The following is a 280,540-nucleotide window of genomic DNA, read 5'->3' on the forward strand; positions in this document are numbered from 1 at the left end:
ATTCTTTTGTTTTCTGCCTGTGGTAACTATGAGTGAAGCATCACTTCATCATTTGTGTATCAGACATTGCCACCTTGTGGAATAAAGGTGAACTGCACGTCATCAAAGATTCAACTATTGTTGATCAGAAAAAGTATACTTACACTGTTACACACTTCGGGTCATTAGTGACCCTATGTAATTTTTTTTTTTTAAATGAATGGGAAAAAAGGCTTTTTTTATATATTTTATTTTCTCGTTATATTGTTTACAAAGAATTAATTAAAGGGATAGTTCGCCAAAAAATGATATTTAAGCCATGATTTACTCACCCTCAAGCCGTTCAAGATGCATATGTCAATCTTTTTTCAGACGAACACATTTTCAGTTATTTTAGAAAATGTCTTAGATCTTTTAGTGGTTATAATGTGAAGCAATGGGGTCCAGCTGCTTCAAGACCGAAAATGTGCATGCATCCTTCACAAAGGAACGTAGAACGTCGTGACGTAGAACGAACGTGACAGCGCAGCCAGAGAGCAGAGCAAAACAAAACTCTACGTTCGTTCTACGTCACGACGCTTCCATCTCCATGAATGCGCGCCGACCGCCACCGGAAGCCAGTTATTTTCGTTTATAAAGTTTTAAATATGTATATTTTTACGACAAAACCGCACGGATTACCCTCAGAAGGCCTTCGTTTATCCCCCTGGAGCCGGATGGATTACTTTTGTGAAGGATGCAGGCACATTTTCGGTCTTGAAGCAGCTGGACCCCATTGCTTCACATTATAACCACTGAAAGATCTAAGACATTTTCTAAAATAACTGAAAATATGTTCGTCTGAAAAAAGATTGACATATGCATCTCGAACGGCTTGAGGGTGAGTAAATCATGGATTAAATATCATTTTTGGGCGAACTATCCCTTTAAGGAATACTAAGAAGGTTGATGTCTAACTTAAAAAAATGAATGAGGAGGAGGGTAGTGAATGATTTCCTGGAACACTAAAGATCTGAGGTATACATTTAAGGGTTAAATGTAGTTTCTATTTATATTTTTTTACGTTATCATGTTAACATTATGATAAATGTTATCATACACACATGGGGTATTTCCAGACACATTTGATGATATGAATACAAATAAATGTTTGAAATTTCTTCCTCAAAATTTTGTAATTAATCTATAGCCTATGTATTTCTTTACATTTACTAAATTACTTTTTTTTTTTTTATGGGCCATACTGGAAGAACACTTCATTTCCCAGAATGCTCTAATCATAGCCATAGTTCATGTAATAAGCTACACATGTGGGACTTGACCTTGTTGGTTATAATTGCAAAAATGGCTGCAAAAAGGGAAGATGGTTGATTAAAAAAAAAAGCAAAACCCAGTGAAAAGAGAAGGATTTAGGGCACACTAAGACTCATGTGTGTTTTTGCACCTATAGTGGCCACCTGCTCCATCATCCTATAAATGGATAAAAAAAAAATTTAAAAAAAGGGGTGGCAGATCTTCCATCATACATATAGTTTGTATATAGGAAAGTTTTCTGGAAAATCTGGTTGTTTTAGTGGATCATGCTACAATCCCATACCATTTGACAATCTGTGATAAACAGGTATTTTTCCACAATTACACCTGTTCATCTCTTTATCTAGCTTATAGAGTGACTGTGTTTTTATGTGCCGTATAGTTTATTTCTTATCAACTGAGAATCTGATAATGCCAGTCATGCTAGTAAATGAGCTTCATAATTGATACCTGCATTTTGTTCCAGCAAGACGTTGGTTCATCACTGTGGCTTAAGGCAAGATGATGACTATTCCGTTGCTCATTTTATTATTAGATAATGCATTAAAAGCATGTAAGCAGAGATTGTTTAACGTCGTAATCATTTTTATGTTTCATGACCTCAGGCTGTCAGAAATAAAAGAAGATGCCTTTTAAACGGGTTGAACTAATGGTTGAGGCGTAGACTGTTATTGTATTCAACATTTTAACTTCCTATTAGAGTAAATTAGAAGAGTTTTTTTTTTTTTTTTTTTCACTTTAACTGCCTACATGCAACAACAGCCTGTAGTGCACTGCAATAATGATGATGTACCGTTCATTAGAGTAAATGTCTTTTGAGAACAGCTGTTCACTCAATTCCAAATTCCAATTCCAGGCCTGGGGATGTATGGAAGGTCCTTGAATTCTTCCACACTTTTTATCCACTTGTGTAAGTCTCGTTTCAGCTATTATAAATGCAAAATGTAATCATGTATCTGCATAGATCTAATCTCCAGGCTTTCTTTGACCTCAATACACTGAGTGTTTCTTTCTAAGAACCAGTGAGTATTGCTCATAACTCGAAAGGGAGTAATTATTCAGAAAAAGTGCTGTGGAAAGCAAAACTGGGCAAATATAGCAAGACCTACATACAGAGATTGAGAGCGTATGTGTGTGCGTTTGCATAAATATTGGGAAGAGACTTGCAGGGGTCTTGTGAACCATATGTTCCTTATTCTGAATGTGATGATATTCCACCGTTGTTTGGAGATATGCTGAAACTTTTATTTTACAGTAAAAAAAGTATAAGTATTTATGTATGCGCAGCATCAGAAACGTCAATCTTTATGAACAATTTATACTGTTATATTGTAAATATGCTTGTATAGTTATATTTTACTATTCTATAGTTATATTTCCTATAGTTGTTGTTGTTATTATTATTGTATTATGGTTCGTTTTTGTCCCAGCTTTTCTATTAAAATGAGATGATTAAGTAATGATTTCAGGCTTTGGTGAATTAATGAATCAGTGACTCACTAATGAAGACAATGGCTGAATTCGAAATGGTATACTTTTACTATTTCTGTCATATAAAAACATGGCATAAATAGTAGGCATTTGCTATTTTGAATTCTGCCATTTGTTTCATTCTGAGTCTATGCATTTGAGGACCTAACTGATGCACAATGGTAAATATCACCCATAATTAACATATTTAATTAATTTGATTGATTAAATATATATTAGATGTTAGCACACTGATATGAAAATGTAGGTGTTTCAGAATCGCTCCTTACAAACGAATCGCTGCTAAATTCCATTGAGACACGGAACTCTTCCGACAGCTTGCGGTGTTGAACAGCAGACATTATGTTTCCTCTTTCCATTGTCTCTAGTGTTATCTGCCGTGGTCTTTTTGAAGTACTGGAGATGGAAGGGTTTATAAATGGATTCTGGGAAGCAATCTACACTGGTTTGCACTGCATGCAGAGCTTGTTTAAAGAAAGTAATATATGATAATGTTCTTGGCCAGATTCTCTAGTGGTATCTGAGATGATGTGGGGCATCAATACCAAACATCAATCATCTTGAACTTACAAAGTAATGATTGCTACTAGTCAGCTGCGTAAGAAATGTAATATTATGCAAATGTACCCAATGCTGAAGGCCCAGCTTTACCTCAGCTTGAGTGTCTCTTTCGTCAAAACAACTTCATGCACTATCGTGATTGATTAATCTTGCTCCGTGTCTCCATATCCTCTAGACGGTGCATAGAATCTCCCGGGCGTCAGGGCTGTCTAGTGTTCAGCATCTGTCAGGATCTGTATTCTCCTGGCTGTACCGACACATCCGGTGAAGGACAAATTAATTAGCTGCTGCAAAAACTAACAGATGGCTTTGAAGGACACTTGCTCTACCTCAGGTGAAAGCACTTGCACAAATTCACGTAGATTTCCCTTATCGTGCATCTCGTCCGCCCCTTAAGACTCTGCCATGTGTCCACATGAAGCCTGTGAAGTGTGCACTCAAAAAACAAAACGTCTGTTGCAGTTTCACAATTCAATTTTTCAAATAAAACCCCTGATTTGCAATAATATTAACCCGGCGAGGAGGATAAGAAAGATTAATTCAACATCATTACAAAGCTCATGATTTCAGCTGGTTGGAACAGAAACCAGCACGATCCGGTGCGGCCCGCTTTCACTTCCAACCGCAATTACAAATAATCAGTCCAATCAGTATGCTAATCTCTCGTGTTCAAACCGACGATTCATCAAAGTCGCTAATTCGCCGGCTGTCTTGGGTCTTTTATTTTGCCCTCTTTTCTGCAAATGTGATAACCGGTTAACATTATCAGTGCCTTATCAGGCCCAGGCCAGAACAATGGTACCAGTCCAAGTCTGAATGAACTGAAAAGGTGGCGGAGAAGACAGCCTTTGTGATTTTTGTCACTACGTGGCTGAAAAAGAGTGTCTGTGAGGAGAATGAACGGAGAGGCCTATCAATTATGGCTCAATTGTTTCCTATTCATGTATAATTTAATGAGTGGGGAGACGGCATAGTAGCGCGTAGTACGGAAACAAAGGCCTACACGGGCCTTTCAGAATTCGTATATCCCGTCACAAACGAACACAGAAAGCCCCTCAAAGTCTCATGTTATTGTTTGTGTGCTTGAGTCAATCGCATTGAGGCAAAAAAGATCTAAATACAAAGCTAAGCTAGCGTTAACCGCTAACTCAAGTGTTTTGAATGACAATTCATTATTCTTCGTGCGCACTTTTTTTTTTTTTTTTTATGATTCAGGTTGTGGTTTTATCTGTTTTTAATCTGTCTTGTCTAAAATTTGATGAAGCTGTAGTTGCCAGTGCCAAATTATGATGAGTTTATCAGCATAAACACAAAGGAGGCGTAATTATTGTCATGCAGTGATTAAGAGTTAGATTTCCCTCAAGGTACAACGAATTATCTCACACACATATTGCAACAATGAACGTAAACGGTAAGCCATCAAATGAATGATTGCTTGTGTCTAATTGGAGATGTTCATTTTGAGACAACATCAGATGCGACGTGGAGGGCTTTATTGACACGGGTCTTCGCACAAATCAAAGGTTCAGATAAGGAAATGGACCATTTAGAAGTCATCCACCAGTGACAGATATTCCTCGACGTTAGGGGAATGTGGTGACTCCTGCATTTTTTGCAATGCAAACGTGACAGTTTAATTACCTTTGCCTAACGTGAAGATGGAAAGGGTCCGAGTCTCTGAGAGCACGTGCACATTTTGCAGTGTTTTTCTTTTTTTTTTCTTTTAAATGATCCTATGAATCACACAAATGCTCACCGTTTTGGCAAGCACAGCACTTTCGTTACCTCCCCATCGCTCACATGGATCCACAGCTGAAATCAGACATGATTAGACTTTGTGTTCATAACACCATTCGCTTTACCGAGTTTAAATGATGTTGCTTTTACCAAAGTGCATTCGAGGTTTAATGGTTTGAAAACCATTTGGTAGTTTGATGTTTGGGAAAGTGATAGCAGGGTCCCGCGGTGTGATATGCTTCACTCTCCGAAAAATTATACAACAGCTGTCACTTTGGCAACACCCAACAATAAGCTACTAATATGCACCATTTAGGTACTAATATGCATTTCAGGTAATTATACATATCGGTACTAATATGCATCCTTGAGGGGTAAATAAGGTACTAAAATGTACTTCTGAAAGGGTACTGCCCCAGGGACAGCTTGTGTACCATTTTTCGGAGAGTATTATACTCAATGTAAATCATGTACCAAAAAATATCCTTTTTGATTTACTATAACTTAGCAAGGACATAAACATCACATTTGTATCCAGTCATTACTATTTACATGTTTAGTTTGAATGTAATATTTTCCTCCCTTTTCTTCTTCCATTCTCCCAGCCCCAACATGCAGTCAGTCACGAACTGAGTCACAAAAGCGAAAGTTATATAACCTGTCAGACCTAGTGTCTCTCAGCTCTAACTCAGATCAAAGTGTATCTGTCTCCCTGAAGATGTCCTTGGTATTTTTCTCTGCTCAGGTACCAGCCACAGCACCCATGACTATAGCATCCTGAAGGAATGGTCCTCTTTTTTTTTTTTTTTTAACAAAAAATAATTTCCATTCGTGTAACATATACATGATGATGGGTTTGTTGCAGACTGTAATCACACACATGCTTCTCTTCATTGACATCCACCTAAAAAAATGCTTTGAACTGCCTTTTGGGCAAGGACAGCTGACTGACATGTTTTGCCACTTTGAAGCCCACAGGTTGAGTTTCGCTTTCATTTCCTGAATGAGATTTCCTTGCATCTCACCCCGCAGACATCTGCATCCAGCTCATTGGCTTTCTTTATCAGGAAAAAGAGTTCAGACTGAATCGATACGGCACACAGTGAAGTGGACTCCAGCGTAAATTGGCTCACTTGGGAGACAGAAGGCGTCTCTTGCTCCAAATACAGTAAGAGAGAAGATCTTTATTCAGGTCACCATAAGCACATTAATTCAGTAGCAGGGTGATGAATACTGACATTTTTGAGACATATTGCAGGAAACTGCTTAATCATATATTTTGTATTTTTCGTTTTGTTTAAGGTTGTTTTCCACTGTAAGAGATGCAGGTTGATTTGTCTTGTCTTTTACTTTATCTTGTTTCCTGTTGATTGTTGGTCATTTCTTCCACTGATTGGTGATTGTCCACTCTCATTTAGTCCTTTTATTATTATTATTATTAATAATAATTTTAAAGGCTTTCTGCTAGTTAATAAGATTTTTTTGTTTTTTTGGAAGAAGTAAATGTTCAGTGGTCAACCTATAATGATTTTTTCACAGAAAAATGTAAATGCTGATATTTATCAAATAATAAAAAATAAGACTATTTATGACTCTAGATAACAATTCCACTCCAAATGTACTGTATATGGATGGATGGATGAATAGATATATGGACAGATATTTCAGTTCCTTCTCGATTTTTAAATGACTTTATTAATGCTTCTGAAGTTATTCAGCCAAACTCTCCTCTAAAAGGATTGCTGGTCTTCGAACCTTGTCAGGCTGGTCTGTTGGTGAGATTTAAAGGGGGTTTGTACTGTACTGATCTGGGCTGTGTTTCCCGAGAGCAAGTAAATGGGACAGACCTTTTGGGAAACCCATTCAAATTAATTTCTTGTCATTGTTGTATGAATAATACTATTAATGAGACACAAGTGTAATGATTTCACATCCCACATATTTTTGTAGCTCTGCCTGTTTGCTTCCAATAAATGCTTGAGAACCAAAAGCATTTACATTAACACTTTGGCAAATCAGAAATTTGATGTTTTAGTTCAGTGATTCTCAACCAAGGGGCCACAGCAAACTTTCAAAAGGGCCTCAAACCTCAAGATGACCTAGAATGATTTAAAATAAAACGAAATAATCATTAAAATTACAACAACATAACAAAGTTTAATTCACCCCTTCAACAACTGATGTATGTGGAATATATGATTTCTTAAGAAATATAGGAATACCTATGGAATATATATATTCCATATAATATAACATAGAACAATTCTATGTTCATATATATATATATATATATATATATATATATATATATATATATATATATATATATATATATATATATATATATATATGTATGTATGTGAACATAGAATTGTTAAAGTCATGTTAAGTAATAAAAACTCCATGGAATTTTTTATAAAGAATATATATATATATAGTTTCTTCCTGAAATATTTTAGAGCTTATCTTGTAAAAAAATATACTATATATTTTTTTTACAAGATAAGCTCTATAATATTTCAGGGAGAAACTGTTCACTGATAAACATTCAGCTCCTAAAACAACTGGAATTATATAATTATTAATTAGTAAATAGTAATTATATAATTACACAACAATAATAATATTCCTCTTTTAATTTACAGAAACTAAGTGTGGTAATACGTTTTGAAAACAAGGGCAAGTGGTCTTTCAAATATTGTCGTCAGAAAGGTTTAATTAAATTAGTAGGCTATACTGCATTATCTGTTTTTCAATATTTTCTTGTGGGGGGAAAAAAGAAGAAAGAAAGTCATACAGGTTTGGGATGACTTTAGTGTAAGTAAATGTTTTCATTTCATTAAACTGTTTCTTTAAGACTTTATGACACCAAAACAATGTTTAGCCTATAGCAAATATTGTGATAAATTCATAGCATAATGTTGATATCAGTCATGAAATGTGTTTCCAAGCTTCACTGTGTGATTGTGGCTTTCCAATTTGAATACAAATGCATAAGCAAGTGAGAAAAGCAACCTGCTCGTTTATTTCTCTTTCTCTGTGCCCAGACACCGCTTGCTCATTGATTAGATGCCGTATTGGCTGGTTTGCGCGTCCTGCAGACTCGGACCCCTCCGAGCGGCCACACAATGGAGATGGTTCACGTGCCAGGTAATTGGCGTCTGTGGGGGACAGGTGCTCCCACAAAGCAGCGGGGCTCTCTGCCGAGTCTCCTTTCACATGGCTGTAATTACCTAATTGAAAAACTCACTGGGGGGAAATAGGAGCGAGAGATAAGGTGTCTTTCACCAAACCAGAGGCTGCTTTTCTGTTGAGCAGAAGAAAAAAAAAACATCTATTTGTTGCCACTTGAGGTAAATATTGTCCAAGGGAGAAACGATGGAAAGGAAAGCAAAGATAGAGGATCCATTGTAAACGAGGGTCTGATTCAGACAGGCAGTGTTTGATGGAGGACACACAGATGAGACAATAGACCAACACATTTTTTTGTTTTAGCCTCTATGCCTCTCCTGTCCCTGAACTGAAGCGATTAAATGGGTCATATAATGCCATTTTTGTACAAGCTAATATGATTATTTAGGGTCTAAATTAAAAGTTTGTAATATACTTTAATTAAAAATTCTCATTGGTATTGTAAGAAAACACTAATTTTACCTGGTCAAAAACAGCTGTTTTCAGCACGCCGTTTAAGTGCATGTGTCTTTAAATGATAATGAGCTTTGCTCACCCCGCCCCTCTGTTCTGTGCATACACCCTTTGTAACACAATAACACAATTGTTGTTCATTATAAACGTGGGATTATGAATTATATTGAGAACGTCGTACATAGAAAACATGCCGTAATGTACCCTGAGTGTAAACAGCCGCATTCATCGTGAAGCGTGCTAGCGATTTGCAAAGATTAATATAAATATTAATATAAAGGTTAATAAAACGTTACACTCACTTCTTCTTCTGGAGGTGCAGCAGGAACACGAATAGTTGGTACCGATCCTTTTTTCAGGAGCAGCTTCTTAGCAAAACCAGCTTTACTGACCCTCGTTTATAAAGCAGTCTGGTGTGTGAAATGATTCGCGCAAACATGAAAGCATTGACGTTGATCGTGGGGAATATTCCCTTCGAAAACAAAACTCAGCCACTGCGTCTTCAGCGGTTCGGATTTAGGAACATCAAAATGACTGCTGTGTTCCTTATTACACCCAAGAACAGAACACCACAATCGCTTAGATGCCATTCTGCTCATAGACAGTGCTCCAGCGTATCAACAATGACCAAACCGGTCCGCGCGGACTATGATTGACAACAATCGTGGGAGGGGCGTCGATTTTGTGACGTCACAAAATCGAACGGCTTGATTTGAGACGGGGGAAAACATATAAGAAGATTTAAAAAAAAACCACTGAATGGATTTTTATCATTTTATGATGGTTGTGTACAGGCACTGCCAACACACATTTCAGTACAATCAACTTGTAAAAGTGCATGTACCATTATATAACCCCTTTAAGAGTGAACATGGATGTAAATAGTATAATGCCACACTATGAAAGGAGACATCTATAAATGGAGTTTGTTTAGACTACGCAATAAATGAACTGGGATGCATCATTTGTAATAATAACTCAACATATTAAAGTATTTATATATATATATAATGAAAACGCTTTACAATAAGGTCCTATTAGTTAAAGTTGGTAAGTGCATTAACTAACATTAACTATCAATGGGCAACACAATTATTAGAGTATTTTTAATCTTTGTTAACATTAGTTGATAAAAAAAACTTGTCAACTTGAACTAAATAAAAAATGGGTAAGTATATAAAATATTAAATGAAGAAGTAAAAATCTAAATTAATGAATACTGGTAGACTGGTAATATTTTCCTTTTAAAAGTCTCCAAACTTTATCTCCCAGTGAGGCCTGTAATATTGTTTATTTTCATGCAAGAGGTGAATTGAAACTTGATGCAGATAAATCCTCACTCATTTTCTCTTTTAAATGTTGGAAAATAGACTCATAGTACCATCATCCAGGTTGTAATACTGTACAAGAGGAAGACCGCCGACAGACCCTCATTATTGTATCATGTCTAGCCTTTGACCTGAACATCCTTGTAAATCAGCTCTTGTGCCTCAGGTGGTCCAGACATGGTTTATTTGTTGCTACATTGATCCATGAGATGTAACTAGTCTGTGAAGTCACCTCGACCTTCAAGCACAGGTTGCTGATGCTTCAAATGGTCTTTATGCAGGACTACTTCTGGATTAGAAATGAATCAGGTCTTCCTGTGTCATTGACATCTACTGCTTTAAGGTTTGCCAAGTAATGATATTTTAATCCACGATCCCATTATAGATTTTCCCGGGGGTTATTTCCTCCTTTCTTATACTCCAAGAATTTATCTTGAGGTGTGTTTTTAAATTCCCTCAAATGTTCACTTGAAAAAGTCTGTATCAAGCTGTTATTGTTAGGAAGTTGTTCAGTATTTACTGCTGTGTCAATGTTATCACAGAACAAAGCCACTGTAATCATTCCAAGACACTATCTGTGTTTGTAAAAACCTGAATCAATGCTGCACCCTGGTGGAGGAAAGTTGTATTTAAAGAAAAAATCCAAAACATTTACAATTTTGATCGTATATTATATTTAGTCTCCATATGAAATAAGTGCCCTTCATTAAGATCCAGTCGACTTTTTTTTTTTCATGAATATGCTTTCACTCACATTATAAATGCAAAATCTTATGAACTGTCCACTTCAGCATATATTTAAAAATATATATATCCTTAAATATATCCTTACTGATGTAATTCTTCAGTGGAGAATGATAGATATTGATAGTAAAAAAGTCTAAATCTGATTAATGACATATATAGTTTTATTTCATATGAACATTATGTAAAATGAATATTTACATTTTCAAGTATTTTCCAATTAATGCTATTACATCTTTCAGTACATTCAATAACACTCTTAAAGGTACAGTACATCCAAAAGCACTAAAAAACAATCATAAAAGTGAGTTTTTGTCTATAAAGTCTTCAGAAGTCATACAGTGTGAGGAACGTCCATTCGCATTATTTGTTCCTGGAAATGACATTTAGGTGAATAAATGATGTCAATCTCCCTTTTTTGCTGACTGTCCCTTTAACCAGGATAAAAAAAGTGAAATGACAATGGCAATTTGAAAGGTTTAAATGCACATTTCATCATTCAGCACGTCCTACATCAGCTTCAAGGTTTCGAACTGAACGTTCACCACTAACACTGCACAGATACGACTGGAAAGGCGGTGACGTTCTTTTCCAGTCTCCCAGAATACATTTCTGTCGTTATTCAGCTACAGTGACAGTATCACATCTCAGCCACCAGGTGGAGTCCTTCTCTGGATCCTCTTTACATACTTTCCAAGTCCTCTGGTAAAGAAATAACTAACTTTCCCACAGTATGTGTGTGTGGTTCCATTCAGCGCCACTTCCAGCGGCGACAAGAATGATTTTACGAGATCCTCTCCAAATGTGTACTGCCAGAAAAAGTAAAGAGTGATTCATTAGCTTTGGAAAGACACGTTGGTTGGAACTCAACAAAAGGTTTAGAAACTTCCGTTAGTGTTAAACTCCTCTAAAATGATACAGTAACTCACATGTTTGAAAGCATCATACACAGCCTTGAAGGCAGGCTGTTTGTCGCTGTGAAACACTCCTCTGTTTCCGTGCAAAATGACAACACCTTCTTCTTCAGCCGGGATGCAGTTGCTGCCGTAGATACAATGGTCAGGACGGTAGTTCCAGTGGCAGGGGAAGGTAAATACCATCTCTGGGAGAACACACATCTGTTACAGAGACTTGAAAGCTAATAAAGATACAAGAAATAGAAGAAATCCATATGGGCTTACCTGGATTGTAATGGAAGATGATATTAATCAGGTCTTGATCACCCCAGGTAATGTTAAGCTTGTATTTCTGCAATAAAGGCATGAGAAGCTCGTCCCAGTGCAGACCAACAGAGGTCATGTCATTCTGTCCATAAAGAGTAAAAAAGAAAAGAATAAAAGAGTTAAGTATCTCTATCTAAAGGCCAAGAGAAAAAAAAAGGAGACAGTTGGCGTCCTCTTCTGGACTAAAATGGAATTACAACATTATATATATGAATTTCTTTCTTCTGCTGATCACAAAAGATATTTTAAAGAAGGTTAGTAACCAGAGAGTTGATGGTAGCCATGACTTCCATAGTATTTAAAAAAAAAAAAAATTCTACTATGGAAGTCTTGATAAGAACTGATTAGAACTTGAACTGTTTGATTACCAGCATTCTTTCAAATATCTTATTTTGTGTTCAACAAAAGAAAGAAACTCATTCAGATTTGGAACAAGTTGAGGGTAAGAAATGACAAAATGTAATTTTTGGGTGAACTATCCCTTTAAGGCCCAGTTTCATAGACAGGGCTTAGATTAAGCCAGGATTAGACCTTAGTTTAATTAGGACATTTAAGTAGCTTTAATAAACATGCCTTAGAAGAAATCGTTACTGGCGTGCATCTTGAGACAAAACAATGGCACTGACATATATTAAGAGGAACAGCAAACATGCATTTTAGTCTGGGACTAGGCTTGTCTGTGAAACCTGGGGTTATAATGTCACAAAAGTGTTTCTATAAAAAATAAAATAAAATAAAATAAAATAAAAATGTTCTTTTGATGAACTTTCTATTCAGTGTCCTAAAAAGAATGTATTATGGTTTTCATTAAAATATTAAGCAGCCCAACTGTTTTCAACACTGATAATACAATTAAATGTTTCTTGAGCACCAAATCATCATATTAGAATGATTTCTGAATGATCATGTGACACTGAAGACGGGAGTAGTGATGCTGAAAATTCAGCTTTACCATCACATGAATAAATTACATTTTAAAATATATTCAAATAGAAACTGTTTCTAAATTGTAATAATTTTTTCACAATATTCCTGTTTTTACCACACAAAAAAAAAAGTATCAAATAAATGCAGCCTGGGTGAGCACAAGAGAATTCTTTCAAAAATATTTTTAAATAGCTTACTGACCCCAAACTTAAAATACGTATCTTTAGATTGATTTTTATTATTTATCTGTATTTTATATTGTTATATTAATTATTATATCATTTTGGAGTTTGGCCAGGAGTTTTAATATAGTAATACAGAATGTCACATGACATTTCCAGCTCACATGATTGGTTTGCCTATGAAGCAAAGATGGCGTCATCCAGGTCATGAAGTTCAGCATGTGTTCCTGCTACTGAGACGAATAGGAATAGCTGACCTCAGGATCCGGCCCTCTTAACTCACCTTGAAATGTGTCCTTCGCATCCGGGTCAGATTCATCAGCATGACACCAGAGTTGATGCCAGTTCTTCCATAATACGGATGCCGGGAGAAGCGACTGTACCAGGCAATCCGTGGCTCCTCGTGCTCTGGTGCCATAGCTACTAACTGAGTGGAGTTGAAGAGCGCCAACATGTCCCAGATCAACTCTACAGGCTGCAGGAAGAGGACATCGGTGTCCACATAGAGTAAGGAGTCCACCTCCCTCAGAATCATCTGTAGAGAATAGAAAGAAATTGCAAATAGTTTGTCAAACTGCAATGTTTTTGAGTTCAAAAATAAATGTTCTGTTCTCAGAAAAAAAGAAACCACCACTTCAGAAAAGATTAATGCATATTTTATGATTCTTACTTATAGAAGGAAAGGAGCACAGCATTGTTAGGTGTAGTCACTGCCATTTTAAAGGGATAGTTCACCCAAAAATGAAAATTCTGTCATCATTTACTCGCCCTCAAGTTGTTTCAAACCTGTAAGAATTTCTTTTTTCTGCTGAACACAAAAGAAGATATTTTGAAAAATGTCTGTAACCAAACAGTTGATGGACCCCATTGACTTCCATAGTAGGAAAAAAAAATACTATGGAAGTCAATGGGGTTTGAGTACAGACATTTTTAAAAATATCTTCTTTTAGAACTTTTTTTGTTCAAGATTAACTAATTTTAAATAGTATTTAAATCAATAAATCATCAATCCTTTTTCCAAACTTGTTTTTGTCTAACCCTGATTCACTATGGTAAGCCTATAAGTGTTTATAATCTAGACTGTTGGGATGGTTTTCATGGGAAATTGTGTACATACGTCACTTGCCCATGTGTGTCTCGATTATAAATAGAGAAAAGTTGCTCAGGCTACTTTGACGCGAGTGTGGTGTGGGAGTGGTATAGGTTAGTTGTCACAACGAGAGAGACATGGATCACCTAAATCTCGAATCTCGCAGAACAGTGGAGAGCCTGCTGGACAAAAAGAGAATGTGATAGAGCTCGTAATAAAACAAGAATCAACATCGGCTTAGCTTTTCTGAGATTGGAAATGTCGTAAAAGTGTGATGTCATTTTTATTAACTCAACAGGGGAGTAATGTATTTTATTGAACAGATAAATTGCCATATGTAGCTCTCTAACCATTATATAATGTGAAGGGTCATGACATTATGGTTGTTGTAGTATTTTCAAGGAAGTACTGCGTCTTCAGCTAGTCAGCTTGAGATCCTTTCCATCTAAACTGGTCTTTTAAGCCTAGAAGTGAATGTTTTATGAGCAGTAGGATAACCATATTCATCCGCACAGTCACCCCAGATCCAAAGCACAACCAAAACAATGTTCTTCCGCAAAATGCATGCAGTTTTGTGTTTTTTAACCGCTAGAGGGTCAAAAGTTACATAGTGTACCTGTAAATGATCATAAATGACAAAAAAAAGCTTTTGCTTACAATATTTGAAACTAAACATGCTGTTTCAGTAACCAATCCTGCAGTAATTCTCACCGGTAAGAAGAGTCTCTGTGATGCACATGGCTTGAAAAGCTGACTCCACTCTTCATGGTTCTCATGGGGAAATGAAATGGGGTGAACAACATAGCTGAATTTCACTCGGATGTAAGCGGGCCAGGAATCCAGCTGTGCAAGAGGAAAATGGAGTAAATCTTTTATCTCAACAGTTTCTCAATGCTTCTCTAGTCTAGCAGATTAAAAGTGCATAGAGCTTGCACTCTTGGGATATACAGGGGAAAAATGTTCAGCTAAAATGGCTCACATCCCCTTTATCACTGGAGAGATGTGCCCCGTTGTTGTGCAACAATATAGACGTGCATGCATATATATGTCAGAAATGATAACTGACTCATACTAACCGCTGTTTTTATGTTGGTGTGTAACTGCTCTTCTGCAAAGATGTGAAATCTCAAGTCTCGAGTGCTGAGCATGGCTGTGGTCTTCAGCATGTTGACAGCTTCCCTGTGTCTCTCTCCACAAGCCACCACAGCCAGCTGCATCAACGTCTCTCGCTGTCCAGGTGAAGTCACCTTGTGTGCAACATCTCTGAAAATGGACAGTCAGTTTTAGCTTTATACTCAACCCTATAGATTGGCTGATAAAAGTATGGATGGATAAATAAACAATATCACAACTTATTGTCCAACAAATGGTCTGTGAAAAGAGGTTCTTATTTAGAAATGGTTGGAAACTATTTTTTAAAAGTTGCTTGTATTTTATAATAACATGCAATCATTTTCTAATTAGATTTTTTGTAATAAACATTAAATTAAGTAGACATGAACATTTAAAAAATGATAATGTGATAAAGATATTTTATGTTTAAAAATAACTTTATAATAGTTTAGTAAATCTTTTTAATAGGTCTCACAACAAAAACCACATAGATGGGCTGATAAAGGGATGGATGAGTAAACAAGACCACAAACGGTCAGAGAAAGGAGCTGCTTAATGGTGCTTAACTAAATTTTAAATGAACTGTTGTTATTTCCTAATAATTTGCAATTAAACATTTTGGCAATTAACATTAAATAAACATCTAAATTAAACAATATAATATGATAAGAATATATTTACATTTAAACTTTGGTATAATAATTTATTAAACATATCTAACTGGTCTTACAACAAAAAAGAAAACATGGCATACCATAATGTCCCATATTAGTGGAATGCCAATAATGCAACTGTATGTTACGTTGATTCATTCTTTGTCATTTATTAGTTAAATGGAGGGTACAGTATTCTGTCTGCTGTTTTTTTTTTTTTGTGTGTGTGTTTTTTTTACAATTTTGTTCAGAATTAGGTGAAATTAATTGCACAAATTCATGCCACATTTGTCTGTAAGCTCAGCCTATCACCTGAAACACAGGTGTGCGTGAGAGGGGCGTGATTTGGCTGTTCGTTATGTTGCGTCATTGCCCAACAACATCTCAATGCTCTCGACATGATGCCAGCAGCACTCTCTCTTGACAATGAATCAGTACAGGTAGGTGTCAACAGCTTCCATCATAAAGAGTGTCTCAAGTCAGTGTGGAATTTCACAGGCTGTTGACATGTGCATCGTTTCCCTTTCAAGTGGATTTCAGTAGTGGTGAACGTTCCCTGTATTTCTGGCCTCGTATGTAGAATCCGGATGAAACGGCATAAACTCAAACTGAATGTCACATTTCGATATTTTGGGATAGTATTTTCAGTGCAACTTTCCAAAATTGAGTTCAAACATTATTTTGTAAAAAAGACAAACACAACTTTGAAAAGTTATTTACGCGAATTCCGCTTGTTAAACATACATTATCTAAATAAAAGGAACGAAACAAATCTGATTACCCGAGTCTGTGAGATCTGGTCGCAGTGGGTCGTTGTTTTGATTTTACTCCGTTTAAGTTCTTTGCGACGGACGGTTCCAGCGGCGCCCTAACTTGCTTTAAAAAACTCTCAGCATCATGTTTACTGAACAAAAATAGTAACGATAGAAGAGCGATAACTATGCACAGACTAAATGTACGAATATATCCACGCATTCTAAAGGGCAAGGGCAGTTTTCACTTAAAAAGAGTACACTGAGTGTGTACTCGCTCGCCCCACTAATGACCACTAGCGATGTCCGTTTCGTGAACGAAACGAATCGTTCATTTGAGTCGGTTCTTTTCCAAGAATCGGATTCACTGATTCATAGAACATAAAATATTTAGGAGTAGCCAAATATCAGAAATGTTACGAATAAATCGTTCTAGAAATATGTGTAAAAAAAAATCGTTATTGACAGTTTTAATAAAAATGACTTTTTTTTATATAAATAGCATTTAAAATAAATAGCACTTTGTTAATAAAACATGCAAAACATACATTTAGATTCTAAATTAATAGTTATGAGCTAAATCATGGCTGCAACAAACTGAACTTGGATACATAAAATTATAATTAAACTTATTAATAAAACTTTAACAAAAAAAAAAAAAAAAACCTATGTGCCTACATATGACTTTACTGGAACGTTTTAGAGCAAATGCTTGCCAGGCTGTCTGAGACCACGAAATGACGTCATTTCCTAAAGAACAACTGTATCGGTTCTTTGAAATGAACTTCGAGAGAACCGATTCGCACAAATGAGGCAAGCTTCTATCATTAACGACCACCACCATCCCCCACATACAAGTGGCGTGAGAAAGACCCCTACTACAACAAATCCTTCAAGACTGATTCCTCAATTTACTAGCAAAGTTATAAGTATTTTAATTACTAACTTCTATTTTTATTTCAACTGTATTTGTTCCATTATTATAGCTATTTTCTGTAGTTGAATTTTACAGAATTATGTGCCACTGATTTTAAATGATTATTAATAATAGCAATTTTTACAACATGCATTTTAATCTTACAAGTAGGATTTATTTAAGTGAATTTAATAGCCATTATGACTAGTCATTAATTTATTTTATTTTTTTATTCTTAGTACCGTACCTACTAGTAAAATTAAAAGCATGACTTGTGTAATAATGGTTAGTAACTAAATTTGTAGTTGTACATTTAAAATATTATAATAATAAATGTCAAACGTAACAATAGTACATGTAGACTAAAATGTCACAACATCATGAATATTCAATATTCCCTAAGGGGAGCACAGAGGAACTGGATTTGTCTACCAGCAAAACAGGCTTTCTGCTCTACATTGACTCTGACTGAACCTGTATGTCACATATTGCATCACTCCTCATTGTGAGGTAAAAACCACAACACTTTGAATATCACCCTCATGCATGTCATGTGCATTTCACAAAGAAATTAAAAGACATTTCACCACACAAAAAAAAACAAATTTGATAATCACTCCCTTAAGGTCTTTGTTTGCCCTAGAAATAAATCTGTTTGCTGACGACAGGAGTCTAAATCTTAAATTTTATTAAGAGATATTTCCTATACTGCAATATATTTATATACCACCATTCATCATAAAGTAGGGGATGAATTTAACATCTTACAAATTCATTTGTCTTTTTTTTTGTCAATTTTTTTTGTGTTTCTCATGGAATTAACAGAATTATATAAAGACAATCTAACACAAAACAGCGCTGGTAGAACAACTAGCCACACAAATGTGATGCAATCTACCATGACAAGTGTCAAATAAAACAGCATGAACAAGAACAAATGAACAATGAATTTCTGCGTTTGATGGGGTTTTCGTAAAACTGTACAAAAGTACCAGCAGGTGCAACAAACAATTGAAAAAGGAAGTACTGTTTCGATCACAGTTATTCATAGAGGGCTTAACGCTCTCCCCGTAATGCATTGAAAGTATATTAAAGTTTCAATACGCAACTGCTGCAACTGTCATTAATGTAAAAGCAAGTATGTTTAGTACAACGTTCTAGTTGAATCAACATGTTTTTAAGCCCCAGGGTCAATTCCCAGGATGTAATGTGTGCTGTTGCAACAATTACAGACTGTGGTTTTAAAAAAATGGTTTACGAAACTATAGTGAAGAGAACATGAACGGGTGTCAATGTCCACATCCAAACAGACAACAACACTTATCTAAATTAATAATACCACCATGTTAATTAAACGGTCTAAATGTCATCAAATTCAAATTTGCTTACAAACTCTACAGTTTATCTCGAGCTGACCTACTAGGCATTGTAACAAATCAGGACAAGAATATCATGGTGAAATCCTATGCTCCAGATCCCATAACTGTGGTAGTAGAGAGAGATGGCTTATATTGCTGGGTTAAGTCTGTGTCTCGTTAAGTCTTGACATACATAAGCGCACTCCTGTGTCTGTTCGTTTAAAATGGATATATTAGGTGCAGGAGACTGGAAGTAAATGTTCATACTCCACGGGTTCCTAGTGAGACTCTCCGTTGAGTGAGGAAACCTCCCCTCGCGGGGACGAGGATCTGGAGATCCCCTTCTCTGTGTTGTCTGAGTTGGATCCGCTCTGGCTGTGGTGGTCTCCAGATGTCGCGCTGGAGGACGAGCTGGAAGAGGGCTTAGTTTTCTCCTTAAAGTCTGTTATGATAACCGTCAGATCTCCCACTGTCACTTCCAGATGCTGTGCGCTGCTCCGGTCCACATTTTTTAACCTGGGCCTGCAGGACGGAGAGCAATAAAGAACAAATCAGATTTGCTAGTCTTGACTTCACTTGAGCTGAATAATGACACTATTGCCTTCTGTAGAGCTGCTTTATTAGATTAATTGAATGTTCACAATTGATGAACTTTGCAACATTGACACCGTTATTGAACTGAACTCAATCAACATTAAACATTCTGACACTACTGTCTTCAGTAGAACTTATGAATTTTGCTAAATTAACACTCATTTACCCGTTTATTACCGTGAAGCTGCTTTAAAACAATCTGTATTGAATAAAGCACTATGTAAAGACCAGCAGCCTTGGTTTTGCAGGCATTTTCTCATCCATAGGCAATTAAAAAAGACTTAGGTAGGCAATGAACCAAACTAATGAGCTAAGAGATTAATCATGACATCAGAAACATTGATTTGAAGACTTACTTGGCATACATAAACGTATATTTGAACAAAGCTCTGTACTTAACATTTTTCATAAGGAACTAACCCTAACATATTTTAAATGCATACTAACATTAAGTAAGAATACAGTCCTTTTTTAAAATGGAGTAAAACAGCCATCATTACTTCAGTCTTCAATGTCACATAATCCATCAGAAATTATTCTAATATGCTGATCTGGTGCTCAAGAAACATTTATTTTCTTTTTCTTTGATTTTTGTGTGTGTAAAACCTCTGTCACTAAAGGGAGAAAAGTGTTCCATAATTCTCAGTACATTGTGGCAGGTAAAATATTTTATACTGAAATAGAGAACAACCATATACATTTTCCACAGTGTGAGGTGTGCTACGTAAAATGCAAAATAAACAACTAGTTAATTAGTTTGGGGAGTAGGAACTACTTAGTAAATTCATAAACACAGTATTTGCAATGTTTCACCTCATTTTCTTGTGGCTGTTCTTTTTCAGTGTCGGTGCTCTCTCATTCTTGTCCTTCTCAGTCTTTTCCTTTTTATCTTTTTTAGGCTGTATGGGTGAAGCAAACTGCTGTGTGACTTGCTGGGCTACCAGTTGGGGAACAGGACGAGGTTTCCTGTGAGGGGAAAAAAATAAGAAAGTGTGAGATGCGAGAAAGTGAGATTTCTCAAATCGGGATAACAAGCTCACTAGGGCCAAATGAAAAGGACTATGTGGGGGGAAAACAAGTTAAAACAAGCAAGTGTTGTAGCCAGTTGAGAAATCTTGCCTACATAGAGTAATCGGAGAAGAATGTGTTTTCTCAACAGTTGAGAAACAGACAATTTCACTCATTGGTTTTCCTTTATACAGCAGGGAAACAAAAACCCTGGTAATTTAACCTCCTAATACAAGCTAATATATCCCTAATATACTAGCTTTCCATGCCTAAACATGAACCTTAAATAAATAAAAAATGCTATAACATTTTCTAAAATGTTTAGATGCATGGTATATTATTGTGCTGAGAAAATTACATTTTAAATTATAAAAATTAACATCCACTTTGGCATGAATGATAGACTAAGAAAAACTAAACCACACTGAAGAGAGAAAAAAATATGAACAATTCTATAATAATAGTTCTCATAAAAATCTATTTAAAACACCAGCTCTTGATTGAACCAATGGATGTAAATTACCAATTGGCCACCGCTAGAACAGCCCTTGTTCTACTGAGGTTTGTTTGTAGGATACGGTCTTGCTCTTATTTTAACGCATCAGTTGTTGCACCCCTAATTAACGACCCGACCGCTGTGGCAATTACAGATTATATCTGGACCTACGAGCTGAACCACCCATACTGATCTCAGATCAGAGCTCGGGGTCAAGTCCCCTCAGTAGCGTGGTGTTTAGAACGACTGTTGCTCTAATGTCAAGAACAACAGCTGTTACACCAAAAACAGACCATAACAGAGCAGTATGAAGGCCAGCATAGTTGCTGTCTGCTTTGCCAGCACACACACAGTGATTTTAAAAACAGCTTCTCAGTATCTGTGCACTGGTGCAATGTTTACGCTTTCATCCATAACCCCCGAGTGCTTTGGGAATAGCTAATTAAGTCACACATTGTGAAATTAGGACATCCAGAGCTTTAAAGCGGAGCAGCCAAGAACTGGTCATTAGCATTGATCCTGAGCCCAAAGCAAGTGAAAATGGCCATTATTATTGTTGTTACCTCGCTGCATGTCAAGACCTGGCTGCTTGCTGTGGATTTGTCACACCCGTCACACTCTGCACTGTTAGACGTGCCATTCAGAGAAAATCAATCGACCACTTTGTGATGCATTTCTTCCATGCCAGACAAGAGTAATTCGGCCTTAACATTGCTGATCCTGCTTAATTCTGAATGTTTGTTATGAGCGAGTGAGAGATTTTGTGAAATTACTCAGTCATTAGTCACTCTTCGTCTCACGCATACAAGCTCCAACTACGCTTTTATATAATCCAAACTATTTGGTCAATACTGGGTTTATTTTTGCAATAATGACTCACTGACTTTATATAATCCTGCTTATTACATGGCTACTTTTTAAATAAATAAAATGGACATAATAAAATAACTTAGTCAAAGGCCCCATTTACACTTGGTATTAAAGGGTTAGTTCACCTAAAAATAAGAATTATCCCATAATTTACTCACCCTCAAGCCATCCTAGGTGTATATGACTCTTCCACACAAAAACCTGGCTCTTCTAAGCTTTATAATGGGAGTGAATGGTCCCCTAGATTTTAAAGCCCAAAAAAGCGCATCCATCCATGATAAAAGTAATCCATACGGCTCAAGGGTGTTAATAAAGGCCTTCTAAAGCGAAGCGATGCGTTTTTGTAAGAAAAATATCTATATTCATAAACCGGGGTTCAAATAACTTTTTTTGGTCTGGTTCTCAAGGGAGCACCTGGATATGCTGCTTGGTACTCAGACTTTACGCGGCACACTTGTCCTACAAGCTGTCGTCATCACTTTCCTCCTGACTGCTCTGATCTTCCTTTCTCTCAAACATGGTAGATGATGATGTTTTTTTATTTGATTAACATTTATGACAGACAACAGCAGGCTGCTGTCACTTTAAGACCGAATGAATGTACGGACCAAATATACTGAGACGCATCCGGTTTCTTTCTCAACTGTTCACTTATGACATAATCGTGAGAATACTTGCCGAGACGGGTATTTTGACAATCTTGTGTGTATGTGTCCGATTAAGCGCAATTAAACAGAGGAATCAATTCGATGTTAAGAGTGCTGTCTGAAACGCGCCTTTCGCTCTCTCTGTGCGAGCATTTGGGTTATGTGATAACAGCACGCGAGTCCCTATTTTCACCTCTTCTTCTGCATTTAAAATTGTTTGAATGTGTAAATTGGCAAGACAAAACACGTCCAATCATCACTCTATGATGGTTAAACTTAGCAGTTAATCCACGCATCACATGCACGTTGAACCGTGGGGCCTGGTCCGTACGGATCACGGATCAACTCCGATTCGTTGCACCACTAATAATTAATGAACACACTTATCATCATGATTGCTATCTTACCAGAGATGGAGAAAAATCATACTCCAGTAAGTAAACGTGTCCCTGTCCCCAAAAATGTTGGTACTCAAGAGCGCTTCCCTCCACGTTTTCTGGTGTGCATAGTTTATTTTTACTACGTATGCGCACCCTGTAATGTGCAGCCCCTGTTTATAAACTATAATCACTGGCTTCCGGTAACGGCCTAATTCTACTTCCGCGAGTCTAGTTCCAGCGGAAGTGTGATCTAAGACCCGACACATGATGTATTTACGAGTGCAGAAGTGCAGAGGATAGAGCAAAACAAAACACCAGTGGCGAATTAGAAGTCTAAAGCAAGAATCTTTTTAAGAGAAGAGAAATGTCAAAGGATTTCGATATAAGAAAAGATGTGATTGAGTTTGTTGCCCGGCCCTATTAGTTTGAACCGCGAGAGGCGTTGAGTCTCACCTAAGCTTACGCTACTCCTACGTCATAGGTCACTCTTCTGCCCTAAGCTTACGCTACTCCTACGTCATAGGTCACTCTTCTGCCGGAACTCGACTTGCGTACGGCCGTTTGCGGAAGCCAGTGATTATAGTTGAATTAAAGTTTATAGTTGATTGATATTTCAGCACTTCAGCGCGTTACTTGCACATTTGTGTTAAGTGCATTTTTGAGAAACGCACATAGAAAAGGAACAAACGTTTGTTACCTCGCACACAGAAATCCATCTTATAGCTATGAGATCCACCTGGAAAAGCCACTCACGTCATTACGTTGCATGGTCATACAGGGCTTTTCTTTTTTGTGTGCAGAGCCCGTCGCCCGACATGAGGTAAATAGTGTTGCAGACACTAGCGAATCCATGATTTATTAGACTATCGATTTAATTTTTATCGAGCCATCACGTTTATTTATCCAATCCACTGGTCACAATTGAAAGCAGAACTCAGAAATAACGTGTATCCATCGGGCAGGCAATAATATAAATGAATAATAATAATAATAAGTAAATAAATTAAAGTAATGGAACAGTGGCCAAATCAGTCAGCAGGACACCAGGATTGTTCATGACTGACCGTGGGGCTGCAGGCTGTGCAATGCTGAGTACGTTCGGGGCCAGTCGGGTTAGAAAATAAATGCCGTCATGTCAGACTCGGGTCTAATTTGATCAGGTCTGTCTCGGGTCGGGTTTTTCCTTTTGAAAAAAAAAATTATGCATGTCGGTTTTGGGTGAGAAGCGAGTCGGGTCAGGTACAGAAATCCAGCACATCCCATAGACTTTCAATGAATTTAAGGTCTGGACTCAGAGGTGCCAATTCATGTGTAAAAATTGTTCTTCCTGCTCCCTCCCAACCAATCTTTCACAATCTGAGCCTGATGAATCTTGACATTGTCATCCTGGAATATGGCCATGATGCGTCTTCCTACATGGTTGTTTAAGAAATTAAAAGCTACACACTCCATCAATCAGGGTTAGAAGAACTGTTGCCAAACACATAACATGCTAGAAACAATCACTGCAATAACCATCCAATCATAGACTCAAGCATTTGGCTATTTAAATCCAAACAGGGACTTTAATTTTTGGACGAGCGTATATACAATATTTAAAAATGTAAAAAGAAAAAAAAAAGAATACCAATATATTGTGTATTCTTAGCAAACGTCACTGAATGCGGAGGCTCTCACAACGTAACTTGGCATCTCATACATTTAAGTCAGTTTCATTAGTAAATAAACTATTTTACTAAAAAAAAGTCATATAATCATGTCAATGTCAGCTATTATCTAAGCACAGTAACCAAATGTGTCTACAAAGATGTCTTTTCTTACAGCAGTGCACAAACAAAAACATTTTTCCCACATTACTGTGTTAATTTAAGAAGGACACAAGGGCTGCGTTCTCTCCTCTGAGCCAAGAGTCTCTCAGATGTGTTCATATCTGCATGTTTGTATTATGGTGTAATGACTGTACTGGGGAGGCTTGTGTACTCATGGGCTTGAGCGATGGGAGGGGACACCATGATTAATGCGCTACACTGTGTGAACATGCAGTCTCCATACTGCTCCTTCCTTCGCTCCACTGCCAAGCCCCGTTTGACAGATGGCCCACTGCCTCCCACTGTCCCACCTCTCCACACTCCGTTTTCGGCTGTTCTTTCCAAGCATTTGCGTTTTCTTTTAGCTGCTTTTCAAAATCCCACACTGCAGTTCCACATTGCTTCTCCCTCGCTTTGGGATCCAGCTTTCTCTCCTTTCATCAAAGGCTCATAACTGTCAGAATCAAAATGAGGTCAACCCGTTTGAGACTGTATGGGCATGTGCTTTTGCAAAACATATGCAAAATTTCTCTAATAAATGATAACAGGCTATTGTAATTACTGAATAATGTGGATGTTTTATGTGGCTTTTGGTTTATTTGGCATTGGCATGCTGGGAACGCTTTCTCAGACTGCATTAGTTTCGCCTTTTTGGGCAAAGAGACGAGAACTCACAGTGCAGCACTCTGGGTTTCTGCACACATGCAATTAGAGAGGATTTCACATGCTGAACTCCTTCAAATGGCACACTGTAGCAACTGACTAATATAGTGCCTCCTGTCCTATACATATACAAATAAATATTTCAGTTAAAATATTAAAATTACAGCCTAATTATACACAGCTTCCTTGATATTTCACATTTCTACCATAGTGCTTCTTTTTTTGCATCATTGAGCATTAAAAAAACATGACTCTGACTGCAAAATATGATGGTTAGATTTATGCTTTCCTCAGTAATCATTCGCAATCGAAATCCTGTTTGTCATCATCACCTCACCGACACTGACAGTCATAAGGGATGATTGGTCGGTCCAGTTCTTTAAGTGATACCCCTATAGAGCGCACAGGTTATGTCAACCAATTATAATTGACTGCCTTAAATTTGTTGTGACAGCACAAATGTACATTAATGTCAAGTCAAACAGAGCTCCAATGTGAAACACAACAAAATACAGCGTTCTTTTGCTCAATCTGTCATCGCGAGAGGTCAAGTAAAAAAGAAAAAAAGCGTTTGGTCTAGAGGGGACATTCTCTCTATGTGTGGTAATTGAATGGTATAATACTGTAGAGTGAATACTTTTGCTGGGGGCAAAGAGTGTCGGTACACTGAAATTAGAGGTTTGCCGGCAGGTTCTGTGGGTCAAAGGGGGAATGGCTTGAAATGCTCAACAAGAAGCTCTGCAGCTTCATCAATTAACTGTCAGTCTGTCAGCACAAGGTAACAAACTAAGTAAACAAACCACTCTTCGAACAAGAGCAAATATAGCCAGTGTTGAAGCAACATTAAAAAAACATTCACTCAGAGGCTTGTATTGCGTGATTTTAAAGAGATAATCCCCCTTAAAATAAAACATATTTACTCATTTTTTTCACCCTCAGGTTATTCTAAACCTGTATGACTTTCTTACAATGTGTTTCTTACACCTGTTTTTGTCCTTATAATGAAAGTTAATGGGGTCCAAAACAACATAGAACCCCCACTGACTTTCATTGATTTGACGGGGGGAAAAAAAGGACGTATACATTTTTCATAATATCTTGCTGAAAAACATGTCTTCTGACCCAAATGAAATATCTGTTAAGATGGCCAACAAACATGCTCTAAATTAACCCTTGTAACAATCACCACACATCAGTCAGGCTCAGCTAAATCGTGCCCTTATAAAACATTAATCTGCAATCCGCTGCACACAACCGCAATTTATACAAACAAACACCTTGTTGTCGTTCACATTTGACGGTTGCTTGGAAAGATAATGAAGCAAAAAGCAGCAATCAGAATCAATGCATGGTCTTTGCGTTTACGTATACAATTGCCAAACGCAGCAGATTTACAGGAGAAAAGTGAACACACGGTGTGTCAAGAAGCTCTCCATTCTTCGTAAATGAATGGCCTCCGAGTATCACACAATCAAGAGGACATCATCATTAAAACCCATCATTTGTGGCCGTCTCCGAGGCATTATAACAGGGCAGATGTGCAATCATGGGTTTATTTATGGGTATGAGTGTCCGTGTGTGTGTGTGTGCGCGCATCCTGATGTGATGATGCCTCCTCTGATGACAGCATTCTTGATTAAGCCGTTGAATGCAAATGAGTTCAGGCCGTCTGGACGCCAGCTGCTGCGGTGGCCTGGACGAGTGACAGCACCCCACCCCCACATAAAAATCCTCCGCCCTCCCACACGCACTTTTGCAGTGAAAATGAACATTTGTTGGCTTCAAATAACTGCTGTAATACTTTAATTCAGCAGTGGTAATGGGATCTGAAACTTGAAAGATAATTAAAGCTTTATAAACAATCTCCCTAAAGAAAGATGATCATTATCTGGTGCTGTTGTTGAGAGCTGAGGTCTGTCATCATCATCATCATCATCATCATCATCTGCTTTTAGTGTGCGTTTATGTTCCGAAACGCAGATGAGGAATGCTTTACTTCCTGACCTGATCTCATCTTAATGACATAAGGGAAATAACTGACTGCCGACTCAGTCGCTGGCTGTTCCAAAACAGGATTTTTATGACGGATAAGATGAAGGTGAGAAAATACGAGCCCATTAAATGTCTTCTTTGATGAGGTCGTTAGCGCTCTCTCCTGGATCTGTGCCACAGGATAGATGCTATCTGTGAGGCCGATAAAAGCAGAGCATCGGCTGATACCGACTGTACATTCTCCGAAAAAAAACACGTAGGCCTATTGCGCATGATTGGACATTTCATTCTCTACTACAACTAATTAAAATCTCTGATTTTATTTGACTTTGTACTCTTGTTTTCCTCCATATACAGTCACTGTAATATCGACCTAAGGTGCAATCACATTTAGGGCTGGAACGACACTTCGACGTAATCGATTACGTAAATTAGTTGATATGCGTGGAATGCGTTGATTCCTCGCACTGTTTATGTTCCCCAATGATGGCGGGTCCCGGGAAACATGCAGAGAATCAGCAGTTATTACAAAAATAGAGCCCGATCTAAAGTGTGGAAATGTTTTAGACATTTCAAACCGAAGCAGCACAACTTGCAAAAGCATCTAAAAAGTAAAAACCTCCCGGCGCTCTCTTACCTCAAAACGACGAGACGGCAGCGTTAGTATTTGGACTACTACAGTGAAATTTTACACAGAACTAGATAATACAGAATTCTGCTTTTTACGAGCTGTCGTGGCTGCGACAGGTTACAAAGCATACAACGCTGTTGTTGGTTATTTAAACTCGTGCCTCAATTTGACTCATTTATTTAATTACGCGCTGTCGATCGTGGTAAAACTTCACGGTTTTATGGACACCGCAATGTTTGACACTGTCGCTTAGGATAGTTAGAATGCGGTTGTTTGATCATACAGCTGAATGAACAAATTCAAGCAGCTACTTTAATCTCCTGAATGAACAAAACATTTTAGGAATCACACTTGTAAGCAATTGCTGCTGTAAATCCCCCAAAAGCGACTGTGAACGCAGCCATAGTAAACACCCAAGTACGTAAATTAACTAAAGGATTAATCAACTATTCAGAGAAAAAAAATCAATAGATTAACCAGGAGGGAAAAAAATAACCGTTAGACTATTCGATTAATCGGTAGATTAATCGATTGAAAAAAGATATTGTTTGTTCCAGCCCTAGACAGTAGACACATTAGCAAAATTTCAGTGAAATTGTCAGAAACAATCAGCAGCACCAATGCATTTTTGGTGACATTTCATGGGCAAAAAAGGTCCATTGTCTATCGCCAATAGCGTTGCAACATATAAAGCATAGCTCACACAGAAGTCACTATCAAAGCAGTCAGCTTTCTGTTAGTCAACACGGCAAATTCCCATTACCAACTTGAACCAGTTGCGAAATCTGTGTTGGGAAATGACACGCATTGATTTCGACCATGAAAATTCTCTGTACAAAAGTAAATCTGACCGCACATTTAGGAACAGCTTTACCCAAGCATTAATTCTTTGAAAGATAATTGCTTGTCCTGCTGAATTTGTTCCTCTTCATTAAAAATGCTCTATTACACATATTGCAATAGGTGGGCTCTTTTCATCCTTCCAAATCACTAACATGCTTTCAACTGGTCTTTACCAAACAGATCATTACATCAAGATGCTTGGAAACATTGAATGATACAAGTATTAATCTTATGAGTAGATACTAACGGTAGGATTGGTGAATCCCAAAGTTGTTTGAACTGCCAAAAGAACAACTTACAATTATTTGCTTATAGGTTGTGTCATGACTTGCCAATGTAACTTACTTGTCTAGAATTACAAATTAACTGAAATACACGCCAATTACTTCTGAAATAGCCTAAATTGATAAGGATTTCATTGATGTTTTACTAACAGAGCTGTTTAGTAGCACTAATGTGACACTGATTGCTCACATTTGTTCCTGAGGTTATTAACATTGTATTAACTGTGTAATTATTAACACACACACACACACACACACACACACACACGGCTAATGGCTGAGTCTCAAAACATAGTGAGCTGGCTATCAGATCTGCTATTCTGGCTACCGAATAAAGTCCAAATATTACGTCCAGTTAGGCAGCTCACTAGATTTGAGAATTGTTAGCGTTCAGATATCGTGTGGCACTCACCGCGTTGACGTTCCCTTCCTGACATCGCACATCATGCATTTGAACGCTTCGGCGCTGTTCTTGAATGTACACACGCTGCAGTCCCAGTAGCCGTCGTCAGAGGAGGGCTTCGCTTGCCGTTTCGGCCTTCAAAAAGCAAAACAAACAGAAAGAACATCACATCTCGGACTGTAGAAAGCTCCGTAACACATATGTGATTTTATCCATGCAAAAAGTCAGCGGGAGGCCTGCGCAAGCGACGCGTTGTTTAATGAAATGACACTTTAGGTTGATAAAACAGCCAGTCCGCCATGGTGGCCACTCTGTTGCGTCTTTCTCATTCACGCGCGCTGCCTAATGGTCTGTTTCGAGTCCTGAGATGGCCTCGAGTGTCTTGAAGCCACGGCTGTGGGAGTTTCTTTCTGTTTGTTTTTACCTCGTCGGACTCCTCTTGTCTCCCATGCTGCAGAAACTTTGTGCGAAGCGTGCAGGCACAGCCGCCTCTCGCGCTCTGTCCTCTCTCTCTCGCGCGGCTCCCAGCTGTCGTAGAAAAACTCCAGCGCAGCGGTGGTCACGTGACTGTGCTCGACCAATCCAGCGTCGATTTATTTTCTCAAAAGTAGGGTCGTGGGTTTTACTGCACCCCTCTTAAATTAAAGTCATTCGTTCCTGGCACTTCCCACGAATAGGGTACAAAACAGCGCCTAAACTCGAAAAAGTCAAGTGTTTTTCTGTTTTAGCAAATGGTCAGTGAAAACTTTTTAAATTAGCCATTTTGTTTTTCTATTGTTTTCCAATGATGTTACCAAAATATGGGTCTAAATGCAGCTTAAAACCTTGGTTTGTGTTTTGCTATTTTCTAACAACAAATATCAAAAGGAAATAGACTGTTTATAAAATAAATAAAACCTAAACAAGCAAAGAATACAAAAACATGGTTAAGATGGTTGCAATTTCAGCCTAAATTAGCCAAATGTTTTCCCATTTTTCCATTCCCAAAAGAATATTAGCATGTTTTTTTTTTTTTTTTACAATAACTTTGATAACTGGGTTGATTGGTTGAACTTGAGACTGACAAATGTGCTCAGTAATTTGTACTACAATGAACAATGTCAGTTCAATCGTTCATTTAAATTATGATTTGTTGTATGATTTTAATCTTTAGACGTATTCAATTCCACTTTTTTTTTTTGTATGTATATTCATGAAATGTGTGGAAATTTCACAAACTTACATCTGCTAATGATATGAAGTAATATCATGCAATTAATGTAAAGTATACTGCTATTTTTGATGTCTTTCTTACTGAGAATGCAGACACTTGATAATAATATGAAATATTACTGGGTATATCAAGACCAGTGTGTTTGAATCATATCAGTGTGTGAATAAAATGCATTCAAAAGCTTTCAAATGACAGCTGAGAGCAGACAGAAAGTTCTTTTAAAACGGTTTATTTTCCATGCTTCCTGGAACAAAAATAATAATGTATATGTGAAATGCACAAAACTAAACTATATTTACAAGATAAAAAAACAATCACAATACTATATACCAAATATTTAGAGGTGTAATTATCTGAATGAGGAGCATAATATCACAACCAACATCTCAGATCAAGGTAAGCAGAAGTTTTCTCTGCCTTTCATGACGACATATAGTTTGACAAAATTAGAAATTTAGATCAATATGTGACCTAAAAGCAGTTGAGAAGAGGCAGTCTGTTCTGAGCACATAAAAGTATGAATCAGTCACTGAGCTCCTCCTCATCACTGAAGTAGGTGCTCTTTTTGATCCTGGGCTTGTGGGTGTCGTCTGATGTAGATGCGCGAGACGCATCCTCTGTGACCTGCTTCTTTCTCTTCTCCTCCTCCTCAACGTGTGCTTGCTGATGATGACAGGCAAAAAGTTAGATTTCTCTTTGAGCCCATTTTTACTGGGAATATTAATGTATGAAGACTGAACCATAGTTTATATAATATTCACTGACCTGGAAAGCAATTGCCTGACTTAAACTGTCCAATGCTGGATCCTCTCCTTCTTCCTCACTGTCCTCTGGTTCTCTAAAATGACAAAAACAACATATTTATTTTCTCTTATATTATTTTCAATTCATTACATATAAAATATGAATTGCATTGAGCGCATACTAGGTACTAGTTTAAATGATTAATTCTACTAGGAAGTACTTACACCTCCTCAGGCTGCTGAACCTTTTTCTTCTTTTTCTTTTCTTTTTTAGGTGGAGGCTCTCTCTCTCCAAGTAAATTTTTGGGACAGGCGTAACTCAAGTGCCCTTCTTCCTAGCAGAGACAAATGACATGACAAAACAGTGTGAGAATCTCAAAATCTTTTCTCCATCCATAAAGTTTAAATTGTACAAGACTTCACTAAAACCGTATTAGTAAACAGGTGAAATTGTTCATATAGGAAGTTCTGTCCTATCTATCTAGGATAAATACAACACATCAACAATATCAATGGAGTAGACATTAGACAACTTACCCCACATTCATAACACTTGGATTTGTCTGTGTAGTTTCTCTTTCTGATGAATTCTGTAGCTCTCCCATTGTCAATGGCGATGCTGGCCTTCACCGTTCTCCCAAACAACTGAAAGAGCAATCATGCACTTTGGCTCCATGTGTTTTTTTTTTTAATCAAACACTTACTAAGTCTTAATGTTATGGTAAAACAGCATACCTGTTTGTTGTTTAGCGAGCGGGCACAATTATGAGCAGTCTCTCTGTCTAGGAACAGCACAAACGCCACTCCCTTACTCATCCGTGTCTGCTTATCTTTGACAACAGTCACCCTTCAGAAAATGACATTGTGACTATGATCAAGATATACTTTGATATAGTGATACGAGTATAACAATCTCTTCACTGCAGACCAAAGGAAACTTACTTGACAACCTTGCCATATTTCGAGCATAGCTGTGGGGAAATTGCAAAAAATAAGTAAACGATATTTATAAATTAAATGCACAAATTTTGTAGTAAAATAATGTAATATAGGGGGAGTAGATATCCCTTATTCTAAGACACTTAATCATATATTTAGAGAGTGCCCAACATAAACAGTGAAGTGTGTCAGATGCTTCAAGGTAAGATGTGTCATTTGCTCAACTAATACTAGTGATGGTGAGCTTTGCATCCGAGTGCATGAAATTACTGGTCTTTCTGTTACTGGAAAAACATCAAGCAGGATTTCTTCTTTAGACAGAGCACTGATAAGAACCCCAAGAATATTATAATGGATTTCCCACAACATGATATGTTAGAGAAACTTTGAAAACTCAATGAGGGAACATTTTGTATGTTTCTATGCCTTAGATTGTTATGCAAACTGCACAGGTATTCCACACATGACTCAACTTTCCCTATGACATGAGACAGCTTATCACCAAGTCCTATTTCTTTGTCCCTATATGATATAGATGCTTTATTCTAATTTCAGTTGAAATATAATTATGTATATTACCCCACTCTGCCCTATATAATTAATGGGTCCACTTATTGTCAACATAATTGTAACGTGCAACAGGGTAACGTTACCTTGTGCAAATCGTTGTTTGTCAAGGAGAATGGGATGTTCGACACATAAACAGTGCTTTTGCTGGGCGCTAAACCACCACTCATCTTTATCTGATATCTGAAAAGGAACAAATAACATTTATCACAACATAAATATATACATAAAGCAAAATATGGTAACGTTACTAAAAGAGCTTACGGGCAATTTAATAAAACACATTTCAGACTTACTTAACCACGAGAATCTTACTTAAAGCATGTTTACGATGATGAAAATAACTGCGTTTGTCATGTCTAACTTGTCTAAAATGTAGATGTTTAACCAGCGTGTGAATCCAATTCAAAATATCAGCAGCTCAGCGTGACCCGGAAGTTAAAAAAGGACGCCGCTGTCACAACACATAGCAGTCTCTCTCAGAAAACAAATTCACAAAATGTATTTCTACTAATAAAAATCAACAGGACTCATTAAAAGACATTAAAATAAATATATAGTGAACAATAGCATCAATTTGAATTTAGCAGTTATTTTTTTATAGATTGTCAGTCATTATTTTGAAAAAAATATTTGGTCTGGATCCGGAAACGTGTTTTTGATTGAGGCTGGGGAGTTTTGTTTGTCAACGGGCTGAGTGTTTCGCCACGTTTGGTCTCAAAATTATTATTTCATAAAAGTTTTTTGACTACGAAAGATAAAAAAAATGGTAAACTGACAGGAGATATGTCAAGCAAAGCACGTGAACGGTATGTAAACGCTTGTTTTGGGGTTATGCATGTGTTGTATGTACTGGTGAAAAACGGTATTGCAGTCTGATTTAAATGAGTTTATTATAAATATAAGAGTTTGTTTGCTGGAGATACGTGCATATGAGTAAAACACAAATTATTATAAATTGGAGTTGATTCCTCGTTGACTGTGAATTGTAGCACAAACAAACAGGTGAAGAAAGCTTCGGATGAGCGCGTGCTTTCTGTGATACAAACATATAGGTTTCGATTATGCTGAGCATTTGTACTTATCGATCTAATAAGCACAATGTTGAAAGCAGATGATAATTTAATATAATATTATACGCTATTATTTCAATTAAATCCTAAAAAGTTTAGCTTTAGGTCAGTTACTGATTGGTCAATACAGCATTTCAGCCGAATTAGCTTGTCAATGCGCAGCGTATCAACATCATATCGTTGTTTTTTGTTGCATAGCAACGTTCTCTTACGTCAGGAAATGTGTATTTTAGCGGCATAATGAGACTGAATTTGCTTACATTTAACCAGTAACGATTTGTGTTCAAAATCAAATAGCAAGTGTTTTGCAAAAACAATAATGAACTCGGGGCCCTGCTGCATTGTAAAATACATTCATGAAAAAAAGGGGTTGTGCGCCAACAACGCCATCTAGCCTTTAATATTTTATTTTTAAACTAAAAATGTGTATTTTCTACAATACAAAGCCTGCATGTTACGTGAATAAGTCAGTGTGAATGTTATTTTTTGTTTTGTTTTTGCCATGTTTTCTATTTTCTGCTAGGTAAAACTCTATATATTTATCAGTAATACTTATGGTTACATTTACATTTATTCATTTAGCAGACGCTTTTATCCAAAGTGACTTACAAATGAGAACAATAGAAGCAGTTAAACTAACAATAGGACAACAATATGCAAGTGCTATGACCCTTCCCATATATAAAGATAGATAATAGATATAGAATATAAGATAAAGTGTTAGTATTAATGGATCAAGTGTTGCCGAAAAAAAATTAATAAAAAATAAAATAAATAAATAAATAAATAAATATATATAATATATATATATATATATATATATATATATAAAACTCAACCGCTCTGGTTGAGTTGGGCAGGTCATTCCAACAGCATGGAACAGACCAGAAAAATGGTTATTATGGGCTATAAATAATTATCTGCCCTAGGTATTGGTACATTCATATTTCTGTCTCATTTGTTACTAGATAATCGTCATACAACTGAAGACATCGACTTTCCATCCGGAAACTAAAAGTAAGTTATTTAGAGGAATATGTTTTTTAAAGTTTGATTAAAATATAATAAAATATAATTAAATATGATTATATTAATAAATATAAAATATGTGTCAGTATTATGTAGTCTTTAAAGTTATTTATTGGTTTTCTGGTTGTCATAAATGCCTGTTCTGTTGTTTTAATTTGTTTAGTTTAAAATAATTTAACTTTGATGTAATAACATTTTTAGATAACTCGTGTGTAAGTTCCATATTGTTACAGTGGTTTAAATAATGTTAATTTGTCATCTGTGTCTGTTTGTTTGTCCCTCAGTGGCTTTTAGGAGAGATCGAAATATTAGAGATATTTACGAGGACCGGTTTCCTCCAGACAGAGCGGTAAGTACTTATTTGTCATAATTGTTTTGGCCATGATCAGACATTTGGATCATGCTGTGAAAGAAACAGCCTTGCTTGAGCTCTTTTGACGTTCCAGGGTCCATTTCCAAGAGGAGCTCAAGGAGATAGGAGACCTCCCTTTGGGCGGCCGGACGAGGACTATGGCCGTGGTGGTTTTGAATACGATGGCCCGCGGTTTTACCCAAACGGTGCCCCTCGCAACTACCATGGAGATGATCAGAGAGGTTACCATGGAGACAGCCATCACTCATTTCCAAATGACCACAGGGGTGGGCCACCTGGTCGAAGGGTAAGCATCAAAGATCAGGTACGGATTCATTTTTTATGTATTTTCTACTTTCTTTTTAAGTTAGTGTTAGTGTCTTTTGTGTTGTTTGTATTATAGGGATATTAATATTAGTAATATTTATTATATCGCTATTTGATTGTCCTGAGATGACTCTTTGTAATGTTATCAATCAGTTCAATAAAAAGAAAAAGATATGTAAAATTAAAAGATCAGATATAGAAAACACTCAACACTTTACAATTGTGTGTCTTGCATTTTCATCATATCATTGTGTTTTGCATTTCAGCAGGAAGACTTCCAGTACTACAGAGGGCCAAGAGAGGAACCTCACGGTGGTCGCCAAATGGACTTTAGGTATTTCACGAGTACAGCTTGCCATAAAGGAAAATATGTATTATATGATGGGCTTATTCTGATTAAACTAAGACTTCTTTTATTTCTTTTGAGGAAATTGAGGAAATACTCTCTCTTGCCATATATTCAGATTAGATTTTGCGAAAGTTAACCTCCAAATGTGGTTTGAGTGACCTTAAAAAACATTTTGAATCCTCTTTACACTCTTCTTTAGTGCTGACCACTTGTGGATCTTAATACAGAGTGTAAACGGGGTCAAGGGTAGGGAGTGATGTTCATTAAAACTAATTTAATTTCCCCAGTAGATGGCAGACCTGTTCCTCTTGGAAACAAGCTGTGTTCCCTCCAGCTTTAATGCCTTGTTTTTATACTTTGTTTCTTGGCTTCCCTTCTTCTCTCACTCAAAGTGAAGTTTCTTAATACAGAGCATAAATCAAACTCTGAGTTGTCCTACATTCTCTGTTTGTTTGTTTTTTTTGGTTCAGCTCCCTTGGAAATACCCACAGACAGTCACCCAGCATCCCAGTGGTTTTCCATATGTCTTAAAGGGGTGGTATAATGCCCTTTTCACAAGATGTAAAATAAGTATTTAATGTAATGAGTGTATATGTGAAGTTTTAGCTCAAATACACCACAGATATTTTTATATAGCATGTTAAAGTTGTCACTTTTTGAGGGTGAGCAAAAACACAGCTGCTGCTTGCGTCACAGGGGGCGGAGCTTCAATAGCTTGTGTCCTTTTACCTCACACAGATATTTACTGGAAATTTCAAAAACCTTTAGCCTTTTATGTTCAAACCGGAGTCAGAAAGTTGGAGAGACTCAAGAAGAAGTGACAACATTTCTGAATGGTTAGTTGGTAAATTTATGTTGCTTATGTGTAGTTATCTTCTAGTCATTGATTAGCATATTCTGTCTTGATAATCTATAAATCGCGTTCCCGGGGGCGTGGTTTATGTAAATTTTAGGATTAGTGATGTCACTAACCCGGGAGGAATGTTGTGTAGTCCTTATCAGCCGTTTGTTGTAGTCCTTAAAAAGCAATTTCTTTAAAAGAAAATATCTTCCTTTGTGTTGAACTTTAAGCGTCGTAACTTTGCAGATGTTGTTTAAGCTCAAACAGCAACATTACACACTAAATAAAGTTAGAAAAGTGAAATCATATTCAACCACCCCTTCAATCTGACTCTTTCCAGTAATTAATCACAACTTTTCACAGCAGGGATGGAGGGGGCAGCCAAATGAACCTCGTGTTGGTCCACCCCTTCTAAAAGAGAGCGTCAGCAAAACTTTTAAATGGTGACATCATGGTTTTCTTAATTGGTCAATTTCAGAGTCTGTACAAGAATGCAGTATTTTTGTTAAAAGTAGAAACAGAATACACTTGCATAGGGTTTAAATTTCGTCATAGACATTTGACAAATGAGGACACTGGCTAAACTTTGAGCATGCTGACAATGATACATTTTCTATAAATTGTGCACACACACACACATACATATATATATATATATATATATATATATATATATATATATAGTATATTTATTCTATAAATAAATATACATGCTATTAATTATTTCATTAATTTTAAACACACACACTCACACACATATTCCATTCTGTGTATATTTTATTATTTATAAAAAAATAAAAATAGACTTTAAAATAATACCAAAAAGAATATTTGGACAAAACCCAGTCTTACCACTTGGAGGCGCTTTTGTATTTAGTCAGTAAAGCATGCTTGTCTAAGCCTCTCTTCATATTAAAATCAGGCATTTTTAAAGATTCCGTTTTAAATAAATGTTCTTTATATGGCCATATTGGTCAAATTAGCATTTTCCTGCTAATTCGTATAATCTTGGACGTCAGACATGCTTTAAAGTACTTGTTTTGACCTTTTCAGTGCTTTAATCTAATGTGATGGCTTGCGATTGGGAGTGAGAGGTTAACCTTTTTTTTGGCTTGGGCTAATATCCTGGCTTCATATTGGCAGTAAAGACAGACATGTGGTAATTTGCTCTGTTAGTCCAGGGCAGACAGGGTCACCTGCACTTCAAACAGATGTGAGGGTCATTAAAGTTTTGCGAGGTCACTGTGTGCGGACACATTGTCGTGTGTGTTTGAGAGAGAGGAACCTGGCTGGGGTTCAGGCCAGGGTCACTCGGACCAGGTGCCTGTGATTCTTTTACGTCCCGCTCTCCTGCGCGGCAGGCCATATAAGTGGCACGTAATCGGCCTGCGCGACCGGAGGGCCTTAGCAAGGAAACCGAGTCGAGGGGGAGCAGAGTAAACTGAAGGGGGTTTTACTGCCGCTAGAACAGATGTGTGTTAATGAATGTCTTGGTTGCGGGTGAACTCGGCAGAGCTGCGGTGCTGCTCTGTTAGGCAGCGCTGCAACTTTTTACAAGCCTCATTTTGCCCTCCTCTTTGTGCAGTTTATATTGAGTTGCAATTTACAAGCAGGATGTGAAGCCTCTGGCATGGTCTTACACATATAGGTAAATTCTTAAATGAGGCAGAGCCCAGTGTGGAGACTAGTTTAAGAGAATCTCCTCTGTATCAGGACCAGGGGTGCCCTGCATAACTAATAGGTTTCAAATAAGTCTTTATGGACATTACTAAATCATAATTGACCCTGATTTTCTGACTATTCAGTGACCCTTAGAAATCATTCAACATAGAATGAAAGTGAGTTCAAGTGTTGTTTTGGACCCCATTGGCATTCATAATATGGACAAAAACAATTTAAACATTCTTTAAAATATCTTCTTTTGTGTTCCACAGAGGATAGAAAGTCATAAGTGTTAGATATGACATTGTACAGGTCAAAAACCTAAATATAAAGTATTTATTTAGACATCTGAAATGACCATCCCAGTCACACCAGTCCTTCTCAGTACACTCAGTGTATGACCCTACAGGGCATGGTTCATATAAACAAGATTAAATGACCTTAAACTGTCTTAAACTGTCAGAGGACAGTAGGCAACTACTTAAACCACACACACTTTGATTAAAAAAAATTATTATATATATATATATATATATATATGTATATATATATATATATATATATATATATATATATGTATATGTTAAGGTACATTTTCTTAACTGTTAACTGTTTAATGAGAATATCTTAGCTAATATTTCTTATCCATAATGTGAATGCAAATATTTGTCTTCTTTTTCCTTTCCCTGTTCAGACCGAGTAATCGCGCTGGTCCTCCTCCGAACGCTCGAGTCCAGGGTTCTTACCCTCAGCCCAGGTCTCTGCCTGCAATAGCCCCCGATGCTGGAGACGACAATCTCATGCAGGCCATTATGAACCTGGACCGGGGGTTTGTATTCAGACATGTTATGTAAAATGCACCATATTGTTCTCCTAGGAAACACATACTTAAAACTTGAATGTGTTTGTGCTCTGTCACAGGGAGGAGCGGGACAACTTGAGACGAAAGGCACCCTTCCCGCCAGTACGTGAACGCTCTCCAGCCCGGCGGGACGTCCCCCCTTCCCCTCACAGTCGGTCGGGGTCCAGCATAAGCAGTCGCAGCTACTCACCAGAGCGGGGCAAAGCGCACCCTATCTTGCCCCAGCAGGGGAAAAGTATGAAACATCTTCAGTCTTCACTTCAGTGATTTATATTACATACACATACAGTTTGTTTTTTTTTTTTTTTTTTAAATAAGTCTTTTATGCTCACCAACACTGCATTTAATTGTTTAAAATACAGCTAAAATAGTAAAATACTACTAAATTTTAATAGAACTATTTCTATATTTTACTATTTTTAAATGTATTTTTTTACTGTGATGGCAAAGCTGAATTTTCAGCAGCTGTTTCTCCAGACTTCAGTGTCACAAGATCCTTCATAAATCATTTAAATTAAATTGACTAATGCCAGTGGTGTTCACATCACATGTATTGACAGTATTCCAAGCCTTTCGCCGTTTCATTGTAGAAATGAAATCTCCCACACACACAGACTGTAGATGATACAAAGGATCAGTGCACAGCTTGCAGTGTAGTATTTGAACTGTCATTGACTATTTGAGACGTGGGAAAGCCTGTTGATTAATTTAAAGGCTTTCTTGACTAATTTACACGCTTCATTTGCGTGCCATTTTAATATGCCAAGCCGCAGAGTGAAAAGACTTTGCCTGGATGCTTTATTCCTCATATAAACTAGATAAACATCCTAAATGCTTCCTAGACAGGTTTGATTTGAGTCGTTGTGTTTGAAAATAGACATGCTTGGACATGACTGTACCCAAGTGTCCACTGCAGACCTCAGATCACAGATGATGTCACTCAAGCTGTCCTAATAAAGACTCCCATCTGTGTTTGTTTCCCTGTTCTCTGTTACTATAATGAGATCCTCAGTAATAAGCTCCAGAGAGACGCTTTGAGCAGCCAATATTGGATGCACATGGTTTGGTTGACATACTCCAAAAGAGAGTCTCTAGATTATGCTGTTCTAAAAAGATGGAGCAGGATTTGCATGACACTGTATGATCTAACCTCTATCACTGATGAAAGAAATGCATCAAAAACACCTGAATTGTTTTTTTTGTTATGATGTACAATTTTTGTTTTTTTTTGTTTCAGGATACGAGGAGCCGATTGGGCTAGGCAGAGGACCGGGTGAGTAAAACAGTGTCTTTAAGGGTGATCCAGATGATCCAGTCATATTTATTATGCATCAAAAGTCCCACCTGAATTTGAGCCTGCAGAATGCAGCACAATTCTATCACCTGTTAGTCACAAAGTTTTAAATATGTGGCTTAATTTTAAGCTGTCAATAAGAGTGTAGGACTCAATATGAGTGTGACTCAGTACTTGCCAAATAAATAAATTAATACGAGAGGCAGGCTAGCAAAGCTACTCTACCGTTAAAAAGTTTGGGGTTGGTTTTTGAAAGACGTCTCTTTAGTGAAGAGTAACAGTAAAGCAGTAATCATGTGAAATATTATTACAATTCAAATAGAACAGTTATTTAAAAATATTTGAATACTGTATACTCTATATTGAAACTGCGAGACACTTTATTTTCAGGATTTTTTTGACAAAAAGTTCAAAAGCAAAAATGATCAATCTTTTGAAACATTATAAACGTCTTTAATTTTGACCAATTTAATGCATCCTTGCTGAATAAATTAATTTGTGAAAAAGAAAAAAGTCATACTCCTCTTGAATCCTGATAAAGAAAGCTTATGGCTCACACACAATGAGATTTTGTTTCGCTTTGCTTTATAAGTTAAAGGTCAGCCTGCAGTCACAGTAACATGAGAGAAAGCGTTGCTAATCGCACCATCGTAGAGCCTCGTTTTGTTTGTCTGCTTTCCTCTCACTTCCTTTGGCTGGGGATCGTAAAAAGTCTACAGGCGTGTGTTCCAGTGTCTGATTGCTAAACCTTCCACTCTTTTCTTGCTTTTATCCGTTCCCTTTTTACTTTTCTTTGCCAGATGTTTGATAGCATGCCATGTACATCGCAAGGAGGTTTAGATTTGAATCTTAAATCTGTTTAAATCTAAACATAACTTCTAGTCATAGACTCCTCTCCGCTCCGAATCAATTTGGCGAGCACTCCGTCTCTTTCCGAACGAATCCGTAGGTGTTGAGCCCACAGCTCACACGGAGAGGGTCACGGGGTGACACTGCAGGCACCTGGCTGTGGTTTGCCTGCAGGGAAGAGCCCTGATCAGCAGTGAGGGAACCACCTGGTTCTGCATGCCAGCTGGATATTCGGAAAGCGAGCAGGATCCGTTCCAGCATGCGAAAACGTTTACTGCACCAAATGAGTCAAGCAAGGCCTTTTTCCATGGCTTTCTGGGGGATGTTGATCCAAGTCCAAACTATAGCTGCAATGTTGGCTTGCGTCCTACAACAGATGCTTTGTTTCTTACGTTCTGATCCCAGTCTTTCATCTTCTACAGACAAGGAAAGGCCCCCCGTCCCCTCCGTGAGTGCATCACGAGACGGTTCGCCCCATAGCTCCGTATCAGTCACTAAGGTGAGTTGCGCACACACACAGCTCCCAAACAGATGTGCTTACCAGAACACTCCCTTTCATCCGCAAAAATAATAATAAGTGTGACATGCCAGCCATTTCAGCTGATGGCAAAAAAAAACACAAATCTTCTGTGACTGGAGATTTTTTTCCTTCATTTTAAAAGCTGTTTGCTTGTGTGTCTCTCTCTCTCTCTCTCTCTCTCTCTCTCTCTCTCTCTCTCTCTCTCTCTCTCTCTCTCTCTCTCTCTCTCTCTCTCTCTCTCTCTCTCTCTCTCTCTCTCTCTCTCTCTCTCTCTCTCTCTCTCTCTCTCTCTCTCTCTCTCTCTCCTCATGTGATGGGTTTTAAAGGGTCCTGTTTGGCGCATGAAAGGCAAGTGATCCGTGTCGTGTTTATTCAGACTGTAAGCACGGTTCTGACACAAAACACGGCGGGTCGCTGAAGGAGAGTTTGTGGATATCATGGGGCCACCCAGACCGCAGCAAGGCTAAAAAAAGAGGGTGAAATCCATTAGCTCAACTCTCGCCTTTATCACAAGATCTTATCGGAGGCTCAGAGCACTCTGGACATACTCTAGGGAGCTCTGAGAGCCTAAAATAAATTTGTTTAACTTTATTTCTCATGTACTCTCCTCTTTTTCCCTGTTTTGTGCGTTTAGGTCAACTGAATCAGAGAACAATCATGCAAAAATATTTTTGCTAATTTTAGTTTTTTCACAAAATGATTTAAATTAAATTTGAATCTCTGTGATTTATGGAGTTTTATCTGTAATGCAAGTTGAGCTCTTTTACTGATTCTCAAGGCATGTGACAGAACTGGGTTTTTTTTTTTTTAAATGGTTTAATTACAGATAATTGTGTGTACATTTTATCTGTTACAACTATAATATATCATCTCTGTCACCCAAATAGTGGACAAAATGCTTTAAAAAAATATTTTCCTCATTTTAAAGTAGGTCTTATTAGTAGCTAACAACACCAAAAAATCCCTAATGGTTTATTGTTTCTGTGTGATGTGCAGATATAATCTTAATATTTATAATATTATAAATGCTATTTATAATAAATAAGATATAACAATGTATAATATGTACATACACACACACACACACATATAAGCAACTGAAGTGGGAGGTTGCACCTAAACATGGATGAATGCATCTGAACATCTCCAATAGATTTATCCAGAACCTAAGCAACATGAAATGCCTTACTAAAGAACCTGTGTGTGTGTTTCTTTTGTTTGATCACTTAGTTTCACCTCTGAACCATGTGCAGATGAAAGTTGTTTCTAGTTAGTGGACGTCTCAGTCCTTGAGCCTTTGATCTTCTTCCATAGCTCTGTTCATGGGGCATAAGCCATAACCTTGTGCCTTAGATGAAAAGAATTTGCCAGTGTAAACTAGGCCTGATAGGCGGTCTCTTAAGTTCAACAAACACACTTGTTTTGGGGATTCATTTTTTGAAGAACAAAGAACAAATGAAGTGCATGTAGTTCGCTGTGGTGGGCTTATATTTGTTTGTAATGCCTTTTGGAGTTCTTTTCTCAAATTTATATTCCTCCCCAATTAGAACAAATTATTGTTATTGGTTTAAGTTTGGTTAATTGGTATGAAACGAGACAAAAAGTATTTTCAGGTCCAAGACGTAGATCTAAATAGAGCCAACTTGTTTCCATCCTGTCACACAGTGATGTTCAGCTTTGCCTGTTTTCTATCTGGGGAAAAGGCATCTTTCTTTCCTACTTTCCTGATTGATGATTTCCAGCATCTTTATAGCAGTTTCATGCTGAACATGTCTCTGGATTATTCTAGCTTTAACAATGCTTGGTTCTGTGAACTACAGGAGGAAATGCCATTGGTGGAAGGGCCCCCAGATGAAGTTCAGGCCACTGTGGATGAAGCTTCATCCGTCATGGACGACTTTCAGGAGCGACGAGCTCAAGCTATTGCTGCCAAGGCTCGGGAAATTGAGAAGGTTTGAGAAACGCTCCAGTTGCTTTTCATCTTTTATTTCCGTGGGTCTGAGAATATCTCAAATAGTTGGCAAGAGTGTGTTGTCATTTTTGTTTTAATGCCTCCTGTTTTGGATGCTGTATTAATAGGGCTGCCAGAGTTAAACAAAAAAGTTCAGCTATTTACATTTTTAGGTGAATGAATGCTTTAATGCATTGAGAGACAGCATCATAACACCATAATTTAAAATACGTTTGCATGCATTTTCTTTTCTCCCCTCCTTTTTGGTCACTGCATCAACTAAGGAGATACAAGGGTAAAACACCCACTGTCTCAGCTTCAAAATGATCATACTTAAGTTCCTCTTCCTCTTTACTGGCCCTATTAAATGAGAGATGGGATCTCCCAGGAGCGGTGAGCCAGCCCTCCTATTGAGCACCAGCCTAGGTGCTGACGCTGCAAGATTTTAACTGTCTGCTTTTGATCCAACCTTGAGCTTTATTGGGTTATTTACATAAAAAAAAACATCTGATTTGTGTATGCATGGCCAAGTTTTCCTCTTAATTCACAGGAGGCCCTTTGAATCAGTCTGTTTTTGTGTTTGAATAGCTCTTTGTATTCTCAAACTATCACTTAAGCATATTTTTCTGCATGAATGACTGACATATCTACATTTCTGTAATTTGTTCAGGATTTTATAGTTTTTTTCTGTCCTTCAATTGATGTTGAAGTGTGTTTTGATTTGCCCTGAACACACATACTTTAGTGACAGTGTGTGGATGCCTTTCAGGCCAAAGCCTGTTATTTCACAAAGTGTGTGTGTTTCTGTTTAAGTGTCCACCAGATGTTTAGCTTCTCCTTCAATCTGGTCTAGCCATCTCTACACTCTTTACTTTACCTTTTTTTTAACAAACATTTAGCTTGCATGCTCTATACAGCATGCTTTTTATATACACTTGAACATTATACATATAAAGGTCTGTGGGACACAAAAGGAGAAATCTTTAAAAATGTGCCGGTCAATCTTTTCCATGCAATACTATTGAGCATGGTCTAAAGATTTCAAGCTTCAAATGATTCCACGTCTTCTGAAACCGTACGATGGCTTTGTGTGAAAAACAAGACATTTTAAATCGGCCCAGCTCTCCTTGACTCGATCATGAGAGTTTATGTGACAAGTCAGCTCTTTGATTCGATAACAAATAGTTCTAAGTTTAAACTGTTCAGTTCAGAAGCTTATCTGAATTATCCATTCATGAACGAGACTGATCTGGTTCTTGGGTTCAACTCACTGATACCCTTTTCCACTAGAATGGTTTGCGTTCTAGAGCCAGAGCCTGTTCTCAACCAGACAAAATGGAGCCTGTCGCGAACCGGCCGTGTGTTTCCATAAACTTGGAACGAACGGTGACGTAAAGCTGCTGTCACTGACTATACCTGACTATAACCAGACTATAACAGTGTGAGTCCCGGTGTTTGTGCGGAAACTGAAACCGTTGATTGAAACTGAAACCGTTGATTCACTCGCTCTCTCGCATGCTGGGTCTCTCTCGCGTGTTCCGTTTTACATATTTAGATAAAGAGCAAAGTAGTGCAACGTTATTATATTGATCAATGAGACTGCCATATACAGCTAAAATTGGCACCAAATAAATAGCCATGTAGTCTTGGAACAACATGAGGGTGAGTAAATGATGAAAGAAGTTTCATTTATGGAAAAAACTATCCCTTAGTTTTTCTCTCTCTATTGTAATCAATATTATTGCCTTTTTATTTACTAGTTATGTTTCTTCATGAAAGTGAGCGTATTCTTCAAACAAGTTCAGTTCAAGTCATGCTCAAAGAGGAATCTAGAATGTTTTGTTATGACCAGCAAGAGGTTTATTTTACAAATGAGCCCGTGTGAATTCTAACAAGACTGAATTCCTTGCTGCTAAAGAACTGTAAGTAGGGCATCTTTGTTGTGATAGTTCTGCAGTCCACGGTGAGGCTTAATCTGGCTCTGAAGCTTAGCTTTTGAGGTCCATAAGGGATGTTTGATTCCTTCGTTCTTTAATCGCGTTTGATGTGTCTGATCTAAAAATGTCAGATCAAATAAAATAATAGACTGATACACAGTTACCTCTAAAGACCATCCCCTTACATGTTTTTTGCTATACTTATGTTTTCTATGCTCCTGTTCCAGAACACAGACATTAGAGTATCCCTCTTTTTGCTCTTATCAATTTGAATATGCATCTTTAAAAAAAATTTGGGATTGTAAATTAGTGCTTTGTGGTTTTTAGTGCATGTCTGCTAGCTTTGAGGGCATCTCTATTCTAATGCATGTACAATAAATTTGATGACAGACACGATTCCATTGGAGAATTTCATTGCATTTAACTGATGTTAGCTGTAGCCTTCATATATTTAGTCTATAATGCTGGGCGTACAGCTGAATATGTTGAAATACCATGCACCAAAATGTAATACTTTTTATATAATAAAACCAGCTTTGGTCTTACTAAACTATAAGTGAACTTTCAGTGAACCACTTTGAAAGTTATTAGTGTATAGATACTTTCCCACTTTTCCCTCCTTGTCTCTCCCACCCTTCCTGAATAATTCTCTGCTATCTTTACCCGGAATCAGGAATCAGCCTCCCACAGTACAAAAATGACACATGAAAGGCTGACCAAGAACACACACGCACTCGCAAGGTCCCGTTCAGCCTTCCTGTTTGATTGGGTAACAGAGGTGGGGTTCATAGGAAGTGTATGGAAGTAGAGCATGCACCAGGAAATCGCTTCCCAGCATTCTTGGCATTGTTATGAATTAGTTAATCTTAGCGTGGTTCTAGTGGCTTTGTATGTTCAAAGTTATAAAGCAACTCATAATAGGACACAGCAATAGGTGTTCAGATATTTTTTCCTAAAATTAGGTTCATGAATCACAACTGATGCTGTTAAAATGTTTCTTTTAATTGTTCTAAAGCAGCAGAAAGTAGCATTCACTTTAAAAATTGTGGTCTTTCGAAACTTTGTTAACCTCGGCCAACATCCTTCCTTACTGAGTTTAGTGGTGGTTTATTCTGAGCCTAGAAGTCTTTTATACTGTACTCGGATGGCATTGTGAATTACATTAGGCCACACATGTAGTTGTCGGTCTTTTCTTAAAAAAAAAAAAAGTTATTCATGGTAAGCTTGTATACTGACTTTATCTTGTGTTTCCATTTGCAGGTCCAGGACCTGTTACTCATATTTGGTTACAGATTTAAACAAACTATTAACCCCAAAGTATTAGCACAATTTGTACTGCAGGTATAAATGGCACCTCAAATCGTGTGTTTTGTGGAGACACTACTTGTGCTATTATTGGTTTAAACAGTCCGGCTGATATAAATCCCATAGATTGTAAGGACTCGAAAATCATAGAGGCTAAAGGTGTGGTCATATTTACCTCTCCTTGCTGAAATTCTGAAACATTTCCCCACACGGATTTCTTCAACTTTTTCACACAAATTCACCACATTGACCAACAGAATGCTGCTTGGTTTGGTTAGACTTCTATGTGAGCTGTGCTTCTTGCATTGTAGGCTATAAGGTTTATTGGCTGAGCGTTAATGCTGTTTAAACAGTCACACAGATTGACTCTGTAACTGCAGTCTCTCATAATGCGCAGCCTCGGGTTACAGAGAACTTCCTTTCTACATCATTTATCCATTCTATTCTGGAATGTTCTAATTGACTATTGGAGTCTTCTCATTGAACCTATTTGACTAAATGACTATTAGAGGCAGTTCTCACACAAGAACTTTGTGGGCTTTGTGTGTGGGCCTCTGTGATTCCTGGAACCAGGTGATCTCATTTTACTAGTACCTGACTCAGCCATGGGAAAGAGCCCATGTGAAAGCTAATGAGGAGCTCACTGCTAAAATTATTAGTCAGCACAATTAGTTGGGTGGGCACATTTCTTTCCAGACCTAGAGCTTGTGGGGGCAGGTAGTGGGAATCACTGAGGATATGAATTGTCTTTATTTTAACATTATTATTATGCCCAATTTTTTAGTTCCTGTTATATTTTAAGTACTTCCAGATGTTGTTGTCTGGTTATGCAATGTTGGGGCCATGTCAAAAGCTATGTTGAGATCTTTAACCAGTTTCAGTTTCTTTTAGTTCAGTTGGGTGTATTGTGTTGCTCTGTACCATCGTACATTCATGACAGTCTGATTTTATATCGGTATCATGATGTAAATTGTAAATTTCAAGATATGATCTTCAGCTATAAGTTACATGTCCTAAGGGCTGTGTGTAAGTGAAGGTAATTGCAGAGGTTATGCAGACTCCCCTGGGTCTGAAGCATTGCTTTGATGTCCAGAAGTGTTTGATTATCCAACCACAGTAAACATAACTGAGCTCTGAGAGTTTTGGTTTGGGGCTTTGTACTATCGTCTGGATGGCAGATCAGAAAGACAGAACGTTCTCCCACATACGCAACAAAACCACGCTCTATCCTCATGACTTCTGTGAACAGAATAAGTTAGATTAAAAGTTAGATGGTTCTTGAGACCATGCTCTGATTGTAAAATACAAGTATGATACCTGGGCAAGCCGGTGAAAAAATCGTATTCTTGAGCTCCAGGATTCATTTTTATTTTCAAGAAATTGTCTGAGCATATCAAGGCATGTGTTTCTGTGTTGGTTAGAAAGCCAAATGGAAATAAAAATGACTCAATACAGCACATTTAACTTTCTTTACAATACCTTTTCTTTTAAGTTCCTTCTCATTTTTTGAGTTGTAGTGGCTAGACATGAACATATACTGTAATGTGGTGATTTGGGATTTTCCATTAACATTTGAATGCACACAATCCTCATTTTAAAGCAGATGCATACATTTTCTTGGACATTTTTGCGGCATTATAATTTCAAACATTGGGGTGTGTGTTGTTGTATAGGTCTATCGCCAGGACTGTGAGACGTTTGGCATGGTGGTGAAGATGCTTGTGTCCAAGGAACCCACCTTAGAGAAGCACCTGCAGAACCCACTAAAAGAGAACCTGGTTGAGATCCGTGAGCGATGCCTTGCAGACTTGCAACACTTCATTGCTGAACTCGATGAGGTGGTACGACAGCCTGAACCTGCTGTCTAAGATGACCCCATTTTACTTGACCAGCAGTTTTGTTGTTTATCTCTGAACCTACACAAGAGTCCTTCATTGTTTTTATGACTTATGTGTCCCCCTAAAATAAATCTTCCCGGGGCAAGGAAAACCTCTTTATATTTTTCATTTATGCAGACCCGTTTATCCATTGATGATAGATTGTATAATCTCTTTGTAACCTTTCAACATTAAGGAGTAATAAAAAAGAAAATAGACTGCAAACACAAGGAAATGAATGCCAGAAGAGGGTTTGCTCTGTTTCTTGTTTATTGCAGAAGCTAAGGTTTATTAACCCATTGAGGAGATTTACAAGATAATGCTGGTTGTCCTTATCAAGTATGTATAAATTTGAAAGGGTTCCATGTTGCCAATTAAATCACTTAAATTCTTACGGAGCAATGATAAATGTTGATGAATGAATTATGGAAAGTAATCTTTATGGGTTCAGTTAATTGCTGCTATCTGTAGAATGGTTAAGCTGTGCAGCTAAAAATAATGCATTTTCATTTTATTTCAAAATCAAGATTTCCACCCACTATATTATGAAGCCCAACACAAGTATTTGTGTAGTTTTTCTTTGTATAGTATTAAAGAACTTGTCTTGAAGTTACTATAATGCATGTTTTTCCTTTTGATTTAATACACCCTTTTTGTGATCTCATGTTTGCAATTAAATAAAGTCGCTGTGTTTAGTAATCAAATATATTTTGTAGTTTTCTCAAGCAGTCAGTGAATAAATGAAAAAATAAATCAAGTTGCAAGGGAATGTATTAAATCTCTCTTGAATTATTTTATTGACATCTTAATGTTAAAAAGGGATATTATGGTTACCTGTGGTGAAATGTACATAGTAGAGGGAAGATTACCCCAACACTGTTTAAGCGCATAAGCAAATTGTGGACAGAGAAATGTTTAAGGGTGCAGTTATTACACCTGCAGAGTAATGTAACAAGACCATCAAACTTGAATAGTGCATATATATTTTGCATTTGCAAACCCCTGGTCAAAAAAATGGCAGACCTCAATTTTCTAAAAAAATCTGAGGGCAGGAATTGTAATTAATCATTTAACATATTTGGATATAAAAATATCAGTATTCCAATCTTAATTTAACAAATATACATTGCGTGCACTATTAAATAATTATTCAGTTAGTCTACATGCTACCCAGTAATTTTGCTTTTGGGAATAATGCTTTTGCTATACAATGTACAAGGAAATATTACATGTTGCTTTCATTGTTCATATACCAGCAACACAACTGACACTCTGCAATTGTAAAGACAACTTAAAACGCAAGAAAAAAGTTTTGTTGTCCAGCTTTTTTAGGATCAGTCATGTTTATGTTCCAGCGGCAGCAATAGGCATGCTTTCAGTCTCAAGTCTAAGAAATTATGCAGTTTTTGCCCTTGTGACCTTTCTTTTTCAGTTTGGTCCGTGATCCGAAAGGAGGTGTTAAAGCGGTCACGCGAGTTGGATAGTCCTCTGTATAATAATGAAAGCTTTGGGATCGGGGCTTAGGAATTGGCTGGCCAAGAAAGAACCCCTCCTCTTCAGACTCTGAAGATGAAGAGGAGCATGTCGAACACCAGTCGTCGTCATCATCATCATCATCATCGCAAAAGTCTTGGAAGTGGTCTTTTCTCACCATGCCCTGCTGCGCAAAGTCTGATGTGGTTTGATGATAAGGGTGCTGACTGTGTGCCGAGTGGTTTAGAAGAATGCCATTCCTGGGTTCTGGTATGCTTGAGCCAATTACCTGAGGCACAACATGCAATTTACCCTGATTTTTGGAAGGCAGGTGCAAGGCATTTTCTGAACGTGTTTTCCGGCCCTGTCTGCGTTTGTGATGATGTCTGTTAGCAGGACGTCTCTGTGTCTCCTCCTCCATGTGGTAGGTCCGTCTGTGTGTCCTCTCGCTCATTGGTGGTTGCCTTAAGCCTAGTCCGCCATAATATCCCCTATCCATAACATCATCAGAGAACTTCACTTGCTGAGGTCTGGATTGGGTCTGAGATTGAGACTTGGTCCTTCTCAGTACTGGAAGATGCAGAGGAGAGGATAGTTCCTCTCCAAAATAAGGTGGAATTCTGTCCTCTTCTTCCCTGTCTTCTCTCCCTCCTTGTTCCAGTGTCTCATCACGGTCCAGCTCAGAGTTTAAACTCCGCAATGAATTAGCACTTCTGTGGAGCATTGAGGAGTTAAGTGTGCCCATGTTACTAATGTTATCACACTCTTCCATCTCTCTCTCCTGCTCTTTCATGTTTTGGAGGGAGTAGATGGTAGGTCTGTCTTCTCTCTCTCCATCCACTGAAGCTCCTGAGAAATTAAAGATATGAGTAATTGATTAATTTAAGAAGGGACAAGAAATGCATGACTCTGATAGAGACTGTTTGAAGATGTTCCTACCTGTAATATTTGAGAGAGCTAGAGAATCCATAGAATCTCCAATGTTGTGTTCTGCCTTCCGGAGTTCACTTGTAATGCACTCCAGCGAGTCTTCATACCATTGCCTAGGCTCAGACCAGAATCCAGGCACTGCTCCCTGATCCATCTCCAGCTCTTGAATCTTTCTAGCACTAGCTGGGCCAGGGTGACTACCATAGGCAGAGTCTCCAAGTCCATCCTGAGACTGGGCCCAATACATATCGGTGTGGTGCTTCTTACTTGACAAATTGTGGCCGCTGATCTTCATCTCTGGTTTGGTCCTGTTGGTCTCAGAGTCTTTCGTCATCCATGGCTCAGCTGGCCTGGTGTCCTCCATGTGGATGACACCACGGTCTCCGAATTTCAGGAGCAGCTGAGTCATATAGTCCTCATGCTCAGCCCAATCTTCCACAGAGTCCTCAGGGGCTTCCTGTTCATCTCGGTCTCTCCAGTAGTTGTCCTCTGCCAAGTTGATTCTCTCCAACTGATTACACATAGTCTCTGTGTTGTCACCACAGAAACTAGAGGTCCTGCAATCTGTTGCGGAATAGAGTTTTGTCTGCTGGCACTGCTCTGTAGGGCGACTACTCTTGCCCATTCGTATGCTACGCCTAGATTCCCGTGATCTGGCGGACTGAAAGGCTGAATCTGAAGAGTCAGAAGCATGGACATCCTCACCTAGGCTACAGTCCTTAGAGCAGTAGATCCGGCCCTCTTTTGGAAGGAAGGGACAGCCCAGCAGGGAAGTTTTGCATTGGGCACAACAGAAGCATTTGTCAGTAGCATGCCAGTGTATACCCTCATATGTCATTTGAGCATGGTCGACACCTGAATAAAAGTAAATTTATAAAAGTGAGAAACGCTGTACTTTTTCAACCAGATAAACATACAACATAGGTGTCCAATCCTGCACCTGGAAGGCCATCTTCCTGCAGAGGTTTGCTCCAACTTGAATTAAACAAACTTAAACCGGCTAATCAAGGTCTTCAGAATTACTCGATACTTTCTAGCACAGTGGTTCCCAAACGTTTCTATTCCAGGACTCACCTATTCAAGTATAATCCATCTAAAAACTCACCGGAGGGATAAAAGACTTATGGTACGTTATCAAAAATTATAATAACCCATAAAAATAGCAGCCTATGTCTATGTTGAAATAATGAGAAGAATAACAGTTTCAGTCTGCTGCCTCAACTGATTTACACCGACATGGCAAAAGAAATGAAAGAAAATGGGGTGCTCCAATAGTACTGTATTGTAGTACTGTACTAAATACAGAAATCAAGTATTTAATACAAATAATTGTATTTTATAGTACAACTGTAACGTTTCAATACTAAAATTTACATTTTAATTTCTTCATTTACAGACTTTGATTAAACCATCAAGCTTTCATTTTGGTGGGAAACTACAGGGAGCCCTTAAAGTGTCATGTAACGTTGCAGCACTGGTCTTTCACACCTCAGACCTCAAAAGGACTCAAGAAATGGGCCTTTCGTGACATTTGAATTTCCATGTGTAATGCAGTCTCATGCAGAACACAGCACAGTGTGTGTGTCTCGCTCATTCACTGAAGCGTAAATTTAGCCAAGTGACTTTGCGCAACCCACCCTTTCCCACTCTGCCTCACACAAATGGGTTGCAACCCATAGTTTGAAAACCCCTGTTCTAGCAGGTATGTTAGACTGGATTGGAGCTAAACTCTGCAATAAAGTGGCCCTCCAGGTGCAGGAATGGACATTCCTGCCATACAAGTTCAGTTCTTACAGAGGTAACTCACCAATATTCTCCCCACAGGCCTCGCAGTACTCTGCATACAGGGACTCAAAGCATCCACAACAGAAAGGTCGGCCATCCTTCATGATGTATCTCTGTCCTCCTAAAATAGTCTCGCACTCAAAGCAAGAGAAATGTTTCATGTGCCAGTGACGTCCCTCAGCTTCAGTACACTCATCAGCAAAGATTATCTGTGAAGAGAGAAATTGTTTTAAATTCTTCTTGGCCAATTCTTTCTTTGTGTATTGGCTCTTAAGAAAAGGATGTATATCCTCACCTCATCACAAGCTGAACACCGTGGCTTCAGAAGCTCTGCATGATGTCTACCACAGTAGATTTTGCCATTGTGGTAGAAATAGATGAGGTCTACCATAAGTTCATGACAGGTGGAGCAAGTAAAGCATGCTGGGTGCCAGCACAGGCTGGGGCCTGCTCGTGAAGCAAACACTGCCATCTCTCCACCCTTGATGTTCTCTTTGCACTGCAATTCAAAGTAAGATTTTATGAGAATCAAGGGCTGTCATATGGCTGCTTTAGTCATACAAAGTCATCTTACATTGTATTGGACCTTACTCTTCATATTTCTTTGGAAAAGAGACTTTAAGTTTTAATTAAAATGGACCCCCATATCTGTTGAAATGGTCCTCTAAAGACCAACTGAGCATGGCCAAATGCATGATCATGAGTCTTTTTATAAGTACTTTTGCCAAAGTATTCATTTCACAGCTGCTTCCCATTATTACTACATGGCCGTTGGCCTTGGAAACAGGGGTGTTGAGTGTCCCGCAAATTTTTTCGGCAACGGAAACCAGAGACCCGAGATTAGCACTGCTCTGCAATGTCGTGTGTGGCAATTTGTGGTGAAGGGATACATCTGTTTTTCTGAGGTATTATGATGCTAGACTTTTTTGGTTTGTGTTTATAGTCTTCTCAACAGGAAACAACCCTCTGCACTGGCTCTCATGTGCTAACTCCAGCCCCTGAAGGAGATGGTCTTCGGCCAAAGTCTGTGTGTTGTAATACTTAATCTTTTCCATGAATTTTTTCTGTGCTTTGGTTGTCTTTAGGCCATAATTGGACCATTTGCATGATTCCAAGTTGTCTGATTTGCCATGACAAGTCAACATTGCTTCCAAGGGAATGTAGCATGAAGCAGAAAACATCAAAGTAAACTTGATATGGCCAGAATTAATGGTCACAGAAACAACTACAGATCTTCCAAGTGTGGCAGTTGTGCACTACCTTTAACTTTGTGGGAAAAAGAGCAGGAACATTTATACATACATGCTCACAAATGTGCTGCAGGGCTCTGGGAAGCAGTTTTGGGGTTCCCCTCCCGAGTGCCTCTTTTTTCCTCTGAATGCTGAACATGTGGAGTTCTCGTCTCTCCTCATCACTGAGGGACTGGCAGTATCGGATCTGTGTTGAAGCAAAGGTATATAAAAAAAATTGTTTGTGTGCCTAAATGAAGAACAGATGAATAGCTGCAGTAAGTTTTATCAAAGGCTTGAAGCCAAAGTTGTTTCGATTGTCCCACTTTTCTGGGGCTAAGTTGAAAAGTACACAAATCAAAGAGTTTACAACAGACTTGTGGAACTCATACAAAATGACAAAAGACAAATCATTTGCTCTGTTTGGCCCTGCAGGGGGGTAAACAATGATGCCACACGTGAAGAGCTTTTTAGATCTGTAACCCACAGTCATGCCAGGAATTTGCTAAAGTAAACAGTTCCAGGTCTTACAGCAAGCACCATAAAACATTTTATTGCTGCTAGTGTAAAGGAGAAAGATGTCCCTCTGTGATGCATACCACTAAAACATCTTTATATGCAAACTCGAAAAGGATTTGTATGAACATTTATCTGCAAGATCATAAAGTCCTCTAGTAAAGCTGTTGTGTATTCTAGCAGCATAAATGTCTTCTCTGTCACTTTCATTGTTCTCTTTTTTTCCCCTCATACCTCATTGTCATGTGGTGGCAGCTGATAGAGTAGTTGTCTGATCCTGTGTTTTTCTCCAGGACTGTTGACATATGGCACCTTCTCCTCTGGCAGGCAAGAAAAGTAGATCTGAACCTGATGGGGAAAGAAGGCACACAGAGAGTGAGAGGATTAGGGTTTGCTTTCAACAGCTGAAAGCTGAAATGAGACACCAGCCTCAATTGGTGCTACATCATTCAACCTGTCATACAGGCTTCTCCCGATTGTCTCCCCCAACAAGGGGGAAGTGGGTATATCATTGACTGGGATAAAGCGTTTAAACAGTGGTGTCTGTCAGTGGCGACCCTGAAGAATATTTATGGGGCGGTACGTCATCAAAGACACAAAGATAGATGTCTGCTGGAATGTTCCTTGTGTTTAAGTGTTACTATCTAGATGAAGGCAGATTGTTATTTCTGTAACTGTGGGGTTGGGTCTATATGGGATATGAGTGGGATTTGATATGGAGAGCTGTCATACAAATTGCCCTAAATTCTCAGGAATGTTTTTGCCTTCAAGTTACTTTTTTTTTAAGCTCATTGCAGTGCCTTTCACAGAACTGGGGGAAGAGCTTTCATGAGGATGTCAGGCCTCCCACTTTATGTTTTGAAAAACGAGGAGAAGGTGGGTGTTAGAAAAACACATTCAACTTCACTGCAGACCTTCTTTCACTCTAGTCCTACCTACACCCTCGTTGGTTCTGTGTGTATTTGTGTATTGCCTTGTGTCAGGAAAGTGCCAGCTAGCCCCTCGGCACAGGCTCAGTTCTGTTTGCTTACTGCATACAGCAGGGCAAGAAAGTAGGTTATCTAAATGGCTGTTTTGTTGGGACTGGTGCTTGAACCACACAAGTAAAATGCGGGTAGTTTAAGCCAACACACTGAGGAGCATACCTTTGAGAGTGGAAATATGTTTAAAATGGAAAGACTTTACAATAAAGTTCTGTATGGTAACTTGATCTAATTCAGTAGTTAACTTGGAATAACAATGACTAAAATGTCATTTGGTATATTTTTTGAAAACAAGGCTATTACTTTTAATGCCAGATCATCTCAGTAGTTTGTTTAAGCATTTGGCCATTAATGACTTCACTTTGTCATTAAGAGACTCCTTTCTTTGGGGAAATTAAATGCCGGCAACAGTTTGTGCACCGCAGGGAAGGTTCAAAGCAATTACCACATATTCTTGTTCCTCAACATGGCAAGGAAAATGCTTGACTTTTCAACATGTAAATGTTGCAAGATCTCCCTAATTTTCCTATTACTCACGTCAGTTCTCTGTATTTTTTTACTAGTTGTTCTGCCCTTTAAAATTTTTTGGCTACTTTCAGCTGGCTTTGTGCTGCCCATCAACACGCTGTCAGTCAGATATACTGTAGGTCGCATGTGTGCACAATATCAAGGTTGAGAGTGTCCAGTTTCCACATAGAAAGCTTGCCAGACTTTGCACATGTCAAAGAATAGATTCATTAAGAGCTGTTGGCTCCCTGCAAGGTCATGTGTTGCTTTGTCTCAGGATAGATGAAACACTGAGGATGCATGCACTGCCTAAACCTCACGTACAAGCTCAGATCCTCTTGAAAATCTCATACCCAAGTGTGAAGGCAGCCATCAAACTTCAATAGCTTGACTGGCTGGTTTTATATCAAAAGCCTAAATTGGCTGAGAATCTGATTTAAAGACCCTTTCTGTAGAGTCAGAAAGGGAGAGACCGTTTCTTCCTGATTTTTTGGATGTCTGCAGATAATTAGAATTATAAACAATGTGATATGCTTTTTACTTGTTATGGCTGCCTGCCCTCAACTTTGATGAGAAATCTACACAAATAAGGAGATATGAGGCTCAAGGTTTACCTGCTCGGGTCGTAGTCCAGGAGGAACCCATGTGTACTCCTCCAAAGCGCATCCAGAGTCGTCATCAGAGGTTGAACTCCTCTGAAACCCAAGTGCCACTTTGGCTCCCCTTGAGTTCATGTCCGGTGCCCGAGCAATGGGCCAGATCCCTGATGTAGTTTCAAGACTCATCAGATGGGGGCACTGTTCAGATAATAAAAAGAGGTATTCGTTTTTAAAGATTAAATTGGGTTATACCCAAAGTTTACAGCTGCATCTGTTTTATGAAATATGCATTATCCTTTGTGGAAGAATGTTCTCAGAACATCTTAAAATCGAGATGGTGAGCGACTTCCAGTGCTGCTACCCATTGTGGGGTTTCCTTTATCTATCTGGGCCTTCAGAGTTGCCAGATATTTAAAACGATGGGGAAGTTGTGCTTTGAAATGTCAGAGTATTACCTTTCAGGCCAAGCCTTAAGCTTGCAGATAAGATGTCAATGTGTACATGAAGCAGGATTAAACACTCGTGGCTCTTTCTCCAGGCCTTCTTTATCTTGATGCTTAAGCACTTCAGAGTATTTTCTGTCAGATAAAATGCCTTTGGTCCCTAGGTGTTGAAAAGAACACTCCTACTTCAAATGTTTTGAATTGCAAATGAGTCCGTATAGTGTATGAACGCCCTTGTTTGGGTTGAGGTTGGAGTTTGATGATCCCCCTTCTCAGTTTGCCCCGAGTCACAGGGAAAGTCCTATGTACTCTTAGCCCATTATGTGATAGATTACAGATGTTTTATCTTAGGTCTTCATTGTCCAGTATAAGTTTAGATGGTTTCTGGTCTTGTGCATGTTGTAAGTTATCTGTTATTCTGCGTATTTATACGATACGAAGCAAAGATAATAGATTTGCAATACGAAGATGCATCGATAGGGGTATCTTACAGATAACACATTTCCCTGTTCTCTCAATGGAAAATGTCATTTGGATTGCCTCAATCACAATCCAGCTCACCTTCTATGACCCCAGTCAAATGCAAATTAACTTCTCACAATAGTGTCCAGTAACCTCTCACCACAATTACCACACCTGAATGGGAATGAACGGTCAGATACGCCCATGCAGCACCATATATGGATCCTTCAAACTAAGCAATGAGTAAAAGAGTAGACTAGGATTTTATGATTATATATTTTTGTTTGTGTGTGATTAAATTTTTATACATCAAACCCTTGGAACTTTCTCTGCCAGCTATCTTAAAAAAATCTTGCAGTGTAGGAAATGCCTGCTGTGGCTTCCAGGGCCAACATACACAAGCACTCACGTTACACCTTGTCACTCTCTGGCACCGACACAATGTGTGTCTTTGTGGCAAAAACAAAAACAGAACTTTCTACCCTGCCCTGTTTTCAAAGAAACATGCATAGGAGGAAAGTACATTTGAAGAGAGGTCATTTTTAAAAAAGTCACAACGGTAGAGAAATATAAACACACTCCAGATGTACGCCACTGATCTGACGGGCACCTCAGACAGGGGAGTGAGCGCTGACCGGGTTTTACCGTGTCAAATATGAAACACTTATAAAATAAACAAAGACTGGTGTCAGGATTAACTGAGGTTTGGATTACAACCATTCCACCTGAGGCTAAGATTCAACAAGCCTGGGCTTCACAGTGCCTCTGTTGTCAGGTCTGGGATATAACATTTTCTGTAATGCAAATGTCCAGTAAGCTAAGTGAGTCTGACATGCTACATGCATCGATTTAGCTAAGCATCGATTCATGCAGTGTAGAGACCAAAAATAGAGCTGAATGAAACCTATAGTGCTTAATTAATTAATCACAATAATCTGACTACAGTTGACCTCTGTGTAGAGTGAAAGCAGCAAAAAACATGAGATGATGTGCAACATGCATTTAATATTTCAAATATTCAAGTACGCTTTGTTTCATGTAATCTTGGCCACCAAACTAAAAACCACTGTAGCTCAATTATACCTGCATGTAATCTTACTAACTGAATGCCACATATCCCCCAATACTCGATTTATGCATGATCAATTATGCACTTTTACATTTACACATTTTGTTAAATCCTTTCCCTTAAGTTCAGCAAAGTTCAAAGAAAATGGAAATGAATCTGCAGTATTAAAAAGGGTTCCTAGTAACTGAATGTTGATAATGTAAAAAAAAGAAAGAAAAATCATCCCAAATGTCCCTGAATTTTACAGTTCCGACTAGCTACCTATGAATTATTGAATCTCAGAGCTGTCCACCGAAATTAATCTTAACATCAGATGTAAATGGGGCCTGATATATTCCAAGTGCACTTGTCATCCTCTTTCACATCCCATTTTTTTTACCAATTTTTGATCTCGGCTCCCTTATGCCAAACCTGCATATGATCATAACATGTTATTTTAACTGCTGCTTTCTGTCTGTCATCAAATACTTATCACCCAATCAGTCTGATTGTGTGATTGTATGCACTGCAAAGTCTAGTTTCATATTTACAGTGTGAGACTAGTTTAGACTTGATTGCATTTCGAGAAGCATCTTACCTGTGTGTAATGCATCCTGCAGCACTCAGGAAAAGCCTCCAATTAGTGCAAGTTGCAGAGGAACAGTCTAACAAGCATGTCTACCGGGTAAATTCCATCTAAATTCCCCTGAAAATTTGTAGCTTGGATAGTCGGTGAGAATTCAGTTGTGTCCTGTGTTTCTCAAAACGTTGAAATGAATGTATCGATGTGTGTGCCAAGTAGCATGTCTCCTTGTAGTCAGAGCCAGCCCCGGGACAGCCCCCTTCACATTTAAGCCCTCCCCCTATACTTCAAACTGAAATCCACCCCCACCCCAAACAACCTTCATCCACATTCCTGCTGTAAGAGAGCTGTCCACATCCCACAACAAACTCTCTTCAATCCACAGAGCCATTTGTTTAGTCCCTAAGCATTCAAAGTCAAGTACATCCTGGAGGAGTTCATTTGGCATTGAATGTTGCATCAAGTGCTTGTTGTTTTCCACCAATGGCCAAGAGTTCCTGTTATTTTAGCTACATTTGGCATGTCAAGGAAGAATGGAAGAATGCTCAGGAAATATGTTAACCTCACATAATCAGAAATTGGAATGGCATAATGAATCATATAACATTACTGTACCTCTCAGTACCTGCATTTCAAGTAAGCATTTGTTACAATCATTTATGCATTTGTGTCCAAAATTGAGGCGTTCACCCTCACATCGTTCCAAACCTGAATTGCTATCTTTCTTCTGTAGAACACAAAAGAAGATATTTTGAAGAATATTTTTGTCCTTACAATGAAAGACATTGGGTCCAACACAACATTAGACCCCATTTACTTACAAAAACATTTTTCAAATTATAATTGTTTTGTGTTCTGCAGAAGAAAGTAAGTCATAAAGGTTTGGAATGACATGAGGATGAGTAAATGATCAAATCATTTCAATTTTAGTGTGACCAATTCTGGCTCCTTAACTGTTCCTTTAGTATTTTTTTTACTGACAAAACCAATAATCTAAATGTAACTACGTTTTTACACTTAGTTTTTGTAGTTATTTGTGTTTGATTCACTAAAAAGAACTGACTCAGGGTTATTCTTTAGGGAATCAGACTACACTGGTTGCTCTGTATATGGTTAATTCATTAAAAATAATAAATTCAGAATCATTTGTTCTCATATTAGACATAAACGGTAATGCGGGTTGGTTCCCAACCCTACTTGTGAGTCACTTCTCACAAGTTCCAAGGCATTTCCATAAGCTCAATAATATCCCCCTCCTCTTCATTCCTTGAGACTGAGCTCAGTGTGTTGACAGTGACTATGGCCCCAATGGCCATCTCTCACCTCCACACTTCAGTTGAATACAATGACCTTATTGTGTTGATTCCTTTCCATATCTGGAATCTCACAAAGGAAAAACCACTGAGAAGTCGTCTTCTCTCAAGAACCTTTAAGAATAATGGTTAACAAGTATAATCAATAAGTTTTAGGGTTGTATTTATTCTCATAATGCTAACATCTAACCATTTTAAGGATTGCAGCATAAGCTCCAAGCTAAGCATCTTGTGATAAATGTGCTGTTTTTGCTTGCAAAACACAAAAGCTGGACCATCTTCACATGCATCTCTGTTTGGTCATAGCTACTTCATCATGATCCAGTTGAAATGCCACATTAAGCCTGTGTGAAATTGCTGAACAATTGCCAAATCATCCCAGTTAAATTTCAAGTCACCGTGAAGAACTTGAGTTTGAGCATCTTCCAAATGTGAGAGGTCGTTTTAGACAGCAAGATAAGATAGCAATGAGAGAACAAACAAACCAAGATGGATTCCTCTTTGGTTTTTGGCAGAAACTATGAAGAACCACTTACCTATCAAGATAACCTTTGTTAGAAACCCTTTTCCCTGCTTAAGATGTTTATCAGGAACACCATTGAAATGGCAGAAAATGCCATGGCGATTCTTAGCAAAAGCGAAATATAAAACCGGGTGAAGAACTGGGTAATAACCTTGTTTATCTAAAGAAATGACACATTACTGCGACTGTTTGTCCAGATGTAGACAGAAAGAAACCGCAATTAGCAGACAATGTTCCCATCATTTCCTGGAGCAGGTTCTTCAATGTGTTTGTAGTGTATGTGAAGGATGGGAGAGCACAACCCTTCCTGCTTCCTTAGAAAGCTTAAGTTGCTGTCTATTACCCCAAAACCCTGCACAGTTACCTCTGTGCTATCTTAAAGGAAAGGGAAGCTACTTGCGAAACACCTAATGTTCACATCCTCCTCTTCCTATTGTAAAATGGCCCGACCATCCCCTGGAAAGCCATTATAAGCGATAACGCATATTTCACCTCATTGCCACACCAATTGACAAGTGTTTAAGAATGGATGCTGCCCTGCTGCATTCACATGTCAGTGCTACCTAACTAATGACACTTTTTTTCAGCGACCCCTGACCCCCGCACACACCCTGCTCCCTCTGCTCATCTCTCCAAGTCTTTAGATTCGCTCTTTCCTTCCCATGTTAATGACAAGGCATCAAACTAATGGAACATGGCACAATTGCTCACACGCAGCTGCTCCAATTACTGCAAAACCAACATTTGTAAGCAAATAAGGTCATGTTTGTGTAAAAATAAAGTGTTGAATGCCAAGCTAGGGTTTTTGGATTAAACAATAATCTCTTTTCTCTGCATTCAGGCTTTGATCAATCATTTTTGATAACCTGTTTTTTCTTATTTTATTTTTTTATTGCTGCCTCTACAGGATGGTGATTGCACTATTGATTTGATAACGACCGAATCAGAGTGTCTCACGGCGTGTGTGTTTTAATTCACACTGTCAGGACAACACATCAGAGTGTCTCTGATGTAGGACAGTTTACACCTGACAACTGCAGTCAGTCTCTCGAATGCCACTTTAGATCAGTCATTGTAATTTTAGTAACACTGAAGATTACGGAGGAGGAAGCGATGACGCATCGAATGCTCTTTCAGGGCAAAGCTGAGAATTGACTCAGACTCGCTCTGACATATTTTCCCTGTCTGAGCATTTTTGCCATGTAATTGCATTATGACGAACAGAAATGTAGTCAGTTGTGTAAAATTATGATTTTAAGATCAAGCAGATGCCTCTGCCAAATGGTTAATTTAGCAATGGGATGGACACTTACTAACATCTGTTTTTAAACATTTAGGGTGAACGTCACATACTGTCATTAATATTCATTATGCAACTGGCCTGGTTACGCATGGTTTGTGCGCTAAATCGCTGAAAGAAAGTAGAGAAAAGATGTGAGCAACAAATAAGAAAGTTCGACTTCAGCCAAAAATAAAAAAAATTATATTATTCGTTTTTTCAACAATGATTTAGGGATTATTATTTTAGCTTGTAAACCCTTTTGGTAGCACTTTACTTAAAGCCCTTATGTATAATGCATTATAAAGGTATTCATAATGTATGTTTTAATACATTATATCTTTTCATAAAGTTAAGTTACATAAACCAAAGTTAAAATGCATTATAATATTTGCTGTTTCTGAAATTGTTTTTGTCATTTGTTTCAGTTAATTACACGTTCTAAAGGTGTGTTCAATGATTAGATAAGAATTATAATATATTATAACTGTGGTTACAATTATTCATTATAAGGTGCATTACAAGGCATAATTACTGCATTAAAAATACTTTTATAAAGCAGTATACGTAAAGGCTTTAAGTAAAGTGTTACCAAATTTTTTTACCAAGATTTTCCATAATTTCAATATTATTTAAAAAAGATTTTAATAAATAAAAAGATTTTTAGTAAGAAAATGTGTAAAGTTTTTATGCCTTCCAATGGTATCTCGTGTCAGTTCAGCTATGGCATAGGTATTTAAAACCACATTCAGGTCATTTCTGCGCTCCGTCTCTGTGCACGTTGAAACTAGATAGGTATACATTTACTTCCTTGACAAACTTATGTGCTATTTAGGTGGTCTAAAAATCATTTACAAAAGAATCAGCAAAAAATGATCTCAGATAATCAGTAAAACATTAGTCACAAAACTTAATCCTAAGCATCTCCATTTCAAACGTTCATTGATATCTCCAATGGCTGTCCTCACCATTTTCTACACAGTGCAGATCAACAAGCCAATCACAAAGTCCTAATTCACACCCATTATCAGCCCATTCACATTTAGCACACTGAACTGACTCCTAAAGTCTGAATTTGAATTGACTTGATTCACACCTTTAAACTGCTTTACAGACATTGAAGTCTGATTAAAGTGATTAAAGTCTCACCATTGCTGCCAGTCAAAGCCCCACATCCATCAGCAATGCTTTAGCAAGCGCTTTTCTCACTGCTCTGTTAATATTCAGAGTCACGGAAGAGTAAAAAGACACAAGCTGGTGTGAGATATAGGGCCATAAAAGAAAACGGCAAACTTATGTGTGCCAAAACTTTATAGCACGGCAATAAATATTTGCAAGACACCTTCACGGGGTTGTGAAGCCTAATAAAAAGGCGTCAGTCGTGTTCCTGAATAGATTTCAAGTGAAAAGAAGGTCAGATTAGCCGGCATTACAGACACGCTGTAATGTGTAGAGACACATTGTGTGATAAAGAGCTTTTTTTTTTTTTAAAGGACTTCACAAAAGCTAATTTAAAACCTTTAGAAATCAGCCACCATTTCAAACAATTAACAAGTACATAAAGGTCTCAGAATAAAAAAAACATTGCCTTCCTATGCTAATCCCATGGGGATTTATAGCGTATTGTTACATAAGCCAGTATTGATGGTTCTCATGCCGCAGTACAGTAAAAACAACATTATTCAAGATGATTGCCACATAAATTATATGTATTGCACTAGACTGAAAAGAACGAGTCCTCTGGGCTAAAAAGATAGATTGTGTCCTCTTGTGGATGAATGAGCATGTCCATTCAGTTTGGAAATCCTGACCTGAACCTTTGTTGACTGTAAAATACTGTAATTAAGACTTTAAAATACTGTAATTGCATTTAGGTGTGACTGCATTATAAAAGTATACAGTATAATGTGGAGAAGATTATAGTAATGATGATATATGCAGAGCGTGTCTGGCTTCTCATCTACAGGATTCCAGCTGCGTGTGTGCATGCATTTAGTTCATAATGGACCTTGTTTTATTACTGGCCTCTGCGCCCTATCCTGCCTGCCTAATTTGATATTGTTAACTGATACATTCCACTTTAAAAAAGGAGAGGTCACGCTAACCTCTCCAGACACAGGTGGGCTTACCTGCAGAAGATATACACATAAGTTCAACAATGACATAAAAGGCATGCACAAAACTATCAAATTTGTTTTATTGTTTGCTACAATAATACCCAGGTCTCATTTAATAATAATAAAAAAAACAGTTTGCTTTGAAGTTATATAAGAAATTATATTTTTTGCATAAAGATAATTTAGCTTATTTTTAAGATTATAAAGATTTTTTGCCTCATGACACCATATGGATTGAGATATCAGTCTGGACTGTAAAAAAAAAAAAAAAAAAAAGCTGCCATACATTTTTAAGTACAATCAACTTGGTTGTTTGTCATTTCAACTTAAATTATATTAAACTGACTTAAAAATCTGTTGAATCTTGAATAACTCATTCACTTATTTTAACGAGTTAAAGCAATGTAAAAACGTCATAACTTATTGATCATATAATTTTTCACACATGGAGATTTTAATGGGAATGTGATCAAGAAATGACATGTGAAAGTGTGAAAGAAATATAAGACCGAATCAAATCGACTGCATAGATAAGGCGTGCGTGCGTGCAATGCCCAACAGGGCTTGTGTCTGACAGCCAGCAATTTTTAATTTGTAAATGTATATGTTGTATGTTGTATATGTGCATTCATTACTAGTAATGAGAAGACATTTTTAAAGTCCTGAAACCACAAAATCATGTATAATTAGAGGTGGTCTGAAAAATGTCTTGAGGGCCTCATGTAGAGAGCTGAAGACCACCCAGCCCAACTACAACCCTCCTCAAACTCGACCGGGTTTCCACTGAGCGCAACGGCCCCTTACCTCTACATCTCCTAATTACAATCATTTGCCTCATACCAAACGAACACAGAACATCTGCTCCTAATGCTGCTGACTGTGATTATTAAAGAGAATTTACTCCCAGGTCGACACACAGAGGAAGCACAACAGACAGGAATCACAAGCAGAGGTACAAGTCCGTGCGATTTGTTTTTATTAGCGAGGATACACTGCAACATGCTGAAGCAATGAGCCTGATATGTTTTGCTAGTTCATTAGTCTGTTTTTCCTGGCTCAGGGTCCTGGCATGCCGTTTAACCAGGTGCTGATGAAGAGATCATTGACTTAATGTGGTTGACGAACCTCACAGTCTTACGTCAGTTTACACTCATGTGGCTGTAACAAAAAGAGCGAAGCACATCTAGCTAATGTTTGGAGATTTGCAGGCTCTCCCTCTAAGTAAACAACTTTTGTTAATGAGTTTTAATGATCACTTCAGTCACTCTATCTTTTGGCTAGTCATCTATACTACAAAATAGTATTACTTTCACAAATCGCAACGCTCAGCTGTGGTCTAGTTTTACAGTTATAATAACAGCCATATTTGTAATAGAATGGTCTGACCTCACAATTAAAGGAGCCAATGTCTGTTTACGTTTGAATGTGTGTTAGTTTGACAAACCTGAAAAAGGCTAATTTTTGCAAGTTTTGTGCAGATTTTAATGTCTGATTTGAAATGAGTTATTAAATACATACAGTTTTAAAGATTTTGCTCTTCACTCAAATAGATAAGAGCTGTACTTGCATAACTGGAAGTAGGGGCATTTCCAAGATGGCTGCCGAGTGAACTGACTTTGAATTCAGTCAAGCGGTGAGTATAATTTTTAAACAAATGCATAGCTTTTGCCGTATACTTTGACTGTGTAGCATTTTAGTTTAGTTTACATTGTGCCATTTGTCACCTAGAATGGCTTAAAGTTGGCTTCAGATTTTGAATCAAAATGTCATAACTTGATGTTGGTGAGCTGACAGACTTTTCTCTGGTGATATATGCAGGACTTCTCCAATCATTTTGTCGGCTTAAAACCTGCCTTTTTCTTACAATTTACTGCAAGCTTACATTTCGATCCGCCTCCATCTAATTTCTCAGCGTGATGCCATATAGAAGAATGGTTCCCCAAAGAACCTTTCAATGAACAGTTCTTAAAATACAATCTTAGTATGAATGAACAACATTTTGAAAGTCTAAAGAACCCTTTTCCACCTATAAGAGACTTTTGTGGAAAGGTTCAATAAATGTTAAAGGTTCTTCATGGAACCATAGATGCCAGTAAAGAACCTTTATTTTAAGAATGTACGGAGGTAAACATCTGTCACTGCTTCATTTGCATCATGATGTTAAATCTCAAATGGCATTTGTGGTCCTAAAATCTTAAATTGAACCAAGAGTATCCATTATGTTCATCTGCTGAAATTAGCAAGCCTATTTTTGGCACATTTGGTCAAGTGTTAGTAAGCGATATGGGGACGTAGCGGAGGCCACCTACACACCACTTTGAGAGTGCCAAACACAGACCTCAGTCATTCTGATGATAAATTGTGCAACTGTGAATGTTATCTTGCATCATCCCCATTTGGAAGGTAATTACTCCTCTCTCAGCAGGGAAATGCAAGCCAGAAAACCGAAGAGGGGAGAATGCAACCGTGATGACACTAGACCCCCAGGGCAGGTTGATTGTTTGAGCTTAAAACACACATACGCTGTTATACAATCCATTCTGTTTCACATAATCCATCAACTGGTAGTAACATGACAAGCCTGGTGCTAATCACCAACCCTACTTTTTGACCAACAAGACTGTACTTTACTTTCACTGCAAGGCTATTTATACCTGTTAGAATAGTGCCGCATTGGGGTGGCGGTGATGATATGTAATTCAACACCATAGGATGATATAGTAATCCTCACATAATGCCTGTCTGTGTCAGGGGCCCCTCTGACAAAATAATGCTGTTCTGTTCCTTAAACCTGGGCTGAAGCTTTACTTCCTCCATAGCCTAATCTTTTTTGTGGGCATGTAGTTATTGTAAAGAGATACGCCACATCTTTGGTGCTGCAAAGACACTGATATCATAATTTGCTCTACTTTGGTCTGTATATTGTCATCTTATTTATGATATGTCGTGAGATCTGTTTAAATGAATATGCAGAGAGAGAGAGAGAGAGAAATACATTTCAGCTCATTAGGCATTGAAGATATGGTTCATGGGAGTACAATGCATAATGGTCTTCATCAAGTCTCTCTGAGGAGCAACAAGTGTTATTGAAAGGTAAAGCCCTCTGTCTCCAAAAAGATGCCAGCCCAGTGGCCCTTTGGGGTATTCTGGGTTTCTCAGCGAAGTAAACTGCACACGTGCGCACACATATATAAGTTACAGTGTGAATTTCAGCAGCTTCATGGCATGAAAACCACGAAGCAGAAAGGATGAGACTCCAAAACAAGCCTTTGCATGTTGCATTTCACAGCTGAATGTGTTTAGATAATGAATCTTGTCCTGACGTTTTTCTTTTCATAGAAAAGCAAACGGTCTGGTTTCCGGGGTTCATTCATAGCACACAGGATGATTCTTTACAACTTGTTACTTATGCTAGCTATTAAACCCCCATACCTTTACTAGCCAAACAAGCACACAATAAAATCTCTGTTTGGTTGCAGTGTGCTGGAAAGCCCCAAGCATTCATTAGTAAGCCACAGAAAATTTATGAGCATGTCTTCCATCCCACGCTATGCGGAAAAAGCCATTACAGTATCTCAACGTTGAAATGTTTATCTTTTGTTTTTGATGTTCAAATACTTATAGGTGTCGCTGCATATTAAGTAAGTTGTTCATACACTCTTTGTTTCTCTACGCCTTTTGACCTATGAAAATTCCTTGATTTTTCCAATTGCTCAAAATTGCTTCCACTTATTAGATAATGGTTTTAATTTTTTATGTTTTTGCATTCAGAACACTATGCAATATGAAATGATAGGATGGACAGTATTGGCAAATGTTGCAGTCAAATCCATGGCTGAATGTATCGGAGCACATAGCCATGGCTCTGATAGAATATTTCACCTATTTTATTTTAGTAAGGAAGATCAAGAGACATCAAATGTGCATGAGAGAGAAGGAAAGGTAAAAAAAGAAGTTTACATGTACTTAAAAAGGCATGTCCTGATTGAATCAGCATTTTAAGGCCTGGAAATGTGACCATTCACATGAGAGTAATCAGAGGAGGAATTAAGCGGGAAATCCATTTGCGCACACGCCACGAAATCTGCATTTTGCTCTTGTAGTTGTGATGTAAATGTATTAATCACAATGCAAATCGGTTATCATGCCGGCGGAAGCATTGATCTGTGCTACTTCTCAATCCAAACAACTGTAATTCAGGCAACGTGCCGCCTTTCAGCTGTCAGGATCATCTCCTCAGCAGTTGAGATGCCCTTATCTCCATTCTGTCAGAAGCGGCTGGCTGCTGAACGTCTGCCGTACATGTTTACCTTGTCTCATCCTCACACTCTGATTATAAGGCAACTGCCGGCAACCGTCTGTCTGACTGAGCCAAATCATTACCTGCCTTTAATCTCCTGCTCTGATACGGCTTGTTGTGGGTAATTACTGCGGTGCCAAATCAACTTGCTCTCACTTGCATTTACAAAAAACTAAACAAGAAGGAAGAAAAATAATCAAATCAATTACACTTATCCATTGGCTTTGCAAAAGATTGACTTGTTCTTACCTCATACTCATAGCTCAGTTTTTGTCTCTTCCCTTGTGTATTCCTTCAAGTTGGATTGTGGCGATTTGACGTTTTAATATAGACCCGCTGTTCCCCAACACGTGGATGTGATACATGAAAAACTCGTGAATATGATGTGGTTTCGTGAGTAAGCCAAGGCCAGACATTTGTGTTTCATTTTCAGGCACCGAATAATTAGAAACAACTCAAGCATCTCCCACAGTGAGCCAGACAAGTGCATTGACCTACAAGCTGTCAGTCATGGCGGGTAATTTCCATTTTCTCAGTTTTTATACGCTCCCATGTGATCAACTTTCCGTAGCTTTCAATAGGGTTTGTGCTGTTTGCAACACAACTGTGCAATAGTTTGGGGTCGGTGAAGTTTTTTTAATTAATTTTTTTTAAAGATGTCTCTTAAGGTGGCATTTATTTGATCAAAAATACAGTAAAAACTAATATTGTGAAATATTATTGCAATTTAAAATAACTAGCCATGAGAAGCCATTACTTATCCTTCAGAAATCATTAATATGCTGATTTGCTGCTCAAGAAACATCAATGCTGAAAACAGTTGTGCTGCTGTTTTTGTGGAAACCAAAATGCGTTTTTTCAGGATTCTTTGGCGAATGGAAAGAATAGACTTGAATTAGAGTAGACTTGTACATTGTTACAAAATAATTATTTCATCTTTGATTGATTTAATATAGATTTTTTTTCTTAAAAAAGAAAGAAAAAGAAAAACCTTTACTGACCCCAAACTTTTGATCGGTATATATAATAGAAAACAAGTATGCCAGAGTCATGACTTGGCAATGAGCACCATGTCCTCCTACTTTTTGAGCTGTGGTGCTTATGGGTGATCCAAGTTTAAATTTGGCTTGCGTGATTTGCTGATCATTTCCCACTCTCTTTGTTTACTGTCGATTTGATTAAACTGGCACCAAAGACCAAAATGGCATCATTAAGTATATATTAAATCAAACAGCTACTAGCATTGACTTGCATTGCTTTAGACTATTTGGCTTCACAGGGGTGTTGTTCTCGTTGCTATCTGAGGAAATATCTGTTGTCTAAAGTTGCTAGTTTAAATACCAGCTGGCCTGTATCAGGACCTGACTGTTTGACTCTTTCAGCTCAACTAAAGAGAAGCTTGTCTCTGTCCCCCTCTCCATGCTTGGCAGCATTCACAGGCCGGGCAACAGAAGAGATAGAAAGCTGCCAAATGTGTTTGAGGTGTGGGGTGATTTGCATAGGTGAGCACACGTCAGGGCCTCCCAGCATAAACAGGGCACTGTGAACCTCCTCTGCTCACCGCTAGTAAATCAACACAGATACATATACAAGCACTCCTCAGAGCATATCCTGTGGGCTGGGATCTGGGGTTAGAATCGTTCCTTCTGTCGTTCTAGTAGCTACACTCACACACACACAGACTTGTTCTCACACAAATATTCCTCTATTTCACATACTAGACAAATTTATTTATCATATAAATTCCAAACACGGCTCTAGCTTAACTGACCCAAACTTTAAAAGTTTAAATAATGCTGCTTTTGTTTTGTTTATTTCCAAAACATGCAATTTTACAAACATTTACAAGATTTTCCTATCTTTAACCACATGGAAATTCACATATCCACTCACTGACTAAATTGTTTATGGCTTTTTCTCAATACAATCCTGATTTCTTGTACTCGTTTTGACAACAACTTCAAACACATCTGAGAGATATTTAGACCAACCCATGAGGACGCACTACATCACTCTCTAGTACCGTCAGCTGAATCCGAGCTTCACATGTGGTCATAATGGTTCATCAATTAACCGAGTCTTTACATAACAAACTCAGATCCCTGTTCGGTGCCACATTTGGAAATCTGCCACTTCCACTCAAGTCACCTGAGAACCCCCAGGGGTCTAGTTAACTGGTTTGTCATTCACTCCCAGATGGAGTCTCTTTTAAAATACCAGGCACTGCTTTTAAAAAGACCTAATTCTGGCATTTTACTCACTGTTATACACCTGTTATGACAGTTTTTATTTATTTATTATTTTTATGTGTGACAAAAATGTACTTTCATCATTAATTTTCGTTGATGCAATGCTGTCATTCTGCCTATCACTCACAAACCATGCAGCATGAGGGTGATTAGCCTAAATGAGTTTTTATTTTCGGGTTAAACATTCCTATAGGATAAAATATATCTGGGGTGCACTAGGTTTATGAAATGGATAAATTTGTTTTAAATTTGTTTTAATAAGTTACATTTCATAAAGTTAACCGTAGTTCTGATGTTTTTTCTTCGTAACTGTTGCTGAGCAACGGTTTTTGAGCAACGGACACTACGACATCGTCACTCAGGCCAAATCTGCACGAGCAGAGCGAGCGACCGCTAGGGGACACCAACACCTAATGTAGGCCTACAGCAAACTCGCTCACGTTCAAAAAATAAGATACATACGGATATTATGGGGTTTAAGAGTATATTTTATCAAAATAATGCTCTTTCGAAAGGTGTAGTAAAACTATGTGCGTCATTCAGTCAAATTCGCGCTCAAACTAATCTTTCAACAGAGAACCGCGAAGGTAAAGTCTCTTTTGCCTTATATGGAAATGGTCCCCAACGGCTAGTATTTAACAACTAACAGCATTCTTTTCCTTTTATTATGGAAAAGGTGAGTCCCTGGGTCATGGATTCGTGAGCTACAGGTCAGGAGACAAACGGCACCCTGATTGACAGGAAAGAGAGACACTTTAATGCCGGTAGTGACCTGAGTGACAAGGAACAGCTGAGTGTGTGTACACACACATCTGGAGACACGCAGGGCTTCACACTATAGACATATGCTGTAACCCACCGAGCGTCTTTACGCACTAGCCACTAGTTGGTAGGTAAAGTGCTGTGTTACTACAGTTTAAGTTATGTTACACACGTCCATGTACTGAGTTCCTTCTCACATAATTGCAATTAATGTTAACGTTACATCCAGATTTATTTGTGTTCATTCAGTCAGGGCGTTTTTAAAGCGACTATGGGTCAGTGGCTCATTTTTTCCCCTCTAACGTTACATTTATTGTGTTAGGCAAAACAAATAAATAGGCTACATTTTTTAAATATCATGCATGCATGCATTCTGAATGAAAATGTTAAGGCGGAAAAAAGGTTTTTTTTTGCCTATTATTTATTTATTTATTTTTTGAAAATTGAAGCAACTTTGGTTTGCCAGACAATATTAATACTTTAAAAACAAAGTCAGGTCAGTGTAAAACCAACATGCAGAAAGCCTATTTGTATTAGTGTGGGGGAAATAAACATAAAACAGAGCGGGCCACTTTAGATCCCCGTAATTGTGTGTAAATGTCAAATTGTTATTTTTAAATAACGCTTCTTTAAAACCAACATGAATAAAACGATTACATTTTTTGAAGAACCTAACTTAAATATTTATCATTTTCATCATTATCTTTTTATTTTTCACTGACCCACACGCGCACACAAAGTTCGTATGGCTATTAGTTCCCATTTGTTCCCTTGCATACGCATCTGAAAAAAAGATTGTTTCTGATTTGTCCCTGTTTTTGCATGTTATAATACTAGAAGTCGATATTTACGACCCCCGTAACATTTTAAACAACATACAGAATGCACTAAGCATACTTACGGGGACGAAATGTGCTGATTTATTCCGTTGCTGTTAAAAATATTCACAACTGGTGTCATTTGCTCGAGTCCAGATGACAGAAAGTAAACAGTGGTCTTTGTAGAGGACGTGGAGCTGTTCAGTATCCAAATAGCGCAAACCAACGGGTCAGCATAGTGGAGACGCAGAAAGCGAGTTTGAATCCCAGCTGCGATGAGTAAACATGCAGTATGCAGTCAGTTAAAGAGCCAGTGTGTTCAGTGCGCTGAAATGACATGAGCGATACTCTGCGCTGATTGGCTGAGACGCGCGGCCCAACCAATCCTTCCACACACTCACATTCTTGCTTCTCCTCTCTCTTACTGTGGGGTCCAAAATAAATTAAACATCATCGGACGAATGAATGCGCATTGATTGGTGCGATATAGAGGCGAAATCCGAATCTTAGCCCGTTCACATATAATCTAATTATCTTATAGGGACGCTAAAATATGCTTTATTTGCACTATAAATAGGCTACAGCCATAAATGATCATAAATAAAAATCTCTCTGACAATATTTGAATAGTTGTTTCTAAAGTCCATTTATACAATACACTTTAGTTTTTAACAGTAACAAAACCTAGATAATTTTATGTATTTTAAGAAAAATGACAAGAATATTTTATACTATAATAGACTAAGCTGGAATTAAACATTGATTTTGCTTTAAAAATTCCCTATAGGTTCACTTTGCTGTAACATTTGTGCAATGATACAGTTCTTTGGAATTGTTATTCCATATTTATTTATCGAGAAAGCAACATTTTGTCTGTTGCATTTCCCCCAAAAACGACAATAGTCCACAAACAAAAAGCATCAGTAGCTCTCAAATACCATGTGCACTTGTGTATTTAAATGTCAACACGCACCGCACCAGTACTGATTTCAATGACAAGACATGTGTGAACCAATAACACTTCATGTCATTGGCATCAAACCTGATGCGACAAGTCTTGAAGCGCCATATTTTCAGGGCAAAAAACATCCCAGTTCTTTGGCACTGTGAATGTCTGAGAAAAATAGGGAGGCAGGGAGAGAGATTTACTGCACTCTTGAGGCTCCCCGAAGTGAAGTGGCTCGCTCAAGGGCACTTACCCTCCACCCTATACCGTGTTTGATTGAAGATTTAAAGTAAGTGACAGATCTCTGATTCATATCAATCAAATAGTTATTGCACATCAATAATTCCTGACTCAAAGTGCAATTAGTTCAATGCATTAACTGGAATGTTGACAGGTTAATGCTACCCAGCTGAGTTTCTTCAGCTAACAGTCTTGTCTGTCCTGTCCATCAGTACCTTGTTACTGTGTGTGTTTGCGCTGAGACGTTCACTTTACAGCTTTAGAGTACAGAAACATCACTTTTCTGACACCTTGACAGAACCGGCTCCGCAGCTCTTGACAGCAGACGGCCTGGGCCCCTGACCTAATTCGCAGGGCTGCCCCCAACACACATACACAATGACAACAGAAACCCCTTTCTACCATACATTTTAATCTCAGAGGCTTATCTCCCCTATTCATCTTAACTCTGCACACTGACACACATACTGTGCACACCTCCCATAATTGGAAACGTAGAGTCAGCTTGAAGATCGTTTTCTCTCCCTATCTCTTTTTCCTCTCTCCACCTGCTCTTCAAGGACCCCTAACAGCGCTTTAGGCCTTTATGTATCCCACAGACAACTGAAACACTAATCCTATTTACAGTGGGGCATAAAAGGTAAGACTATACACATGCTGGGAGCGAAGGGAAGTGCAGATTAACTCGGCAGAGCACACATCTGACTAAGAGTGAGGGGTCAGTTTGTCCCTAACTGCCATTTTGTGCTTCACGAACGCAGTGTGTGGCTCAGTGCCATATAAGATTGTCCACGATAAAGAAAAGTCTGGTTTAAAACATGTGCCAATATGTTCTCTTTTAATTCATGTTGATTTCCTATGATTTAAAAAAAAAAAAATTTTTTTTAATAACTCTAAAAATGTAATGTGGTGTAATTAACAATTAAGAAAAATAAAATACATATACACTTTAATTCAAAAGTAGGGTTCCCCCCAAATTAAATTGAATACTATGGAAGTCAATGGCTGCTGTCAACTGTCTGGTTACTGACATTCTTCAAAATACTATATCTATTGTGTTTAACAGAAGAAAGAAACTCATACAGGTTTGGAACAACATGAGAGTAAATGATGACAAAATGTTCATATTTGGGTGAACTATACCTTTAAGTAGTGTACTATATAAATATATACAGTAAATGGATTTAAATAGCCTATATAAAATAAATACATTTTATGAAGGTAAATAGTTTTTTTGTTGCAAATATCATGAATTATTAATTCATAAAGTAACTCCACATGACATTTACATCCTGAACTAACCTTGCTTTTTTATGAAAAGGTCAAATTATCTGATATTTCTTGAGTCGTATTGCCCTTGACCATCTATTATATTATATTATTACATGTCTATTATATTACATTATTTCTTGTTTTGTTTTTCCCCCCTGCATGTTAGTGGCATCACATGACTTCGATTTGGCAGACAAAAGTTTAATAAGTTGTGAAGCAGTTTTGCTAATATATTTTTAAGAACAAAACATAACATTTCATGCTCAATTACCCAGAGGTTTAATGAGGCCTTTTTCTTCATGATGATATTAAGACAGTTATATCACCCTGACATTTTTAATGAATTAGAATACATTTAAATCATAATTTAAAAACATGCATGCATGCTGTCATTTTTAATGTATTTTTGAATATACTAATAGAGAAGACAAAACGAATGTCACATCATTGACCCTTAGTAGAACACTGTCAAACCCAACATAAGGACAGATCAAATCACAGGTATTTTGTTTTCTAAATGCTGTGCAGGTCAGGGGTTGCTTTCTGAACTGACATGACATCGATTTCTGTGTCCTTGTTGCTTCAAAGGTGGTTTAAGATGGCTTCAAAGCCAGTGAAACTACACATGTGCCACACTTAATCAATCTAATGAAGAATCTGACCCTGCCAAAAGTAGCAAGTGATCTAATTACATTAAGAGTGTTAGAATTTCAGAATCGGATCTACTCAAATAGCCACGACATATCATGTGGCACATGAGTTATACGTTATATGCGTGATGATTTGAGGGAAATCACTCCTTCACGCTGTTGTCGAATCGATAGTCTGAGGTTTGGGTTGTGACCCAGTAATCCATTTTGTTGCATGTGAGAGGTTTATAGACTTTTCAGATGACTCATGTCTCTGTAAAACTAAACCCAATGGATTCTTTTCATTTTATTCCCTGCATATTCAGCCCCTGGCAAGAATGCATGGCTAGTAGTCATTAATGTTTCATTAAGGGGGTGGGAGGGGGTGTTAACTCATAAGTCAGACCAGCATCAGTTATGCACCCTGCTTTCTGTGTACCCCACACACTTAAACTCTGCCCTTTGACCAAAACAAAGAGCCTGTTGATGTGCAGAGAGGGTCTCTTATTACTCTGGGTAAAACACATTGCTCTATACGCAGTCTGAGTCAGCTGAAATGTCCTACTTTCTATTCCAAACAAATGTTTAACGTGATGTTCTCTTTTGTGTAATTAATTTCACTCATGTGGCTGTGAAATATCTACATTTTGACATATTCTGACACTGTGTGTTTGCATATGAACTCGCTAGGGTGTTCTGGGTGGTTGCTAGACATTGGATTATTTTTCTCATTTTACCATCCACCATGTGAAAATCCGATTTGAAATTTTGCATCTGTTGTTTCTGGTACAGGATGAGTTGTGTGCCAAATATGTTTAGGGGTCTTGAAAAACACACACACACACACACACATACATGGACTCGACTGCTCCTGCCATTTGTTATTTTTGTCAGACCTGTGAAGGAAAGTCATTGTATTGTATTCCTCCTTAATCCCTTTTAGGAGTCTTGATGCTTCAGTTCATTCCTACTGAGTTCACTTCCAATCTAACCTTAATTAGACTCTTGGTGCAGGATCCAGACTTACTTTCAAAACAGGTCAAGCACACTTAAATACTTCACCGCCTGGTCTACCCATCACATAAAGTCAATCTGGTCCCTTCTATGCCCTATTAGAGAGGCTTTAATTAGCGTTTTTCTCTGGACATAATTGACAGAACGGAAGTTTGCTGCACATACTGAAGTCAGCTGCTCTTTTGAGGTCCGGATGCAGATGATTTCAGGGGACTTAATGTCAAGGACTAAGAACCAAGCCAAGGCTTTGCAAACTTTCCTCAATTAGGTCAGATTATCTTTGTTGTAATTGGACAGTCTGTTTAACAGAGGGAACTTTTATAACTAGAGCAATTTGCTGCTTTCCTTTCTTTTTTGTTTAAGGTTTCACCGTCAAATATTAAGACAAAGATAAAAACATACAATGTGTTCAGAAAGACCAAATGCTTCCGGTTTACTTCAAGTTTTTCCCCATTGCAAATTATTTTATGAGCATACATTTGGGTTATATTGTTTATATTAAGCAGCACAATCATTTAATAAGAAATGTTTCTTGAACACCAAATCAGCATATTACAATATCATAAAAATCTCATCTATTTTCCACTTTACTTCTTAAAATTATGTTTTGAGAAAACTGCATGTTTAAACAATCAGCGTCATTATGATGATCTATAGGGTTGCAAAAGTCAGTGTGCAGGACCAGGCTTGACAGTTGTGTGTTTTTCTCTGTTTCTCTGGTTCCAGTTGAGTACAACTGAACTGCTGTGGAGTTTTCCATATAATGAGTGCAAATTGAGTTTTCATTTCCAGTGAACTCCGAGGCCAAGTGCTGCTTGGAGATGTTTGTTTCAGAGTTGTGGGGCTCTAACGCTTGGTCACACATTGTTTCCAGTCTTTCATTAGTGAGGGATAGTGAAATATTTGGCATTTCGACAAGTGCGGTTTTACACCTGATTTGTGTTCTTTGCTGTCAATGGCTCTGCTTCACTTCTTTACAGTTCATCATCCTGTTGACTAAAACCATAGCATCAACTCTGGCTGTTAATGCCAGATCTCTCATTAACATCATTATCTCTCTTGACACTCTTTAAACCAATATTAACCCAATGGATTTCAGTTCAGTACTTATGAAACCTCCTAAACAAACAAAACCCAGGGTGAGACTATGACTGATACTTGGAAGACTAACCGGAACTGTGCTAGATCATTGATTGGAATGTAAAACAAATTCTGGGTGGTTGTGGACAGGACCAAGCAAATATCTAAATTGTTTCCTGCTTGGCCTTGGGTAGTAAAATAGTGTGGTTTGATAGGATGGGGGTATAGGGCAGGGTCTCATCTTTTGGGTTGATGTTTACTGAGGAAAACTGAGACAAACAGTGAAAAAGAGGGAAAGATGGAAGAAGACACCACACAACCCCAAAGTCTCTCTCAAATTCATCTCATCTGACTACTTGTTCACTTGATCATGCGCTTTTCTAACATTTTCAGACAGTTGTTTTATTTTTAAAACCTCTAAACTTTGAGTTTAAAACCTTTGTTTTGCCTCAGTAAATTCTTCATATTTCTGTGAATTGCTTCTAATCTGCAGCATGTGTTGGTTGATCTTGATTTTCTCGTTTTGGATGCAGAGCCCAAAGGCTTCTTGGAGTGAAGGTTGTTTTCCCATCTTGGCAGGGAGGAAGTGAAGGGCGTCACAGAGCTCCAGGTTGTCCTGTGGAATGTCACAGTCGTATAAGAGAGCCAAGGGCAAAGCAGAGGCCAACGAGTCAGGGGATAGGAAGGAGGGAATGGGGGAATGCAAATGCGGAGAAGGAAATGTAGGAGAGAAACTAAGATGTTGAACACCAAACTGAGATTCTCTCAGCCTTTATGAGGGCTGAGGGACTTCAAACAGCCTAAAACTTTTCTTTTTTTTAATCTGCAGATGCTATGAAGATAACTTTTTTGAGACTTTTTTAAGCAACCTTGTTAATTTGTTTAGTTGTGTTTTGTACTTTTGTTTTGTTTTTGTGATGCTCTGACAACTAAGCATTTGAAGAGCTCAGCCAACTATTTTTTTTTTGGTATTTGACTGTGGAGATTAAACACTACAAAGTCCCAGTAACCCAGACCTCATTAACCATTTTTTCTTGTTCTCAAATGCTTGACCATTAGTGCTTCAAAAATCCTTCATATAAAATTTCGATTACAATTTAGTTTTACTATACTGGTGAATTTAGAAGAAAAAAACAAACAAACAAACAAAACCGTGACTGTCTTCAGACCATGTAAAGCACACTTCAATTATATGAAGCCTCTGCAAGTACTCAGAGCTAAAATGAACCAAAGGCTGTAACCAAAATCCAAAGCAGATTTTGGGAGGATCGCACCCCGCTCCCCTGACAAACGGCTTCTCTCATGTTTCTGAGATAAGCCGGCCTGTGAGACTGTGAGCGCCTCTAATAGGCTGTCTGCACCAGGCTGAGGTGAAGATCAGGAGGAAGTCTAGCTCTCCCCATTCAGTCTCTCTGGGTTTGAGTTTCTGCCCCTCTCCTGACCCAGCGGTCACAGGACACTCTTAAGGGAGGGCTTTGCTTTTGGTGTGAAACTTGCAGCCGTGAAACCCTGAACCTTTATCCTCCTCCTCTACCTGTGACCACCCGCAACCAGAGGATCTAGAAGAGAAAAAGTTAATTGACGTTAAAGTTAATCATGGTCTTTCTTTCTTTCTTTCTTTCTTTCTTTCTTTCTTTCTTTCTTTCTTTCTTTCTTTCTTTCTTTCTTTCTTTCTTTCTTTCTTTCTTTCTTTCTTTCTTTCTTTCTTTCTCATTTAGTTACAACGTTTATTTCCTCACCCCATTGTGCCAGTTTGGACCATTTTGATAGGTTAAAAATATAATTGTTTAATTAGTGTGTTTGGAGTTTGTTTGTTTCTTTGGTCTCTCTGGAGTTTTCCGTCATGGCTCGTTTAAGGTCAATTGCATTTGCAGCACCATATGATATGTTACACTTTTTTGGTTAATTAACCCCTAGACATCTTGTTTTCCGTCTTGCAAATATATTTTACATTACGAAACATTATTGTTGTAACTACCTTTTCTTTCCAGTTTGTACATTCTGCACAAGCTCTTTTGAGTTAGAAGGTGATGTATGGGTGAATAAATGATAATAAATTAAATTCTGTGGTGAACTGTCCCTTTAAGGATGTGTGACGACACAGCAGAGTCCACATTCGCGCACACATGTCTGAGCCTGACGTTAAACCCTGTGTTTTATAGTTCAGCCGGTAAAAATGGATGCATTACAGGGCTTAATCATAGATCCTACTGTAAGAAAGATTGCCATTGTCCATGAACCCAATAATTCAAGCCTGGAGCAATGAACACAAATTTCAAAGTAATCAGGGTTATACAAATAGTTCAACTTCGGATGACAGGTAAAATAAAACAGACTCTCAAAACATAAAGCAATGATGCATGCATCTGATTTTTTTTTTTTTTTTTATCATTTCTAACTATGTCTGAAATTAATCTTTCATCCATTGGTTGGTTTTCTAGGGTAATTACTCTCAGCTTTGGAGTGTCCAGGCTGGGAATACAGATAGTTTTGTCCCTGTAGTTAAAAGACAGTTTCTGAAGAGACATCTGTTGAGCATGTGCCAGACGGCCTCTGTCCTCACCTCTAGGAGAGGCTTTGAGAAATGGCTGTTCAGGGAAAACGGAAAACACTCTACATGGGGCCTTGCTGAGACCAGCCCTTTCTCCATGTTCCTAAAGCAGATCCAGTCATAGAGGTTTCTGTCTCTTTCACTCTGTTTTGGTCTATCCCTCATTGTAACTGTGTGATAACCACTTCTTAATCTTTTTCACTCAGTATGTCTGTCTTTCTGTGGAATTTGGGCACTTTATCTTTTCTCTTCTTTTTCTTTCGCCACACATCTATCATTCTTTTCTTTCTTTTTTTTTTTACTCCTTACCCGCCACATTTCTCCAGATTCAAGCTGATCTCATTTCTCTTTGCCTTTTCTTAAACAAAAATTTCGTGAGTTTGTTGGATAGAGCACTATCTCTGATATCTGAAGATGGCGATATCTGGAGTCCTTGTCATTATCATGTTATAACAAAATTTTCTGAATTTAAAACTGAATATTAATTTCTTTAAAAAAAAGAATATATGTACCGCAAACCTTTGAATAGTAGTGGAGGATTTCCACAAAAATATTAAGCAGCAAAAACAGTTTTCAACAATGATTAATATAAATGTTTCTTGAGCACCAAATCAGCATATTATAATGATTTCTGAAGGATCATGTGACTCTGAAGACTGGAGTTATGGCTGCTGAAAATTCAGCTTTGCCATGAATAAATTACATTTTAAAATATATCCAAATAGAAAACAGTTATTTTAAATTGTAGAGAAACCAAAATCTGGTCTTATCTGTGAGACATCAGCCATTTTTTTCTTAAAGCTGCAGTCTGCTACTTACTGGTTAATAAACCGAACTGCATGCGTCTTGTGGAAGAACATTGTAGCCGGAGCTACTTCTCTCTGTTTATGTCTATGACGAGTCACGCAGGTACTGGGCTACTCCGCACTGGTACGACCCATCTAAAATAGTCCGGATATAAACACTTATTATAGGTGTACTGTAGTGATGAAAAGACCAAAACACAGTTTGGAAAATGGATTCATGATGATACTCGCTTAATATATAGGCTACATTTTGTAAATCTTTTTTGTAAACACTGCAGCTTTAAATACATTCAGGCCAAATCCATCAAGTAAATTCAGAATGAAAACTTTCACTGTCACTTTTGGACTTCCTATTCTCACTAAATCATTTACACAACCTCTCTCCTTTTCTCTTTGTTCTCGTCTTCTGTTTGGCCCTCTTTCTAAGATTTCTCCATCCCATTTTCATTTTTCATTTTATTCTCCATCTTCCATTCCAAACACAATTCTCTGTAGAAGTTGATCTTTATCTGCGCTCATTCATCTGTTCAGACGTGCACTTATCCTTATCTGTCTCTCTGTGTCATCTCCCTCTCTGATTTTCTCCCTGCCACACACGCAAACAAGAACTGACACTGAACAAACCTGTAGGAGCTTAAGTGCATGCTCATCACTGCGACTGTTGGCTGAAGTGTAGCCAGGCCATCAGTGTTGGGGAAAGTTACTTTTAAAAGAGTTACAATATTGCATTGCTTAGTTACTTTTTATGGCAAGTAATGCATTACGTTGGTTTTGCGTTATGTTTCCATTCAAAGTTCTGTTTTTTGGCAAATGTAAAGGCCCTTTACATCACACCAAAAGTGCAAATGCAAAAGGAAATGCAAATTCACACCCGTATAGTAAATAGCATAGCTCAACTAAACATATCAGCTGTGCTGCCATTTTTGATTGCAGAAGAATAGGACGCTGGAGAAGTTCAACACCCCCCCCCTCTCTCTCTCCCTCTCTCTCTCTGTCCGTCTCTTCTATATATATATATATTTATACCAAGATTTGGATTGTTCTAGAAAAACAGTTCTAGAAAATTCTAAACAGTTGCAGAAAGTTTTAGGAAGTGCTACTTATAAGCAGGAAAATTTGTTTAATGGTTGTTCCAATTTTTTCAATCTGGAGTGACCTTTTTTTTAAACTTAGAGGAAAGGTTGCGTTTAGGATTAGGGCGTTTTTCATTGTTTTTAAGCAAAAGTTAATCGATTTATGATACAGGAAATCTTTTACTTGAACAATAGTCAAAAAGTGCTCACAGTTTGTCTAGAACTACAATAACCATCATGTTGACACAGCACACACGTTGCCTCTGCACCTCACTCACGATTTCTCTCCACATGCGGACAGTAGAGGTGTCAGTCGATAAATGGGAAAACAAAGTAACTTGCATTACTTATTTGAAAAAGTAACTCAGATATTTTGTACATTTAAAAGAAGTTTCTTTACTAGTTACTTGAAAAAAGTAATCTAATTACATAACTCACATTAATTGTAAGTTGTAATGCATGTTCCCCAACACTGCAGGTCAGAGACATTTAGAAACACACAGTAGTGTGACAGTCAGTGTTAAGGGCCACTGTTCTACATAATGAGCAGCACACCTCTGCTCTTCTCACTCATGAGTTACACACAAACAAATGAGCACTCAATCATTATTGATTACAGAATAATTACATTTTCCTTCAAATAAATGCTTTAATGTGCTGGGTTGACAAATTTAACCATATATTCCAAAATTTCCAAATATTCTTTGTCTAAACTCATTTTGAATGTTGGCACAACACAAAGCTAGATAGATAGATAGATAGATAGATAGATAGATAGATAGATAGATAGATAGATAGATAGATAGATAGATAGATAGACAGACAGACAGACAGACAGACAGACAGATAGTAACAGACACATATATTCTTCCCCAGTGTGATCATTTACCTTTAGCTGAGAATAGCAGGGCAAAACATGATGGCATTATGATAAACGAGGGTCTATGTATCTAAAAGTGTTGGTGCTTAAAGCGAGGTGCCCTTTCTAAGTGCTCAGATAGAATGTTGTGTGTGTTAGAGTGTTTTGTTCCCAAAGGACTGTTCACCAGTCTTTCTCTCCCTTTCTCTCCAGACTGCACCTGTCCTTGCCATCAGGATCTCTAATTAATCACAGAGGACCTTCTCCTCCCCACTTTCTCCAATCCAGTATACATTCTCATTGCCATATTTGGCCTGACAGATGGCTTCCTAGTGCCAACTTACAAACACACAAGTAGATTCTCAACTTAACTCGGCACTATGAATATCTATGACATATTTCCTGCTTATATCAATCATATTCTCCAAACAAGGCACTTGTCATCTTTAACGGTCTGATCTCACAGATTAAGTGGAATCAAACCACACTGCAATGACAGTTACTTTACAGAGAAAATTCCAAAGGCACGCCTGTGTTTAAAAGCTTTGGCTTTTAAACTTTGTTAACCAGTTTGGAAGTGGCTTGTCACCTCAGGGCTGAGGTAGACGGCTTTTCAGTTTCCAAAAGCACAGTGGATTTCCACAACGGAGCGTTCCACCATGGCATCTCTCACCATTCTCACAACTATGTAAACACAGACCTGTGCCAGCGAAAACAGCTGAACGTGTGTAGAATGTAATCTCTGCTCCTTCAGCGCTACGCTCTGCTCACATACTATTCCGGAGGATAGGCGCACACTGTAAAATCATTATAGATACACTTCGGAAATGTTAATCGTTCTCCTCACTCTCAGCAATCTTTATTTCAGTGACTGGGATTCTATGAGGAAAAACAGCAAACCGTTTGCATTTATGTATCTCAGGCGAAGAAATGCAAAGAAGCTCCTGTCTGAATTTCAGATATTATGTGCTGAAATGTGAAGCTAGCTTTAAAAACCATAGCAAATTGGTGTCATGAAATTCAGTGTGACTCATTTTCTTAAGTTGCTTTTTATTGAGACAAAAGTTGTTATGGAAAAGTGTGCTTTTGTCTTTTTTTTGCATTCAGGACAGTGAGAATTTACAATGGGCACAAGAAACTTGTTTTAGAACTTGATTACATGTTGTCTAGGAATCTTCCTTCTGTAATTCATATCGATCCATTAGCAACCTCAGTCTGGATGCCAAGCTGTACAAAATACCAGATGCACCTGGAACGAAGCCGTTGAGACTATTTTTCTTCCTTTCCTGTTATTTGAACACACACACACACACACACACACACACACACACACACACACACACACACACACACACACACACACACACACACACACACACACACACACACACACATACACATACACAAACACAATAAACAAATTTATTTATTTACTTACTTGCTTGCTTTCTTTCATTCTTTCTTGAGGGGCGCTATTGGCAATCCAGACTCACTTGATGCTCTAAGACATGATCAAAGGAGAAAAGAATAACCTATATATAATGTTTAATTTTGTTTTAATTTGACTTCTTAATGAACCAAAGCAAAAAGATCATGCTGATTATTAAATATATTCTGAAGTCATATTTGAAATCTAAGGAGCAATGTGCCAAATTAAAATGACATGCAGTGACAATGGAATTCACTGTGATCTCATTTTGTGTACTGTGTTGATCTGCTTGACCTGCTCTGAGTGCTACTGAACAGGCTTAAAGTGTCAGACTTGACTCTGGGCATGTCTAATGTCTGATTCAGCCCTGACACAGAATGCAGAATGTCACTTCATATTGGCCTGATTTAAAGACTCATCCGCCTCTTCAGAGCTCATCTGGTTTGGATTGATGAACTAGATGATTTATTCAAGGCTCCATGAAGAGATGAAGTGATTTGCAGCAGTCCTTTCAAAATGACGTGTGGAGTTAATAATACGCTGTTTGGGAGCTTTGAGGATAGAGTGGTATATAGCTTTGTCATATGTTCTCTCTATGGTATGGATAAACATTTTGACACCTACCCTCTGCTATCCAGGACACCACGTTCTCTCATACCACAGTCTGACTGCATGTGTCCTCACTAATCATCTGTCATGATGCCCTTATGAAAAAACCCCAGCCAGTCTGGGTCACGCCAAATGGACTAGCAGCCATGAGAATAGGTGAGACCTCTGGCGCCTTCACATTCAATTCATGCCGGCACTTTATCTGAAACGGCGCCACCAACGCACCTGACGTGTGACATTTGGAAATAATCTGGATATCATGAACTGGTTTTGAATCAATCGCCATAACAATAATATTGTGAAATATTTTTACATATATAAAATTACTGTGAAACAAAGCTGTATTTTCAGCAGCCATTACTCCAGTCTACAGTGTCACATGATCCTTCAGTGTGGTGTGTTACAAATATTGTATTTTACAACGATAAGGAAAATAACAAAGGGAGCGACAAAGAATAAAAGAGAAAGCCACGGCAAAAGAGCCAAGACCCACAAAGATCGGTCGTCAACATGCTTCGCATTACCTTTCCATCAACATCCTCTTATCATATGAACAGAAGAGCCCTTATTTTCAACGTACTTACAGAGTCATTGTTTACTTAGACTTAATGACTACAGTCATGTCCAACACACCCCTCCATTCCATGAATCACAAACTAGATGCCCTTGAAACAAAGAGATACACATTCCACAGGGAATAATAATCCCACAAGTAACCACAAAAAAACTTGCCGTGGGCTCATGGACTCCCCTGATGTTGCAATGCATTATCGGGGTTTCAACAGCATCAGAGGTTGTTACGAACTGGAGCAGAACAAATATGCATGGATCAAATTTCCTAATGCTAAAGTTAGACCTATAATGTGTTTTTTACATTGTATATATATATATATATACACACACATATATATGTATATTTCCTCATCTCTACTTGGCAAGGTGCAGACTGTCAATGGAGCCAAGAGAGGACCTGGTTGAGGGGGATTTGGATTTTGCGGTACTGGGCCCTCATGGTTTAATGCCAAGAAAAGCAAACCAGCTGAACAAATGTGAGAGAGGGTTTTAAACAAAGCATAAACAGATCTCGGGCCTCCAGACCGCTCCTACCAGTTTGAAGTGAAAGTCTTCATCATGGCTGCCATATATAACAGCACTGTATGTGTTTTTCTGCACTTAGCTTGACAGCTAAGGAATACAACATTGATCACTTGTTACTTATTACTGAAATTAATAAGGTTTCGACAAAACACTCCGAGCTCTAAAAACGCTTGTGTTGGATGATGAAAAGGGAGGGGCAAATATGAAATCAATAAAGCTTAATATATATTTTTTTTATTAGGAGTGAAGCTAACATTGTTTGTCACCAGCCATCTTGTCTCAGCTTTACATACTAACACTTAACAGTGCATACAAGTCTTATTTGTCTTTTTAAATGAACATAAATGGGGGAAAAAAATCAGAAAAAAAGTATCATGGTTTCCACAAAGATAAAAATATTAGGGAGCCCAACTGTTTTCAGAATTGATAATAAAATAAGAAATGGTTCTTGAGCACCAATTTGTTCATTTGTTCACAGCTATGAAAGTAATATGGATGTGTAAGATATAATCATGCAATACTTCATAAGAGATTAATCGTAAAACAAAACAGTTCAGTCAGACATACATCAGTGAGTTGGATGTGGATTGGGTGGGATTGGCTCTTGACTGGTATGAACACTCTCACTGTCTCATTTGAGTGTATTCTGGATATCTCCAACTGTGTGTTTACATGCTTCTTTCTTCTCTCTGCAGGAACATGCCCCCAAAGCTGCAGGGTTCCCCACGGAGACAACCTTTACTCTGCTAAAGTCAGAGGTCGTCAGTCCCAGAGGGAAACAGTGGCGACACCCCAGTGGCTGAGGAGACTGAGGCGTTCGGTAAACTAATGGGGTCTGACTTCATCATTAAGAAGGTGGACAAATCATTATACACACCCACACATTGATTTGAGAGACACAATGTTTAAGCACAAGCCTGCAAGGATCTGAAGGAAAACATTAAAAGAATGAATTTCAGACACACATTCTATTTAAAAGATCATTGCCTTTTGTTCATTCATTATCATTTTCCCATTCATGGACTACATTTTTACAATTCTAAACAAAATACATTTATATTTTTAGAGTCAAAAGAGAGCCACCCTTAGGAAAAGTCACCCTATCACCCTAAACTTGTCCCTTTAGCGTGAGCAATTGGATTAGGCTGTTTGGTTGGTGTAGTGTCAGAGGCTAAATGGATGGCTGGGCATCATGATGGATGAACATTGCCAACAAGGCGCCTTTCCATCTGACAGACCAACATACATCATCTATTAGGCTCATTTTTGGCCGCTCAGTGGCCACATCATGGCCAAAGTAACCAAATGTGTGACCACAGGGACGGCAGTATCACAAGTCTGCATCTTTAACCCTTTAGCGTAGCTCTTTAGCTTAAACCATTTAAAATGATTGAATTTAAGACTTTAATCACATTTCACATGTAGGAGACCTAGGCTGCATTTCCCAAAAGCATTGTAAGCCTAAGTAGATCGTAGACAAATTGCCACCAATGCTCACGATGCTTATGGAAACACAGCCCTGGTTGTTTTGTCCATGTGTATAGTTAAATAAGTCAAAAAAGAGCAAAATACGTTGAGTCGTAATTACATGGAAGTTTTAATTTCATGTAATAATTAGAAGGGTGTTGCAATGTGAATTACTTCTGATGAATAATTAGAATGTCATTAGTTTGGATAAAGAAACGCATCTGGCAAATGGATAAAATGGATGAAAAAACTTTAAATGCTTTTTAAAATAATTTTTAAGTGCAAATATATAGTAGTTATAAAATGTATTTAAAGACAATACAGTAATATATAATTTTAAGTGCAAAGCCTTTAAAAAAAAACATTTGCCAGCTAATTGTTCTTTCATCGTCTACTCACCCTCATGTCTTGTGAAATTTTATGATTTTCTTTTTTGCACAAAATGAGAAATGTATAATTATTATTATTTTTTTTTTTTTAAACCTTTATTTAACCAGGGAAATAATCACATTGAGATAAATATCTCATTTACAAGTGAGCCCTGGCCAAGGTAGCAGCACACAATATACATAACTACATAAAACAAGTTACACAACACACACATATACAGCAATAAAACAAGACTAAACGTTAAGAGCAAGTGCAGACAGATTTGAATGTTTGGTTGAGATATAACTTGAACTCATTAATTGAAATAAGTACATCAAGTTTCAATGATCTTTGGATCTCATTCCAAGCAGCTGATGCGCTATAAATAAAAGCAGTTTTTCCAAACTCTGTCTTCATTAAAGGAACATTTAAAAGAATATATCTACTTGAACGTAGATTATACCCTTGACTATTAAAAGTTATTAAACTATTCATATATTGAGGAAGCTGGCCGACTAATGCCTTGTACACAAGTATGAGCCAATGCTTGTACCTTCTTATGTGAAGTGAAGGCCAACCTACCATTTCATACAGTGCACAATGATGAGTGTGATATTTTGTGCAAGTTATAAATCTTAGAGCAGAGTGATAAACAGAGTCTAATGATTGTAAGAGAGCTTTAGTGGTATTTCTGTAAAAAACATCTCCATAATGTCCAGTGGAAGTGAATGGTGACCATGGCTGTCAAGCTAGATTTTCAATAATATATTGATGTATTTTCATTTTTAAACTTCTTTTTAATATATATTGCACTTAAACATTATTTATTAATGTATACTTTTATTGTTACATTTAAAAATATTAATTTATAATATATTTATATGTCAATTTATAAAGTGATTTATATTATTTAATACATATATATATTAAATGTAAAGACTTATATTGTAAGTCTTAACATAAAGTAAACATTTATTCAATTAATGCATTCCCATTCATGCATTCAATTAAAAATTTTATTTTCAAATTAATAAATTATTAATGACATTTTTAAGGGGTTTACACCTAAATGATTCATCTGGTGCCTTCTCTGCTTTTAATTAGATTAGATTAGATTAGATTCAACTTTATTGTCATTACACAAGTACAGGTACAAGGCAACGAAATGCAGTGAGGCAACGAAATGCAGTTAATGAATATACCATGAATATTCCAAAATTAATTAAATAGTCTAAACCAGCCGGAACATTATTGCATACATGCAAGTATTGTTCTTCTGTCCTCCATATGTTGGCACAGCCCCAGGGAAGATCCAGGCTCCCCCTCCCAAGCCCTGGTCATTTGTTTACACTTTGGTTCATGGATAATGCAGCCCTCAGGCCCGTATAAAAACACTGCAGCTGTTACTAACGAACCATTGGTTCACAAAGAGATTTGGTGTCAACTTGTCCTCAACAGAACCCTGTGTGTCACCACTAACTGTGTGTGTTGTTCCAAAAGGGCTGTTCACCATCCTCTTTTCCAATGGTTCTTCTATTTGTATATGTGTTTGGGATTGGGTTTGGAAAAGTTATTTTCCTGCTGTCAAATTAGATTCACAAATAATACAATAACGAGACCGGAGCATCTTTAAACAATGGCTGCAATTAACCTCATTTGCTAGATTAGTCATGTGCCAGGGCTGTACTGCTCTAAAATAGGGCATAGAGCTGTATTTAACCCCCTGCTGTGATGTATAGTCAATGCAAATATGTTATATGCCCTAATAGGGGTCAGCTATTATGTGCAGTTGTATGTGAAAGTGTAATTTATGATGTTGAAGGATTAAATCGGCATTTACAGCCCCATTATTTACAGTATATAAAGTTATTTAATGTATACAGGAATGGGTCTTGCTATGTTTTTAGGTCAACATTGCAATTTTATTGTCTCAATTAAAATGTGTCATTTATTGGTGAGACGAGCCTGGGAAAGTTAAAGGGATAATTTGCCCAACAAATCAAATTCTGTCTTTATATACTCACCCTCATGTCTTGTAAAATGGAATGACTTTCTTTCTTCTACAAAAGGAGAAATTTAAGGAAAAAATGTCCAATTTTTATTTTCATACAATGAAAGGAATGGTGACCACAGCTGCCAGTCAAGACTTAAAATTTCTTAGACAAAGCTGTCATATTTCTTGGAGCATACAGATGTTATGAACGAATGTTTATGATGGTTTTATGGTGTTTGTTTTGCTTTGAGTAGATGATGACAGAATGTTTATTTTTTTGGGGTGACCTATCCCTTCAATCATTATTAAACATGTTTGGATGATTTTACACATTCATTTCAAAAGAATATTGCAAAGGCAGTGAGTTTCGTGGCATACAAGAGGTGACGTGAGGCTCAAACTCTCACTGCAGAGCATCTGTGGCATTACAGATCAATACGGCATTGAAACCACCATGATGAGGCATTATTGAACCTCTTTCACTTGCTACATTGATTCACAGCTGGAGTTAGGTCAGACCCCCAGTATGGGGGGCTGAATGTTGTGCGTGCACATGCCAATTAATGAATAACTTACCACAAGCACAACACAGAATACTGAAGTTACTGAACATGAAATAAAAACTCACACAACAGGTTTTTATATGGTCACAAGAGCCTTAATCTACTTTTCTCTTTCTTTTTTTTTTGTCCTTTTTTTTTTTACACATAAGGGCCCTTGATCATTCTAGGTTGGTTATCATGTTTCTTCTGGACCATATCCCAACCAAAGTGTGTCAGTAGTCTAAATATTTTTAATATTAATATAACATATTCTTTCCAGGTTTAAATTGGATGCAAAATAGCAGCATTTGGTCTCAGACTTTTTGACCCTGTATATCATTCAGACTTCATATATATATTTAGCATAGGGGATTTCATATATACTCGTGAACTTTCTATGACTCTTACATTCCGTGTGTGCGGGCACTTTACTGTATGTCCCTTGGCAGACACCTGCAGTGCAGCCCACTCTTGTCAAGATCTGTAAGTCTGTGTTTTACAACATCACATTTTTCATGTAGCCCCCAGAGCTCTCTTTAACCCTAAAATGAATCATGCACAACATTTCCTACTGAGAAGTTATTTGTGAACAAAGGTCGGGCCTTAATCTTTAGGCATGTTTGATTCAGTGTTTTCATGTTGTGGACATTCACTTTCTTCTCTATTCCTCTCTTTAAGGATTGTCTTTCGCTGATGCCCCCTAGTTGTTTTGGGATATGGATTTCACATGCACCTGTCTGAACAACAAATAGACGGCACTATTTACCGTGACAACAGATTTTGCCCCAGCTAGTCATTGGTGAGTAGCATGCATGCATTAACCTTTCAACCCAGAATGCCCCTGATCTCACTGACAAGGTTTTAACATTTCATTGGTTGAGAGTAATGCTTTGTTTTGGATTGAATTATCTACTAAGCAGCTCTTTTAAACACAAATACATAAGGATTTATATAAAGATAATTTGTTTCATTGGCTCAAGATGAATAAAAGCTGCTATTGTCTAATCTGAGTCACTTTAAAATTGAGTCATTGATGTGCATTATAATGGTAAAATAGTTATACTGATTAATACAGACTTGTGAGGACACGTATTTATTGGTCTGAGTCTATGTTAACCGTCTTGTGTTTATAGGCAAGATTATCAGAGATGACGCTAACCCTAATCCATCCAAGCCTAAAGGGTAACAAGTGTTTCTAAGATGATTGACAGGAACTCCAGTGATGCGCAAGAGGAACCTAGAAAGAATGAGGCCCTTGAAAAGAAAAGGTTAGTATGAAATGGATGAATGCATGGATTGATGAAATATGATAACCTTGCAACGTCTGTTTTCTGACACAACCTCTGTTGGAAAGGGTTAAGGAGTCTCTTCCTTTGTTTTCTCAGAGATTAATCTGACTGATTAATGGGGCGAGGGTGCTTGTGTTTGTAAGACATGCATTTGGCTACTTATGCCAAATAGTCTTCAAAGACGCTTCTGCATTTAGCAGTCTTGCAGGGGCTTTGGAAAATGATACATAGATTAAACACATATTTTTTTCTAGCAGTAAAAACACTCACAAACCCCTATAGTTGGAGGAGGAACTAAAACTAACATAACAATGAGTGTGCTTAAAAAAAAAAAAAAAGCCCCGTTTTCCTCCAAACCCTAGAGAATGCAGACATATTTATGAACAGCTGCTCTTTGAATCAGATACAAGTGAAAAATGAATTGAACTCATTTTGCTTTGTGCTGTTTTATTCTTGGAACAGGGATGATTGGGAGTGTGGGGGACTTTGCCAAGACTACACAAACACAGATTCATAGCCTCCATGACTTTCTGCTCATAGAGAACAATATAATGATCAAACATGTAAAAACAAAAAGTAACAAGGCATAAAGTGTAGACATGCAGAATAGGGTTGAGGTGTGGTCACATTAGTGAATTTTCAGCAACATTTTTGAGTCTATTGTCAACAGTGTAGCAATGTATGAACTCAATTTCAAACCAAGCAACTTTTTGTTGGTCTTGAACCCATTGCAAAATCTGCATGGGGACATCTTTCCCACTCACACAAAATTCCTGATTGTGTGGATTCCTATAGAAATGACTCGATTGTGCCTGCAAAAAATGTGACCTCACATTTAGAGATTATGAACTTCAGAACTTCCTGAAAGCTTTGTTCAAAATTGGTACATGCATGTTTAAAATTGAAATAGTGGCAGCTTTTCGCTATGCACTAATAATCGTAACATGCCCAACATGCCTCCATGATGCTGGGTTATTGTGGATAGTTGCCAGGATGTTTCAGTGCAGTTGCTATGCGGTTGCTAGTGTATTCTGAGTAGTTGGTGGCTCAAGTCAAAAGAACCCACCTTCTAGTCCAGAAATGGCTATGGTATTTTTTGTCTGCACAATGTTATTTTCATTTTATAGTCCATTTTACATCTGATTGCTTAATCTCAAGTCTGAGCATTAGTCAGTGAGGCTTGCATTATCAAGCAACACTAAGTATACTTACATTCTATCATTATTTTTTTTCTTTCTCAGCTGAACAAAGACTGTAGGTTCTTTGTCTCTCTTTGTTTAGCTGTGTAAATCTTTCACAGAGAAATAAAAATGGCCTCGACCCGTCTCCGTCTCTGATTTACGTGCAACAACATAGGCTTGCACTTCATTGCACTTCATTCAGTGTTTTCTCAGAGCGCTGAACCTCTTCAGCCGAGCGCAGCATATTTGATGTAAGTGTGGCAGACAGTCACTCCCCGTTCCCCTCTGCTCGTGTTTTACGAGCTTTGACTATAAAACCAAAGGCTGAACTGCCCAATATGAAACAGTCTCCCAATGGGATCATAGATGGCCTTGAATGAAAGGAGGGGAAGAGACTAATTCTTTTCCTGACATGGTGTGCATGGCACTAAAGAATGAATCTGGGGGTGTTTGTATGTACGTGTTGCTGTAAGTTTTTCATGTACGCAGAAAGCTATAGGTTTTTCAAAAGCTTTTTTTTTTCCAGATTTTAGGAGTAAAGGCCCGCTCACACCAAGGTGATACATCCAAGTTACATCCAATAACTATAACGATAAAGATATAGTTCTAAAAATGGTTCTAAATGTCCACAGCATAACTATAATGATAATGTACAGAGGTGGAATCACTTTCAGAGCAAATTTATTTCCAGCTGATGAACGATTAAAACATTGACGGCCAATCAGAATCCATCCTGCTTTAAAGAGCTTGAGCATTTAAAGCGGCAGACGACAAAACTGTAGTGCGCTCTTAGAATAAACAGAATATATCGTTCGCTGGTGTGGATGCTAATATAGTTATCGCTATAGTATCTTTATATCGTTCTTGGTGTGAATGGGCTTGGTAAAATGGCAAACATGGTAAAATGTGCTTTTTTTAAATATTGGCTTACTTTTCACTAGGACACTTGAGACGGCATTCATCCCCTACTATCAACGAAAAAAAAAAATGTTTGCTCACAAACTATTTACATGCCCATCTTTGGCTCATCAATGTGACAATCATAATTAGAGCGTGACATGGGAGGTTGTGACCCCTGGCAGTGCAGCCTATAACAAACGTTAAGCCCCGAGGCTGAAGGCAGGTCAGGTCTTATATCAGGAGCTTCAGGCCACCCAGTTTGGCAGGTCTACCTATAAACAAGGATGTGGACTGAAGAAGATTGTACACATGTGGTTTTCATTTCTTTATAAAATGATCACTGACCTGTGATCAAGGGTGGTATGCATCAAAAGTCCAGGATGACAGATCTGATTGTAGAATCCTGATCTGTGGTAGTGAGAGTTATTTAGGTTTTAGATTATTTTGTATGCTAAACTATCATTTACTGGCGTAAACAAGTTGTCTATGTTTAAAATATCTTCAGATTGTATCTATTTTATGTTTACAACAACAAAATCTGTATTCCAAATGGTTTTTCTATATATAGCCATGTAGTTAATAATACATCTTCACTGTGTAGACATCAGCAAAAATGACACAACATCTTACTGTTTATTTTACTGTGTTTATTTATGTGCGTGTATTTGTTTTGTGTTTAATTTCTAAACGGGGTCTGTTGTTCATTTGGTCTGTCAGAGTCACTCAAAATCTATGCCATGTCCTCATATGCCATTTCTTTGTGGCAACATATGTTTATAGGCTGGAAACAGAATGTCTAACACAGCAGATTATCAACCAGTGTTTTTGTAAAATCCACACAAAAGTGGTGGTCGTGGTAAAGGGATACAACAGAATGGAAAAGACGTCTAAATAAATAGAGGAGAGCAGGGATAACACTTTTTTTTTTTTTACTCAGTTATTTACATTTCTACAGATTTTGTGGTTGTTTGTTTAATATTTTGGCTAATTTGATTATGATTCTGTCTACCGATAAATGTGTATACCAACACTTTTACCATGTTAAAATCCATTCCGTTAAATTCAACAGCTTTTCCACACAAAAAAAAAAATCAGTGCAGAAAATGTGCCAAAAAGTCAGAGATTCCTTCTGGTCCTGCTGATAGAGTATAATCTGTGACCTCTGGGTTACCCGTACAGCCATGTGAGATATGGGAACTTTGGCTGAAGACATCACACGTGTCCTCTATCTGTCTATCTGTAGCCCACACACTATTATCTCATTGGACAGAGATTCCACCTCTCATGGCAGCAGACTGCACATCTCTGCAATGACTCATTACATGCAAAGGCCTATGGGTAGAGACTAAAGGACTTTGTCAGATTACATTAATGTTATGCACATACAGACATTAGCTGTGCCTGTGCACAACATAAATTAACATTTCATCATTTCTTTACCAGCTGTAATTGTCAAAAATTGTGGAAATAAATGTCAAAAAAGTTATTTAATATCCATATTTGGGAATCATAAAATTGTATCTAAGAATTAGCCTTAGCAAAACAAAGGAGTCAGACATTTTTTAAACATTGTTGGTGGAAAAATCGAAGAAAGTAGTCTGAAAAGTGTCACAGAACAAGAACCCCCTATAACAATATATATTTATGCTGAAATATAATGATAGTCAGATTATCAGTTGTAAAAAACAAATGCAGAATGGAATGCCTGCCTCTCTCTCCCTCTCTCTCTCTCTCTCTCTCTCTCTCTCTCTCTCTCTCTCTCTCTCTCTCTCTCTCTCTCTCTCTCTCTCTCTCTCTCTCTCTGAACAAGAACCATGTGTTTCTTCCTACATCTTCATGTTCTCACAAATTGCTGTTTGCTAACCTTCCCAACACAGTGACTGTCAGTGTCTCTCTGAGTCACAAGTCGCATATTTAAAACACACGTTCCAGACTGTAATGTGTTCAGTATAACTATTCATCAGTACATAATGAGAATGTTATTGTAAAAGAGTCTCCACCAGTTTGCACGGAACGCCTGGATTTATAGGCCATTTAATTCTCCGCTGCTACATCAAGGCTACTAGATGTAAAATTGTGTAATGCACAAATGCAATAAAGTAGAAAGTGGTGTGAATGTAATTTTTACAATCAGCTAAATTCCCTTCACTCTGGAGTTTTTGGGCAGAGTGAGAGCGGGGACGCAGTAAGCCAGGTTTGTTCAAAGCCCTCGGCCGTTTTTCCCAGCATGCCCAAACCTCCATACAGGGCTTATCAGGCCTCTGTGCACATTCCACACAATGTTAGCTGGAGAAAATGCTGTTACAATGCATGATAATGTATTTTCCATCTCCCACTCTCTCTCTCTCTCTCTGCCCTATACTCTTTTTTAAAGGTGCAGTCATATTAGACTTCAACAAAATTACTTATAGGCCCACAACGAATGTGGGCAAAGGGGTATAATGTCACACAGCTTCTGGTTTTGATGAATAATAAATAACAAAACCAATTTATAATAGATTCAAAATTATTATATTATATTATATTTACTTTTCTGTATTTAGGATAGGCCTACATAAAATGCTAGATATAAAAAAACAAGACAAAATAGTCTGCAAGAGTCTTATTCAATATAATATAATATAATATAAAGGAAAGTTTTACAATATTATTTAATTGTGCTCACTCTTAGGAAATAAATTATATATTCAGTGGGGTTTTAAAGAACCTTAATGCCAAAAAGTGATATAAGGAAAAATCTCTTTAATTATTGGTTAATACTTTAATGTTTGACAGGTTTTTTTTCTAGTGATAAGGTATGTTTACGAGCTGTTTTATTCATAAAATCTAATAAAAATATAAATTATAAATATTATAATATAAAAATGTTATTTAATTGTGTGTATTTATATTATATTTGCATAAACCTTATCAAGTGTATGACTACCCCATAACGTACTTGCAGTATCCTTTCCTTTTTTTCTCCACACACATGTACAAATGGAAGTAGGGAATGGAGTGACATTAGCCATCATCCCTCATTTCCTTAGCTATTTGCACTGTGCTAGCGGGAAAGGCATGATACTATGGCTTTATTACTCTTCTAGCCACTCATACAGCACCTAATGCAACCCATCCTTTCTCCCTATGTCTTTTTTATTCAAGTATTCCCAGTTGTTAAGAGTAACTCCATGAGAGTCTTCGTGTTTGTTCAGCAATTATGATGAGGACCTGCATGATGATGGTGTAAAGATGAGCCTAATAGAATCCATCTGTGGAGTCGGCCAGGACAGTTAAGAACTCTAATAAGATCTTATTAGCCTCGGGATGGGACTGTTGTTATCTCAACGGCTGCCATTTCCCCCTTGATCAACCACACCATTATGAAGAAGAACTGTTGTTCTGTAGCTCTCTCAAGCTACTTAATATTCTTACTTTCTCTTGCAAACTAATTTATCCACTCCTTTGCTCTTTCTCTCTTTGCATGTATTGAGTGGTTCTCTATCTTGTAACGATGCCTCCAGATGTTTCTAATAAAACTAGTGTCAGGGAGGAGTATTGCTGGCAGATCTGCGCTTTTGTGAGCTGTTCTTCGACATTTAGGGGAAAATCGCTTTAAGAGGACTGCAGGGCAGTAACTCAGCGCTCTTTGGGGAGGGGTGGACAGTTTGGCATGGCTTTGAAAGGGGCCCAAGGAAAGGCACTCGTGCATTTGTCTTTTTTCATCACGCTCCATGTTTCTGGTTTCTGTGGTCATGATGCGAATGATCGTTCAGGAAATGAGAGGGACCCAAATCTTTTTCAAACTTGTCGTCGCCGTTAGAGATTTGCTCAGGCAGGTCATGCAGCCAGACAGCTAAAATTATTACGTTTCAGAGAAAATATGGACCAGGATGTCTGATAACCTCTTACCTTTGTTACATGCAGTTAAGCTGCAAAGAGACATTACAAAAACTTTATTCCAACTCAGAGTTAAAGGTGAAGTGTGTAATTTTTCAATGTTAAAATCCTTTTTGCTCCGTTTAATGTGCAGTGACAACTATAAGTAAGCCATTCGTAAGATTTCATGTGAAAACACTTGAAAGTTGGAGTCAAATTCAAATTTTGTAGCCTTTTTAATACAGCTTGTTTTACAGGATTTGCATATTTATCGTGACGGTAACATTGATTTGTCAAATACAAAACACAATTTTAATAACAGCTTGGCAAATGTACAAAATAATGTCGACATCCCAGCTAATCTAATGTTCCCAATAAGTTAGCATGATTTGAAAACATTATTTCTTAATGTTCCTTGAACATTCAAAACATCCAGTTTTTTGGTGATATGTTAAGGGAACATTCAATTGTATAATTTTGTAAACATTATGGGAACGTTACTTTTTAATATTCTCTGAACGTTCTGAAACAATTAGTAACATTTCAAAAACATTAGAGTAACGTCCAATTAAAATGAACGCTGTATAAATAATGTTTTTGTGGCAACATTTTAAACGTTATTAAAGACCAGAAAACTTTGAACGAACGTTCTATTAACCTTACTGGAAGAACATTTGTTCATAACTGTGAGAGAACCTTGCCAGAACATTACGAAAGTACTGAGAATTTTCCGTATTAGCTGGGATACCACATTTTCTCTGGCTGTTTTCAACCGAAACTACGGGGCCGTTTACACAACACCGCTTTCAACTACAAACAGAAATCTTTTTATGCATTTTGGCCGTTCATTTACACAACAGCGGCGGTTTGGCGGCCTGACAACGCATGGAAAACAAAAACTACTGGCCTGGCATGCATAATGCATTGTTTTTAATCATTTTTGTGATCCATGTGAACGGGGATCATTTTGACAAAGTTGTTGTCTGTATGCGAAAAAAACGAAGGAAAAACATTTCTGTTTTTAGTACGTTGTTGTCATGTAAACATACCCTAAAGCAAAAATGTATCTTTACCCCAGTTAACATGTTTTCCATCACCACTGGTCTGGAACTAAACATATGTGATTTTTCCTACAACTGTACAAAGCTCAGGAGTATTTCATGACATAAGCACGGTTTAGTTTATGATTGGCTAAAAATCTCACTCTAACATTCTAGTACTACTTAGTTTTACATTGCAAAAGGCACTACATTTTGTCGGTCACTTGGTTTCTGTTTCTTGTCGCGTTGTCCCATCTTAAACAACGTCAGGGCCATGGGTTTAATTCCCAGGGAGTATATTAACTAATGCAATGTATATGTATGTCGTGATGATGTATGCAATGTTACTTGATAAAAGCATCTGCTAAATACATAAATATGTAAATATCAAATGTAAACAAGCTTAGAAAAAAATTGGATGTTAAGTTTTTTTTTTTTTACACATCAGACTGCAAAACAAGGTTGTGTTTTTAGCTTTAATTGTGAAGTGCACTGTGGGTGTGAGAAAGCCCTCAAACCAAGAGAAATCACTCTCACTGTCCTGATTGGCTGTGATTTTACCACATCATGCAACATTTTCATCCTCAGTCAACAAATTGCTTGTTGCTTGAAACTTATCTCGTTGCATCTGTTTGGGACGCAGTGTAGGACAACTTCCAAGTAACGCCACCTTGTTTTACCCGGTGATTTATTTATTTTCAAGATCTTTTTTTTTTCTGTCACAGAAATATGCACCATCATTAGTCACCTTGAAATATGAGTAAGCATAAATCTCTCTGCAGTACCTCAAGTGAAATGAAGTGCACTGTTTGATCACAAGAGTATGGAACGTTTCTGCTTTGTGTTATTTTTATAGATTTGTATTTTGGGATTGTTTCCAGGCTGGTTACACTGTCAATAGCACTTGCCACTTGGTTGTTTCCTTTGCTCTGTGACACATCTTTCTGGAAATGTCTCGGATCTGTAATTGTTTTAAGATGCAGAGCACGCTTCAGACAGAAGGGAAAATAAACTTTGATATTTTCTGTGGTTCAGGGGTATAGGTGCTTGCTATGCTTTGATGTACATTATGATGGAACTGGAGAGCAAACTTCACGATTTATAATGTCCCATGAATTAATTTGATTGAATGAGATTTGACTAATGAATATGGTTGGTTTATGCAAAAAAGTTTTTTTTTTTTTTTTTTTTTATAATGGTTGAGGCTTGGATATTTGCTAAGGATACTCTTCCAGTAAAATCTACTTGGACTTAGCCCAGAGGCCCTGGCCTTGTTTCTGAGGTCATCTTGTGATCCTCATCTCAAGTCTGCTCGACTGTTTGGCATTCTTGGAATGGAATGTGAAACTGAGTGGACGCCACCACCATAGTTGTCTTGGCAATGCAATTTACAGCCTGTTAACCCTGGAATTAGTCTGGAGAGACGGCGTCCAAATGTGGTCCTTCATCACTGCGGATCCTCAGATTTTAACCTTTGTGTAGGTCAAGGAAAAGCATATCCTGGGCCTCTCATGTTTGCAGATATAACCTTGTGCATGACTGGACTGGAAAACAGGTTCTATACGGACTGGCTACAACTTAGATTGCAGGAAATGCAATTACCCTTTCAAGAAACGACATTTACAGACCAGATAGGCCTACATGTAAATGACTTTTGGTATAATCACGTAAATCATGCGTTAAATCCAATGTGCAAATTGTGAGGTGTCAGGTGATCGACTTTTTTATAAAAGTATCTTTATAGGCAATTTTTGACACGTAATCTGTTGAGATTTGTCTTGTGCAACCAAAATGCAGTTACTTCAACATGAGATGTCTCTGTTGATGGAAGCTTTTTTCTACTTCAACAAAACACCTCTTCAGCGGACATATCACCTGACAAATCTCATTTATGAACCATGACTAAATGCGTTTGGCCAGGCTTTACAGCAAGCTAATGCTGGAAAAGCCACTTCAGTTTAAGGATATAGACCACAGATAATATCAGACAGGAAGAGAAACTTGGATCTTTTATTTCTGACTGAGCTTGGCTCCGGCAAACGGTTTTAACATCTACAAGATATTCAATCTTTATTTCTTGGGACGTTGTCGTACAGCCTGCAGGCTACAATATTTTGTTGACCTGAGGAGCTGAACCGTGAGGGCAGCAGAGCTAAAGAAGAACTGGGACACACTGGCAGACTTCAGACGCCATCATCCACCTCTTGTCCAAACAGACAGACATAAAAAGCTTAGACCTGTGTGGCAAGAGCTCTGGAGCCAAGAGTGTCAGATGAGGTGCGTGCATTAGCTTATGCAAATTCAAGAGGTTATCCTGACATGGGAAATCAGTGACTGGGACTAATTTAAGATCAGGAACATGGATGAAAATCGTTTGCAGTGAATGCCCAGTGCAGTAGAATGGGAGCAAGGTAGTTGGGTTTGAAGAGATGCAGCTTAGATGATATTTATAAGTATTTAGACTTTCCATTTAGTAGTCATGTAATTTAATCATCTATTAGCAATTGGATTTTGAATACAATCAATCAATCAATCAATCAATCATAGAGAGATGTGTTTACTTGCATGTGTTTGTAAGTTCCAATAGACTCAAAGTCTGAATTTCATTTTCATGCATTTTCAGTCACATTTTTAGTTTCATATTAATGTATTCTTCTCATATATTCATTCTTTTATTATCTTTGTTAAATATAATTCCTTGTTTCAGTGTCTATTAGAGTTGCCTCTATAAAGCATGTGCTTGATGTGCTTGTTTGATGGTCATGGAGAAGTTGCACTGGTAATTTTGCCCTGATCTGGGTTCATGCAGAAGTAAACCGGGACAAACACCACTGCCAGCTGAATCATCACACATCATTGAGGCCTAGACACAGTTCAATCATATAACTTTTGCTATTACTTTAATATGCACCGAGTCAGTTCAAGAATGGAGGAAATGTGAGTGCTTTTGTGCGTATATGCATTAATGATAGCGAGTAATCAGCATGCTTTTAGATGCATTTCAAGATCGACTTAATAATGCATAAACAATCTTTAGCTCTTAAAAACAGATTCTGATCATTAATACCATTAAGGCTGGGAGGAAATTAAACTTAAAAAAAAAGATGATGAATGGGGAGTTGGGATGGAGGTATGCCCAAATAATAGTCATAAGGAATGAGGTAAGCAGCTGTGTATATGCAATTATCATTTTGACTGGTGGGATTATGTGAACACGCATGTTTGACACTCATTACTTCCATAGTGCAACCTCAGCTTTATAATCCACAAACATAAACTTCACTTCTTGAAAATGCACAGATCACATTCAGTATTAGAGCTAGAAGGAAATAAAACTATCTGGCCATGAATAATATAAGCAGATCATTTCCTGACTTTAATAAACACTTTCCACTATCTGGATAAATCATGAGAAATTTATGAGCACCTGCAACGCATGCTCTTCCTTCTGAATAAAACATTAGTTTTGCCCCTTGAAATTTACGACAGTGTGCTGGAACATTTTTGGACCAACCGGATAAACGGCCGAGGGAGGCTGAGTTGGACTTTGTAGCACAGAGAGAGAAAAAACAGCGTAAAGATAATCTGTAAGATGTCTGTCACAGAAGAATGAACTGAGATTTATGTCAAAGGAAAAGAAACTCCTTGTACTGAACTGAAAATTGGCCTTCAGCGTCCCACAGACCTGTGTCACGGCTCATGTGATTTATGAGTTCGATGAGGTTTCGGCTTTAGTGTGGGAAGCAGCTGCCAAAGTGTTTTGACAGCACTGATATGGAATATCTGAACCGACCCCCTCCAGAAAATACACCCCGGCCCTCAGAAGCCCACAGCACAGCAGGGAACATCCACCCAAGATGAGCAGATAGGACAGGAGACTGATCCATCTTATCCAACATCGGGTGACAGGACCTCCGCTGAGTTTGCGTTCCGCTTCGTTTAGGGAGATTTGTCTGAAGAGGGCGAATAAAGCAGAGTAAACAGGGCCGCTGCGCGCACGGTGCTCAGTGAAGGAGAGAAAACATTTGGGCAAAGAGAGAAGAGCCTCTAATAGAGATAAAGATCTGAGTGCTCATGGCCCTCACGTCTGGCAGCTGAACAGACAACATGATTGATGACATGAGGGGGGATTTTCAGCCTATCCATGGAGAATAGTTTTAGTGAAGAGGGAATGACAGAGAGACTGCATGAAATCACTGGCTCATATCACAATAGAGTCCAAGGATGCCAAACAAATGACATACGTAAATAAAATATATTTTTTTCCTATAGGGATGATTTTGCTGTTTACGATCAAAAGCAAGGTTTTGATCGTAAGCAGCAAAATCAAAACCCTAAAGAGTTTAATTTATGTGACATTCTTAAAGCAAGAACAAATATCTGCCAAATGGGGAAAGAAAAAAAACAACTCGTTTTCCCTTTGAATTAAATAGAAAGGCTATTAAAATATCATTATTTAAAATGTACATTAGAGTAATGTACATTTAAATGTCATAACATTACATTAGAGTAAAACCAGTAACACTTTACAATAAGGTTCCATTTGTTAACTGCATTATTTAACATGACAATGAACAAAACTTCTACTGCATTTATTAATTGTAGTTCATTTTATTCTCAACATTTACTAATAGGCCTACATTTTTTAAACCAAAAGTCATATTTGTGAACAATGCACTTTGAACTAACATGAACAAACAATGAGCAGCTGTGTTAACTAGCATTAAGACGGATTTGGCAATGGAAGTTGTGTGTGGACTGATGAATCACAAAGAAACACGAGTTGCATGGTGATGCTCCAGGGCGGTGTCTTTTAAAATCTGCTGAGAAATATAATAATAAATGCATCTCTACCACAGGAGGAAGAGGTGTCATTGTGTGGGGAGGCTTTTTGGCTGCTGGTGATAGTGAGCTACTTCACTGTGAAAAGTCATTTAATGCTTTGGAGTGCAGGAGAATATTGCAGAATGGCTTGCTTCCCACAAATGAAAATTTAAGAGGAATGATCTGATGTTATTTTTCAACAAGACAATGTTCCTGTCCAAATTGCTAAGACAACCAAGAAGTGGCTTGAGAGTCCAGATTTGAACCCTATTTGGTCTCAGATTAAACTCAAACAAACTAGAAGACGTTTTTCAACTATGAACTGTTTGAAGCCATTAACATTGATATTTGACAGGAAGTGACATGTGAGAGTAAAGGACCATAAAGGGATTCGAACTCAGGTCGCCCAAAACACAACTGCACAGCATGCCGGATCACTACCCGCATGGACAACTGAACAACTGATGTTGCTCATTGGCAAAAAAAGAAAATATTTTGCTATGAACCAAAGAGTTCACTGCAAACCATGATAATTCCACCTGAAACAGGAAGTTTGGGTTGGACATGGGCCTGTTGAACGGTAAAACAATAGCCAATAGGCTTTAGTTACACATATAGATGAGCCATAATGTGCTAATTGCTAGTCAGTTGCAGGTGGTATTAGCGGCAGGTACATTTAAATGTAGGAAAATCTGTAGTGCAACATGAGTCATCAATAATTTTGGTCGGTTTTTCTAGATAAGGCAGATTATAATTGTTTATTTAGTAAAAGTGAATTGTTTTAAGGGTTTTTTTTAGCATTTAGGTGATCTGGACTAAAAGCCACAAAACTTCCCCTTTCTCCAAAAAAAGGCCCTTGGAAGTTAATCATCCATCCGAGCCTGAGAAGTTTAGAGAACAAGAACGTTTGCAAATAATTCAGTTTAATAAACTTAATAGCCCCATGTTGACAACACCTGTTGATTTTTACTCTTTAATAGGAAGTGTCCTTTCAAATCCCCTAAGATTCATCCTCTAAAATGTTTCCCTCTTCTGTCTGACTAATCCACAAAAGGAAGTTAATTTATAATGAATTCATCATCTCATATTTCCTATAGGCAGGGGACGGTATTGATTATTACTGAGTAGGACACACAGAAAGGTCAGCCTCCAATTACACCGATGTGGCCCTGCAATCTGGAGATGGTCCTCTTGATTCAGAGCCGCCCCCGGTGTGCTGGGAAGCCCTGTGCTTAACTGGTCCTGGGACAGATTAACTTCCCACTGCAATCAATCAATCTCCTTCTGTCAGCCATTTGCAAATCCGCAGGGGGGCATCCTTAACAAAAGTGCCCTACCCACAATCCCTTGCTCCGCGGGGTCAAGGGCGAGACTTACAGGATGACTATAAGCACAGGGCCTCTTAGAGGTCTGACCTGCTCAGGTTTTCCATTCTGATATTTGGTTTTGCCTCAGAAACTGTAATTGGCAAACAAATTGAACATAATGGTGCTTTTTCTTGCATATACTTTGATTGTTAATACAAAACACATGGGTTTCTTTTGCAATGGACATAGTGCTTAGACTTAAAACATATATGTGGAAGTCTTTTAAGCTACTGTAGATTGTCATGCTTCACCCCTAATTGACTTGTATTTCACTGATGTTAATTGCTGGCTCATAAAAAGTGCTTTCAGCTCCTTGTACTTTAAAGATGTAGATTATTATTTATTTTTTCTGTTCTGCGATAAGACGCTTCAAGAACACTGTGGCTTAATTTCACGTTTTTTTTTTTTTTTTTTTTTGGCTAGTCATTCTTATTAAGCTCTCAGATCCACAAACAGTACAGCATACATATTTAAAAAAGCTCTGGATATATGCTGATTTGAGTGAAATCTAGTGTTTAAGTGCATCGCCTGCAGTTATTATGGCAATTTTTACCTCATGAATATTAATTGCAAGACACTGATGAAGCTTTGCAACCTTCCAGGAGCATCGGGTCACAAATCTATGTAATATTCATCTTGGCTGAAAAGGAATGTGATTATTAGTCATATTTCAGCCATCAATTTTAAGTAGGTTGTTGCAGACAAAAAGTCAGATTCCAAATTGATGTTTAATTAGGATTATTTAGAAAAACTTTTAGAAGTTTGAATTATAATATATATATATATATATTAAACATACATAATGAAATGGATAAAGACATTTTTCATTTAAATACTGATGTATGTTGTATCGTTTTTTAAAATAAATAGGTGTTGTGAATAAATGCATTTAAGATATTTATGAGGAAATTCATTATTGAAATATTATTTTCACCAAATTTACTTTAACTTTTAAAATACAAAGATATCAACATTTATATTATGCTGTATAATAAAGCATTTCCTATATAAATATATTTTTGTAAAGTCTTTTTTTCTGCAATTATAATCAACATATTTATCTGTTTGTCCGTTTTTATCTATTTGCTGTAGATGAGAAGTCTTTCTTCCATATGCTGTAAGGCATATGTTACACCCTTAGTATACTCCACTTGAGCTCATTATGGGCATCTGCCTGTACGTATGCTTTATATGTTGTATCTGTAGGTACATGTTTGCATCAATCTTTCTAGTCAGCTAAATTAAAGTTAAATTAATTCAAATGCATGAATGCCTTTGTTGGGTGTAAGCATGTTCAAAGAGCTGACAACCTTTTACAAGGTTAGAGCAGATAAGACAGACACCCACACAGGGGAATTTGAAGCACATTATGCAAATAGATGCATTAAAGTGAGTGTCTTATGCTGTACAGACATGTAATGGAGCTAGTTAATGCCATTCGGTTCCTTTAGGACAGACACATCACCTTATCTGCTTTAATTGGCATTGATCATATCCGGCGTTTGCATGCAAAGCTGAAAGTTTCTGAATAGCTGATAGTTTCCGATAGGTGTTTGTGTTTGAGAATGACCCCTTAAAGCATTTCAAGGGAAGACTCAGGACCCCAAAAAAAAAAAAAAAAAACTAGCTTAACTTGATTCAATTGTTAATAATGTTATGTTAGAACATACATAACACGTATAACAAGCTTCATCCGCAACCTAAGCACAACTCTTTAACACAATGCTGATAGGAAAATAATAATAATAATAATACTTTTAAATACTCACATAAATGAACATTAATCCCTAACAAGTCGCCTCCTTTTTCCAATCTTTCTCAAAAACACAAAATAATTTAAAAATAATTTCTTCTTATTAGTTCCCATGCAAAGTATGCTGGAAATATTAATAGATAATGCTGATGTATAGCGTCACACATCTCAAAGAGTGTCATGAAATCTATTTAATATTCATCAAAACCTAAAAAGAATTATGATTATTAGTTATCAAAAAAGCTCACAGTTTTCCGAGTCTGAAAATGAGTAACATGTAGAAAATATTTTTGAATCTGAATGTGCATATTTGATTAAATAAATAAATAAATATTTTACTGATGAATTGTTTTATTTATTAATAATAGATCAATTGTTTCTTGTTTTAATTTGATTGGTTTGCCACCAGGGGGCTTTGATCTGATGCATCAATGAAAGTCTAATTAACATGTTTTTTTTTGTTTTTGTTTTGTTACTGATCTCGGGACAGTTTTATAATCTAAGTTCAGTTTTAATGACAAACAGGTGTGTATAATGGAAAAACAGAGAGTGATAGTTAATTGTTTCACTGGCCTGATTTACCAAGTCTTCCCAAACACACACAAAACATTTATTTAAATTTAAATAAAAAACAACAACATATTATACATACAGCTCATATTTGATGACTCATATCAACTGCATGTTTCACTTCAAAACAGAATTATTTAAACCAATTTTTTCTTAAAAAAAAAAAAAGTTTAATTTGCAGTATTATACAAGAATATTCTAATATACTACTTATACCACAAACTTACATGTATTATAGGCTTCATGTACCATCCTCCAGGCAAGATGTCATTTTGTGTCTCTATTAAATGAAACCGGCCTCAGCCTCAGTTCAGACTGTTACAGATCCACAGAAAGAACAGCACCATCTTTTCTTCCTTTTGTCTGCAAGAGATAAAAATAAGATATCGCCACAGGGATCGGAAGCAGCTTTCGCCTCCCAATGCCAAGTGACCAACCACTCTATAATTAATTAGTCTATACTTGGATCTCTTTGAGACATTGAAAACTGTGTGGCTGGAGGTCAGTGCAGTGTCTGGGAAGCTAACTGAAATAATAAATACACAGAAACATGCCAGACTACATTCTGGGAACAAAACCCAGGTACTCGACCTCAAAGCTTTGATGGGTATGTTTAATTAAAGACAGATCCTCTTTATTGCATCTCTAAATAACTGACCCTCGATTTACGTCTGACCCAGAATGGATGCCTGTAGCCAAAGTGAATCGTGTGAGCGGAGCTCTGATCACAGATGTAGCCGCGTGTTCTGAGAGGCCTGAAATAAGAAACATGCTGCCATTATCATTTGGCTCTGCAGTGGACAGACTGCTTTGCTGTTGTGGCATGTGCTTCCTCCTTTCGCTGATATGTGGCAGTGATGTTGCAAAGAGTGGAATTGTGAAGTCATCCGGGATGTTTGGCTAGACCTTCTGAGAATATAGGTACTTGCAGTGGTAAAGGAAAGTTTATTGGCTCATGTAGTGGAGGATGTGCAGTGGGTCCAAAATGTCTGAGACCAGTTGTGAAAATGCTTCAATTTTGCAATGCTTTTTTTTTTTTTTTTATCTAACACAAAGAAAATTTTGAATCGAAAAACGAATTTCTGTATGTACTTTTGATTGAATGACAGCATCACCCAAATCTTAGGTCATGGGCACTTTCAAAACACTGCTTTGAAGCTTTGAAAACTTTACAAATGCTTTGTTTCGACCCAGTGTTTCAGAGTGTGCAGCAAACTTGTGATTTCAGCAAAAGATGCTTAGTTACGCCATACTGTTTTAAAACGTTTTTGTCATTTTGATCGTTTGCCACTAGGGGGCTGACCTTAAAGGGAACACATGAAGCGTGTCCAATACATTTTTCAAAACTGATCTCGTGTCACGACAACAATATGCTTAAAACAGAAGTTTTTCGCGGACACTGGGTGCTTTCGGCCGATTTAGCCCCGATTCACCCCTTCCGACAATCTTAAAGGGATAGTTCACCCAAAAATGAAAATTCTATCATCGTTTACTCACTCTCAGGTTGTTCCAAACCTGTATGAATTTCTTTGTTCTGCTGAACACAAAGGAAGATATTTGGAAGAATGTTTGTAACCAAACAGATCTCGGTCCCCATTGACTACCATGGTCGTACAGTGAATGTTTGTAATGTCAGAATGTTTGTAACCAAACAGATCTCGGTCCCCATTGACTACCATGGTAGTCAATGGGGACCGAGATCTGTTTGGTTACAAACATTCTTCCAAATATCTTCCTTTGTGTTCAGCAGAACAAAGAAACTCATACAGGTTTGGAATAACTTGAGGGTTAGTAAATGATGACAGAATTTTCATTTTTGGGTGAACTATCCCTTTAAAGATGCTCCGATTATCGTAAAATAATCTGATCAGATATTCCTGCCGTGTGTGGTGTGTTAAGACTGCTCTCGTCTGCTCGGAAGGACGTCGGGACCGCTCCGATCTCAAATCGGGGATATCCAACATGTTGGATTTTTTTGGCCCGATTTCTCCTCGTGTGTGGTGTCCCCCGGGGACAAACGAGCACGCAGCCTGTGGACTGTGGCGTGTAGCCAATCAGAAAGCGAGGTGACGAGGCGAGGAAGCACCGGGAAACAAATTCAAAACAGCCGGCGGCATGGCGCACCAGAAAGTCCTCGTTTACTCTGAAGTCACGTTTGATCTCGAGGGATTTTGCGAGATTTCCCGTCTGACCTGGGAATGCTCCGGAGTCAAATCGGTTCGTGTGTGATGTGTTGATTTTGCCGTGTGGCTGCGCACCACACACTGTACGACCAAAACTGTTAGACCCGTGATTTTTTTATCGCCGTGTGTGGGGTCTCTCAGGTTTGCAAAATCGGCCAACAATTTAAAAATCGTCCCGTGTGAACCAGGCTTCACATAGCTTTAACTGATCTCGAGTTTTAATGGGGAACAGGTGTGTATAGTGAAAATAATCTAGAGTAGTCAATTGTCTGTAATTAGCCTGATTGGCCAAGTCCTCTCATTAAATAGCCTACACAAAACACTATGCATACACTTCATATTAAGTGATACTTGTCACCAGTGTGTGTAGGTGCAAGGTGATAATTCAAATATAAGTATATACTGAATTATATTGGTTATATATAATTATATATATTGAATTAAATTGGTTCCCTCTTTTGAAAGTGCTTAAGGCAAGCACTTTCAAAAGAGGGAAGCAATTTAATTCAGTTGATTCAGAATTTTGAAAAGCTGTTTCTCATATAATTAGTTTTTGTTTTTAGTACTTATATTTGAATTATCACCTTGCAGGGAGAACAAGGTTTACCGATGTGTTTTAAAAAGATGCTATTTGCAATAAACCCCAAAATATATATCATAATGTATTATGGAGATGTGATTTTACTATTTATGTTACCCCAGAACAGGAGTAGGCAACGTCGGTCGTGGAGAGCCACTGTCCTGCAGAGTATACTCTGTGTGGTGCTGGGTTGACTCCAACCCAAATTAAACACACCTGAACAAACTAATCAGTGTCTTCAGGATTACTAAGGCTACAGGCAGGTGTGTTTTTTAATCTCTCCTGAAGCAATGTTGCTTACTTCTGCCCTATAACAGTTCATTCCATACAAAACCAATCATGAGTGCTCATGATTGTTAAATGCATTATGTCAGATTTATTTGGCAATGATTTGATCACTTTTGTGGACATCACCAGTATGGAATGTAATCAAACGAAAAGCATTGTAGTTACAGCTGGCAACCCATCATTACACTTTTGGTAATACAGGTTTAAATTAGGGTAACCACACAAACACAACATACAATAATACAGCAAATTCTAAGACTGCAGTTTCTCATGAACTCCTTCCAAAAAAAACATTTTACACAATTAAAGACAATAAGGCGAGTGTTAAGCTTTTTACAGTTTTTGATTCAAGCACTTAATTTTTTCCATCACTAGTCACATTGATACTTAGTGCTTTGAATCAACTTTATTTGTGAACTCATTCACATAGAGATCATGTGAATTAAATGAATTTGTACTACAAAACTTAAAAAGACATCCGCAAGATAGATCACAAATTGAATTAAGTTATGATGCCGGACTCTTTGCTATAAAGCTAGAATCTATTGACTTCACTTCAGGATTTCAACACAGTCGAAATGTGTCAATGCTTGACAACCCAGCACTACAGATTTAAATGAGGGTAACCACACAAATGTAATATGCAATAAAACAGCAATTTCTAAAACTATTGTTGCCTATGAACAACTCCCCAAACCCACTTTAAATTCTTCTAAAATTTAAGACAATGAGTTGAGTATTCAGTCCGAACTTCAGTCCAGCTGCACTACAATATAATTCAAAAGCATTAAATCATTGCCTTAGAGGAAAACTTTTTAATGAGGAAATACATATATATATAAATATATATATATATATATCACCTCATAACTTTTTGTTTGTTTTACAATCTTAATTTATTTTTTTATTTTTTTTATTTCAGACTTTTGGACCCCATTGTATTTTTGTGACAATATGACAATTTCTGCATGACTGCAGAATATGAACAAAAGAATTTCAGATTATGCTGTTAACATGCAGATCTTTCTGGACTAACAGAGTTAGTCATCCTCTTACATTCATTCCTCCTTTCACTTCAGCTCATAATGGGGTTTGGCTTACAGCCCCCATAAAAGCAACCATAATGGTGTGCTAATGACTGATCCATGAAGCTGCTTTTGTGTAAGTCCACCACTCCATTCACACACACTACAAGGGAAAGTGTTGAGCATTAAATCACTATCACATGTTAATTTAGGCACATTTCACAAAATCTGCTAGTGGCAGGCACAATCCGGCTCATTGTTTAGCAGTCTTAAGGCACTTGAGCTGAGTTTGAGTCGCTCTGATGTTAATACACAAGCCCACCATGACAGGCCTGGGGGTTTCACATTGTTTCAATTTTAGTTGAAAAAAGTTTTTTTTTTCTCCCCCGTAAAAGTTAACCATACGTAACTCATGTAAGCGTTTTTTAATCACCCCCTATGTACTTCTTAATGACAGTCATCAAAAATCATTTACCCACATGTGTTTAATCTACTGCAGTCAACATCTAATCTTTCTGAGCTGAATTAAACATGGGACTCCTGATCTAATTCTATTTTGGATCTAGTCTTTCTTTGATGCATATGCTGTTCTTCACCTGGTGTTTTGTGGTTCGTGAACGGATTGGAAAGCCATGGCTTTAATTGTGGGTTTTGCCTCTTTAGTGTAATGCATTCAAACTTCAGTCCAGCCACAGATAATAAACAAGAGGGACAAACTCATTAGTTTGTGGAGAGCTTTTATGAGAATGTTGCATTGAAGCACTTAGTTTTCAAGGCTCTGTTTGTTTGCAGGAAATTGTGTGATGCGCTACAGCTTGAAATGGTTTTATTCTCTCACATTACATTACATTTATTTATTCATTCGTACATAATTTCGTGTACATTTTCGTATTTTGTATCTGCCCTTCAACCTAAAGGAATATTTCACCCAAAAATGAACATTGTTATCATTAACTCCAAACCCGTAAGACTTTCTTTCTTCTATGGTGCACAAAAGATTTTCATGGAAGTAAAGTTGCCATCGCAGAGAAGGTCATTTTGAATTATTAATTTAAAAAAAATCTCAACAATAGACTTTAGAGGAGCCAACGCTATCTCACGACCAATTTCTACAATTTCGTACGAGTGATTAAATTCGATTTGTCTAACCCATGTGATGGGTAGGTTTTGGGGCGGGGTCAGAGGTAGGTCATTCGTAAGAATTCATACGAATTTGGCAACTCGTATGAATTCGTAAGAATTAGCCACCTCATAAAATTTGTACGAATTGCCGTGAGATCGTGTTGGAGCTGCATCACATTTTACAACCTGTAACCTTGTCTTGTCATAAAGTCATTATCTGATATAAAATATTAAAAAAAAAATATTAGTGAAGCTGTTTTGTTAAAATACAATTTTTGTTTTTAAAATATTATTATTGTTGTCATTTTTATTTAATACACTGAAATAAATTGGTGTAGGATTTACTTTGAAACAATTTTCATTCAGATATTGCTAGTAATTTCACAAATAATTACAAAGAATAGTGTTTGCTTGTAAAATATACTTTTTTAGAACTTTTTTAGTTTTTGAGAACTTTGAAATATCATTTTTACAGTATACTAGACAGCTTAATAAGGTCATTTTCATTGCTTTAACAAGGCTTTTTTTCTTCATTATGACATCACCCTAACATTTTTTACTTTATGCCCCCAAAAATGTCAAAATACATTTTAATTCTAAAATTAAATCATGCTAATCATAGAAAAGATGTATCCAAAGCTTTACAGTGCTTTTTTGGTCCTTTTTAGAGTTTGACAGTCAATAGAAATGTCAGCAACACCCATAAATACTCAAAATGATGCCTTCTGTGTATTTAAAATCAAACAAACATGTCCCTTATGTGGATAAAACCCTGTCATACACTTGTTGAAGTGTATCACTGTATCTCAGTATCTTGTACAAAGCATTCCCCTTCCTCAGCTGTTCTCCTCAGGGACCCATTCCAACCTTTTCTCACAGAGATCTCATCGTTTTGTGAGCTCCGGCGGCACTGCTTCAAACACGTCTCGTGGTCATGAGATCACAGGCTGATTGTGTCGGCTGGGCGTGTGAGCAGATGCACGTGCGACAGGACCCCGTGCTGTCCTGCAGAACGCCCAAGTGACGGCGTGGGAATGTGGGCCGTTTGATCCGCTCTCAACCTCTCTGCTTTTGTGAGCGCATAAAAAGTCAATGCATTGATCCAGGCCAGATATAGGGCGTAAGGCTTTGTATTGAACTAATGCCTGCTGCACTGGCTTAATGCAGATAATGGTCACACTGTTGTTTGTGTGTTGGGCTGTGCTGCATGTCAAAGATGGACGCATTAGATAACATGACAAAAAGACAAAAGCCCAGTAGGTTAGAGTGTATTTAGTCGCAGTCACACAAACAACACTTGTGTATGTCACTTTTAGCCTTTTTGTAATACATTTCACAGCACTATACATGTAAGAGATAATGAACAGTCAGTCAATATCACCAAAAAAATAGGCTTTTGTATGACCCTGTAGATTCTTATTTTGCAATAATAATCAGCTGACTGTAAATTCACAAAAAAAAAAAAAAAAAAAGATTCACCAATATTAAAATTCTTGCAGATAATAAGCCAATAATAGTATTTTGTCTAAACACAAAAATGTATTTACACATCACAACATAACCAAACAGTTTATGGACCCCATTGACTTCCAAAGTATTATTTTTCCACACTATGGAAGTCAACGGGGCTCGCCAGCTGTTTGGTCACCCATATTCTTCAAAATATCTTCTTTTGTGCTCAGCAGAAGAAAGAAATTCATACAGGTTTGGAACAACTTTTGACAAAATTTCTAAAAATTATGACAGAATTATTCCTTTAATTGATCATTAAAAAAAAATATATATGTGGGAAATGAGCATGCACAAATGTAAATATTCAATGTCGAACGATACCAAAATATATATAAAAAAACAAAATTAATATTGGCCAGTTATGCAAATTAGCATATTGCTTTGAAGTGAAATCACAATAAAGATAATGAATAATACTACCATGGTACATTTTGTTACATTTTTGTCTGTGTATAGAGAATGTAAAACCAGAACATAAATGTTGGCTTAAGTAGACACTCATCTTCCCATCTCTTCAGATGTTATTTAATTTGTGCTTAAAGTACTGCATTTCCACAGTGTTTTTCTGTCTATAGTCAGTAATGTGGAAGGACCACAGCGCTCTGTCCATGTCTGTCATCGTCTACATCAGTCTGAAGGATTTCCCCCAGTAAAACAGCTCAATAAGCATTTTGAGGTCCATCCACATCCCAGTAGATAACAATCTCTGCTAAGAGCCGTGCTGTGCGAGGGCCTAAGTCGAGATTCAATGACATCTTTAGTTAAATGTACTTGTAGATGGTAATTCATTTTTTTGTCTGTTCGGACAGTTGCCATGGCTGCAAACCAAGAGATACAGAGATGGAGATGATCATTCAAGTGAAATGGAACGCTTCGTTTCACTGTTCGACCGCTGCAGACACTAAAATTAGACAGCTTTTTATTACAGGACTGAAGTGATTTTATTTTATTTTTTTAAAGAAAAAGATTTGTACTTTTCCTTAGATCGCTTTGTCTACAATTGTTCCATTAGTGAAAAACAGAAGATTGGGGGTATTGTAACATGGGGAAGTTTTCATAATGGCTATATCTCAGTAAGTTTACATAAATGTTCCTGTTTACTAAGCTGTTCCTGGCAGGTTTCACTGTGGCAACTTTCTTAATACAGTGTAACATAATGCCCTGTTATCAGGTGTTTGATATGATTTATAATGGAAATACCTACTCTGAGAATATGTGTGTGACAACTAACCCCACTCTCCTCTATCATCTTATCGGGACGATCCTAACTGTATACTTTATGTAGCCCCGCCCCTTTTCTGCGCTGCGCTTGTTGTCTTTTGTCTTCCGGTTTGTATTTCCTCAGCGATCTTACGTATTTATGAATGAACTGCCCATTTTAAAATCTTCCCGGTCTACTGACATTTGTTAAGACATCTGCTTTAAACATTACAATGCTCGTGATAACTTCTGTTAACTCTACAATAAGTAAATCTATTTCACCAGCTAATTACTCTTCGACAGCGATGCCATAGAGATATACAGAGCGACCACTAACCCGGAAGTTCAAAGACAATATTCTAAAGATGGCTGCGCGCTTGTTTCTCTGGCGCATAAGGTCTATATACACTCTAAAAAAATTTGGTTTGTTTCAACCCATGTTTGGGTTGTCAAATATGGGCAAACCCAACTGTTGGTTTACATTTTTAAACCGGTTGGGTTTGTCATGGGTTGAAACAACCCAAGATTGTTTAAGAGTGTATATTCCCAAGTGGAATAAAATGTTGGGTCATATTTCCCTCTCTCTCTCTCTCTCTCTCTCTCTCTCTCTCTCAAAAAGGATTGCAAAGCTTTTCTAATGTTTATCATTGTCAGTTCTCAGTAAAGAGCATTAAAATGAAAGTTCTGGCATATGAGTTCTTATCATGGGACACAATTTTTGGCATTGACCTCATAAGACCTCACAGATCAGGATTGGATGTCAGTGCTTTAGAGTTGTATTTTTATTCCCGTTCTTCCAAACCTCCTTTAATTTAAGGCAAAAAGCCAAGCCTAACAGTTCCACAGCGCAGCAGACGAGAGAAAGTTATCATCTGGCCATAAAATGTAGCCTATAAATCTGGTCTATATGGCTGCTCTTCAATTACCCCAGACGAGCTAGATATTACCCTCATGTCAACCTGTTAGCACCTGATCCAATCCAGAGGTGGAGACATTTGCAGCGCCAGTGATAATGAGTATCATTGTCTCTGTCTCCCCACATCAAACGGAGACTTCACCTTTAGCTCTTTAATCGTCATGTGCGGCGTTCATGGCGCTAGTTAACACAAAGCCCGATTTCTTTTGAAAGAGTTATTTTCATAAGGACGACGTTGACCTGGAGAGACAAAAATATTTAGGATGATCCCGAAGGATATTGGTAACAGTAATCTTTAGCTGCTCAGAAAGGCCACAACAAAAGGACGATGGAGGTGCGTTGACCTCGGCCGCACAGAGCAAAATTGTAGCGTAAAGCTGATGGCGGCTCAACAATCGCGCTAGAAGAGCGTCTCTTTAGCGGTAAGAGGGCCCAGTCACAGAAAGGACAGAGCTTATCAGCCGGTACATCTGTAGTGTAACCTTTCTTCATGTGTGGCCCAGATATGCATTTACCTGCTCTCTCTGTCTTCTTTTGTCCCAAAATCTTGAATCTCTGTGGCCGAGAATGTGATATGGATGCACTTGAGAGATAACCAGTGCAACATTGTGCTCTTATCTTGCAGCTGTCAGCGAGTCAACTCAACCAGTGCATTTTAATAACTGGTAAGATATTTGTCGAGTAACTGTCTGCTTTGCATTTTTTCAATGATGAATTAGGTTTGAGTCTGTTTGCTTTGTTTCAACTCCTTTTTTTAAATGTTATTAGTCATGCTTGCTAAGACAAACATCACTATCAATGTTGGGCTAAGGTGTGGTCACATTGGTGAATTTTCGGTGAAATTTTGCTGTCAGACTTGTCCATTGTCAATATTGTAGTGATGGATGAACCACAGCTCACACAGAAGTCACTGGCAAACCAACCAGCTTTCTGTTTGTCAACGCTGTGAATTTGCGTCACCAACTTGAACACTTTGTGAAAACTGTGTGGGGGGGATTTCCGTGTGGATTTCTGTTGAAATGGAAAGAAATGTGACTGCACCTTTAGCATTTGCTTTATGGACATCAATGACACCTTAAATCGCGCAGCGATTGGCAAAAGGTGTGCTGTTATTTTTCGAAGTGATCAGACAATTTTTTGTCCTGGTTGAAACTGGAAAATATCCTGTTTACTTAAATATAGGGAAATATATTTTCTTTTCATAAGGGTTACATTGAAGGATTTAAATGCTAAATTGGGTGGGCTCTTTTGATTTGAACCAGTAAGTAACAACATGTTAAAAACTATCCAGAATGCTATTTTTCTGAGAAAATTCATGTAAAGTCTAGTTTAATGAAGTAACCATATTCAGTTTTTTCCTCCCTTCTTTCAAAGTTAAGATTTAATGTTAAAAAGAAGCTGGGACTGTAATACTTAAAAGCAAACTAAGACTATTTTCTGTTTGTTTAGTACGTTTTCTGCCCACTTTTCCAGTGAAGTGGAGCATGAGCAATAAGGCGGCGTGCTTGTCCTGTGTTCCTGGTTTCATTGAAACACAGCATATGTGCACAGAATTAGGCCTGCGTTATGAGCATGATTTTATGCTTCAGTATAAGGCCGGTGTGTATTGCAGCATAGTGCTGACAGGCCTGAGCGTGAATCAGCTTTATTTTCCCTACATCATTGCTAGGCATAAAGACTTGTAGGCAATTTTCAGAGTGGCTAGCAATAGCAAGCTAGTTTTTGAAAGCATGAGATCCCATCCTTCCTTCAGAGCGTCTCCAAAGCCACGCCTCCTCCAAAACACATGAACGCACACAGCAGAGTTTGCAAAGTGTTGCCATTGAAATGCATAAATTCGAGTCACGAACCACCCCGAATATAACGTCACAGGTTTCCATCTCTTCCAAATTACAGTAGTTATGGCGTGAACGCAGTATAAGCTCGTTGTTTTGGTTCAGGAGGAACTGTAAAAGACTGTGACTGACCGTCTAACTGCATAGCATGAAACGCACTGATGATGTGAAATGTGCAGTCGTGCACTTATTGCGAGCGGGTGTGCGGAGGTATGAAAATAGCCTACATACGCTGACAGGCAGGTAGGACATCATACCATTGCATTTAGACTGAATGCAATTGGACAAACATTTTATGGTACTATGCCTTCCACAGATGATATATATATACATATAAATACATTTAGACCACTTAATTAGTGATTGCTATCAGGATGTGAAGAGACTTTCAAACCAGCATAACAAAAAATATTTCTGGAACGAATTGCCTGTATAGACCCCTGCCTGTTCCTCCCACAAAGCTATCGTATGACTCCAGAAAACGTATAATATAGTGCAAAATCAAATTGACTGCTTTTACTTTGCATTTATGGCACTTTGTCAGCTCTTATGTAGCTATAATCTGATTGGTTCAAAAGAATGTTGTGCCAGTATCAACAATCCCAGCTAACTGGGAACGTTCTCAGAACTTTGGCCAACATTCTGACAAGGTTCTCTCAAAGTTATGAACAAACATTCTTCCAGTAATGTTAATAGAATGTGTGTTCAAAGTTAGCTGTTCTTTAATAATGTTATCAAAACATTAGGACAAACACGTTTATTTACACATCATTCATGGAACGTTTTTGCGTTGTGGTTTTTTAAACGTTACTACGTACTACTTTTTCCAGATGGTTCAGAGAAGATTAAAAAATAAAGTTCCCATGGTCTTCGATACATTCCCTTTATGTTTTCGCTTCGCTTAATGTTCACATAACCAAGAAAAAAAAAAAAGAAAGAAAAGAAAAAGAACATTCAGAAATAACATTTTCATAACTTAACTTTAGCTAAACGTTCATTACGTTCAAACGTTCAGAACATATTTTTGTTAGTTGGGATGCTGATCCAGGAACACATCCTTCTTTGCAAAATCACAGCAAGATAAGAAAGAGAGTAAAAAAATGGAGAAGTGAAGACTGCAAGGCTTTCTGGCCATCTTTCATTGGCAGTGATGGATGGACGTGTCTCCTGCTGAGGACTGATGGTAATAGAGTTGAGATGAGAGACATTTATTATTCCCTGATTCTGTTACAAGTCTCCATCCCAGCTGTTCCTTCTGTCCTCCTGCCTAAATGACAAGATCTTATACAATCAATTTTAGTTAAATACAGAATTTGAAGTGATCTGCTCTGTGGACTGAAGGTGGTTAATGTTTTATTGCAGGCCACCTCCTCAAGAGGACAGACAGCTGGAGGTGATCTCTGTGTGCCAGCATTTCCAGGTATGTGTGTGTGTGTGTGTGTGTATGGCGCTTTCACCCTTTAAACATGTCCCACACAGAGCGTTTGCTGAGGTTGGCAGTTTGTCAGTGCCATTGCTTAAGGCTCTGCAGCGCTGCTCAGCATAGAGCCATTAAAAATAACGAGCTTTCTCTCACCATGGCAACCAAATAACTCATCATACCAGAGCACACAATAGTTTTTACAAGAGCTTTTAATTTCAAACCCATTCAGTGAAAATTCCCATTGGAAAGCACCTTGGCATTTTCATACGCCAAACATTATGTTACGATTGTAGATGACACATGAAAATAGCATCATGAGACTGGTAATGAAATGAAGGGGGGAGCTTGTGAGCTGAATTGATTGTGTGTTTATTTCAGTTGGCTGAATCCCTCTCTGAAATGTTAAAACATTGGAAACATTCCCTCCAACAATTGCTCTCGATCTCTGTTGCCTGTCAGTTGTTGATAATTTAGCTAGTGGTTTCCACAGATCAATATGTTTTCCCTGCGGAGTGACACTGAACGGATTTGTGTACCACGTTCATGCCATCACGGAGAAAATTTAGGACACTGGGATGTAGGAGTGAATCTCGTGAATACTGAGAGTAAACGTCTGGGTCACATTTCACCCCAAAATCAAAAGAAATAATTACAAAAAAGTATAATTATAAAAGTCACTTATATGATGAATAAAACGTCCAAAAGAACAGCATTTATATATATATATATATATATATATATATATATATATATATATATATATATATATATATATATATGTAAAAGGATGGCATATATATATATATATATATATATATATATATATATATATGTAAAAGGATGGCATCATTGAGTACGTACAGAAAGATTTTATTTATACAAAATATAATTTATTTAGATTTTAGGGTGAAATATGACCCAGACATTTCTTTTTGAGATTCATCTGCTCATTTTCAGCCAAGCTTTGCAAATCTCATAAAGCAAGAGAAGAGAAGAGGACACTGGGGTCTCAATGTCAACAACTAAATTCTTGTGAAAGCTACATGAAACATTTTCTGGATGTGGTAAAAGCCGGGATGCCAAAATGCAATAATTTAGGGAAAGGAACATTATGACCCAGTCCCTTAATCAGTCCTTTTATTCTGTCCTTTGAGGTTTGATGCTATTTAAAGGTTGTTAAAATTAATACTGAGGCCTACTTTGATTCTGGGTGTATTGAGGAGATGACTAACAAAGATAAAGGAGGAAAGACATCAGATTTAAACTGAAAGATCCAAAAAGAGAGAGCACTTGTTTAAAATGGGGTTAGAGGCCATGAGGCTGTTTACGTTACTTATGAATGAGATCCTGTGTTTTTATAAACTTCCGTCTACAAGTCAAAAACCCAGCTGACCACAGATCTGTGAGCACTGGTAGGTATTGCATATGCAAACCTGGTCTGACCAAAATCACCAGTAAAAGAACATTTTGTTTTAGCAGATTTATTTTTAATCATTTTTATCGTTTATTTTTTAATTTTTTTATATGCAATATGATTTTAAACCCTACCCCAAGTGCAGTTTTACCATCTCACAACCATTGATGCTTTCAATAAAAATGTAGGTCTACTAAATTTGGATTCATTTCTCTAAGCTTTTCTGCCACCTAGTGGTCAGAAAGAAGAAGCACACCTACTGTCATCCAAAAAGCTAGATCTGCGGCATTGAGTAGGCTACCACAGTCAGGAGCTAATGTTCCTGTGAGTATGACCTGGTAAAAATATTAATTATTTTTAGACGTTTTGGAACTCAGTCAGTGACCTGATAATTAATTTAGTCTGGTAGAAACTGTGCAGTTTGCCTTCCGCTCATCTAGGGGCGTAAGCGGGCTTCACGTTCAGCATGACATCTTTGGATCCTTGTCAACAACAACATGACACCTGATAAACAGTCGCAACAGCCCATTAGGATTGTTTTAAAGCTATAAAAGTTAAGATCTTGCTGATGACAGCTCAGTGACAGACTCACAAATGTCACTAAACAGCACATATTCCAACCCATCTGCTAAAACAACCGTGACACACTGCGAGACTTGTAAGTCACTGTTACTTATAAAGTCACTAGGGTTGCATTACCTTACAAATGTGAAAATCAGGAAACAATTCCTAAAATAATACACAATAGCGCTTATTATCTGCTGATGTTGTAGTGCCACTGTAGGTAATAGTTTATAGAGTTAGTGTTGTGGGAAGCTTTGCTCTGATGTTCTCCTACTTCTTCATGGCACATTTATAACCCTAACTTACTTTCCCAGTGAGTATGATCTGGGGTGGTCTCAAGTTTAACATACTGAAATAAATGAGAAATAAAACATAGGCTGTATATTTCCAATGTTTTTGTTATCTACGTGAAAGTGAATGAAGACATACATATTTGATATATTACTATTTGTACCCCGAAGTAAATTGCTTTATTATTTACTCCAAACTTCTCCCTGTTCGTCGATTTCGAAGGCAAAATCGGTATTATTTTTTTTATCTTTATTTCAACCTATTGTTTTGCGCGTGTTCGTTCGCTTACTGCAGCAGCCAATCGCGTAACGGACTATCGCGTTTCTGACTTCAGCAGCAGCCAATCACGTGACAGAAAAGTTTGTGATTTATAGACCACCACTAGATACAGTTAATATAGACCTCGGTGTATTCAGCTCTACTTGTGAGTGTAAATATGCCAATAGACATTTATACATTTTTAGACAATTTAAAAAATTTATACATGTATTTTTTCAAAGTGTGTGCTTTTTCTTCTGTTGAGGTTTATAAGTTGTTAGACACTTTAAATTTCTGATTTAAATCAGAAAATCATGATATTAAAGGTTTTTATTATTATTATTATTTGTCAAAATGTGTGCATTTGCTTTTTCCTTAAAGGGGTTATATAATGGTACATGCACTTTTACAAGTTGATTGTACTGAAATGTGTGTTGGCAGTGCCTGTACACAACCATCATAAAATGATAAAAATCCATTCAGTGTTTTTTTTTAAATCTTCTTATATGTTTTCCCCATCAAGCCGTTCGATTTTGTGACGTCACAAAATCGACGCCCCTCCCATGATTGTTGATTAACAGCAGCGTTTCAACACAGACCCGCCCTCGCTCGTGAGCGAGCTGTCAATCATAGTCCGTGCGGACCGGTGTGGTCATTGTTGATACGCTGGAGCACTGTCTATTAACAGAATGTTCTGTTCTTGGGTGTAATAAGGAACACAGCAGTCATTTTGATGTTCCTAAATCCGAACCGCTGAAGACGCAGTGGCTGAGTTTGTTTTCGAAGGGAATATTAGCTTGTACAAAAATGGCATTATATGACCCCTTTAAAACAAACGAACAAATGGTTGAGTGAGGTCCTTGTGGTCTCATTTTTTAGATGTAGAATAGAGTAATGTTTTTTTTTTTATTGATGTCTTTCCTTACAGAAGGAATGTGTTTGGACCGTTACATCCAGTCAACAGAAGCAGAGCTCTGGGACGTTTGGACAGACAATCACTGTATGACGGACATCAGCTCAGGCACAGGTAATGCTTCGTACATGTTGGTGTGTAAATGTGTAGGTTATCATCATTTTCTTTTTGAAGGTCCAGTCCTTAAATTGAAAAGCAAATGATGGTAACCCAAGTAGGTGGGTGTTTTTTTTTTTTTATAGCCATTTTCATTTTTTTCCAGTCAAAAGCATAACCCCTGCTGGACATCGTGCGGGAGCTCAGGGGGGGACACCATGATCCCCCACACCTTCTCACTCACACCACAGCATTCATTCATATCGCGGAGATCTGGCTGGACTCGAACCAGCAACCTCTGAAACCGTGAGGCAGCGCTCTTACCTGTGAGCCACAGATCTCTTGTCTGAACATGTGAAGGAACTTATATTTGACTATTCACCTGTTATGTGAGCTGGGATTTTACAATAAACCAGTTATATGACACATCTAACACCCTGAGCTGAGATTTGAAGCCATGACTCTGCCACAACCTTGTCTTCCAGTAACGTGTGTTTAGCCACTACACCACCATGGCTTTCACACTGAGTGCTGCCGTTTGAGCCGCTTTATTGGATATAATGCAATACATGGTCTTTAACATAAGCAATAGCAGGATTTGAACTCAGGACTCCAGGATCACAACACAACACTTTGTATCTTGAGCCACTGAAACCTGTGAGTTGATGGTGTGTTTGGACTGGTTTTATTGAGAGCTTTGTGTTATATGATGGAAAAAGGTAATCAGTTGCGAGTTTTGAACAAATGCCACTATATCTGCAAGTGCCGTGTGTTTAACCACTACACCATCATAGCCTTCACAATATCATCTGTTGTGTGGTGCACTTTGTTGGATATACAATTTAACATAGGTAATCTAAGATTAAAGTGCAACCAATTATTTCTTGAGTCACAGAGTCTGAACTTCATATATCGAGGGATTTAAAACCATGTTTCCATTAAACTAAAACTGATAACACATACACTTGTTGTTAACATAAGTAATTTATGACTTGTGTCATGTTTTGTGAAAAATAAAATCAGTCCAACACCCGCCAGCAAGTTTCTAATAATCCTAAAGATCTTGATCAGCTGCTAAAGCTGTTTTTAATCAGGGTTGGAGCTAAACTCAGGAAAGTGGCTCATCAGGAGCAGGATTAGATACTTTTTAAAATCTCTTTCCTCTTCATGCTGTTTTCATATATTCATGCAGGTACACTTATTGTCCACAAGGTGGGGTACATGAACACATGCACGTGCCTGTTCTCCATCCATGATTTTCCAAACACTTCTAGAGATGCTGGAGTCTGTCTGAGGGCAGAGAAACACAGGGCAATGTGTCTGTTATATTAAGCATTAAAAAGCTGCCATTAGACACATTAATATGGTCAGCTGTTTTATCATAATAATAATTTATCCAAAAAATTAATCAAGCTTTACTATAAATGTATAATCAGTGTAAAGTCTGTATATTTACGCCTGTAAAAGCCAGAGTCTCACTCCTCCATTCATAACCTCACGAGCGTCCAGAGATCCAGAGACTCACGTGCTCCTCATCACGTGACAGACACAGACGAAGATCCAGCTAAGATTGACTATAAGCAAAGAGTATAGAAGCCCAAGAGGCGAAACTCTGTTGTGTTATGGGTAACAGTCTGTAGATGGCGCTGCGAAGGCGAATCCGCCATTATGGACTGAAAGCTGCTGGAATCGTTAGCGCCAGTCAATTTCTTTTACTGTCTATGGTCAATGGCAAAATCCATTTTAGTATGTGTTAATAGTTCATGTGTGCACTGCTAGATTGCACATCTTTTTTGTACCTTTCCGCCTGTAATAGGACATTCATAGTTTTTTTTTTCTTGCCATTGAAACGTTCACTGTGTAAAATATTAACTGTCTTTAGAAATGTTCATTTATAAAAAAAAATTTCCAAATCATATATATGGTGATGTTTACTAATTTCAAAATCAACATTTGAATAAATATCTTATTACTTATATCTAATTACTGTGTATCTGCCTATAGACAAGCGAACATATATTATTTCATGAATTTCTGTTAGTCATATAACAAGGAAAATGCATAATAGAACATAATAGGGGTGTCCATGGTTAACCGATTAACCGATTAACCGTTAAAAATTGCGTAACCGAGTGAAACATTTTGCTCGGTTAAGTGGCGTGCATTGAATTTAGTTGTAATACATTTTTGCACCACCAGAGACCGCTAGACCAGTTTTCTAATATGAAGCGGGCAAAGAAAGCGCGCGTCCGACAGTGAAGGCTGTGCGCGAGCCAGAAACAAACATAGTATCCGCGCCACTGATCGCAGCACAATAATATCTGTCTGCAGACTCCGAATCATTTTTGAGTCTGTTGGCACTAAAATACGACTCGTCAGATAGAAACTGAAGCGCAGTTTTCCACCCGCTCCACTAGGCGGCGTAATCGAGCTTCAGGTTCATTCTGTCCTCAGCTTCAGATGATTGACAACATGACGCTTGATATTGAAAACAGTCAAAGCCACAACATGTGCAGTTTGTTTTTAATAAGGCTTTAAATTCTGCAGATGACAGCTCAGTGACAGACTCATAATGGCACTTAACAGCACATATTTCAACCCATAAACAAAGAAAAACAGTCAAACGTGATAAAGAGCAGGAATCAAGGATGCCACACGACTGAGCCTGTATGTCTCCTTCACTTTACATTGTTTTTCTCTTGTAACATCATTAGCACACATCTAGCAGCCCTTATTTATTGTATTTAGGTCATTATTTAGGTGTGTATTGATTCTGAATTCTGCTCCTCTGTCTGGTAATTTAGACTTTGTTTACATTCTGCTCTGTTGCTGAACTCCCTGTCAGACCTTCAGAAGAACAAATGAATAGGTTGTTGTTGCGTTACATTTAGAATCTTTGAATGAATCGCCATCTGATATTTATATTATAAAGTGGAATAATAGGAAATCGTGTTTTTTGTCTGTGTTGTTGTTGTAGTGTTACTGTAGGTAATAATCTACTGGATTGATGCTTGTTGATAGAGTCAGTTAGTGTGTGAAGCTCTGATGTTGCTGCTGCTTCATGGTTTTGTAGAGATGAAGTGTTTTGCTTCTAATGAAAAGCAGCAAAAATACAGTCCAAGACAGGCTAAAACCATGTGCAGGAAACCTGCCTTTTAGGATTCCTCTTGTTTATTGTGAAGGAAAGTCTCATCTTAATTTTACTTGAGCCCAAAGATTATTATAGATACAGCATTACTGAAGTATACTATATACTCTGTAATATACACTCACGGATTATTAGGAACACCATACTAATACTGTGTTTGACCCCCTTTCGCCTTCAGAACTGCCTTAAAGGAGAAGTTCACTTTTAAAATGAAAATTCTGTCATCATATACTCACCCTCATGTTGTTTCAAAGCTGTATGAATTTCTTTCTTCTGCTGAACAGAAAGGAAGATATTTAGAAGAATATCAGTAACCAGACAGTTTTTGGGTCCCATTGACTTCCATAGTATATTTTTTCCTACTATGGAAGTCAATGGGACCCAAAAACTGTCTGGTTACTGATATTCTTCTAAATATCTTCCTTTCTGTTCAGCAGAAGAAAGAAATTCATACAGCTTTGAAACAACATGAGGGTGAGTATATGATGACAGATTTTTCATTTTAAAAGTGAACTTTTCCTTTAATTCTACGTGGCATTGATTCAACAAGGTGCTGAAAGCATTCTTTAGAAATGTTGGCTCATATTGATAGGATAGCATCTTGCAGTTGGTGGAGATTTGTGGGATGCACATCCAGGGCACGAAGCTCTCATTCCACCACATCCCAAAGATGCTCTATTGGGCTGAGATCTGGTGACTGTGGGGGCCATTTTAGTACAGTGAACTCATTGTCATGCTCAAGAAACCAATTTGAAATGATTCGAGCTTTGTGACATGGTGCATTATCCTGCTGGAAGTAGCCATCAGAGGATGGGTACATGGTGGTCATAAAGTCAAGTCAAGTCAAGTCAAGTCAAGTATATTTGTATAGCGCTTTTCACAATACAGATTGTATCAAAGCAGCTTCACAGTATTAAATTAAAATAATACAACAAGGTTTGTTTCTAGTGGAATTTATTGATTGATAAAATCAGATTAAATATCCCCAGAATATCCCCAACTGAGCAAGCCAAAGGCAACAGTGGCAAGGAACCGAAAAACTCCATCAAATGACCTAATGGTGTCTTAAAACTCCATCAGGTGACCCAATGGAGAAAAAAAAAAACCTTGGGAGAACCCAGGCTCAGTCGGGGGCCAGTTCTCCTCTGGCGTTTATTAACTAGAGGCCGGATTGTAATTTGAACTGTAAGATTAAAAATATTATATGAATGCCTGGCTGAAGAGATGCGACTTTAATCTAGTTTTAAACTGGGAGAGCGAGTCTGAGCAACGAACACTATCAGGAAGGCTATTCCAGAGTTTTGGAGCTAAATGTGAAAATGCTCTCCCTCCTTTGGTGGTTCTGGATATCCTAGGTATGACCAAAAGCCTTGAATTAAGTGATCTTAAAGAGCGCGATGGATTATAGGGCGATAGAAGATCCGTTAAATAGACTGGAGCTAAGCCATTTAGGGCTTTATAAGTCAGTAGCAATACCTTGTAATTAATACGGAACTTTATAGGTAACCAATGCAGTGATGATAAAATCGGTGTTGTATGATCATATTTTCTTGATCTAGTAAGAACTCTAGCGGCGGCATTCTGGACTAACTGTAGCTTGTTTATTGAGGATGCAGGACAACCGGCTAATAAAGCATTACAGTAATCTAGTCTCGAGGTCATGAATGCATGAACTAACTTTTCTGCATCAGAAACTGATAGCATATTACGTAGCTTAGCAATGTTTCTAAGGTGGAAAAAGGTGGTTTTTGTAACATATGAAATATGATTTTTGAAAGACAGGTTGCAATCGAGTATAACACCCAGGTCTTTTACTGTAGAGGATAAAGTAACAGGACATCCTACAATGTTAAAGTTGTATTGCGAGAGGTTTTGCGAGTGGTTTTTTGAACCGATAAGTAGTACCTCTGTTTTGTCTGGATTTAATAAAAGAAAATTACGCGTCATCCAATCTTTTATATCGTTAACACACTCTGTCAATTTGGATAATTTAGCGTTTTCATCTGGCCGTGACGAAATATATATTTGAGTGTCATCAGCATAACAATGGAAACTAATTCCATGTTTCCTTATAATATTTCCAAGTGGCATCATATATACTGAGAATAATAGAGGGCCTAACACAGATCCCTGCGGCACTCCATAGTTTACTGGAGTTATGATCGATTTTTCTCCATTTAAATAGACAAAATGGTAGCGGTCAGATAAGTATGATCTGAACCAGCTTAATGCTTGTCCTTGAACACCAGTATCATTTTGTAGTCGATCTAAGAGTATTGTGTGATCTATAGTATCGAACGCAGCACTAAGATCAAGTAAAACTAGTATTGAGACACAGCCTTGGTCAGAAGCTAAAAGTAAATCATTTGTGATTTTAACGAGCGCAGTTTCAGTGCTATGGTGCGGCCTGAAACCAGACTGAAACTTTTCATAGATATCATTTTCTTGCAAGAAAGAACACAATTGAGCAGACACCACTTTTTCTAATATTTTAGACATAAATGGAAGATTTGAAATGGGTCTATAATTTGCTAGGTTATTATGATCTAATTGTGGTTTCTTAATGAGAGGTTTTATAACTTCCAGTTTAAATGTTCTTGGAACATGACCTAAAGATAAAGACGAGTTAATAATATTGAGGAGAGGCTCTTCCACTACAGGTAACACTTCTTTCAGTAGCTTAGTTGGTATAGGATCTAATAAACATGTTGTAGTTTTAGATGAAGTGATAAGTTTATTTAACTCTCTTTGTTAGTTGTAAAGCACTGTAATTGTTCATGCGGGGTGATAATTGAGGCTGAATTATAAGGCGCAATTGAAGATTGAACGTTTACAATTGTGGTTCTGATGCTTTCTATTTTCTCAGTGAAGAACTTCATAAAATCATTACTACTAAACTGTAACGGGATATTTTGTCCGGGTGACGTCTGTTTATTTGTTAGTCTAGCCACGGTGTTAAATAAAAACCTTGGATTATTTTGGTCATTTTCTATTAGTTTGCGGAGATGCTCAGCCCTGGCCGCTTTTAGGGCCTTTTTATAACGTGACATACTGTCTTTCCACGCGATTCTAAAGACCTCTAAATTAGTTTGTTTCCATTTACGCTCTAAAATACGGGTTTCTCTCTTTAGAACATGCGTAGTATTGTTGTACCACGGTGCTTTAATTTTCTCTCTGACTTTTTTAATCTAATAGGTGCAACAACATCCAATGTTCTAGAGAGAATAGTGCTCATAGTGCTAGTTAGTTCTTCTAGTTTATCTGTTTGTTTGGGTTCAGGCAGCAGCTGAGACAGATCAGATAAGTAATTTGAGAAATTATCTATGGTGGATGGAAGGATTGTTCTGCCTGGTTGATAATGCGGCGCCGCATTATTACAGCAGTACGTAATATGCAAGTTACCATGTAATGGTCAGTGACTTCATCACTTTGCGGTATAATATCTATATCGGTTGGATCGGTTTCATGTGATATAATTAAATCGAGTGTATGATTAAGACGATGAGTTGGTCCGGTGACGTTTTGCTTGACCCCAATTTCCCCAAATGAATTTAATAAATCTGTAAACGCAGCCCCTAACGCATCGTTTGGATTATCTACGTGTATGTTAAAATCTCCAACAATTAATGCTTTATCGACATTGACTAATAGGTCTGAGAGAAAATCTGCAAACTCTTTTAGGAAATCATCGTAAGGCCCAGGCGGTCTATATACGGTAGCCAAGGCTAGAGATAATAGGGATGTTTTTCTAACATCTAAGAGCGTAACATTTAGTACAAGTACTTCAAACGAAATAAACTTATAACCCGCTTTCTGAGTAACATTGAGAATATCTCTATAGATTGTTGCAACACCGCCGCCACGACCAATCAGACGGGGCTCATGCTTATAGGAGTATCCAGGAGGAGCAGACTCATTTAGACCGAAATAATCATTTGGTTTAAGCCAGGTTTCAGTAAGGCAAAGTACATCGAAGCTATTATCTGTGACTATTTCATTTACAATAACTGCCTTAGGTGTGAGTGATCTAATGTTTAGAAGACCTAGCTTTAGAAATTGTTTTTGTTTACTAATAGCAACATTTTCTGTTTTAATAACAATTAGATTTTTCCTAGATCCTGCAGCGGATTTATTATTTGATCTCACTAAACGAGGAATAGACACGGTTTCTATGCATTGTTCTACACTAGTATTTATATCAGTTAAATTGGTGCAGCAGAGACTATGATTTGGACTTTTGGTTACTAGTCAAAAGGTATTTAACATTTTGGAGATGTTATCTGACAGAAGATCTGCTCCGAATCTGCTTGGGTGTAAGCCATCAGCACGGAAAAGCCTAGGACGCTCCCAAAACAGATTCCAATTATTTACAAAGAGCAGTTTCTGCTCATTGCACCATGACATTAACCATTCATTTAGCGCAAATAATCTGCTAAACTTTTCATGTCCTAGTCGGTATGTGGGAAGCGGTCCTGACACTATGATCGTTGTTTCAGGCGATGTGCTGCGTACCGTATCGATCAGATTCCTGAAGTCTTTCTTCAGAATCTCCGTCTGGCGCATCCTGATGTCGTTCACTCCCGCGTGCAGGACAACAGTTCCGACGCGCTCGTCACCGTTCAGAATCTCGGGAACGTGAGTAGCGATTTCAGAAACACGAGCACCAGGAAAGCAGTGACTGTGCACCTTACTTTTACCTAACGTTGCGCGTACGTGCCGAACGATGGAATCGCCGATGATCACAGCATCGCGTTCCGTTTCGCGAAGAGGGGAGAAGCGGTTTTGTGTGGATAACTCGAAAACCGGGAGGGTCGGAGAGAGTCTTGGTCTAGACCTGACTCGCGTCTTCCGCTGCGGAACCATCCAGGCTTCGTGGTGGCGTGTTGGAGCCAGAGTGAACGAGACCATGGCTGATCGCGACCTCGGCGCTCGGGACCGATGTTGAGAAACGCACGGAGTAGACGAGGTCGGAGTCAGCGGGTTAGTAACGTTAATCACTGATTTGTGTGCATCGGCGCGTGATGTTTCAAGAGCTAACCGCCGGTCTATCAGCTCGGCTTGTCTCAATAAAAGGTCGTGGATCTGTTTCTCAACAGCTTCCAGCTCAGACTGCAGTGCGTGCAGCTCAAATGTGTCCTCACCTGCACCAAAAGGTAGACTACTTACATCTGATATATTCGCCATTTTAACAGATGGACAGTAAGTTAGCAACGAAGCTACCAGTGATGCTATCAATATTAATACTAATTTATGACTTAAGTCTTAGATATAATCCGTCTTTTTAGTGGTACGGGTGTAGAGTAGACGCACGATAGGCGAAAAATGTTTGTAAGTGAGTGTTGAGAAGACGCGTTCAGCCGTGATCCACGGACGTAACCTATAGGAGTATCCAGCGTTGGATTACTAATAGGCTTGAGACGCGTCTGCTCAACAGTCCGCGTTGTAATTTATGAATGAAGTCTTAGATATAATCCGTCTTTTTAGTGGTACGGGTGTAGAGTAGACGCACGATAGTCGATAGGCGAAAAAATGTTTGTAAGTGAGTGTTGAGAAGACGCGTTCAGCCGTGATCCACGGACGTAACCTATAGGAGTATCCAGCGTTGGATCACTAATAGGCTTGAGACGCGTCTGCTCAACAGTCCGCGTTGTAACTATGAGGGTTGAGCAGTAGTGCTTCTCAGTGAGGTAAAGTAGAAAATATTTGTTGTAAGTAAGTTTAAAGAGTAAAATCAAGATTTATAAATCAAATCGATGGAGCTCCAAAGACAACAACGCGTTGAGACGCGACACATGCGCATTCGAAAACAGGAAGTCACGTGCGCCCAATGTGACGATGACAATAAAGGGATGGACATGGTCAGAAACAATGCTCAGGTAGGCCGTGGCATTTAAACGATGCCCAATTGGCACTAAGGGGCCTAAAGTGTGCCAAGAAAACATCCCCCACACCATTACACCACCACCACCAGCCTGCACAGTGGTAACAAGGCATGATGGATCCATGTTCTCATTCTGTTTACACCAAATTCTGACTCTACCATCTGAATTTCTCAACAGAAATCGAGACTCATCGGACCAGGCAACATTTTTCCAGTCTTCAACTGTCCAATTTTGGTGAGCTTGTGCAAATTGTAGCCTCTTTTTCCTATTTGTAGTGGAGATGAGTGGTACCCGGTGGGGTCTTCTGCTGTTGTAGCCCATCCGCCTCAAGGTTGTGCGTGTTGTGGCTTCACAAATGCTTTGCTGCATACCTCGGTTGTAACGAGTGGTTATTTCAGTCAAAGTTGCTCTTCTATCAGCTTGAATCAGTCAGCCCATTCTCCTCTGACCTCTAGCATCAACAAGGCATTTTCGCCCACAGGACTGCCGCATACTGGATGTTTTTCCCTTTTCACACCATTCTTTGTAAACCCTAGAAATGGTTGTGCGTGAAAATCCCAGTAACTGAGCAGATTGTGAAATACTCAGACCGGCCCGTCTGGCACCAACAACCATGCCACGCTCAAAATTGCTTAAATCAACTTTCTTTCCCATTCTGACATTCAGTTTGGAGTTCAGGAGATTGTCTTGACCAGGACCACACCCCTAAATGCATTGAAGCAACTGCCATGTGATTGGTTGATTAGATAATTGCATTAATGAGAAATTGAACAGGTGTTCCTAATAATCCTTTAGGTGAGTGTATATTTCACACTGTACAGATTTAGACTTTCATTGTATTCCACTTACATCTATTAACTAGTCTTGAGACTAAGTTTCACATTCTCATTTTTTAAATGTAGAAAATGGAGTAATGTCTATTTTTATTGATGTCTTTCCTTACAGAAGGAATGTGTTTGGACCGTTACATCCAGTCAACAGAAGCAGAGCTCTGGGACGTTTGGACAGACAATCACTGTATGACGGACATCAGCTCAGGCACAGGTAATGCTTCGTACATGTTGGTGTGTAAATGTGTAGGTTATCATCATTTTCTTTTTGAAGGTCCAGTCCTTTGAAAAGCAAATGATGGTAACCCAAGTAGGTGGGTGGTTTTTTTTTTTTATAGCCATTTTCATTTTTTTCCAGTCAAAAGCATAACCCCTGCTGGACATCGTGCGGGAGCTCAGGGGGGGAAACCATGATCCCCCACACCTTCTCACTCACACCACAGCATTCATTCATATCGCAGAGATCTGGCTGGACTCGAACCAGCAACCTCTGAAACCGTGAGGCAGCGCTCTTACCCGTGAGCCACAGATCTCTTGTCTGAAGATATGAAGGAACTTATATTTGACTATTCACCTGTTATGTGAGCTGGGATTTTACAATAAACCAGTTAAATGACACATCTAACACCCTGAGCTGAGATTTGAACCCATGACTCTGCCACAACCTTGTCTTCCAGTAACGTGTGTTTAGCCACTACACCACCATGGCTTTCACACTGAGTGCTGCCGTTTGAGCCGCTTTATTGGATATAATGCAATACATGGTCTTTAACATAAGCAATAGCAGGATTTGAACTCAGGACTCCAGGATCACAACACAACACTTTGTATCTTGAGCCACTGAAACCTGTGAGTTGATGGTGTGTTTGGACTGGTTTTATTGAGAGCTTTGTGTTATATGATGGAAAAAGTTCTTTGATTGTGAGATTTGAACCAATGCCACTATATCTGCAAGTGACGTGTGTTTATCCACTGCACCATCATGGCCAACAATATCATCTGTTGTGTGGTGCACTTTGTTGGATATACAATTTAACATAGGTAATCTAAGATTAAAGTGCAACCAATTATTTCTAGAGCCACTGAGTCTGAACTTCATATATCGAGGGATTTAAAACCATGTTTCCATTAAACTAAAACTGATAACACATACACTTGTTGTTAACATAAGTAACTTATGACTTGTGTCATGTTTTGTGAAAAATAAATCAGTCCAACACCCATCTGCAAGTTTCTAATAATCCTAAAGATCTTGATCAGCTGCTAAAGCTGTTTTTAATCAGGGTTGGAGCTAAACTCAGGAAAGTGGCTCATCAGGAGCAGGATTAGATACTTTTTAAAATCTCTTTCCTCTTCACGCTGTTTTCATATATTCATGCAGATACGCTTATTGTCCACAAGGTGGGGTACATGAACACATTAATCTGGTCTCATGCACGTGCCTGTTCTCCATCCATGATTTTCCAAACACTTCTAGAGATGCTGGAGTCTGTCTGAGGGCAGAGAAACACAGGGCAATGTGTCTGTTATATTAAGCATTAAAAAGCTGCCATTAGACACATTATTATGGTCAGCTGTTTTATCATCATAATAATTTATCCAAAAAATGAATCAAGCTTTACTATAAATGTATAATCAGTGTAAAACCTGTATATTTACGCCTGTAAAAGCCAGAGTCTCACTCCTCCATTACCTCACGAGCGTCCAGAGATCCAGAGACTCACGTGCTCCTCATCACGTGACAGACACAGACGAAGATCCAGCTAAGATTGACTATAAGTGCTGCACGAATCTGCAACCAAAACGACACAAAGTCATTGTCTAATTGTGAACAAACATAACAAATAAACAATATACATCTATACAAACAAAGTAAAAGAATTTCGTAAAATCTTTTGTCCCGTTATGTGTTTGCAACTGAGTTCAACACAACATCTGTCTTACCACATCAGCTGACAAATGATATGAATAATTTAACGAAACTACTAGATTTATGTTGTTCTGTTGTTCAATTTGTTGTAAAACATGTTAAATGTAAATGTGAGCCCTCTCACCTGCGACTCGCCACCTCGGGTTTGTAGTTTTATTTATTAAAGCGGATAAACTTATTGGCCACAAGAGGGAGCTGATGATCAGCTGTTTGTCACCGGCCATCAAACATTTACCCAAATAAAAAGAGACTTTCCTTTAGTATGACCTTGTCAAAGTATGTGTGACGTTTTGGAATATAGTCAATCTGAATCCGAATAATTTTTGAGTCTGTTGGCGCTAAAATACGACTCGTCAGATAGAAACTGAAGCGCAGTTTTCCACCCGCTCCACTAGGCGGCGTAATCGAGCTTCAGGTTCATTCTGTCCTCAGCTTCAGATGATTGACAACATGACGCTTGATATTGAAAACAGTCAAAGCCACAACATGTGCAGTTTGTTTTAATAAGGCTACACATTCTGCAGATGACAGCTCAGTGACAGACTCATAATGGCACTTAACAGCACATATTTCAACCCATAAACAAAGAAAAACAGTCAAACGTTGTGATAAAGAGCAGGAATCAAGGATGCCACACGTCTGAGCCTGTAAGTCTCCTTCACTTACATTGTTTTTCTCTTGTAACATTATTAGCACACATCTAGCAGCCCTTATTTATTGTATTTAGGTCATTATTTAGGTGTGTATTGATTCTGAATTCTGCTCCTCTGTCTGGTAATTTAGACTTTGTTTACATTCTGCTCTGTTGCTGAACTCCCTGTCAGACCTTCAGAAGAACAAATGAATAGGTTGTTGTTGCGTTACATTTATAATCTTTGAATGAATCGCCATCTGATATTTATATTATAAAGTGGAATAATAGGAAATCGTGTTTTTTGTCTTTGTTGTTGTAGTGTTACTGTAGGTAATAATCTACTGGATTGATGCTTGTTCATAGAGTCAGTTAGTGTGTGAAGCTCTGATGTTGCTGCTGCTTCATGGTTTTGTAGAGATGAAGTGTTTTGCTTCTAATGAAAAGCAGCAAAAATACAGTCCAAGACAGGCTAAAACCATGTGCAGGAAAACTGCCTTTTAGGATTCCTCTTGTTTATTGTGAAGGAAAGTCTCATCTTAATTTTACTTGAACCCAAAGATTATTATAGATACAGCATTACTGAAGTATACTATATACTCTGTAATATATATTTCACACTGTACAGATTTAGGCTTTCAACGTATTCCACTTACATCTATTAACTAGTCTTGAGACTAAGTTTTACATTCTCATTTTTTAAATGTAGAAAATAGAGTAATGTCTATTAGGGCTGCACAATTAATCGAGTTTGTAATCGCGATTACAATTACGGATGCCACAATTATGTAATGGTTTAAAGGCGCAATTACAAAAAATAAGTTCACTTACATTATTCTGTATGCTTAAGATGTGTTTTTGTTTTTCTTTCTATGGCTTATTTTAAAGGTGCAGTGTGTAATTTTTAGCTGCATCTAGTGGTGAGTTTGCGAATTGCAACCAACGGAAGTTACGGTGGCCGACAGGAAGTGATGTCGTCGTCTGAGACAGCAGAGAGTAGCCAGTTAAACAATGTGGTTTCTTTACAAAGATAAATTAAGAAATAAGGTTTACTTAATTATTCAGTAAAACGATGTTATTGCGAATATTATTGTTACTTGTTCATCATTGTGTCAGTGTTTTATTCGCTAACTTTAGCTCGCTTCTTTACACGAAGAACAACATAGTGACGAAATGCGTTTGTCCGTTCAGGGCCACCGTAGAAACATGTCGATGTAAGCGGACCCGCGGTGTGTGTAGAGAGAAATGCCTCATTCTAAGCTAATAAAAACATAACGGTTCATTATGTAAGGTTTTTACACACCACTGAAAACATAGTTATGTATATGATATTGCATTTCTGTCAACAGATCCTCCTAAATATTACACCGTGCACCTTTAAGGGTTTTTTACTTTGGTTTGGTTTCTTTAAATAAATAGAAAATTATATTTGGCATTTGAGGCTTAATGCTATAGAAAAGCAAAAAAAAGTTATTTTCCGGAAGAGTGTTTTCAGCTTGTATTTTGATATAACAAAATGGCATGCAGTCGCTTACAATCAATGGCATAAAGCTCTTCAAAACATCATTCAATGTAAATTATGATAATCGTAGTTAATAATCGCAATTACAATTTCAAGGGAATAATCGGCAATTATAATTTTTGTCATAATCGTGCTGCCCTAATGTCTATTTTTATTGATGTCTTTCCTTACAGAAGGAATGTGTTTGGACCGTTACATCCAGTCAACAGAAGCAGAGCTCTGGGACGTTTGGACAGACAATCACTGTATGACGGACATCAGCTCAGGCACAGGTAATGCTTCTTACATGTTGGTGTGTAAATAATGTGTAGGTTACCATCATTTTCTCTTTGAAGGGCCAGTCCTTTGAAAAGCAAATGATGGTAACTTAAGTAGGTGGGGAAGGGACGGCAGAGGAAATTTTTTTTATAGCCATTTTCATTTTTTCCAGTCAAAAGCATAACCCCTGCTGGACATCGTGCGGGAGCTCAGGGGGGGACACCATGATCCCCCACACCTTCTCACTCACACCACAGCATTCATTCATATCGCGGAGATCTGGCTGGACTCGAACCAGCGACCTCTGAAACCGTGAGGCAGCGCTCTTACCTGTGAGCCACAGATCTCTTGTCTGAACATGTGAAGGAACTTATATTTGACTATTCACCTGTTATGTGAGCTGGGATTTTACAATAAACCAGTTAAATTACACATCTAACACCAAGCTGAGATTTGAACCCATGTCTCTGCCACAACCTTGTCTTCCAGTAACGTGTGTTTAGCCACTACACCACCATGGCTTTCACACTGAGTGCTGCCGTTTGAGCCGCTTTATTGGATATAATGCAATACATGGTCTTTAACATAAGCAATAGCAGGATTTGAACTCAGGACTCCAGGATCACAACACAACACTTTGTATCTTGAGCCACTGAAACCTGTGAGTTTATGGTGTGTTTGGACTGGTTTTATTGAGAGCTATGTGTTATATGATTGAAAAAGTTCTTTGATAACAAGATTTGAACCAATGCCACTATATCTGCAAGTGACGCGTGTTTAACCATTGCACCATCATGGCCAACAATATCACCTGTTGTGTGGTGCACTTTGTTGGATATACAATTTAACATAGGTAATTTAAGATTAAAGTGCAACCAATTATTTCTTGAGTCACAGAGTCTGAACTTCATATATCGAGGGATTTAAAACCATGTTTCCATTAAACTAAAACTGATAACACATACACTTGTTGTTAACATAAGTAACTTATGACTTGTGTCATGTTTTGAGAAAAATAAATCAGTCCAACACCCGCCTGCAAGTTTCTAATAATCCTAAAGATCTTGATCAGCTGCTAAAGCTGTTTTTAATCAGGGTTGGAGCTAAACTCAGGAAAGTGGCTCATCAGGAGCAGGATTAGATACTTTTTAAAATCTCTTTCCTCTTCACGCTGTTTTCATATATTCATGCAGGTACGCTTATTGTCCACAAGGTGGGGTACATGAACACATTAATCTGGTCTCATGCACGTGCCTGACTGTTCTCCATCCATGATTTTCCAAACACTTCTAGAGATGCTGGAGTCTGTCTGAGGGCAGAGAAACACAGGGCAATGTGTCTGTTATATTAAGCATTAAAAAGCTGCCATTAGACACATTAATATGGTCAGCTGTTTTATCATCATAATAATTTATCCAAAAAATGAATCAAGCTTAACTATAAATGTATAATCAGTGTAAAATCTGTATATTTACGCCTGTAAAAGCCAGAGTCTCACTCCTCCATTACCTCACGAGCGTCCAGAGATCCAGAGACTCACGTGCTCCTCATCACGTGACAGACACAGACGAAGCTCCAGCTAAGATTGACTATAAGTGCTGCACGAATCTGCAACAAAAACGACACAAAGTCATTGTCTAATTGTGAACAAACATAACAAATAAACAATATACATCTATACAAGCAAAGTAAAAGAATTTCGTAAAATCTTTTGTCCCGTATTTTATGTGTTTGCAACTGAGTTCAACAGTAAAACATCTGTCTTACCACATCAGCTGACACATGATATGAATAATTTAACGAAACTACTAGATTTATGTTGCTCTGTTGTTCAATTTGTTGTAAAACATGTTAAATGTAAATGGGAGCCCTCTCACCTGCGACTCGCCACCTCGGGTTTGTGGTTTCATTTATTAATGCGGGTAAACTTATTGACCACAAGAGGGAGCTGATGATCAGCTGTTTGTCACCGGCCATAAAACATTTACCCAAATAAAAAGAGACTTTTGCATTAGTATGAATTTGTTAAAGCATGTGTGACGTTTTGGAATATAGTCAATCTGAATCCGAATCATTTTTGAGTCTGTTGGCACTAAAATACGACTCGTCAGATAGAAACTGAAGCGCAGTTTTCCACCCGCTCCACTAGGCGGCGTAATCGAGCTTCAGGTTCATTCTGTCCTCAGCTTCAGATGATTGACAACATGACGCTTGATATTGAAAACAGTCAAAGCCACAACATGTGCAGTTTGTTTTAATAAGGCTTTAAATTCTGCAGATGACAGCTCAGTGACAGACTCATAATGTCACTTAACAGCACATATTTCAACCCATAAACAAAGAAAAACAGTCAAACGTTGTGATAAAGAGCAGGAATCAAGGATGCCACACGTCTGAGCCTGTAAGTCTCCTTCACTTGACTTACATTGTTTTTCTCTTGTAACATCATTAGCACACATCTAGCAGCCCTTTATTTATTGTATTTAGGTCATTATTTAGGTGTGTATTGATTCTGAATTCTGCTCCTCTGTCTGGTAATTTAGACTTTGTTTACATTCTGCTCTGTTGCTGAACTCCCTGTCAGACCTTCAGAAGAACAAATGAATAGGTTGTTGTTGCGTTACATTTATAATCTTTGAATGAATCGCCATCTGATATTGATATTATAAAGTGGAATAATAGGAAATCGTGTTTTTTGTCTCTGTTGTTGTTGTAGTGTTACTGTAGGTAATAATCTACTGGATTGATGCTTGTTCATAGAGTCAGTTAGTGTGTGAAGCTCTGATGTTGCTGCTGCTTCATGGTTTTGTAGAGATGAAGTGTTTTGCTTCTAATGAAAAGCAGCAAAAATACAGTCCAAGACAGGCTAAAACCATGTGCAGGAAACCTGCCTTTTAGGATTCCTCTTGTTTATTGTGAAGGAAAGTCTCATCTTAATTTTACTTGAACCCAAAGATTATTATAGATACAGCATTACTGAAGTATACTATATACTCTGTAATATATATTTCACACTGTACAGATTTAGGCTTTCAATGTATTCCACTTACATCTATTAACTAGTCTTGAGACTAAGTTTTACATTCTCATTTTTTAAATGTAGAAAATAGAGTAATGTCTATTAGGGCTGCACAATTAATCGAGTTTGTAATCGTGATTACAATTACGGATGCCACAATTATGTAATCGTTTAAAGGCGCAATTGCAAAAAAAAAGTTCACTTACATTATTCTGTATGCTTCAGATGTGTTTTTGTTTTTCTTTCTATGGCTTATTTTAAAGGTGCAGTGTGTAATTTTTAGCTGCATCTAGTGGTGAGTTTGCGGATTGCAACCAACAGAAGTTACGGTGGCCGACAGGAAGTGATGTCGTCGTCTGAGACAGCAGAGAGTAGCCAGTTAAACAATGTGGTTTCTTTACAAAGATAAATTAAGAAATAAGGTTTACTTAATTATTCAGTAAAACGATGTTATTGCGAATATTATTGTTACTTGTTCATCATTGTGTCAGTGTTTTATTCGCTAACTTTAGCTCGCTTCTTTACACGAAGAACAACATAGTGACGAAATGCGTTTGTCCGTTCAGGGCCACCGTAAAAATGATGTATTTATGTAAGGTTTTTACACACAACTGAAAACATAGTTATGTATATGATATTGCATTTCTGTCAACAGATCCTCCTAAATATTACACAGTGCACCTTTAAGGGTTTTTTACTTTGGTTTGGTTTCTTTAAATAAATAGAAAATTATATTTAGCATTTGAGGCTTAATGCTATAGAAAAGCAAAAAAAGTTATTTTCCGGAAGAGTGTTTTCAGCTTGTATTTTGATATAACAAAATGGCATGCAGTCGCTTACAATCAATGGCATAAAGCTCTTCAAAACATCATTCAATGTAAATTATGATAATCGTAGTTAATAATCGCAATTACAATTTCAAGGGAATAATCGACAATTATAATTTTTGTCATAATCGTGCTGCCCTAATGTCTATTTTTATTGATGTCTTTCCTTACAGAAGGAATGTGTTTGGACCGTTACATCCAGTCAACAGAAGCAGAGCTCTGGGACGTTTGGACAGACAATCACTGTATGACGGACATCAGCTCAGGCACAGGTAATGCTTCTTACATGTTGGTGTGTAAATGTGCAGGTTATCATCTTTTTCTTTTTGAAGGGCCAGTCCTTTGAAAAGCAAATGATGGTAACCTAAGTAGGTGGGGAAGGGATGGCGGATGAAATTTTTTTTAATAGCCATTTTCATTTTTTCCAGTCAAAAGCATAACCCCTGCTGGACATCGTGCGGGAGCTCAGGGGGGGACACCATGATCCCCCACACCTTCTCACTCACACCACAGCATTCATTCATATCGCGGAGATCTGGCTGGACTCGAACCAGCAACCTCTGAAACCGTGAGGCAGCGCTCTTACCTGTGAGCCACAGATCTCTTGTCTGAACATGTGAAGGAACTTATATTTGACTATTCACCTGTTATGTGAGCTGGGATTTTACAATAAACCAGTTAAATGACACATCTAACACCCTGAGCTGAGATTTGAACCCATTACTCTGCCACGACCTTGTCTTCCAGTAACATGTATTTAGCCACTACACCACCATGGCTTTCACGCTGAGTGCTGCCGTTTGAGCCGCTTTATTGGATGTAATGCAATACATGGTCTTTAACATAAGCAATAGCAGGATTTGAACTCAGGACTCCAGGATCACAACACAACACTTTGTATTTTGAGCCACTGAAACCTGTGAGTTGATGGTGTGTTTGGACTGGTTTTATTGAGAGCTTTGTGTTATATGATGGAAAAAGTTCTTTGATTGCGAGATTTGAACCAATGCCACTATATCTGCAAGTGACGCGTGTTTAACCACTACACCATCATGGCCAACAATATCATTTGTTGTGTGGTGCACTTTGTTGGATATACAATGAATTTAACATAGGTAATCTAAGATTAAAGTGCAACCAATTATTTCTAGAGCCACTGAGTCACAGAGTCTGAACTTCATATATCAAGGGATTTAAAACCATGTTTCCATTAAACTAAAACTGATAACACATACACTTGTTGTTAACATGAGTAACTTATGACTTGTGTCATGTTTTGTGAAAAATAAATCAGTCCAACACCCGCCTGCAAGTTTCTAATAATCCTAAAAATCTTGATCAGCTGCTAAAGCTGTTTTTAATCAGGGTTGGAGCTAAACTCAGGAAAGTGGCTCATCAGGAGCAGGATTAGATACTTTTTAAAATCTCTTTCCTCTTCACGCTGTTTTCATATATTCATGCAGGTACACTTATTGTCCACAAGGTGGGGTACATGAACACATTAATCTGGTCTCATGCACGTGCCTGTTCTCCATCCATGATTTTCCAAACACTTCTAGAGATGCTGGAGTCTGTCTGAGGGCAGAGAAACACAGGGCAATGTGTCTGTTATATTAAGCATTAAAAAGCTGCCATTAGACACATTAATATGGTCAGCTGTTTTATCATCATAATAATTTATCCAAAAAATGAAGCAAGCTTAACTATAAATGTATAATCAGTGTAAATCTGTATATTTACGCCTGTAAAAGCCAGAGTCTCACTCCTCCATTCATAACCTCACGAGCGTCCAGAGATCCAGAGACTCACGTGCTCCTCATCACGTGACAGACACAGACGAAGAGCCAGCTAAGATTGACTATAAGTGCTGCATGAATCTGCAACCAAAACGACACAAAGTCATTGTCTAATTGTGAACAAACATAACAAATAAACAATATACATCTATACAAGCAAAGTAAAAGAATTTCGTAAAATCTTTTGTCCCGTATTTTATGTGTTTGCAACTGAGTTCAACAGTAAAACATGTCTTACCACATCAGCTGACAAATGATATGAATAATTTAACGAAACTACTAGATTTATGTTGCTCTGTTGTTCAGTTTGTTGTAAAACATGTTAAATGTAAATGTGAGCTCTCTCACCTGCGACTCGCCACCTCGGGTTTGTAGTTTCATTTATTAAAGCGGATAAACTTATTGACCACAAGAGGGAGCTGATGATCAGCTGTTTGTCACCGGCCATCAAACATTTAACCAAATAAAAAGAGACTTTCCTTTAGTATGACCTTGTCAAAGTATGTGTGACGTTTTGGAATATAGTCAATCTGAATCCGAATCATTTTTGAGTCTGTTGGCAGACTTGGCACTAAAATACGACTCGTCAGATAGAAACTGAAGCGCAGTTTTCCACCCGCTCCACTAGGCGGCGTAATCGAGCTTCAGGTTCATTCTGTCCTCAGCTTCAGATGATTGACAACATGACGCTTGATATTGAAAACAGTCAAAGCCACAACATGTGCAGTTTGTTTTAATAAGGCTACACATTCTGCAGATGACAGCTCAGTGACAGACTCATAATGGCACTTAACAGCACATATTTCAACCCATAAACAAAGAAAAACAGTCAAACGTTGTGATAAAGAGCAGGAATCAAGGATGCCACACGACTGAGCCTGTAAGTCTCCTTCACTTGACTTACATTGTTTTTCTCTTGTAACATCATTAGCACACATCTAGCAACCCTTATTTATTGTATTTAGGTCATTATTTAGGTGTGTATTGATTCTGAATTCTGCTCCTCTGTCTGGTAATTTAGACTTTGTTTACATTCTGCTCTGTTGCTGAACTCCCTGTCAGACCTTCAGAAGAACAAATGAATAGGTTGTTGTTGCGTTACATTTATAATCTTTGAATGAATCGCCATCTGATATTTATATTATAAAGTGGAATAATAGGAAATCGTGTTTTTTGTCTTTGTTGTTGTAGTGTTACTGTAGGTAATAATCTACTGGATTGATGCTTGTTGATAGAGTCAGTTAGTGTGTGAAGCTCTGATGTTGCTGCTGCTTCATGGTTTTGTAGAGATGAAGTGTTTTGCTTCTAATGAAAAGCAGAAAAAATACAGTCCAAGACAGGCTAAAACCATGTGCAGGAAAACTGCCTTTTAGGATTCCTCTTGTTTATTGTGAAGGAAAGTCTCATCTTAATTTTACTTGAGCCCAAAGATTATTATAGATACAGCATTACTGAAGTATACTATATACTCTGTAATATACACTCACCTAAAGGATTATTAGGAACACCATACTAATACTGTGTTTGACCCCCTTTCGCCTTCAGAACTGCCTTAATTCTACGTGGCATTGATTCAACAAGGTGCTGAAAGCATTCTTTAGAAATGTTGCTCCATATTGATAGGATAGCATCTTGCAGTTGATGGAGATTTGTGGGATGCACATCCAGGGCACGAAGCTCCCGTTCCACCACATCCCAAAGATGCTCTATTGGGTTGAGATCTGGTGACTGTGGGGGCCATTTTAGTACAGTGAACTCATTGTCATGCTCAAGAAACCAATTTGAAATGATTCGAGCTTTGTGACATGGTGCATTATCCTGCTGGAAGTAGCTATCAGAGGATGGGTACATGGTGGTCATAAAGGGATGGACATGGTCAGAAACAATGCTCAGGTAGGCCGTGGCATTTAAACGATGCCCAATTGGCACTAAGGGGCCTAAAGTGTGCCAAGAAAACATCCCCCACACCATTACACCACCACCACCAGCCTGCACAGTGGTAACAAGGCATGATGGATCCATGTTCTCATTCTGTTTACGCCAAATTCTGACTCTACCATCTGAATGTCTCAACAGAAATCGAGACTTATCAGACCAGGCAACATTTTTCCAGTCTTCAACTGTCCAATTTTGGTGAGCTCGTGCAAATTGTAGCCTCTTTTTCCTATTTGTAGTAGAGATGAGTGGTACCCGGTGGGGTCTTCTGCTGTTGTAGCCCATCCGCCTCAAGGTTGTGCGTGTTGTGGCTTCACAAATGCTTTGCTGCATACCTCGGTTGTAACGAGTGGTTATTTCAGTCAAAGTTGCTCTTCTATCAACTTGAATCAGTCAGCCCATTCTCCTCTGACCTCTAGCATCAACAAGGTATTTTCGCCCACAGGACTGCCGCATACTGGATGTTTTTCCCTTTTCACACCATTCTTTGTAAACCCTAGAAATGGTTGTGCGTGAAAATCCCAGTAACTGAGCAGATTGTGAAATACTCAGACCGGCCCGTCTGGCACCAACAACCATGCCACGCTCAAAATTGCTTAAATCACCTTTCTTTCCCATTCTGACATTCAGTTTGGAGTTCAGGAGATTGTCTTGACCAGGACCACACCCCTAAATGCATTGAAGCAACTGCCATGTGATTGGTTGATTAGATAATTGCATTAATGAGGAATTGAACAGGTGTTCCTAATAATCCTTTAGGTGAGTGTATATTTCACACTGTATAGATTTAGGCTTTCAATGTATTCCACTTACATCTATTAACTAGTCTTGAGACTAAGTTTCACATTCTCATTTTTTAAATGTAGAAAATTGAGTAATGTCTATTTTTATTGATGTCTTTCCTTACAGAAGGAATGTGTTTGGACTGTTACATCCAGTCAACAGAAGCAGAGCTCTGGGAAGTTTGGACAGACAATCACTGTATGATGGACATCAGCTCAGGCACAGGTAATGCTTCTTACATGTTGGTGTGTAAATGTGTAGGTTACCATCATTTTCTTTTTGAAGGGCCAGTCCTTTGAAAAGCAAATGATGGTAACCTAAGTAGGTGGGGAAGGGACGGCGGATGGAATTTTTTTTAATAGCCATTTTCATTTTTTCCAGTCAAAAGCATAACCCCTGCTGGACATCGTGCGGGAGCTCAGGGGGGGACACCATGATCCCCCACACCTTCTCACTCACACCACAGCATTCATTCATATCGCGGAGATCTGGCTGGACTCGAACCAGCAACCTCTGAAACCGTGAGGCAGCGCTCTTACCTGTGAGCCACAGATCTCTTGTCTGAACATGTGAAGGAACTTATATTTGACTATTCACCTGTTATGTGAGCTGGGATTTTACAATAAACCAGTTAAATGACACATCTAACACCCTGAGCTGAGATTTGAACCCATGTCTCTGCCACAACCTTGTCTTCCAGTAACGTGTGTTTAGCCACTACACCACCATGGCTTTCACGCTGAGTGCTGCCGTTTGAGCCGCTTTATTGGATATAATGCAATACATGGTCTTTAACATAAGCAATAGCAGGATTTGAACTCAGAACTCCAGGATCACAACACAACACTTTGTATCTTGAGCCACTGAAACCTGTGAGTTGATGGTGTGTTTGAACTGGTTTTATTGAGAGCTTTGTGTTATATGATGGAAAAAGTTCTTTGATTTGCGAGTTTCAAACCCATGCCATTTTATCTGCAAATGACACGTGTTTATCCACTGCACCATCATAGCCTTCACAATATCATCTGTTGTTTGGTGAATTTTGTTGGATATACAATTTAACATAGGTAATCTAAGATTAAAATGCAACCATTTATTTCTTGAGCCACTGAGTCCCAGAAGTTTTTAGCTCTTTTGGACTGAGTTTTATTGAGGGCTTTGTTTTCTATGATGAAAATATTAGCAATTGTGGGATTTGAACAAATAACTGTATGAAAGACAAACGATTAGCCACTGAGCCACAGCATTTGTGATGTATGATTTGATTCAGTTAGGCTGTTTTTTAGTTTACCTACAGCATTAATTAAACCAACAATTTGATGTCAGCAAAAGTTGGATTTGATCTCAGGACTCCATTATTAAAACACAATGTTTCGTCTCCTGAGTCAAAGAGTCTGAACTTCATATATCGAGGGATTTAAAACCATGTTTCCATTAAACTAAAACTGATAACACGTACACTTGTCGTTAACATAAGTAACTTATGACGTGTCATGTTTTGTGAAAAATAAATCAGTCCAACACCCGCCTGCAAGTTTCTAATAATCCTAAAGATCTTGATCAGCTGCTAAAGCTGTTTTTAATCAGGGTTGGAACTAAACTCAGGAAAGTGGCTCATCAGGAGCAGGATTAGATACTTTTTAAAATCTCTTTCCTTCATGCTGTTTTCATATATTCATGCAGATACGCTTATTGTCCACAAGGTGGGGTACATGAACACATTAATCTGGTCTCATGCACGTGCCTGTTCTCCATCCATGATTTTCCAAACACTTCAAGAGATGCTGGAGTCTGTCTGAGGGCAGAGAAACACAGGGCAATATGTCTGCTATTATTAAACATTAAAAAGCTGCCATTAGACACATTATATTGTCAGCTGTTTTATCATAATAATAATAATGTATCCAAAAAATGAATCAAGCTTTACTATAAATGTATAATCAGTGTAAAATCTGTTTATTTACGCCTGTAAAAGCCAGAGTCTCACTCCTCCATTCATAACCTCACGAGCGTCCAGAGATCCAGAGACTCACGTGCTCCTCATCACGTGACAGACACAGACGAAGATCCAGCTAAGATTGATTATAAGTGCTGCACGAATCTGCAACCAAAACGACACAAAGTCATTGTCTAATTGTGAACAAACATGACAAATAAACCATTTACATCAAAATAAAATAATTTAGTAACATCTTTTGTCCCGTATTTTATGTGTTTGCCACTGAGTTCAACACAACATCTGTCTTACCACATCAGCTGACAGCTGATATGAATAATTTAACGAAACTACTAGATCCATGTTGGTCGAGACCCTGACAAAACCATATATTTGTTGTAAAACATGTTAAATGTAAATGTGAGCCCTCTCACCTGCGACTCGCCACCTCGGGTTTGTAGTTTTATTTATTAAAGCGGATAAACTTATTGACCACAAGAGGGAGCTGATGATCAGCTGTTTGTCACCGGCCATCAAACATTTACCCAAATAAAAAGAGACGTTTGCTTTAGTATGGATATGTAAAAGTATGTGTGACGTTTTGGAATATAGTCAATCTAAATCCGAATCATTTTTGAGTCTGTTGGCACTAAAATACGACTCGTCAGATAGAAACTGAAGCGCAGTTTTCCACCCGCTCCACTAGGCGGCGTAATCGAGCTTCAGGTTCATTCTGTCCTCAGCTTCAGATGATTGACAACATGACGCTTGATATTGAAAACAGTCAAAGCCACAACATGTGCAGTTTGTTTTAATAAGGCTTTAAATTCTGCAGATGACAGCTCAGTGACAGACTCATAATGTCACTTAACAGCACATATTTCAACCCATAAACAAAGAAAAACAGTCAAACGTTGTGATAAAGAGCAGGAATCAAGGATGCCACACGACTGAGCCTGTAAGTCTCCTTCACTTGACTTACATTGTTTTTCTCTTGTAACATCATTAGCACACATCTAGCAACCCTTATTTATTGTATTTAGGTCATTATTTAGGTGTGTATTGATTCTGAATTCTGCTCCTCTGTCTGGTAATTTAGACTTTGTTTACATTCTGCTCTGTTGCTGAACTCCCTGTCAGACCTTCAGAAGAACAAATGAATAGGTTGTTGTTGCGTTACATTTATAATCTTTGAATGAATCGCCATCTGGTATTTATATTATAAAGTGGAATAATAGGAAATCGTGTTTTTTGTCTGTGTTGTTGTTGTAGTGTTACTGTAGGTAATAATCTACTGGATTGATGCTTGTTGATAGAGTCAGTTAGTGTGTGAAGCTCTGATGTTGCTGCTGCTTCATGGTTTTGTAGAGATGAAGTGTTTTGCTTCTAATGAAAAGCAGCAAAAATACAGTCCAAGACAGGCTAAAACCATGTGCAGGAAAACTGCCTTTTAGGATTCCTCTAGTTTATTGTGAAGGAAAGTCTCATCTTAATTTTAATTGAACCCAAAGATTATTATAGATACAGCATTACTGAAGTATACTATATACTCTGTAATATATATTTCACACTGTACAGATTTAGGCTTTCAACGTATTCCACTTACATCTATTAACTAGTCTTGAGACTAAGTTTCACATTCTCATTTTTTAAATGTAGAAAATGGAGTAATGTCTATTTTTATTGATGTCTTTCCTTACAGAAGGAATGTGTTTGGACCGTTACATCCAGTCAACAGAAGCAGAGCTCTGGGACGTTTGGACAGACAATCACTGTATGACGGACATCAGCTCAGGCACAGGTAATGCTTCTTACATGTTGGTGTGTAAATGTGCAGGTTATCATAATTTTCTTTTTGAAGGGCCAGTCCTTTGAAAAGCAAATGATGGTAACCTAAGTAGGTGGGGAAGGGACGGTGGTTGGATTTTTTTTTAATAGCCATTTTCATTTTTTCCAGTCAAAAGCATAACCCCTGCTGGACATCGTGCGGGAGCTCAGGGGGGGACACCATGATCCCCCACACCTTCTCACTCACACCACAGCATTCATTCATATCGCGGAGATCTGGCTGGACTCGAACCAGCAACCTCTGAAACCGTGAGGCAGCGCTCTTACCTGTGAGCCACAGATCTCTTGTCTGAACATGTGAAGGAACTTATATTTGACTATTCACCTGTTATGTGAGCTGGGATTTTACAATAAACCAGTTAAATGACACATCTAACACCCTGAGCTGAGATTTGAACCCATGACTCTGCCACAACCTTGTCTTCCAGTAACGTGTGTTTAGCCACTACACCACCATGGCTTTCACGCTGAGTGCTGCCGTTTGAGCCGCTTTATTGGATATAATGCAATACATGGTCTTTAACATAAGCAATAGCAGGATTTGAACTCAGGACTCCAGGATCACAACACAACACTTTGTATCTTGAGCCACTGAAACCTGTGAGTTGATGGTGTGTTTGGACTGGTTTTATTGAGAGCTTTGTGATATATGATGGAAAAAGGTAATCGGTTGCAAGTTTTGAACCAATGCCTCTTTATTTGAAAGTAACGCGTGTTTAACCACTGCACCATCGTGGCTTTGATCTGTGTTTGGTGCACTTTATTTAATATACAATTTAACGTAGGTAATAGTGGGATTTGAACTCAGGTATCTAAGATTAAAATGCAACAATTTATTTCTCGAGCCACCGAGTCTCTCAAGGGGAGAAATGTTTTTGAGGGATTTTATGGAGAGCTTTCTGTTATATGATCGAACAAAACATTCAAATGAGAGGTTTGAACCCATATTTCTATTGCCACTTTTTCTGCAGGTGACATGTGTTTAACCACTGCACCATCATGGCCTTCACAATGCAATTTGGTGTTTAGAGACTTTTGTTGGATATACAGTTTAACATGAGCAAAAGTGAGATTTGAACACTAGACTCAACGTTTAACAATTGTGAAATTTGAACCAAGAGCTTCAGACTTTGTGATGTTTGAGTTGGTTAAGCTTGGTTGTTTTTCATTTTAGTTACAGCTTTAGTTAAAACAACAATGTACTGTCAGCAATAGTAGGATTCAAACTCAGGACTACTTTATTAAAAGGTAATGCTTTATCGCGTGAGTCACTGAATCTGTTGAAGGATGTTTTGGATGGGTTTTTCTTGAGAGCTTTGTGGTACATGATGCTGATCGCATCGGTTTGGATTTGTCAACTCAAAACCAATCCTGTAACCCCGAGTTTGTTCAGCTACCTTCATGGTACAGGCCCCTGATCTGGTTCATTGAACGAAACTACTAGATCCATGTTGCTCTGTTGGTCGAGACCCTGGCAAGATCATAGATTTGTTGTAAAACATGAAATTTAAATGTTAGTCCTTTCGATTCGCCACCTCGGGTTTGTAGTTTCATTTACTTTTACAACTTATTGACCACAAGAGGGAGCTGATGATCAGCTGTTTGTCAATGTGAGAGACTTTTGCCAGTATGAAAATGTTAAAGTATGTGTGTCGTTTTTGATGCGAGAAAATATTCTGATTCGTTTATCAACAAGTATGTCAACTTAAGCATGTCAGATGTCACTCATTTGTTTAAATGCCGAAATATTCCAGTACTGAAAGCATGAGCAAAAAATAACGAGAACTGTCAATAAGATTTTTATTAAATCTTTGCATGTAAACTTCAAGATCCATCCAGAGTTCCAGATAGATGACTCTGAGCCTCCTCATCGATGGCATTGGCGCAGTACATACTTTAAAATCCCTAAGGCACATGATACAGACCACAGGAATACTTTGAATCGATGTTTTTCTGTTGGTTTTAATGAAAGGCAAATGTTTTCTGTTAATTCCTGGACTTCCAGACACCATAGTTATGGAATGGTTTGTTATCCAGATGTTCCTCTTCTTTTCTTGTAAGTGGTTAATCCCTCTGAGAGCACAAATGCTTTCTCAACAGCCCCTCATATTTGACGTTACCAAAGATCCACATTATTAAGACTGTAAACATCTTTTAATAACCCTTATTGAACGAACTATGAAAGATTACGCTTCATAATCTCTCCGAGACACACAGTAGCGTAGCAGGACGCATCCAGGTCAAAGGTTAGTGACAGACTCGGCTCCTCCGCAGTCCGCAAGCTGTATGCGATGTTCTGGGGCTTTGCGAGCAGGGGGCGATAACACCCCGGGACGTTGAGTTTAAGAGGAGTCACTCTAAAACGGCATGACCCCAAGCCATCCTGAGACAATCTGTCCTGATACCATTGGCCCAGCAGGTTTTCTGGGTACTTGACACTATTTCCTGGCATCGGAAGAATCACCTTGAAGAAAACCAGCAGAAACATAAGAAACTGACGGGTAAGGGTTAGAAGACAGCAAGAGATAAAGAGACATTTGAACATAGTACCTGGTCTAATGAGAAAACGTCATCCTTTTCCTCCTCGGAGGTCACAACATGGACCTATGTTGTTGATATGACCACAAATAAAATAATAATACATATACATATATATAATATATAAATCTCTCAAGAGAGAGAGAGAAATTATGTAAAAAAAAATTACATTTATGATTAAAGAACTAGTATATATATTATATATACATATTTTCTAACCCGTGGAGCGTTCAGTTCCTCTGTGGTGCTTTTGAGTCCCGGTTCACATCTAGCCCAAACCAGATCTCCATGGACAGTCTTTAAGCCCAGTTTTTGGAGCCGGTATTTGGCTGCTTCGTTCCACACTCTGCTACAGTAAGAGTGGAGGTAGAAGACCCTCATGCTGTGGGGTAAACTGAGCCAGCCGCGTATGCAACCCTCCTGCCCGCTGCCGTACCGGTGGAGCGCACGGAGCATAAGCCGCTCTCTTGCTTTGTAAGCTGGCATGAGTGCCAAGCTCTCCTTGGCATTCCCTGAAGAAAGAGATGTAAGGAAACGGCTAGTTGGAACTGAAATCTATAAAGCAATATTTATCTATAGAAAGAAAGGGTTTGGAACGAAACGATGGATCAGCAAATAATGACCGAATTTAAATTTGTGGGTGAACTATCACAAACTTCAGCTGTCAGAGAAATCCCAGCACAGACCTGTGAGAAGAAAATGACGTTTCGCCTTGTTCTGGAGGTCATCACCATCCTCTGGGGTGAAGAACAGCTTAACAGACGCCTCCTGCTCAAAACACAAACTGTTTCAGTGCTTTCAAACAAAAGACGGTGTACCAAATATAGACATTAAATGGAAATAAATGGCATGAAGTGGTACTATTTTCTCCTTCAAGAGCGCAAGTCCTATTTGGTCTGCTTGGACACACGATCCACTTCCAAACCTCTGGGGACCGTAATTATTCACAAAGCCTCTGTTCTGTAAACAAACAAAATAATTTTTTTAACCGTTGTGTTTGTCCATTTTAATGATTCATTAAATGCTGGTGAACATGCACATAATTACCTTCACATTTTCCACTGCCTCTTTCACAAGCTGATGCAGCTCTGCAAGTCCATGTTTCCCATGAGGCTTCAGGTCTCTTATGACAAGATCAAAGTGATTTCCCTGGAGTCTGCCAAGCTTAAGGGGTTCAGACACAGGACGGACATGAGAGATCTGCATTCCTCTCCGCTCAAACTCTGAGACTTGGTCCAGCAACCTGCCAATAGATTTTTTTATATTTATCTACAAATGGAGTGAAGTAAAACAGGGCTTTTCAAACTTTTTGATGACAAGGAAATGTAAATTTTTATATCAAATTTTTTATAAACTATGTGATAATTTTTTTTGTTGAAATTATAAAAATGTAAACAATTATTTCAGTTTTATTCATTTAAACATAAATGTTTTTTATACTGTTAGTGAAGTAAAACAAAATATACAATATATCTGAGGGATATATATATATATAAAACAACATATTTCCAATTAAAAGCAAGGTCATTGTGATAATTACAGAACCCCCCCAAAATTTACGAAGTTAAAGGTATCTTCAAATCTTTTAAATTTTCTCTGACCTTTTTCTTATAAAATGCAGTTTATTTTACAATATTTAATTTTATTACGGAAATTTTTTATTTCAGAAAATTAATTTGAATAAATTGCTTTAGAAAGCAAAATAGTGTAATGGTAACAAATTAAAAATCACTGTTACATGTGAATATTTAAATCACTGTTACATGTTTCATTAATATCTAAAGTTAATATCAGCCCAAAAATGTTGTATTCTTTCAAATTTTCGGCAGATACCCTAGCCTGGGTATCCCCAGACCTCAGTTTGAAAACCTCTGGGGTTCAGAACATGGTCAAGACATTTCCACTAACTCAATTTTGAATTATGTTCAAGAAAATGGAAAAACCAATGGGAAAAGACTGGGCTAATTGACCAATGGGCTGTTTACCGCTCTGGAGAGATCTTTTTCACCACCATGGCCTGGTAGGTAATGGCTCGCTTGTCTTTGATTCCTGCGTAGGTAAAATCGGACGGAAGCACTCCAAGTACTGCAGCCATGTAGCTGATGGCCTCCAAGGTCTCCAGGTTCTCCTTCCGCAGCGTGAAAGCTGAGGGGAAATGAAGACTTGCATTTAAGGCTGATTTCCATAGAGGATCAGTAATAAATGATGACAAGTAATGTGTCTTCTCCACTCACCTGTGTATAATGTCACCTCCTCCTCTTGACAGTCTGATGTTGTTCTCTTCTTGGGTTGTTTACTTCTCTCCCTTAGTCTCACTGTAATGGAAGTCTTCTGCTGGTCGGTGAAGCTCTTGGTTTCCACAAGCTTTCCAAACCGTCTGCTAACAAAATGATGAACTGAAGTTCGGTGCTCCTTGCTATCATCGGGCAGGAAGGTGAACACGGAGCCGGGTACTTTGGCATCGATGAACCTGAAGAACTCCTCAGCTTCTCCTTCAGAGGCTAAAGTGGCGAGCTCCTTGAAGTCTGGGTCCTCTCTGACCCGGATCTCTGATTGGTTGGTTAAAGTCTGAAGGAAGGGGAAGTTGTATCGTACTGCTCTGTGAACAACAGCTCTCAGGTGCTTATCAGGATACGTTCCCAAAGACAGTTCCACCTTTTCATTTGGATTTGCTCTCATTTTGTTAGTGAAATGTTCCAACTCTTCGTTCATAGCTGGACCCAGGATTAGATTCAGATCAAAGCAATCCTGATTTAAAATGTCAGTGTCATCTGGATTAGATGGTTTTAATGTATCACCCCTTTTATTAGCTTGACTTTGTTGAGGTCGTTCTGTGTGTTCTTCCTGAACATTAGGACTGTTAACAAGTAGTCCATGTGTGTTAATCTCAATAACCACAAAGTCTTGGGGTGAGTTTTTAATAGTCCCATAGAAACCTTCATGGTCTGATATAAAACAGGAGAGAGTGTCCCTCTCCATTTTTGAGTCCTAAACAAAAGCACACTTAGCGATTAATTCACCAAATCATTTTATTATCATGTTAGAGATGTATTAACTTGTATAAACATTTTATGTAAAGATATAATGAAATGGAAAGGGGATTTAATTTTGTTAACATTACAATTATTACATAAGAAAAGGTCGTATCACTGCGTTAAAAACTGTTACGTCATAAAAGAATAAAAAATACATGCGAAAATACATCCACTCACCCGCGTGCTGTTGTTGTCACCGTTGATTACTTCCGCAGCACGTGGTACCGCTCTTAAAGGCACAGAAGCAAAATTGCAAGCATCTTAGAGGGATAGATCACTCACCTTCGAAACCTGTATGAATTTCTTTCTTCTGCGGAACACAAAAGAAGATATTTGAAGAATGTCAGTAACCTAACATAACCTAACAGCCCCAATTGTCTTCCATTGCATGTATTAAACTAAAATTAAATTGAAACAAAATAAACATGCACTAAGTTATTCATGCGATATCATGATAGATAGATAGATAGATAGATAGATAGATAGATAGATAGATAGATAGATAGATAGATAGATAGATAGATAACTCCAAATGTATATCTTCAAATCTTTTTTATTTTTCTCTCTCTTATACAATGCATAGAAAAAGTCATTTAAGACATTCTACAGAAGTCTAGGGCCCATCAACTGTTTGGTTACCCATATTATTAAAACTATCTTCTTTTGTGTTCAACAGAAGAAAGAAATTCATGGAAAGTGAGTAAATGATGACAGAGTTGTCATTTTCTGGGTGAACTATCCCTTTAAATGACGAATATATATATTTATAATATATTTTACTTGTGTGTATATATATATATATATAATATATTTTTTATCTATTAAACACTTTCTTTTATAAATCACTTCCTTTTGCTATCTAATGTACTGATTACAAAATTTGTGAAGGATGTTGTCACATTAAATCATAATAATAACCAGACATTAAATAGCATGTATTAAACTAAAATTAAATTGAAACAAAATAAACATGCACTATTCATGCGATATCATGAAATATAGATAGATAGATAGATAGATAGATAGATAGATAGATAGATAGATAGATAGATAGATAGATAGATAGATAGATAGATAGATAGATGACTCCAAATGTATATCTTCAAATCTTTTTTATTTTTCTCTCTCTTCTTTCTTATACAATGCATAGAAAAAGACATTTAAGACTCTACAATGATTCGGTTCCAAACTTCATAATACCCTTACACATGAGAAATGTTAATAGTGGTTTGCCTGTTGTTAATCAGCCGATGGATCGTCCCAGAGGTTATGGAACTTACAGTCCCTTCCCTTATGAGTGGTTTCAACAGCATCTCAAGCGAACTGAAATCCATGCACTGTATACATTAGTGTGGTTGCAAATGGCATGAAATGGAAGTTGACCATTAGTTGACACGTAAACATTCGTTCAGACAGACAGGATGGCCATAAACCCCTGAAACCATGGACACTCAGTTCAAGATGTTAGACAACGACACCATCTGGACAAACAGCTGTACAGGCTTAGAAAAATAGTATCTCTGCAGGTTTAGTCTTCACTAGAAGAAAAATAGCTAATAGCTTTTTCAGATTTGTGTTATGACTGATTCTACTATAATCATATCTCTATAATTAAACAATCCTACGTTTAAAAAAAAAAGGAAAAAAAGCACAAGACCAATTTTTAAGAATTAATACATATTTAAAAAGGTATTGGAACATTTTCAGCACATTATTCTTGGCAAATCCTTCATTGAAATCATCCCTACCTTCTCGCTACAAGGTTCAGTGGCTGTCAGAATACTGATGAGCTTGTCAAGTGATTTATTTGGTCGCTCTTTAAGAAATTTTACAACCTAATCAGTCAGAAAGTTAATAAATAATGCTTATGGCCTCATTCAACGGATCTGAACTTCTGACCTTCCTGATCAGACAACCACATGGAGCAAGATTCACGGCTGTGGACTGTTTAATTTTCTGGGCTTGTTTTCCAAACATAAATCTTGCCTAATCTCCAAAGCCAATTTCCTGGACAAATATTAACGCTACTCCTCAGTTAAAAAATTATTTTAACTGGAAAGCTACCATTGGCGTGCAATATATACCTGGACTAGATTAGAAATCCGTTTATGGGAAACCATCTCTTAACGTTTTTTTCTTTAAAATGTTCTTCAAAAAGGGTTTTCCTCAAAAATCAATATCTATTTCTGGAAAACAAGCACTAAATGGAGTATCTATTTCAACAGTATTGCACTCTACATCATAATCTTGGCTAATATGCAAGTAAACAGCATAATAGTGTTAAAACTATCACCAGGAACATCACAGACGGCATCCTTAAATGCAAGTGAAGCTTCGTAAAATACATTCTCGTGTACCTCAATCTGTGTTCTTCGACATAGCGTATCATATTGCAAGCTACAAAATGTAATTTCACAGGCTTAGTGTTTTACTTTGTGCATAGATCAGTCTATAGGGCTGTGGTCTAGATGAGTCAATGGAAAAAAATGGAAATTTGTTTCAGGACGGGGATTCATTAGACTAAGTGGAATGTACCACTGTCAATCTCGGAATAGGAAGAGGTTTAATCGTCATCGCCACCGTCCCCCGGCGGCCGCGTGATTCGACGGACCCCCCTCTTCCCGGTTGGCCCCTTGGGTTTGGCAAAAGCTTGCTTGTGCGCATGCTGCTTGGGATGGACCTCTTCGTACAGGAAATCACTGGTTAGTTCATCGCCGTTTTCAATTTCCAGCTGAAAGGATGAAGAATTAAATGAGAAACTATAACATTAACATTATTGTAAATAGTCTGATTCTGATAGCATATTCACGCTTCCAGGAATTTATCCTGTAATGTACTTAATATTAGGCGAGCATATAATACCTTTTTTGCAATTTCAATGCCCAAGTTTTTCTCCACTGTGTCTACGAGAGGGTTTTTGCAGCTTGAATACAGCATTCTCTCTTTGATGCTGCATTTATAACCAGGCATAGAGTACATGAACACTAGAAACACAAACACACACAAAAAAGCATTAAAACACTTTCTTTCTTTTTTTTTTACTTGTTTTTAACTTGTTCACACTTGACAATAAGGGGAAGAAAGTGCAGAAAGACAAAATGCATCCATATCAATGATACATTCTCTAAAAACAAATCTCGATATCTTATGCAGTGTTAATTTTCACAGAAATGTATTTTGCATCAAGGATGCATTTTAACAGAAAAATGTAACAATTATATAAGGAATTTTGTTAAGAAAATGATATTTGTAAGAAACAAAGCTTTGAGACAATCCTTTATGACAAAATTCAGAAGAGCTTTACCTTCTCAGGAATAAATTACATTTCAAAATATACTAAAATAGAAAACATTTTAAATTATAACAATATTAGTTTTTACTGTATTTTTGATCAAATAAATGAAGCCTCACTAAGCATAAGAGACAAATACATTTTTTTTTTATATATATATATATACAGCGGGGGAAATAAGTATTGAACACGTCATCATTTTTCTCAGTAAATATATTTCCAAAGGTGCTATTGACATGAAATTTTTACCAGATGTTGGTAACAACCCAAGTAAGCCATACATACAAAGAAACAAACAAAAATAAGTTCACAAATTAAGTTATGTGTAATAATGTGAAATGACACAGGGAAAAAGTATTGAACACATGAAGAAAGTGAGGCGCAAAAAAGCATGGAAAGCCAAGACAACTGCTGAAAACTTACAGTAATTAAAAAGCAATCCAGCCCCCTGTCAGTGGAAATTAATAACAGCTGGTTCAGTCCCAAATGATGGCTTACAAAAAGGTCTCATTGCCAAGGTGTCACACAAGACACATCTCATGATGGGTAAAAGCAAAGAGCTGTCTCCAGACCTTCGCAACCTAATTGTTGCAAAACATAATGATGGCATTGGTTATAGGCGCCATTCTAAGCTTCTGAATGTTCCAGTGAGCACTGTTGGGGCCATAATACGGAAGTGGAAAGACAATAATTTCACCATAAATTTGCCTCGACCAGTGCTCCTCGCAAGATTTCTGATAGAGGAGTGAAAAGAATAATCAGAAGAGTTGTCCAAGAGCCAACACCAAGTTGTATGGTGTTTTTAGGGTAATGTGCACTGCCATTTCTCCTCCAAACATGGTGTGTATTATGGCATCCAAACAGTTCAATTTTGCTCTCATGTGACCACACTATATTCTCCCAGTATTTCACTGGCTTTTCCAAATGTTGTGCAGCAAACTTTAAATGAGCTTCAACATGCTTTTTTCTTCAGTAATGGAGTCTTGCGTGGTGAGCGTGCATACAGGCCATGGCGGTGGAGTGCATTACTTACTGTTTTCTTTGAGACAACAGTACCTGCTATCTGCAGGTCGTTTTGAAGCTCTCCACAAGTGATCCTTGGCTCTTGGACAACTCTTCTGATTATTCTTTTCACTCCTCTATCAGAAATCTTGCGAGGAGCACTGGTCGAGGCAAATTTATGGTGAAATGATTGTCTTTCCACTTCCGTATTATGGCCCCAAAAGTGCTCACTGGACCATTCAGAAGCTTAGAATGGCGCCTATAACCAATGCCATCATTATGTTTTGCAACAATTAGGTTGCGAAGGTCTTGAGACAGCTCTTTGCTTTTACCCATCCTGAGATGTGTCTTGTGTGACACCTTGGCAATGAGACCTTTTTGTAGGCCATCACTTGGGACTGAACCAATTGTTATTAATTTCCACTGACAGGGGGCTGGATTGCTTTTTAATTACTGTAAGTTTTCAACAGTTGTCTTGGCTTTCCATGCCTTTTTGTGCCTCCCTTTCTTCATGTGTTCAATACTTTTTCCCTGTGTCATTTCACATTATTACACATAACTTAATTTCTGAACTTAAGTTTGTTTCTTTGTATGTATGGCTTACTTGGGTTGTTACCAACATCTGGTGAAAATTTCATGTCAATAGCACCTTTGGAAATATATTTACTGAGAAAAATGATGACGTGTTCAATACTTATTTCCCCCACTGTATATATATATATATATATATATATATATATATATATACACACACATTCTATATGAAGTATTTATACATATTTTTTTCATCTATAAACAATTGATTACCTGTGGATTCGAGGTAGTCTCCTTCATGAGAGTGTTTGTAGAGGAAAAAATGATATCTAGCCGCATCATTTGGGATCCTCTTAGGCAGATCTTTCAGATCCGTAGGAGCCGTGCTGGACAACTTGATGGATTCTTTAGGAAAATCTATTTCCTGTTAATGGGATGGACATGATCAATAAATATCATTGAATAGTTACTCAACAACATGTATTTCAATTCTGTCACATGTTGGGGGTTGTGTGGCTAAGAGTCAGCCCAACCAGTCTGTCAACAAGTTCAGGCCATTATGCACAGGTGTTATTTCTTTAAGTGCAATATATAGAACAAAGGGTTAAAAAGAGAGATAAGATGCTATTGTACAGAGCTGCTGGGAGTGGTGGAGGGGAAAAAAGGCCTGAAGTACCAGTTGAACGTAGTTAATCCTTTTCTCCCTGAACTGCTCCAGAGCCTGAATAGCTTCTCTCTGCATAGGGAACGCCACTCCCTGAAGAGTCTGCTGCTTTGTGTCAACATGGACGTCTGTCTGTAACTGAAAACACACATATAGCCTTAACAATGTGTATGCACTGGCCTGTAACAGCCAAAGCAGTCACAATGATTGTTAAATGATTAGTTAGGAACCAGAGCTCTACAATTCATGGTGTAGTTTATTCTTCTACTGTCTACTACAGGTTATTGCACCGCACACCTTTACACACAAACCTTTCCTTTACAAAGAGCTTTTTGCACTTTAAAACACTGCACATACTACACACTTTATTATTTAATATACTAAGTAAACATACAATTTGTTTGGCATATTTATATACTTTACTGTAAATAACTACTTACTTTTTTTTCTTTCTCAAAATTGTATTGAATGGTATATGTATATATATATGCACTACTGTTGAATGCCTGAGCCTCAACCAAATGCATTTCAATGTACAAATTGTCTTTGACATTTGTATATATTACAAATAAATAAACTTGAAATTATTAGAATGATTTCTGAAGGATCATGTGACACTGAAGACTAGAGTAATGGTTGCTTAAAATTCAGCTTTGCCATCAAAAGAATAAAAATAAAAATAACATTTTAAAATGTATTCAAATAGAAAACATTTATTTTAAATGGTAATATTGTCGTTTTTACTCTCTGATCAAATAAATGCAGCCTTGGTGTGGTATGCAAGATAATTCTTTCAAAAACAGTAAAAATAAAAACGTCATGATCCCAAACTTTTGAATGTCACAAAAAATTAATAATAATAATAATAAATATATTTATATTATATACACAATAAAAATGGACATGTCAACACTGCACGCCACATTCTGTGTTTCCCCCACTGAATGAACTTCCTGCTTTGCTTCTCTGCCTCCTTTCATCTAGGATTGGGACCAGCGTTTCATCCACCCATCTACTCAATAAAATCTCTCTTTCAACAATTTAATAAAAATAAAACATCACAAAGCTGCTTTCCTCTCCTCTTATACATGTAGATTAGTGTAGTATTATCTTCCTCCCACAGCTGCTGCTCAAAGGGAGTTCAGTGAGCCTTTTGATTGGTTCATTAAGCTGCCTGTCATTTTGCAACAGCCAATGAGACGTTTAAGAGTCAGAGCATATCCTTTTATGGTTTATGGGAGTTTGTATGCACTGCCAGCAGCATCCTTAGCAATTGGTTCCAGAAGCTGGTTTAAATGAGAGAGAGTGCATGGGACTGAGCTTCTCTATTTTTAGTCTGCGTATGTTTGAGGTCAGATATTACATTTATGTTTTTAGCAGACTCTTTTCCACAAATCATGTTAATACACTAGGCTTTGACATGATGTTGTAAATAGATCAAAACAGCACAAACATTACAAGATATATACAAATATATCAGATCTACAACATGCATATTGCTAAGCAAACAAACTACCAATCTGACAAAAAAAAAAAAAAGTTCACAATGCAGTGTAGTGCACTAAAACCATTCTGGCCTAATGGCTTCTAAAAGAGCAGCCTCAGTTAACAGAGATGATTTTGTGCAAAATGTAACGAAACGGTGTTTTACCTCAGGTCATGAAGTTACTGGATACAAAAGGCCTGAGGCGGACGGTTGGAATGATGTGGTTTTCACATTATTTTAATAAAACCTCAGCAGGGCCTGACTAAGGTGTACACCCACGCTGTGTTTACACTGATGTCAGCATTACCTCATTGAGTTTGATTTGCCTCAGTTCCTCCTCTGCTGCAGTCAGAGGTAGAGGCGCCGCCTGCGAGGTGAGGTACTTCCTGTAGCCGTTCAGAGAGATATCATCCTGGCCAGAGAGAGTGGGTTAGTGGGGAAACCAACGGCTGAGATTCGTTCATGAGTGAATTTGAATAAAATGGCAGCTGATATATGGCATACCTTCACTGTGCCAAAAATCTCCTCTTTAATGTGGCCACCACCAAACTCTTTTTTCAGCGTGGCCCTCGTAGCAGCATACAACATCTTTTGTCGGACCTGAAAGAAAACGTTTGTTTTCAAAATAGGTTTCAGATTTTTTTTAGGATCAGATTAATGTATTTTAACAGGCCAACATGCATCTGTAACCAAGAACTTTTAACAGGGATGATCAAAAACCAAGGAAACATATATGGGTCATTGACAAATAAGGTTTTTAAAAGTGTAAAAAAAATAGAATGGAGATATAACTATATTTGAAACCATTTTTTAGTTTACCTAGGTGTTAACAATAAGATTTTGTGGTTTGTACAATCAATTAACACTGTCTTTTGTCATTTTTTACAAGATGGAAAAAATTTGTCACCAAAAAACTCATTCGGTTTAACCACTGATTTGAAAGATAAAAACTGATTTGACATTGATGTTGAGATAGTATATAGTGTGTACCACAGAAGAAATATTAAATAAAATTATCACTGATCTCATAAATGTAATCATTTATTGGACTACTCTAAACACTCCAACATATTCAAGTAAAACATTGCACAGGGAAAGGAGAAAAGAAAAAAAGAGCCTTATCTGCTTTATATTTGTATTATTGTAGTTCCTTTAGTTATTAAAAACAATATTATTCCATTTAAATATTTACTATATCGGTTTTACCGAATGACCTTTTGACACTTCAAAATCTTTAAAATACCTTTATATGTAGTAAAATATAATTAAAACCTTTTCGGATTCAGTAAAAGAGATCAAGTTGTACACACTGTGTGTGTTTTGGATGTTATATATTTGTTTTTTTATTATTATTAAGGCCTTTGGACAAAAAAATGACCCGTCACGTCAATGACCCATATAACAACAATATAAAAAAGCAATACATGAAGACAATAAATAAATAAATCATAATAATAAATGACAACATGCAATAAGAATACTCAATACAATTATAATAATAACAAATTAATAATATTATATTAATATTATTTCTGTTTCCAGGTCAACCTTAAAGTTGGTTTGTAATAGAAGAGCAGTTTGAGCAATTTTATCTTGCTCACGATCAGCATGAAAGACTTATTTGGGTGCAATTGAGACTCTGACCATTTCAGTCTCTCTCTGTTTAACATTGAGGGAAAAAAATTAGAATGGCAAATTTGTAGCACTATATCAGGTCACCCCATGGCCCATGCTTTCCATAAAACCAAAATGAATGTATGAATGTATGTATATGTGTATATATGTGTATATATATATATATATATATGTGTGTGTGTGTGTGTGTGTGTGTACTGTGATATTTTGCTTCAATGCAAAGACTCCATTATATGAGCATAACTGATATTTTCACTCTGTAAACGATCACAGTACTAGTGGATCTCCATAGATATCCACATTCTTACTCTTTTGTTATAACAATGGTACAATATCCTTGATGATCATACCCACATAGTACTATAAAACAGGCCTGTTTTAATATGGACAGGCTTAACTGGGATATTTCTTTAAAGAGCTTTAAACCAGAGATACTATATATGGAGTGGATGGATTAAAAAGCACTGAGTGATGTCATCTCATGATTTCCTTTGGCCTCATACGAGCTGAAAGACGACGACATCACGCAAACAAACTCACTGGAGAGTGATCCGGAGACCAGGCCAGAAAGATCCACTCGTAACCCTGGTTGTTGGTGGAATCCAACCTGTAGAGAAGGTACGAGGGCATGTCGTCCTCCAGGAGTGGAAGAACATAGCTGTCCCATTCCTGGTCCCATTTCTTGGCAGCCCGTTTACTTCCGCCAAGAACTAACTTCTCTACAATGGAGGAAAGGAAAGTGTGATATGATTCTTTGGTCATGCATGGACACACATCCTTTTTTCTTTTTAAATCTTCTATTTAGGTCAGTCAAATGCAAAACAAGTTGATTAGTTGATGAATGATAAAAACATTGACAGCCAATCAGAATCCACTCGACTTTAAAGAGCTTGAGCATTTAAAGCAGGAGACGACAAAACTTCAGCACGCTAATCTAGTTATCTTTATAGTGATTGTTCTTGGTGTGAATGGGCCTTTAGTCTTGATTTGTGAATGTAAAAGAATGTTTGCTGATAATAAAAGAATAATGATGTAATTATATTTTTCAGCAAACTTTGTAAGGTTCTAAATTGAAAGTTTTTTTTAATGTTTTTGTCATGCCCAATTGATAATGCAAGTGAAAAGGGTTAATAAAATAAATAAAGGAGCATTTGATCTGATGTGTCAAATTAAGTAAAACTGTTATCTCACCATTTTCAATCACTACTTTGATGAGCCGATATTCTCCATTCCGAGCCTTTGCAAAGATTTCTTTCACTTCCCCGGTAGCTGAGAAGAGAAAGCACAGGGCGAGAAAGAACAGGACACAATGAATCCATTTATTCTGATCCGAAACAAAGCTGACCATCTCTGGATAACGGAATTGAAATTTGGCTGATGAACTAAAGCGAGAAGTCTAAAGAGGCATTGTTAGGGGCAGTTTTAGGAGACTGTTGTCCATTCCTGGAGTATGTTCTTTGAAATTCTTTGCAGAAATCACAATATTATCATGCAAAGTGATCTTTAATTAAACCATTAGCATAACTGCATTGATTCATAGTAATGTGTTGTCATGGTAACACAACGCCACTGCAGTAAAAGCTCAATCAATATAACTTAAACAGATGCCCATTGCATAATGCCTGGCAACAGCTTTGGATAAAGGTGACACGGTTATTACAGCTGGACCTTTGAAACCTGCTGTCTTCCTTATGAGTGCACAATCCTCAACTCCAGTACGACTACACACTCACTGATAGTGAAAGACCAATCGGAGTTTATTTGCATGCCCATATTAGAACAGCAAAAGGCAGAGGACACTTGACACAGATTCACTGTCTGTCTCTGGTTTGTTTACTGCTAGCTCCCAATAAAACTATATAAGGCAAATCAGTCTCAGCAACGTCCACAACAGGTTATTCTGTTTACAGACAATCGCCAAATAAAGAAACGTGCATTACAGCGATGTTTAAACTCCGTCCGACTTATTTGAATCGACGATAAAAGATCGTAATGGATTTTACCTTGGATGCCGGTTTGATGAGACATTCTCGTTCTCTTGCGTCGGCCGGTTGGTTGAAGGCAGTAGTGAAAGAACACGGAAGTCGGAGAATGAACTACAGTAATTTGATAAGCCTGTCATGTGATGTCATTACGTGACCCCGCCCACTGCGGCGTGCGTGTGCTTGTGGTTTTTTATTTATTTTTAGGAACAAACTCTATAAATATATATAAATATAAAAATTATAACAGAAGTTGCCTTAAAAAGCAACTTCCTAAAGTAATGAAATAAAATAAAATAGTTTATTTCTAAAATTGCCATTGTTCTTTTTTGGATTGGTGGTAATTATAACTAGAAAAGGAAAGTTTTTTCCCCTTAGTTTTTATGTTATATAATGGTTACATTATTATCAAAAAGCCTACTGAAATGAACATTGATCGAATTGAATCATAACATCAAATGTAGTATGCATTATGTCAGTAGTTTTCAAACTGGGGTCCGGGGACCCTGAGGGGGGTGCAAGGGGGTCCGTGTAAAATCTGAAAGAAAAACAGTAAACTGGCTAATAATAATAATAATAAGTAATTAAATAATACATCTAACATTACTGAGTAGAAAACCAATGTAATAAAGTTAAGCTTAATAGAAACTAAATAATTTCCAAATAATATGGAAGACATATTGCTATTACCTTTTCCACGTGTGCGTATATATATAAAATAGATGTCCTTTAAATTTTAGCTTGGGGGTCCCTCATACAAGGATGATCATATTTGGGGCTTGAAAACTCTGCACTGTTCATGCTGAATGTTCAGTTCATGCTGAGAGAAGCAGGGCGCTTGGCATTAGGCTCTGTGCACTCGGGACTGATCTTGGAAGTGGTGGAATTTCTCAAATGCAGGGTGGGGTTGCGAACATCCCACAGACATATAAATATACAGCCAGACTAAAGTGTTGACTCAGTTACTGTGTGTGTGTGTGTGTGTGTGTGTGTGTGTGTGTGTGTGTGTGTGTGTGTGTGTGTGTGTGTGTGTGTGTGTGTGTGTGTGTGTGGGAGGGAGGGAGGGAGGGGTGGCACTATAGAGCAATGGCAGGGTAATTCATAGTCAAAGCAGACTAAACCTTCATTGTGAATTAGAGGTTACTGGGCCACACACCCCAGTGCCAAAGGCCTTAATCAAGATCCTCTGCGATAGTTGTGTGTAATAACACATTCTATTTAAAGAATACATTTCTATTATTACACAAAATTGGCTGCTTGCTAATTACTAAAAAGTCATCTGTTCCTTACTGACTTCTCTTGATATACTGAAAGCGTTTTAAAGCAAAATTTTATCAATGGATCCAGCATTCCAAGAAAGAATGAATTGTAACGTTCCATTCCTTCCTCATCCATTAGGTTATTCTGACCTGATAAAACAATGCATTTTGTAATATTGTCTGAATACCAGATTCATGCAGCAGGGGACATTCATTGTGATTTGTGCAGCTTCTGTCTATTATGTAAAGCACACAAAGGACAAGCGAAAGTCACATCTCACAGCTGTTAAAAATGCAGAGCCTGGATTTTCACAACTACTCACATTCAACATGTTCGAGGATCATTTATAGAGGAGACGGAGTGATGAAGCCAGTCAGTAGCCTATACTGTAAACGGGGATGATTAGGAGGCCATGATGATGGACAGAGGCCAATAGGCAAATTTATGGGACTTTTTTATGACCACAGAGAGTCATGAACTCTGTTTAACGTCTCATCCGAAAGACGGTGCTCTTTGACAGTATAGTGTCCCCATCACTATACTGGGGCGTTAGGACCCACACAGAACACAGGGTGAGCGCCCCCTGCTGGCCTCACTAACACCTCTTCCAGCAGCAACCTAGTTTTCCCATGAGGTCTCCCATCCAGGTACTACTGACCAGACTCAACCCTTCTTAGCTTCAGTGGGCAATCAGTCTTGGGCTTCAGGGTAATAAAGCACAAGCATTTAAGCACACGGATCATAAGTTATTTCTGCAATATGCAATGTTTTTCTTTGCATGGAATAAAGACCTATGTTAGCCAAAAAGCACAAAAGACTACACTACAAGAAAAACAGCACTTTATTTTACAGTCCTGAAAAGTTCAGGTTGATTTTCAAAATGACAACTGGATGCCATTCGCATGCAATGTGATGAGGTCACGTGTAGCATACAACTGTTTGAAATGTTTTTAATGGAATAATATCTACTGTTTTTTTTGTTTGTTTTTTTAAGTGTGCACTCTCAGAAAAAAAGGTAAGAAAAGCTGTTACTGGGGCGGTACCTTCAAAAGGTACACCTATGTACCTTATTTGCCCCTAAAGGGTGCATATTGGTACCTTAAATGTACTAAAGTGTACATAATATAATTTAAATTGTACACTACTAAATGTAGAAACGTTTGAAAAGGGTGACAGCTTTTCCATCCCGGTGACAGCTTTTGTGCCTTTTTTTTTTGAGAGAGAGAGTATTAATAGTAAACTGGTATTCAATTTTAATGATTGCCAATAGCATTAAAGCTGATTTAACCACTAGGTGGTGCTATTATCCTATTCGTTTTTGGAGCTCCTCGAGACTCCTCGCTTTTTTACATTTAGAATATGAATTGTAAATCCAGGAAAGCAGTTGCAGAATGCAGTATTCATTCACTTACTACAGATGTTTCATTTTATAGACTTAACAGAGAGCGTGAGTTTTCATTACTCTTTAAAGACACCTCTAACACAGCGACACAAAACAAACAAAAACTTGATTTAAATGCACAGGACAAAGTTAACAAGCTGTCATGAGACACACACCCAGACAGTCAGTAAGCTTCTCATGCAAGTAGGCCTACATGTATGGGATATAAAAATCCCTAGTACAAAACACATATTGTCTGGCTTTCCTGTAATGGGAAAATAAATAGACCCATCTAAAGCTGCCATCAGGTGTTTGTCCAGAACTGAATGGCCATTTCAAGACACATATAGAGGCCATAACTCAAGCTGTCCCATTTGTTTGAGTGTGTGTGGTTACGGCACAGACTGAGAAAGAGAAAGAGAAAGAAAATGTGCAGGCTTATGTTTTTTTTTTTTTGTGTGTGTGTGTGTGCGTGGGAGGGAGATAGAGAAAGGTAGAGAACAGAATAGATAGAGCCTGAGAAGATATTTCTGTCCATGACTATGATATTAGTGTAATTATGCATAGGCTTATAAAAGCACCAACTGTAATGAAGCACAGGGTATGCTGACTCTTAGCTTGATATGAGATAGGCTACTGTATAATGAATCCAACTGTTAGCTCTTTTTCAAAAGTCATTACTGAAAACGATAACTACAGGAAAATCCCACCATTTATCCTCTAACCCAAACCAAATTGTACCCCAAAGATGATGTTATACATGTGTCTGAAAGATCTGCGGGAAAATTCACAGGCATTAGTCATGAAACGGATGAATGCTTTCTCATTTTGACGCCACTGAAAGCGTTCTTGCCTTCATCCGTCACTGGGCTCCTGGTACAGTGGCTTTGGCACCGCGCGGCTGCTTTATTGCTCACATCCAGATGGACATCGCCAACTTTTGGTGTTAAAAATTTCATGACCTTCAGCAGCAGAGTAGGAGATTGATGGTCGCTGCACGACATCCAGTGCTACATTTATGAAGGAGGCTCATGGACTTGAATTTATAATCAAGTGTGTTTCATTTCACAATGTGATTTGATGCATTTTGTACCTACCAAGGCAATTATAATCTCCCTGAGACATGTTGACCTGCCAAAGTGTGTGTTTACATGGGGTGTAATGACTAGTGCTTCTTGATTATGAAATCATTTTCAAGTTGTGGCTTCAGTATACTTTCATCTATGAATCATACACGGAACACAATTTTTGTTAATTTATGAGTTTTCCTCAAAGCCGTGAGTTTCTGAAGCAAATTAGTTCATTCTGAATGAGTTAAATTATCGAGCAGCAAGCCTAGCCTGCGTGCATCTCTTGATGCATTATGGTAAATCAAACAAAATAACAACAATATTTTGTTCTAAGTACGTTTTCCATTTCCATTACGTGAATGAAACTTCTATGAACATTCTAAACAGCCATTTTTTTTACGTTTTAAGTTTGGTAACACTTTATTTTGATGGTCCCTTTTGAGCTATCTGTTGACTATAAGTAACTTTGCAACTATGTCAACTAACTCTCATTAGAGTATTAGTACACTCACTGTCTGCTTAATATCTGCTAATTATGTATTGTGATGGTCCTCCAAAAGACATTCTACTGACTATGAGTAACTTTGCAACATGTAGGTGCAACATTACTTATAGTCAACAGAATGTGTTAAAGATCAAAATAAAGTGAAACCGAATGTTTCATCCCCCCTTGGATATTTGAACATTCTTAGAACGGAAGTGTATTCACTCTTATTCACTCTTTTCAATGTTTCAGAAATGTTGAAAACATTTGAAAGTTCTGAAATAATGTTTTCATAATTCAATGGAAACAAGCTACAAACAAGTTTAAAACCAAGCACAATTTTGCTCTAAAATGATATTTTGTGGCATTCTCTATCAACACTACACGAAACGCAAGGCTGCCCCTGCGGGATGAGCAACTGGCTCCCACAATTTCACATCACTGACTTATCAATGAATCAAGATATGATGTGTGACAGAACGGAGCCCCAGTGCTCCAATGTCTATTTTATTAAACTCATATTTTACAGTTGCACCAATGCAGGCCAACAACTCATGATGTGCGTACACTGAGCGACTCTAGAGGAAAGCAGGATATTTCTCATCGCTTTTCTTTTGGGGGGCAGGGTACATGCTTTTGTAATCACCCCATCCATTACTCGGGTCATGAGAGGTGGCGAAGACATCAGTCATGGGATGGGGGAGGGACATCTTCTGGACCAGGCCGAGAGAGAGAGAGAGAGATCTCTTTGACACATCACAATTATCTTAATATGGACCAGATGAAAAAATTAGAATGAAGATAAAAATCTTTGTTTGATTTTTTGAAGACCATCCCATGCTTTTGTTCATTGTTCTCTTGCTGTAGAGTTGGGTGTGGTCGGTTCAGATGGTCAGCTTTGACAGCACCTTCCATCAAGACACATCTCACCTGTTATTTCCCTCTTTTTTTCAGCTGAATACACAGCATAAGTCTTTCTAAAACTCTCTCTGTAATTGTGTGTATATTTGATGTCTTATTGAAAGTAATCTTAAATAGTGAAGACCACCACACTTCTTTATAGTATGTTTTACAGATACACACCCAAAGCAGAAGATATCTGGTGTTGTATTGAGCGGATTTCTTTCCGTGCCATTCATCACACCCAATCCCAAAATCGATCCGCAAACAGCACAAAAACACACAAAAAAGAAAGTGCAATTATAGTCATGCAGAGTTAATAAATAAAGCTCATTAACTTTTAAAATCAATGATAAAAAGCAACCTATGTTTGTTGTTGTTATCAAAAGCATCTTCAAACAGTATTATGGCATAATATTGCTTAGAAACTAGCTAAGTATAGGAAAGCTATATATATATATATATATATATATATAAAATAACAAATTACAAATTATAATTTTGTACCATTTACAATTTTGGTACTGTGCTGGATCACCAGTTATTGCCCAATGTACAATAACACTGTACATGTTACCTTTTTGGCCTGGTGTGGAACCTGTGGAAAGGTAAAGAGGGAAAACAACATGTGTCTGTGGCTGACCAAAATTAGTCCTAAAGCAATAAGTGAGGTTTAAATTAAATCATTTCAAATTTTATATTAAAATATTAGCAAGTTGCATTGTCCAAAAGGCCAAAAATGTGCAAGAAATGATCACTAGTATCTAATTAGACTGAACCTATATTTAGATCTCATTATCATGACATATTTTCCCCTTATAGCTAATTCATATAGAGGAGTTTCCTCTGTTGGGAGAAGCAGATGGCTGTGCTGTTAATACTAATGAACTGGCTTAATTGTACAGAAATGTATTTGACCGTGAAAATTCCAGTCAAACCGCTGAAAATGCTTCTCTCAGCATGAATAACTCTTGCGGATTCAATTAACATCACCTCAGTTTACACACCGCCATTTATCAAGCACTGGCACAGCACTGTGTGTGTGTGTGTGTGTTGGGGAGTGTTGCAGAGGGATTTATTTAGAATGATATATTGTGAGGGGGATTTTGAGGCGGTAAATGTCTTACACTGAGAGGGCCATTAGAAACGCCTGCTTAGTCGGATTACAGCATGCAGCTAGTTCAGTTTTCCATTCATCTCCTCCCTTTCATTGTTTCCATTCTCCCTCCTCCCTCCTGTTGACCCCATTCACTGTTTCTCCAAACTCATTGTAAATAGTGATCAACCGAGCAGTGTTTTAGGCTAATATTACACCTAACGATGGATTGGAAAACACTGACATGTAAAGGTGAATTAAGTAGAATTACAGCAGCTATTCACAAATATTCTGTTATAAATATTTATAATATATATATATATATATATATATATATATACATTTACTTGCTTTAAAAAAATAGTTATTATTAAATAGCTATTTATTTAAAATAAAATTATTGTCTCATTTTGGTTTACTATATGTGGTACAAAGATACATATCAAACACGTTTCCACACTTTTTCTAAGCAACATATTAAACGCCCACAATTCTTATTTTTTTGGCAATGCAAAGGATCCCACACTTCCGTTCACGTCACCCAATCAGCTCGTGATCTGTGCAGAAGGCACATTGTATATTCAAACCCAGGCCCTCAGACACAATCTGTCTGAAAAGGAAGGCCTACTGAAGAGGCCAGGGGGTCTGGCTATCAGAGTGATGCATGGCATCATATGAACGGACACCTTTTCATGCTGCTGTAGTGGGTAGGAGAGCAGTCCGCTGAAAAACGATTAGAGGGCTGGGAACGTGACCCCCACAGCTTGCTAATGACACTTCTACAAGCCAGTCCAGAGCCGTGCACTGCTTTGCTGAGGGGAATATTAAGATTTTGTCTCTGTCAGGAATGATGCAAAGAGGAGCTGTTTAATAGATGTAGATGATTGCTGTTCATGACCGCTTGATGCTCTTCAGTCAGAGCTGGTGGAACATACTGAGCATGGGTTTGGTAAATAAATGAATGAAATCTGCTGCCTATCCATAGCAAAATCTGTAGAAGCAGGAGACATACTTCTGTGGTTTATAAAATTTTACCAAATATTTTGAGACCCCTCCTGGAAATTTAGGTTAATGTTTTGCATATTCATATTTGCCTTGCACAGAAAAAAAAGAAAAAAAAAACCCCAATACATATATATATATATATATATATATATATATATATATATATATATATATACACATTTATATGTATATATAAAAAAATATATATGTATGCATATGTATATATACAAATATGCATATATAAAAAAAAATATATATATATATGTATATATATATATATATGTGTGTGTGTGTGTATATATATATATGTATGTATATGTATGTATGTATGTATGTATGTATATGTATATATATATACATATATATATACACATATATACATATATATATATATACATATATACATGTATATATATATATGTATATATATATATATATATATATACACACACACATATATATACGTATATGAAGACTTCAGATGCAAAAGTGCCATTTGAAATTCATGATCATTTTTATCAAGCTTGTATGTTTATGTTCAGTTATATATATATATATATATATATATATATATGTGTGTGTGTGTGTGTGTGTGTGTGTATATATATATATATTGCCCTGTATTAGAATCATTTTCTTAATACTATTAAAAATATATTGAACATCTTAAAAATAATTAATTTACTTGAGAAGCAAAAATTAGATAACATTTTAGGACACGGTTTTAGAAAATGCATAAAAATAATGTGTTTTTCTTAAATCAACATGTAAAATCATTTCTATATTAAACATTATATTGTATAAACATATTATAACATTTATATTATTTAACATAATAAGGTAAAAAATAAATGTTTTACCAATGGACTAAGAAAACAAACTTAATTTAAAGTTATATTATCTGAAAATACAAATTGACTTTGTTTTAAGGATGTTTAGACACAAAAATACTGGTTTGCAATGTGAGAAATTAGGTTAATAATTAACAAATACATGAAAGAGGGTATTTGCATATTTTACGAATAACCTTTGGTTTCGTCACAAAATCAATATCAGTAACAGAACATGTGAGGCTCTCAAGAGGAAATATGACCTTATTTGTGATTTGTCCTTTTGGAAAAGGCACTTTTTAAGCCTGAGGGGGTTTGGTGATTGGAGAACGCAGGAGCAGACAGTAATTTAATGACGAATGGTTGTAGGGGCCCGCCACGCTGTTCATGGCCTCTCAGTGGAGACCGAATGGCTGAATCTGCTAGTCTCTCATTGCTTTAGTATGATAATGATGCCTTATGGGGGTCCAGAGGTACAGCTGGTGGGTCCAGAACACCTGAGTCTGTTCAGTCACTTAAAAGTGAGCCGCGGCGACAATTAATGAAACACAAAGGAATTGTGGATTTCTGAATTCAGTGCTGAAGGCGAACTTGAGCATTTGTAAGATCAAATATAAATCTCAAGCCACACTGAAAAATGTCACTGAGAAACTTCTGCCTTTTAACATTTTCTTTGCTTATTTTGCAAGAGTCTGAGCAAAAGCTTTCTGAAATCTGTTTGGAAAAGTAAGAATACATAATCTTACATCTTCTCCTCTGTTCCAGACGACTGCGGGGGTCTCTCTCCAGGTGTGTGCTGACGAACAGATGCACACCACAGGTGGGCTGAAGTTTTTTTTTTGTATATATTCATGAGTGTGCCGATGTGACTGTATGAATGTGGGTCGCTCTGATGGTAAGGCAAGAGCCCAGCAGGGGCGTCCAGTTTGTATTTCACAAATGCTGCTCCCCTCACAAACTCATAATTAGCACTAGTGAACTAAAATGGCTAATGAGTCTCAGTGGGAGTTCAAAGATGAACCCACACAAGCAGGAGAAGACCTGGGGTTTATGGCCATGCTGGCTCTGACAGGTGTCTTACATTCTGCCTGTTTCAAATTGTAGCATACATGAATAAAGCATGTAAGAGGAACAAATGAAACATGATTGACTGAATGATTTTGCATTTTCAAAATCAGCATGTGAGAGCAAACGTGATCCCTCTCTCAGCTTCAATGCGGCGCATATGCATTTTTTCAGACTTTTTTTTTTTTAACACTTAACTAGATTTGGTACAGACATTACATATAACCAAAGATTATATATATATATATATATATATATGAAGAGTTCAGATGCAAAAGCCTCTAAGTGCCATCTGAAATTTTCATCTAGAATGATAATTTCTATCAAGCTTGTATATTTAAGTTCAGTAATTTCACTTAAATGACAATTAATAGGTTATTTTCATTGCCATTTAAGTGAAATTGCAGAACTTAAATATACGAGCTTGATCAAAATTATCATTCTAGAAGAAAATTTCAGATGGCACTTAGAGGCTTTTGCATCTGAACTCTTCATATATATACTGTATATATATACACATGTATATATATATATACACATTTATTCATTCATTCATTCATTCATTCGTTCATTATTAATGAAGCAAATGTGTAAAATAAACAATTAAAATAAAACAACAACAACAATAATAATAATAATAATAATAATAATAATAATAATGTATGTATGTATTGTATGTAACAATGTATTTTCTCTTTCTATTATTGCCTTATTTTTAGACTTTTCCCAATAAAAATATCTGAATATCTTTAAAATAAAATATATTTTTACTGGAGAAGCAAAAAATACATAATATTTTGGGACATGGTTTTAGAGAATATAACTTGAATGTGAATTAGATTTATTTTTCTTACACCATTGAAAACAACAAAACAAAATATCCCACATAAAATAAAATGTAATAAATAAAATAAAATAAAAATGACTATCTACATGTTCTCATTAGTCTCACTAACATAACATTTTCCATAAGAATACATTTATATATAAAAACAAATAAATTTTCCCACACTGCCCAGGTTCATTCAAATTGTGTAGGACAAAACAAATACAGCCTTCATAGTTTATGTCACAGAAATCCATTTGGATCAGTTCTAACAATGCATTAATGTGATTTAAATGGATTTTCAGATATGAACCCATAAATTGAACTGCAATTCTGTTATGACAAACCCCTGCACTGGAGAGATAACACAAAGGTGCAGCCTCTTCTCTGGATGAGGCACAGGTTCAGGACACGAGAGGTTCCCAGGCTACTGTGGGTTTGACGGACGATGGGGATCTTCAGGTCTAATGAGCTGTGTAGGAAGCAAGTGGAAAGGAGAAGATTTCCTGCAGCGAGTCAGCCAAAAATGATTTAACAAAAGGAAATATGCAGGAGGTCCAACAGCGAGGGGCTTTTCATTTTCTCCCCTCTCTCTTTCTGCCTTCCTCTCTCAATTTCCTTCCTCAATTTGTGATCGTGAGTGAGGAGAAGAGATATAGAGAATGGGAGAGAAAAATAGTTTCAATCTGTGAGGAACAGGCAGTGCAGACCCGGTGAGAGCCACGGGATGTGTGTGTGGGCTGGAGTTAGCTCACACTGTTTTGACATTTTTTTATATGGAATAAAATAACAAGGCTTTGAGGATCAGGCAGGAGTGAATTTGTATCTGGAGTCGATCATTTAGTTCACGTTACGGCTGGTATTGAGTGAACGGTATTACCGTTGCGTTTGAGGGGAAATGATGTGGCAATAATTTACACAGTATTCAGTGTCGGTTTGAACATTACCTACACCTACACAAGTCCACCGAACAAGATGTAAATTATCTTACTGAACTATGAGCTCAGCTTAACCTGAGTGGTAAATATGTGCAGTATATACAGTGGCAGTACGTGGGCATGAGAGATGAGTCAATATAGCAGTTAAAATATATAACTATTAAACTTTAAAGCTGAAGTGCATCATATGTGCTTTGTGTTTTGAATTCAGACTCACTGCACATTTGAATACTTTGTGACCGTTAGAAAAGCATGTTCTATATAGCATGAATGTGGATAGTATGAATGAAATTCGGACATAGACTACATCCGCCATGTTGTTACTGTCACATGATCTACTTTTCACCTACTGTTTTTCGAATACTATTCATTTGGACTTACTATGTTGGCGTACTGTTGTAGTATGTAGTAGGGAAGTATTCGATTTCGGATGCAGCAACTGTCTTCGGTTTAAACGGGCCAAATAAGCAAAGCAAAGTTAATAGACGATAGTCAAGCCTTTTAAGTCCTACTAACTTTCTTAGGCTGTTCAACTATTACAGGGTAATTTAATCATATGACTTTTTGTCTGACTATTGGCAGATGTGGAGAGTGTTTTTTGGGAAACCTGATTGAAAACAATCATTATTAATTCCATTTGACATATGCTTTACAGCTGTAAATGATTTCAGTGCGGCATCAGGTGCAAACTTCCTTTAACCTTCTCTATTGAACCAAATTGTATTACACACATTGTTGCAATATAGTCCCTGGAGCTTTGGCTCTTCATTCATCTACTTGCAAGATGGTCTAGATCCACTCAAGGGAAAGCAAGTGACCCACATTCACTAGGCACTATCAATGAGACTAGAGAGCAAACTCTCTCACTGTGGCCCATATACAGTGAACACTATCCTTAATTTCATAAAATGACTACAACAAGGATGATGGACCACTTTTTGTTTGGACAAACAGTCATTACATAACATAAATGGATGATGTTCAAACAGACTGTGTGAGTCGGACTGAATCCCTCATTGTGTTTCTCTCTCTCTCTCTCTCTCACACACACACACACACACACACACACACACACTGATTGGCACTCACTCATTCACACGTCCACTCTGTAACACTTTCTCCCACTCATTTTCTTTTTTTTCCTCCTGGTACTCATCTCTCTTTTCTCTCAAGATGCTGCTTCTGTTGTCAGTCATGCGAAGACTGTAGAAAAAGATTGGCCCTTGTGTTCACAAAAAAAAATGTAAATGGGGTTATTTTGAACCACACAGAGTAGTACAGCTGAATTGATTTTTGTTCTGTATAGCCATCTGTCTGTCAGCAAAAACATGGATAGGTGGATTCGATTCTAAGACAGTAGCCAGACATAAGGTAATTAATATTACACATCCTCTAAAAATGGTAACACACACTGTGCTCCAATACATTTGATTTTATTCATTGATTCAGTTTTAAAGACAAAAACAAACAAACAAATAAATAAATATTTTGAATGGAAGTTAATGAAGAAATTACTTTTTTAGTTTTTAATGACTCTTTTTTGACTTGTTTCCAATAAAAATATCGGGGGGAAAAACAGAACGTTCTTCATCTTTAAGTGTATTTTTTTTCTCACTGTTTTCATACATTTTTTAAATATATTTGTTTATACTTGTTTATATTCTCTGGAAACTTAATATTTTTATGGTTGTGCTGCTTCACAAGAAAATGTATTTTTAGGCATTTGAAGGATTTTTAAATATTATAACTGGAAAAAAATAAATGAAAACGAACAAACAAACAAACGACATACATACATACATGCATACATAGATACACACACACATACAGACAGACATATATTTGTGGACTAAGTTGGGTAGTAAAAAGTATTTTAATATTGAAAATAAATATTCATTGCTCTGTTTGAGCAGACCAACATGAACCAGAGCCCCTCTCCCTAAAGCAATCTTAAAAATTGCTTAACATGGCAGTATCTAATATAACCAATCTCCATGGAGAAAAAAACAAGTTTTTAATGAGTTTTTAATTATTAATATTTGACTTGTTTTCCAATAAAATATCTATAAATCCTTGAATAAAAAAAAAGACTGCATAAGATATTAAGACTTGTTTTTAAAGAACATATCTTTAATACAAATATTTTTTTCTTACTGCACTAACAGATGTCATACTTGTTTTTATACTTTGTTTACATACACTTCTGGTCAAAAGTTTTAGATCGGTAAGATTTTTTATGTTTTTAAAAGAAGTCTCTTCTGCTCACCAAGGCTGCATTTATTTGATAAAAAACAGTAAATAAATAAAAACAACAGTTTTTAAAAGTAACAATTTAAAATGTAATTTATGACATTTTGTGATCAAAGCTGAATTTTCAGCATCATTACTCCAGTCTTCAGTGTCACATGATCCTTCAGAAATCATTCTAATATGCTGATTTTATGCTCAAAAACATTCATTATTATTTTCAATGTTGAAAACAGTTGTGTACATTTATTTTTTCAGAATTCTTTGATGAATAGAAAGAACAGCATTTATTTAAAATATTATATTTTCTAACATTATAAATGTCTTTACTGTCACTTTTGATCAGTTTAACTCATCCTTGATGAATAAAAGTATTGATTTATTTTATTTCTCTTTGATCACAGGAATAAATTACACTTAACTATTCACATAGAAAACAGCTGTTTTAAATTGTAATAATATTTCACAATATGACTGTTTTTGTTTGTATTTTTAATCAAATAAATGCAGCCTTGATGAGCAGAAGATACTTCTTTAAAAAACATTAAAAATCTTATATATATATACAGTATATATATATAATTGCTCATACTTCTGGATATTAAAGATGCATTCACCCTCATGTAAATGTATGAGTTTATATCTTATGTTGAACAAAGATTTTTATTTTATTTTCTTATTTTAAATCTAAAAAGAATATATTTTAAAGAATGCTGGTAATCAAACAGTTGACGGCACCCATTAACTTCCATAGTAGGAAGAAAAGAAATACCATGAAAGTCAATGGGTGCTGTCAACCGTCTGATTACCAACATTCTTCAAAATATCTTCTCAGCTGTTCAACAGAAGAAAGAAACTCATACAGGTTTAGAACAACTGTGAGTAAATGATGACAAATTTGTCATTTTTGGGTGAACTATCCCTTTATTATCTTAGGTTGCTTATCAAGAAAATGTGTTTGATGAAACTGAAAATAACTGAACAACTGAAAATAAGAAAAAACTAGTTAAACAACATTTTTATGCAATACTAGATAGACGACAGATTTATACTACAGGTACAGTGCACACAAAACTGTTTGTACCCTGTCTACACCTGCAATCTTAATACCAGCTGTACAAGGGGTCTAAGAACACTCAGTTAGAAGTGCTGTGAATAAGTGTTCAGCCACACAATAGAAAGCAGCAAGCCATTCAGAGACAACAGATATAGAGAAGAATACAAGATGGAGAAAAGAAAGGCATGAGTGTATGAGATTATTTAAGGTCAGAGAGAAGAAGTTAGATGAAACTTGAAGGGGAGGAGGGGAAAAAAAACGGGTTTGAGATAAAGGAAAGACAACGGAGAGATAGGCGGCCGCTGGGATAATGATGAGACTGAGTTTGAAAAGTGCTCTGACAGTGTCCTTTAAAACACCCTTTCTGTTTCCTTCAACAGAGAGAGAGAGAGAGAGAGAGAGAGAGAGAGAGAGAGAGAGAGAGAGAGCAGCCATCTGTCAAGACTTTACACTGCAGTCTTGCAGCTATCTGATAGCCGGCAGGAGAGAGCGGCCTGACAGCTCAGTGTAACACCTGCATTAGCATTCGCCGGGCGGAGAGAGAATGCATGTAAGGGCAGGACAGAGTGCTGAATCCTGCTGATATTACAAGAAGGCTTTTTAAGCACAAATTATTCAAAAGTAGCCCTTTTGTGAGGAAATTCACTTTCCTCACGCATCCGCACACACACACTCGGACTCCATTCTGCCCTTGGGGAGGAAAATAAACATTTGCCGCAGGATAGTCTTTGTTCTCAGGGTTTATTGACATTTCAAACAGATGAAAAATGCAGGGCTTCGTTAATGGCTTACTGTTTCCTTGCTGTTCGAGCAGGTTTTTGCAGAACGTTTCATTTTTTTATTAGTAGATAAAGCAGGTTATTTATGAATATAGGTTACGGAGAACACATTGGCTGATGCTTGACTCCAGTAATATACACTAGCATGCTAATTTATTGCGTTCTTGAATAGATCACTTTTACATACAATTTCTGCCTTAGCTTGAGGTTAAAGACTGCTAATTACTCATTTGTGTATGTATGATCACATACAGCCCTCTTTTAATCCCATGTGAATGTGATATGGTTTTAAAATATTATTACTCTGAAACCTCCTTTTCTTGATTGGACTCTCATCCCAGGAGTCCAAAAATGCTGACTGACATAACTCATAAGAGACAGTCTTGGTAGTCATTAATATCTGTCTCTTTCTACAAACTGTCAGTAATGGTTAACGTCCTTCTTTTTTAAGCATGAGAGATACTGGATACAGTACATCAATCTTAGTGGTGCGGCACCATCAACAAAAAACCTGATTAAAACAACATTTCAATAGAGGTTTGTGTTCAACTAATAAGACCCACATGCTAACACAGATTCTACCTCTAGACAGCAGCATAATCCAAATTAAAATCTCTTTCCTCTTCAAAATACACCTAATACATTGATTTATACCAACAAAGTCAAGATGCATTCTATCACCAGCCCTGTTCAATTTGTACGCTGACACGATCATGAGACAATGCAATCTGGACGAATCACCAATTGGTGTGAAAACTGGTGAGAGGAACAACCTTCGATGCCAACGATACGACCTTGCTTGCGGAAATTGAAAAGGACCTGGGGTATCTGGTTCAAAGATTCAAAGAAGAAAGCGAGTGCATGGGACTGTACCTTAACATCAAGAAAACAAAGGTAATGAAAGCAGCAGGCAACGGCACAGTTCACATAACCATCAACAATGAAGAAATTGAATGAGACCGAAAATCAACAGAATAATTGAACTTGCCGTGATTCAAGGAATGGCAAATATTGGGAAGAGCAAAGATACAGTACTGTGCAAAAGTCTAAGGCATGTTAATAACTGAGACAGACTAAATCCAGAAGAATTAACATGCCTAAGACTTTTGCACAGTACTGTATTAGCATAGCAACAAAGATTCGAATAATCAAATGATTGTTTTCCAGATCTCCACGTACACATGTGAAAGCTGGACACTCAAGAAAGAAAAAAAGACGTTTTCAAACTATGATGTTGGGGGTGAATGATTCGCATACCATGGACATCAAAGGTCACAAACAAGACAATCCTAGAGCGAGTCAAAACAAAGATATCGCTGGAGGGCAAAATCACCAAGCAGCGGCTCTCATATTTTGGTCATATCATGCAAGCTAATTCCTTGGAAACAAGATTAATTCTTGGCATATTCAGTGGGATGAGAAGAAGAGGACATCAAAGAACGCACTGGCTGGAAAATAAGAAAAAAAATAAGGAAAATAAGTGGTCAAAGATCATAAAGCATAAACAAGGATGATCCATAAAGTTGAACAGTTAAATCACAATCACATACCATCAAAACTAACCTGTATGCGTTAAATCAGGTATAGCTCTTTAAGGTAACAAATGTAAGTTACCACTTTTTACATTGGATATCCTAATGCATCGGTTGTTGACCAATCACATCATGCAGATGTTTACCACCAACCTCTGTGATTTTATATTTTCATGAATAGTGGCATTTCATCGTCTTTGTACTTGTTCACTCATCTGAGCTCTTTATCTCTCTTTCCCAGAATAATACAGAACAATGACTGTATAATACCGATCAGCCTGTAAGCTCTGTGTCTAGTGTGTTCAAGAGGGATGTACTACAGTATATCTGTGTCTCTGCAATCAGAGAGAATCATGCTAGCTTGCTCCTCCCCTCCCCATTACATTCTCCACACGATGACACCCATGGTGAGAGGTGATAATGATTATTAAACCTTATTAATAATCATAATTTAGTAATCATGTTAGTATATCACCTCTAGATCATGTCCCAGTATAGTCCTGTAACTGTAAACTATTCTTTTCTACTGAATACAAAACTATGAATGATGAAGTCTATTAGGCCTAAATTATTCAAGCCATAAATTGAAAATCCTTTTTTTTTTTTTTGCCAGACACATGAAAAGAGGCTCATAGCAGGAATAAAAAGTGACTTATTTCTTAGCGACAAGGACTTCTTTAAACTCTGCATTAAAACCCTCAGTATTAAAATGACTATCACCAAGTTTTATTAGGGAGAAATCTTTTTTTTTTTTAAGTGCCGGCTCAAAATATTCATGCTATTCAACAGTGTTCATTACTGCATGAACACGCTCAATGGCACAGACATCAAAGGCAAAAGCCCAGGCCGTAGATCCGCTGAAACTTCAACACAGCATAACAAATCCCCCTTCTGCCATCCTTCAGTATTCATACTTTTCACGCTCTTAGGTGGCTTTATATTAGAGTAAAATCATATCAAAGTGGAGGTTTTGACTTCAGATTGGTTCGAAATGACTTTAAACTGCAGGCATAGTGCTGCTGATAACAGTTGAACTATTAAAGCATCAGCAAATATGATGTAAAAGAGGAAGCTTCACCTTCCATGCTTTTTTATAGGTCCATCAGAGTGATATGGCAGAGAAAATCTCATGACCATGCTGCTTTAATTTCAATTGACTGAAGTGAGCTGAAAAGGTACTAAGGAAATAGGGAGGGGGAAAGCAAGGGAGAGTGAAAGAGAGCAAGGAGATTTCACACATGACTTTTTTTTTTTCATTCAGTGAAGATCAAAGGTAACATGATTCCTTTTCTTCTGCCGGATCAGAGGTTTTTAATGTGTCTGCTCCTCTCTAAAATTGCTGAACTGGATACGACTGGTCAGAATATCACACCCTTAGGTAACCTCAATGAACATTTCCTCCTGTCAGAAACAGTTACTGTATTCTGAAACGTACAAATCACTTCATCTTAAATGGTAAAGCATCCTTTTTGTCATATTATGGAAAATTAGCATAACCCTCATGTTGAGTTCAGGGTTTGAGGAAAACCCAGCAGTGTTTTAATAGCTCAAAAATTAGACTGTCCATTGAAGAATTAGGCTGACAATTCATGAAACTCGGACTCTGCTTTGATTTAGTTTCTTGTATTTCTACAGTGTGTTGTTGTTGGAATAAAATAGCCTAAATAAATAAAGAAAAACACTTATTAAAATGAAATATTTATATATAAAGATATTTAATATATTTAAAAAAAAATAATTTGTTAACCTGCATGTCATGTGACTATTAACCAACATCAAAGAGCCATGAAAATGTTAATGCTTTAAATTATTGAAATATTAAAGGGTTAGTTCACCCAAAAATTAAAATTTCATCATTACTCACTCACCCTTATTCTTTTACTATTATTTTTATGCACCCCATAAACATAATAAATTCAATCTTAACAAATCACTAGGGATAAAAATGAACTGAATATGTCTCTCACACTTTTAGAAATTTCAAAAATGAACCAGTCTGTTCATGCAAACTGTCACAAGGCTTCATATGGGCCACTTTTATGAACTCCACAAACATTACGAACTTGACGAAGCTCGTAAGGTTCAGACCCCATTCATTTTAATTGCATGGAAAATACAAACAAGCAAAGTGTTTAGAATTTCTTCTTTTGGTTTCCACATCAGAAACATAGTAGTACAGTACAGGTTTGGAACAATGTTCATTTTGGGGTTTACTCTCCCTTCAAGTCTGTAAAACTTACTCAAACACTCATAAAGAGAGGCTCTATCCTCTCAGAGTCAGATTTCCTGGCAGCCTGTCCCACAGGCGCTGACGTAAGAGAAGATCTCAAAGGAGCTCTCCATGGTGCTGATATTTCCGCTGAAGCGTGGGGCTCTTCTCTGCTACGAGCTTTTTAGAGCCAGCTGGATAACCAGACAACATGCCGGGTCAACTTGGTCTCCCCTCCCCTCTCTTCCTCTCCGCACTTCACAGGCATGAGGAAGCACTAGTCAGACTCTTGGCTCTCCATTTGCCAGGACAGGCAGACAAATATAGAGTCAAAGTGCCCAACAGCACGGGGAAAGAGACATTGCCAGTTAGTTTTGGCAGGGACCCGATTCACCACTTCAGCAAGATTACACACTGTGCTGAAAAGGGCAAGAGATTAAAAAACAAGCACTTGGTGAGAGAAAGAGAATAATAATAAGCACGGCTACAATGTTTTTTTTATCAACATGGTGATTATATAGGTCAAAGGTGCACTTAGTAATTTTTACTACTAAAAAAATAGAAGAAATGAACAGCATGTTTGCTCACATGAAATGAAGACTCATGTTTTATTTAACATGGAAGGTCGCCTCATGGGGGTCACATTGATCACATGACCAATATAATGAATACTACTCTTTTTATTGGACAATTTTGCTCATGGCACAAATTATTTATGGCTGATTGTGAATAGCACATTAAGGGCACCGGGTAACCGAAAACGTTGGTCTTATACTACACCCCTGCCACTAAGAATTAAACACGTTGATGTGTTTAATATAAAAATAATAATAATAATAATAAAAAAAAAATTATAAGCATGTATAAGGGAAATGTACTATTCTCCTCTTCAGCGCCCCTCCTCTCCAATCACACTCACTCCATGGGAACCTGTCGAAGGGCGGCGAGTTAAGGGACGGGGTGAAGCTAATGCAGGGGAGAGGCAGCCGTTCCGTCACATAATAATAATAATAATAATTCATTTTTTTTATTTATTTTTTTATAATAATTATTGTTGAAATTATAAATATTATTAATCATAAAAGCTTCCAGATACATAATTTAAACAATTAATAAATGCCATTTTAAATAGTTTTAGAGCTGTTTACACAATTCCATTCCACCATTTTTAATCATATTTGCCAATTCATTTTAAGTGCTTCTGCAATTAGACAAATATTACTACTACTACTAATAATAATAATAATAATAATAATAACAGTAATTATTATTATTATTATTATTATTATTATGTGGTAATAAAAATCTATATTGCAAAATAATCCAAATAAATAATCAAGATGTAATAAAAATCTGTAATTTTTACAAAATAAAACTGGCAGCTGTGGTTCCCAGAATAATTCTGTAAAAATACAGTTAAAATGTAAACATATTTTACTGTGTTTTACTATTACAGGGTTTTTCCTCCATACATAGTACGATAACTTTAACTAATTAACAGTTTTTTACAGTCACATTTTTTGTCTTTTACAGTTAAAATTATAATCGTTTTTTACAGTGCATAAAAACAAATATGCTAATAAATAAATGCTATTAAAATTGTTTAGCACTAACCCTAACATCAACTTTCCAAAATACCGAGCACACAAATGCTGAATCTATAAATAGCTACACATTTAGACCTGTACTTCCTGAAGAGAAAACACAAAGACATACCCAAACCCATATGTCCACACAAGCAAGCACACACTATGGGTCAAATAGAGGTTGGCACATAGAGCTGAGGGCTGGCACAGCCACATCAGATCTGCAGTATGGTCACTAATCTGTGGGATCAGTAAAATCACGGAAATGAGAGCCATCACACTGCAGTAATCTCCTGCGTCGGGAAAACTGTGTGTGAGTGTGAAAGAGAGAAGGATAATGTGAGATGAAAGAGGATGAGAGAGGCTGTAGAGGCCGGTAAACAGTAGCAGCCATGATCAACCAACTATTTAAACCATGTGTAATTGCATAGGATTAATGGCATTGATATAAACCCAAGTTCAGCCTGCGTGTGAAGAGTCCAGACACCAGTTTGATGAAAAGAGCCTAGAAGGCTGGAAAAGGAAAAGATACATGGAAGATGACAATGAATCAGCAAGAATGGAAACAAATGGACAAAATAATGATGCAGAAAAGAAAATATCATTATTCTGATTTTATCATCGTCTATTTTGAGCCCATGTTCTTTTTTTTGCAGCCTGAGAGATCCCAAAGCCCCTTTAATATCTCAAAAATACACTTACAGTCAAGATTTATCTTGTCTAGTCTTATCGTGAAAGATTCAGCTGTGCATGTTATTCCAAAGAGAAAATGCTTGTCTTTGTAATCTGTAATCTTTAAATCAAAATTGAATCAAACTCAAAAAAAAAAAAAAAATACTTTGGATTGCAGTTCATACTGACTGTAATATTAAAAATATCAGGTTGATACTTCGACAAATCGTATTATTCTTGATTGTAAACAAAATGTCAAATTGATGTTCATCAAACACCCTCTATGAAAAATATTTTACGACTTCTGTTGAGGGTCTCGGGTGTAAAACATGAATGGACGCAAAAAATTTCTGTCAAAAAAGTTTTCTGTCATACACTTATTTTTGATTTATATTGTGTTTCTGTTTAAATAAATAGAAAGGACAACAATGCATCTGGATATTTTTACATGGAAACCTTTTATTTCACCATGACACAATAGTGCACCGAGCCATTGAAGGAAACAAAACATCAATTTGACAAAAGGTGCAACATAAAACACCAAAGTAATGACAGATTTCAAAAGACGTGAGAAACAAACACATTAAATAAACTATTCACAACATCAAGATCATATTTCCCCCCTGAAAGGGAGCGGAACTACCATTAATACAGAAAGAAGTAAACACTGGTAATACCTGTAGGTCATTTACAAAGGGGTTTTACCATGGCTGCAGTCTGCTGAACCCATCAAGCACAAAACACTGCAATCAACGAGAAGTTAACCTTTATTTTCAACGTAGTTTTGACATTGAAACCTGAAAATTGAATGGAATTCGCAAAGGTTGATCTCTGTATCTGAATATTACATCACGGTTTCCAAATGATAAGTGATGTACGACAAATAAACACTTTATCAAATGCATCAAGCAAATCTGAAACACCGCTTAAAGCTAAACCGATTCAGGTGTCTGATGGTTGCTTTCTTTTTTTTTGTTATATTGTTTATGTTATAATACACATGAAGATTTGGTATAAAATGATCTTCCGAAAGGGATGAAACCGTGAGCTGAGACAAAGAGGGGGCAAAGAAAAACAGACAAAAGGAGAGAGAGAAAAGGAAAAGTACTCAGACATTTTGCCTTTGAATAGGACTAGAGGCACAAAGGGTCCACAGAGCAACAGATGTGACCATTCTGTAGAGAAAAAGAGAGGGAGGTAGGGAAGGAAAAGGAAGAGAGACATTAGTCAAAAAAGCAAAGCAGCCAATGCGACACTCACTCAACCACTTCCGTACTGAATGTGCGTAAAGCATCGTCTAAGCATCAGTACAGCCTCTCACTCTCTCACAATTCATCTTTCAGCTCAAACGATGCTGATGACCTTGGCCAGTCATATAAGGTGCTTTTATAAGTAGATGAATTCTCTCCTGTCCATGAGCACAGTTCTTTATTCCCGCATTCATCTCTGTTCGCTCCTCGGCGAGGCAAATCTCACCGTACCTGGGACCGTTTTCTGTGTGCTCAGCTGGATTGTCCATGTTTCTTAGCCATCTATCTTTAAATGACTTATCCCATCATTTAGAGAGGAGTACAAATGCCTGAGACCACTAGTTGAAAGTACATCTATTTTAATTATTATATTTAATTATAATTTTTTTACTTCTAATAATAAATTAAGTTATTAATTTATAAATATATTTTCATTCTAATATATATTTCATGATGAAAAAATATATATTTTCAGCATCATTTAAGTGAAAAGTTGAACTGAAAAATGAACATAAATTCAGAATTTCTTTGTATTTGGGCTAGGCGATTTTTTGCTCCATAAACTTCATAAGTTTGTTTAAAAGATGATCCAAAGAGCATATTGATCTTAAATTGAAAAACATCTGACTGTCTGTAAAAAAAAAGAAAGAAAAAAGATTGGTGTCACAAATCAGATTAGTGAAAAAAAGGGTTAGGTTTTATTTCAGTTAGCCTAATAGCTGGTTTGATTTGCATTGAGAGATGATCTTATGGAAAGTACTCCATGCCAATCTCTAGGTATGGTGAAGGCTATGTGATGATGTGGGGCTATTTTAATTCCAAAGGCCAAGGGAACTTTATCAGGATGCATAGTATCCTGGATCCATGAAGTAACTGGCCTTTAAAAATAAAAATCTGCCTGCCTCTATGGGAATTTAACATAGGGGTGTCCAGACTTATGCACCCTGTATTTTAAGGAAGAACATTTATTTATTTACGATACATTATTCATTCACAAAGAAAATTGGTGTCCTTAAAGGTTGGATTTTTCCTATTTTTTTAAAATAAGGCATTAAGTTCAATTTCCAAAAGATGATTTTTTATTCCTCTTTTTAGTCAACTTTAGCATGGGTGTCTAAACTTATGCATAGCACTGTACATAAATATGTTTCCCTTTCGAGGGGAACGAGATGCTGCGTCAGTTGATGCAATGGGGACGTGTCCCGCAGGACCCGGTGTCTGAGGCACGTGTACCAACTAGCCAATCAGTGGTGGAGCAGTGATGATGTCGCAAGGTGCTCCCCAGCATATAAAAATGGCACCCGAAAACAAGTCATAATTTTCAATGTCTTAAGGAAGCCACTTGTCTGTGTGCTGTGTGAAGATTGCAGTGCGTGAAAGAGAAGGCAATATGGCAAGCAAACAGTTTAAACGCTGTGTCCATCCATGCCTGCGTTTCATAACACCGGGTCATGATATGTGTGTTTTCTGTCTAAAAGTGGAGCATGCACGTTCAGCCCTCCGCTCTCGGCTGGAGCTCTTCATGTGTGAAGAGTGTCAAGCCGCTGAGCCTCGAGGCTCGAGCTCTGCACAGCTGCCAGCCGTGGGGATCTCAGACCGAACTGCTTGAGGAGTGTGCAAGTTCCCCTCACTTCTCCCCCTAGCTCTGCTGTCCTCATGCCTGAAGCGGAAGCCCACTCGGCGGCTTCTTCCGTGGAACATGAGGACTCATTGCTCGCTTATGATTCTGACAATATAGAAAGCGTGGAGTCAGTAGAGTCATATATTTGTAAAATATCTGTTTCCAGCTCCATGCAGCAAAATGGCGAATACGATGAGCTAATGGAGCTTATGACTCGTGCTACAGCCAGACTGGGCTTGGAATGGTCCGGCTTGAAGCGTGAGATCGCAGGCAGCCTCCTATGAGCGATATCTGCAAAGTCATAAGTGCACTGCTCCGGTGAGCCTTCCATTTCACGCTGAGGTGTCAGGTTCGTGGGAACATCTATACTCTGCTCTGAGTGAGTGGGGTTATGGGAGGACGCCTCAGGTGGAGAGGAATTTAGCGAATTACCTTTCTCCAGGGACATCCTCTTCATTGAAGGCTCCCGTTTTGCCCTCTAAGCCATGTCAGATGACATTCGAGGTTGGTTGGCAACAGTGTTGTGGGTAACGTGTTACAAAGTAACGCGTTAGAGTACTCTAATTACCTTTTTTCGTGAAATGTGTAACTTAACGCGTTAGTTTCGTACGTTAAGTAATCAGTAACTTCGTTATTTAAAAAAAAAAGTAATCCGTTATTTTAAGGAAAGGAAAATCCCGACTGCAGCCTGCTTTTTGTCAGACAGTAGGCCTAGGTCTACTGTGCCACCTGCGGATGTATCAGCGGAGCCGAAGCGCTGTGATCGTAAAGTCAATGGCTGTGATACGTCTGTGCCCTGCGCCTGACCCTGTGTGTGTGTGTGGGTTTTTTTTTTTTTCGAACTCCCGGCAAGATGGCAGAGAGGACAGCGTTTGGATTATTTAATTCGGTTTGTAATCATTTTTGTTTGACAAGCAGCTGTTAATTTCTGTTAGATCGTTGACTGGTTGTTCATTTCTAAATGGATTTAAATCTGCAAGCCTGTTTACCTCAGTTTGTGTTTACAAGTAAGCACACTTGATGCACTTTGATAACTGTATTAGAGTTAAAGGAAAAAATCAGGAGTTATCTTGTATGGTGCTCATATACAGTAGCCTAGGCTACCCGGGCTGGGTAGGTGCGGATTTTGATTAATATGTTCTGTGATAATAAATAAATAAAACGCCATGTGGAATAGCCTATTGCTGACTGTCTTTCCTGTTATTGTTATCCTGCAGTGTTAATTTAGTCGGATGACTGACGTTTTTCATTGTCAGGAGTCACGACTTCTAGGTGCATTTAAAGGGGCCGGGGGCTGTGTCTGTCAATTAAGCTGCAGCATGTGTGAGCCGCTGCAAACGGCTTTTAATTTTTGGTAACGCATGAGTACTCTAACGCGTTACTTTTATGAATAGATAACGCTGTAACATAACTGATTACTTTTAATTGATGGTAACGTTGTAACCTAATGAACTACTTTCCAAAGTAACTATACCCAACACTGGTTGGCAAAGCGTATGTGGCGACTGGTCAGATTGGCGGACCTTTGCATATTATGTCAAAATTGCAAGTTTGCCAGGCAGGACCTTTGGGAAATTTATTTCTCACCAGGTGCAGGCTCCTCCTAGACCGTCTGAGCCCTCGCCAGGAACGAGCTCCTGGAGAGAAGAGCGGAAGGCGAGTGTGGCTCCGAGGAGGGGTGAGCAGAGGCGCCATAATAGGAGTAAGCCGCACTCAGATCAAAAGGCTTTAAATACGTCAGGAAAAGAGGAGAACGCTTAAGTGGGATTCTGCTATTTGAGCCTTTGTCCCGTTTTTCATTCTTTTCTTCTTCTAGTTCCTTTCTGCCATCTTTGAGGAGGGTACTGGGGTACAACAATTCTGTTTTAGAGGAGACTTTAAGGAGGGTTTGGGGGTGCAGTGAACCTTTTTTCATCGGTGCATCGGCCATGATTGGCTAGTTGGTACACGTGCCTCAGACACAGGGTCCTGCAGGACGCGTCCCCATTGTGTCAGCTCAGGTCCCTCTCAGGGAACCATGGTTACATGCGTAACCTGAGACGTTCTTTACATCATTAAGTGTCTGTGGTTTAAATTTTGTTTTGTTTATTTCCAGTCTTAAATTAGATTCCAGATTTAAATTTGATTCCAAATCTCAGATTTTTCAATGTGGTCCGAGAAATTTGGATCTCACTGTAAGTGTTTTAAAAATATTTAAATGCACCAAACCAATATAATCAAAGCTTTGACTGGGCACACAACCAAAAGCATTTGCCTTTGACTGAATTGGTATTCAAATGTTTAAAAGTAAATTAGCCAGATGTCCATGAAACACTTAGAGGGCCTGTGGAAGCTGTGTTCATTTTATATGAATGGATCCAGCTTAAAGTCGGCATAAAACAGACGTTGCGATAGCCTTTTCTTCCCTATTGTGACATATATACAAGTCAAATGGATATGTTGTTCTTATTCTTCTCGAACAAGAAAATTTTTAGTGTGGGACTTGATTTGGTAACACTTTATTCTAAGGTAACCTAGTAACACAATACTACAGTACATGTTACTTACAGAAAATGATGCATAATTAACCCTAAACCAAACCCTAATCCTAACTGTTACTCTGTAGTAATACGTTAATTTTATTTGAGTAAGTACAATGTACCTAAGTCACCTTAAAATAAAGATGGTTTGGTTTGCTATTGCTGTGATATAATGTGAGTGACATGATGTCCCGCCCTCACACCAGTCAACACATCATCAGAGAAGAGATGTTGTTACAAGAGGAAGGGAGCGTTATTTTGATTAAAGATCACGAGGGTACATGTATTAAAAATAATAATAATGATGTGCATGGATAAATCATAAAAAAACAAGAATTGTCCATTTTGATTTAATAGTAACTTTAAACATAGCGACACCCACAGGGTTTTATGTCTTAATATTAAAACACTCAATAAAGTGCTTGACCTTGGTGAATGTGTGTCTGTGGGTGGTTATGTAAGTGTCAAGTACCTTGCACTGGCAGAGGGAACACTCCGTGCCGTGTTTGGTCCAAGCGGAGCCGCTGAAGCGAGTGATTCCGTATTCATCCACGCAGGTCTTGGTGATGTCATTCCGAACGGTATCGGCCAGGCAGGGGTCTGTGACGCAACGCGGACAGCACTCGCCCTCAGGAACCACTGTAAACTCGCAGTCAGACACCGGTGTGCATGATATCGGCCAGCAGTCCACTTCACCCCCCTGAGAAACACACAGACGGAGACATATTTCATTCCCACACTGAAAAGAATCAATATTTTTGCAATTCCGTTCAGTGACGCTAGTGGCATATAAATTACACACTTCCGCTTTACCATTCTGCAAATCACAAATACTATGTTGTGCTCACTGATCCAGAGAGGAGCGTGTAATGAAGGATCGATACGACATTCCTAGGTCAGTGCTGGTTTAATATAGTCACACACACACGGCTATCTGCATTCTGTATTCTTTAAAACCTTGTTTAACATCTGTTAGAGTTAGACTGCAGGTGATGTGTCAAGATATATCAATGCTTTGTCCTTGCACCTGTGGGAAAAAATCCACAAAGGACCAAAGTGATGGAGTACTTGGAATGCCAAATATTAAAGTGTGTGAAAGTCACTCCGGTCAAACACTCACTTTTTTTTGATAGAGGCATCACCTGCTTTTTAATTCTACAACGTACATGAGCATTAGCTGAACCAGTAGGGGGTTCAGCTAATTTATCCAGTTCTTATGTTCAACTCAGTTACTCAATGTCTGGTGAGTAAATAATAAATGGTCAGTAAATAATGACTTAAATTTTCAATTTAAGTCATGTAGACTATTCAGATGATACTTTTTTGGTTTTGATTAATTGATATTATTTTTTAATACTTATTTTATATGTATTTTAAAGTTTATCTGTACATTAATCATTCTCGTTTTGTATTTCAGAGAAGATAAAAAGTCATACAGGTTCATTTTCAGATTACATCCTGAATCAGACCGAGCAGCTAACATAGACCTTGAATACAAGAGGAATGCAGATATTTCTCTGAATGTCTCTCTCTCTCTCTCTCTCTCCCCTCCTGGAGTTTTCCGTTCCGGAAACATTCTTTGTTCTTTCACTCCTCGCACTTCTGTATCCTTAAAATACAAAGTATTCTTCCTGCCTCCTTCTCTCTTTTTCTGTGTCTCTTCCTCTCTTTCAAGTTATGCGTTCCTTTTACTTCACAGGGAACAAGAAAAAAAAACTGATGAGAACCAGGATTCGAAGTGTAAAGGGGGTTGAAATGACTAAAAGAAAACGCTGACTGAAAGAGAATGTGATAACTGTGTAAGAACAACATAAAAGAGACAAACAAAAACCAGCTGTACTGAAAGCTAATGAAATTTCAATACGGCCATGCAAAACTGTCTCTGTTTGTCATGTTCCTCTCTCAAAGCTGGTTTAATGGACACAGATTATGCTTGTGTAGGATTAAAAAGGGTTTTCAATTGAAAGTCAGTTATTGAGCAATTAATCCAGAGCCTGCATGGCTTTAGCATTAGTGACGCTGTCCACTACTGTCCAGAAGTCTTTAACATAAATCATTACAGACCTACAAGTTTAGCAGTCCTAAACCCTGTGGAAAAAGCTTCATTCTCTGAGTACCAAAAAACCTTCTCCGACAGAGAAAAAGTGAGCTGGGAGCCTGGCATGTCACGAAAACCTCTGACAAGTTTAGGAGCCCTGTTTGAGCCCATTGTCAGTTCAGCAAATACTATTAAGGATTTTCACTAGAGGGAAAGATGGAGCCGGACTTTATAATTCAATTCTTTTCAGAGTGCAAAAAGTTTTGCATAAAGAAAGAAAAAATTGCAGGAAGGACAAACACCAGAGGGGCTGAAAACTGCATTGTTCAAGGTTTGGCGCAAGACTTCCTGACTGAGATATTGCAGAGAGTTCCACTGTGAACAGCAGTTTCTCTGTGTTATAGATCTGAATCTAATCCACAAAGAACAGCATGACAGAGGAGTTTATTCTGTGCATTGTGCATTTGTGAATGCATAGTGTTTTCTAAAGACAACATTTCACACATTTGCATCATATTCAATCCCTCAAGTCATTATAACGCTAGTCAAGGTTTCTTGAAGAAAGGTTTCTATTCACTTTTATGTGATCATTTTCCAACCCTCACTCTGACACTTAGACTGCGTTCACCACTGTATTTGAAGACTATTATCTCTGTTATGATTGGCTAATCTCCTCATATGCAAAGTTCACAGTTTTCATCCATCTGGCTGAATACTAAACAACTTTTGATATAAAAATGTGGCTGACCATAGTGCTTTTATTTTATTGATGGTAAAAATCTTCCAAAAATATTTTCTAAACGGTTTCCAAAAACATTACAAATGTTCTACTACTACTGCAACTAATTATTATTCGTATTAAATAATAACATAATTAAACGTAAGTAAAGTGCAATTAATATAATACTATCCAAAAGTCTGAGAAAATGTAAAAAAAAAAAATTATTTAAATGTAAAAAATGTAGAACACGCAAAGTATGATACAAAAGATTTAGGAATGTTTAAATATATTATTTTCAATATTGAATAAATATTTATGTTTAAATAATACATATTTATAATAATTTTATTATAAAATATATATGACATTTACCACGTTAACAAATTTCATAGCTGCTACTAAAATACACAAGATGCTCTTTGGAACATTCTCAGATCAAGCTGTATGAACCATCAGGTTTTATTATCAGATTCCATAATTTATACTGTATTTTTTTTACGTTTTCAATTAGAAAAGAATGCGCAATTCAAGCATTTTCACTAATGGCCTGTATTTGGACACTGTACATCTCTAAATGCTGAGATATTTCTAAATTGGTTTTGAAAGAACCTTTTCTAATGTTCTTCAGCAATAGTTCTTTCTGACATTGACCATATCATATATAGTTTATAAATACTGGAGTTTCACATGCTGTCACTCACCATACACTGGCACTGCTGGCAGTTTTCCACCCAGGTTTCTCCATTACTGTATGCTAGCAGACCGTTCTGATGCAAACACTGAGAACTCAGGCGAGGATCGCATTCAGGACAGCACAACACATCCACCGTGGGATTCTCACAATCACACACCATCCGCCTGCACATCACCAACCCCGACTAAAACAGGAGAGAAAGACAGACTGAGTAAAAAACTCATTTCTCAGTTTTCCTTTGACTACAGCTCCCATCAGTCCCTTTGGCTCACCTGACAAGAGCAGACCGAGCACCTGTCGTCCTCCAGCACCCAGATCTGCCCGTTGTGTTTCACCTTCCCGTCGTGGGCGCAGTCTCCCGTGCAGTTCCTACCGTGCGGACAGCGGCAGTCGTAACCTCCGTCCACGTTAAAGCACACGGTGTCGTTGGCACAGCTGTGCCTCCCCGTCTCACATTCATCAATGTCTACCGACAAGAAACAGACACAATATAAGTCACTGGTTAAATCCAAGGGGTCAAGGCTTAGCTGGTTAGCACAGCCCAGTTAGCCCCTGAGATGTCGTAATTACAACCATGCTGAAGGGGAAATGCATGTTTCTCTATTGACTTCCATTCAAAAGAAGCACTGTTTCATTAGAAATAAGTTACCTTCACATGACTCTCCATTGGCTGAGAACATTCCGTTGTCATGGTATCCGTCACGACACTCGCAGTGGTACCAGCCAGGTAGGTTGACGCAAGTGGCTCGACTGTCACACTCCACAAACCCATCGAGGCATTCGTCGATGTCTTAGGTGACAAGGTGGAGACATGCATGAGGAAACCCAAGAAATATATGAAAAAAAAAGCACAGTGTCACTTCTCTGTTGTTTTTAACACTGACAATTCGAAGAAATGTTTTTTTGAGCATCAAATCAGCATATTAGAATGATTTCTGAAGGATCATGTGACACTGAAGACTGGAGTAATAAAGCTGAAAAATCCAGCTTTGCCATCAAAGGATTAATAAAAATGTATTTGAACAAACAAAGAAACAAAGAAACAAAAACTGCCATTAAGTGCATATTCAAACGGTATGTTTTGCTAGACTGTATTATGCTATCTCCACAACCTTTTCAAATTCCTAAATGAATGCAAATCTTCATATTTGATGTTTGTCCTCACACCAAACACAAAGTAAGTAAGACAAATAGAGCTTTTGCCATGGTCGCCTTGAAAGGAGCGTATCCAACAGCTGTTGATAATTATTCTCTTCAGTATCTATTCAACTTCCAGTCCTTGTCCTTGGATTACACTCTCACAGAAAGATATGAAGAGCATCACACAGACCCAGTCAGTTCAATGACAACTTCAAGCAGAATGGGTTAGAAATGATTTTTGTGACTTTAACGCTAGGCTAGATTGTACTTCACCTCACCCATCTCATTAGATGGGGAGGAATTACATTGTGTTGTATTTCAATGCCAATTTTAAATGTCTGAAATACAGGTAGTGGGGTTAAACGAAAGCTGAAGAATACTATGGGTTTGTGGGTATGTGTGAGAGAGACATTTTTTTATGTAGCCTTGAGAGTCTTTGTGAAAGAGCATAGAATATGAGAAACAGCCTAAAGGACCTTGTGAATTAGGCTCGCATGTGTTGCTTGTAGTATCGCATGGGCTGAGAAATATTTAAAGGGATAGTTCACCCCCCAAAAATGACAGCTATGACATTATTCCCCTTAAGTTGATCTAAAGCTGTTTGACTTCATATCGAACACAAAAACAGCAGTTTAGCAGAATGTTCATGCTGCTAGTAAACGGAGACCAGGGGCTGTGAAGTTACAAAAATAACATGAAAAAAGGATAACTTCTGAGAGAAAAATACACTAGCACTCAAAAATGTGGGGTCTGTAAAGATTTTTCCTCCTATGCTCACCAAGACTGTGTTTCTCAAAATTACAATAAAAGTAATATCGTGAATATTATTAAAATTTTAAATACCATTTCTTCTATTGAAATATATTTTAAAATGTAATTTATTCCTGTGATGGCAAACTAAGGATCATCACTCCAGTCTTCAGTGTCACGTGATACTTCACAAATCATTCTAATATGCTGATTTGCTGCCCAAGAAACATTTCTTATTATAATCAATGTTGAAAAGTTGAAAAACAGTTGTGCTGCTTTTTTTAAATGGAAACTGTGATACATTTATTTCAGGATTCTTTGATAAATAGAAAGTTAAATAGAACAGCATTTATTTGAAATAGAAATCTTTTGTAACATTATAATTGTCTTCACTTTCACTTAAATGTCATTCACTGTCGTGCAAAGTCAAATATTGCACATTAGAATGCATCAGAGCAGGCTTAACATTGTGAACATTCGAATATGAACATATTCTAATATGTACGACAGAACATTCTTTTTTGACTGAACTTTCCTTTTTATTCTGAGGAACATTTCAGCAGAAAAAGGTCTGATATGAAACATAATCCATGCAAGAGTTATCAACGTCTCGCCTCTAAGATTGCTTCACTTTTGTCAAGATTTCACTCCCCTAACACAGAATACCTTCTCCATTAAAAACAGAGAATGGCGAAAATAACACAAACAATACTGAATAATACATAGATGTAGGCAGTGCTGATGACATTTATTCATTTTCTTCCTTGAGCACAAGCACACAGTGCACTCATCTCTCTCAGAGGAACGGCTGGCATTTGTGCTGTCAGAAAGCAGTCGCAAGTATTGATTGACTGTGTATTCACGGGTAAACCCCCAGGGTTCCCGCTGTCCTGCAGCCCTGCCACTAATTTGTCACGGAATGTCACAAGTCGACGGCACAGTACATAGTCTCCCATCTCATTTGCTCCATCCTCAGCATTTGGGATTCCTCATACGCTTCCATATGTGTGCATTGGTGAGTTCTAGCAAAAACCAAGGGCGCAGTTTCTTTTAGAGGGGACCTATTCAAAGTCTTGATTTTGTTTTTGGGTCTACTAGAATAGGTTTTCATGCTTGAATGCAAAAAAGCCACCTGATTTTACATTATTGCAGCACCTCTCTTCCCAGTCTGTCAGTAACGCTCTGTTTAGTTCCTGTCTCTATAGGCCCTGACATGTTGAGAGTCGACCGGCACAAGTTGGACATCATCAGGGGTATCTTGGCCAACTGAGCATGAATCGAATTGAATCGAATCTAACAAAAGTAACCGTTGGCATCAGCACCACCAGTGAGAGAGAGAACTCTGATTGGCTGTTCAGTTTAGCGAACGAGTCGGTGCACGAGAATAAAAGCGAAAGTAATGAAAGCGAGCAAAGATGTAAAGATGGCACAGACAGAAGACTGCTCTAGTTTTACGTCATCTTCCCTGAGCATTCTAATGCTCAAATATTTTCATAACTATATGAGCCACCTGGAATGAAGAAAGGGATCAGCATGATATATATATAACAGTATATACAATCTATAATCCCATGAGGACGGTATACAGTTATGGGTCCACAGTGGTATCCTCAAGTCAATTACATCAGGGACGATTCTTCAAACGGTAAGTCATCAATCCACTTAGTCCCTGAACATCTTGGCTGTTCCCATCCCAGCTATCTCCTTCATCTGCCCTGCTCTCGTTCCCACCCCCTTCCCTTCATCCTCCCCCTCCATCCTCACACTAATGAACAGATTCACACCCACTGCTGGGTCTCGCTGGGGAGCTCGGCACTGTAAAAGGGCCTCGGTGCAAACGAGGGAGTCGAAGTGCGTTGTGTGCATGAAAGCCTGGTCCCATTCTCAAACAAAGTCTTTTTCTTTTTCTTTCTTTTTTTTTTTGAACAGGAAGTTCAAAAGCAAACCTTTTCTTAATGAGAATACAGACAGCAGATCCTCAGAGTTTCCCAAACAAAAGCAGAGATTCAGAGGAAAGTCTTATCTTTAAAGTCGAAGTGAATTACTGTTCGCAACCCATTTATTGGTGACGGTGACATATTTCAGAATGAAACGGATATTCAATGAGACTCAAAGTTTCGGAATAACATGACGAAACAATAGGATCTGGAAAGAGCATTTAGAAAGTAAACTTTATTACTGTCAAAAAAAAAAAAGTTGCTGCCTTAAAGGGATAGTTCACTTTGAAATTAATTTTTGATATGTTTTAGCTTACCTCAAGGGCATCCAAGATGTAGGTGTCTTTGTTTCCGCAGTAGTTTCAATTTTGATATTTTTAGGTCAAACCGTTCTTGTCTGTCAGTCATATAATGCAGGTCTATGGTCACTGTCTCAAAGAGCATGCACAGAGTCCAAATTAAAACAATTCCCCGTCGTCCAAATTAAACAATTCCCATCATAAGTACACATTGATGGCCTAAGACACGAAACGAGTGGTTTGTGTGAGAAAACGAACAGTATTTATATCGTTTTTACCTCTTATACACAGCCACGTCCAAGTGATCTGAGGGCGCGCGCGCATCCTGGTGTGTGACGTGTGCGCAGACTGGTGCATAGATATATACACTAGATGTCGCCTTAAAGACATTCGTTCCAATGAACTGCCGTAGACAAGGCGACATCTAGTGTATATATCTATGCACCAGTCTGCGTACACGTCAGATCAGATCACTTGGACGTGGCTGCGTATAAGAGGTAAAAACGATATAAATACTGTTCGTTTTCTCACACAAACCGCTCGTTTCGTGTCTTAGGCAATCAATGTGTACTTACGATAGGGAATTGTTTCATTTGGATGATGGGGAATTGTTTTAATTTGGACTCTGTGCATGCTCTTTGAGACAGTGACCATAGACCTGCATTATATGACTGACAGACAAGAACGGTTTGACCTAAAAATATCAAAATTGAAACTACTGCGGAAAAAAAGACACCTACATCTTGGAAGCCCCTGAGGTAAGCTAAAACATACCAAAATTTAATTTCAAAGTGAACTATCCCTTTAAATTTGAAAGTACAATCAACTTGGATGTTTCAGTAATTTCAACTTAAATTACATTAAAATGACTTAAAAATGATTTGAATCTTGTATAACTTATAAAAAGAGTTAAGTTAAAGCAATGTAAAAATATATGTTGTCACAACCTATTTATCATTAAAAGCAACAATATATCCTATATATATCCTATATAATTAATAATATACATAGATAATTATGATGAAATGTTTTATTGTACATTAAAATTTATAATAAAATGTATAAAATAATATAAAGATATGATCACATTATCACAAATTAAAACATATTATCATTCATTTACATTCTATTATTCTATTATATATTAGTTGTGCAGTGTTAATCTGGATAAAACAGCGGTCTGTGTTGCACAGCAAGGGAAGACGTTCAACAGCTAAACTCTAATTATCTCCACCTCATTAGACATGATGAGTAACGACTTGGAATACATGAACCCAATGAAGCAGACATAAGCAGAGCACTTAAATAAACATGGAGAAGTTTTATCGGAGGACAGAACCGGCAGCTGTTTTGAATCTCTTTGTACACACAATTTTACGCTCCTCCCTGTAGGCCTTTCTCACTAGAGCTTCTGAAGATATTCTCATTAAAATTTGATAGGAGTAGGGCTCCATTCTAGCTTAATATTAAGGGTAAACACTTCTCAAGACTCCCATCCTGGTGCAAAGATACATTTAAGGTGTTCAGTGACACAATGCAGCCATTTTATCTGCAAGTTGAATGTGCTTACATCCCCTTGCTGTACACCCATCACATAAAGAATTAACAAGTAGCCTGCAGAAACGTCTTGATTAAGAAGAAAGACCCCGAGCCCAGGGCGTTTAACCCCTGAGGACCTGCTGTAATTGGGTTTCCTTTATGAGCAGAGCATGTGTGAAGCATCTGAGCCAATCCGATGGATAATACATGGTGCCAGCTAGTCTTCTAAGAGGTAAGAGCTGAATATGAAAGAAAATGTGATTCTCTACAGCTTTCTTTTTCTGGGGAAGATAAAAAGAGAGCGATTCTTATTCAGAAGGCATCTCTGCAACAGGATATTTGATGGAGAAGATAATTCTGTGTCTTTGTGCTTCGGTTGATTACTCTCATTAAAGAACAGAATAAGAACAAAAACAATGCTCTTATCAAATAATTTCTCTATTTTACCAGGAGTACAATTATCAACTGAACTAATGGATTGCTTTGTATTTACAAAACTGGCAGGGAGTCACCATATGTGGTCATATGTGCCAACGTCAAGCTGGCACGGATAAAAAAAAAAGAAGAAAAAGAGAGGCTTACTGACAAAGACAGAGAGTTTAATAATGCATTTCCTTTAGTGGAGGGATAGGAGGTTTCAAAGGGATGAAGAACAGACTTTTCTTTGCCTCTTATGTTTGTTTGTGCAATATTTATCCTCTTTTGTGCCTTTCTCATAACATTATATTACCCCTCAGAGGAAGAAAGAAAACATGAGGGAAAACCGTGAGGGATTACAGACGACTGAGCACACAAAACAAGCATAAAGCGCATAATCTGTTCTCCATCACACAAATATTTATACACAAAAATGCCACAACATCATGAAAACCTCTCCAACATAAATGCATATGGTGGTGTCCAAAAGTCAGAGCCCACAAGGAAAATGTGGGTTTTCGAAATCGAATTTGTTGTGAAATTAAGAAAAAGTTTTAGGATTATGAGAAATAATAGGATTATAATTTAGGATTACAATAATAATAATAATAATAATAATAATGAAAAAAAGAAACGTTATAACATAAAATTAATTAACTTCATTAAGAATGAATTAATTAATAATTATTACATATTTTGTGATTTTACAAAAATAAATAAATGAATAAATAAATAAAATTGTGTTCTTTTTCTTTTGATAATTTCTCTCTGTAATTCACAAACAACGAATGAATGAATGAATGAATGAATTAATTAATGAATAAACAAAAAAAATGTGGTCATGTTTTTTGTTTTTGTTCTCTGATTTTTTCCTGTCTTTCTTTAATTATTTCCAGTCTTTTTGTAAGTTTAGCTTTGTAATTCACAAACAAGCAATAAATAATAACATTTTATAATAATGTTCCATTTGTTTAGTTAACATGAACTAACAATAAAAAATACTTCTAAAGCATTTATTAATAGTTCATGTTATTTCAACATTTACTAATATATTCTAAAATCAAAAGTTATTTTATTAAATATTATTTAACAGACCTGAGCTAATATGAGCTAACAATAAACAGTTGACTAACATTTACAAAGATTAATAAATACTGTAACAAATGATTTGCTCATTCCTAGTTAATATCAGTTAATGCATTAACCACTGTTAACTAATGAAACCTTTTTGTAAAGTGTTACTAACTGGCTAACTAAATAAATAAAGCTAAAAAGAAATTGGAAGACCTATAGGTTTTACCATGTTTATTAAGCTGTTTTCCTATGTAGTTATTTTCAGCTTTTACAATCCTTGTGGGGACATTTGGTATAATGTAGGCACAACCTGACCCATGTAACATAGCTGTGAGTTTGTCTGTGTGTCAGCCAGTTCTCTCTCCAAGAACGGTGAGTCAGGCGTTCAGCACACACAGTGTCTCGCAAACCACACCTCACTCTATCTTCTCTCTATCTCTCCACCAGCTGTCTCCCTTAGTCCCCATGCCTCCTCATTTCCTCTCTCCTCACTCCTCTTTTTCTCTTTCCCTTCATCATCCCTCTGTCACTCACACATAGGAGCGAGTGGGTGTTGGACCGGTTTGTAAAAAACCACCGGCAGATGCCCTGCTGGGTAACGTTGAGCAAAGGGTTCTGAGGTCTCTGCTTCTCTATCTCTCTCTCTCTCTCTCACACACACATGCACACACACAAACACACACAAACACACACTGATCCCCAGAGCCATAAAAAAGCTTCATGTCTATCTCTCTTCTTCTGTTCCAGAGTTCAGTGTCTCACTTGAAATCATACCTGCCAACAGAAGCCTACACTGCAAAAAAAATAAAAAAAATCTTAATCAGTATTTTTGGCTTGTTTTGGAGTATTCTAAACTTGGAAACTTCCTTATAACTAAATTATCTGAAATCAAACCTAAAATATTGTGCAATTTTTCATTATACTCTAGTTAATTAATCTAGCTCTAAGGAAGTTTCAAAATACAAAAAAAATATTAAGAATATATATATATATATATATACATACACACATTATATATATATATATAATTTTTTTTTCCCTTTCGGAATTTACAAGCTTGCACCCACTCAGGGAGAACTTGTCCTCAGCATGACATGACAAGTTCTCAGCATCAGGTAATTTTTCTGTCAACACTAAAAGCAAAATACTGCATGAATCCACAAAATCACAGCCCTTCAGAACATATTTAATGTTTAATATACAGCTATGAGTGGATGGGGCTAGTCAGTGCAGTGTGACAAAATAAAACAAAGCAACTGGCAAGACGTCTTGACGTGCGTCACTTGTCGTGGTTGATTAGGACACGAACTGAAATTACATGGAAGTGATGTGATCTAAATCTTGACGCTTTCATATCACATTTGGTTACAGCACGTTGTCGGGGGAAACAGGTTTCATCTATCTTCACAGTCAGACATACATATATTTAAAATGCAATGACATAAAGCTGACCACTGAATCTTGCTGATTGACATTACAATGAAAGAAGAGTACAAGAAGACTAAAGATAATTAGTTGTCATAACTTCACCATACTCACAAAATAATAATAAATGATGATGATTAAATTATATGTATTTATATAAATTATATGTAAATTACAAGTATTTATATTAAATTACAACTAAATTAATATTAATAATTTATATTCATATTTAACTTAAATTTGTTAAAATAAAAAAGTTAAGAATTTCACTAGCATTGGTATCGATTACTGAAAATATTATATTTAAGTTTTTATGACCATCATTATTACAATTTATTATGTAATTATATATTTTTTATGTTAACGTTTATACATTTCAATATATTAACATTAACTTGAACTATAATTCAAATGTTATATATCCATTATAATAATAATTATTATTAGTATATTAAGTATTTATATTATGTTTAAATATAAAAACATAAAATATTTAATTAAATATTATAAATATTAAAAAATTTTGTTAAAATTGTTATTGAGAATAAGAAACATTTGAACTACTGAAAATAACAATTTAATAATAATGTGGTATTTTAATTATTATAAAATAGAAAATATGATTTTTATTTATTATACTCCATTATAATACAGTTATACAACTATATTGTAATATTATGCAATCAACAAAATATAGAGAATAAGTTTGGCAGCTACTTTAGATTATTATAGTGCAAGCATTATAAGACATTATTCATCAAATTCATAGCAAACATGCATATCTACAGTGTCATGAAATATTGAACAGTCCACAGAGACACATCTTTGGCCATGTTCACATTCGTGGAAATCATCTGAGATGAATCTCACTTGCCTGGAAAATATAAAAAATAAATCACCTCCCCTCCGCCTTCTGAAGCTCTGAATATTTCTACCATCTCAGTCCATCACTATAATATAAAAACACTTTAGAGGCGACATCGCAGTATGTGAATGTTGTACACTTTCCTCCACTCTCATGTTTTTTTTTGTCATTGCTCTTGCTCCCGTTGAAAGGTTACGGGAAATGCCCTTCCATTGGCCTAATTGCGTCTTACCTGTCTCACATCTCTTTCCAGTAAAGCCTTGCTGGCAGACGCAGGTGTCTGGATTGACGCAGGAACCTCCGTTGAGACACTGGCCCTCACAGAGCGCTGCACACATTTCAACACAACACAAGACACACATTTCAGCGGGGCTTCACCATACCAATGAAAAAGAGTCTCTGCAAACCAGAGGCTGAGCTAATGCATGTATGCAGTGTAGCCATGCAAACAGTACTGATTTCCAGTGTTGGGGAAAGGTACTTTTAAAAGTAATGCGTTACAACTATGTATTACTCCCTAAAAAGTAACTAAATGCATTACTTAGTTACTTTTACGGAAAGTAACGTGTTGTGTTATTTTTGCTTTACTTTTTGTCAATTGCAGGGCTGGGTTTGCTTGTTTGTTATTTGATAAAAAATATATATATATAAAAAATGAAATGAATTAAGCCGACGCCGGTACAGTAGAGGTCAATAAATGGGAAAACTTACATATTTGAAAAAGTAACTTGTTTTATTAGTAAATTTAAAAGTAATGCATTACTTTACTTGTTACGTAATTAAGTCATGCAGTGCAAATACAGTCTAATAGACCTGCCGCTTATCGCTTTATTTGCTTCGCTTTGTTTAATTGAATAATTACTTTAGGAAAAACCTGTTTACATAATTGAGAAATAGAACACAAATTCCTTTACATTTTTAATTACTTAATTAATTAATATTAATGTCAACAATTAATATAAAAAAATATATAATAATTTATAATGAAAGGAAAACTACAAGAACTTTTAACTGAACTGTTTAATTGAATAATTACTTTAGGAAAAACCTGTTTACATAATTGAGAAATAGAACACAAATTCCTTTAAATTTTTAATTTTTAATTAATTAATTAATTAATTAATATTAATGTCAACAATTAATATTAATGTCAACAATTAATAAAAAAATATATAATAATTTATAATGAAAGGAAAACTACAAGAACTTTTAACTGAACTGTTTAATTGAATAATTACTTTAGGAAAAACCTGTTTACATAATTGAGAAATAGAACACAAATTCCTTTAAAAAAATTAATTAATTAATTAATTAATATTAATGTCAACAATTAATATAAAAAAAATATAATAATTTATAATGAAAGGAAAACTACAAGAACTTTTAACATAATTTGTTCATAGTCTTTTTTTTGTTTCTTTTATTCGCTGTTAATTTGTTTAGTTAAAACTGTTTACTTGAATAACTTGAAAAGCTTTAATTAAAAATACTATTTGTTTTAATAAAATATGTTAATATTTATAATTATAAAAAAAATAAACAATTTGCTTAGTGTTTATATTTGTTGTTTTATTTGCTTGTAATTAAAATTAACATATTTATATTAGCATGGCCTTAAAAATGTTTTCATATAAACATTTATATAAACAATTATATTTGTTATTGGAAATCGTGTGAAAATTGAACATTTGTACTGTAATATTAGTACAGTGTGGAGTTCAGATGTTTGCTCTTACCTCCGCAGACGGTCCCGTTACCGACGTACCCTGGTTTACAGGAGCAACTGTGTCCGCCAACCGTATTGAAGCAAAGAGCGTTCTCATCACAGGTATTCAGTCCACGCACACACTCATCGTGCTCTGAAAACACAAGGGGAGTGTGCGTCAGTCTGTTTTTGAACAATTTCCTCTAACTTTTTGCACGTTCTGCACTTTCCTTGCAGCTGTTTCTGTCGGAGGGAATACACTTCCATCTTAAAGATGAAAAACAAGCAGAAGGAGAGAGAAAGAGACAGAAAGAAAGAAAGAATAAAATCACTGAAAGGGGGAAGGAGTCAGATGTGAGCACGGTGTTTAGGGAATAACTGACACTATTGTGCAAAAATAATATGCCACAGTCTTTGCCGGAGGTTGTTTGAGATGCTGTCACTATCTGGATAAAAGCAAAGGCTCAAAACCCTAAAAAATGCATATGGTTTATTATATTAAATAAATAAATAATATAATTTATACTATCATTTTCTATAACAAAACTCCCCAAACATAAACTACAGTATGGGCAGTTTTTCAGTTTGAGCCTTTAGGTTTTTCGGTTAGCTTGCTAACCCTAACCAAGAACGATAACTATAAAGATAACTATTAGCGTCCACACCAGCGCACAATATTGTTCTGTTTGTTCTAAGAGTGCGCTAAAGTTTGACGTCTGCTGCTTTAAACGCTCACACTCTTTAAAGCAGGATGGATTCTGATTGGCTGGAAAAAATCATTCTGAAAGAGACTCCAATGATATTGTTTCTCTGCACCGTTGTCGTTATAGTTATGGTGTGGATATTCTTTTATATCTAGTATGATCTTTATCATTATCTCCGGCACGAACTGGCCTTCAGAATCTACCAGGCTGTTTTATGGTGCTGTTCAATTAAGACTTCAATGTAAATGCTATTTTTGTATAAATGAAGCTTGCACTGTGCTATCCTTCCATCCTCATTACAGTTTGATGGGCTTACTACAATATGCACTGTAAAATGGCAATTAAATGTTTCGAGTCAGACTGCAGTGAGCAGGGACACTGGTAAAACTCTTCAGCGACTCTTGACATGACTATACTGGACTAAAACACTGATTTATAATAAGGACAGCAAAGCAGTCCATTTATAGTTTAAAAGAACAGGGTTCAACAGTTCAGTAATAAAAATGAACAATCTTTCTTGAATCTCGAATTGAACTTGATCATGAAACATTCAACAATCATCTGTTACAGTCTTACAATGACCTCCAGGTGACCCCAAGCCTTTGCTAGGACTGCTTGAAATGCCAATGAAAGTTCCTCTGCTTCAGAGACTCATTAATTTCTGTTTGGGCCAAAATGTTCCCAAAGCAGCCAAGAGTTAAGGAGAATCGGAGAGCCTCTCAGAGTGAATTGTGAACTGATCTCACGGCAGTTCATATGACCACACTCGTACAAATTTGTACGATTTTTGCTAAATCGTACATATTTTACGACCTACCCCTGACCCCGCCCCTAAACCCAGCCGTCACTGGGGTTTAAGACAAATCATATGAATCAGTCACATTTTACTCACTCGTACGAATTGGCCGTGAGATAGCGTTGAAAAAAACAGTGAACTTCAGTGAACCTCATAAAAACAACAATAAGACTGAACATCCATTGTTCATACTTTACATTATACGGTTGTGGAGCTTAAATTGAACTGCAGTTTTTAATACGATTTTTCTTTTTCTCCTCATTGTAAGACCAAAAAGAAAAAGAAAAACAATTTGGTCCAATACCAGCTCCATTGGCTTCCCTGATGCCATCCCTGTTTATCTCAATCATTAATATTACGGTCATGCCAAGCAGCGTTTGACTGAGATGAATCCCTCACTGTGGACGTGTCTGTGTGGTCTGATTTCTCATCTGTGTTGACTCATCTGACTATGACAGCTAAAGTGACATCAATTATCCTCCTAATTATTCATTACCAAGGCTCTTCTCTCCTTCTCTCACACATATTCATTTAATTTCTAGCTTCCAGATGGGCAGATCTGTCAGCTACCACCAGGTGGAAAATAGAGAATGTTCTCTCTGCTTCTCATAGTCTGTCTGTCTGTCTGTCACTCACTCTCTCTATCCTCCTTTGAGTTTCCTTCTCTTTTGTTTTATCTCCCAAAATCCCAGTGTTTACACCTGTCTGGTGTCTTTTTCTTCACCACGTGTTACTTTTCATCTCCTCAAATTCCCCCCAGTGTAGTGAAATTGCTTAATCAACTTTAGTCATAAATCTTACAACACAGATCTTTAAATCGCACTCATTAAAATGTCATTAAATCATCTCATTAAAATGCATTTTGACTGATGAATGATGTTGATTGGTTGGGTGTTTTTATGCTGCGGTTCCTCATCAGTGAACATCCCAGGATGCTTTTACAGCTGAATTGAAAATCGTTCAACGACATAAATGCAGATCACATATTCAATCTGAATGCTCTGCTTCTTTTCAGATCGAACAGAGAGACAAAACCATATTCGTTCCATGCCTCTTCTCAAGCATGCAACAAAATCGCTTTTGGAAGAGATGATTCTTTGTGTTTGTACATAAAAGGGATGGTACATCCAAAAATTATAATCATTTACTTATCCTCGTCTTTCGAAAACCTGTATGACTGTTATTCTGTGGAAAACAAAAGTGGTCACCATCCACTTTCACTGTATGTAGCAGCGTGAACATTCTTCAAAACATCTCCTTTTGTGTTCCATGAGCAAAGTTAAACGTATCTGGAATGGCATGAGGGTGAGTAAATGACGAATGTCGAGGTGAACTATCCTTTGAAAAATAGAAACTAAACGAAGGTGAAATCTCTCTCATCTTTGAAGAAACATTTACACTGACATCTACAGCGCATAAATGAGCTGATTGGAGACTAACATCCTTTTAAGCTTAACATCTGCTGACTGCTCAAGAGGAACTAATGAGGAATTGTGTGAGAGACACGTAAAGAAAGGAAAGAGGAACTCCACAATGTCCATTATCAATGCCATTTACTCTTTTTTTGAAACAAGAAATGCTAACTAATGACTGGTACTGTTCATGTAAATGACAAAACCTCTTATCATGCCAACAAGTTTGTTCATTGCAGAGTAAAGGACGCAATTGGTAAATATCACTGAGCCGATCACGAAGGCAAGACAGAGCAATAATGAACAGATATGGAAACAGTGGAGCACAATTAAAATAATTACCGTCATTTAAATAACGTCTGATGTTTTAAATTAAAATAAGATCGGCTGATTAAAAGTGTTCTCGTTTTATATCAGGTAAAGTCTATTACAGCTTCAAATGAAATGAATTCCAGTTTCAGCTGACGTGACTGCAGCCTGCAGATTATCTCATAAAAACCCCACAGGCAAAATATGCAATATATTTCTCTGTGTGACTGCACACATGAATAATTGAAAATAATAATGTTTTGCCATCAGAACGCCAGCCTCACTGAGACTCTAAGTCAGAACAGAAGCAGATGCACAGCTGTGAGCCAATCAACAACAGACGCACGGCTTTCAACCAATCATCAATGGGCTAGATATCCAGAGGGAAGGAGGAGAGATTAAATAGAGTTAAACTGATAACTGCTGTGAGTAATGATTTTATTAAATTGATATAAAAGAAGCAGGGTGTGCATTTAAATTAAAAGGCATCTCTCACCTGTACGTTTTGAGAAGAAGACACAAACTCAGAGGAACAAACAAAATCTGAATTCTATGATTCTAGAGTAGAGTTTTAGCCTTTGAAAGGTCACTGTGAAAACCATCACTTTCTATGACCAAAAAAACACGTTCTAGACAGGCAACATTTTAACTGACTCGACACCTCCAAATATGTTTGGGGCTCAAGTCTGTTCAAATGATACAAGTAAGTTTGCTCATCAACCACTGAGTATGCAGGTTTGCTTGAAGAAAGCAATGAAAAACAAGCAATGCTGAAGCTTTTTCCATAGTGCGCTTGTGCTTTCACATAATAATAAAGCCCTTTCCATGCAGCATTAAAACGAGCAGAGGTCAGAGAACTTGATGGCGAGGTCGGTGTAATGCAGACTACTTGAAAATAATAGCAATAAATAATAACAATGCAGCTGGCCTTGATTACTCATGGATTTATGAGATAATCAGCAGAAAGAAAACAAATCTAGAATAGTTTCCCAAATAAAAGCTGAATTGTTGTTGGCCATGATGCACCTTACAGCCCAGGTGCAGTTTTATTTATGCTTTTTTTGTGTATTTATTGAGATAGAAACCTTCCTGGACTCTGTTGTAATTAATTGAGTTTTAAAGTAGGTCACAGAAGGACTAAGATTCGTGTAGCTGTTCCCTTGCACCGTGTTTCGCTTCCTTATCCTGTGCTCCTGAAGAGATTTAATTGCTTTTTTAAGTTAAAGATCAGGAACACAGTACCATCTGTACTTTCCCTCAGTGAAAACTTTCGCATATGCTGCCTTTCTTGAACTTTTTGTTTCATTCTTGTTCTTCCTCTATTGCACACATTGTTAAAACAATGTTAAACAATGCTTGATAAGTTGCATAAAACATATTTATGTAAACAATTATATTTTGTTGTGTCTGTATGTTGCCTGGAGATGTAATGTATTTAGAATTCTAATTATTTATATATTAGTAATTAAATCAAACAACATTCCTTTATTTACTTATATTAAAATGTTAAAAATAGCACAAAAATAATGCTATTAAATTTACACTTAACACAACATAACAGAACCGGCTCCTGCATTAGATTAACTGGTATAACACACTAAATAAATAAATAAATAAAATAAGGTTGTTGCATGAAATAAAATGTTTCTAAAATTAAATAATTAAATAATTAAATAATTAAATAACTAAATAGTTATTAATAGTTAAAAAGAAAGAAAGAAAGAAAGAAAGAAAGAAAGAAAGAAAGAAAGAAAGAAAGAAAGAAAGAAAGAAAGAAAGAAAGAAAGAAAGGTGATTGTTTATATGATTTTTAAATTAAGTCTAATATTCACAAATGTGAATCATATTTTTTAAAAGGTGAAAGGTGAAGCATTAAAAAAAAATTCGGAGTGCAGTTTGGCAGAGCAAACATGTAAATAACAGAAAATATGTTACACGTACCTTATCAAATTATTTTATGGGGACTTTAAAAACATTTTAATGACCTAGACACATTAAGTCATGGTGCTATTCTGATAGATTCAGGTTTGAATGCAGCCTGCATTCTCCCCAATAATTAATTATACATTCCTGGCAAAACACACACACACACACACACACACACACACATTATAATGTTCTCTGTACTCACCTGTGCAGGAGTAATCATCAATACGGACGTAGCCGGTGTGACAGACACACATAAAGGATCCGGGTGTGTTCATACACATCGTGTTCTCCCTGCAGTAGTGTTTCCCCTCTGCACACTCATCGATATCTGCAAACCATAGCAGAACACAAGACACTCTGTTCCATGACCTGAACACAACACAGTTCTCAAAACATTTGGGAAGAAGCTTTGCCAAAAAAAACCATTCACACTGCAGCTGTGATCAATTAACAGCATTTGTCAAGGGTGCTGGAGGATCCAGTCATTACATCATGAGCGAATAACATTACTGTTCACACTGCTGCAGGAAACTGCTAAGACTGTAAAATAACAGGAACGCCAACACCATGTTTGAATGTTTCAAAGAATATTTAAGGGAAAGCACAAAAATTATGTAATTATTTAATCAAGCTTTTTTATTGCCTCCATTTTACTCCTTGTCTTCCATGGAACAAAACAATTAAACTTTAACATTTTCATAATAGCTCCAGGTAAAGCTTTTAAACTTTTTTGTGCATCTTTCTGAAGGTTTGGCAGCATTGATGACAGAAAGAAGATAAATACATCTAAAGAGTTAAAGGTTTGAATAACTTTTGCAAATAATGTACAGTACTGTACTGTATGTGTCTCAGTTCAGTTCTTAAACTGCATTAACAAAACACAGAGCACTTCTAGACCTTTCACTTTCTGTCCCTTTCCTCCACCTCCTTCACTTTCTCAGCCTCCAGTTTTTACACTTTTCATAGAGACGCTCTTGTCCTTCAGTCCACCCACTCTCTCCTCCTCAATAATACTTTATATAATCTTTCTTACATTACTTACTCAACCAACCAATCTACAAAAAGCACAAAATCATTTTCTTAATCAGCATTTTGTCTCTTTCCCAGTACAAATATCCTTAAAACAAGATATATTTAATAAAGAAACAGTTGCTTGAGATAAAGTATTGTACTGAACTGATTTGTGTGACTTTTATGCTTAAAATAAAAATCCACCAACCGACCAATCCATCCATCCATCCATCCATCCATCCATCCATCCATCCATCCATCCATCCATCCATCCATCCCACCACTCCAACCCACCAATCCATCAATCCATCCATCCATCCATCCATCCATCCATCCATCCCACCACTCCAACCCACCAACCGACCAATCCATCCATCCATCCATCCATCCATCCATCCATCCATCCATCCATCCATCCATCCATCCATCCATCCATCCATCCATCCATCCATCCCACCACTCCAACCCACCAACCGACCAATCCATCAATCCATCCATCCATCCATCCATCCATCCATCCATCCATCCATCCATCCATCCATCCATCCATCCATCCATCCATCCATCCATCCATCCATCCATCCCAACCAACCAACCAACCAATCATCCATGCATCCATATATCCATCATCCAACCAACCAAACCATCCATCCATCCATCCATCCATCCATCCATCCATCCATCCAACCAAACAATCATCCATGCATCCATCATCCAACCAACCATCCATCCATACATACAGTACATACATCCACCCCACCACTCCATCCATCCATCCATCCATCCATCCACCGCACCTACTACTCCAATCATTCATCCAACCAACCAATCACCCATCCATCCATCCATCCATCCATCCATCCATCCATCCATCCATCCATCCATCCATCCATCCATCCATCCATCCATCCATCCATCCATCCATTCATCATCCAACCAGTCAATCAACCAACTAAACCATCCATCCATGCACCCCAACCAACCAATCATCAATGCATCCATATATCCATCATCCAACCAACCAACCAAACCATCCATCCATCCATCCATCCATCCATCCATCCATCCATCAATCCATCCAACCAACTATCCATCCATCATCATCATACCAACCAATCCTCCATGCATCCATACATCCATGCATTCATACCATCCAACCATATAAAACTAAATAAAGAAAATAAAAATAAAATAGAAAGAATTCTCTGAAAACAAGACACAGTATATTCTCTGAAAAAAATTCTTAATTACAAACACAGAGCATAGCAACCACTTTTGAGGAATAATAATTATAATATATAGCCTTTGTTTACCAGTTGCTTCAGCCATTGCCTGATAAAGTCAAGCTTCTTTTTTAAGATAGCATTGCAGGGCAGCTGTAAACAAACTGTAAATCCATCAGAGCAATATGTTTGGCGTAACAGTAAATAGAGGAGGGAAATTCTCCAAAGTCTTATCTGTCCCAATGTGTCTGCTGTGTGGGATTCAGAGCCTAAATTGAGGAGGAAAAAAACTTTCTCATCACTTCTGTAATTGAAAATATAATGCCTTTTTCGGCCGCTTTTGTTCTAGAAGATATGAATCCCAAATTAATAATTTTAAGTTTTTTTTCAGAGCTGCTTTGGCACTGGTATTATCCATATGCCTGAGGCTGCTGCAAACTACAGACTACAACAGTCCACGTAAACATACTGAATTTCACCCAAACTAACAGGACAAACTAACAGTCTTTCATATAGAGGCATTATTTAAAGCTGATGTGTGTAATTTCAATGTTGAAACATTTATATATATATATATATATATATATATATTATTGATTGTCTATGCCGGAGATGTCCTACTACGAATCACAGTGACAAAGGTCACATTAAGACAAAGCAAATTGTTCACCTATGGTAAAACAAAAAAATAGTCATTGGTCTTTTGTGTGGAAATAAATATCCATCACACACTCGCTGGGCTGCCTTGTATGTTTAGACAAGGGTACATCCTATTAAAAGCCAGCGAGCCACAGGAATCCCCCTTCACATCTGTACACACACTCGCACAGCATGAACTCCAGGGTTTAAAATGCATTAATTACAACTGTAAGGATAATAGTGGTGCTGAAATATTTATTCAGCGAGACACTAAGTAATCACCAGTCTACAGCTTTTATCGGCAACTCCTCCTCCTGTGATTGCAGGCAATTTAGTGATTTGTGAAAGCCCTGTTATTTGCTTATACAAAACAGAAATTTTAAGCAAGCAAATCTGTGGCTGGTTTGTCTGTGGGAGTTTGAATACCTTGGCAGTAGGCGCTGTCGTCCCTGAGCGCATGATATCCCTCTTTACAACTGCAGCAAGCTCCTGCCTCTAGGTTAATGCAGTCCGAATTCTCCACACAATTGCGGTTGTGCCCATCAGCACAGAAATCATGCCCTGGGAGTGAGATAAAGTAGAAGTGCTATGCAATGCCTAAAATCGGACATTTATAATTGATGGATTATAAATTACACTTATCCCCCCCGTGTTGACAAATTTTCAGCTCATACTAATAGATGAAAAACTATACAGTACATTCAGTTGGGGAGGATTTATTGTTCACCTACTCCTGGCTAATTGGCATAACATTTCATGTTGGGTCGTTTTGGGACATCGCATGTCCTGCGGTGTGACAGGCTATATACACCATCTAAAATCATTTTAAACAGCATTTTGCTAATTATTTTATAATTGTTAATAAATTACTTCTTAATGGGGTTTTAAAGGGATACTCCACTTTTTTTGGAAATAGGCTCATTTTACAACTCCCCCAGAGTTAAACAGTTGAGTTTTACCGTTTTCGAATCCATTCAGTTTTAGCATAGCTTAGCATAGATCATTGAATCGGACAAGACCATTAGCATCTCTCTCAAAAAAATTACCAAAGAGTTTCGATATTTTTCTTATTTAAAACTTGACACTTCGGTAGTTACATCGTGTACAAAGACCGACGGAAAATGTCAAGTTGCGATTTTCTAGGCTGATATATGGCTAGGAACTATACTCTCATTCCTGCGTAATAATCAAGAAACTTTGCTGCCGAACCATGAGTCCAGCAGGCGTAATGATATGACGCAGCGCCTGAAAATAGTCCCCAGCTCGGTAACTTCCAACGTGACCGGGACTAAGTTTGTCTAACCTATTAGACCTATTTTCAGCGCCGCTAAATGGAAAACGGTAAAACTCAACTGTTTAACTCTGGGGGAGTTGTAAAATGAGCATATTTCCAAAAAAAATGGAGTATCCCTTTAATTGGTCTGTTTTACTTGTTTTCCAACAAACATCCTTAAAATCAGTTTACTAAGCCTAGTTTTAATAGATTGTATCTTAAATGTAACTGTACATTCGTCTATTGCACTGGTTTCACTAGTTTTTAACTTGTTTACACTGAAAACAAGTAAAGAAAACCGATATCTTATGCAGTGTTGCTTGTCAAATAAATTGATTAGATATTTGAACTTGAAAATTTGTGCAAATAGTTAAAATATTTATCTTTTTTTGCAGTGCTTATATGATCTCAAATTAATAGAAAGAATACATAGACTATTTGTACTTTAAAAAAATAATTTTTCACACCACAAGATTCTTTAAAACAAAATTGTTTAAAAATGTTACTGCACACTGTGGCTCCATATGTGAACTATGAGAGGTGCGGTAAAGTCAAGCATTACCTGCCCTTTGAAGCATCACTGTTACAATGGGGTGTTATGTGTGTGTGGTGATGTGTGAAGACTGGAATAGATGTTTGCTGTCATGCACAGTCATGGCTTGGTGTTGAGCACAAATCTAGTTTGTGTGCACAGTGGTCAAAGGTGGCTGCCCTTAATATGACTCCAATCAGTGGAGTGTAGAAGGTGTGTGTTATTTCTGCGTGTGTGAGTGTGTCGAACCTCTGCACACTTTGCAGCAGCGGTCTGTGAGTGTGATCTGCTCTGACTCTGGGCAGTTCAGCTCTGGACAAGTAGTCATCTCAACCCTACGCATACTTCGATCCTGCAAACACACAAACAAGTGTTTATTCAACTAATCTTGCAAGTCAAACATCCAGGTTAAAATGCTAGTTAAGATGCTAGTTTCTGAGCATGGTATCTTTTTCTAAGCTGGTCTAAGCTGGTTCAAGCAACAAACCAGCTTCCAAGATCATCCCGATGATTTCTGGAACATGACCAACCAGCTTGACCAGTTTGGACGAGCTATCATGTTCCAAAAAACAGTTATGAGCTTAAGATGGATTTTCAAACTCAAATGCTGCTTGGAATTTAAAACAGTCAGACATAATTCAAATTCTGCCTGAATTCAAATGCTACTTAGAATTAAAATTCATAACCAGGCTCAGAAAAATAGTCTAATTCTGCCTTGAATTCAAACTCACAAACAGATGCAGATAGAATTCAAATTCTGCCTGGAATTCAAATTCATAATTAGACCCATACAGAATTCAAATTCAAATTCTGCCTGAAATTCAAATACATAACCAGGCCCAAACAGAATTCAAATTCATAATTAGACCCAGAGAGATTTCAAATTCAGATTCAAATTCTGCCTGTAATTCAAATATATAACCAGACCCAGATAGAATTAAAATTCAGATTCAAAAGTGCTTGGAATTCAAATTCTTAACCAGGCTCAGACAGAGTTCAAATTCTGCCTGGAATTCGAATTCGTAACCATGCTTAGAAAAAAAAAAAAAAATCGAATTCTATCTGGAATTCCAATTTATAACCAGAACCAGATTGACTTCAAATTCTGCTTGGAATTCAAATTCGTAATCAAACCCAAACCCAGACAGAATTCACATGCTGCTTGGCATTCCAATTCATAACCAGGCCCAGGTAGAATCAGCGCCAGCAGAACTCAGATTTCCACAGAATTCAAATTCCCATCATTCATGTCATCCACCCATTGTGTGTTTATTTATGACAGATTATGATTGATCATGCTTTCATCTACAAATAAGAGTGCAGTTATCTCAGCTCCAATTAACAAATCCACCTTACACAATTCAAAAAGGAGTGCAAAAAATTGCAGAAGGGTCAGATTCTGGTTTGGGCCTGCTGAAAACCTTCCGACCATCGGCCTTCAGTTACACTACTTACCCTGCATTCAAACAGCAGACAGTTTCCCTCAGAGTCGTGTACGCTCTTACGATCACCTTCCACGTACACTCTTCCTCTGAACAGACACACGGCTAAAGACGGAAAGATATAAAGAGGAAAAGAAGAAGAAAACAAGGAACACACAAGAAATTAAGAAGATAGAGACAAAACAAAGCGCTTTAGAGTGCAAACAGTAAAGCATTGATTGAGCAAGCATGTTAGATTAAGCCAACCAGAACGCAGTGTTAAATAAAGCCCTGGTCATCAGTCAAACTGCTATTAGCTTCTGCACATTAGCTCTGCTCACTCAAACACAACAAGCTGCACACTGGCCTTGAATTATTAATGATACCAGAGAAAGTGTGTGACAGCGTTGTGTGTGTGTTGACATTCAAATTTGTGGCAGCGGTAACCTAGCAACACAGGGATGTGGTCAGTTTGTCATCAAGACTGGAGAATGATTATATAAAAGATTTTGGGTGGAAAAAGATAGTGAGGTGAGAATCGAGAAGATAGAGAGATAAAGGAGCAATGAGCCAAAGGGAGAGAGAGGAAAAGTTGTAAAATATATGCAGCTCTATAGATGCGTGGCCTCATTTTGTGTGTGTGAGTGTGTGTACTCACGCTGGCACTCTTTACAGCATTCTCCAGGCATGTAGATTGGAGCTGTATCAGGAGGGCACTGAGGGGGTGGGCAGAAAATACTCTCACACTCCACTGTACCATTCTGCAGGTTGAACACACACACCATCATCATCCTCATCCTCATCCTCATTATCATCATCATCATCATCGTCAATAAAACAGCTTCACAATTACATGATTCAGCAAAATAAGCGAACAAAATCAGACATTTCATGAACTTAGACTAAAACAAATCCCAACAAATACTCGTGCGTTCCAACACTGACAACTACAAAACAGCTAGATTTGCCAAACTTCTGTACTATGGCTTCAAAACTTAGCATTTTATCTTTAATAAATGTACAATGATTTAAGGATGTTTGGATATTTTATTCTGTGGTGGAAGCAGGGAATCAAAAAAAGGTAATTGCGACTTTTTATCTCACAATTCGGCCATTTTTTCCGTGCAATTCTGAGTTTATATCTCACTCTTTTTCTCAGAATTGTGAGATATAAACTCGCTATATTGAATGTTATAAAGAAATAAAAAAGATCAGAATTGTGAAATATAAACTTGCAATTGTGAGAAATAAAGTCTTAATTGTGAGAATTCTGAAAAGTCTGAATTTTTTTTTTTTCACATGGTGGATACAAGCTTCCATATTACAGAGCCCAGGCTTAAAGACACATGGTGATGTTAAAAAACAAAAATGTGAGGAAAACTCGTATATTTCAATACTTTTACGTTTTCTACAAAACTTTAGCTTTCCTCTGAGAAATTTTGTGCACTCACAAAACCTTTATGATGGAAATAAAGTAGGAAAAATTATATATTTTTATTTCGTTCAAAATCGTTTTGCTAAAATAAAAGCAAATGTTTCATGAGCGAACACAAAGTTTTGGGGAGAACGTAATACTTTTGCAAGAGAATGCAAAAGTTTTGTAAGAGCATTAAAAGCATCACATTTTTTTTCCATCACCATGTCCCCTTAGGGTACAGGAAAATAATGCTTCCCACACGTAGTAGTCACATCATAGCTTGTTTCCATAATTTGGAATGGAATTCATTCATGTCTCAAATAACCAACTATCAATGAAAAATAATGATTTCTAGTTGCTTTGTCGCTGAAAATCATTGCAATTTTGAACAATCCTAAGATTCCCCGTCCTGGGAATTCATGAGCTTACTGAGCATGTGCAGTTTCTGCATCCATCTATCCAAGCGTCATCGTCCCTGTATATCTCTCCGTTCAGGGTACACGTCCTCTCACAGTAACATCCATCCAAGTACTTCATCTTCTCTTCGGCAAGTGCCAACTACAGCACAATAAAGACACGAGGAAGAAGAGAGGCTGCGACTGAATGATGAATCAATATAGTGGGAGGCGATACAAAAAAAGAAGAGCAAGCAAAAAATAAATGTTAGAAGGAGAGGGGAATAAGAGTTTTATGATGAAGGCAGCGTTTGTGGTGTTCACTCTTAAGGACATTAAACAGACCATAGCAAATAAAAACTAGTGACATTTAACACAAAAAGAAAAAGAAAAAATAGATTGAAGGAAAAATTATGTCAATGCTTTTGTGTTCCCACAAGAAACTTTGCATTGGCTCGCAAAATGTTTGCGTTCTCCAGAGAAACGTTGTATTTACTTGCAAAGAACTCTTGCGAGCAAACACAACGTTTTCTCAGGAGAACGCAAACATTTTTCGAGGGAAAGCAAAAGCATTTAAATATGTTTTTTCCTCCCATCTCATATTTTTTCCATCACCATGTCCCTCTTGGGGCTCCGTACACTACAAACCTTGTGTAGTGGAAAGAAATTAAACAAGTCCCAATCAAGTTGAACACATCTCTAACTCAATACCTTTCTAAACTACTAACAATAGCAACATTAGCATCCTAAATTACCGGTAATATATATTTTTTCCATTCTTCACCATATAAGTAACCCCCAAAATATAACAAAAATGTATTTAAAGCCCAAGTTAACCCTAACCCTAACCACATAAAATGCTTAATTTCAACATTTCTCATCTAGTTCTGTGCAAAGCATCCTGGGAAATAGAAAATTCCCTTCTTGAACGAATGATTTAGTCCCAATGCAAATGGATTAAATAAACTTGTATATTACAAATTTAAATTCATTGCACAGAATGAAAATGAAAGTTTTTTTTTTTCAACAATTATTTTGCATTAGCTCAGTATAATTAAATAAATCGAGCAAGCAGAAAAATTCTGTTTTCGAAGTCAGGCTACCCCAATGCTAAACATTTTAACTTGCCTTGTTTGATGTTTTAGCTAAAATATCTTGAAGTTCCATGATCTTCTGAACCAGCCCATGGAAATCATTACAAGTGGGACAAGCTGCAAAAGTGGTGAACGTGCATTAATGGCATTTCCAGACCAGTGAGTAAACAAAGTGCATTTTTTTTCTGTGCCGTCTACAGAGAGCATGCACTTACTACGATTGAGATCTGGGCACTGGACGATGTATCCATGGGGTACGACTACCAACTGAACATCTTGCATCACTCCCTGACAGAAAGATATTGCAGAAAGCAAGTCAGAAAGATGTAGACAGGACTAATGTACAACTTTTACATATTTTATGGTCAATTTTCAATGTGCAAGGCTATGTTGTACCCTGAAGAATCCATGGGCGTCATTTCTTTGACCGAGCCAGATGTTTGTTCCTCTGGGAAAGTCCATAGATGGCATCTCCATAATCCTTTCGTAAATTCTGAAAGCAATTACAAATAAAAAGCAACGAGTGAACACTGATAAGTACGAATACAAGGCATTCAAATCCATCTCTGTTGGTCCTTTTATTTTCAAGCCATTCACCTGTTGCAGTCAATATGGAGCACCACTTGGTTGGCGCTGAATGCCAGGGAGACTTTGTGCCAGTGTCCATCTGCCAGACTATAGGGGAAGACCTCTTTCTGCTGCCGCTGGTCTGAGGTTTGGAAGAAGAGACGGATCTCATTACGCAGACCGCTGCTCTCTACCTCCAGAAACCTAAGGAGGAAGCCAAGGAAACAGATTTACTTCGTGAAAAGTCATAATCATGAATCAGTTGCTTAAAATCTTATAAGAACTAACTGCTGCCATAGCTCTTATGTTCCCATGCACAATACCTCTGCAGGTTAAGCTGCCAGTTGGTTGTTATTAAATTCTGGAATGTGGAAAAACAGCAGGGAAAAAAATGGAGCTATGGGGAATGTGTGAGTTCTGAATGAATGTGAAGACGAGCAGTGATCCATGAATTTCTTGGCCAGTACTCCGAGTGCTGACCTTAAAGATGTGGTAGAATCAATACTGTGAGTGTTTAAGAAATGTCAGTGGACACTCTAATCAGAAATGTTTCAGACATTCCATCGGGAGAAGAGATTATGTGTTCCTCTGAGAAACAGTCAATTAAAATAGAAAAAAATAGAAAGAAGGTTTTACTGGAGCAAAAGCCTACCTCTGGATGCACAGATAGGTGAATAAATGAATGATTGAATGAGAGAGAGAGAGAGAGAGAGAGAGAAAGAGAGAAAGAGAGAGAGAGAGAGAAAGCGAGAGAGAGAGAGAAAGCGCGAGAGAGAGAAAAGCGAGAGCGAGAGCGAGAGAGAGAGAGAGAGAGAGAGAGAGAGAGAGAGAGAGAGATAGACAGATAGATAGATAGATAGATAGATAGATAGATAGATAGATAGATAGATAGATAGATAGATAGATAGATAGATAGATAGATAGATAGATAGATAGATAGATAGATACCTCTGTTCTCCATAGTGGATGGACAGCAGCACTCCTGAGCTGAACTTCTCCTGTTTGAGAGTCAGTAGAAGAGTGAACTCTGTTCTTCCTTTCAACTTCTGAATAATTCTCTCTGCTGCCTTGAGGGAAGCTCTTGCATTCCTAGATGAGCCTGATGGAGAGAGTGACAGAAAAGACAGAAAAGGAGAGCAATACAATACATTAAAAACATATAAAATATATATAACACAGAACAGATCAGACAGATGAAAATGTTTGATCCATCCATCCTGTTATGTCAAGTACTGTACACAACACAATTATCAGCTTGTAATTGAATTTGTTAATCATTTAGGCTCATAACTACTGGTACCAAACAAAAGCGGCATAGAAGCAGAAAGCAAGTGACTTTAGTTTCCAGACCATGATGGAGATAACTATGGCCGTTTTGCATCAAGGGACCATCTGGTGAAATTTATGTTTTATATATCCACTCTGGAGCCAGTGTGAATACTGAACTAAGCAGAATAAATGAGCGTGATAAATACCAAGGGGTCAAAGTTTTACTGGTTAGCATTGTCGGGTTAACCCCCGCTGAAAAGAAACCATACCATCTGCACCTAAAAAAGGATTTTTCACCATAATGTCTATTCAGTTTTTTTTTTTATTGTGTCAAAAAACAACATATACAGTGCTTGCATTTTATTTTATTGCTGCCTTTTCACATAACAGAGCAGGATAGCAAATTCTTGATGTGATTTTTCAGAACGATTAGTCAAATAGCATCAACAGCTCTAGGGCCTGATGTACAGTATAAACGTTGCATGTAGGCTACGCACAAAACCAGCATGTATGCATACGTAATTTTCCACGCACATATTGGGATTTATACAAAATAAACTTGTGAGCACCGTCCACACAGGCCCCCAAAACGCATAAAAAGTTTTCCGTTTTTAGTTGGTGTCGTGTAAACGACCCCTAAGAATAAAAACAAGACTAAAAGAAAACATGATCATGACAATTATATAAGGAAATGAGGATGGTGGACAGACATGCGGGACACGTGGCTCGTGACACTGACGTGAGTGGCAATAGCACAAAAATAAAAAGAAAGAGACAGAAGGAAGGAGGAAACACACTGGGAGACGTGATGAGTTGGCTAAGGCGGACACAGGAAGTTGACTGTCTCCTCGGGGACGAATGTTTAAATCAGTCCTGTCAAAACATAAGAAATGTCTGGGTCTATTCCTCTCAAAAGGTGAAAAAAAAAAAATGCAACACACACACTCGCACACACATAAAGGCCAACCGGGGAACACTAATGTTCTGTAGCTATTGTCAAGTAAAGCTCAGGGGAGCTGTAAGCTGCAGCCGTGAGCCTATTGTATGGCAGGAATAAAGCAGAGTTTCGCCGCCTTCATTACTCAAATACACTGTATGACAGTGAGCTGAAGCTAACCTGGTAACCTCAACAATCCACAGAGGACACCACAGCTGATCTAATGGATTCCAGGACGGTTCCTCTGGGGTAGTGCTAGGAAAACAGGTTTTTTCTGACACCTCTCTGATTAATTCCCATTGGATCGACACGTCATCTCAGATGTGCTATCCTTCAATCGTGATCGCCATTGGATGGCAGCATTTAAAGGTCAAAGAGAAGCTAGGAACTGCTGGCTATCTGCTAGGAAATTATGCAAATGACCAGTAATGACCCTTTAAATAAATAAATGTATATATATATATATATATATATATATATATATATATATATTTATTTATTTATTTATTTATATATATATATATATATATATTTATATATTAGTTCATTTTTAAATAAACATAAAAGCTAGTTTATTCATCTCTGACAGTTTTCAGGCCATGAGGATACACTTTTTTTTTTTTTTTTTTTACATCATGATATAATCAATCGCTCCAAGTTATCAAACACCCCAGCCCAGCTGCGCCTCAAGAGAACCAATAACTTCAATAATGCTAAACGAGAACTGTGCTCCTGGGAACAAGATAAACACCGTGCGATGCAAATTATGTAACTCTGTCGACACTATTCTGGCAGAATTTAAATTAAAAACCTTTCAAGAAGGTTGCTGGGAAGTTTTTTTCTAGTGATGTCGAGTATCCATGCCAGCAATAATATGAGCAATTACATCTAAAAAGCACTTAAATTGATCAAAAGTCAGACTACTAATGATGCAAGCACTTAAAAGTGTGTCCTAACACCATTGTAACGAACAGTACTGTAATGATAGTTTACAGCCAATAAAAATAAAAAAAAACTAATTTACAACTGATGAATTATTCACAACCTATTCTAATGATAAATCGAACAAGTGTCTCTCCTCAAATTAACATTGCATTAATCAGAAGACATAGGTCCATTATTCCTTGCCTCAAAGCTGTGTGACCAAGGCTTGGGACAGAAGCAATGCAGCAGAGATGAGAGTATTAAATTAGCAGTTTATGAATGAAAATTCTGTCATTCACTCACACTCTTATCTTTTCAGTCTGCTAAACATCTTCTTTTGTATCCCACATAAGAAAGAAAGCCATACAGGGTGAGTAAATGATGACATAATTTTCATTTTTGAGTGAGGTATCCCTTTAAGTCTCTGCAAAATATGTGATCATACTGCAGACACAAAGTCGAGACATGGAATCTCAGTTGTGGGATGCAGGTTGAGTGATACGAGTGACGCAGAGTATTCGTCTGGTCCAGGCCGCATCCTCGGGCAGGAGAAACACTTAGCTAATGTCCCTCTTGACTGCATACTCAAATAGCTGATGAATAAGCAGGAATCTGATCCTGGCACTTAAAAGACCCAGTCAGCACCAGGTCTGACGGAAGAGGTACAATTGTGCCAAACTTCTTTCTTTTATTGTTTGCTGCTGCTCTGTTCCACCCATTTACTCATTAATTAATTCAGTCAAGACAAGTTATTCAACAAAACATTCACACTCATATTAGCACTGGGCACTGAAATGTTATACATTTTAAGGGCAGAGATTCAGCTATATCTTTAAGGATATCAGGATACAATTAAAAGAGGAAATAATCAGAAAACTTAAAGTATATAAAGGGATAGTTTATACAAAACATTTCAATTCTGCCTTTTCCCCCACTCTCATGCTATTCCAAATCTTCTGTTGGAAGTGTCTTATTTAAGACATTGTTTACTGATAATCTTCCCATCCAGTGGGCTGTGACTGATTCACTGAATCACTGAGTCAGTGAGAACCAGATTAGTCCAATTCATGAACGAATCATTGAGGTTTTGTGAACTGGATCAACAGATTCATTGAAGAGAACCGACTCGGGCCACTGGGCTATTTTTCTATCTTTGCTCTAGCTTCTACAAAAATATGCATGATGGACCACTTTTATGATACTTTTTGGGGCTTGTTTTGACATTTTGGAGCTTGACAGCCTCAATCACTGTCATTATATTGAGAACAGTGTCCAGGATATTCCAAAATTCACCTTTTGCAGTCCACAAAAATCATAGGGGTTGAGAATGATGAGTAAATAATGGCAGAATTTTCACTCTCGGATGAATTATTCACTTAAATTTGAACCCAAAAAAACTATATAAATAAATAACTACCATGACATATACATTACTGTGATATAGAATTACTCCTTCTATTATATAAGCAGTGGCGGAACTATAGTTTTACACATGGAGAGGCCGCCGCACATCAAAATAAATGCTGCTTTCAACAAGAGATGAAATTAAATTTCAATCCGCATCAAACTGCCAGTATAGTGAATGAAATTTTGGTGTGGCACCCTGGAAGGCCAATCAGATGTCAGGGGTGTCCAGTGGAATCCAGAACACCCATTTGGCTCCGCCACTGGATTCAAGATTTTGGCTTTCTGGCTACAGTGTCACAACAGCACGCTTAGCCTTGAATTACCTCTGATATCAACCCATCCTCCCCACTTCTCTTTTCTCCTTTCCCCTTCTTTATAAACAGCACAGCAAGGATGTCATTGACGGACATTGATAGGTCTCTCATCTGCATTCTGCACATTTATGACCTTGTCTCGGAGCCTGTCTGTTAGATCCCAATTCCGCAATCCCACTGGCATTTACTGGAGCGCCAATCAATACTGTGGAGGTGCCACCTGCCCAAATTAGAACAAGACTATTGCTTCCACAGATATCAAATGCCTCTGCTTATCCTAGAATACCAGAATTTATTTTTTTCGCCAAATATGTACTGTATGCATCCTAAGTCTGTCTAATGCAGTGTGTACCTTTTGTGTGTGTGTGTGTGTGTTTATGGGTGTACAGTTGCACATGTAGATTGTATCCAGTATAAATACATTCCCCAGAACTGCAGTGCGGAACAGAAGTGATGACACAGATGCTGGCTAACTGCAAACCCAGAACGTTACTGCATGCATTAAAATCTGTCATCATTACAGGTCACGGGAGTGGTGACAGCATAGAGCTTAAGTGAATAAAAGGCTGGCGGTTTTGTCCTAAGGTGCTGAAAAGTGGTTGAGCCAGAAAGCAGAGAATGACCATCACCATTGTGTCCTTGAGCGAGACACTTAACCCAAACTGCTCAAAGTGGGATGTCAATCTGGATAAACAACCACCTATAAATCACCAGAGCTTTATAGGTGGAACCCAATGCTATAGACAGATCTGCTAAATCTGTCAGATCTGGAAAAATCCCTCCAGATGAACAGAATGGAATTTGATTGAACAGAACAGACAAAATTAGAAACACTAAACAGAGTAGAACAAAGTAGAATACAGCAGACATAGAACAGAACAGAACAGAACAGAACAGAACAGAACAGAATAGAATAGAATAGAATAGAATAGAATAGAATAGAATAGAATAGAATAGAATAGAATAGAATAGAATGGAATAGAATAGAGTAAACTACACTGATAATAGAGAATTATCAAATATATATTATTTATTTGAATATAGAATATTCAAAAGAATTGAATACAGCAGATCAGAATTAGAAGAGAATAGATGTGGAATAGTGTAGAAAAGAACAGACAAAGAATAAAAAATAGAACAGAATACAGTAGACCAGCCATATGGAATAGAATAGAATCAGACACCAAAGAGCATGGAACAGAATAGACAAATAATAGAATATAGTAGACATTGAACAGCAAGGAATAGACATAGAATAGAACAGAACAAAATAGAACACAGTTCAGCATTCATATAATAAAACGGAATAGATTAAAATATATTAGACGTACAGTATCACAGCCACACAAATACAGCAGAATAGAATAGAATAGAATAGAATAGAATAGAATAGAATAGAATAGAATAGAATAGAATAGAATAGAATTGAATTGAATTGAATTGAATTGAATAGAATAGAGCAAATACTTATTAGTATAGAATAGACCAATGAACAGAACAAAATAGAGTAATTGTCACGTTTGGTCTGTGTTTGAGTTGGTTTTCACTGTCTCTAGATCAGTTTCCTTTGTCTGTGTTTATTTGTTACTATGGTTTTTGATTTACCCTCATGTGTGCCACCTGTGTCTTGTTAATTATCTTGTTATCTAGTCCCAGTGAGTCCCGGTGTATATTTAGCCCTGTGCTTGGTTCAGTCTTTGTCTGATCTAATCGCTACATTGTGGTTGTTATGTTCATTGTGTTTTTTACTCCTTTTACCCTGAGATAGTGTTATTTTGAGTCTTATTTAATTAAAGAGACTGCTTGCAAATAGATCCAGCAGTTTTATTTCCATCTATGTTTCAACCCTCGCTGACAGTAAAAGAATAGAATAGAATATAGTGAACAAATGTGATTAGCAGACAATGGCATGAAAAACTTAAATGCTAGAAACTGAGTTCTTTAATAACTGATCCTATTTATCAAACTGTAACTCTAGAGCAATAAACAGCATCATCATGGCATTCAGAGTGAGCCATGGAGCCAGATGTTATTCCCTTCTCTACTCACTGTCCTCATTAACTGCATCTCCTGAATGGGATGACAATTCTTTGATGGGCAAGAACTTGCTGCTCAACACAGGAGCCTGTTTACTCCTGGGACTGATGTTTCACTGTTGGGTTGATCCATTTTTCATGAGAGATTAAGTGGTATCTGGAATTATGCCGTTCTAAACCAGCTGTCTGCCTGGCTGTTTCCTCTCACCAGATGTTCACAATGGATTCCAATTCTCTAAATTGACGAGGCTCAGTGCGAATGCTTTTTCTGGAAAGCTGCTCTGATGTCAGTTACACTGTGACGCTTAAACAAAATCAAAACCCACATGCCAGTTCAATTGACTTGTGAAAAGACAGTTACTCGTACCTTCAAACAGATATGCTCTGCTCTCATTGTGGAACCCCTGGACCTGGGAGACTCCAGCACTTGACCTCACAAGATCAAACTCCTGGAAAATGTCCACATGTAATGCTGGATCAACCCCGAAACCTGAAACTAAGGGAACATTAACATGAGGAATGGAACAGAAAATCACTTTATCTGATACAAACAGAATTGAATAAAACAATTAAATATAGTGAGTCGCATTCTATATTTGTAGAAAATATTAAATAAAATTACAATTTACTTCTAAAATCTGCTTTTGTAAATTTAAATACACAGATGACCACAACAATAAATCTGGTAAAAGAAGAAAACCACTTAATATATTAATATATATTCAATTTAATCAACACTGGCTTTTCCATGACCCATGAATAATAAACGTGATCATACAAACTCCAAAACACCGTCACACAAAATGAATGGTACATTAACAAAAAAATTTTGTTGCATAGAACACCCTAGTAGCTTACTATTTTCCCCACAAAAAAGTGATTTTTTCACTTAAAGAAAATTTATCATTTTGATATATAGTAGTACATATTATATATTTAAATATGTAGTCATATATTCACACACACACACACACACACACATATATATATATATATATATATACACACACACACACACACAAACACCTTTTAATAGCCTATTATATAATTATAAATTACTTCAATAAATTTGCACGTTTTATAATATTTTTATTATTATACTTTTTACATATTAATATAATATGTTGTATAAATAGCATAAATGTTACATGTGATCATAATCCACTGAGTAGCCTAAAATAAAACCAGTTGATACAGGTACCCATCCCGTTGCTGAAATTCACTAGCAATAAGACATCTGACAAATACTGAGCTTACCATAGAAAAGTCCGACAGCGCAAAGCGCAAAATAAAGTTTGAATAATCCCATTGTGAAGGAGGGGAGAAAAACGCCTATTCCATCATGCTGGTGTTCTGCTGGAGGCTGATGAGATGCGCATCAGTGATACATCTCCAAAAAACGCATCCTCAAACCTCCATTATACTTCGGCAAAACTTTAGCAAATAAACACGGGGATATAAAGCAAGAGTGAAAACTCCATGAGGCGAAAATTCAGCTTGTGGGGAAGCAGTGTCCTCTTGTGAATGAGCGGTCAGTGGAGAGATGCAGGTGCGCCTGTCCTTCCTTCGCTTACGGCCGGAGAGAGAGGGAGAGAGTGAGAAAGAGAGAGAGAGAGAGAGTGAGATTGAGCACACGCACCTGCATCTCATAAATCCTGCCACCTGCTGGTCATGCACATGAACATGTTTAACATACCGTTCACAAAACATTTAAAGTTTGCAGATCCATTAAAATACAATATGCGCAGACAGTATCACAATAATAGCTTTTATTAAAGATGTTAACACATTGCATTCAAATAGTTAAAACCTGTCATTCATGAAATTTCACACATGGGGCTAGTTGATTTTGTGTCTATTTTACATTTTTGCTGTTTCATGATTTTTTTTTTTTTTTTCATAACTGTATTACAGTTTCAATGTCGCTGAAAAGCCATAAAACACTAATGATATTTTTGTTTTAATTTTAAATTAAAGTTATGAAGTTATAAAATACTGGTATTTTAAAATATAATGATATATAAAATAAATCATTTTAATAATTATAAATCAATTATTAATTATTCTTGACTTGACTTTTTTTTAAATGGGCTACTTTGAAGATTTAACTATACTCCCCAATATGTTAACGATATAAAATAACTAATGTAAATCAGTGGAGAATAACTGATTAAATATTCTTCCACTAAAGTCATATGGACAGGATATTAACTAAGACACGTTGCCATGGCATCTGCAGTGCATTTGCACATGGTGAAGGGTCAAAGAAGACGGCCATGTGAGGCAGAACTGATGATTGCAGGACCAATCAAACAGGTCATGCATCCAGCAAGAATTTTACAACAGGACGTGTCAGACTTGCACCCTTGACACATGAAGCACAGCACTGTGTTAAAATGGTCTGCTTTCTGAAAATGTTACAGTTGCATCTGTTATCTTTCCATGCAAATATGTCTGCAATGCAGTTTGTGTGTGCATGTGCAGTGATAGTTCATGCATTATTAATGAATCATCCGGATGGCAAACCTATAAATCTGATTACATGATCCCTCCGTCACTTATTATTTATTAGGCCACTATAGCAATATGCATTATATTAATGTAAGTGCATATAAACCAGAAACCAGCGGTGAAAACTGAGAGAAAGAGAGCGAGAAAATGTTGGATGTCATTGTGCGCACCTTTCAGTTTCCATAATGACAGCTCAAGGCATCACTTAGACAGAAGGCAACATAAAAAGCAATGCACAGGGAGGTAGCTGTCCTCGATATACATGACAACAAGTGTTTCAGACAACAGCCTGTCTGCATGACAGTTTTTGAGGCCTCCATAAAAGCAGCAGTTGGGGACTGTAGTATAGGCTATAAGTGCTGTGATCATTATCTTAACGATAGATAGACAGACAGACAGACAGACAGTTTAGTTCGTTTATGATGACTGATTATGCTGCTGAAATTTTATTTTAAACCAGTGGTTTTCTGGTCTCACAACCTGGTCAGGCTGGTCTTTTGGTGGGTTTTATAGGGTTGTGTTCACTTTTCATCTTAGTCATGCCGGAAGACCAGCTTAAACCATCTAATACCAGCTTAGGCTGGTTTAGGGGTTTTCAGCATGGTATGGGGTTGGCATTTTACAGCAGTGTAAAATACACAGGAGACCAATGCACCTATGTACATCTACACCCCATAAAAATGACTAAAATGCAAAGATTCAGTATTACAGTATCTCACTGTTGCAGAGAACTTGACAGGTTTGCTGTGGTATCTGTGTTTTTAATTAATCAGCACAAAGCCATCTTAACCTAAGCCGCCACTCAGAGATGACTGCAGATCCCTTTTATCCAACATGACGACTATTCACTCAAACAAGCACTCACTGCTGTCTCCACTTCACTAACGAATGAGCCTCTCTAAACCTGTGAGAGGCACACACACAGCTCTGCAAGTGCACCATGAAAACACTTATCCAATGTACAAGAACAATTGCGGAGGATGGAGTGTTATCCTGACATCACAGACAATGGAGTATTTCTCATCTTCAAAAGCTTGTTCCTCAACCTGAGTCTGTGTCGCTAAGAAACAAACAAATATTGCACTGTGAATGTTAAATGATGTTATAATGCAGGTTTATTTAAAATAATTCACAAATAGTATAGAGTATAGCATAAGGAAAACGTTAAAGTATAGTTGAACTGTATACTATTTATGATTTTACATTATTATACATTGCATAATAAATAAAACATTCTGAATATAAATAAAATCCAGACAGACAGACAGACAGACAGATAGATAGATAGATAGATAGGTAAAGGTGAGATGGATGGATGGATGGGTGGATGGAAGGAAAAAAAAAATATATAGAGGTACAATGCTGACATCTAGTGGAAAATCACAAACACGCATTTTCTTATATCTAAATGGAGGAATACTATTGGCTTGTATATATTTGGATATTTAATCATCACAACATTACAATGTAAAGTATATTCATTTTTCGATTTAGCAAAAGATTACAAAGTGCATTTCTCAAATACTACAAAATTGTATAAATATGTAATTCTTGAGGTGCACTCAGTAATCAAGGGGCCAGCTGTGTTGTGCAACTGACCAAAAACAGACAAATGTGGCAGTAGAAAGTCTAATATTTCTGGAATGAAAAATCACCAGTGAATTGACACACACACACACACACACACACACACACACACACACACACACACAAAAAAAACGTAAAAAATGTGCAAAATATGCAGTAGCAAAGCACATAGTTCTCCATGTTGCTAAAAAAGTAAACTAGAATATAAACAAGCATAAATGGGCAGCCTAAGCTCAAAATGACTCACGTGTACACATCCTCAGCAATGACTGCTTATCTGAAAACCATCCCATAATATCATCAACTTGACTGTAATGAATACCCAACTGTTCTGATTACTCTCTTTACCCTTTCTTGTCGGTTTGTTTAGATCAATTCACTGTGCGACATCATGAGCCATGTGAGCCAGTGCGAGTGGTCAGAGGTGAATCTTGTTGCTGCCACAACATTAGCGTGATTCAGCAGTACGCTGGTTTAAGGGCTGAACACACTACACGAACACGCAGCCAAACGTGAAGACCTCTGGCAACCCGTGTCATGCCATATTAACTAACTGCTTTGCCAATATATATACTTTTTCCAAACACTTAGGAGGCGTCCCCTGTGGGCTGGATCTACAGTACGTAAAATCAAATCTTCCAGATCAGCTGTATGCATATGCAGCCTGCCATATGGAAACCATCTGAACCAATCATAAACACAGCTGCCTGCCTGCTCTGAGTGCATGTGGCCCACCAGCAGTCCCTTCACCTTGGACCCTCTTAAAAGGCATTGTTGCCAAATAAATCTGTACACAAAGTGTAGGCAAGAATGTTAATCTGTTATAAATGTGAATGCAGGTGATGTCTTTAAGCACAGTCATGCAGGCTGGACATGAGCCAAAGCCTTTTCAGGAGGTCAGAAAACAACATTGTGCAATTAGATGAAGATTTCTAAGAAATCTTTTTCATTTCACCAACAATTTTCTCAAAGTACATTGTATATTGCTCTCATGTTTAAAAGGACCTAGAAGACATCAATGCTATTTATGTACATATATTTAGTGTACGGAGAGTCAGCCCTATACTTGAGAGTGCATTTGTCCATCTTTATGTGCATTTCTGAGTGGAAATGTCAATCTGGCATGTACCCACTCAATGTATGATTCATTATGTTTTCTTAAAAATAATTTGTTCTTTCTTTGCGATTGAATTCAGGTGGACTTTTGCAGAGCATGAAAGTTTGACTTGCAACTAGACGCTTCATAAGCACTTTCATCAGGTCATTAGTGAAGCATTTGTTGATGTTGACGTTGCACAGCTCATTTACATTCACATCAAATGGACATCAAGCAATGATTCATTTTGCAATCTTGCCTTCCCCACGGTTTCAACAGAAGTCTCCACATGTCCAGCCTCAAAGAATAAAGAGTAAGATTCAGCACCATGGACAGCAACCATGTGCCGTGTGCAGTTGCTGTCCATGGTGCTGAGTCATATTAGCTTTTTGCTTCTTATTAGTAAAAATAAAGCATTTGATTACCTTATTGAAAGTCTCAAATAAAATAAAATAATTAAATAAAAAATAAATGCTAAAATGCTTGTCTGTTTTTGTGCTCAGTAACAACTTAGTGCTTTCATTTAATCAAATGTTAAAAATAATCATACTTACAGGATGTGTAGACTTGGGAGCTGTGACTGGTGATCTCGTACCTAACTGAGGAAGAGAGTCATAGCACATCTATATGATGAAATGAGACAACAAGTTACTGAGAGAGACAGATATCAGAGCAGACAATCCAGAAAATATAAAATATATCATATAAATCATATAAAATACAATGCCCTCCATTTAACAATGTTGCATTGCTTGAATACACCACATGGAGCCCCACTGTAAGTCATTCATTCTGTTAAACCTCATGTGGAGCCAAAAGACGTGATATATACACTTCTTTGACACATATACCATACCAAACCCGACAATTGTCAATATAAACAAGACTGGGTCTTTTCAGGATAAAATGTAGATCTTTGAGGCAAAGAACTTTGTCATCAGACTCAATTAGAAGACTTTAACAACTTTTTATAATTATTAATGAAGGTGAAGACAGTTACTTTCATAATATTTTTGAACAGCATTGAAGAACACTATACCATTCAAAGTGTTTTTTTTTTTAACAGAAATTCTGAGCTTTCTAAGAAAATATGCATTAGTTAGAATTGGTCAAAAGTGACAGTAAAGACATTTATAATGTTTAAAAGATTTATTTATAATGTAATAAAACATTTGCATTTAAAATAAATGCTGTTCTTTTGAACTTCCGATCATTTAAATAGCCTGACAAATATATGCATCAAGGGTTGTTGTTGTTTTTTTGTTTTTTTTTAAATATAAGAACAATTGTTTTCATTATATTGAAATTGAAATTAGTATTGATAATAATAATAATAATAATAATAATAATAATAATAATAATAATGGTTTCTTGAGCACCAAATCAGCATATTAGAATGATTTCTGAAGGATCATGTGACATGAAGGTGAAAATTCAATTTAGCTATCCCTGGAATAAATGACATAAAAAGCCAAGTTATTTTAAGTTGTAATAACATTTCACAATATTACAATTTTTACTTTATTTTCAATCAAATAAATGCAGCCTTCGATCAATGCAGCATAAGACAATTCGTTCAAAAACATTTAAAAATCTTACCAACCCTAAACTTTTGAATGGTAATACCTCAGCAACAAAAGAAAACTATTTTTAGTTGTAGAGTTTTATCCAGTCACCTCATCTTTTTCACTTGTCAGCTTGTTTCATTCACATCATCATATACGATGACATTTTGTCCACAAGCTATTTTCATCCCTGAACATTTGAGAGGAACACTCACTGTTTTATGACAGTTTGTAAGATTTTGCATCTAACTATAGTCCTCCTGTCTTGTTTGACCCATTTCCAGCTGGCTAACGTCATAGTTACATTCAGTTTTACATCGACCCGTCATAGCCGCACATATCGTGCCTTGAGGGTTGTGTGGCTTATGATCGTAGTCACAGTGAACATCCAACCACATTAATACAAATGTCTGAGGTCAAGTGTCTCATACCGAGCACATGCAGCACACAATGATAAAGGGAAAAAGCTTGATCATACTTGCCACATCAATCACCACATTCCAAAGGTTGTTGGGTTTGGTCGGATCACTGTGTTCACGCCGAGTGCACTGGGCCTTAATAAGCAGAAACAGTGTTCTCTGTCTGTGTTCACCTTAAGTGTTCCCTCTGACTCAAAAATACACAAAGTATGTTTCCTTCCTATCAGCATACATAGTCCATTTTACAGCAACTCAAAACACTGAAAAGACAAATAATAATAATAATAATTTGTGAATGTTGTACCCATTTTGTAGATACATTGATTTTTATTTGTATTCTCCCACATTAATTAGATTGGAATGGAATGGAATGGAACTAAAATGAATTGAATTGAACTGATAATACAATATAATGTAATATAATTTATAATGTGCATGAATATAAATAGTATATTATATTAATTCTATTCTATTCTATTCTATTCTATTCTATTCTATTCTATTCTATTCTATCATATTATATCATATTATATTAATATTTTTTTGGAACCACTTCATTTAATTGTAAAATGCAATACATAGAACATACATTACTTATTTTTATTTCTTATATCTATTTATTGTAATCCATGACATTTTCCAGTTTTTGGAATTATTCAAATGCTTCACTGAACACTGACAAGGCTGAATTAATTAAAAACTCTAAAGTCAACTCAGTCCAGCTCTGTAAACTATTTATTCTCTACAATGACTATTTAAAGTACACGACTCACTGGCGTTTTGGGTCATGTAGGATGTCAGAAGGCAAGAGCGCCAATCACCCAGGTTACTCTGATGGGGCAGATGACAGGAAACAGAGAGGGTTAAAGAGGTAAGAACGCAAAATCGAAGCGGGCAGCCTGCAGGGATTGGGGGGGGGGGGAGAGGCATTAGTCACCATCTGATTGAAGGAACGGACACAATGGACTATGACAATCATGCCATCATCACGCACGCATACTTTTCATGCCCGCCCCCTTCGTTCCTTCCTTCTCTTTAATGGGCAGATTCATCCCTCAGCACCTAAACTCTGGACACTTTAAATAGCAGCCCGACCCCTTGCTGTTCCACAACCTCTCCTCTCCTCTCAGAATGTCTAGGAGCCTGAAGCAAGGTATTTCCATGAAGTGACAGAGACTCTGATTCAAGGAGACTGGCTAGCTTTTGAAACCCACAGTTAGAAATCAAATATTTTTCATCTGTGAAATATTGTGGATGTATTTCTCGGTGGAACTTATATTTTCTCTAACCCTCTGCTTCTCTGCTCTCTGTCTCTATTTCTCTTTCTCCCTGTGGGTTTGTCTCTGCCGGCAGTGGCTGTGCTACTTGTGGCACTTCTGTGCCTGGATCCTCACGGCCGTGTCGGCTCTACACCCATCTGCGCACATGGGCCATCAGGATGCCACGTCCCGTCCCTGGCAGATCTCTTCGACAGGGTCATTCAGCACTCTGCCAGAATGCACAGCCTCTCCAACGATCTGCACTCAGAGTTTGTGAGTCGCATCTGTCTTTTCTTCTACTTCTAATCGTTCTAATGCAACTGTCATTGTAACAAGGAGGTTGTAAAATGTCTTGCAGATGCTAAAGTAAAGTTTTATTTCTACATTTTGTAATGCAAGTGTATTAGCTTTTCTGATCAAATATATCAAATAAGCATGATCATATTTTAAAATCTATGGTATATGGTTTGCAAATATGGATGATTATTACCAGAAACTAAAGTAAATAATGTTATCTTAAAGCGGGAAAAATGTCAAATGTTGTTAAAAGTAAAAAAAATACACAAATTACAATCTGACTGAAATATTTGTTGTTATTAATAAAGATAAAACTCTCTTTTTGATTAAATCAAGTATGAATTAAAATAAAAACAGACTTTTTAAAATATTTAAAAGTGAATGATAATATGTATTAACATCTTAACAGCAAAAGGAACTTTTCTTTGCTAGTAATATATAGGATTTAAAAAGTGCATAAGATATTTAGATGTCAGATATTTTATTGTACATAATTATAAAATGCATAATAGCTTTTAAATGAAATGTAAATTATCTAAATATAAAAGCTATATTATTTGTATATGCACTTCAAAAGTTGTCTAATATGATGAATAAAGTTATTCTAATGTTTAATCTCTAATCTAATCTATGTTCATTTTTTCGTTTTTTTGTTTAAAGGAACAGTATTTCCTGCCCAGCAAAAATCATATCGGAAAGATATATCGCAAATGTCACACCTCCAACATACTGACTCCTAATGGCAAAGAAAATGCACAGAAACTAGCTGTGAGTATAACATCCCAACAAACCCTTCCTAAAAAAAACATTCAGATTGCAAGTTCAGCTCTAAAGTGCATTTATCACATCGTGCATCTGTGATTCTGCTGCCATTGAGTTCTCTGATCCCACTGCTGTCTTATCACCTCTGTGCCCTTGAGCAAAGCACTTAACCGCAGCCCGTCCCAAGAGGACTGTCCCATCAATTAATGTACTTAAAGCCACATCTGCTAAATTAAGTAACCCAGCAACCATCTCCTCAAACTCATTAGCTGATTTTCTGCAGTTTCAGATATAGAAATGAGAAATAACTTAATGCATACCTGTAAATCTTTAAACGGTTTACATTTTGTGCCTCAGCGTGAAGAGCTAACCGAGGTGATTCTTAAATTGCTGTTGGCCTGGAGGGACCCCCTGTTCCAGCTGCACCAGAGCATGGCTCACCAGCAGGACTTCAACAGCTTCAGCAGTAACAAAGCCCTGGAGATGGGTGACATGGCCCACGAGCTGAGGAAAGGGGTGGAGAAAGTCACCGAAAAGGTAAGTCACATCAAAGTAGGAAATAAGAAACGGAAGCGCATGGTTAAGAAGGTTCAGGAGAGGAGTATATGACAAAGGCCAGAGCGTGTCTGCGATCTTTTATTAAAAATAAGCAGAAAAGATAGGTGTGTGACATCTGTGTGATTGTGAGTGTGTTTTGCACTTTGATTTACAAGCATTAGAGATGATTTCTGTTGTGAAAACTACAGCATCAACTATCATTGAAAATAACGTTATTATGAATACTAATGAAAAGTAGCTGATTTAAAATCTACAGTATATCCACACTTAAAAATTTCATTTAGGCTTGTCACACCTGAGATGATGATAAATGTAATCATTTTGACACAATCTGTTAAAACAATATATTATAATTAACATCTCATCAATGATAGTAAAATTGTTTGAAATTATTGATTTCGATGTATCTAACACATTTTTTTTCTAATAAAAAAAAAAAAAAAAAAATACATTCTTAAAAATTGTGACATGCAGAATTTGGAATAATTTCATTTTCTTAATTTTATCAAAGTATTTACTATATTTGTCAAGCTTAACCATTTAACCTTACTCAAGTTATTGCAAGAAAAAAATATTTATGTAAAAAGACACATTAAATCAAACATCCCTCAAAATTTGTAAAAGGGTTGCAAAAATGGAAAATAATAATACAAATAAATCATATTAAATATTAAATATTAAATAAAATATTCAGTTTGACCTCCTGTAGTTGACAGAGTTTATGAACTTTTCTGATTTGTGGAAAATGCCTGCAGCACTGTGATTCATTCATTGTTTCTCTCTCCTCCTCTGTCAGATGAGGGTACTGGGAATGCTTGGAAACTCTGTGACAGGTCTGTCGGCACCAGAAGCCATGCTTCCTATATCTGACAGCGGAGAGGCCATGAGTGACTACGAGCTCCTGTACTGCTTTCGACGCGATTCTAACAAAATCCAGAACTATCTAAAGATCCTTAAGTGCAGAATCGTACCTGAGCATGATTGTTAGGAAGAAAAAAAAAAAACATGGGCCTTTTACCTGCACTAATGGACTACACATGCTGGTCCCCACTTATCAAGCATGTTTGACTCTGTACCATCAATTAAGAGTTTATTTGATCCTAATTGCTTTGCTAGTACTCCAAATCAGTTCACTGCTATAATTATCAAAACATAAATAGAATGCAGCAGGAGAGGGGGAAATTCTGTTTCGCCTCTAACTGGAAATGATCTCTAAAGTCAATTCATTCTTTCAAATATTTTTCTATGCTTTCTATTTATATTTCCACATGAGTTACACTCATTTTAATCTTTCTTTTTTGTTTTCAAAATTTATCAATCAGTTTTCGCTGAATGAACTGACAACACAAAATTTAAATAAAACTAGATTCTTCAGCAGAGACGCAATGTTTACTGTATTTATTAAAGAATATGAATTAATCTTTAAATGGTGTTCCAGGCACATGTCCCACAATACAACACTGAACACACACACACACACACACACACACACACACAAAAATGCACACGCATACGCGCACACAACACGCACACAAATGCGTGACAATATAAGCATAGAGCAAACATTTCACTCATGACTCATTAGGGTAGGACAAAACTACACGTGCTTTGGGGTGAATACATATTTAATTAAATTAAGTCTGGCCTTGACTAATCTGGATGGAAGTTGTGTGTGTCTCTAGCTTGCTCTCTACATATAATGACAAGTTACTCTTCATACAGTAGGACAGAAAGACCTCCAATTAGAGTTCAGTCTCAGCCTGGGGCCAGTGCTTCCGCCTGAACTTTACCATTTTACCTGAACATGTCTCAGAATCAGGTTCGCTGTCATGTTCAACGAGGAACAAGCTTTGAAACAGCACAACAGTTTCATCTAGGAAAACTGCATTATTTGTAAAAACACATTAAAGACCACAAGAAAAAAAAGACTTTCTTTTAGTCCATGTTGTAAGTTTTAAGGTAGTCGATGTGCTTAGATCGATACGTTATACAGATATCTTACAAATATCTGTCTTGGAAAATTACATTCCTTCATTCATCATACTGTTACACATTCTAACAAAGGTCACAAGTCTTCTGGGTATTCTGTGTATATGCCACAGATTTTCCGAGAATTGTCAACCTTTGGTTTGTCACTAGGGGGTTGGGGTACAAAGAAGATATAAATCCACATTCCAACCATTCTGCTCAGTATAATAAACAATAAGTGCAATAAAGATAAATATAAGGTCTGAAAAAGACCCTCCAGGTCTGAATTGTGTATAGCCTGCTTGATAGTTTAGAGCTTTTTTTTTTCTTTCTTCTTGGTAGGCTAAATGCTTTACTAGTGGATCATTGTCCTCTGGCATTCTGGGCTATATTTTGATGGACAGCTCCTAAAATCAGGTGAGATGGCTGATGCTCATCTTATGTTACCCACCAGAATCACCCTAAGAGCTGAGCATTCTGGGACTGACAGTCAGATAGCCAACAGCAATGAGCGCAAGTATGCAAGACTTGCTGTGGTGAGTATGGATAGAAGTGAAATATAGATGATTTCATTTATTAGGGTATGGTCCCCACATAGGGCATACAGAAAGGTCCTGATTTGATCGTTAGAATAGACTCGCTCATATGACATTATTCATATCTGCATTGTCAAACCTTGTGGTGTTCAGGAAATGAATAATCAATGTTGCTTAATGTACTGTGACTCTCTTGTGCCAGTGCCATGACATGTACTGTACATTACAACACTCTTGAGTCTACTTTATATTTCATTTCCATCAGCCAAGATTAGTGGTTTGCCTCCAGGGTTTCATCACTGTATTTTACATGATATCATTTTGTTCCCTCCTTTATTTCTGTAAAGCTGAAGTCTTCTGTTGCATATTAACTAGTGATACACACACACTTTATTTCTGTAAAGCTGAAGTCTTCTGTTGCATATTAACTAGTGATACACACACACTTTATTTCTGTAAAGCTGAAGTCTTCTGTTGCATATTAACTAGTGATACACACACACTTTATTTCTGTAAAGCTGAAGTCTTCTGTTGCATATTAACTAGTGATACCCCCCCCCCCCCCCCCCCCCACACACACACATTAAAGCTACATTAAAAAAAGAAAAGAAAAACACTAATATTGTAAAATATATAGTTACAATTTTAAAATGTAAAATAACTGTTTTAAAATGTAATTTATTCCTGTGGTTTCAAAGCTGAATTTTAAGCATCATTACTGCATTCCTTATTATTATTAATGTTGAAAACTGTTTTTTTTATTTACTAAAAAAAAATTTTTAAACTTATTTATTTATATGTTTTTTAAAATATTTATACGTTTATTTTTCATTTTTTGGAAGCCATGATATAAAAATAACAAAATTCTGGATTTTTTGATGAATAGAAACAGCATTTATTTGAAATAGAAATCTTTTGTAACATTATAAATGTCCATACTGTTACTTTTGATCTGTTTAATGCATCCTTGCTGAATAAAAGTAATCATTTGATCCAAAACAAACAAACAAAAATCTTACTGACCACACACATTTCAACAGTGTGTAAAGACACATTACAGCACAGTGGAATTAGTGAAGCAAGATATAAACCCAACAATGTCAAATATGTTTACAATGTTCACAATTTCATAATCGACAGTTTTAGGAGGGTAACAAAGTAGATCTTTCTTTTTTTATTAGCCAATTGTTCTAATTATGTTTTCAAAATAAAGCTGGATGTTAAATATTTTATCAATACAAAATGAAGTCCAATATCAGCATCATTATTGTAGGAAGTGGCCTAACCCTTAAAAGGAAACTGTGCTTTGCCCTTTGACCCACAGACCCCTGAGTCACCGAGTTCCAGAGACAGGCGAGACCTGAGCAGCCCGTCATCCGGAAACGGGTGAGCTGTGCGCAATGCACACGCACAGGCCTACATCAGCACCACACACACACACACACACACACGCACACGCACACACGCTACAGTTACGTCACAGACACAATGTGCTACTCGCCACTCGCTATTATTTGGTTGCAGATTGATGAGGTCATGACACAAACATATAAAGTCATATGATAACAAATGTATCATACTACTGTTTGAAAGCTAGTTTATTGCTAAATGTCTTCTTTTTCACTTACTGTTTTTAAATATAGGGCAGAGTACAGATATACAGTATCATCAATACATATATCAATATAAATTAAACAAACTCGGATATTCTACGCATAAGTTTAGCATCCAATGGACAATCAGAACTAGGTAGATAGTTACTTACGTATTGCAGTCAGTTACTGATTCCAAATTACATGACAAGAAAATTTAGTAAGTAACGTAATCTATTACACATTTAAGGGAATATAATCTGACTTCTTTTTTGATTACTTTTGACCCAAATTGTTTATCACATTGAATAGGATAATATTGTACCATATTGATATAAAAATACAAAGAGAAATAAAATATATTCCATTCTTTCTTATCAACAACATGAAGTGCATTAAATATTACATTATTTCCCAGAATGAGGTTGGTGATGGAACTGCAGGGGGTTTGTGAGTTTAATGAAAAGCTATTAATTAAATCATACAAATTTAAATAAATTATTTAAAAATAAAAACAGTCAAAATAAAACACTTACTTAAAAAAGATTTGTTTATTTGTTTAGCTGCATGTCATGTGACAATTAACTGACATCAGAGAACCGTGAACTTATTTATTGTTACTATTGACTTCATTTTATTATTTGAATAACTTATTAACTTAATATCTCAGCGGACAAAAAAGTTGGGGAATCCCAGCATTGCATGTAAATATGAAATTACATGAATTTGTACATTTTAATGAGTTTGAAAGACAAAAGCCTTTCAAAGACAGTAATACGTGATTAATTGACTCATTAAGTGATAACTCAATAATTTATGTGTTTGTCACTGACTAGATTTACAATGTTGAAATGTTGTGAAAACACTTCTTAAAAGTAAAAAAAAAAAAGTAAAAAAAAAGAAAGGATTTTTGTAAACCCAGTGATCAAATGGTGTGTGGGTCTCAGTTTTCAGGGATAGTCACATTACTATAGTGGCAGGTCATTGTGTGCAATTCCACAAACCCGGAAGACATTCCACAAACCTGGAAGCCATTGTGAGAATAACATATTATCATATAATGAATAATGTAACTGTAGTCAAGTATTTAAAAATCTAATCTAATCTAATCGCAAGTACTTCATTTTTGGAATCTGATTAAGTAATCCAGATTACATGTAATCAGTTACTACCCAGCACTGTGCACAATACACATACTTCAGAAACAATTTCTGAACACAGAATATGTTGCTGCTATATTATGTCCTCCATATGATGGCAGTGCTTGCCAATGATCCCAGTAGGCTTTATGACAGCTGCACAAATACAGTGCTATTGCTAGAGGGCGCTGCTGAGCCATATTTTGCTACAGCTTACCGTCCTGAGAGCATGACCAAAGTTTAGGAACACAACACAAACAAAAACAAACACCGCTGGACAACGGGGGAAGTACAACCAGACATTCATGATATGATGTCATGATGCCATGTCTAGTGGATTTCAAGGAAATACAAACCAGAGATTCTTCATTAGAAAAGCCATAATAGTGCCAATAAAGCGTTTCTGACACCGAAATGATGCTTATTAGCCCAGGTTTAGTCATATCTTCATCTTCTGTCATATTTGTATTGTTATATTGTGATTATTTGTATTCATATTTTAATTATTACTGCAGAACACAGGCATAGCCTACATTAGCCTATATGCGACTGGAAATGCTTTCGTCGTGCCAATAAAGCACATTAAATTGAATAATAAGAGAGAGAGAACGTGATGAAAGGAAAGCACTGACCAAACCTAACAAAATACAGTTAAGTGTCCCCCATTACCCCATTATTCCATTAGAAGAGAGACAGAGAGAGAGAGAGAGAGAGAGAGAGAGAGAGAGAGAGAGAGAGAGAGAGAGACCTGCTATCATAACTCCGCCTCCGGCTTCATCCAGACTGCATTCTTTATTCCTGTAGTCTTTACTCTGGAGAAAAGGGTAAAAGGAGGGGAGGAGAAACACGCGCCGGTAGTGGGATGGACGGGAAAGCATGGAGTCCGCTCGCGCATATTTGAGCTGACGCTGACAGAGACGGGACGAGCGCATCCCAACACGAGAGCTCTGAACACTTCACCTATGAATGAATGACGGGTCGCTCTCCTTAGACGACACCCCCAAAAATCCCTGACCCCATTTCATTAGCTTAAATAACGACTGGACACTGAGTTCGGGATATTTGCGACTTTCTACATCGTCTCAGCGGCGATCTTAAGATTTATCGAGCATCTGGACACGTCGCTGAGGAAACCATGGAGACGGAATCGTCCCAGTTAGGGAGTAACGGAGCGAATGAAAGTGAGCTTCTACCGGTGGACTATCCGGGAGGAGAGATGCCAGCCTCTCTCGGTTTACGGAGAGGGTCCAGCGTGAAGAAACATCACCACAAACACAACCTGAAGCACCGCTACGAGCTGCTCGAGACCCTCGGGAGAGGTACATATGGAAAAGTGAAAAAAGCCATAGAGAGGCACACTGGACGAGTGGTGAGTTGACAATCATGCATATAAAAGACTGAAAAAATGACTCTATAGCTCAAGAAACCTAGTGCAGTTCTCAAAGGGGTATCAACTATGTTTCAGATGTTTCTATTACAATTATTTGAGATAAACAGACATTAAGTCATAAAATGATAGAGCTATAAAATGCAGAAGTTTTATGAACCAGGTGACTTGGCAAATCTGAATGTTGAAGTCTTTTCTGGGATCCTTGATAAATATGGTGTTTTCCCCCCCCCAGCATGGAGAAGCAGGAGACAAGAGACACTGTTTAAACTCGTTGTAGAACAGAGATATTAAAAAGATAAAAAATTGTCTTTCTTATGGGAAAAATTGTGTGGGTTTCACTCTATATCAGTTGACTTAATTAAACATTCCTTTGAATTGTTGGTGAAAGTTAATTCACCTCTAATGGCCATCATTACATGCCCAATTTCACCGGGCAAGTGCTGTCTTCCGTCCCTCAGTAACCGGGGTCAGATCATTTAGGTCATAGGAGTTGAGCAGGTCAAAGGTTTCAAAGCACGAGAGGTATGTTTATGTCGCAAGTAACCTAAGCTCCTTTACGCATCACTCTGGACTTCGCTAAGAAATGCATAACATCTGTAGGGCGAGATAAGTTGGAAAAACTAGGATAAACCACTTCTGCTTTGGAACTAGGTCAGCACATTAATCCTGAGACAGATCTGCATCTTGAGTAGGGCAGATATGGACATATTGGTCAGATCTGTGGGCGAGAGAAATGCGGCCTGATGTCAACAGCTGCTTGTGCAGAGGATGTTCTCAGAGTCACGTCCGGGACATGGTAACCTAATAAAGCAACCACTTAGGAGCATTTCCGCAGAATTAACGCCGCCTGAGTAGACGGACACATTAGATGGTGTGGTTCTGTGGAGACCAACACAGCGGGTTGTGTTTTCTGTGTCGATTGGCCAATGCTAAATCTGAAGGGCGCAGATAAACTCAAGTGTTTGTGTGCTGATGATTCTGGCAGCAGCAAATAATGTTCCAGCATATGCATTTAAAAAAGCTTTCTCTGCCAAAACATGAGTGAGCTTCAGTGATTTGCTTTGTTAACTTTGTTGTTTAAATGGATGTTCAGGGCGAAAAAAGACAGGTAGATATTGTAGACTGCAGGGTAGATGATAAAGTAGCATAAACTCAAACACATTTGGCAGAGCTGACAAATTCTGAAGTCGCAGTCCACACTCATTGTCTGAATGGACTGATTGTTGAATCTTAAGAATGCATGACTCACGCTAGCGAAAGGAAGTTTTTATATCATTGTAGGCTGAATTAAACCTGAATAAGTACTCTTTGCATGTGCTTCTTTATAGTATTGTATTTTTAGCACATGTTCAATACAAGTTTAATATACTAGGCCTAGTATAGTATAGGCCTAGTATAATATTATATAAACATCTCTCTTTAGAACATACAAAGAAAAATAGTACTGAAATAGGAGTATGCCAATGCTTTCTAAAGGAATAAAAAATGATTCATATGATTTACAGTATGTATATTTTCTTAAATACTGTTCAAAAGTTCAGATTTCCCCCCCAAAGAAATTAATACTTCTCAGCAACGATGAGTTAAATGACAGTAAATATATATAAAAAAAAAAAAAATTATATATATATATATATATATATATATATATATATAAAATGCTGTTCTTTTTGACCTTACTATTCAAATAATTCTGAAAAAATGTATCATAGTGTCCACAAAAATGTTAAGCAGCACAACCTTTTTGAATCGACAGTCATGAAAATAAAAAATAAAAAACCCTTAAAAAATAGGTTAGGCTATGGCATGAGGTACTTAAAATTTCTGGACGATTTTAATGCTTATACACACATTCTAAAAATATGAGTGTTTTTATTGAAAGGAAACTGACAGTGCATGTTTGGAGAGGTTGAAAGATGGAAGCGGAAGGTGGAAAGAAACAACAAATGTGACGACAGGGTTTCTTTTTTTGCTCATTCATTGTGTTCAATTCTCTATGACGCATTGCTCCGCACGAGTGCTCCGGTGAGTAAAGGTGCTCCCTTTTCCCCTTAAACGGCGGACAGGTAAAACAACACAGCTGTTGTGTGAGGCTTCGACAATGGCCCGGTCTATGTCTGAGAGACAATGAGAAGGCTTCAGTTATAGCCAGGGGTTAGAGAAGAGCACAGACTACAGCCAGCTGGCATGGGCATCAAACACAGGTTGGCTTAATGATCTGTAGCCACAGGCAGGGAAACAATACCACTCAACCATGTGCGCTTTCTTCAGCACGGTCAAAGAATCACCTGCACACCCATCTGCTGCCATGCAATTTTAATGAGTTTATGCTTTCAGTGTAATTGTTTTTAAGTTTGAGAGGAGAACACATTACATCACGGGTACACACACACGCACACTATTTCTGGCTCTATCTTACAGTCTCTTTAAACCACTCACCATTCTAGTGACAAACACCAGACTGAAATCAGACAGATCATATCCAAGTATGAGTGTTACATAAGTCACTGATAAGGTAACATGCAATGCATGTATTGCAGATATCGTTAGACAAGAAAACAATACATTGCATGCACACCCTGCTCAGACGTTTTCCTTTTGTCCCTAAAAGGCTTGGGGTGGCAGTTTATCGGTGCCGTGAACAACACTGGGTGGACAGGAAGTCAGCTCTGTCAGCACCACTTCCCCTTCTGAGTGTTTTATGAGTCAGTGGAGGAACAGGCTGCAAACTTCCTGCAACTTTAATCCCTCCTCATGACCACTCAGACTTAGTAAGGCAGAACTCTTCCTCAAGTACACACAAGGAAGAGTGTAAGGCATCCTCAAGTACACACACACATATTATATATATATATATATATATATATATATATATATACACATACACATACATACACACATACATACATGTATATAATATATATATATATATATATATATATATTCATAAACATACATACATGTATATAATATACATACATATACATACATATATATATATATATATGTGTGTGTGTACTTGAGAAGAGTTCTGCCTTACTAAGTAAGTATATGTATAGGATAAGACTTTAGATAGTGAGTAAATACAATTACTTTACCAGCTAATTCAATACATTTTTTTGATAACAAAAAGGAGGTTCTTTGAAAGCAGGCTTTTGAGCGCAGACACATCTCTGTGATCGAGCCTGTTTGGGAGCTTCTAAATGGGACATTTAAAAATAACTCCCGTGGTGCGCCTTCTCCCGAAAAAGCCATTCACCTTCACAGAAACCCATTTTTGCTCAAGGTTAGAGCCTGCTCACAGAAGATCTAGACCCGTAATCTCAACATCTCTTTACTTGCAAAGAAAAATAGTACTGAAACAGGAGAGTGCAATGCTTTCTAAGGAATCAAAAATGATTTATATGATTTACAGTATCTATCTTTTCTTGAACCGCTGTTCAAAAGTTGTTTTTTCCAGAAAGAAATTCATATTTTATTTAGCAAGGATGAATTAAATTGATCAAAAGTTAAGACAGAAATCTTTTGTAACATTATAAATATTTCAAATACATGCTGTTCTTTGGCCCTTTCTATTGAATTCTGAAAAATATATATATTACAGCGTCCACAAGAATCTTAAGCAGCACAACCTTTTTGATAATAAATAAGAAATATTTATTGAGCATCATATCAGCATATTAGATTGATTTCTGAAGGATCGGGTGACATTGAAGACTGAACATTCAGCTTTGCCATTCCAGGAATAATTGATATATAAATTTTTTTTAAATTATAATAATATTTCACACCATAACGGTTTCACTGTATTTTTGACCAAATAAAGCCTAGTCCATTTGTTCATTGTGAAAAATGTCCATGTTCAAACCCACCATAAACAATTGCTCTGAGGGTAAATAAAAAGACTACTACTACTACTACTAACTGGTTTGTTCAGTTAATATGTAGGTCAACTGCCTGAATAAGACAGGAAATACTTTTCCTGTGAACCATAAAAGGGAGTAGGGCTCTTCTGTTTCTATGATCTATGACCCCCGGGTCAGGATGTCACTGCAACACAAAAATTATTGACCCATGTCTTCATCAATACTGCTCAATCAAACTGAGAAGCTGAGCTACTAAACCAGGAATCTATGAATATTTTCTGTTTACTCCAATCAAAAGAATCATTAATATTACTTTGAACTAAATGTAAGCTTGCTACAAATAGTATTCATAGTTGATTTTAATAATGTGTGTTGGTTCTCAGGTGGCGATAAAATCCATCCGTAAGGAGAAGATTAAAGATGAACAAGACATGGTGCACATCCGCAGAGAGATCGAAATCATGTCTTCTCTCCGCCATCCACACATCATCACTATATACGAAGGTAGGCTTAGTCTTAGGCTAGTCCTAGTCTAGATAAAGCAGGTTCAAATCTAACTGAGGCAACATACCTCATATGAATTCAGAAAACAGAGCACAGTTTGGGGTCCAAGTTGTCTGAATGGATCAAAAGTCTTAAAATCCCTTCACTTTGACTCTCAGCGGGTGTAAACTCCACACCCTTTGCTGCAAAACATGCTTTTTTCTCAACTGCCAATCATCTCTAGATCCTTTACCCTCATGTTTTATTTATCTGCACCCTGCTAAGCCCAAGGGTGTTGATCAGGCAACAACATTGTTGGGGGTGTAGACTCACTAATGGAGATGAAGCGGATGCATTGAGGCCATTACAGTCCTGCAGCAATCAGCATGTTTAAAAATGTCCCACGCATGTAGCTGTGCCTCTCAGAACATAAATCAAAAAACCCATCAAATCAGGCCCCAAGCGCAGCACGCCTTGAGTGGGATACTCAAAACAAAGACTTGACAAAGCTGCTTTATCTCCACGCTGACAGAGGGAGACGCCACGGCTGTGGACTCATGCCACGCTCTCAGCCAGGGGTCATTATTACTGACCCTGGATCGGTCTGAGAGCCGGTGCCAAAACGGAGCACGCTCAGTCTTCTGTGTCTAATACGGATTAGCTGAGAGAGGTAATTACTCAGCGCTGGCCTGGGATTGAGTTCGGTGTCTTGAACGTGAACTTAACTTGTTTTTGAAGAGGTTATTATTACAACCTCGGTTAGTCCTGACCTAGACAGTCAAAAGGTATCCACATACACATGTTGTGTGTTGTTGAAAGTGGCACCAAGAGATCTGAAGGAAACCCACCTGATCAGCAGGATTCATCATCGTCTATTCGGTCCACTGACCATCACTGTGACGACCAGCCTCTGGGCACTAAACAATGAAGGGTCACTATGGAGATTCTCTCGCTGTATCAGCAGAAGGTGGAAGAGGATCTTAATGGAGGAACAGCTTCACTCCCCTGAAAAAAAGAAAAAAAAAAGATTTGCTGAGGTCCCATTTTTTCCATCAGGTTCTCAAGAGAAACACTTCTCTGATTGGCTTAAATGATAGCTATTAATCTAAGAGCTGCTACTAAGAATACCGTGTCGTGCAAAACACGTACCTTTTCTTGGAACGGGAATGTTTACGCCACCATCCCAGCTCACGCACACCAAATCTCACTTCCTGTCTGCACTTAACACCTGTTAACAGTTGTGGTCTCGCTTGCAAAGACAGCTCCTAATCGCCATGACCCTGACTAAAGCCAGACTCGCTGGCGATTTTGACTCCTACATACAGTACTGGCAGCGGCCCAACAAAAGCTCGAGCCAAACAGTCAATGCCAATGACAGAGAGCTTTAGTTAGTGAGTCGGACTTAATGGAAATATGCTATTTTCATTTGCATGCGCCGTCCCTTTAACATGCATAATACATTGATGTTGTGTAATCTAATAAAGTGCTGTTGTGTTTGCTTCTATGTCTATACCCAGTTTTCGAGAATAAGGATAAGATTGTGATCGTGATGGAATATGCCAGTAAGGGCGAGCTGTACGAATACATCAGTGAGCGCCGAAGGCTCGGTGAAAGGGAGACGAGACACTTCTTCAGACAGATCGTCTCTGCTGTCCATTACTGCCACAAGGTGAGGACAGAGCCCACAAACATCATATCTGTGTGGTGAGAAAAATGAAACCGTACATTTCTGTATGATGTTCTTTATTCCATAAAATAAAATTATGAAAAATGTAAATAGTGATACAATTTTGGAATGACATGAGGGTGAGTAAATGATAGACATTTCATCTTCTCATGTATTTCAACCCTTTACATTTTTAAATAAATGTAGATTTTTACACCCTTTCTAATAATCTCAGTGCAAAATATGTTAGCAGAGAGCAAACTAAAGTGCACCAATGATTTTTCAATGATGATATTGATGAAGTGTTTCTGTATTATGTCTGAAATTATAGCCTGAAATTATAAAACAGCCAGTTTTGGCCCTGGATGCTAATTAGATGCAAAATTCTAGTTGTAGGATTATATTGAATGACCTTGATCACAAAACGAAATTATCCAAAATTTGTCCTTAACACTTTAATTCATGTAAAATATTTTTTACAAAAGCAATAAAGTTTGACGCCATGCTTTCCCTGCCCAATAAAACAAATAAAACAGCCTAAGCTGGTTTGTTGGTCTTAGTTTGTCTTCCAACCTGTTCAAGCTAGTCTTTTGGCTAGTTTTAAAGGGAATGTTGTACTATTCAGCTGGTCAGGCTGGTTGCCCAGCTAAACGTCAGCTTGGCCACAATAGCTACACCAGCTGAAGACCAGCTTGGGCAGGTTGGGAGGCCAGATTTAACTAGCTAAGAGCAGCAGAACTAGCTTAAGCTGGTTTTAAGTGTTTTTTTTTTCCAGCAAGGATATTGTAAATAGGCTCTACTGCATGTCATGCCTTTAACCGCTAAGTACAACATGCAGTGCCACAACTACTTCCTACACCACAGCGTCTCATACCTTAAATGAAGCCTCTCAAACTAAACAACTGACATCTGTGCAATGTTCACATGCAATCGACATGATTCACACATGAGCTCTCTATAGAGTAAATAAAATGATTTACTGAAGGAGGTCATGATATGCGAGGGATAAACTCAACTTCCAAGAATGTCTCGATATAAAAGGTTGTGGAGCCAAAGAGCAGCTGTGCTCTTCTGTCCTGGTGCCAAGCCCCTCCTCATCTCATATTTTCCCACTTTCCAAGATTGATCATTCAAATTGACCTTTCACACTGATCCAGCCCATATTTCTTCATTGTTTTCTCTTTTATTTCACATTTTAGTGCATATTTTTCTAGTTTTACAGAGTTTAAAGGTAGGATTAAAGCAGAAAATGCTGTTCCTAGATCAGCACAAAGGGTTAGACGGTACCCAGGGCCGTGTCAGCTGGAAAGTGAAGCGTCCTGGGGGAATTTAGAGTGGGTTTGGCCTTTGTTCCTTTACAGCTGGGCTGATGATGTCATCAACTCAGCTGGGGGATTCCAGCTCAGCCCTTCTGATCAGGGAGAGCCAGAAGGTCGTCACAAAAATGGGGGAGGCGATTCAAAGATCAGGCTATTTGACATTCGGGTTATGTTACCGGATAAAGGGAAATGTCACTTTTTTCCTTCCCTTGTAAAAAATTAGGTCCATTAACCTGTTGTAGATCATCAAATATGACAGAACGTTGATCGAAAATCAATTATTTGTCTTATAGAGCGGAGTAGTGCACCGAGATCTCAAGCTGGAAAACATTCTCCTTGACGACAACGGAAACATTAAGGTATGTTATAATTTTCTTCCAGTGATTTATTACTCACAATATTGGCCTGTTCTGATTCTGTCTTGCCTTCCAGATTGCAGATTTTGGTTTGTCCAACCTCTACCACAAGGACAAGCTTCTTCAAACGTTCTGCGGCAGCCCGCTGTATGCCTCCCCTGAGATTGTGAACGGAAGACCATATAAAGGTCCAGAGGTACATTATGAACTAAAATTCTCCAGTTATGCCATTTAAGAGGTCTTCATTTTTCACCTTTAAAAAATGTAAGCTAGGAAACACAATCACATACTTCCTGTCTGAAAAGATAAGAGAGAACACATATAACAAAGAGAAAGAGAAAGTGTTTGAAACCACCCCTACCCCTCATTCCAAATCCCAACACACTCCAAACTTAGTCACTCCCTACACAGGAATCATTCCCCACGCCAAGTCAGTCAGCGTACCAAACATCCTCTATAATCCAGTGAGAAACAAAGACTGCCAAAAAGAATGACAACTAATCTCAAAGCTATTTTCAGGATATCAACCATTTTACACCCCTTTCACGATTCCTAGTATTTAATAGCCAAACACTAAGCCTGTCTGAAACACAGGAATATATCACAATTCCCATACTATTTCCGGTTTTATTGTATGATGATGACACATGCACAACTCTAAAAGCCTCTGGACAATCAATCATACAGTGATCCCCCCTGGTCCCTCAATCATCCTTACATAACTCCAGACCATGGGAAAGGCAACATTCTTCTCGCTGGTCAGAGATCAGTGGATCAGGGCCAACAATCACAGAGCTCCTCACATCTACTCAGGGTCAGATAGGTCTGGAGTTAGGGGAGTGGATGCTTCCTGCACTGTAATCAGCCATTGTTTCCCTCGATACCTCCTCATTCCTGGCCTGCACCCCTGGCTAATCAGCAGAGGTGCAGAAGGGATCAGACGAGGTCAGGCACGAGAAATGATTAAATAACGAGCAGGAATTATGATGGCAGTTACTGCAAAGATATATGTGAGATTACCTATTGTTCTCATACATTTTAGGTGTACAATGACAGCTTGATTAAATGTTCATAAATATAGGTGGAGTTAACTTTATGGCCCAGACAGGAAAATAAAATTCCAGAACCTTTTAATCTATTGCTAAATGACGACGAGTCTTCACTGGCATGTGTTCAACTAATACAAAAGGTCAACCAGTCTGTGAAGCCATTAAATATATAATAAAAATGTAAGTGTCATGATGATCATTTAACAATTTGACAATGTTGACAAAAATATGTCTAGAGAAGTTACATTATTATTATTATTATTATATAGTTTGTTTTGTGTCTCTTTGCACAACTCAAACTAAAATATAATTTTTATATTCATAGTCAAATTAAATCAATATGACATGATGAAAAATATATTTAGTCTATAGACAAAAACAAACAAGACAAAAAAACTATAAGAAATAACACTGGAATTTCGTTATTTAAATGCACATTTAATTGAAAATGTTCCATAAACCATTTTCCAAAACTGTATCTCCCAGTGGACCAATTTACCAATGTGGTGTTGTTTTGACAGGTTGACAGTTGGGCGCTGGGCGTATTACTCTACACTCTTGTTTACGGAACAATGCCCTTCGACGGAGGAGACCACCAAAGACTCATTCGCCAGATCAGCAATGGAGAGTACAGGGAACCGCCACAGTCATCAGGTATGTGTCTTCTCTACAGACATTTCAAAGTTGTCTGAACCCAAATCTCCCTACTGAACCCAAAGTTTCCTGACCGAGTTCAAATCTCTCCGTCTCATTCAGATGCTCGTGGTTTGATCCGCTGGATGTTGATGGTTAATCCAGAGCGCAGGGCTACAATTGAGGACATTGCAAATCACTGGTGGGTGAACTGGGGCTGGAAGACCAGTGTGTGCGACTGCCAAACACAAAGGGAAAATAGCTCCCCCATGCTTGCCCGCTTCATTGACTGGCAGAACCGCACAGAGGTCCGTCCTGGAAAACCCCAGCGCCCAGAGCCTGGTAACACTACTGTCACTAATACAGCCTTGACTCCAGCCCGGCGTTTGAGAAAGTCCACGAAGGAGAACGATATTGGAATTTGGGGTGTAGCGGAGGAGAAGCCGGGCCTCAAGAGACCAAAGAGCATTCTGAAAACTCGGGCGACCAGTGGAGACCAACGATCTCAGAGTCTGTGTGAACTAGAGCTCAGGCGGTCCATTTGCTACCTAGACGTTGAGTCCGGTTCGAGTCCGGAGCGAGAGGACACTCTGGGTGGCTCACCAGCCAAAATGGTGTCCATGTTACCTAAGAAAGGCATTCTGAAAAACAATCAGCAGCGCGAGTCTGGCTATTACTCCTCACCAGAGCGCAGCGAGTCCTCCGAACTGTTAGGGGGCGCTACTGTGCAGCCTCCTAACAGCTCACCCACCAAACGGTCTGTCGGGAGGAAAGGAATACTGAAGCGTAATGGGAAATATTCCACACACAGTGCTGTGGGAGTCCATGGGGAGGTCCCGGCTGACTCGACCCTCTCACGGAGCCAAAGCAGACCCTCTAGCATTGTGTACGAGGAGACGGGTCTCTCCAGCATGGGCTTGGACTGGCCTCCCGCCTCTCCCAAACCCAACATCCGGGGCTCACTGTCTGCCGAAGACTTGCTGCAGATGGCCGGATACAGGGGCCTTCAGACTGTTGCGCCCCATCCCAGCGGAAAGGGTGCCCGCAGCCCTCCCGGCTCCCCTGGAGACAACGGCAGCTTCTCCTTGCTGGCCGATCTGGATGATGTTACCCAGGTGTACCAGAAAGCCCTGGACATCAGCAGCCAGCTGAGCTAGACTTGGACAAAAAGGCTGAATATACGGAGAGACTGGAAGAGTGAATGATTCCCAGCTTGTCCTTCTCTTGACAGTGCTACTATGTTAAACGTTTACAGGTCGAGAAGCGGGACATTTCAAATCTCCATTCACCAACTCGTGTTGATGAGCATTTCTCATGATATTCTCGTTTTAAACTCGACAGTTGAGGGGGAACAACGGAAGCACTTTAAAGCGGCTGTTCTGCAGCATGTAATGTACATGAGAGCTGGGACCGTGTTATTTAAGTTATTTATATGTCATTCATGTTTTGGCCATTTGAAAATGCCAAGGCCATTTCACAGTCCTTGGGAGAGTGTTTTCATCGATACAGGTTATGAATTATGAATAGTGTTAGATAAAGGCCATTTGAAAATCTGTATAATAAATTCTCATAATACCAGCGATTTTCAAATGCACAACAGTCCATCAGTAATGCTAAGACTCGAGAAGCTAAGACTAAGAATTTGAAAGGATTTAAGTTTAATATACAGTTTAAATAATAGTAGCACTATATTTTACAGTCCTGTTTCCCGTGTACATACTTATAGTAATTACAATAAGTGGGTAATAATGAGGTACTAACCCTGAACCTACTCTTAAACCTAACCTTAACCCATGTAGTTACCTTACATTAGTACTTTCTTAGTACACTAAGTACACGTACTGTAAAATGAAGTGCAACTGAAATAAGAACATACTGTTTTGACAACATTTACAAAAAGTACCAAAAGGTACGGTACCACCATGATTTTTTTGAACATTGACCATGGTACTACCATGGTATTCTTGAAAATTACCATTTAATTTTGGCAGCCCTAAAATACTACAAACAAGAACAAAAAAATAAATAAATAAATAAATACATTTGAGTATAATGATCATTTCATTACTAGGCCATATCAAAGTACCATGATATTATAATTTGATACCATAACTTTACCATGGTACTTACTTTTTTTTGTAAGAGAAGTTATAGAGGGTACCAAAAACACACTGAGTGGAAATCATGATCCCAGAGCTCAATTTTAACTTGTTGTGACAGAGACATATCTCAGAGATATATGTTGACATATCTGTGAGATCAGTTAGAGAGCAACTAGTGGAACACAAAGCACATGAAAGGGCAAAGGGCAAAGGTTATATCAGTGTTATGATACCATACATTCTCTGTTACAAGCATGCACACACGCACACACATACAGTGCTAGTGCACATGGGTAATTATATGAGCTCCCTGAAGCATGAAAGTGTGGAAGGACAAGTTTTGACCTATGGTGTAGTTGTGGTCCAGAAATGACCTGCATTTCAACAACACATGCCATTTAAGACAGGAAAAGAGATGTCAAACTGTTCTTTTCATGAGGTGGAGTGTTAAAAGACATATTATGAAGGCTGTAGATTATGAAAACAAAGATTAAGAATGAAAAGGTTTCTTTAAAAAAAATGGGAATCAAAAGGTCGCTTTTCGAACTGTAAAATCTTCAGGAAGTAGTATATTGTGCATGTGTTTTTTTGTTCAACATTCAATGGCATGCCAAGATAAACTGAAGATATACCATGCCATTTCCCTGTATTTTCTGTCTGTTTTTGGTTGTTATTGGTAGTTTAATTTCTACACTTGCTCACACAGGCTTAATTTCAAAATATTGGTTTCATGAGGCATTTTTACTGTAGGTTAAGTATGAACAACAGCTTTAAACTATAAGTATGTGCTTAATATTCAAATCTGTGTTAAGATATACAAGGCATTTCTTTCAACCTAAGCATCAATGTGGCAGTTTTATATGAAGTACAGTGTAACCATTTACATATATAAAATTAACTGGAAAAAGAATTTTATCCTATAGGATATCTGTTATAGGCCATTTAGAAAACTTGACTGGATATACTACATATTTAAATTGTGTTATTTAATGCGTCTTGTATTATATACTGTACATTGTCATGGCTTTTTTTTTTTCAACTTTGACTTACGATTGTCTTGATTTGTGCCTTCATTGACATAAGATTGTCCTAAAAATGTTAAAGTTATTCTCAGTTAAAATAATTTGTAACATTGTTTTTTAAAAGATGTTAAATAGGCATCCATGAAAAAGAAGATTGTCTGTATGGTTTGTTATGCGCACGGTTAGGTGGTGTATTAAGCCGTACTGTGCTGTTTGTGCTCAGTGCAAAACAGTCACTTCTTTTAATAAATGTCTCGATCTAAATACCGTGTGTGTGTGTGTGTGTGTGTGTGTGTGTGTGTGTGTGTGTGTGTGTGCATCTCCACTCACTCCATTAAATTTAGAACACACAGTACTCATAAAAGGTTAGAGCCTCTCACCCAGCCAACCAGCTATTCCAGGATCAGTGTCATAAAAATCAAATAAAAAGTATATATATATATATATATACACACACACACACACACACACACTGTGCTTGTTGAGACTGGTGTGCTGACCTTGTTGTGTCAGGCCACATATGTTTATTGTTGTTTGTTCCTCAGCCCGCATGATCACAGTGCAACACAAGCACACATTTCTCAAAGTAAAGCATTTACTTCTCAGGTGACATTTTCCAAAACAGCTAAATCCCTCACGTATATCACGTACATACATTCAAAAATATTTTTTGCATGAATAACTAACGCCAACATTTACTATGCACTACAACAGACATTATTCTAAATATAATCCAGTCACACAGACATTTTTTTTTTATAATACATTGCCGTTCAAAAATTTTGGGGGTAAGATGTTTTTTAAATAAATCGTTTATGCTCACCAATGATGCATTTTTTTAAATCAAAAATGCAGAAAAAACAGCAATATTGTGAAATATTATTATAATTTAAGGTTTTCTATTTTAATATATTTTGTAATGTAATTTATTCCAGTGATGGCAAAGCTGAATTTTGGTTGGGCTGCTTAAAATTTTAAGGAAACCTTAAACTTTGATTAACCAACAGTTCAAATGAACAGAGACATTTTTAGTAACAATATAAAAGTATTTCTTGTCACTTCTGATCTATAATGCTGGGTGAACTCAAAAACGAGAGAGAGCTGGATCCATATGCAGTGAGTTTTATTAACAGAATAAACATACCAATAAACATGAAGATCAGAGAACCAGGGAACAGAAAGAGCACACCAAAACATACAGCCACGAAGGAGCAAGAACATGGGAAAACACTGGAGTATAAATACCACTATATACAGTATAAGACATAAGAAAATATGCATTGTTTGATGGAACTGCTGTAAAAGTTTAAACTGGAAAAGTCACTCACTTCCTAAACAACCCAAAAAGGTTAAGATGGATTTAGTGTGGAAAAGCAAGCACAAGACTGTGTTTGCATGGGCCAGGCTTTGAAAAAAAAAAAAAAAAACCTGTCTCTTCATATGGCTGGAAAAATAATCAACAACAGTCAGGGAACAGTTGGTGTGTATGTGTGATTGTTTTTGTGGACACTCGCCCTGTTGCATGGTGTGAAACTCATCATTTACGACCTAATGCCTCCCGTCTGTGACTAAGTAGGTGTGTGTGTGTGTGTTTATGTTTGCGGGTTTGTGCAAGAATCTGTGAAAAATCTTCTGTGTCGGCACCTCCTCTACATACAAACACACATCCCATAAATCTCAACTAATTTTAGCTCAGCGTTTGCCCACAGTTTGCATTAATGCATGAGCTGCTCTGGAAGTCTAGGCTACTTGTCTCTTAGGAATGTCTGGCCTTTTGAGCAGCAACCACTACAAAGACACAGAGAGAAAAAAAAAAGGAAAGGGATGGTGGGGGAAAGGGAGAATGAACAGACAAAAAAGGTGAGAGCGCTTCCAGTCGGACAGCTGATGTCAAAGCCTCATTTTCAATCCTGACCGCATGGAAACCACGGCTACTGACAGCACAGAATCATACAAAACAAAGGCTAAGAACAGCAGAGATTCACTCTTTGCACTTTTCTTGCCTTTTTGTGAAAATGTGTTGATGTTTAGGTTTGTGTGTGGTCCAACCAAACAGAACGTCTAAATCCAAATAGGACGTAACGGGATAGCTCTCTCTTTCCTGAAGGGAAAAAAAAGCTTTTTCTCTCATTCCAGAGAGTGCTCAACCCATCTGGTCTTGATTGAAAACAACCCCCTTTTGTTCTCAAGGAGCTGCCTTGAATCACTGCAACAAGATCAAAGATAGATGTCCATTATTGCTGAATTAGGATCAGCTTACTATTCTAATACAAACCTGAACCATGAGAAAGACAAATGTGGTGAAACTGTTCTCAGATCAGCCCAGACACCTGACATTTACCAACACCCAGCCGTTTATCTGAAACCTCATGAGCCGCGTCCTCTTAGGTGAGATGAACGATCAAGAGCTTCCATCCTCTCTCCTATCCCATAATCCCCCTCTCATTCCACGCTTTCACACCAATATCAAAGCCCTCCAAATATTTTTCCTCAAGTTCTTCTCATTCTTTATTCCTCCTGGAAGACCGTTAGCATTCTGTAGATTCTTTCAGTGGTGAAAGGAAAGAAAAGCTCGTGAAAGTTCATCTGATCTTCAATATGTAAAATAGATGGATGATGGCAACATGCCCACACATTCAGTCTGATACTATAGTATAGTAAGTATAGTCTTGAGTATGTTTCATCCTTTGTCATATACATTCATTCATTCATTCATTGAATATATATGATATTAAATTGTGCATGCTCATTTGTAAATGTATAGATTTATATTACTTTTCCATTATCTAACATCTTGAATCTTTAATCTTTAATTTAACTTTAATTTGACACTAACAATTTAATAAATTGTTTAATGTAACCTTCAACCTAACGTAAAGTTCAAAATCTAAATGCATTTTTCAAACCATACATTATAATCCTGAGATATCTAACTTTTAAAGTTGAGTTTTTTATTTTTAATTTGTTCAGACAAAATAGTATAAATTTCATAAAAAATATTTTAATGGTTACCAGCCATAACATGAAAATAATTAACCATTTGCATAATATTGGTGCATCCCTATCATTTTAAAAAGTCTAATTGAATAAATTCTCTGTTTAAATAATAAAATTACATATTGTGTGTTATACACACCTAATATAAAGTGGCTATTTCATCAAATAAATCAATAAATCAATCACAGAACATGTTTTACCCCCATTGATTTCTTGAGAGTTTTAATTTTAACATGATTGTGCAGGATGGGATTTGTATTAAAGCAACTATGTTCTTTTAGAAATTGCTCAAGACTGAATCAAAGCCTTTGTTTGGATTTAATTGGTGAAATACTCCACATACAGTACATTCCATTTGATGAAGACATCTCAAATTAAACAGATGACAGATTGATGAGTAAAACACCACACTGGCTGAAGAAGACCAAGTAGACCTGAAGTAAGCAGGCCAAATCTGCACAGACATATACAGCCTGCAGTGAAATGAGCTTGCACTGTGTATGGGAATGATAATCGGCAAAAGATATTGTGCTAACATGCCATAAGTCTAATATATTGAGCATCAAATTAGAACCACCTCAAATTACAGATTGGGGACCCTGCCAAAAACTTTCGCACATGCATTTCATAAGTTTCCTAGGCTAAATCTAATCCAAATCTCTGTTGCCTAATAGAGGGTTAGTAGTTCATCTACATTTTGAACAAAAACACTAAAAGTGATTTTCTGCTGTACTCATGTTAGACTCACTGAACTAGACCTCTTTTCTCCCGAACATCTACATGAGGAACTTGGATTGAATTATTTTCACTCAGCGGCATTAGATGATAACAATCTCCTCCTGTTTAACAAGAGATTCTTAATAGAATAGAACAGTGGTATGCAAGAATGGACATTCATTCATGTCTACACTCCTAATGAAGGTGCATACCGACTCTGAGCAATGTAAGAAAGAATGTAATAGAAAGTCAAAAATAGTTTGGTCTGGTCACCAGCGCAGCTCTCATTCTCTCATAGCACGGAGGAAGACTAATACTGCCAAAACAAGTAACCATGAAAGGAAAAAGTCAATGCCCCTGCCCAAACTCTTTCATACTACACCCTTCTTTTCCCTTTTTTGTTTTCTTCAGCGGTCTTTGGATTCGCAAACACTTCATTGGTGTGTTCCGATCCATGCCATGCCTAATGGATATTTCAGATCCATATCGGCCAAAGACAACAGCAGGCCGACATTCTTGGTGCTTGACATCAAAGATGCAAACAATCATATAGTGCACAGGGTCCACATATGGATACTGAACCCTACCAGGAGCAAAAGCCTCAGAATTGCAAACACGTCCGAGGACACATAGAGGGGGGGCGAAATTCCAAGACGTTTAAAGATAGCTCAGGATGTATGGGAGTTGACTTAAGATTCCCAAGCCAATATATTGCCCCGCGGCGATCAGAGAAGAACACGCATTCCAGACATTCCTCTGTGACCGATCAGTGGGTCAGTCTACCGGCCTAGCGCCTGAACTCAGCGAGATGCATCAGGGGATGAAGCATGACTCTTAAAGAATCTATGCTAGTTTGAACAGCCTCTTCACTTCTTAATTGCCTCTTAGATTCTAATCAAAGACACTTTGCTTCTGCATGACTGGCAACGTTATAGGATACAGGCCATGTTAGCCACTAAAACTGCTGTCTACTGTGGTGTGGTTTCTAAAGAGAAATTCATTCTTTTATTGTGGAAGGATGCATTCAATTGATCAAAAGTAACAGTAAAGACATGTATATTGTTAAGCTTCTTTTTTTTTTAAATACATTACAAAGATTCTATTTTTACTTCACAATATTATAATTTTGGTGTAGCATAAAAGACTTTGGTAACATTACAATGAGGTCTCATGTGTTAACATTAGTTAATGCATTAACTAATATGAACTAACAATGAGTGATGCATTCTTACAGCATTTATTAACCTTTGTTAATGTTAGATAATATAAATGTTCATGTTCATCGTGTTAGTTCACATTGCATTTACTAACGTTAACAAATAACAACTTTTGATCTTAAAAATGTATTAATAAATGTTTAGATTAACATTAACTAAGATTAATAAATGATGTAGAAGTATTGTGCATTTATTTCATGTTAACTAATGTAGTTAACTATGTTAACACAAGAAACCTTATTGTAAAGTGTTAGAGAGACTTTTTTCAAAAACATTTTTGATAATAAATCTCAAACTACTCTGAAATATAACAACTAATTTTGCCTAAATTTTCCAGTTAAAATATTAAGAATACTTATAAGAAAATTGATCTTTGATGCCAGTGTACTTAGCACTGGCAGATTTAAAAAAAAAATCTAAACAGTGTTCAAAATAATAAGAATAAAAAACTAAATAAATTAGAAAACTCAAGTAAAAAAAGACTAATTATTACTCATAAGTACTTTTTTTTTTTTTTTTTGCATCCAAAGCCGCTAAACAGGAAAAGAGATCTGAGCCCCAGAATTGCTGTTTGCAAAATTATACAAGATATGGAAATTATGTGCTTTAATGCAGATTTAATCCAGGTTTTGGCACATAACCCTAGGAATTAATCTCTTTGTGTAATTTTATACACATTCTGCTAACATTATAACTAACTTAAACCGTTTCAAACAGCAGTGTGCTACATTGTTGTCACATGATCTCATTATGTTTGCCAATTTAGCTATGTTTCCAGTTCACATCTTTGAAACAAAATAATCATGTTTCTGTTTTTCATTCAACTTGTTAAAAAATATTACCTTTAGTATTAGTCAGAAACACTTACAGTACATGAAGGTCTAGTGACACCTGTGCAGTTTTTTTATGAATCTAGAAAGTATGCAAACAGTATCAAAACAACTAAAAACAGAGTACAATTAATGAACCACAATGTTAATCAAAGGTAAAAGGCCATTGGGTGATTTGAAGTAAGCAACAGATTACTGGTTCAAACATCATCAAATCAGAATCCAACTTTTCTACTTTCCACCAATCAGGAAGGATGAGTGCAACCATGAGAACCTGACTGATGATGTTATGCTGGCATGAAATGGAAAACAAATAATCCCTGATGTTTTCATGTCTGCACATTCATATCCGGTTTCTTTATCGGTATTTCTTTATCACTTTATCTCCTGACCATCATGCCTGCATAACCGTAATTCCACTAACAGGGCAAAAGTCAAAACATTGGAATGTGGTTGTTCTACACGTGCTATTTTTATTCGGCTGTTATGCTAACACTTCCAGCAGTCTGTGCCCACTGACTTGTCCATTAAAGGAAAAGCCAAATAGCTGTTTTGCTCACAAAGTCACAGGCAGGTCAAAGTCCATCAATGCCTGCCAACTCTGCCCAAACATCACAGAAAATTTGGCCAAATGGGCGCATACCATTTCATGTTAGCAAAAATACTGTAGGAGTTTAAAGGGAAATCATGAGTTTTTTCACTATCAAAGCATACTTTTTGTTTGGCATACTGGGTAATTATTTAACAAATGCAGCACTGCATTGATAATAGGTTCAGAATGGCAGAATATTGGAAACAGTATGAACATTTGCATAATTTGTTATTGCACGGCTTGAATGAGGTTTCAGGGCAAGAAAAAGACTGAATGTTTTGGTAAAGAAAACAGCAAAGAATGTACGTTGAAACGTGAAATGTACGTGATGAGCCATAAAAAAAAAAGAAGACAATCTTAGCGTGAGAATTTATTAACTCAGACTTCCTTAGTTAATTATTTATTGTTAATGGTGTTTGCTAAGGCTAACATCACTATTATTAATAATCAAATTTATAGTTATGGATTTGAAAAATCCCTATCCCATGTCTTAAACTTCGTTAAACTGATACCTCAATTTGCTTATCCTGTAACACTTTACAATAAGGTCCCATTAGTTAATTTAATGCATTAACTAACAATCAGCAATACATTTCTTACAGTATTTATTAACTTTAGTTAACGTTGGTTCGTTGTTTATCCTTGTTAGCACAGGACCATTAAATAACATTAGATAGCTACACCTTCTGATTTAAATAATGTACTAGTATGTTGAAATGAAGTTGATAGTTCACCCAAAAATCCCCATTCAAACCTGCATGAACATAAAAGAAGATATTTTGAGCTGTTTTTAACTCAAAGTTAAAGTCAATGGGGTCCAAAACAGCACGAGACCCCCATTGACTTTCATTGTATGGACATAAAAAAAAAACTAAAAAAAACAATAACCACCACACAGAAACATTTTTCAGAATGTCATGTGCAAACAGGACATGAGGGTGAGTAAATGATGACAGAATTTGCATTTGTGTGTGAAGGCTACTGTCCCTTTAAGGAAGACTGTATGAATTAAGTTACAGTGTCTCCATATGGCTAATGGGGCATGGAAAGTCTACTGTCAGTGACAAACTGTTGAAAAATTCTGTCAGATTTGGGATTACAGTTATGTGCATCCGTCTGGGTTAACATTTGGACAAGCATCATGCTGTATTTCCACATGTTAAGAGTCCATTTACATTGTTTCACTGCTAATAACGGGTTGTTGCAATGAAAGGCAACACATGCCATTCAAGACAGAGAGCAGTTTACCCAATGATGTCATGTGATTTGACAGACATAGTTGGGTCATGCTGAGAGGTTTATGAAATAACATTTAATTGAGAGGAAAATGGAAACCAGCAAATCTAAAACTGTGTTTTCTCTGAAAAGAAATGCCGTCAATGTTGAGAGAGGCCTGCAAATTACGTTTAGTTCACAGTAAACAAGAAAAGTTAAAGAGGAATGTGTCGGCATTAAGAAACTATGTGAAGTAGGCTATTAGTGCACAAACATAATCAAACTGGATTCTACATTATAGTAAAACACAGGAGTCTTAGAGGCACTTCAGAGTTTTTTCAGGAAAGTTTGCACAATTAGGTGATGAAATATACACAGGTGCCCTCTATTGGCAGCTTGATGTTTATGCAGGATAGTCAAGGGACATTTGATGAAACGCAGAACCCACGAGGTCCCATTTCTAACAAAATAAATGATTATAAAAACAGAAGTTTTAAGAGAAGGGTACAGTGAGGGGTGTGTTTGTTTTTGTTAGTAATGAGCTGAAATGTTTTTGGACCTAGAGCAGTTTGCCACCTGGTCTTCAGTAATAAAGAATGATTGTGTGGGGAAAAAAGAGAGAGAGAGAGAGAGAGAGAGAGAGAGAGAGAGAGAGAGAGAGAGAGAGAGAGAGAGAGAGAGAGAGAGAGAGAGAGAGAGAGAGAGAGAGAGAGAGAGTGTGTGAGTATGTATGTGTACAGAATGTCTGAATATTAAGGAATATGGAATTCCTGTTCCACATGCATTTCCTTAATATTAATAGATACAAACCCCTTGTGGTTGTTAGACACGCTTTGGCCGGTTTCTGAGAGACGTGAGTTTGGACTTTGTCTGTTTTTTGGTACAGGAGGTTAAAGAGATGGTTCATCTAATATCATCATTTACTCCCCCCATGTCATTCCAAAACTTTCATTGCAGTGCTATTTTAGTATTATTTATAGCATTTATTGATATTGTGAATTAGGTTTTATTTTTAGGTGAACTATCCCTTTAATAGTTGGCATGAAGCGCAGGCCATTTGCTCATATGCAAGTAACTGCTAGTCTTGTTCTATTTTAGTATCAACCGTGCATTCATGTGTGTGAGAATTTTGGCCTATCTTCCCTTTCCATCCTCAATAACGTTGCATCACACTCAACAAATGCAACTACTACCACACGGTATTTTACATAGCTGTAATCACTTCCAGGTATCCAAACACACGCATGCATACTTGCAATCAGGAAAAGCTTTGCCAAAGTTGCACACTTGAACTCCAACTGGCTTCCAAAACAACCAGGATTGTACAAACAGCTCTTCCTTTTCATTTTCAAGTGAACTTCAGCAACATCGTCCCAAAGCCTCACGCGAGGGACAGATACGATCTCTATCTCGTGTCTGAGAGCAGAATTCAAGGTCACATTCAGGGTTTTCCCCCTTATTTTCAGCCAGTGAAGGGCTTCATTCAAAGTGTCCGTGTCGTGCTGAGCCTGAGCCCGGCTGGACTTTAATTGGGTCTGTGTCCGGGTTTAATGAACTATGAGCTTCTGGCCCTCCCACACACACAATTCATGGTCAGACTTGCGTCAAAGGCCAGCCTGATTCAGTCGTGATGGGGCTTGTTGCACGTGCTGGGAAAAAATCATGTCTTCTTAGGTGAAGCTTTTGCAAAATATGAGAAAAATAGTTTAGACTGTAAAATCTGAGTCACATTGTTCAAAACAGCTGATATATACAGTACCTTCTCTAAGCGATCAGAAAAAAACTATTTTCAGCTGGCAAACAATAAACCAACTGAAGAAAATCCTTTATAAAACTTACGGTGATGAAGGGATCCACACCATATAAATGAAAGGGAATGTCACTAACCAAACAGTTGATGGGCCCCATTGACTTCCATATGGGTGGAAGTCAATGGGGCCCATCAACTGTTTGGTTACTGACATGCTTTAAGATATCTTCTTTTTCAGCAGAAGAAAGAAATTCACACAGGTTTGGAACAACTTGAGGGTGAGTAACAATTTTCATTTTTTGGGTGAACTATCCTTTTAAGATGAATTGCTTGTTGTATTCATCATTTTGCTGCTAAATTAAAAAATATAAAATGTAAAAAACTAATGCATAAATTATTATTTATACATGTATAATTATATATATATATAATTATACAGTATATATATATACAGTAATTAATAATTCTATCCATTTTATATAACTTTAAATTATTTAATGTAAAATTGACATTAACTAATTTAATTATATATACATATAATTTTATATCTGTCTAATTTTTTAATGTTGCAAATGTTATAAATGCTGTTTATTTTGTTGTTATTTAATGGCTGCTGTAATTGAAAAGTAATTGAAAACAGTTATTTTAAATTCTAATAATATTACTGTATTATTCTTCACTGTATTTTTTTAAATGCAGCCTTTATGATTGGTGTTATGAAACATTTTGCTATAACAATTTAGCATTGCATTGTTTCACAATGTAAATCTTTGCAATGGTTTAGTGTGACAAAAATTAGCCTAACCCCGCTCTGGAGTGTGAAACGTTACTTAACCCAGGGGTTTAACCCGTTTACCTAGGGTTAAGCTTAGTACTAAAAGCCATTAAGAGTCCTCTGCTACTCACCCCCAGTGAGTAAACCATCCAGGAATCACTAAACAGCTATGAGCCCAAACACCCCCCATCTCATCTTTGCCTCAATTGTTTTTTTACAGGCCCATTGGAATGTCAGGTATGTCTCTCTGTGGCACACCCACCACACCTAGAGACCAGAGAAAGGCACAAGCCAGGGCAAGCAGGTGAAGCTTTATCTCCAGTGCGTGAGAGGCAGTGGTGTCTGTTTCTCGCTTTCTCCCCCACCCCCCGTCTTACATCTGGCTGGAGTCGGACTGGGAAAATTCCCATGAGTGCAACGAGGACGGAGGAAGTAGGAGGTTGATTTCAGGACAGCCAAACTGCAGGTCTCAGTGACTGTTGGAGGTCGCAACTGCTCAGGTATCAGCTGAACGAAATGAATAGCATGTATCTGTGTGTGTGTGTGTGTGTGGGGGAGAGAGAGAGAGACCGCGTGTTACTGAGACAGAGACAGCTAGAATAATGCGTGTAAATGGCCATGTGAAAGAGAGCATCTGTCTAGGCAGCCAGAGAGCAGAAGTCTTCAGGCTGAACGGGTAAACCTGAAACTGCATTTGGAGCCATATGAAAAGTGTGTCACTGGTCCTACACCTGCTGCTTGCGGTTTCCAAACGCTCATCTATACAGTGTGAAAGAGCTCACGTTACTGCCACAATCGGCCATGCAATACCAATGTCTCAGGCCAGCAAACAAGATAAGGCCAAATGATGAATAACTTTACTTTGAAATTATAGACGTAAGCAGAAACACAAACTATATTTGTTTTAGGTAGTATCCTGGTCGTTGCTCTGCAGTTGTGTTTTGGTAGGAATATGTTATTAGCTTTGTCCCAATTCAGAGGCTGCATCCTTCGAAGGCCAGACCGAGAGTTGTTAAATGGGACTGTCTAGCCTATGGAGGATTGTTCTTGTAGCCTCACAACTGTGACAGTGGCGGTAACGTTTGTACTGGACTTTTCTTTGAAAGTTATATTCAACTGTCTAAAAAAAACTAAACTGGGTTCACAACCTGTCTAAATATGTTCACCTATCCATTTATGCACATAAAAATCTGTATAAACTATCTATAAAATCGCATATTGGTGAGATGTGTCAACATCTGAATAGTTTTAAAATACTTTGAAAAAAATATTTGTATCATTAGATATTAAAGTAAGTTGAAACACAACAATACTTACATTCAGAAAAGTCATTCGGAATTTTCTCTCTCTCTCTCTAAAAAAAAATCCAATCGTTATTGGCAGGCAATTAATTTTGGGGTATGCTAAGAGAAAGAAGGATTTTTTGTAGGTCACAGTCAAAGGAGACTTAAAATTGGGACAGCCTTCTTTGCACCGCTGTGACTTCGAATGCAGCCTTAAATGTCTTTACTGTCCCTTTTGATTAATTTAATGCATCTTTGCTGAATACAAGTATAAATATGATTTTTAAAATCTTACTGACCGAAACTTTCGAATGGTAAAAAAGTGTAGATCTTTTTTTTTAATTCAAGGATCTTTGCACCATAAGTAGAGCGCAGTGATAGAGCGCAGTTGGCACAGTTGGTAGAGCGTAACAGACAAGTTACGAGCTAAAAAAAATTCACTAACCCTAAGTATAAGCAAGCAATAGAGACGCCTGCCTTAACAAGCATCAATAAAAACATTTGATGAACCAAAAAATAATGAGAGGTGGTAACCATGCAATTAAATATCTGTGCTGCTTATTAAAATGCTGATGGTTTGATTCCATAGTCACTAAGGAGCGGCAATGAGCGACTAGTACATCGCTGACATCCTCTTTCTTTGTGCCTAGAATCGCAAGCAACACAAGTTCCACTTGTGTACCAAGCAATTATGTACCACTACATCTTAACATTTTCTGAATAAAATGTGATGTTTGCATATTAAATATCAAATGCATTCTGAACCACTTTAACACTTTCATTGTGAATAGATAAACAACACTCAAGACTTCTCACATCTTGTCTGGTTAAGACACTATGTAAGAGTAATTAAGGAAAAACATAATTAATAGTTTGCGAGGTCAAACAACATGCTGAAGTAACGTTAAACTGTTGGAGAACAAAAGACTTCCCAGAAGAGTCCTCATTCGTCGTTATTGTAAGTGAAGCCACAGAAGGTTACCACAACAATAAATCATGAGCATTGCATTGTTTCTGTGATTTAAATAAAGAAAATCATTCTTTGTGTTTTGATGAATGATTTAAAAATGTACAAAAAGTTCAGGCCAGCAGCTGAGAACTGTGACACATACAAGCACAAGTAGGACTATGACTGATGTGTGTGTCAGAGGGACAGACTGTCTGAACTCTCTGCGATTGTGTGAGTGTGTGTGTGTGTGTGTGTTTGTTTGTTTGAGGAGAACAGTGAGGTGAGTTTCTCTTCATGGGTGGCGATCAGAAAAGAGAGAAGTGCAGTTAATGATGAGCATTGTCGGGAAGAATCCACCCTACTCAGAGAACATTTGCAGACAGAGACTAATACAACAACCGTGTACACTAGCCATACAAAGATAAACATCTCACGGTCACAAATGCTCACACATGCACTCACACACACTAATTGAATGGGTCCAGTTTGTTCAGGTGGCTTAAATCGCAGACTGCTCTTAGTGAAAAATCGCCTGTTGCCAGGCTAAAACGCTAAAAAGCACGGGAGGTCAGATATAGAACAATAACTCAGCCCTGCTCTGGGAGCGTATGCATTAACAGTCATCAGTTACACAATTCAGGGCCGGTCAGACAGAGAAACTAAACTGGAAATTACTAGTATGCACCAGTATGCCTGAGAAAAGTTCCTGTCAAAATGATGTGCCTTTAACATCACCGCTTAACAATGGTAAAAGTACTATAACACACACCTAGCTTTTAATGGGTTATATCAACTATAACACTATTATGCAAATAGATAGACAGACTGACTTTTCACAAGAGTTTTATTAGTCCTGTATACAGCCACATACCAGATATAAAAAAGGGTGTGTAATTTTTTTTTTTCACCCTCTGAAATGTGTCACTTTGGTTTTCAGTGCCAATGCATTGGTTGTACTCTTTACATTAAATGGGCAAAAGTTCTGATATGATGTATCTTTGTTACGATGGATGGATGGATGGATGGATGGATGGATGGATGGATGGATGGATGGATGGATGGATGGATGGATGGATGGATGGATGGATGGATGGATGGATGGATGGATGGATGGATGGATGGATGGATGGATGGATGGATGGATGGATGGATGGATGGATGGATGGATGGATGGATGGATGGATGGATGGATGGATGGATGGATGGATGGATGGATGGATGGATGGATGGATGGATGGATGGATGGATGGATGGATGGATGGATGGATGGATGGATGGATGGATGGATGGATGGATGGATGGATGGATGGATGGATGGATGGATGGATGGATGGATGGAACCCAAAACATCACTCACCCTCAATTTTTCCAAAAAAACCCCCCCAAAAAAACTATGGAAGTCAGTGCAGGGCCCATCAACTGTTTTGTTACCAACATTCTTCAAAATATCTTCTTTTGTGTTCAGTAGAAGAAAGAAATTCATACAGGTTTGGAACAACGTAAGTGTGAATGAATGATGACAGAATTTTGAAGAAATGATATCAGGGAATACTATGATATCTGGAAATTCTGCTGTCCCCCTATACCAGGAAAAAACTGATTTCGATGCCCATTGATACTGAAAAGGAAAGCAAACAATCAATAACTATACGAATAAAAAGCCTCTCAGAGAGGTCAAATAAATGTGCATGGGCCAGTTTAGAAAGAAGAAGAAAACAGAATTAGTATCAGCTTAGGCATACTTTAAGAACATTTTCCAAAGTGATTAAAAAATTGAAAAAACAAACAAAATCCCTGTGCCGCACACACACACTCTGGCATCGGAGGACACAGCAGCTGTCAGCTCCCAAAACCATTAAAACAATACCTTTAAAGCCCTGACCCACTTATTACACAAGACACATTCAGTTCAAAAGTGCAGGAGCTCTGACAATGAGGTTTCGATGTCAGTGTGAGTTTAGAAGCCACTGCAGAGAGGCACATCAAAGAAGATCAGAGCAACTTTGCTCATCCTCGAGGTCAAACTAACATCTGAGTCCAGAGAGTGTGTGTGGGGACAGCTAAGTTTGCAGGGAGATGCTCGGCTTCTCATAAAGTGGGTCAGGCCGGGAAAGTCTTGAATGAAGCAAACAGTTGTTCATGTGGGAACCTCGAAATGCATGAAAGTAATAAAGGCTAAAGGCTAATTAGATTTTACGTAACATGGATCTAATTTCAGTTCTCTGGAATCTCAGGCCTCATTCAGGTAGATTTTAAATAAAGCAATGATGTGTCCCATGAGTCAGTTATATACAGTATATTATAAAGCTCATCTCAGATATAAAAGCGAAGCCAAATGAAAATCTAACTACAATTTCGGCTGATGGTTGTTTTTAATCAGCTTACCCTTGAACTAATCAGAATCTAAGAGAAGAAAATGCTCTTGACATTTATGAAAAAGGCTTGTCAAAAATCACTGAAAACTATTGAATAAGCTTAGACAAAGAATGAGGTGCAACTGACATTTTCTTCCCTGCAGGCGTGAGAGACCGTGTGTGTAAACCGATCTCTGACAATGGCCACCCAGAGAAAACGGAACTCCACTAGCCTGAAGGGTCGCAGATATACCTCTGTTTGTTCGGGGTTTAGCGCCTTTATTTGGGCCGGAAAGATCAGGCCCATGGAACCAAATTTAGGCCTTTTCACATGGACAAAGGACTCAAGCCAACGTGCCCTGACAATGATGCTGAGCAGGTTTAGAGTTCTGTCCTGAAACATTCCATTTTTCAGATCCTATCCAAAGTAATACATGGAATCAGGATAGTCGCTATAGTGAACGGCTTGGGACTCTTGTGGCGTATTTTCCAGTAGCTTCAGGGTGATTAATCACATTTACGGTATCAAACAACCCAATCCAGTCCATTTAAGAATCCTGTTATTATCCTTTTGTAATGCCTGATTACATAAAACAAATAAAACATAAAACACATTGTGTAAGATATAAGCTTAGCTAGCAGGCTAACTGGCTACTGATATGCTGAACAAGCAGGATGAGCAGTTTAAAAAATGTGTAGTAACTTAAAAAAAAATTGGGGGAAATTTTGATGGTCCCTTTTGAACATTCTGTTGACTATAAGTAACTTTGCAACTATGTCAACTAACTCTCTTTAGAGTATTAGTACACTCACTGTCTGCTTAATATCTGCTAATTCGTTATTGTGATGGTCCTCCAAAAGACATTCTACTGACTATGAGTAACTATGAAACTACATGTCAAATTATTCTAACCCTAACTCAACCAGTCTCCGTACGACTAACACTCTAATGAGAGTTAGATATGTAGGTGCAAAGTTAATTATAGTCAATAGAATGTGTTAAAGGGACCATTAAAATAAAGTGAAACCTAAAACAATTTTCTTAAAATGTGATTAAAAGGATATCTAATCAGGCACTGAACTAAGTACCCATTAAAAGTTCTTTCATCCAATGGAATCACTTCGGGTTCCTGTGGACTTGATTCAACGGTGAACCGAACTGACAACGGCTCAGAGGATTGGTACTAAAAATGCATTGCATGAGAAAAGATGGCAGATTTTAAACAGCAGAGGATAGCGCCGATAAAATTGCCTAATGCACACCTTGAATGCAAAGTCACTGTGAATAAAAGTATGTAATAAAATGTACAATAAATCCCACTGAGATGCTAGTGGATAGCTTCTTTAAGGTATTACAAACCTCTTTGACTTCAACAATGTTCCTCTGCATATTTGCGTATCACACACACACTCTAAAAATAAAACCTTCTTCTTGCTTCCTTCCATTAGCTCACATTAGCCTCATGAACCTAAATCTGCAGTGAGTAAAGCCTCCATCCACCCGTGACCATCTAGAACACAAGGCAGTGAAGGCAGACCTCCCAGGAAGCCAAATAAGCAACAGCGAGCCTGCGGGCCACAGACAAAGAAGCAAAACTACCGGACTCAGAATCCTGTCCACCGGAGCAAACCCATAACATGGCTTTTCCACTTTAATCCATTACTTATTATTTTGTCCCATTTGTATTTGACATTGATAGAGGGTAAGCAGAGGTTTGTGTGAATGTAATACGGTGATGCTAGGAATGCTAGCACGTGACTGGTTAATATAATTTGTGCAGGAAGACTGAGACAAACATTTGCAACTTCTAATCATGGACATTTTATTGCATTAAGCTAATCTTGGTTATATTAACAAAGAAGACTGTGGGCCATTTTTGCCCTTTAAAAAAATAAGAAAAATACGTTTTTCTATGCAAGCAGATGTGTTTGACTGTTACAGAGCTTTTTTTTCAGCATCACACAACATAGGCACCATTTTAAAGATGCCATATAGGTTAAAAGCTGTTCAAAGTTAAGTAAGTTCTGTGACTTTTAGTTCATGTGTTAAGGTGTGGTCACTGGTCACATTTACCGTTGATCTGCGGATTTCTGTGGGCAAAATGCAGTTATTTAAATTGCATAAATTTCACGTGGGGGTCGATTTTTTTTGCAATAGGTTCAAGTTGGTCACACAGATTCAGGTTGACCAAAAGAAAGCTGCTTGGTTTGAAAGCGACTTCGGATGTGCTTCATACATCACTACACTGTTGACAATAAACCATGGACATTTTTTCCAGTTTCACAAATGAGATTGCATCTTTTGAGTTGGTGCTATTTTTATGCTAGCATACTCCTAAATTCACTTAGCAGACTGAAATCATTTTCAAATGTCCTTTCTTTTGCAAAATGTAGCAAAACTTTTGATGACTCATCCTGCACTACACAGATTTTTGTCCAATCAAATGCTCTCTAGATCAGAGTCTCTCCCTTCTTTGGAGCCCAGTGGTTATGAATGAGACTTGATCTTAGAGTGCAAGTATGAGTGAGAAAGTGTGATGGAGGTCTCCATTGACTAACACCATAGTTTAATCCGTTTAATCCATGGAATGCAAAACATTTTACAACTCAGGGGCCACACACAGACACACAAGCTCACTCACACAGCTGACACAAAAGTTTTTTTGCAGGATTTCTTCATCTTAAGATAAAGTACGCAATATGGTTGTCATGATACTTTAATCACATCTTACATTACGATACTGGCTAAAGTGTCACAATTTCACGCCCTGTAACAAGGGAGCCAACTAAACACGTATTTACACTGCCAAGTATACAGGGAAAAGCCCACCCATGAAAGTTTTGTCCCTGTGGATTCAAATAGGGCACATTTATTAAATTACATTAACATTTTTTGATAAAGAATGTGTGAAAGTGAAAACAATATGTTATTACCGTATAAATGATTAGGTAAGGGATAAGTAATCATGGCAAAATCAGGATCATGTTGCATCATTTAGAAGGGGTTTATTTAGCTATAATGACTGTTAAAGTCTAAAATAAAAAGGTAATTGTGAGATTGAACTTAAGATAAACAAATAAAGTCACACTGTAATATATAAAGTCACATTGTGAGATAAAGAGTCACAATTACATTTTTGTTTTACACTGCAACAAAAAAAATTGTTGTTGGATTTACTTAAAGCAGTGTCAAATTAAATTAAGTTGTGATGAAATGTTAAAAAAAAAAAATCGGCGTACACAGCTATACACAATATTGTTTTTATCAATTTGTACGTTTCACTCAGCAATGTTAAGTTGACTGAACAAACACTTATTAAGTAAAGCTGACAATACTCATTTTTAGTACAAAGAACTCATTCAAATTAAGTTCATGAAGTTACAAGAGTTTTTAAGTAATGTGAACAAGGATGTTTGAGTGAAACTAACAACAGTGAAAGATACATTTTTGAGTGTACTTACCAAATAAATAAATAATAAGATTGATTTAAGTTTATATTATTTATATGAGAAGAAACAGACCCGGCACTGAGAGTGATATGGAATATTTGTTAAATACAGATTTACCTTGCAAGAACACAATGGAACTAGTTAGACAAGTGGAACTTAAGTACCTTTATAAGGCCATTGACTGAAAAATGAGAGGATGGGGGGAAAAAAAACTGGAGATCCTGTTCATCCACACCACTTTAGGTAGATGTACTTTCACACAGATCTAGGACTGGGTTCCCACCTAATTTAACAGATGAGAGATACAGGAAACCAGGTGTAAGAGCAATGGGAAAGGGCAGCCACCGACGCTTTCAATTTCCCACAGAAGTGAGAAGGAAATCCTGTAGTGCTGTCGTAAGGGGGAAGGAAATGAAGTTTGGCCTTTCAGAGACAATCTCCAGCCAGCTCATCCTCTGCTATAACCACACCCTAAGCTTGCACATGAACAGTATTACGTCAGAGCGATTGCGCACACACACACATCTCAGTGCAGTGTGAGTGAAGTATGTGTATACTGCCACTCCAAGGTCAAATTGAATGGGGAAAGCGAACAAGAGGCCAGTGTCCCACCCAGACGACATCACCATGTGACGCAAAATCAAGTTAAGGGTCAAATTGTGGTAAACTGCATGGTTAAAGGGCTACCACTGCGAGAAGTTACTCTTGTAGGCTCTCTTTCTTGGACCCAAAGCTGGCTGATCTTGCAGTTGCAGCTGACCGGCCTTTACAGCATTTAGCCTGCCAATAAACCGAATTGCTACGTGTGTACTGATTTGCGAATGAGCCAAATAACTGTGAACACAATAAGCATCCAAAAAAGAGGTTCCCCTAAAAAACTTTGTAGCCCCCTAAAATAACCTGTCAAACTGTGCAAATTAGGCTCTGGTTTCCATCTCAACTCAAATATCTTTGGATCATCTGTTTATGGCATGAAGGATCATTTTAAGCTGATCTTTATCAAACGACATTAATCTTACAGATTAGCTAAACTGCTTTACTAATCAGCTCTCATTAAAAGGCTTTGTGTTGTCATTTATGTATGACATTTTAGTCGAACACGTTGTGTGAAGTGAGCTGGCAAGCTAAGACGTGTTCACAGAGCTATATGTACAGGTGCATATGTTCAAACCAAATAGTATTACATAATATCTGCTGAAACAAGGTGTTCTACAAGGCCAGCTGCACACATGTGGGTCAATCACTGGGGAGTGGGCAGTGTATAGACCAGGTGTGATGCCATAGGGCCCTGTTACAACAGTAATAACAGAGTGAAAAGGTAAAGATTTGACGTTTACATAACCAAAGGGAAATGAAGGTGGCAATAAATCTTTTTGAGATCAAAATCTTTTTAAAAGTACGTTCTACTCAGCCTTTTCCTGGCAACACTAAATGCATCACCAGATGATGAAAGGAGAGAGTTTTAGGCATTTTCAAGTTTTTTAAATATTTAAAGTAATTAAGGATATCTTCATAACCAAACAGACTTTGTCAGATTTCATTTTGGGACTGTTTACATATGAAATTGATGAATTATGCAAAACTATCTATGCAACAGTTAGTTTTCGTTTCTCAAATCTGATTGTCCGGGTGGCATTCCAAAAGCTCTGATAAATCGATGACTTTTCCACTTTTGTACGAGTCCGCTCGCTTGTGTTTGTGACTGCTATATTCCTCTTTCTGCAGGTTAAGACTGAATACACTACATGACTTGCCCCGATTTACACTAATATTACTCTAGTATTATACTAGTACACTGTTTTGATGCTTGTTGCCAAAGTCAGAGCCGGTCTATCACAGTTTCCGATTTCACAGGAAATTGTGTAGTGTATGATGGGAACAGATTCCAATTTTTTAGCTTCCGACTACGATTCCATCCAGCTGTAGGATATCAAACATGATATTTTGAGCTAATTTTAAAACGCATATCGTTTCCATTTGTCATATCCCAGTTTTTTCGGTAACCATTTACAAAGTGCCTAGTGTTTAAAATTCTTTTGAAAGTCTTGTAGTGTATTCCAATCTTTACAATGTAACACCAGTAGATTGCGGAAATTATTTTGTATATAAGTGAGTATTTGCATAATTTATTCAACTGATTTTTTCAAAAACACTGATTCATTCAGGAATTAACCAAGTGACTGTTTTATGAGTGATTCATTAAATCACTCACACAAAAGATGACAAAACCACATTATTTTGCATATAAGTGAGTATTTGCATCATTTATTCAACTGTTTTTTTTTGTTTGTTTTTTAAACACTGATTCATTCCAGGAATTAACCAAGTGACTGGAAAGTGATTCATTAAATCACTCACACAAAAGATTTGACAAAACCACACCCCATTTGAGAACGAATAAAGTGTCTGTCTTTATGAGTGATTCATTGAAACATTCCCTCAACCAATTTGTATAACCTAGTATATACTACATTTGAATAAGAACGACCTTTGCGACGATTAAAAAGTATGTTCTACATAGTATGAATGTGTGAAAAGTGAAATCCAGACAAACTTCATCTGCCATGATGTCACTGTCATGTGACTTCACTGCTATTCACAGCTCCCTTCACGTGGCCTCATGGGATACTAATGTGTACATTTAGGATACATCAGATGTACACTTTAGAGTACCGCCAGAAGTAGAAGGTCATCTGTGTACGGTTTTATGAATACTATGAATTTGGACATACTACACTTTTCACATACTGTTTTTTTTTTTTTTTTTTTTTACCTACAATTATTAGGGAATGAGGCATATTCAGACGCATGCAGGGACTGATGAAGCACCACTTGCAAAGGATTCTGCTGGGACTTTGTTTGGAAATATTTTCACTCATGACAAAGAGCAACTGGTCGGCTGATACCGGGTCAAAATGTAACTAAATATATAATATATAACAAATACATAATTTTATATAGGCTACAGTAGCATTTTAAATAGCATTTTCTATTTTCTATTCTATTGATTGTAAATTATTATTTTTTTAAATCAGTCATGCACACTGACTGTATCTCTCTTTTTAACTCGCATACCTGAGGGTGGAACTGATGGCTTGTAATAATACTGTCAAAGAGATTATTACCTGGCCCATCAGAGCTGTTATCATCCTAATAGCTGCCCTGTTCCAGTCTCTCTGGTTACATAAGTGCCCTCATTCTGGCTTCTTTCTGTAAAGATGCAGTTGTGCCAGCTGGCAGAGGATTTTGGGTGCCAAACGGAGCCTGTAAGGGTCAAACTCAATTATTACTAAACAGTCTTAAACTCTTGAATTACTGAGGGGGACTTAATTGAGATGCCAATCAGTGAACACAGAGTTACATAAGAGACTGCCTTCAGATTTGCTTTAAAAGCCTGAGAATCACTTAAGACAGTGGCCTGCAGATAGACCTGGTTTCTGGTTTGCATTAACTGGGATCTGGGAGGAATGTGTGTTATGATAATATCTTAACCCAGGAGGAGACAGATAAATGATGTAACATGATAAGTATCTTTCTGATTTTCACTTTTTCATTAGATTTAGCTTCATTCCATTTCATGACTTCACAGATACACTCCACTTGTGTGCATCTCACCCTCTCTGCATCCCAGAATGCAACACTGTGATGTAAGAGCTTAATAGCCTGAGTAAGATACAGAAACAATACCTAAACTAATCCTTAGACGCTTACAGATTACACAATATTACAAGGCGGAGAAACAGTTAGTTTCTTTAACAACTATAATCTCACACAAAGCCTCAAACTTTTCGGTTCAATGAATCAAGTACTAATAGGCTCATCGTTCATTTGTGCAGCTGATTTAATCCTCTGGACTTGGCTGTGAATTGGCAGAGAGCCATTGGCTCATGAAATGAAACATGTAGGAGCCAAATTTTAGTTGCTCATCTGGGACAGATTCTGTAAAGTTCATGACAGAAGAGCCTGACCTCTGTGACCCTGCAACCCCTGCCCTGATATTCACATGAAACCATTTCTGACTGAATTACTGAGTTTGGTTGCTTCTTGCAGTAAAGGGGAGATTAAGAAGAAAAACAGGAGAAAGGGAAAAATTATAGCAGGTTCCAACAAGTCATGACCCCTATATGTATGCATAACCTCCAACATACTCACACAGCACATTCACTTTTACAAGCGTCACTAATAGGAAATTCACTCATCACTGCATACCCAACCCTACACACACATACACACTCACAATCTCTCTGAATGTGGGAGGCCAGATCTTCTGCTGTAATCTCCATTGACCTGTGACACGCGTGGGGAAAGCCCTCGACACCTCACATTAGCCTGGTGTTGAAAACTGCTCACACACAGTCTGACTCTTTCATATACACGCACACAAGCTTACTTAGTTATCTTAATGGGGACATACCACACTGCAAAAAGTAGAACAGGAAGATTTTCATACTTGTTTTCCAGTACAGATATCTAAACCTTTTTAAAATCAAGGCACATTTACTTGAGAAGCAAAATGACTTGATATTAAGATATGTTTTCTGAAAAATTTATGAAAAAAACGAG

The 280,540-nt window shown here is 37.5% G+C and overlaps 11 protein-coding genes and 3 long non-coding RNA genes across 20 annotated transcripts; 4 read left to right on the forward strand and 10 right to left on the reverse strand.

The window, feature by feature from the left end:
• Positions 1-10,947: 10,947 nt before the first annotated feature.
• gxylt1b (glucoside xylosyltransferase 1b) lies at positions 10,948-17,075 on the reverse strand. Its single transcript, XM_084408142.1, has 7 exons — positions 16,769-17,075; positions 15,298-15,484; positions 14,933-15,064; positions 13,415-13,666; positions 11,981-12,104; positions 11,729-11,901; positions 10,948-11,608 (listed from the first exon to the last, which is right to left on the reverse strand). Exons 1-7 carry the CDS (start codon positions 16,960-16,962, stop codon positions 11,447-11,449), a joined length of 1,224 nt encoding a protein of 407 aa, XP_084264268.1. The 5' UTR covers positions 16,963-17,075; the 3' UTR covers positions 10,948-11,446.
• Positions 17,076-18,326: 1,251 nt separating this feature from the next.
• Positions 18,327-30,205, reverse strand: yaf2 (YY1 associated factor 2). Its single transcript, XM_084408143.1, has 4 exons — positions 30,057-30,205; positions 29,642-29,767; positions 20,421-20,573; positions 18,327-19,535 (listed from the first exon to the last, which is right to left on the reverse strand). The coding sequence occupies exons 1-4, from the start codon at positions 30,080-30,082 to the stop codon at positions 19,292-19,294; spliced, it is 549 nt and encodes a 182-aa protein (XP_084264269.1). The 5' UTR covers positions 30,083-30,205; the 3' UTR covers positions 18,327-19,291.
• An 860-nt stretch (positions 30,206-31,065) lies between these two features.
• zcrb1 (zinc finger CCHC-type and RNA binding motif 1) lies at positions 31,066-33,528 on the reverse strand. 2 transcript variants are annotated; one of them, XM_084408148.1, is made up of 8 exons: positions 33,391-33,528; positions 33,181-33,277; positions 32,531-32,559; positions 32,324-32,435; positions 32,126-32,233; positions 31,814-31,923; positions 31,611-31,683; positions 31,066-31,508 (listed from the first exon to the last, which is right to left on the reverse strand). In XM_084408148.1, exons 2-8 carry the CDS (start codon positions 33,262-33,264, stop codon positions 31,368-31,370), a joined length of 657 nt encoding a protein of 218 aa, XP_084264274.1. In that variant the 5' UTR covers positions 33,265-33,277; positions 33,391-33,528; the 3' UTR covers positions 31,066-31,367. The 2 variants fall into 2 exon arrangements, with proteins under 2 accessions (XP_084264274.1, XP_084264275.1); XM_084408149.1 differs by having other exon boundaries at positions 33,410-33,527.
• On the forward strand, positions 33,528-50,100 carry pphln1 (periphilin 1). 2 transcript variants are annotated; one of them, XM_084408146.1, is made up of 11 exons: positions 33,528-33,903; positions 35,136-35,184; positions 35,481-35,545; positions 35,643-35,873; positions 36,142-36,209; positions 39,422-39,556; positions 39,649-39,824; positions 40,827-40,862; positions 42,155-42,231; positions 44,073-44,204; positions 49,119-50,100. In XM_084408146.1, coding segments are annotated over exons 2-11 (1,116 nt in total). In that variant the 5' UTR covers positions 33,528-33,903; positions 35,136-35,183; the 3' UTR covers positions 49,314-50,100. The 2 variants fall into 2 exon arrangements, with proteins under 2 accessions (XP_084264272.1, XP_084264273.1); XM_084408147.1 differs by having other exon boundaries at positions 33,730-33,903; positions 35,643-35,855.
• prickle1b (prickle homolog 1b) lies at positions 50,100-73,537 on the reverse strand. 2 transcript variants are annotated; one of them, XM_084408145.1, is made up of 8 exons: positions 73,325-73,537; positions 57,360-57,542; positions 55,490-55,603; positions 54,813-54,947; positions 53,806-54,009; positions 53,533-53,719; positions 51,735-52,580; positions 50,100-51,644 (listed from the first exon to the last, which is right to left on the reverse strand). In XM_084408145.1, exons 2-8 carry the CDS (start codon positions 57,528-57,530, stop codon positions 50,710-50,712), a joined length of 2,592 nt encoding a protein of 863 aa, XP_084264271.1. In that variant the 5' UTR covers positions 57,531-57,542; positions 73,325-73,537; the 3' UTR covers positions 50,100-50,709. The 2 variants fall into 2 exon arrangements, with proteins under 2 accessions (XP_084264271.1, XP_084264270.1); XM_084408144.1 differs by lacking the exon at positions 73,325-73,537 and adding an exon at positions 59,896-60,261.
• Positions 73,538-87,553: 14,016 nt separating this feature from the next.
• On the forward strand, positions 87,554-142,581 carry LOC311289893 (uncharacterized protein). 4 transcript variants are annotated; one of them, XM_084408150.1, is made up of 9 exons: positions 87,554-87,702; positions 91,897-92,017; positions 92,352-92,486; positions 120,024-120,081; positions 123,540-123,638; positions 133,596-133,694; positions 137,737-137,835; positions 141,841-141,939; positions 142,096-142,581. In XM_084408150.1, the coding sequence occupies exons 5-9, from the start codon at positions 123,545-123,547 to the stop codon at positions 142,149-142,151; spliced, it is 447 nt and encodes a 148-aa protein (XP_084264276.1). In that variant the 5' UTR covers positions 87,554-87,702; positions 91,897-92,017; positions 92,352-92,486; positions 120,024-120,081; positions 123,540-123,544; the 3' UTR covers positions 142,152-142,581. The 4 variants fall into 4 exon arrangements, 2 of the variants coding, with proteins under 2 accessions (XP_084264276.1, XP_084264277.1); XR_014627236.1 differs by lacking the exons at positions 133,596-133,694; positions 137,737-137,835; positions 141,841-141,939; positions 142,096-142,581 and adding an exon at positions 123,787-125,159; XM_084408151.1 differs by lacking the exons at positions 87,554-87,702; positions 91,897-92,017; positions 92,352-92,486; positions 120,024-120,081 and adding an exon at positions 122,143-122,156.
• On the reverse strand, positions 133,737-135,567 carry LOC311289895. The gene is made up of 3 exons (XR_014627239.1): positions 135,535-135,567; positions 135,174-135,272; positions 133,737-134,973 (listed from the first exon to the last, which is right to left on the reverse strand). It is a non-coding gene; the product is annotated as an uncharacterized lncRNA (long non-coding RNA).
• On the reverse strand, positions 142,530-143,921 carry LOC311289894. Its single transcript, XR_014627238.1, has 3 exons — positions 143,812-143,921; positions 143,408-143,544; positions 142,530-143,242 (listed from the first exon to the last, which is right to left on the reverse strand). It is a non-coding gene; the product is annotated as an uncharacterized lncRNA (long non-coding RNA).
• A 3,325-nt stretch (positions 143,922-147,246) lies between these two features.
• LOC311289639 lies at positions 147,247-148,598 on the reverse strand. The gene is made up of 3 exons (XR_014627187.1): positions 148,552-148,598; positions 148,146-148,282; positions 147,247-147,976 (listed from the first exon to the last, which is right to left on the reverse strand). It is a non-coding gene; the product is annotated as an uncharacterized lncRNA (long non-coding RNA).
• A 3,153-nt stretch (positions 148,599-151,751) lies between these two features.
• Positions 151,752-155,755, reverse strand: pus7l (pseudouridine synthase 7 like). Its single transcript, XM_084406976.1, has 9 exons — positions 155,716-155,755; positions 154,738-155,491; positions 154,489-154,648; positions 153,551-153,746; positions 153,365-153,463; positions 153,190-153,271; positions 152,723-153,015; positions 152,516-152,569; positions 151,752-152,429 (listed from the first exon to the last, which is right to left on the reverse strand). Exons 2-9 carry the CDS (start codon positions 155,480-155,482, stop codon positions 152,142-152,144), a joined length of 1,917 nt encoding a protein of 638 aa, XP_084263102.1. The 5' UTR covers positions 155,483-155,491; positions 155,716-155,755; the 3' UTR covers positions 151,752-152,141.
• An 879-nt stretch (positions 155,756-156,634) lies between these two features.
• Positions 156,635-166,269, reverse strand: twf1b (twinfilin actin-binding protein 1b). Its single transcript, XM_084406974.1, has 9 exons — positions 166,155-166,269; positions 165,343-165,420; positions 164,692-164,870; positions 163,021-163,116; positions 162,824-162,928; positions 161,043-161,168; positions 160,640-160,790; positions 158,401-158,522; positions 156,635-158,269 (listed from the first exon to the last, which is right to left on the reverse strand). The coding sequence occupies exons 1-9, from the start codon at positions 166,177-166,179 to the stop codon at positions 158,102-158,104; spliced, it is 1,050 nt and encodes a 349-aa protein (XP_084263100.1). The 5' UTR covers positions 166,180-166,269; the 3' UTR covers positions 156,635-158,101.
• A 21,232-nt stretch (positions 166,270-187,501) lies between these two features.
• On the reverse strand, positions 187,502-230,257 carry nell2b (neural EGFL like 2b). The gene is made up of 20 exons (XM_084406356.1): positions 229,931-230,257; positions 229,041-229,169; positions 222,735-222,885; positions 221,817-221,990; positions 221,616-221,712; positions 221,435-221,507; positions 221,254-221,336; positions 220,160-220,288; positions 218,972-219,074; positions 218,348-218,439; positions 217,142-217,244; positions 215,514-215,648; positions 212,417-212,542; positions 207,096-207,218; positions 205,592-205,687; positions 196,563-196,703; positions 196,186-196,379; positions 195,921-196,097; positions 192,933-193,160; positions 187,502-188,245 (listed from the first exon to the last, which is right to left on the reverse strand). Exons 1-20 carry the CDS (start codon positions 229,980-229,982, stop codon positions 188,204-188,206), a joined length of 2,448 nt encoding a protein of 815 aa, XP_084262482.1. The 5' UTR covers positions 229,983-230,257; the 3' UTR covers positions 187,502-188,203.
• A 6,654-nt stretch (positions 230,258-236,911) lies between these two features.
• On the forward strand, positions 236,912-240,642 carry prl2 (prolactin 2). The gene is made up of 5 exons (XM_084408225.1): positions 236,912-237,004; positions 237,205-237,383; positions 238,068-238,175; positions 238,527-238,706; positions 239,524-240,642. The coding sequence occupies exons 1-5, from the start codon at positions 236,983-236,985 to the stop codon at positions 239,713-239,715; spliced, it is 681 nt and encodes a 226-aa protein (XP_084264351.1). The 5' UTR covers positions 236,912-236,982; the 3' UTR covers positions 239,716-240,642.
• A 4,129-nt stretch (positions 240,643-244,771) lies between these two features.
• nuak1a (NUAK family, SNF1-like kinase, 1a) lies at positions 244,772-256,729 on the forward strand. The gene is made up of 7 exons (XM_084407174.1): positions 244,772-245,331; positions 249,602-249,722; positions 251,219-251,370; positions 252,980-253,045; positions 253,119-253,238; positions 254,613-254,745; positions 254,848-256,729. The coding sequence occupies exons 1-7, from the start codon at positions 245,098-245,100 to the stop codon at positions 255,879-255,881; spliced, it is 1,860 nt and encodes a 619-aa protein (XP_084263300.1). The 5' UTR covers positions 244,772-245,097; the 3' UTR covers positions 255,882-256,729.
• Positions 256,730-280,540: the final 23,811 nt, after the last annotated feature.

Source organism: Rutilus rutilus (genome assembly GCF_951802725.1).
Source record: "Rutilus rutilus genome assembly, chromosome: 4".
NCBI lineage: Eukaryota > Metazoa > Chordata > Actinopteri > Cypriniformes > Leuciscidae > Rutilus > Rutilus rutilus.

What these genes read in the sequence shown, in the direction of transcription:
- prl2 (XM_084408225.1), top strand. Translation starts at nt 236,983, where the DNA reads ATGTCTAGGAGCCTGAAGCAAG. An exon ending in GTCTAGGAGCCTGAAGCAAG is followed by an intron (nt 237,005 to 237,204) that starts GTATTTCCATGA and finishes CTCTGCCGGCAG; the next exon opens with TGGCTGTGCTACTTGTGGCA. An exon ending in AAAATGCACAGAAACTAGCT is followed by an intron (nt 238,176 to 238,526) that starts GTGAGTATAACA and finishes TTTGTGCCTCAG; the next exon opens with CGTGAAGAGCTAACCGAGGT.
- nuak1a (XM_084407174.1), top strand. Translation starts at nt 245,098, where the DNA reads ATGGAGACGGAATCGTCCCAGTTAGGGAGTAACGGAGCGAATGAAAGT. An exon ending in CTGTCCATTACTGCCACAAG is followed by an intron (nt 251,371 to 252,979) that starts GTGAGGACAGAG and finishes TTTGTCTTATAG; the next exon opens with AGCGGAGTAGTGCACCGAGA. An exon ending in GGAACCGCCACAGTCATCAG is followed by an intron (nt 254,746 to 254,847) that starts GTATGTGTCTTC and finishes CGTCTCATTCAG; the next exon opens with ATGCTCGTGGTTTGATCCGC.
- twf1b (XM_084406974.1), bottom strand. Translation starts at nt 166,179, where the DNA reads ATGTCTCATCAAACCGGCATCCAAG. An exon ending in AGATTTTTGGCACAGTGAAG is followed by an intron (nt 162,929 to 163,020) that starts GTATGCCATATA and finishes CTCTCTGGCCAG; the next exon opens with GATGATATCTCTCTGAACGG. An exon ending in GCATTGAAATTGCAAAAAAG is followed by an intron (nt 158,270 to 158,400) that starts GTATTATATGCT and finishes TCATCCTTTCAG; the next exon opens with CTGGAAATTGAAAACGGCGA.
- nell2b (XM_084406356.1), bottom strand. Translation starts at nt 229,982, where the DNA reads ATGGGATTATTCAAACTTTATTTTGCGCTTTGCGCTGTCGGACTTTTC. An exon ending in GTGCCCAGATCTCAATCGTA is followed by an intron (nt 221,337 to 221,434) that starts GTAAGTGCATGC and finishes CCACTTTTGCAG; the next exon opens with CTTGTCCCACTTGTAATGAT. An exon ending in GTCTGCTGTTTGAATGCAGG is followed by an intron (nt 217,245 to 218,347) that starts GTAAGTAGTGTA and finishes GTGTGTTTGCAG; the next exon opens with GATCGAAGTATGCGTAGGGT.
- zcrb1 (XM_084408148.1), bottom strand. Translation starts at nt 33,264, where the DNA reads ATGAGTGGTGGTTTAGCGCCCAGCAAAAGCACTGTTTATGTGTCGAAC. An exon ending in CAAACAACGATTTGCACAAG is followed by an intron (nt 32,560 to 33,180) that starts GTAACGTTACCC and finishes ATTTCCCCACAG; the next exon opens with CTATGCTCGAAATATGGCAA. An exon ending in GCTCGCTAAACAACAAACAG is followed by an intron (nt 32,234 to 32,323) that starts GTATGCTGTTTT and finishes TTGCTCTTTCAG; the next exon opens with TTGTTTGGGAGAACGGTGAA.
- pus7l (XM_084406976.1), bottom strand. Translation starts at nt 155,482, where the DNA reads ATGGAGAGGGACACTCTCTCCTGTTTTATATCAGACCATGAAGGTTTC. An exon ending in GGAGGTGACATTATACACAG is followed by an intron (nt 154,649 to 154,737) that starts GTGAGTGGAGAA and finishes ATTTCCCCTCAG; the next exon opens with CTTTCACGCTGCGGAAGGAG. An exon ending in AAAAAGATCTCTCCAGAGCG is followed by an intron (nt 153,747 to 154,488) that starts GTAAACAGCCCA and finishes ATCTATTGGCAG; the next exon opens with GTTGCTGGACCAAGTCTCAG.
- prickle1b (XM_084408144.1), bottom strand. An exon ending in TGCCACCACATGACAATGAG is followed by an intron (nt 54,948 to 55,489) that starts GTATGAGGGGAA and finishes GCTTCAACACAG; the next exon opens with ATCCGATACTGCCAGTCCCT. An exon ending in GGTGTTCAGCTTGTGATGAG is followed by an intron (nt 53,720 to 53,805) that starts GTGAGGATATAC and finishes CTCTCTTCACAG; the next exon opens with ATAATCTTTGCTGATGAGTG.
- gxylt1b (XM_084408142.1), bottom strand. Translation starts at nt 16,962, where the DNA reads ATGCGTGGATATATTCGTACATTTAGTCTGTGCATAGTTATCGCTCTT. An exon ending in TGCGAAGGACACATTTCAAG is followed by an intron (nt 12,105 to 13,414) that starts GTGAGTTAAGAG and finishes CTTTATGGACAG; the next exon opens with AATGACATGACCTCTGTTGG. An exon ending in CATCTTCCATTACAATCCAG is followed by an intron (nt 11,902 to 11,980) that starts GTAAGCCCATAT and finishes GTGTTCTCCCAG; the next exon opens with AGATGGTATTTACCTTCCCC.
- yaf2 (XM_084408143.1), bottom strand. Translation starts at nt 30,082, where the DNA reads ATGGGAGACAAGAGGAGTCCGACGAG. An exon ending in GACAAGAGGAGTCCGACGAG is followed by an intron (nt 29,768 to 30,056) that starts GTAAAAACAAAC and finishes TGCTTTTTGAAG; the next exon opens with GCCGAAACGGCAAGCGAAGC. An exon ending in AACAGCCACAAGAAAATGAG is followed by an intron (nt 19,536 to 20,420) that starts GTGAAACATTGC and finishes TCCGTCCTGCAG; the next exon opens with GCCCAGGTTAAAAAATGTGG.
- pphln1 (XM_084408146.1), top strand. An exon ending in GGTCGCCAAATGGACTTTAG is followed by an intron (nt 36,210 to 39,421) that starts GTATTTCACGAG and finishes TTCCCTGTTCAG; the next exon opens with ACCGAGTAATCGCGCTGGTC. An exon ending in GCTCCGTATCAGTCACTAAG is followed by an intron (nt 42,232 to 44,072) that starts GTGAGTTGCGCA and finishes TGTGAACTACAG; the next exon opens with GAGGAAATGCCATTGGTGGA.
- LOC311289893 (XM_084408150.1), top strand. Translation starts at nt 123,545, where the DNA reads ATGTGTTTGGACCGTTACATCCAGTCAACAGAAGCAGAGCTCTGGGAC. An exon ending in GGACATCAGCTCAGGCACAG is followed by an intron (nt 133,695 to 137,736) that starts GTAATGCTTCGT and finishes CTTTCCTTACAG; the next exon opens with AAGGAATGTGTTTGGACCGT. An exon ending in GGACATCAGCTCAGGCACAG is followed by an intron (nt 137,836 to 141,840) that starts GTAATGCTTCTT and finishes CTTTCCTTACAG; the next exon opens with AAGGAATGTGTTTGGACCGT.